The sequence below is a fragment of the Pleurodeles waltl genome, chromosome 10 (genome assembly GCF_031143425.1).
Source record: "Pleurodeles waltl isolate 20211129_DDA chromosome 10, aPleWal1.hap1.20221129, whole genome shotgun sequence".
In the NCBI taxonomy this organism is placed as follows: Eukaryota; Metazoa; Chordata; class Amphibia; order Caudata; family Salamandridae; genus Pleurodeles; species Pleurodeles waltl.
This window is the reverse complement of record NC_090449.1, coordinates 513,626,010-513,914,367: the sequence shown is the minus strand read 5'-3', so window position 1 is coordinate 513,914,367 and position 288,358 is coordinate 513,626,010. Positions and strand designations below refer to the sequence as shown.

The following is a 288,358-nucleotide window of genomic DNA, read 5'->3' as shown; positions in this document are numbered from 1 at the left end:
TTAGCCTAATTTACATATCCATTTTACACAGAGCACAGGCCCTGGGACTGGTTAGCAGTACCCAGGGCACCATCAGAGTCAGGAAAACACCAGCATAAAGTGGAAAATGGGGGCAAAAAGTTAGGGGGCCTCTGCAATCAGCCCTGTTTTCTCACACAAGCCCCCCCCAGCCCACACGCCCAGGAGACTCAGCCCAACCCTGGGAGAGTCTTCCTGGCTTGTTAGGCGAGGAAGACAGTAAAGAAAACTGGCTGTCCCTTTGCAGGGCCTACTCTGCCTTACATCCTCCTGTCTGGGTCACTCCCTCTGGGTAGTGAAGCCATCCCAACAGTGAAAGGACCAAACTCAAACTGAAACTTCCCTCTAGGGGGGTCTTCCTCCTCTCTCTCTGCCAACTTGGGTAGTGAGCTGCCCACCTCCCCTACTCCTAACTTTGCTAGGGCAACACTTAGCTTACCCAAAGAGGTCACCCAACACTTGAGCAACCCCACCATGACCAACAGGGTCAGGGGGCCTACTTTGCTATTGGCCCTGGGGTCTGCCTCCCAGGCCAAGCACAGTGCTGCCAGGAAGGCTAGCACCCAGCAGAGGCTACTGACAGCTGTCAGTACCCAGAACCACACCCTAAGCTCTCCACTGACAGGTGGCTGAGCTGCTTTAGGGGCAACTTTGGGGTCCTGGCACCCCTCTTGCTGTCTAGAGTGGGGGGCTACCACCTCCTGTGGCAGACACCCTCCTTCCACTCTCCCTTCTGTCAGTGCAGGGGCAACACCCTGCATCTGCACAGCTGCCTGACTACTCAGGACTTCCTTGGGGTCAGGGGAGACCTCACCAGTGCCAACTCTGGGCTCCTCCCCTACTGGGGCAGAAGGCCTTTGGCTCCCTGGAACTCTCTTTAAGAGTGGCCTACCCTTCTTTTTCTTCTTTCCTTTTCTTGGGGACCCCTGTCTCCTAACTATAGGGACTGACTCCCCAGGACTTTGGTTTGGGGGGGCACCCTGGGCGACCGCCCCATCTGGGACCAGACCCACCTCTGGGAGGTCATTGCCCAGGATACAATCTAGGGGGAGGTCAGCACTGACTACCACCCTAAACCAGTCAAGGATACCCTCCCTCTCTAGGGGCACTATGGCTACAGGTTTGGTGGTGACCTCCCCTGTGGCTATCCTGACTTTCCTAGTCTCTCCTGGGACATACATGTCTGGGGTCACTAACCGGTCACTCACTATAGTGTGACTGGCACAGGTGTCTCTCAGGCCAGTGGTAGGGATCCCATTCACTTGAATGTGGTGGAAGTGCCTACTCCCACCCTCAGGGATCACCAGCTTACCATCTGGTCCTGTCTCCCAGCTCAATGCTAGGAGGACTTCATCATCTGAGGAGTCCTCCTCTATGGCTACACTGGACAGCCCAGTGCTAACCACCTTCTTTGGACAGGCTGCATCTCCTCTGAAGTGACCTGTCTGCTGACAGTCAAAGCAAGCCCTACTGTCCAAGAGCTTTTTTAACCCTGGGTCTCCCTGTCTCTGCTTGTCAGAGTGGGAGTGGGATTTACTCTCCTCCTCCTTCGGGTTCTGGGGTACAGAGGGAGTCTCTGTGGTGGGCTTACCACCTCCCTCCTTAGGTTTTTGGGGACCTGACCCCCCCTTCTTGGAGTCTCCCCCCTGGGACTTGACAACCACCCTGGTTCTCAACCACTCATCAGCTGCCTCCCCTAGCTCTCTAGGCTTGGTCTGCTTAGAGTCCACTAGATGCTGGCATAACCTTTCTTGGGTACAATTGGTCAAGATGTGCTCTCTCATGATCAGATTGTATAACCCCTCATAAGTATTTACTTTGTTACCAATAATCCAGCCCTCTAGTGCCTTAAGTGAGGTGTCTACAAAGTCCACCCAGGACTGGGTGCTTGTCTTTTGGGTGTCCCTTAACTTGAGCCTATACTGCTCTGAGGTCAGACCAAACTTTTTAGTCAAGCAACTCTTCATACTGGGGTATGAGTCTGCATCCTCCCCCCTCATGGTTAGGAGCCTATCCCTCCCAGAGTTGGGAACTAACTCCCAAAGAAGTGAACCCCAGTACTGAGGCTTGACTCTCCTCATCTGGAGGGCCCTCTCAAAGGCCCCCAGCCACTTATCTATGTCATCCTCCTCTACATAGGCAGGAACCACCCCCTTGGGTAATCTGGGGCAAACTCCCCCACCCATGGACACCTCAACTTCTCTGTCGCTGCCACCATCTCTTTTCTCTTTCTTTGCCCACTTTTTCTTTTCTAGGGCCAGCTTGTCTGCTTCCAAAGCTATGTATGCTAGCTGGGCCTCCAGCTCTCTTTCTCTGATGGATGGGTTCTCTCCTCCTGAAAGGACCCCCTTCCTACCACTAGCTTTGGGTCTGCCCCTAGTGACTGTATCTACTGAGGACCGTTCTTCCTCATCCTCACTTGGGCTCAGATGCCTTCCCTCCCCTGAGAGGTTAGAGCTAGCATCCTCCCCTTTTTCTCCCTCCTCTGGAGCTTCCTCTGAGCCTACCTCTTGGGCCTCAGCCCATGCTGTCAGGGATTTGATCAGGATTTGCTTCCTGAGATCAGTGGTTGCAGGCAACCCTCTTTCAATACACAACCCCCTAAGCTGGACTACTGTCAGTGTGGGTAGGCTAGCCAGATCAAGCTCCATGGTTCCCTGGTTTTGTGTCAACAAAAACTTTTTGCAAAAATTGGAAACAAGAATTTAGAAAAATTACAAAAATTCAATAATTGAAATTAATCCAAATTAATAAAAAATTAAAAATGTTGCACTAGGACAATTTAAAGGATTTTTAATTCGTTTTACTTAAAACTGTAACGTGATACTGAACACAAGTACAGGATCCCACCGCTGCGACCAAAAATGTTGGAAAATGGGTTATTGGTAAGGGCAGGTAGGTACCTACACCTAGCAACAAGCCACTAACCTCCACTTAGGTCCAGTTAGGTCTCAGTAAATTAATCCCAGCTCAACCCTTGGTAGCTTGGCAACGAGCGTCAAGGCTTAACTTAGGAGACAGTGTGTAAAGCATTCAAATATCACAAAACAGTAATTAAATAAAACACAGGTAACAGTTTAAAAATCCAAAACCAATTTATAAAAATAGTTTATATTTGTATCTTTAAAATGACACAAAAACGAATAAAATCGGATAAAGGGAACCGGAGATATGAATTTTTAAAGAATTATTACTTTTCTAGCGCTTAGAAACAAAAAGCGCCAATCGGGTCATCTGGTTGCACCTCGACCGGGGCAAAGTCAAACTTTCAGGTCGACCGTGATGGAGCCCTGCTCGGCTACAGGTCGCGGGAGGCCTCGGTTAAAAAGTTACCTTCTGACTTAGTCTTTATTTTGAAGATTTTCTTCAGCGGGATAAACCTGCCAGTCGAATCCGACCTCCTGGAGCCCTTGTCCGGATACGCGATGCTGGATTCCTCGGTGGAGATTTTTACCTTCGGACTTAGTCATTTTTTCGAGGTGAAAATCCTTTGACCGGGGTAAACCTGGATCTTGATCCGATGTCCGTGGAGCCCTTCTCGGATACGATGGCTGGGAGGTCCCGGTCAACTTTTTACCTTCGGACTTAGTCTCTTTTTCTGAGATTTTTCTTTACCGGGACGAACCACCAAATCAGGCCGGGTCGCGGTTGAGGCAAGCCGGCTAGAATTTCCGCGGCGGGTCGGTCCCTCTCTGGAGCTTTTTAAAAAAAATTCTCAAATCTTCTCCAAACTTCTGGGGCTTCACCCAGATGTTCTTTTAAGGTTCTTTTGGGGTCCACAGCTCACCCCAATGGTCCAGAAGTTCTGTGATGGTCCTTGGGGGGTGTGGACTTCAACTCCCAGAATGCACCTGGCGCAAACTCCTTTTTGGCCACTGGACAGTGGTCAGCTGGTCACTTTTCAGGAGTTGGTGCAGGGGGACTCTGGATAGCAATTTTTCACCTGTAGCAAACAGGGAGTCCCTCCTTGAACCAGTTGAAGCCAGGCAAAGTCCTTCTTGTGGTGAAGCCCAAGTGTGCAGCTGGTGCAGTCCTTCTGAGTGCAGGTTCCAGGTGCAGGCCAGGGGTCCAGCAGGGCAGTCCTTCTTCTCCTTTAGTTCTTTTCTTGTTGAAACCTGGTGGGGATCTGAGGTGTGGGGGCTAGTCTGCCAGTTTTATCCTTGCTCCTGGGTGAAAAGCAGGGGGGTCCTGGTCCTCCAATCAGGTACAGGGTCGTCCCCCTGTGATGACCACTTCCTGGGAAGTGTGGCAAAAAACCATCCCAAAAGGCAACAGTCTCTAAAAATCCAACATGGCTGAATCTGATTTTTGGAGGTTACATCTGGCTGAGCCCACCCACTGGTGTGGCTAAAAATCATAAACACACCCCTCTCCTGCCCTCTCCTAATCTAATCAAGGGGGCACCTAGTTGTCTGGGGTTGCAGGATGTGGGGGTGTTGCTGAGTGCTCCAGATGTCCTTCTCTGCCTTTGAAGACCAGTTTGGCAGCCCTCCCCCTTCCTGCCTCACCATCTGCTGAGGGGAGATTCTCTCCCCCAAGCACATTCCTTTGTGTGAAGCCAGGCCACTTCACACCTCATCAAGGCAGCTTTGACTAAGCTGCTGCAGGCTGGCCAATCAGAGCACAGCAGCAAAAACAATGCAGGGCTGAAATTGGCAACTTTTTAGGTAAAGTCTAAAACTCTTTACCCGAACAAGTTATATTAAATCCAACAACTGGAAGTTGTGGGATTTATTACAACAATTAATTTGATACCAAATTCTTGGTATGCAACATTTAAGGAGACTTTAAAATTTAAAATAAAGTCTCCCCATTCTAGCCTATGAAGGCCATTTACTTCAATGAGGGAAAAACGAATTTGGCTGTTTTTACCTCACCAGGGTTTATAAATCTATTTTTATAAAGTCCCTGCTTATAGTTACATGGCACCCAGCCTTAGGGGCACATAGGGCACACCTTAGGGGTGACTTATATGTAAAAATAAGGTAGTTTAAGACTTTGGAACTACTTTTAATTCCAAAGTCGAATTTGCATATAACTTTAATTTAAAAGCAGCCTGCAAGGCAGGCCTGCCTTTAAAATGACACTGGGCACCTCAGCAGTGCACCTAGGTGTGCACCACCTATGCTGTGGTCCCTTAACCTACATGCCCTACCATATACTAGGGACTTATAGGTAGGTTAAGTTAGCCAATTATAATTAGCCTAATTTGCATATCCATTTTACACAGAGCACAGGCCCTGGGACTGGTTAGCAGTACCCAGGGCACCATCAGAGTCAGGAAAACACCAGCATAAAGTGGAAAATGGGGGCAAAAAGTTAGGGAGCCTCTGCAATCAGCCCTGTTTTCTCACAGAGGGCAACTTCGACCGGACGATTAGATCAATAAAAGGATTGTTGCCCTTCTGGTGTGCACTACCACTATCACCTATGGGCAGAGTGGCATTAATCAAAATGATTATACTTCCTCAGCTACTATAGTTTTTCGCTGCCCTACCATTATGGCTCCCCAGCACTTTTTTCGCACAGCTGAACAAGCTATTGATAGATTTGATATGGAGTACCGGACGCAGTCGTGTGGCCTTGGCTAAGATCTGTCTACCACTGGACAGAGGCGGGACGGGAGTACCACAATTCAAACTTTATTACGCAGCAGCTCAGCTGCACTGGACCCTAACGTGGCTACAAGACCCCACTCATTCTGAAAGCCACACTGTGAGCGTACAACTGGGTGGCTTAAATACACTGGAATGGCTTATAGGACGTGTGGCCCTTCCGCGTCATGGCAATATCCTGTTAAAAGTGGCTGACCGGGTGTGGCGGCGCTACGTGAACAGGGGGTCTGGAAAACCACCATACTCGCCCAAGATTGAATTACTCGCCATCCCAGGTATACACAAACTACACGGCCGTACATGCCTTATTGATTGGGCCACCAAAGGTCTCCAGTTAGTGGGAGAATTATTCGTAGAGGGACAATTTATCTCCTATGAAGTACTTGCGACGACGTATACTCTGGGACAGGGCGGTTTCATTATGTGCGGCGCACTGCAATCTTTAATACGTAACGCATGGGGGCACGGCAGCAGGGAACCACAGTCATCACCTATTCTACACGAATTGCTCTTAGACACCGGCACACCAACACGAATCTCATGGATCCACAACACACTACGGGCCAATCCAGAAGAAGTACAGTTACAAGCCAAGAATAAATGGGAAAAAGCACTACACACACACAATTTACAACACCAACATGGTCCATGGCTCTCACAACCATGCGCGAGGTATCGCGCAATGCCCACTTCAGATACACCCAACTCAACTACCTACATCAGACATACCTGACTCCACACCGCATCCACTGCATGTACCCCCAAGCCAGTCCTGATTGCCCAAGGTGTGGTAACATGGAAGCTGATTTATTACATATGACCTGGAACTGCCCACCAGTACTCCGCGTATGGCAAGACATCACACAACAAACCACGACATGGCTGGGAATACCTCTAGCACCTACCCCTGAGTCCTGCCTATTGGGCATCCGACACAGATGTAGCAAAGATAAACAAAAACATAGATGCACAGATCACGCATTTGTTATCCTCAAATGACTCACCGCCACGCAGTGGAAATCACCTAGCGCCCCAGACTCCCGCCACTGGATAACTGACGTACAGCGATGGGCCAGCGCAGAAATACAGGTATTACATACATTACGCGACATAGGGGTGGTAATCAAGGGTGCTGACATATGGGATTCCTTTGCAGATCAACTACAGGAAAAAGACAATACACGACCTCCCTAGTCTACTGGAATAATAATCACCAGAGACATTACAACTGACACATTTCGCACGCACAACCACTCAGATATGAACCTTAACTTGAACGCAGAGGATAAGTATACAAACACATGCCCGAGATATACCGCTGCGAAGCTACACCCACAGGGTTTAACTGGATAACTCCTCCTATAACAAACATACCCTGCTTGAAATTAATAACTCATACCCTGTTCGCCTCCTATGCGTGCCCCCTCCACGGTAGCCTTGCCCCCTCCATCGGATCACCAAACATTAGACCGCGGTCATTCACCAAGCAAACTATAATCTTCATACCCCCTAGTATCTATTCTCATTTCCTATTCTGCTCCTATCTCTTTTAAGTATCTCAGTTGTATTGTTTAAATGGATGCGTTTTTGTTTATGTCATAAATGCAATAAACAGATTAAAAAAAAAAAAAAAAGTATAGATTTCACTACACATCTACATACCTAGAAGATAGATCTATAGTCATAGTGCATACAAGTGGAGTTATATATTGCACAATTTACTTACCTATATAAACTTACCTTCACAATACTTTTGTCCTCGATATTTTTGACACAATATTTTATCCCACAATATTTGTGTTTCCAATATTCTGTTGTAATCCCAGGTTAGGGCCTAAGGCTGAATTGAATGACTGTGTGTGCACAGCTGTTTACTGACACGGAGCGTGGGGGACCGTTAAGAAAAGAGCCTTGAGTACCGTGGATCTCCATCACAGTGAACATGAAAGCAGGTTTGTGATGGACTGAAGGACCATCTAGCATAGGTTTACACAACTGTGAACTAAATCCGAAACTAAACTTTCAGTCTGAGCATACACAGCATGCACTAGAGAGCTCTTAGCTCTTTTTTATAAGGGAACCCAGCTTTCTTTATATCAAGGAGACTTACAGAGGTCGCATTACTGATTCAGAAAACAATCAAATTACAAAAATGTACACCTGGTGTGTTTAATTAGCTTTGCTGAGATATTCACATTATACAGTAGTTCAGAATGTATGTTCTCAAAGTTATTGCAAATATTATTTGTGAAACAAGTGCATGACACAACATTCTTAGCCACCAAACAGCTGAATAAGTCTAGCAACTGGTGTTAGCTCCACACAGCGCATGGGCTCTTTCGTCTAAATTGCCCAAGAAAAGAAAACCAGTAATGATGCCAAAGTGTCCCTGTTACTTAGCAAAGTCGTTTCTTGCTCACAGGACAAATGACCAAAGGTTTTTTCTTGAGCAGTAATGAGTCTGCGGGGCAATTTGGTGAGGGTTCTGCTAAAGAGTGACAATAACCCCCAGCATTGCATATGTTTGCATGCACATACATTTCTGTGTCAGTAGACAGGGTCGCTTCCATAAAATCAGCAAACGGAATACAGTGTCTAATATACAACAATTTGTGACAACAATCCAGCCAAGTCCCAAAGTCAGAAGGTATGCGCACATGTACGAACACTGATATTGTGGTGCTGAATTTGTGAAGTTTAAATAATCGGAAACACCCAACCACAAATGCCACCATCAATAACATTATGACGGCAAAGAGTGACTTATTAAATATCGTAACTTAAAATCTGATTTCTCCTAATTGCAAATCCTTAAAAGTCGATATTTTTGCACTTGCACAAAAGCAAACGTAACAATAGCAGCTTCTCGCAACATCACAACCGGGAAGTTAGCCGAGCTTCCACAGTACAGGTCCAAGGTGGGTTCAGAAGAGGAGCAGAGGCACTCACAATTGCAAGAGAGATCAAATATAGACTTGCAGGAACATGAAAGAGTGGGGGTTGCCCAGAAGATGAAGGTTTTATTGAAAATGAGATGGAGATCCTGGTAGAGCAATGTTTGGCCAACCGAAAGACTAATGCCCCTAACTGTGCATTAGGTCGTGTAGCGTTGCAAATGTCATCAGAGTTGCCACCCAAAACATTATTCAAAGTCACAAAGGATGGCATGAGAAGTGCTCTAAGAAAAAGGAGACAGAAAGCATGTACACAACCACCACCCACACCACTGGAGGAGACATCTGAATCAGTCCTTGTGCTTATAGAGTCAGTGACACTGACAAATCATGGGACCATGGGAGGCGGACAGGGGTTCAATGTTAGTACTCCTTACCACGATCACACCACATTCTAATTGTCACTACATGCATCTTAGGGCTCATCCTGCATTCAAAATACCCTTGGACATATACATGTGACACACCACCCTATACCAACAATCTGTGACACCATTAAAAGGCATTGTGGTACTTGTAGAACTGTGAATATGGCAACAACGATTATGAACTCAGAAGCTATTGTTCATCTATAATGTAGCCTACACCGATGCATGTATCAAAGGGCATAGTGCACTCCTGTACATCTCAGTCCCAGCACACATCCGTCTGATATGCACTTAACAACTACATTTCCTCTACCTGAAATACAGATAATGTGCCATTCAAAAAGAGAAGCGGGAGAACAGGAAGAAGAGTCTCGGGAAACACACACTGCACCTGACAGTGAAGAAGCAACAACCACTACCCATGTGACACAAACACCGCTAATATACAGCTCAGTGCCCAGTTGCAGCTGCAGACATATACCATTCCAACCAAGGACAATTAGGAAACAAATTCCACCCACAGGCTGCTACACGGGCATGCCTAAAACCATGCATGGACTCAGAACACAGGGCTATACCTGTAAAGAGGGTACTTTTACATCAGAAGGCAGGTTTACGACATCTACTAGAAAGGGATATTTTGCATCATAAAAATCCATGCTGAGAGTGAATCACAAACAACTCTCAGCCATAGAGGCAGTGGGGTGTACGGTGGATGCACTGAGTACTGACATTAGCACTGAATGTCACAGTGGGGCGTGAGCTGGGCATGAGGTAGTATCAGGGACACAAGGGGTCACTGGCTGCAAATGGTGCAGAAATAAGAGAAGCAACAGTTGTTCATACTCCACAAGTTTATTTTATTGCTTGGTATCTTCAGAGTAGGGTATCATCAGGTGTATCCCAAATATGGCTGATGTGTTATTGTTTTCTTGCCATTTTTACAACTCTGAAAGCACAGGATATTGTGTACCTTGAAAGGCATGGTGGCCTGCAATGGAAAGAAGGCCACCGTCCCCTATGAAAGTATTTCAAAACAGATTTTTTTTTTAGAGCAGCCCGAGTTTCAAAAGGAAACAGTTATGCTAAAAATAAATGTTTTTACCTTTTCAAAGACTTCAGTGAGAGAACGCAATGGATTCGTGGACTGCTGTCCACTCTCCTGAAGCTGCTACCGTGATTCCCAAAGGGGAAGGTGTTAAAACGCGGCTCCATCCCCTTTACAAATACTCTATCACCCCAACTTGGGAGTCGGTAATTGGTCAAAGATTTGTGACTGGAATTGCCGTTGCAAACTATAAATACGTAGGTTACCCATTTACAATTTTGAAGCAGCGTCTCTTCCAAATTGCAATTTGGTAATCACTGCGAAGCCGATTTAGTGATTCAGAAAAAAAATTCTGGATCAGGATCTGGATCGCTGGATGGATATATTATATTAGAAAGAGTGGTTTTACTGATTACAGACCCTATAGTTCAACAAACAGGAGCGTTTGTAACTGGTAAAAACCTTTGTACATCTGTTCCCAGGTCGTTTATATCTATTCATATATTGCATTCTCATTATTTCGCAGATCAAATTATGTTGTGACTGGCTTGTGAGTCATAAACATTAGCATATCCAGACCATAGTGTGATAATCAACCCATTTAAGACATCCATTATTGTGATTCATCTGATAGTGACCAAGATGCGTGATAAGTTCAAAGTTGGCTAGTGGGAAAGATTAATGGATGCATAAGAAAGAATATCCAGTCTAGAGGATCCAATGGAAGCAATGGAACTTGTCAAGTCGAAGCATTGAAAACAGATAGCATCTATATGACAGTAACAGGAGAAACCATGCCTATTTGTGTTTAGGGGGAGGGGAAAAGGGAAACGACCAACTAATTTATAGGAGCCAATAACTACTAAAGCTACCCAATTTGCAAGCATAACCACTAGAAATAAATTCACATAATCCAGAAGATCAAGCAAAGTAACCCTTCTATAAATGAGATGTCATGAGCATTTATTTTGTATCTACTACAACATAAAACCTTCAAAGGTGTGAAGACATTGTCATTGTTAAAAGTCAAGGGCCATAAAATATCTCTGCCGAGTTGTCCAAATAAAGTGTTGAAAATGAAGAGCTTTTCCAGACTGCTCTGCACTTCATGAAACACCTGCGGGTCTACTTCAGAAATCAAGACAGGACGCTAATCATTACTTAGGATGATGGCACAAGAGAATTCATGCAACCGTAAGCTCTTAAAAGATATTGAGAGTGATGAACAATGATGATTTGGAGACCTCCATCCCCAACATGCATAGAGGGGACCATCAAAGAAATGTTGATGTGCTCTGGGGACTAGACATTGGCCAACCGCAGGATGCAACCATGGGAAACCAGGAAAGTTCAAACAATGAGGTCTAAATCTCAGATGCTCATCAAGAATGGTAAACTGAGGTTTATCACACTGGAAGTGGGTGGATGATGCAAAGAGACAGAGACACAGAAAGAGAGGAAAGTCTGAAAGTATAACTTTCACATTAAGGCAGGAGTTGCCTCAAAGCTTTTCTATTTACAGGTATCATTGATTCCACAAGTATGTATGTTATTTCTAACGTACGTAATAGGGATAATCCTCACATTCCTCTTTTATGATCACTTGATCGCTACTAGTAGCTGTAGGTACATCATTGCTAAATGTCTATTCAGGTGGAGCACGTAATAGGGTAGAACTCTAATTGGTCACATTTCAATTTTGTAATTTCTCATAGCTTACACTTTGGTGACACCAATTAAGTATATGCAACATCCCCACCGGATTATGATCATCTGTATTCGTGAATGGTAGACCTAAACATAATTGTAATTAATATTTTGGTTTGAACCACAATATAAAATGTAGGTTGTTCTTTCATTACATCCAATCCATGGATCTGGATGTAGCCCTGCTCCATAAAACCCACCCGTTGTTGGCCGAACAAACAGACAAAGTTAAAAGGGATTAGGTGGGGAAAATTTAAAATAGTATTCTGTTTAATTGGAAAAGACTGTGACATAGCCATACTGTTGGACTTTTTGCCTTACGCAGAGTCAGCCCCATTCTTTTTGCCTCCTTCCTCCTGGTTTTTCTGACCTCTCGCTGTTGGCTCTAGGACTCTGAGCACTTTATCATTGCTGACCAGTGCTAAAGTGCAGGTGCTCTCCCATCTAAAGTTGGTATGATTGGCCTATACCTGATTGGCATATTTAATTTACCTATAAGTCCCTTGTACAGTGGTATCTCTATACCCAGGGCCTGTAAATTAAATGCTACTAGTGGGCCTGCAGCGCTGCTTGCGCCACCCACTGAAGTAGACTTTCAAACCTGTCTCAGGCCTGCTAGCGCAGGGCCTGTATGCACAGTTTTCTGCCACAGGGACCTGGCATCTAAACTTACTTGCCAGGCCCAGAACTCCCCTTTTACTACATGTAAGTCACCCCTAAGGTACGCCCTAGCTAGCCCTATGGGCAGGGTGCCATGTATGTAGAAAGGCAGGACATGTGCCATATTGCATGGCCTGTCCTGGTAGTGACAAACAGCCTAACTTGGTGTCTCACTGCGGTGAGTAGTGCCTTCTCGTAGGATTGCATTAGAAATGCCCTTCCTTATGTGTAAAGGGTATTGTCTGATTTATGAGGGGTAGCGTAGGCGTGTTTGGTACGGTTGTGATAATAAACACTGCTTACTGGTGTGGGTGTATTTTTTATTACTATCACAGAAATGCCACTTCTAGAAAGTGCGCATTTATCTGTGCTTATGACTCTGGTGTTTTGCAGCTTGACTCCAATCCACGTCTGGGCAGAGTGACAGTTGGGGCTTTGTGCATACTTTTCAGACAGCCTGTACACAGGGAGGGTGGAGGTGTCACAGAGGTGCATCTGCATACTGAATAGTGTTCTTGGGCTGAGAGAAGGGAGAGGCGGACACACCTACATTGGTAAAGGCTGTGCCCTGGCCTCACACTATAGGGTCGTTAACCCCCCACTGATGTTTGGAGCCTGTGCTGAAAGGAGAGAGGGGGCACTCCCAGAACCAGTTGCAACTGGCTGGAACCTCCTCTCCCTACCATTGTAAAACACTGTAAGAACTGACTATAAGTACAGGGGAATTTTCCCCACAATTTGGAGACTCTTGGAATCATCTTGGAACTGGACACCAAAGGCTGAAAGGACTCACCAGGAACCGCCATGGACTGCTGCTGCTGTGCTGACCTGTGACCTGCCTGGACACTGTGAAGGACTTGCCACTTGCTGCCTTTCCCTTGTGCTGGCCTGTAGCTGGGCCCTCCACCTGAGGACCTTGTCTTAAGATTCTGTCCCCAGGGGCAGGGTGCTGTGGCCCCTGACCCCTGCATCCATTTCTTCACAAGGGGTGCTTCTCCGTGGTTGCGGCTGCCATAGCGCTGATTGCAGCGCGCTTATGGAGCCTTGGGAGCTCGTAGGCTCCTTGCTGCATTGTGCCCCTTTAAATAAGATCACCGCAGCGGCCCGGGAAGCTGGAAGAACACTCGCGCACCGCATCGGGTGCAGGCGAGTGTTTGCTCGGGCCCCAGGAGGGGTCTGATCTTCTTGTGGCTTCACGGCAGGACCAGGGGAAGGCGCGGGGAGTGCCCCCTTCCCCCTGGCCTCTGCGTTAGGAGCAGGACGCTCCTTTTCTGCTGTTAGGTAAAACGGGCATTATTGTGGGCCCCCCCTTGGTGGAAGGGCCAGTGGAGGCCTGGGGGGGCCCCCACAGATCGTGGGTCCCGGGAGGGGCCTTTCATTAAACCGGAGGGGGTGCGTGGTCCCCCCCTCCTGCCCTAAGTTGTTTTTGCTGGCTTTGGTCCCCCTCATGAGGGCCGGTTGAAGCCCCGGGCAGCCCCCAGTGATCACGGTCCCCGGAGGGGCCTGTCTATAAAAGAGAGGAGGTGCATGTCGCCCTCCTCTGACCCCAGAGTATAAGGGAGGCCCCCGTTTTGCGTATAGGAGCACCGGGGGCCCCATTTTTCGCCTTCATCCAACCAGGTACTGTTTAAAGGACCAATATAGTTGCAATCCAAAGTTCTTTCTACAGACTTTTGTTTGATTCATATATTACCTACCTGCGTTTGATGTTTTTACATATGTGTATGCAAATGTTCCTTTTATGGACATGCTTGCTAATATGTTTTTCTAACTTGCCATATGTTTTCTAATGTTCCTACTATGGGCATTTTATGATATTCTTATGCCAAGTGCTGTGATGTAATATGTGTTTTCCTGACTACTGCTTATGTTGCAGAATACTGAGTAACCTGTTTGTTATGTGTGACTACTGCTAGTTTGCAGAGTAACTAATGTGTAACGTTCTGACAACTGCTAAGGTAGCAGGATAGTACTGATATGTGATGTTTGGTCTGATAATTGCCTTGTGTACAATACAGTATATTTTCATATAATCTGGTGTTGTGTTTCCTTTGTGGTGGGGATATTGCGTCACATGTGTTGTGTGTGTTGTGCAAACGCTTTACACATTGCCTCCAGGTTAAGCCTGACTGCTCGTGCCAAGCTACCAAGGGGGTGAGCAGGGGTTATCTTGGACGTGTAACTCCCTTGCCTTGACTAGAGTGGGTAAGTTCTGCCTGGCTGAGGTGCATACCCTAGCCAACTAAAAACCCAATTTCTAACACATACTAATTGACACAAAACTCACGTGTGGGGAATGTAGCATCTGTAAAAATATGAAAGGGAAAATGATTATCAACCACATGATAGATAGCAAATAGCTCCTGGGGTCACCATGCCCCCACTGACACAAAATCGAAGGGCCTGATTTAGAGTTTGGCAGACAGGTTACTCCGTCACAAACAGGATGGACATCCCATCTGCTGTATTATGATCTCCATAGGATTTAATGGGCTCGTAATACCTCGGATGGGATATCCATCACATTTGTGATGGAGTATTCCCCATCGCTGACATCTAAATAAGGTCCTTAGTTCTTAAAAGAAGTGGACAAAACTACAATGAATAAAGGGAAAGCTGGACCGAGGTACTATCCTCATTCCTTGATTGATCTCAAAACTATAAACCTAACCAGAACCCCAATATGAGCAAGGTCAATATAAAGGATGAGCATAAATGTTAGCCACTATGCAAACCAAATTCACAGAACACATTGAGATAAATTCTGAAGTTGTGTGTGATGCAGGGTGCAGTATATGCATTAATTAGCAGGAAACAACACCAAGCAGAAGTGGCACAGAAAAGATCCACAAGACAAATACGAGCCATAGCCATCAACAACAAGGAACATGCTAGCTAGTACTTCGAAAGATCTTCACCACATAATGATATGAAAGTTGACTAGGTCTAAATTATGTTGCTTATTTTAATGTGCAATCTAAATTCAAAATTAAAAGCAAAATAAACTAAATGACGTATATGATGATGCTCAGATTAGTCACTCATCATGCAAAGGCAGGCCACTATTAGTCACTCAGCTGCAAAAAAAGAAAGCTTTGGTATGTCATTGATGGTACCTGAGGAATATGTCAACAGTCACACACACACACACACACACACAGCTGCCAGCATCAGCGTATTTCTGAAGTGCTACCAAATGTTCCAAAATGAAGGGAGACCACTGGATCAGTCCGAGGAATCAAAATATATGGACACAACACTTAGGGGCTCATTTAGATCCTGGTTGTAGCCTTCCAGGTCAGTGAAGGCTGGGGCCTCTGCTCACCTGGCAGGGGCTCCCTCCATTATATCTAGAGATCCCCACCAGCCAGGCAGGGATCTCTCTGCCTTCAGTGGAGCTGCCAATGTGGTATGTCCATTGAAGGTACTGGTCCTTTGCCTGGTATGGCAGGTCAAGTTAGGGAAAACGAGTGATGGTTGCCACGCCCTACATATGTTGGGTCAGACGCAATTGTCACATGGCTGCCCAATGGCAGACATGCCACCATGTCAATAGTTTATGCTGGTACAGCCAGCTCAGACTCCGCCTGTGTAAAGTGAGAAATTCTGCCAACTCTAACTAGAGCGGGAAACCACAAGTTTGGCAAGATAATGCTTCCCCTGGGCGAAACACTACAAGAATCTCTGTGAAAATAGACCACAAGGGCAGCGGGGCACTGTATGACAGAGTAGCAAGTCAAAGAAGCAATGTAAACCATGCTCACTGAACTTGTTCCCCTAGATGACGGGTTACCAGTGCAATTTCATCAAATATGCGAGTCGGCGGTAACACCTCCAATGTATTAAGTATTCTAAGAGGTATTAAAAGGAGTTGGCAATACCCCTAAAATAAGTCAAGATATAAATGCAGTAATCCTTAAGACATATTGAACCACCACAAATTGTGCCAACCTGAAAAATCTCCCAAAAGTGCATCCAACAAACTAAGAAAACCAGGAACATGTACTTCTCAAATAATGAATGAATGACAATGAGCTTTGTCACTGACAGATCAACAAGGGATAGCATGCATCCGACAGTACTGACAGGACAAGGAAAAGACTCTTAAGTATCCATAGTTTGCCCTGCTTGTTGATGCTGATAAGGCGACAGAGTGCACTGCCCTCACCTGTTGATGGCACTGCAGAGGTTTCAGTGGAGGGGACAATTCTATTAAAAGTACACAATTTGTAGGTAAGCATCCCACAGCCTAAATAAACTACATATGTTACATTTTGGGAACTTTTAATGCAAGGTGTTAGTAAATAAAATCGGCACTCACTACTTCTTGGCATATTGGCACTAGAGTCGCTTTCCATTGAGCCGAGGGCCATGTTCAGACTAGACAAAGGGTCGAATTTTTGCCTGCAATCATAAAACTATTTGCATGTGGCTACTAACACATCCTCAGAGTGCAATACATGATTCAGGGTACGAGTAAGCTGATTACATCGACTCTGAATGAACTGATGTTTTGAGTAAATTTAAGGTTTCTTTCATGTGTTTTAGGTAGGTTGGCACACCTTTTACCAGTGGTTGTAGAAAAAATCCACATACTATGCTAATGATTTTAAGGATGGTCCTATCCTGGACACTATGGGGCATATTCATACTTCTTTTACGCAAATTAGGTTCAAAACTAACCACATATTTATACTTTGGTGCTAGACCCGTCTAGCACAACATTTATGGAGTTAAAGTCATTTTTTGGACGTGAAAACTTACTTTGCATCAATGAGATGCAAAGTAGGCATTCCCGTGCAAAAAATGACTCTATGGCATAGCGCCATATTTATCCCCCCTTGCTTAAATCACACCCGGGGGGCAGGAGGGGTCAAATAATGGTGCAAAGCTTGCTTTGCACCATTATTTAATGTCTGGGTCAGGGCAGGCTTTAGGGGACCTGTGGGCCTATTTCCATGGTGGAACACCATGGAATAAGCCCACTGGTGGCCTCCCCAGGTCCCAGGGACACCCCCACCCACACCAGAGGGATATCGGAGGATGGGGGACCCCATTCCAGGTAAGTATAGGTAAGTACAGGTAAATATTTTTTTTTTAAAGTGCCATTGGGGGCCCTAAAGTGGGCACACTGCACTGGGTGCAATGGCCATGCCCAGGGGACCCTGGTCCCCTGTGCTGGCCAATGGGGTGGCAAGCATGACTCCTGTTTTTTCTAAGACAGGAGTCATGTGGTATGGATGGTTTTGCATCAGAAAATGACACTAAGCTGGTTAGATTCATTTTTTTTTTACTCTATCCTGCCTAGCGTTATTTTTTGGTGCAAAACCCCCTTCTTCCAAACCACCAGCCCCACCTGGCTAACTTTTTTTTTTACGCTAGCCTACCCTTTGCACCAACTTGTACCATTCCATAAATATGGTGCTGGGATGGTGCTCAGAAATGATGCAAGCCGGTGCTAAACTTTTTGGTGCAAAACTGCTTTGGTGCAGTTTTGCACAAAAAAGTATAAATCAGGGCTTATAAGTCTTCCTGGTCGAGGAGATTTGATCTTGTATCTTGGGCAGACTATAGAAACACAGTACTGTGGGGTTTTCGTTTACAAGAAAGTCACAGTCATCTTTTGAGATTAAGTCATTAGTAAAGCCTTCACAGTCTCAATGGTGTTCTCTGGGAGCTTCCTGTAACCCTTCACGCTAGATAGAAGTTGTGTGCATTCTGTATTGTAATCCATGGTGCTGAGGATCATGGCTGCTCCTCCTTTGTCTGCTTGTTTGATTGTGTTCCCCTGGTTGTTAGATAATGCTAACAGGGCTTCCATTTCCTGTGTAGGCAAATTGTTGTAGTTTTGCCACAGATGTAACTCAGCTTTGTTTGTATACATTAGTAATGCTGCTTTGACAAGCACGGACCTGACTGAGATGGTAGGAGTGTATTACCTTAACTAAAAGTGGACTTGTGTTTTTTAGCCAGTGACTATATCGCCTGTATTGCGATGTGGTTTGCCTTTAAAGAATAAATGCAGGCAAACTTTCCCACAAGTTTGTTGCAGTTTGATCCTGTTCTCAAAGGGTTTATGTACAGTGTTTGGGACAAAGTTAAGCCCTTGGTTGAAGACCTTTAATTTAATAATGTAGATTTTCCTAGTTTTAATGATGGAAAGTCTTAATTTTATTAAAGACACGGAGGTGAGTATTATGAGTTTCTTTTCTTGCTTTAATAAAACAGCAGCAAGTGAAGAAAAACTACAAATCCCATGAGCGCAGAGAAAACCAGCCAATGGGAAACAATTTTTAGTCCATATACAATAACCAATGAACATCAATGTATGGTATTATGACGTAACTGGACTACGAACAGCCCTCTTTTCTTGCTCTTAACATTCAGCTGGCACAAAATAAAGGAAAAATAGAAGCCAAAATGAGAACAGCCATTATAAAAGATAACAACTAGGAGCAAAAGTTCATAAGTCCAGGAAACTGCTGGTGGAGAGAAGCACACTGGTGATCCGCCAAACAAAAAAGTGGATAAGGTGAGAGGGTGGACGTTGATGGAGCATCCACACCATGACTCGATGGTCTAGGTAGCAGGTTGAACAAACGATGTTGACACTAAAGGGATGGGAGGAATAGAAACAGACAACAGTTACTACAATAAGGGTGGGATAATACTCGCCTCCGTGCCTTTAATAAAATTAAGACTTTCCGTCATTAAAACTAGGAAAATCTACATTTTATTAGAAGACCGGAGGCTCCTATTATGCGAGTTTAATGCAAAGTAATGACATTCGAAGAAACATTATCCACTGGTTTACAGTAAAATACTCTAAATACATTGTCATTAGACCAATCTGTAGAACTAAGAATGTCCTCAAGACGAAAACCCGTCCAAAAGGCTTTGGAAGCCATAGCACCTCTGGAAGAGTGAGCTCCAAATTTGGAGGTGTCAATCCCGGCCAAAGACATGATCCACTTAACCCAGCGGGCCAAAGTAGCTGAAGACACAGGCTTGTAAGGTTTCCTGAAGGAAATAAGTAGTTGATGAGTTGAGGACGTTCTTAGATGAGCAGTCATGAGTTCATAAGCTTTTAAACATTGTGCAACACATAGGGGGTGATTCTGACCGCGGCGGACGGCGGTCGCCGCCCGCCAAGCGGTTCCCGCCGAAAGACCGCAGCGGTCATTCTGGCTTTCCCACTGGGCTGGCGGGCGACCGCCGAAAGTCCGCCCGCCAGCCCAGCGGTAAACACCCTTCCCACGAGGAAGCCGGCTCAGAATGGAGCCGGCGGAGTGGGAAGGTGCGACACTGAAATTCTTTGTGGGGCCCTCTTACGGGGGCCCCTGCAGTGCCCATGCCATTGGCATGGGCACTGCAGGGGGCCCCAGGGGCCCACGACACCCCATACCGCCATCCTGTTCACGGCGGGCGAACCACCAGGAACAGGATGGCGGTATGGGCTGTCAGAATCCCCATGGCGGCGCAGCAAGCTGCGCCGCCATGGCGGATTCCCATGGGCAGCGGAAAGTCGGCCGGCTTTCCGCTTCTGGCCGCAGCTGTACCGCCGTGGTCAGAATGCCCGGCGGAGCACCGCCAGCCTGTTGGCGGTGCTACCGCCAACCTCCGCCATGGCGGTAATTACCGCCAGGGTCAGAATGACCCCCATAATTTGGGACGATCCGGAAAATATGGATAAAAAACAGACTGTAAATTTGTTTTTGTTCTTCGAGACACGGTAAATAACACACCAGAAGGAGTAAACTGTCTAGCGGAAATATTGAAAGCTTTGACATCAGAAAGACGTTTAATAGAAATAAGGCACAACAACATAGTGAGTTTGGCCGACAACATCTTCAGAGTAAGGGAAGAATTGTCAGGCCATGAGAGGAAAAAATTCAGAACTACATTAACATCCCACAACAATCTGTATTTAGGTAACGGAGGATTGGCAAACTTTACTCCCTTTAAAAGGCGACAAATAGGCGGGTGTTCACCCACTGGTTTTCCATTGACGAACTGGTGATTAGAAGAGATGGCTGACCTATACAAATTAATAGTACGATAGGCTTTGCCCTTACTAGCCTCAGCGGCAAGAAAATTCACTATAAAGGTGACATCTGCTGAAAGGGAATCAATGTGTTTTCCCAAACATCAGCTATGCCATAAAGCCCAAGCTGACTTATAGGCTTTTCTTGTTCCAGGAGCCCAGGTCTGTCTGATATATTCCGAAGCTTGTGACGAAATGAGAGGGAAATGTTGGGAATTCATGAAATTTTCCATGCTGAAAGAGAAAGGAGGTTTTCCAGAATGAGGTTGTGAGGACGTTGCAGAGGGTCCAAAAGGAGGTCTGGGAAAGTAGGAATGAGAAAAGGAAAATCTATGGCTAGTTCCAGAAGAGTTGGAAACCAAATCTGGGATTGCCAAAATGGAGCAATAAGAATTAAAGTAGCTTGCTGACGGCAACCTGAGCTAGCACCCTGCTGATCATAACAAAGGGGGGAAAAGCGTATGAAAGGGATTTGGACCAATCTTGAAGAAATGCATCGGAGGCCAGGGCCAAAGGATCCGGACGCCAACTGTAGAACTGAGGGAGTTGAGACGAGATGCGAACAAATCGATCATCATGGGCCCCCATTTGTTCTGCAGAAAATGAAAGATCGCGGGATGGAGCTTCCAATCACTTGAGTCGTGGAGATGGCGAGAGTGCCAATCGGCAATGGAGTTGAGAGTTCCCGGAAGATACTCTGCATTAACCGAAATTTGGTTTGTAATCCCCAAAAGCTCTTTGCTAATTCTGCTAGAGGTTTGGATCTTGTACCTCCGAGATGGTTTATGTAGCGGACCGCCGAAATATTGTCCATCCTGAGAAGGATAGCACAACAGACCTTGTTCTTTGCGAGGCTTCTGATTGCAAAGGAGCCTGCAAGCATCTATAAACAATTGATATGCAATTTGGACTCCTCTAACGAGCATGAACCTCCTGTCGAGACTGGACCACAGCGGGCCCCCCAGCCGGTTAGGCTTGCATCTGACTCTAATACAAGATCTGGGGCTGATGGAAAGATAGTTCTTCCGTTCCAGGCGTCTAAATGGTCTGTCCACCATTGCAACTCTGTACGGGAATCGTGATACAGAGGAATAACGTCTGCATAAGAAAGCCCTTTGCATAAATGTTGAATCTTTAAATGCTGAAGGGCCCGGTAATGCAAGGGACCTGGAAATATAGCCTGTATGGAAGAAGAAAGAAGACCGACGATGCAGGCGAGAGTGCTTAGGGAAATGACGAAAGACGTAATACTTGAAGAATCTCTGACTTTATAGATTTTATTTTTGCAGAAGGGTGTAGCAGGGTAGCCGAAACTGAGTTTATTAGAAAACCTAAGAATTCTATACTTTGGGTAGGGAGAAGAAGAGATTTCTCCTTGTTGATAATAAAACCCAATTCCGATAGAAGAGTACAAGTTAGATTGAGGTGCGTTGTAAGTAATTGTGGCGATTGACTCATGAGGAGAATATCGTCCAGATAGATGAGGAGTCTTACACCCTGAGCTCTGAGGTGCGCCACCACTGGCTTCATGAGTTTGGTGAAACACCATGGAGCTGAGGAGAGACCGAAAGGTAGAGATGTAAAGTGAAAGAATTGGTCGAGCCATTGAAATTGGAGAAACTTCCTGTGTTCTGGGTGTATCGGGACGACCAAGTAAGCATCCTGCAAATCCAAACGAACTATCCAATCGTTCTGCAGCAGGGAGTCTCTGAGATGGAGGATGGTTTCATCTTGAAGTGGCGGTAAACAACAAACTGGTTGAAAAACTTGAGGTTGATAACAGGTCGCATTTTCTTGTTCTTCTTTTGAACCAAGAAAATGGAGCTGATGAAACCTGCAGGATCTGGATGATTGAGAGCAATAGCCTGCTTCTGCAGAAGAAACTGAACTTCCGAAGAAATAAGAGCGGACATGTCTGTCGAGAAACGAGGAAGAGGAGGAGCAATGGTTTGCACTGGGATAGAGTAGAATTCTATCATATAACCCTGAATAGTGCTTAGAACCCAAGGATCTGAGGTGATTAGTAACCAATTCGGGAAAAAATGACAAAGGCGACCGCCCACGGAGACATGAGAAAGGAAAGTATTTACCTGTTTGGTTGGTATTTCTGGTATTCTTGAAGCCTCTGGAGCGAAAACCTCTGGTCCTTTGCGGATAAAACTGTGGCCTGAATTCTTGGTATCCTGTGTTGTAATTGCCACGGGAGCCTTGATTGTAGTGGGAGTGGCCGGCAAAGCGGCTCCTGCCTCTGCTGGCCCTGACAAAAACCCGCTGGTGAAACATCTTCTTTAAAGACTGTTGAGCCTTGTCCAGCGAGATGAAAGTGTCTACGTATTGGCCCAGTTCTTTAATAAAGTTGTCACCAAATAGAAAACCCTCTGTTTTTACCTGAGGTTGGATTGTGGCCAGGTGTACAAGTTTAGGGTCTAGTTTGAGTAGGATACCTTTGTGCCTTTCTTGAGAAATAGCAGAGTTAGCATTTCCCAGAAGGCAAACCGACCTCTGGACCCATAGGGAAAGTTCTTCGGGATCAATAAAAGACCCATCAACCCTGGCGGATTCGGCCATGTCAAAAATCCGGGTGAGAGGACCAATGATATCCAATAATTTGTCCTGACAAGAGGACCAGGCTTTATCGATTCCTTTCCTAGGATCTTTGCTGAATTTGGTGAAGAAAGTTAAGATGGGTTGGTCAATGATAGGAGTAGTGGTAGACTTATGCGCAAGAGAGGGAAGAGGACACTCTGATCTGAGCTTGGCCCGTGTTTGTTTGTCCAGTGGACTAAATAATTTGGCTGAGACAAATTCCCCCACATGAGAAGCTGGGAACCATTCAGTCGAATTGGGGTGTAAAATAAAGGAGGGATCAAACATAGGCAAAACTTCGCAATCCAGAAGCGGTTTGGCGGTGCCTGCGTCAGAGGAGGAGAGTTTAGGCTTCTTAGAGATAGGCGAAGACCAAAAATCATTATGGTCAGATGGATCAGCATCTGAATCTGCCTCAGGTACATCATCATCAGTGTCAGGAATTGAGGAAATTATTAAAGGTGACATAATGTGTTTAGTTTTCGTCTTGCTTTTTTGAGATGCACCTTCTGGAATTTTATTCTCCTTAATTGGAGCCTTTTAAGGAACCGCGTCCTCTGCCATGGGTGAGAAAACCTCACAAATCTTTAGCGCCGATTTTGGTATATTTTTTTACATGGGGGAAGGGCGCTGTCTGCATTCCCCTGCAGACTGGGCAGATAATGACTTGTGAAGCATCTTCAAAACTGAAGATTCCATATTTTTTGATAATTTATTTATAGAACTATTCACAGCTTGCTGTACAGAGTTCTGTATAAACATATTTATGTCTTGTTTAATAGCAGAAACTTCCTCCTGGTCAACCTGAAGGGAAGTGGAACTGCCAGACTCCATATTTACTATGAAACACAGAAGGAACAAGGAAAACAGTCAAAACCAGTCAAAAACCAGGTGCTTAAGGATTAATGGAAAAGGAAAAAATGCAGAACCCAAGAAGCCCCGCCCCGTGGCGTGCACCAACAAGGCCTTACTGAAAGACGACAGAAAGTAGAGGAGCACGTCGAAGAATGAAGCTGTCCGGTAGGTGTGGCGCTGGGAACACGCTGAGAAAGCCTGAGGCAGACGCGAGGAAACGGAAAGCACCTCGGTCCTCGAGCGCGAGCCGAAATAACGGCGCAACGCTTGAGGAGCGGTTGTAACCGTTCCAAAGAAGCGCAGCGCGCGCGAAGGGAGCGCGTGACACACGGGGAAAGAAATAAAATGCGGCAACTTGCCGACTAAGCAGGGATACCAAAGGGAACAATAATGTCAAGCAGCGTGAGTAAGCGCGACAAATAGGGTAAAGTCAAAACAACATTTACATTGTAAATTACAAATAATGAGGACTAATGAAGAAAAATGACTTAACTGGCTGCGAGAGCAAGAAAAGAGAGGGTTGTTCGCAGTCCAGTTATGTCATAATACCATACATTGATGTTCATTGGTTATTGTATATGGACTACAAATTGTTTCCCAATGGCTGGTTTTCTCTGTGCTCATGGGATTTGTAGTTTTTCTTCACTTGCTGCTGTTTTATTAAAGCAAGAAAAGAAACGCATAATGGGAGCCTCCGGTCTTGTCATAAAATTGAGACAGCCCCATTCGACAGGTTGACCACAATGCTGTATTGGAGTTAAATGGTTATGCTTTCCCTTTTCTCCTTGTCACCATTTGCCGTGCCTGGTGTTGTCTTGGGTGTTGATCTTCCTCTTGCCCTTCATCGTCCTCTGGGCCATCACCTGACTCTGCCTAAAGGCGATGGTCTATGAAAGTCTTTTTCCATCACATAAGTGCTCTGAGATTAACTCACCAACCTGTACGCAAATTGCATGACAAAAACTCCGAAAATGTACTGCATGTCCTATACTTTACACCGCTAAGCAATCTCCATTGGATTACCACTGCACTAAGGGCAGAGCAACCTGCACTATCCTTACTGGCTGTGGGCTGATTACACTGCTTGACTTTTTTCCGGGAGGCAGCTTCATTACATACTCTTTTATCAAAGGTAGACATGCTTGGAGAGCGCAGGATGACTTACTTTATTACAGATTGCGCGCACTATGTCGGGCAACTTTCACCTCCTTTCCACAAGACCCTAAACCGTATACAACATTATTGCTTCTCCTTACAAATACCGCAAATAATCAGGTTATTACTAAGTTCTAAAATTCAATACAAACCAAGGTTCCTTTTCTGGTTCCCTGTGCTAGAGCAAAGTGTGAATTGGATCCCCCAGCCCCTTTATCAGACAAGCTATGGCTATACTGTTGCACACAAACTGGGGAGATTTCTCTACATAGTATATTGAGGTTAGTCATTTTAAGTTCCTGCCCCAAGTTTACGGCATCCCCGGGCTCCTTATTGTGAGTGTCCTGGTGGATGACTCGGCCTGTCTCACCGCCCTGTGCCACAGCCATAGTGCAGCTACTGCGTGCAAATATTTAATCGCCTATCACTAATGCTCGAGGTAGATTTGTAACCTTCGCCATTGCTGGCACTGTTAGGCTACACATTCACCCTCCACAAAGGTGTTCGTAGCTGGAGTCTGTGGCACTTTGGTTGATGAAGAGGAGGGCTGAGTGTAAGATAGTGCGCCCATGGTTAAATCATGGTTACTGGACTTGATTTACTGCGACAAAAATTGGACTTTTATTACTCATAATTGCCTCCTGCCATTCAACCCAAGGACTTTTAGGGCCAGATATATCAAGCTTTTTATGCATTCGTGTAAATGTAAACAAAAACTTTTTTAAGAGGAAGTGGTGGTCCACAACACCACTGTGTTTGTTAAAATAAACAAAACAAGAAAAAAAAGTTTCTTTTTAACCCCTTAGCTGCTGGGCCTTTTCCCCCCCAGTGCTGAGCCCTTTTTTGGCTATTTGGGGTAGTTCGCGCTTAGGGCTTCATAACTTTTTGTCCACATAAGCTAACCACGCCAAATTTGCGTCCTTTTTTTCCAACATCCTAGGGATTCTAATGGTACCCAGAGTTTGTGGTTTACCCTGGAGGAGACCAAGAAAATAGCCAAAATACAGTGAAAATTTATTTTTTTCCAAAAAAATGGGAAAAAAGGGCCGCCGAAGAAGGCTTGTGGTTTTTTCCCTGAAAATGCCATCAACAAAGGGTTTCTGGTGCTGAAATCACTATCTCCCCACCTTTCAGGAACGGGCAGACTTGAGTCAGAAAACCACATTTTCCAACACAAATTTGGCATTTTACTGGGACATACCCCATTTTTACTATTTTTGGTGCTTTCAACCTCCTTCCAGTTAGTGACAGGAATGGGTGTGAAACCAATGCTGGATCCCGGAAACCTAAACATTTCTGAAAACTAGACCAAATTCTGAATTCAGCAAGGGGTCATTTGTGTAGATCCTACAAGGTTTTCCTACAGAAAATAACAGCTGAAATAAAAAAATATTGAAATTGAGCTGAAAACAACAGCCATTTTTCTTTATGTTTTACTCTGTAACTTTTTCCTGCGATATCAGATTTCTGAAAGCAATATACCGTTTTGTCTGCTGGACTCTTCAGGTTGCGAGGATATAAAGGGCTTATAGGTTCATCAAGAACCCTAGGTACCCAGAGCCAATAAATGAGGTGCACCCTGCAGTTGGTTTTCATTCTATACTGGGTATACAGCAATTCATTTGCTGAAATATGAGGAGTGAAAAAGAGGTATCAAGAAAACCTTTGCATTTCCAAAATGGGATCAAGATAAGGTTTTGAGGAGCAGTGGTTATTTGCACATCTTTGAATTCCGAGGTGCCCATACTAGCATGTGAATTGCAGGGCATTTCTCAAATAGACGTCTTTTTTACACACTCTCTTATATTTGGAAGGAAAAAATGTAGAGAAAGATAAGGGGCAATAACACTTGTTTTGCTATTCTATGTTCCCCCAAGTCTCCCGAAAAAAATGATACCTCACTTGTGTGGGTAGGCCTAGCGCCCGCAACAGGAAATGCCCCAAAACACAACGTGGACACATCCCATTTTTTCACAAAATACAGAGCTGTTTTTTTGCAAAGTGCCTACCTGTGGATTATGGCCTCTAGCTCAGCCGGCACATAGGGAAACCTACCAAACCTGTACATTTTTGAAAACTAGAGACCTAGGGGAATCCAAGATGGGGTGACTCGCGGGGCTCTGACCAGGTTCTGTTACCCAGAATCCTTTGCAAACCTCAAAAAGTGGCTAAAAAAACAAGTTTTCCTCACATTTCGGTGACAGAAAGTTCTGGAATCTGAGAGGAGCCTCAAATTTCCTTCCACCCAGCGTCCCCCCAAGTCTCCCGATAAAAATGATACCTCACTTGTGTGGGTAGGCCTAGCGCCCGCGACAGGAAATGCCCCAAAACACAACGTGGACACATCACAGAAAACAGAGCTGTTTTTTGCAAAGTGCCTACCTGTAGATTTTGGCCTCTAGCTCAGCCGGCACCTAGGGAAACCTACCAAACCTGTACATTTTTGAAAACTAGAGACCTAGGGGAATCCAAGATGGGGTGACTCGCGGGGCTCTGACCAGGTTCTGTTACCCAGAATCCTTTGCAAACCTCAAAAAGTGGCTAAAAAAACAAGTTTTCCTCACATTTCGGTGACAGAAAGTTCTGGAATCGGAGAGGAGCCTCAAATTTCCTTCCACCCAGCGTCCCCCCAAGTCTCCCGATAAAAATGATACCTCACTTGTGTGGGTAGGCCTAGCGCCCGCGACAGGAAATGCCCCAAAACACAACGTGGACACATCACAGAAAACAGAGCTGTTTTTTGCAAAGTGCCTACCTGTAGATTTTGGCCTCTAGCTCAGCCGGCACCTAAGGAAACCTACCAAACCTGTACATTTCTGAAAACTAGAGACCTAAGGGAATCCAAGATGGGGTGACTCGCGGGGCTCTGACCAGGTTCTGTTACCCAGAATCCTTTGCAAACCTCAAAAAGTGGCTAAAAAAACAAGTTTTCCTCACATTTCGGTGACAGAAAGTTCTGGAATCGGAGAGGAGCCTCAAATTTCCTTCCACCCAGCGTCCCCCCAAGTCTCCCGATAAAAATGATACCTCACTTGTGTGGGTAGGCCTAGCGCCCGCAACAGGAAATGCCCCAAAACACAACATGGACACATCACAGAAAACAGAGCTGTTTTTTGCAAAGTGCCTACCTGTAGATTTTGGCCTCTAGCTCAGCCGGCACCTAGGGAAAGCTACCAAACCTGTACATTTCTGAAAACTAGAGACCTAGGGGAATCCAAGATGGGGTGACTCGCGGGGCTCGGACCAGGTTCTGTTACCCAGAATCCTTTGCAAACCTCAAAAAGTGGCTAAAAAAACAAGTTTTCCTCACATTTCGGTGACAGAAAGTTCTGGAATCGGAGAGGAGCCTCAAATTTCCTTCCACCCAGCGTCCCCCCAAGTCTCCCGATAAAAATGATACCTCACTTGTGTGGGTAGGCCTAGCGCCCGCGACAGGAAATGCCCCAAAACACAACATGGACACATCACAGAAAACAGAGCTGTTTTTTGCAAAGTGCCTACCTGTAGATTTTGGCCTCTAGCTCAGCCGGCACCTAGGGAAACCTACCAAACCTGTACATTTCTGAAAACTAGAGACCTAGGGGAATCCAAGATGGGGTGACTCGCGGGGCTCGGACCAGGTTCTGTTACCCAGAATCCTTTGCAAACCTCAAAAAGTGGCTAAAAAAACAAGTTTTCCTCACATTTCGGTGACAGAAAGTTCTGGAATCGGAGAGGAGCCTCAAATTTCCTTCCACCCAGCGTCCCCCCAAGTCTCCCGATAAAAATGATACCTCACTTGTGTGGGTAGGCCTAGCGCCCGCGACAGGAAATGCCCCAAAACACAACGTGGACACATCACAGAAAACAGAGCTGTTTTTTGCAAAGTGCCTACCTGTAGATTTTGGCCTCTAGCTCAGCCGGCACCTAGGGAAACCTACCAAACCTGTGCATTTCTGAAAACTAGAGACCTAGGGGAATCCAAGGAGGGGTGACTTGCGGGGCTCGGACCAGGTTCTGTTACCCAGAATCCTTTGCAAACCTCAAAAAGTGGCTAAAAAAACAAGTTTTCCTCACATTTCGGTGACAGAAAGTTCTGGAATCTGAGAGGAGCCACAAATTTCCTTCCACCCAGCGTTCCCCCAAGCCTCCCGATAAAAATTATACCTCACTTGTGTGGTTAGGCCTGGTGCCTGCGACAGGAATAGATCACACAACGGTCAATGTTGGTCCTTACGTGAGGCAGCTGTTGACCATGGGGTGATCCATTCCTGACACAGACACTAGGTGTAGGCACTCAAGTGGGGTAGTGTTTTTATCAGGACAGGTGAGGAGTCACTGGGTGGTAGGAATATTGTGGATCCCAGCATATTCCTGTAGTTTGTGTGACAGAAATGCGAGAAAAATTTAGTTTTTTTTCAACATTTCAGCTTTGCAGGGTATTCTGGGTAAGAAAACTTTGGGGAAGCCACACAAGTCACACCTCTGTGGACTCCCCCGAATGTCTAGTTTCCAGAAATGTTTGGGTTTAGTGTGTTTCTCTATATGGCCGCCGAATCCAGGACCAAAAACACAGGTGCCTGCCTTACAAAACCAGTTTGTTTTGCCATGGATAATTTTGATGTCTCCACAATATGATTTGGGTGGTGGAATTTGGGGCTGAACTAAATTGGGGAGCTCCCAAGAGAGCACTCTCTCTCTGCTTGCCGCCGCATTCACCTGCTCTCTGGGTTGACCTAACCCACTATTACCCAGTTGCACAAACAGCTTGCGAAGGGACAGCAGGACTGTCCTCATCACCTCCCTCATAATGTACTGGAAGAGGAGTTATCGAATGGGACTCCTCTGACTGAAAAATCACTCCCAGAGTCTGCGCCATTGTCCTATCCCTCAGATGCTGTCTCAGTATCTGATGTCTCAGTCTCTGATCCTATGTCAGAGCGGTCCTCTATAACCCGAGTGTAGGCAGCAGTCATCCATCAAGATGCCATCTCTGCTATTGGCTAAACTGTTGCTCTAAAACACTAGCCTACGTAGACAGTCACAAAATCGATGGTGTGTGAGATACGTGCAACAGTAGAGGCCACCTTACCTGCGCTTCTTCCCTCAATCAGCACGTACTTTCAAGACACTCAAAAAACACCTTGTCACATACCATTCGTCACAGTCTTTAGCACCTCCTGCGCCCAGTCCAACAATCATTATTGGTGCTCCCACTCCCTCCTCCTCGGATTCCCTCATTACCACCCAGCAAAAGTGCCCTTCATCTCTCCATAGACTTTGCTAATGTACTCAGCTATTTACATAAAATACAGATTTGCTCTTTGCAGTAGGCATATAAACCTTCTGCGCTTCTTTATGGCACTAAAACTGCCACTAGACAAGTCGGACCCTTTTCCCCCCAGGGAAACCACACACATATTGACAAAAGTGATATATATATGACAGCCAATCACCTGAAACTCAACTCAAGCAAAACCGAAATAATCCTCTTTGGCCCACACAAAAACACCTGGGACCCCTCATGGTGGCCCACCACGCTAGGCCCTGCACCCACCCCCGCGAACCACGCACGCAACCTCAGCATCATCCTAGACTCCTCCCTCTCGATGACCCAACAAATCAACGCTCTCACCTCCTCATGCTTCAACACACTCCGTATACTGAAAAACATTCAAATGGATCCCCACAGAGACCAGAAAAACTGTCACTCACGCACACATCAGCAGCAGGCTTGATTACGGAAACGCCCTCTACGCCGGCACCACTCTAAAACTCAAGCGCAAACTACACGCATCTAGAACTCAGCAGCACGACTCATCCTCGACCTCCGCCGACACGAACACATCTCTCCACACCTCAAATCCCTCCACTGGCTCCCCATTGACAAAAGGATCACCTTCAAGATCCTCATCCTCGCACACAAATCACTCCACAACACAGGCCCTGCCTACCTCAACGAGAGTCACCTTCCACACCCCCACACTCCCCTTTCTTACGAGGCCTTCCCGAACGTGAGAAAGGCCGTTTTCCCCATCAAAGCAGGAAGCGGCCGCAAGGCTGCTTCCTGCTTTGATGGGGAAAACACCTTTGCAACGTCAGCGCGCCGCGAGGCGCGCTGACGTCACAAAGGGGCGGGTGGGGGGGCGGGGGGAGACACGGAAGCTTCCGTGTCTCCCGGGGGGGGTTTAAAAAAAAAATAATAAATCCTCGGGTGCGACGCACCCGAGGATTTATTGATACCCTTCCTGGTGTCGGCCACTGGTCGTGACCCGCACCAGGGAGGGTGTGTGGGCGTCGGCCAGTGGCCGACGCCCGCACCTAACAGGTTAAATGCAGTTGCATATCCTTTAAGGGAAACAAAAGTGCTTTATTAAAAAGCAATCACATACATGCTGGTCTGCAGACTCAAGCCGGCCACCATAACTTTGATGGCACTGATTCCTAGTGGGCTGCAATTTGTGCCCTACCTGGTCAATATGCATGAGGTATGTGGATTTGAAACCCTCTAGGAATTGCAATAAAAACATTAAAGTGTCATATGTTAAGAATTGTGATTTCCAAATTGCAATTCAGTAAAAGTCACAATTTGGAAATCACAAATGCTAATTGTTGGACTTTTGCTTATGCAGGGTCATCCTGAATCTTTTTGCCTCCAGCCTCCTATTTTTTTCTGACCTGTCGCTGTTGGCTTTTGAACTCTGAGCACTTTCCCACTGATAACCAGTGCTAAAGTGCATATGCTCTCCTTGTAAATTGTTTGTAATTGGTTTATCCATGATTGGCCTATTTGATTTACTAGTAAGTCCCTAGTAAGGTGCACTAGAGGTGCCAGGGCCTGTAAATCAAATGCTACTAGTGGGCCTGCAGCACTGGTTGTGCCACCCACATAAGCAGCTCTGTAATCATGTCTCAGACCTGCCACTGCAGTGTCTGTAAGTGTATTTTTACACTGTAAATTCAACTTGGCAAGTGTACCCACTTGCCAGGCTTAAACCTTCCCTTTTCTTACATGTAAGGAACCCCTAAGGTAGGCCCTAGGTAGCCCCAAGGAAATGGTGCAGTGTATGGATAAGGTAGGACATATAGTAATGTGGTTTATATGTCCTGACAGTGAAATACTGCCAATTTCGTTTTTCACTGTTGCAAGGCCTGTCTCTCTCATAGGATAATATGGGGGCTACCTTTAAATATGATTAAATTGTAGATTCCCCTAGAGAGTAGATGGACATGAGGAGTTTGGGGTCCCTGAACTCACAATTAAAAAATACATCTTTTAGTAAAGTTGATTTTAAGATTGTGCGTTTGAAAATGCCACTTTTAGAAAGTGAGCATTTTCTTGCTTAAACCATTCTGTGACTCTGCCTTGTTTGTGGATTCCCTGTCTGGGTCAGTTTGACAGTTGGGTTGTTTTTCACCTCGCACTAGACAGTGACACAAAGGGGGCTGGGGTGTAACCTGCATTTCCTGATTAGCCATCTCTGCTAGGAGGGAGGGGTGGAGTGGTCACTCTCATCTGAAAGGACTGTGCCTGCCTCTGACAATGCCGGCTCCAACCCCCTGCTGTGTGTCTGATGCCTTGCCTGGGTAAGGCAGGATTTCACAAGTAGGTGTGAGTCCCCTTTGAAGAAAGGTGACTTCAAAGACTAAAATGGGTATAAGAAGGGCACCCAAATCTACAGACTTCAGAAACACTTCTGGAACCAAGAGGAACCTCTGCCTGGAGAAGAGCTGATAGCTGAGGAAGAAGTGCTGCCCTGCCTGTGACTGTGCTTTGTGGAGCTTTCCTGCAGTGCTGCTTCTGCCAGAGTAAGAGGGCAAAGACTGGACTTTGTGTGCCTTCCATCTTGTGAAGAAATCTCCAAGGGCTTGAGTTAGAGCTTGCCTCCTGTTGTTTGAAGTCTCAGGGACAGCAAAGACTTCTCTCTGCCAGCACCTGGAGTCTCTGGAGAGACTCCTGCTCTGACAAGTGGTGCCCTATCCAGTCCCTGGGCCCTTGAAAGGAAAGCTGGTGGAATCCAAGGAAATCGTCTTCGGACGACTTCGGACCGACGCAGCTGCTGAATCCGGTAACGCCGCCTGCACCTGACGCTGTGACCTTCACTGGAACGCGACGCTCTTCGCAGGCCCAACGCCGCAGCAGCCCCGCTGAAGTCCGCACCTCCGTGGAAGTCGCCGCACCACGTCGTGACCAAAGCCGCTCGAAGTTCACGGATTCAACGTTTTGCACAGACGCCATGATTCCCGACTTCGCGCATTGGCTTGTTTTCACTCTTCACCAAAGGTACTGTACTTAGGGGTCTATACGACTCCGTGTCCAGCGCCGCTGGTGTCGGCTTGTTGGGAACGACTCCGTCACGACGCCGTGTTAACATCTCATTGAAGCATTTTTGTTTCTTAGCGCTATTATTGAGTTTAATCTTTAAAAATTCATAACTTGACTTGTGTATGTCGGATTTTTGTCGTTTTAGTCTTGTTTTGTTTAGACAAATATTTCCTATTCTTCTAAACCGGTGTTGTGTCATTTTGTAGTGTTTTCATTAAGTTACTGTGTGTGTTGGTACAAATACTTTACACCTAGCGCTCTGAAGTTAAGCCTACTGCTCTGCCAAGCTACCAAGGGGGTAAGCAGGGGTTAGCTGAGGGTGAATCTCTTTTACCCTGACTAGAGTGAGGGTCCTTGCTTGAACAGGGGGTAACCTGACTGTCAACCAAAGACCCCATTTCTAACATTGGTAATCAGCGGTTGAGATTTGGACTTATATTTGTACTTGACATACAGTGATTAAGTGTACACTACTGTTTTGAGATCAGACCACTACGTGACCACATACTACTTGTCTTGTGATTCTGCTTTTTGTTCTCTGATGTCCTCCTGGAAGTATTGCTAATATTTTTGGACTTTGGTTTTTGGTTGTGAAGCCTTTGCAGAATGGAAGTCAATTTCTGGCACCTATTTATGTATATAAAGTGGCAGCTTAAAGCATTCTGCATGGAAAGGGGACTGGCTGTGAACAAGAAATCCAGAAGGGAGGATCTTGAGTCAGCCCTGTTTCAGTATGAATTGAAACGTTGTCCGGCAACACCACCAAATGAGTCTGAGGAGGATAACTACTCTGAGGAGGAGGACTACTCTGAGGAGGAGGGCAGTGGCCCTGAGGAGGGAACAGAAAGAGATGATTGGCTCCTAGCTCGAATCCGGAGTCTGGAAGAGCTAGATGCAGAGCTTGAGAGGGCTGAGGAGAAGAGAGCCTTAGTCCTGGAAAAAGAAAGGATTACTGCTCAAGAGCTGAGCTGTGAAGAGCTGAAGCTGGAGGCCATGAGGGCTGAGTCCAGTTCAGATGGTGGCAGCAAAAATCTTGTATCCAGTACTGCTGAAGGAGTGCACATGCCCAGAGATGTGGTGCCCTACTTGAAGGAGGGAGTTAACACACGCCAGGAGGTTCAGGGGTATGAGGTAGCTCCAGTGATGCACAGGGTCCCTGAGGTGGATTGGGGAACTGGCATGGGGAGTCATATTCCTACTGGTGGGAGGGACACTCTACTGACTCTAGGTGAGAGTGACAGGGAGAGGGGTTCCCCCAAGGTAGAAGTCCTGGTTATGGAGTGTGAAGACATCCCAGAAGAGTGTGGGTTGAGTGTCAGGGACAGTCAGGTACTGTCTCACCAGTCTCAGGAGGGTGATGTGGGGTGCTTTTCCAAAGCAGAGTCACTGGATGGTTGGGTGAAGGGTACTTTGGTTAATTAATGTAAGGGGCTGAGTGATGTAATTGCTGGAGAGCATATGTCTAGTCCTTGTTTTCCAGAGCTACGCCAACACCAGGTGGAGTGTGAGTTCTCTGACCCCAGGGAGCTTACAATGGAGGCAGGCCTCTTGGTGAGTACCAGAGAGTCTGAAGAGGCATTTGGGGGGCTCCTGAGAGGAGTGGTCTAGGTATTTCCCAACCAGGTGAGGTAGGGAAGGATTGTAGTGTCCCAGGTAGGTCCCAGTGTAGTGGGATGGGTGAGGGACCCCATGTCCAGTCTCTGAGGAGAGGGAATGGGGATGGGTTGAGGTCCAAGGTGCCCGAGATCCGGTCCCAGGTCCTGGAGGGTTCCATGAGGGAACACCAGGAGGGGGGTCTAGCCTGTACCATAGGCCCATCTGTTGAGGGAGATCCCAAAGTGTCAGGAGAACTTGGGGGCGGCTGTAGCCAGCATCCCACCAGTTCTGGTGTCTGGCAGTACCACTCCTAGTGAGGGGGTGCAGAAGTCCAGACAGAGGGTTGAGAGGGGGTTGCGGACCCCAGTGGAGAACCTGGAGGGTCAGGGGTCAGCTCTGAGAGCAGAGCCCCCCAGGAATGACCTTGGTGAGACCATTTCTGCGTTCGGGGGAATCCAGACTCTGTCAGATGGGCAGAGGTCAGGAGACCTGCGCCAGACAGACTCTTGTGTGGCCCTTGGGGACAGTGTGTCCCTTTAGGGGGGTAAGTGTGCCCCCCTGGAAGTCCTGGTGTGCCAGGCCGTGGTTCAACCGCAGGGTGGTGACTCTGGGTTGAATAATCAGGTTCAGGAGGTAAACTCTGACCTGGTGGGGGGTAAGTGTGCTCCCAAGGAAGTCCTGGTGCGCCAGGCAGTGGTTCAACCGCAGGGTGGTGACCCTGGGTTGGATGACCAGGTTCAGAGGGTAATCTCTGACCTGGTGGGGGGTAGGTATGCCCCCCATGAATTCCTGGGTTGCCAGGCAGTGGTCCAGTCTGTGGGTACAGACCCTGGACTGGAGGATCAGGTGCAGGGGATAATCCCTGACCTGAAGGGGGGGGCGGTTTGCCCAATCACCCCCCCTGGTGTGATTTCAAGGGGTACTTTCCCTGAGGGGTGGGTGCAGAACCCTGAAAGTAGGGGAAGGGGAGAGAAAGACTCACCCCTGACCCCAGAGCAATCTAAGGGTACAGACCCTGGATTGGAAGGCCAGGTTCATGGTGTCCCCCCTGACCTGGAGGAAGGGGCTACTGCTAACAGTGCCCCTACCATGTTGTCTTCTGGGGGGGCCACTCCTAGTTGGGTGGTTCAGGACCCCAGAAGAGAGGGCAGGGGGAGGGAAGCCTCACCCCTGGCCCTGGTCCAACCTGAAGGTACAGACCCCAGGTTGGAGGATCAGTTGCAGGTTAACATCCCTGCACTGGTGGAAGAATTGTGCAGGACTGCTTCTACAAGCAACCTGACAATTTTTTACTCTGGGGGTGCCGCTCCTGGAGGGAGGGTACAGATCCCCAGAGGGGAGGACCTGGGTCAGGTTATCTTCTCTGACCTGGTGGAAGGGAGAGTGGTCAAAGGGTGTCAGGCACCTGGGGCTACTGCCCCCCACTCTCCGCAGTCACAATGCTTGGAGAGGCCTGAGGTCGGGCTCTCATCCCTGACAGTTGTCAGGGGTCACTGTGGCTTGCTGTCCTGGTGGACATAGCTGCCCTGGGGGGGGAACAAGAGTCACACCCCAGGAGTGGAGTGGGCAACACCACTGTGTTGGCCCTGGTGGTACTACCTGCCCATTGCAATACATCTGTGAGCAAAGTAAAGTTAGGCGCTGCACAGATGGTGTCTGCAGATGTGGAGAAGGGTTCCCCATGGGTTAGCTTAGTGGGCCCTGAGAGTATGGACAGAGGGATCCAACTGGAGTCAGGAAGGCGTAGAACTGGAACATGCCCCTGCTTTTGTGGGCCTGGGTCATTGTTCTATCGCCCCAATCAGTGAAGTACATCAAGGTATTGATTGTTCTCCCCTGGCTTTAGGCTGGTAGGGGGTCGTGTTGGACTTTTGCTTATGCAGGGTCATCCTGAATCTTTTTGCCTCCTGCCTCCTATTTTTTTCTGATCTGTCGCTGTTGGCTTTTGAACTCTGAGCACTTTCCCACTGCTAACCAGTGCTAAAGTGCATATGCTCTCCGTGTAAATTGTATGTAATTGGTTTATCCATGATTGGCCTATTTGATTTACTAGTAAGTCCCTAGTAAGGTGCACTAGAGGTGCCAGGGCCTGTAAATCAAATGCTACTAGTGGGCCTGCAGCACTGGTTGTGCCACCCACATAAGTAGTTCTGTAATCATGTCTCAGACCTGCCACTGCAGTGTCTGTAAGTGTATTTTTACACTGTAAATTCAACTTGGCAAGTGTACCCACTTGCCAGGCCTAAACCTTCCCTTTTCTTACATGTAAGGAACCCCTAAGGTAGGCCCTAGGTAGCCCCAAGGGCATGGTGCAGTGTATGGATAAGGTAGGACATATAGTAATGTGGTTTATATGTCCTGACAGTGAAATACTGCCAATTTCGTTTTTCACTGTTGCAAGGCCTGACTCTCTCATAGGATAATATGGGGGCTACCTTTAAATATGATTAAAGTGTAGATTCCCCTAGAGAGTAGATGGACATGTGGAGTTTGGGGTCCCTGAACTCACAATTAAAAAATACATCTTTTAGTAAAGTTGATTTTAAGATTGTGCGTTTGAAAATGCCACTTTTAGAAAATGAGCATTTTCTTGCTTAAACCATTCTGTGACTCTGCCTTGTTTGTGGATTCCCTGTCTGGGTCAGTTTGACAGTTGGGTTGTTTTTCACCTCGCACTAGACAGTGACACAAAGGGGGCTGGGGTGTAACCTGCATTTCCTGATTAGCCATCTCTGCTAGGAGGGAGGGGTGGAGTGGTCACTCTCACCTGAAAGGACTGTGCCTGCCTCTGACAATGCCGGCTCCAACCCCCTGCTGTGTGTCTGATGCCTTGCCTGGGCAAGGCAGGATTTCACAAGTAGGTGTGAGTCCCCTTTGAAGAAAGGTGACTTCAAAGACTAAAATGGGTATAAGAAGGGCACCCAAATCTACAGACTTCAGAAACACTTCTGGAACCAAGAGGAACCTCTGCCTGGAGAAGAGCTGATAGCTGAGGAAGAAGTGCTGCCCTGCCTGTGACTGTGCTTTGTGGAGCTTTCCTGCAGTGCTGCTTCTGCCAGAGTAAGAGGGCAAAGACTGGACTTTGTGTGCCTTCCATCTTGTGAAGAAATCTCCAAGGGCTTGAGTTAGAGCTTGCCTCCTGTTGTTTGAAGTCTCAGGGACAGCAAAGACTTCTCTCTGCCAGCACCTGGAGTCTCTGGAGAGACTCCTGCTCTGACAAGTGGTGCCCTATCCAGTCCCTGGGCCCTTGAAAGGAAAGCTGGTGGAATCCAAGGAAATCATCTTCGGACGACTTCGGACCGACGCCGCTGCTGAATCCGGTAACGCCGCCTGCACCTGACGCCGTGACCTTCACTGGAACGCGACGCTCTTCGCAGGCCCGACGCCGCAGCAGCCCGCTGAAGTCCGCACCTCCGTGGAAGTCGCCGCACCACGTCGTGACCAAAGCCGCTCGAAGTTCACGGATTCAACGTTTTGCACAGACGCCACGATTCCCGTCTTCGCGCATTGGCTTGTTTTCACTCTTCACCAAAGGTACTGTACTTAGGGGTCTACACGACTCCTTGTCCAGCGCCGCTGGTGTCGGCTTGTTGGGAACGACTCCGTCACGACGCCGTGTTAACATCTCATCGAAGCATTTTTGTTTCTAAGCGCTATTATTGAGTTTAATCTTTAAAAATTCATAACTTGACTTGTGTATGTCGGATTTTTGTCGTTTTAGTCTTGTTTTGTTTAGATAAATATTTCCTATTCTTCTAAACCGGTGTTGTGTCATTTTGTAGTGTTTTCATTAAGTTACTGTGTGTGTTGGTACAAATACTTTACACCTAGCGCTCTGAAGTTAAGCCTACTGCTCTGCCAAGCTACCAAGGGGGTAAGCAGGGGTTAGCTGAGGGTGATTCTCTTTTACCCTGACTAGAGTGAGGGTCCTTGCTTGAACAGGGGGTAACCTGACTGTCAACCAAAGACCCCATTTCTAACACTAATCTTGATAAATAGGACCCCTGATTCCCACCCCGTAGCTTCAGTATTTATTTTGAACTGGTTTCCTGGTGGGGGCTCTGGCACTCTTTTATGAGGACAGTCACTTATTTTTCTTCCTAAGACATTTCCTGAGAGCAAGCGAGGGAAAAACACACATCAGTGAAAAAGAAGAAATTAAAAGAAGGAAATACCGTCAGAAAGGGAGAAAGCAGGAACCTCCAAAAGTGATATAAAAGGGCAGATGGTGTCTGGTAGTTGATTAAAGAGTCATGCAGTGGATTCCAGACTACGCAGCTTTGGTATTAGGCATGCTGGTGACCGCCGGGATTCTGAGCAGAATTTTGGGCACCAGCACTTATTCTTTTACAAATTAAAAACTGCATAGTTTCTTAAAAGTTTCTACCCTCCTGGGGGCCAGGGGTGGAAATGTTGGAGTAATTTTAATGCACATACTTTTATTTACTACAGTTGATGTAAGCAAAGATCGCTCGTTATGGGATGCACGGATTATGCTAAACTTCTCTACCATGATTCCTGGAGGTCGGTCTTTACCACACTAATGGGATTTATAAGACTTGTGGTTTATTACCTGAAAATTCAATTCAATAAATAAAAATCGAAAAAAAATAATTTGTTAGACCCATGGTGCCGTTTATCGGTAGACCGTTTACAAAGGGCAATTGATACCTCTCAGTTGCTGATTGCTGTGTCAGGCAGGTATGGAGAAGTTGATTTTTTTGTTTGGACCATACTAATGTGTTAAAATGTCAAAACAGAAAGAATTATCCTGCCACAAAATGAACTGCATTATGCTGAATATTTTGCAGTATCTTGGTGCATATGTTAATCCCCCTTGAGGACAATTTGGTCCTGCGTTGCTACACAATGCCAGTGGTACAGCCTTTTTACTGGGAAAAGCTTGTGCAGTGCCTCGAAAATTATTGTGTAAAACTGTGTATTAGTGTCATCGTCGTTTTTTAAGTGAAGTGTGTAACTTCCAGCATGTGCTAAGTAATCATGAACGCATATCTTCATAATTGATGATGACATTGTACTTTAGCAATTGTGAATGAGAAAGTACATGAACGATGCTGAGAGGTTGTGGGGGGGATTGATTGAAAAACAGTGAATAGATAGTAAATAAGTGAACATGCTGTTAGTGTGTGGTGAGTGATGGCGAGTGTGTTTAGGGATGATAACAGAAAATGTGCAAGAGTGATGGTGAGATGATCCCAGCTGAGTCCATGAGAGATGTTGCGAATATGGTAAATGACCAGGAATGTGGCTTCAGAGATAGTGAGAGTGTAGTGAGCAGTGATGAAAATGGCGTGTGATTGCATGGTGGGTTATGGGGAAAGTGTGGCAAGTGCAGTGCTTCATTTGAGCTACTGGTTGCAGGTTGGACCCATCGGTACTAATTTTGGGGGATCATCACTTATTTTTCTCATCAACCTTTTACCCAATGCAAGTGAGAGAAAACCACAAAAGGAGAAAGATAGAATTAAAAAAAGGACCAGACAGAAAAACAGTGACAAAAAAAACGAAAAAGAGCTTGAACGAGTGAGGTAAAGAGGCAATCTGTGCATGGAGTTGGTTGAAAGAGGCATGAGGTGAAATCAAAACTAGGCAGCTCTCGCATTAGGCACCCTGGGATTACATAACGCCTGCCGCGGGCTTCTGGGAAAAATGTAGGGACTGGCATATATTATTTTCGAAATTAAACACTGTGATAGCCAGTGTGTGATAGGTGGCAATCAGCTAAGAAATGAAAGTTTTCAGGGTATGGAAAGCGCGGAGAGTGATGGCGCCTCAGGTAGGTAATGGGGTCCAATTAAATGATAATTACATCTAGAGTTATCTTGTAGCTCTTTGTCAAGAAGATATCGATTCCTGTTCTTAACTTGATTAATTCATTGTGATTAGGTGTGTTAGCCCAATTTGTTCGGTTGAAGCATACCAACAGGATAGCTACCAGAGTTCACTGGTTTATTAAATAGAAGCACAGGACTGAGGACCAGGTGTATCAAACTATTTTGCATTCACAAACGTTACGAATCTCAAAATTCCACCATTTGCAAATGCAAAATAGCCTTTCACGAGGTATGAAAGGCATCGCAGTCCCATTTTAGGGAATCACAATCTTTTCAGATTCCCTAAAATTGCAACTCCGAATAGGGAATCACAGTTTGCAATTTCCTAAATAGGAAATTGCATATAGGGAATATTTGCGATTCCTTATGCACATGTATCAAGTATTTCCTAAATGTGAACTGGGCATTTAAGAAATGCAATTACCACCAACACCAAAGGTAATCATGTGCAATTAAAAAAAAAAAATTAAAAATGCATTTCATAAAGTGACATTTCTTTTGAGGGTGGGGCATCAAAGGGGGCATTAGGTCCTAAGCACCCTTGGTATTGCATTTCCTATTTTGCGAATTCCTTAAAGGAATTCACAAAATAGGAAATGCAAAACCATTTGTATCTATGGGCCTTCAGGCCCATATGAACGAATGGAGTTTCATTCCCTAATAGCATTCTCTAATAGCGATTGCGAATTTTAAGAAATCTCTATTAGGGAATCGCTATTTTATTACATTCAGTTTTGCATTACCTAAATAGAGATTACCTAAAATTAGCTATTTAGGTAATGCAAAATGGAACTTTGATACATATGGCCCTGAAACCTTGTGACATGGAGCTATAGGTAAAGATATGTGAGCATTGCAAGGAATAGTGAGTGTGACTGTTGAGTGGTGATTACAAGTAATTTGGTAGTATTGTGACTGACGACAATAGTGTGCTTGAGAGTATAGTGATTATGAACAATAAATATGCACAAGCAAATCCTTACTCTCATTAGTGGGAAATAAGAGAGGCCATACCATAACAACCATTTGGATAGCTAATGATACAAAGGTTATTGTGAATGTAAAACTGAATACATTTGGTTTGTAATGAAAAATGTAACTTTTCAATCAGATCTGTAAACACCCATTGGCATGTCAACAGATTTGGCTTACAATTGAGGGTCTGGTTGGTTCCATCCACATAGTCACTCATCCATACATGAGCTTAATTACTTATCATTGATGCATTCATTCACTTTTCCCTGCTCATGCGTCAATTGATCCATTTATTGGCTCATTCATGCATTCATCAAATTCACAATACCACACACACAAAGACACCTGATAAATCAAGAGGCACGTTCAGTTATAAGTCACACCTATTGGTTTTCTCAATATTCTGTGAGGTGTGTGTGTATTTCTAGTAGAGTGTGACTGCTAGTCTGTGAGGGGTGTGAGAGTAGTATCTGTACTGAGACACTGCTAATTTGCTAGGGGTGGAAGAACACTTCCGGTATTGGGTGATTGCTATACTGTGGCATTTGTAAGAGTGCTTGTGGCAATGTGAGTCTGATAGCCTGTGAGAGGTGTAAAAGTGATGGGACTCAAGAGTATATGACTGCTACTCTAAGAGAGATCCAGTTGTGTGTGACTATTCATCTGTGAGGAGTATGTGAGTTCTTCCAGTAGTGTGTGATTGCTATTCTCGGAGAGGTGTGAGAGTGCTCTCCATAATGTGAGACTGCAAGTCTGTGAGTAGTGCGACAGTGCTTCAGGTAGAACATAATTGCTACTCTGAAGGGTGTGTGAATGCCATCCATAAAGCTAGGCAGCTAGGGGCATATTTCTACTTGTTTTGCACCAAATGTGCGTAATTTTTTTAATGTAAATTCTGTGCAAAACTAACTCCATATTTATACTTTGGCGCTAGACCCGTTTAGCGCCAAATTTATAGAGTTAATGTCATTTTTTGGACATGGAAACCTACTTTGCATCAATGAGATGCAAAGTAGGCGTTCCTGTGCTAAACAAAATGACTCTATGGCCTTAGCGTCATATGTATCCCCCATGCTAAAATCAGGCACGGGGTAGTGATATGCTCCACATTCTAAATCCCAAACCACTTGCTATAGTAATCCACTAAGACAATGAGGAAACGATTCCTTCTCCCTAGTTTATTTACTGGCCCGAGAAAATCCAAAGCTAGTTTCTCCCACGGTCCTTCAGGAATTTGCACACAATGCAAAGTTGGTTGCCTGACCACTTTCGTCTTATCACTGTTCCTACAGGCTTGACACGCATCCAGCATTTTCTCAACATCCTTGTCCATCCCAGGCCACCAATAAAACTGCCGCAACCTCCTCTTGGTCAAGCTGTAGACAATTTGTGTAAAGTTAAATGTTTGGAGTGGCATAGGTATCATGTAATAATCAAATGAATATAGTTTATTTGGTTTGTTTAACTTGTATTATATGTAACTTTTAGTGAATTTTTATGTAGACAAAAAATGTCGAGGTTTATAAGGGGGTAAGATGTGTAGTGATATGCTTGTAAGAGTGGAATGGAATGTGGAAGGGGGGCCACATTCTAGTAGGGATGATTGGAAGGTTGGGGCAGAGGACTGGAGACCATGGAACTGAGAGGAAGCTAGGAGTTACATATGCTGTTCAAGACAAATGTAATCGGAATAAATGACTTCTAAACATCATCAATCTTGCGTAATCACGACACCTACCCTTTGCACTGGCTTGCACCATTCCATAAACATGGTGCCGGATGGTGCGCAGAAATGGTGCAAGCCGGTGATAAACATTTTGGTGCAAAACTGCGTTGGTGCAGTTTTGTACCAAAAAGTATAAACCAGGGCCCAAGACTGTGAGGGTTGTAAAAGTGCTTCCAATACTCTATGAAACTACTAGTGTTTGGAGGGGGTAAATGTGAGAATCATGTTGAAGTGTGAGACTGCTAATATGTGATGGATGTGAAAGTACTGTTAGTAGTGTGTGATTGCTAGTCTTTGAGGGGGTGTGAGAGTGATGACAGAAGTCTGGCTTCATTTCCTGACACTGCCCCTTTCGTTCAATAGGAGTTCTTAAGGAAGATTTATAATAGCAAAGATCAGTAACAAAAAGCATCTGTAACTTTCTGGCAGAGCAGCAAAGTAGGAAAAGAGAAACTGCCGCTGGGCCTCTGCCGGGTCACAGAATGACTCACATGTACTAGCAGGCATTTGTAGAGCTCTTCCAGTATTGACAAATTGTTTTCTTGCATATTTTGTAATCACACTCCTTCAACAGTACATACACGCGCCTATCTTCCTTCCAAGCACGTGCAGAAACACAAGGCGCCTCTACCCAGCAGAACACTTGAACCTTGAAGGCTCGAGGTAAGCTGGCTTAGATCTGTATTTATCTGAGTGCTAGACAGGGAAGGCTGGTACCCTTTGAAAGTGGTGGGGCGAGTGAAGTGTCCCACCACTGCCCAAAACAAAAAAATAAAACACTTCCTCCTCCCAAAACCCAAAAGTAAACCACCCCTCCCTCCAAAAGCACCCCCCCCAAAATACCCCCTCCATTCCAAAAGCCCAAATCAGAAACATATCACTAACTGCAAAAAACACAACCACTACACTTACATGTATTACACACTTACACGCATAACACATTTGAAATAAAATACGATTAAATTAAACAGCACTTACTGACGTGCTGTGTGTCCTCCTCATGTTCTTCTGCTGTCTCTGTTATCCGATAGAGGAAGAGCTCCCCAACCAATCCAGACACTGCTCTCATGATGTTAACCAGTATGAGAGAACCACCTGGATTGGGATGGAGCGGGCTGGCTGGATGCTCCTTCAGGCCCTGGAGGCCTGTGCTTGGTCTCCACCTAGCTGTCTTAAGACAGCTGAGTGAATGAATGAATAATTATTGTATTAGTTAATTAAAACCACAAAACATTCCTTCAACATAAAATTGCGCAAACATTATTAGTAGAGTAAAACAGGACATAAATAGTATACTGGGCAAGTTAACCCCACTTGGCTCCGACTACAGATATAGGACTTAATTACGAGAATAATTAAAAACATAACTATATAAAATAACCTCCCTGCCTCTTTCCGACCTGTAGGCAGTTTTCATATTTCATAGTAATATGGTTAAAGTCCCCCAGCGTAGTTCCTGTCCGCTAGGGTTTATAGGGGGGGGGCCTAGTTTTTTTGGGGGGAGGTGATTAAGGAAATAGACATTTCCAGAAATTGGACAAGCCTAATGTTCAGTATGGTGTTTTTTGGATTAAGTGCCTCAATTAGGGCTTGTCTGCATGATCTGACCCCTAATTCTTTTAGCTCTTTCTTCAGCATTAGTCTTCTTTCGATAGCCAAAGCTGGGCAGATACAGACCACATGCCCTAGGGTAGACAGCTGAGTAGAGAGCTTAAAAGTGTGCATGTCACTTTGGCTTTGAAGCAAAACAACTGGCCAAAGTGACATGCACACTTTGGAGAGCCCAGTCAGCCATGATTCAGCCCTCTGCTGCCAATCGGCAGGAGAGGCCATGTCCAGCATGTCTCTGGGCTTGTGGTAGGCTGGCCGTGTGCAGTGCACACTGGGCAGGTAAAAATAAAATGGCACTGAAATCTTTTCATTGTCATTTTATTTTTGCCAGCGCATTTTTTAAGTGCATTTATGGATGTTAGACCTGACAGCCTTAGGGTGGTCGTCCCCCAATTTTTTGCCTGCCTCCCTCCACTTTTCTGACACATTTTTGGCTGGTTTTAGGACTCTGCACACTTTACCACTGCTAACCAGTGCTAAAGTGCATATGCTCTCTCCCTTAAAACATGGTAACATTGGTTCATACCTAATTGGCATATTTGATTTACTTGTAAGTCCCTATTAAAGTGCACTACATGTGCCCAGGGCCTGTAGATTGAATGCTACTAGTGGGATTGCAGCAATGGTGGTGCCACCCACATAAGTAGCCCCTTAAGCATGTCTCAGGCCTGCCATTGCAGGGCCTGTGTATGTAGTTTCATTGCCACTTCGACTTGTCATTTAAAAGTACTTGCCAAGCATTAAACTCCTCTTTTTCTACATATAAGTCACCCCTAGGGTAGGCTCTAGGTAACCCATAGGGCAGGATGCAATGTAGGTAAAAGGCAGCACATATACCTGTGTGTTTTATATGTCCTGGTAGTAGAAAACCCCTAAATTCGTTTTCCACTACAGTGCGGCCTGCTCCTTTCATAGGCTAACATTAGGGCTACTCTCATATACTGTTTGAGTGGTAGGTTCTGTTCAGAAAGGGGTAAATAGGTCATGTTTAGTATGGCCAGAATGGTAATAGAAAATCCTGCTTATTGGTGAGGTTGAATTTTATATTAATATTTTAGAAATGCCACTTTTAGAAAGTGAGCATTTCTCTGCACTAAAAATCCATCTGTGCCTTACAGTCTGTGTCCAATCCATGTCTGGGTTGGGCTGGTTGACAGCTCCCATGTGCATTTCACCCAGACAACTACAAACACAGGTTACTCAGTCACACCTGCACTCATCTTCATACTGAATGAATCTTTCCTGGGCTGGATGGGTGGAGGGGCCTGACACTTACATTTCAAAGGCTAGTAGTCTGCCCTCTCACAATGGACTCCCAAACCCCCTACTGGGACCCTGGTAGACAGACCTGTACTGAAAGGCAACCTTGTGCACTTCAAAACCACTCTTTGAAGTCTCCCCCACTTCAAAGGCATTTTTGGGTACATAACCTGGGTCCCTGACCCCACCAAATCAGACACTTCTGGACCAGATCATGAAACCTGTCAGGAAGAGCTTCCTGGCTGCCCATGGGACTCACCTGGACTGCTTTGCTGTGAAGAAGTGCTGCCTTGCTGTTGCCCTGCTGCCTTGCTGGCCTCTGACTATGCTGAGAAGTGCTTTCCACAGGCTTGGATTGATCTTGCCTCCTGTTTCTGAAGTCTCAGGGCCAAAAAGACTTCCTCTCTTCAAGGAAACTCCTTGTGTGATGACAATCGATGCACAGCCTGCTTGAAACGATGCACAACCTGCCTGGTAATGAAAATATTGACTCATCGCCAAACCGGAACGATGCAGCGTGACTTCCAGAGTGGAGATCAACGCAGCACCAGCGTTGCGACCGGAACTTCGGCGCACAGCTATACCAGATCGACGCACAGCATAGCCAGAATGACATAGCCTGAACTCCTGAGTGAAGAATCGACATAGCGCCTGGTGCAACAGAAACACCGATGCATCACCCACTGGATCGACGCAGCACCTGTAACTTCGTCCCGCACGCCCATGATTTCCACACATCATCCCTGGGCGTCAAAAGACCCTGCATCGCAGTGAGGATCCAAGACTGCGTGCCGGAAATTGACACAAAGCCCTTGCAGCATAGGAAGAAATGTCACATTATCTGTGACGCGTCAGGAAATCCGATGCAAGCCTTCCTTTTTCCACCCATCTCCTCCTCTGCAGCCTCCGTGCGTGTAATTTTGATGCAAACCAGGTACTTTGTGCACACAAGAGACAATTGCTGATTTTTAAAGACCTAAGACTCTTCTTAACATTGGAAAAGATAAATATCTTAAATTTTTCTAAACCTGTGTGTTGTATTTTTGTGGTGCTTTCACTGTGTTATTGCATGATTTATTGCACAACTACTTTACACATTGCCTTCTAAGTTAAGCCTGACTGATCAGTGCCTAGCTACCAGAGGGTGGGCACACGATAATTTGGACTGTGCATGGCTTACACTGACTAGGATTGTAGTCCCTACTTGGACGAGGGTGTATACTCTGCCAACTAGAGACCAGATTACTAACAATGGAGTTGTGTGATGATAGCAGTGGGTGAGCCATTAAAAGCTTGAGCCAGGCTTACGCCTGAATCCTGACACTGGCTCAACTTGGCGTTATTTTGGACCGTCCATACCATAGCAAGCCGAGCCTGCAAGTGGCTTTTGCCTGCCACTACCTCTAAAGGGAATGTGACTTTACCGCCAGAGCTGCCGACTTTGAACCTGGGGAACCAAGTTCGAGTCTCAGCATCCACTCAGCATACTGTGATTCTGGGCAAACCGCTTAATCTCCCAATATCCTTAGAAAATTAATGTCATCTGGTGTAAAGTAACTGGTATGCCTAGTGCAGTGATGTATTAATGTTGAATCTTTCATATGTCAAAACACTTTTTTGAAATTTGTAGTGGCGTTGTCATATTTTATGTGACGTTTGTTATATGATTTACATAGCAAACTTTCTCAGAGCTCGGCTCGTGAACGGACTCTAAGATCCAAGTCAGAACACTGGCACGGCTCTGGCTCAGCTCTCCCTGTTAACTTGTAGGATCCCCACCTTTATGTGAGTTTACTGTGGTGGAAGCGAAAGAGATGCTTCCGCAGTGACTAAGCTATACCAGCAGAACTTGGTTGTATTAAGATTCACAGACTTCTTTTCCATCAATCACTCTCACCGGGAGGGGGGGGGGGGGGAACCCAGATGATGATTTATTTTTTAAAGGAGCTGACTCACCAGACACATAAATAGTTCCGATCAACTAGAGAAGCTGTGAGTCATGCAGAATTGTGTTTCAGCACAAAATGCCTTGGAGGGAGGGTGCAGAGGCTGCCACTGTGACCTCATCGTCTGCAAAAACTGCATGACATCAATGGGTGGGGGAGCGTGAGTTAGAATATGGTCATATTTTAGTTGTGCAATCAACATGTTTATTGCAATGCCTGAACGTCTGACTCCTTCCAGAGATACTTGACTACCTCTTTCCAGAGAAGCCGGAATGATATTTTAGTTTCTTAACAATTATACCCTGCCGTGCTGATCTTTGATGGATGCTCTACTGTGAATGAACAAATCATGAAGACCCCGAGAGTCTCCGGTGATGTTTGCGGTATTTCTTCCCCCGAGAAAATCTGAGAAAAATGGGTTCAAATAGCATTTTGTACAGCACATTTTTCACATACATATACCAGCAAGGCCTAGGCTCTGACAAGACACTCTAGGATATTCCAAAAGCTACGCTTGACCCTTCCAAGACGTTAATAATAGTGGACTGAAGTAATCTAAACCGGCGCATTCAGCGCGACCTAAATGTGTGCTAAGTTGGCCATTATACAATATATGATGACGGAAATGTTGAAGAAGCACTCGTTATTATAGAGATAATTCACAGTATTGTAGACACTTGTTCTGTATTCACAAACTCAAACGTGCAAAATACCTCCAGGCCTGAGTGAATTGTGGCATCCTACTACAGATATCCAGCTGAAGGTCATGCAGCAGAGACTCCATTGTGTGGTAGCTGGGAAAGAAGATTGAAACCTTTATCATTCCAACGTGTTAGATCCAGATTGGTTCTCCTCATGGGAATCGTAGTTCATTGAGACTCTCATAGACAATATGGTTTAGTTATGCATTGCTGAGTTAGTTATTTAGGTTAGCGGTCCCTTCTACTCTTTTTAGAGGAGATGACTTCCTTGATTTCGCCCAAAAGAGTTAGACTCCTGGCTAAATCCTTTTTTTGCTTTACCGAATCTTAAGGCCTTAATTATACTTATTGGTGCAAAACTGCACTAACGCAGTTTTGCACCAAAAAGTTTTGCACCGGCTTGCACCAGCTGGGCACCATATTTATGGAATGGTGCAAGCAGGTGCAAAAGGTAGTCTATCTTAAAAAAAAAATGACGTTAGGCAGGTTTGAGTCAAAATAAATGAATCTAACCAGATTAGCATCATTTTTGGACGCTAAGGGCATATTTATACTCTGTTTGCACTGAATTAGTGTAATTTTTTCTTTACTCTAATTCAGTGCAAAACTAACTCCATATTTATACTTTGGTGCTAGACCCATCTAGCGCCAAATTTATGAAGTTAAAGTCATTTTTTGGAAGTGGAAACCTACCTTGCCTTAATGAGATGCAAGGTAGGCGTTCCTGTGGAAAAATTACTCTATGGCCTTTTTTTTTTTTTATATTTATTTATTGATTTTCACATATTTAAATTCAAATGATACATTACAACATGTTACATTGTTCTTTCTTATCCTTCTGTAGGTTTTGTCTTGACATATAAAAAACATATCATAAAGGAGTGCGAGCGGTTCACACGTTTCCGTGTTATGTTTCCTTTCTGGTGTGTAACCTGTTGAGCATATATGCATAACTTTTTGCTTTTTCTTTTTCCTTTTTTTTTTTTGTATTAACAAAACTGTAACCTGTTTCAACGAGGCGAAAAAGGAGAGGAAATGACATATTCAGAACTAAATTACAAATAGAATGGAACAGAGAAAGAGAAGAAAATAAAAAAATAAAACTTTTAACAGTCACCATGCGTATATTACATTGTTCATTTGTCATGCTATATCGTGTGTATAACCAAAAATAGACCCCAGATCATGGTGTGAGTAGCAGGTTCTGTAATCAAGCCCATTTCCATTTTCATTCTGTATTTTGTATATGTGTGTAGTTATATAGGGTGTAGGTGTTCATATGTAGGGATTACGTGTGACTGCCAGGGAGATGGGCTCTGCTCACGGTGGGTGTAGATCATTTTTTGCTTCTACCTTCAGAACCAATGATTCCCAATAGACCACCCCTGAGTTTGTTATGCCCTGTGTCCGGAGCCATTGTAAGTGATGAGCTTCTGCCTTGGACCATAGCAGAAGGTCTCTCAACCACTGCAATGATGATGGAGGTGCTTGGGATTTCCATGCCATGGCTATCCTGCGCTTAAATAGCACGAGTGCTAATTCTATGAACTTGTGGAGATATTTGTCTTTTTGTTGTTGTTTTGGTTCGAATGTTTAACAGGCAGAAGGACGGTGTCACAGGTAGGGTATAATCAATTATTTCGGTAATTATTGCAATGGTTGTGTGCCAAGTCGTTTCTAAATTCGGGCATTCCCATGCCATATGATAGAATCCTACTGGGGATGTGGCGCATCTTGGGCAAGCGGGTTCATGTGTTGGGTACATACGGTTGAGCCGTTGAGGGCCTAAGTATGCTTGGTGTATGTAATTAAATTGAGTAAATCTAAATCTGGCATTGCGAGAGAACTCCTTTACTGAGCGCAGTGACAGATTCCATTCTGGTGTTGTCAGTGAATTTGGAAGCACTGTGTTCCATTTTTCATGCGTTGTTTGTAGTGGGGTATTATTGTGTGCACAAAGTGCCATGTATAGGGATGAGATAATGCGTTTGGTTGTCGACGCTGATAGTATGGCATGTAAAACTGGAGAGGTAGGTGGTTCAGTATTTCCTGGACCCCACATGTGACGTATGTTGCAAGGATTTGAGTACACCATTGGAAAAAAGGTGTTCCATTTGTGTAATGCCCTTATCTACCCACAGTGCTCGTGTTTGGGCTGGTATACTCTGTGATATTCCAGGTACATCACACAGCATTACTGCCGGAGAGTATGGAGTGGGCGAGTGTTTATGATATATGTAACAATGCCATAATGTGTGTGCTGTTTTTAGCAATGGGGTCATGACAGAACTACCCGTCTTAGTGCCAGTCAGCCATGTGTATAGTGTTGTAGTGCCCAGTTGGTCTGTCATATCACATGTCTCTGGGTGCAGTAGAGAAATCAACCACATGGTTGGCCATTGCAGTTGAGCAGCTGCATAGTAAGACTCAAAGTGTGGGGTGCCCAGGCCACCTTCACAGAGCGGTCTCTGGAGTAGATAATGCTACTCTGCGGCATTTGTCTCCCCATATTAAGTCTAATAATAGACTATTTAGCATTTTGAAGAAGGCACGTGGCACCACCACAGGTAGAGCTGAGAAGTAGTATAATAACCGGGTAGAATTAACATTTTAGATATTGCTATTCTGCCCATTGGGGATAAGGGTAGCGACTTCCAGAAGTTGAGGGATGTACGGGCAGACGTTAGCGCTTTAGTGAGATTGCCATCCAGTAGGTCTTTGATCGAGTGGTATATGTATACTCCTAAATATTTGAAAGTGTCGTATTGCCATTGTAGTCGTGTATTGTTTGCGGCAAAATGTTTAGTGGGAGGGTATACTACTAAAGGGAAAACACATGATTTAGGCCAGTTAACCTGGAGTCCTGAGGCTGTGCCAAAAAGTGAGAGTAGGTGTTCAACTTCAGGGAGTGTGGAGTACACATCTCTGATATATATAAGGGCGTCGCCCGCATACAATGACACAACATGGAATCTCTGGGAGTCGCATATGTCCCAGGCTTCGGCTTTGGAGCGTAGATAACACGCCAGGGGCTCCATCGCCAAAGCAAACAGCAGCGGCGATAGGGGGCAGCCCTGCTGTGTGCTGCGTTGTATATTAAAGCAGTTTGATATTACCCTACCTGTTTTTACTCTTGCTAGTGGTTCCCCATATAACGTCTTAACCCAGCGCAACAAGTGAGGCCCGAATCCCATTTTTTCCAGACAAGCAAATAAGAAGTCCCATCCCAGTGTATCGAAGGCCTTCTCTATATCCAGAGAGAGCGCTATACGGTGCATATCTTCCTTCCTTCGGTATACTGTGCATTAAGTGTAGGAGACGTCTGATGTTTATAAATGTAGTGCTGTTTGGTATAAAGCCGGACTGATCGTAGTGCACCAAAGAGTGCATCACAGGTAACAGACGGTTCGCAATTATCTAACCCAGAATCTTAAAGTCTAGGTTAAGTAGAGATAAAGGGCGGTATGATTTTACATCAGACGTATCGCGTCCTGGTTTAGGTAGCACTACTATAAGAGCCTCTCTCATGGAGCGTGGCAAGGAGCCCTGCTGGAATGCCTGTTGGTAGACTTCCAACAATCGTGGATAGAGGGTGGTTGGATATGAGGCATAGTATTCAATAGGCAAGCCATCGGTGCCTGGAGTCTTGCCACGTGCCATTTGTTTGACCACGGCTGCTAGTTCTTCTAGTTGTATGGGCTCTTCAATAGTATTACATTGTGTTTCTGACAATTTAGGAAGGTGTACCCCTTTTAAAAAACTATATGCTCTCTCTGTATTCAAGTCAGCTGGGCGTTCATAAAGCCGCTGATAGTAGGTGCGAAATGCATCATTTATTGCGGGTTGTGACGTGGCCATGCGTCCATCTGGCAACAGGATGGCCATTGCTGGTGTTCTGTAATTTACTTCTCGGCGAAGCCAAGCTAGCACCTTACCCGATCTATCTCCCTGAGCGTGTTGTAAGGCCATGCGTGTGAGGTAGTCACAGCGACTTAGAGTGGATTCTGTTTCGTGTCTGCGATGTCTGAGTTGGCATAATTGTGTGGGGGACCCAGAGGATGTCGCAACGCGTATTTCTTCTTGATGTAGCTCATGTTCAAGCTTAATAAGATTGCAAGTTAATTGCTGCCTTACTCCCCAAGTTGTGGTCATACAGTGCCCACGAATTACCACTTTATGTGTTTCCCATTCTGTTGCACGGGAGGAGGTAGTGTCGGCATTTGTTAGAAAAAAATTGACGGATAGTGTCTGACAGTGATTCACGGAAAGGGGGGTCTAGCAATGCCTCTGTTTGTAGGAGCCAGGTGGGTATAGCAGGCCGTGGTCTACCCCGAGACATAAGTGCCATTAGTGGGTTGTGGTCAGAATGCATTTTTGCAAGATATTCTGCGTGATGCAGAAGGGGGCCAACATGGGTGGTGCTAAATAGTATATCTAACCTGGTGTGGAGGTTGTGTACCGGTGAATAAAATGGGTATTCGCGGTCTTGGGGATGATTCAAATGCCATATATCCGTTAGTCCCATGTGGCGGGTGTTTCTCAGACCAGGGGCTGACGATATTGGGGGATGAGATCGGTCTAATTGTGGATCCATAATGCAGTTGAAGTCTCCACCCCAGATCGTAGGTGCAAGTGGGTCGTTAAACAGAGCCGGTGTGAGGGAATCTATAAATGGAATCTGATTATTATTTGGAGCATAAACAGCCACTAGATTGATGGGTGTGTGTCCATCCTACCCTCCAATATCACTAATCTACTCTCTTTATCTATTGTCTGAGAGGTGAGGGCGAAGGGAACACCGGGAGCCAACCATATTAGGACACCTTTAGCGAATGCTGTCGTAACAGTACCATATGTTTGACCTCGCCAGCGAGATCGTACTTTTGTTAATTCAACTTTCGTGAGATGCGTTTCTTGGAGCAATGCAATATGTACTCAGTGCCGTTTGAGATATGAATGTATTTTATATCACTTAACGAATGTTGCCAATCCTCTGACATTCCAAGTCATGATTCTGTATTGCTAGGTTTGAGTCAGTCGTTGTTCGTGAGGCATCATTCCTTAATGCTTAAGCAGAGTGCTACGGACCGTACAGCATATGTGCCCCTCATATGTTCGAGAGCATATGTGTGTATGAACAGCTGCGGGGATGTGACCCATGTTTCGGGCTGCATTGATGTACAAGAATGCATATTAGAGAGCAGGGTGAAACAGGTAAAAAATTACGAGAAAAAACCCCCAACAATAAAAACATTCCCACCTGAGCCGCAACTATATGTTGTGCCGCACAATAGGTGTTAACCGATAACAAATAACAAATGTCTCTGTCTCATTGAACAACGTGCCCAAGGGTACATCTTGGTGGGGTGCGGACAAGCGTTAGTGAGAATGTACTCCATTACGGGGCCCTATATGATTGATGCAATAAAGAAGGGAGGATTAACTTAAGCAGTGTCCACCGGGGTGTCCGGGAGTTCTATGATAAAGTACATGAATGGTGGTGGAATACCATGTCGCTCGGCTTGCTATTGTCTGCTGAATAATGTCAACCACTGAGCCAGGTGTGATATGTGGTGCTTTAATGCTGCCAGTCTCTGAGATCTCAGAGCCGGAGTCTGATCCCGAGGTTTATGCGTGCTCCGAGCGAAGGGTGTTAAAGGGGTTCTTACAGTAGCGTATGGCTGCCGCTACTGCTTGATCGCGTTCTGCTGCCAATTGTTCTTGATTTGGACGGATTATAGTTGGTTTCCTGCGGCGCCGTCTCGGTTTTGGTGTGATCCATGTATTTGTCTCCTTCTCTTCTTCTGTAGCCATCACCAGGCCTTTTGCTTGGATCCAGGTCCATACATCTTCAGGTGATTGAAAGATATGGGTTGTCTCCTGGTCTATGACTTTATGTTTTGCTGGGTAGAGAACGGAGTATTTGATTTGTAAAGTGCAGAGGTTTGTTTAACTGCCATGAATGATCCCCTTTTCCGTTGGACCTCCATTGTATAATCTGGGTATGCCGTTATTGATGTATTTTTGAAGTGCCAGGGTCCTTTGGTACGGAATAATTGTAGTATCATGTCTCGGTCGTGGAAGTTCAAGAAGCGAGGAAATGACTCTATGGCTTTAATGCCATATTTATACTCCCATGCAAAAATGGTGCAAGGGAGGGAGGAGGGGTCAAAAAATGGGGCAAAGCTTGCTTTGCCCCATTTTTTAAAGCTTGGGTTAGAGCAGGCGTTAGGGGACCTGTGGACCTATTTCCATGGTGGAACACCATGGAATAAGCCCACAGATGCTCTTCCCAGGCCCCAGGGGCACCCCCACCCACACCAGAGGGACTGCGGAGGATAGGGGACCCCATCCCAGGTAAGTACAGGTAAGATTGCATTTTATTTTTTAAAGTGCCGTAGGGGGCCCTGAAATGGGCCCCCATACATGGCACAGGGTCCAAAGGCCATGCCCAGGGGACCCCTGTCCTCTGTGCTGGCCATTGGGGTGGTGGGCATGACTCCTGCCTTCTCTAAGGCAGACGTCATGTGGCATGGTAGGTTTAGCACCATAAAATGATGCTAATCTGGTTAGAGTAATTTTTTTTATACTCTAACCTGCCTAAAGTCATTTTTTGGTGCTAAACCCTCTTCTTCTATACTGCCAGCCCCACCCGACTAAAGTCATTTTTTTTTTACTCTAGCCTACCCTTTGCACTGGCTTGCACCATTCCATAACTATGGTGCCCGGCTGGTGCACAGAAATGGTGCAAGCCGGTGCTAGACTTTTTGGAGCAAAACTGAGTTAGTGCAGTTTTGCAGCAAAAAGTATAAATAAGGGCCAATATTTTGTACGTTTGCGCCACTTTTGTGTCAAAAAATGACGTTAATGCAGCACAAAAAAAGTATAAATCAGGGTCTTGGTGCTAGACGGGTCTAGCACCAAAGTGTAAATATGGAGTTAGATTTGCACCAAATTAGAGTTAAAAAAATGACGCTAATTCAGTGCAAACAGAGTATAAATATGCCACGGAGTATAAATATGCCCCTAAGTATGGCGTTAGGGCCATAGAGTCATATTTTGCACGGGAATGCCTACTTTGCATCTCATTAAGGCAAGGTAGGTCTCCACTTTCAAAAAATGACTTTAACTCCATAAATTTGGCGCTAAAGGGGTCTAGCACCAAAGTATAAATATGGAGTTAGTTTTGCACCAAATTAGAGTAAAAAAAATGACACTAACTCAGTGCAAACAGAGTATAAATATGCCCCTTAATTTGATTCATGTGATTTTGCTTTTAGAGCAACGGTTCCCAACCTGGGGTCTGCAGCCCCCCAGGGATATGTGACACATTCCCAGTGGGTCCAAAGTCCTGGGCCTACAGGAAGGTATTTCTCCAGCTGGTGCCGCTGACAGAAAAGTGTGAATTTATTTGTATTACTTTCTTTGTGCAGCAGTTTTAAAAGCACTGCAAAGTTCCTTGTATATCCAGCATAGTTTGGACAAAAATAAAAGCATCAAGATAACTCTGGTAATGAATGTACCTGCTGGTGAGAGATGGGAGTTTTGTCTAGTGGTAGTTTTAACTCATCTAAGGTAGAGAAGCTAGTTAATATGCCTACTGCCAAGAACGGGTATCATGCAAAGAACAATGGGCCAGATGTATCATCACAGCCCTTTGCGATTCGGAAATAGTGATTTTTAAGAAATCGCTGTTTCCGACTCGCAAAGTGCCATGCATCACATTTGCGATTCGGTAATAGCGATTTCTTAAAAATCGCAAATGCTATTACCGAATCGCAAATTGTGATACCGGCCCCATTCGCAGCTATGGGCCGGTTGGCCCATATCTGCAAATTTTTTGCATTTCCAAAATTGCGATTTCTGAACCAGAAATCGCAATTTTGGAAATGCAAAACCCCAGAGTACTGGGGGAGGGGGGCTAAGGCCCCCTCTGCTGCACCCCCAATTTGTTTTGGGGGACATGTAAGGTGCACACATGCCAAAAAGGCATGTGTGCTTTACATGTACAATTTAAAAATGCATTTTAAATGCATTTTTTAATTTTGCACATGGTTACCACCAAGTTCAACTTGGTGGTAATTAGCGATTCCTAAATGCCAAAATCGCATTTAGGAATTGCTTCATACATTTGCTAAGAAATCGCAAATAAGGAATCCTTATTTGCGATTTCTTATTTAGAGAGTCGCAATTTGCGACTCTCTAAACAGGGTTCAATTTTAAGGAATCGCTATTTTAGCGATTCCTTAAAATTGCGTTCAGAATGTATTTCACACATTCTGAACTGGCATATTGCATTCGCAAAGGGGCATTCGCACCGTTTGCGAATGCAAAATGCTTTCATACATCTGGCCCAAAATTCTGTGTCCTTATCATAGTGGGTTACTGCTTTTGTTACAGAGATTATTTTGTTACTGAGCAGTTCATAAATTACAATCGTAATCTAGCACAGTGAGCTGCAAACTGTCTTGAAAGAGCTGCATGCAAACTGGATGGCAAAATTAGAAAGTTATGTTTTTTCCCCAGTCTTTCATTTTCCTGGTGCTGCTAAAAAAAACTTGCATAGACATATATTCTTATTATTAAAATCAATGCTAACCACTGTGTTATGTGCTGAATCCTGAGTTTTTGCTTTTTTGCTTCTCCAGATCAAGCACTCTTAGAAAATGTCTACCAGTGTGGATGACATCTGACTCCTATACCTTGCAGTCCCCTGTAACATGTTCTGATACCCTACACTGGTATGAGAGGTGCTATTAAACAAAGAAATTACATGTGACAGAGAGGCTACGGAGAGATGAGAGGCCCGTATGGTTTTATTTCCTTTCCCCGCCACATATTTATGTGAAAACGCTTTCTCAGATCTTATGTACCTAAAAAATAAAAACAGAAATCACTTGGGAAATGTAGAATCTGACCTGAGGATTCAGCTTTCCTAAATATAACCAAACATTGAAAAGTTAGTCGCTGAGATGCATCGCCAACCTTCCTAGTAAAATGTTTCAATTTTTGCATATTTTTTCAATATAAAATATTAATATCTTTAGTAATACGAGTATTTGTTTGGTGTGTACTTGTTCATGTGTTTTTTTTGCGAATTACTATTTTAATGTTTGAAATTTAAATCGTACAAATTGCTTAGGGGTCCCCGGCTTCCAGTAATGATTCAGTGGGGGTCCTCAGGAGTCAAGAGTTTGGGAACCAATGTTTTAGAGGCTCCTCATGCTGCCATCTTCTGCCTGACTTTTCCCCAACCTGCCCGACTTCCCTAGTATAGCAAATTATTTAACTTCCCTTCATGGGAAATGGTGCCTTGTTTGATGTATTATTGACAACTTTAAACAGTCTGTCTTTGTAGTTGCAATTTTGAATTGTTTTTAATTTTATTGACTAATGCATTAATACGCTGTTTACTGATTTACCACTAATTTGATTGATTTGATTTTGTAAATTGCTAATCTGTTAATAAACCTCCATGGTTTGGAAATCTATCAATCACTGTCATTTTTGTGGAGAAAAATGTGCTTCATGGTATTTAAATGTATTTGATTTGTTGTATCATGCCTCAGTCTGGGGCTAAAGCTCCAGCCACACGAGTGCAGGTTGTACCTGAGTTTGCACCAGAAATGCACATGGTGCAGATCAGATGCAACGATGAGGATTGAGAAAACTGGAAATTGGGCAAACTAATACACCAAGGCCCATATTTATACTTTTTTCGCGCCACATTTGCGTCACTTTTTGATGCAAAAGCGACGCAAACTTACAAAATACGATTGTATTTTTTAAGTTTGCGCTGCTTTTGCGTCAAAAAGCAGCGCAAATACGGCGCTAAACAAAGTATAAATATGGGCCCAAGTGTGGTAATTATATATCATCTACAAATAGCTTACATACTTTTTAAACACTATCACTCATTTCTTCAGAGTAGTCTCACAATTTCAGGCAGTACAGAGCTAGACATATGTTACAGGTTTCCTCATCAGCATAAATGTTCACATTAAGGGGATCTCAGAGATTCAGGCTGCATATGGGTTTCAGGGATTTTACAGATTAGGGCTTCAGGCAGCATCACTGATCAGTCAGTTTTATCCACAAGAATCAGTGTGTCAGTTTATGAAAATATACACAATTTGTTATTAAATACATGCATTTCATTATCGAAAAATAAACTTCATTCCACCAAATAAAAGCATCTACATGAAAAAAATGTTTTGTCCTGATCAATTTTTCGTTTTTACTAAATATGTGTTCATTGCCAAAACATCTATTTAGCATTGTAATCAAGTACTTGCATATAGTCCTGTTTTGAATACTTATGTAAAACAGTTTATAGTCACGGTTTCCAACAATATGCCAAGCATAACGACTATTATATGAGGGTTGACAGCACACTAAGGCTGTGCATCATTATGCCATAGTTGCCCATAAAAGGCCATGAGTTATCACCAATATGCCACGGTCAGCAATATAACAGGTCGATACCAGCAACCCCTGGATACCCCTAACATGCCAAGATTTACCACTAATGTGCTAAAAGCATTGTTTTAACAGCGGTAGGCCGTCGATGACCATGTTTGCCAAAAGTTGCCAATAATAGACCAGGACCAGCATTTTACCAAGGGGGAGGGGGGTGACAACATGTCTTTGATGGCCCAATGTGCCCCGAGTTTCCATTAATATCCTAGGACCAGAGTTTTGCCCTGGGTAGGAGCCTTCATGCTATGGATGTCGCTCTGCCAGGGTGATCTGCCAACACACTTGCATTCACATGCTGTCGTAGTTTGACTCTTGCTCTAGGCAAGACTGCTGGTTTAAGGACGACAGTACTTATGTTTGTTGGTGATTATGCCAGTCCTACAATAAGTCGCAACTGTCGTCACAACGCTCCCGGCTCACAAGCAACACCTCACCAAAACCAAACAGTAAAAGGTGATTTGTGGCAGCCTTTACGCATGCACTCAAGAGTATGACAGCTCAGGGAGTGTCGTGGTTAAACGGAGATTACCCCTTTCTCACATGAACAACATGTCTCTGTCAAACACAGGCAATGAAGAAGACGCAGTAAAGTTTCAATAGGTTTTATTTAGCAAAACTGCAATCTGCGATAAGTTGCAGGGGCTGCAATGATTAGGATAATGAGCGATGCAAGAAACAGAATGGTAAAGACAAGAGTCACTAATACAAAGACTCCACAATCTTGCAATGACATGAAGTGACATGAGATATGACATATGTCCTAATTCCCTAATAATGTGAACCTAATCTCTAACCTGAAAGAGAGCTAGGTGTGATAAACCTAATCTGCCAATGCCATGTCCATGAGAAGAGCCCCCATCCCTCGTTACGTTGGAATGAGGTCTCTAGCTCAGACTCCTGAGGGACATGAAGACTGTGTCAGCGTCAAGGGGACGTGCAGCATCGATAGCAGAGATGGCATCTGGTTGGATTCCCTCTGACTTTCTGTTTAAGTGAGGAGTATTTATACAGATCTCCTTGGACCCCTGAAGTAGGTCTGTTCCCAAACAATAGATAGCAAGACATGCTTGGGATGGTAATTTATATAAACAATTCCCTTGAAAGAGTGAAGAGGAAAAGTACCTAATGTGAACACCTACAGTTTGTTTATCTCTGTCGCTTGAAATTGATGCCTTAGCGCGGTGGCACTGATAGCGCAAAACTAAAACATGGGCCTAACTAAAAACAAGGCAGCCATCCTAAAAGATTTAATGAAATAGATGCGCTAAGTAGGGTAAAAGTCACTAGGTGACAGGGGCACGAGTCTGCAAGCCAAAGCCTAAGCTAACTCCTGCATCCCATTAAAACTAGGTAGGATTCACTACAATACATGAATCTGCACACACATAGTCATGTGATCATATACATTCTCACCCCCAACACACAGATGCACACCCAGGATTCCAGAGATTTTTACATACCTTTTGCTGACCACCTCCTAGGTGTTGCTCCAGCTCCTTCACCTGGCTCTGTGCCAGTGCCTCCAATGTTCCATGGAAAGCGCCACTTGCCAGCCGCATTTCACATGACTTGAGAGCCAAGATGTCACAGATATGGTGTGATGGCAGGCAGGGCCTCACTGGGCCCTGCAATGCTAATCATAAGGGAAGTATGAAGCCAGACTCCCAATAGAGAACAGCTTGATAGAAAACAGTCCATTTCAGGCTTGGTTGCAGGACACCTAGGGGCACATTTATACTCTGTTTGCGCTGAATGTGCATCAAAAAGTTTGACGCACATTCAGCGCAAACTGTGCACCATATATAAACTTTGACGCCCGCGGATGTCAAAATTCCTCTGTGTGCGTTCTTTTTGGATGCGGGAAACTGCCTTGCGTTAATGACATGTAAGGTAGGCGTTCCCGCCCAAAAAATTACTTTAAGGCCTGTGCACCTTATTTATACTCTAGCGTCATTTTGCCACACAGGAGTGGGCGGACCTTAAAAAACGGCGCACAGCCTGATTTGTGCCGTTTTTTAATGCCTGGGTCAGGGCAGGCGTTAAGGGACCTGTGGGTCACTTCCATGGTCTCTGACCATGGAATGAGTCCGGAGCTGCCCTTCTCTGCCCCCAGGGACACCCCCTGCCACCCTCGCACACCCCTGGAGGACACCCATGGATGGGGGGACCCATCCCAGGTAAGTACAGGTAAGTTGAGGTAAGTATTTTTTTATTTTTTTAAAGTGGCATAGGGGGGCCTAATTTGGGCCCCCCTACATGCCACTGTGCCCAATGACCATGCCCAAGGGACAAAAGTCCCCTGGGCATGGCCATTGGGCAAGGGGGCATGACTCCTGTCTTTGCTAAGACAGGAGCCATTTCAATGGGGGTTGTGCGTCAAAAATCCGGTTTGAGGCATGATTTTTGCCTCAAACCTAACTTGCACCATTTTTTGACGCACAACCCCCATTTTCCCCTATGCCGGCGATGCCTGGTTTGAGTCATTTTTTTTTACTCTGACCAGTCCGCAGCGCCAGCTAACATCATTCCTTAAATAAGGCGCCCGCTTGGTGCGTAGGCATGGCATTAGCCGGCGGTAAACAATTTTACGCAAACCAGCGCCGGCACTGGTTTCGTCAAAAAGTATAAAAATAGGCCTAGTCTCAAACAGAGCTCTGTCTGTCATGCCTCTAAATACACAAGTTAGGGAGGTTTGCTTGGTTGAACTTGGTGCCTGACTGACAATAAAAAGACATTCATCTCCCGAACACTCAACCCGGCAAAGTACCACTAGGGAGGCAATAGCATTTCTGTAGTGTACGTTCGTCTGCCATGTTTTGATTAGTTCTGCAGCTTCGGTAGCAAATGAGGGCTTTTAGTACAAATTGACATGATTTTTTATATGTTCACTGCTTCTTTACAGGGACACCTATTGCATCTTTGCAGGGACACCTGCCTGCTCATTAGCAGGAGAACTGCACCATGAGAATATGAACAAGGTAAACTGAAAGGGAGCTCTAGCCACAAAAAAACTATGGACGCTTCTCTTTTCACTTCTGTAGATGTTTACAATTTACCTTAGAACACTGTTGTAAATGGAGGTGGCTTGGCTATCTCAGTGTTATCCAAAATGTCTTAGGTAAACATGAAAAGAAGCCTGAGCTAGTAGCCAGAAAATTAAAATCCCCCCATTTGAACCATACTTCCACTCGCAGCGAGCACATGAGGCAAGCACACCCTACCATCCTAAGGAGAGTTACCTTTCCCTTTAATCATCCATCCATATATACATTCATTCTTTCACACATTCACCCATCAATATATCCACATATCCATGCTTTCATCCGGCTAGCCATTCAGTTTCCCCATCTTTCCATGCCTCGTCAATCCACTCATTAACCATATCCCTCTTTATGCTCTTTCATCTGCTTTCTCACCCTTCCATCTAACAGTCTTTTTACCCTTTCATCCTACTTTCTTATTTGCTTTTCACTTTCCTTCATGTTATCCTTCCTTCATCCTCCAATCCTTTCCTTCTTCTATTCCCCATCTGTCTTTCATCATTACTTTTTCTTTCTTACCATTCTATCATGCTTACTTTTTTTATTGTTCCTCTGTGTTTCTTCTATTTTCTTGGTGTCATCCTTTTTCTTTCTGTCTGTCCTTTGCTTTGCATGTCAGCCCACCTCCCTTGTCCCTTTGTCATTTATTGCCTAAGAATATTGTTGGACTTGACCCTCTCTGCAGGGTCACACCCAAATTCTTTATTTTAACCCTCCTGTTTTCTGAACCTGTTTTTGTTGGCCTTTAGGACTCTGCACATGTTATCACTGCTAACCAGTGGTAAAATGCCTGTGCTCTCTCCTTTGAACATCAGCACACTTTATCACTGCTAACCAGTGGTAAAATGCCTGTGCTCTCTCCTTTGAACATCGTGAAATTTGTGTTCACCCAATTCCACATTTCATTTATTTGTATGCTACGTGTACTACAGGTATCCAGGGCTGCTAAATTAATTGCTACTAATGGGCCTGCAGCACTAAATGTGCCACCCTCTCCAGTAGCCTTTTAAAACATGCCCCAGCCCTGCTATTGCAGTCTGTGTGTACAGCTTTAAACCACCATTTCGGCCTGGCAAAATAAATGCTTTGCCAAGCCTACACTTTCCTTTTTAATACAGTTAAGTCAACCTTAGGTTAGGCCCCAAACAGCCCATAGGGCAGGGTGCTTACCATGTGGGGTGGGGTAGCATGGGTATAGCCCTGTCCCCACCAATAAGAAAATATGCTGGCAATCGTTCTGCTCCCAGTGGGTTGAGGGCTGATAGGGGTGAATGCCCCTGATATGCCATCCCAGGGAGGTGGGGCAGAAAGCCAACTAGACACCCAGGCTTAATTTAAAAAACACATATGAGGGTGGGAGCTGTCCATTATAGGCATGGGCATGCCCCCACTCCCACCAAAATATAATGTCAGTTCTCCCCACCCTCCCCCAACAAAATATAATGTCAGTCTTTCTTCCCCCGGGGACAGATGGGGGTGATTACCCCCGATCTGCCCCCTATGGGGTCAGAAAGCTTACCATACAGCAGAGACGTATAAAAAAATATAGGGGCGGAGCTACCCATCATGGGCATGGCCATGCCCTTGCCCCACCAAAAATATATGCTGACAGTCTTTCTACACCCTGGGGGTAGATAGGGAATTTACCCCCAATCTGCCCCTCCAGGGGACAGAAAGCCCACTAGACACCAGGACATCATTTTTAAGAACAATATGCAGGTAGGGGCTGCCCATCATGGGCAAGGACATGCCCCACACCCCACAACAAAATATGCTGAAAGTGTTTGCCCAAGTCTGCCCCTCAGGGGAGTAGAAAATTCACCTGAAATCAGGGGCTTTACCCTTTGAGGAAAAAAAGTGGTAAGGGTGTGGAACTCTGGAATTGGCAACACCCAACCCCAAAAAGGACAAACCAGTATTGTTTCTCCCCTAAGGGGTAAGCAGGAGATTTGCCCCGGGAGCAGCAAAAAGCCCACTGCATGGCAGGAATACGTTTTGTAATAGAATGATGGGGTGGGCCTGGCCCATCTTAACATCAGGCCCACTCTCACCCTAAATCTTTCTGCTCCTCTGTAGACTAAAGAATCCCATCCCAATGGCAAGCAAGAGGACATTTGATTATTTTCAGTGCTGTTTTTACAATTTGCGGGAGAGTGTGACTAACTCCCAATATTGCCTTCTTGCAATGGTGCATGGTTTCACTTTTTGAGCTTGAATAGGCAGCCACCTAGGACTACCTACCAGGCTCAGACAGTTCTGAAAACTAAACACCCAGGGGAGTTCTGGGTGGAATGCTTTGAATGGATCACACAAAACATTCTTACCCACAATGCCCTGTAAACCTCAAGCGTTGACTGAAAACACTAGCTTTCCTCATGTCTGTGAGGAAAATGTCTGGAATCTGCATGGAGCAAAATATTTCCAACCATCCTGAGTTCCCACAGTTTCCTGAGAAGAACAGTATCCTACTTGTGTGGGTGGGGCAAGAGACCACAACACAAAAGACTCTGAAGTGCTACATAGAGAGATCAGCAATAGGGGTAGCTGCTGGATTTTAGGCTATGCTAAGCCACCATTCATGGAAACCTATCAACCTCAGACAATTTTGAAAACTAGACAACCAGAGGATTCCAGGGTAGTGTGCCTTGTGTGGGTCACGTGATGCTTTCTTATCTACAATGACCTGCAAACCTCAAACTTTGCCTGAAATCAAGCATGTTCCTTTCATTTCTGTGATGGAAACTTCAGGAATCCACAGTAATCCACAATATTCCTACCACTCAGTTTTACCACACTTGTGCTGATAAACATGTTGAACCACTTGGGTGGCTGGGCCTAGTGTCCCTGGCGGGAATGGATCAAACCAAGGTCAATGCGAGTTAACTTGCAATGGCTCCCATTGACCTTGGGTTGATCGGTTCCTGTTGTGGCACTAGGCCCATACAAGTGGCACAGTGTTTTTATCTGCACAAAGGGGGTTCAGAAGTTTGCATGGGTGGCACCACATCACAGCCCCAAATACCACAGCTACCCCTATTCCTTATCCCTCAACATAGAGTTTTACAACCCTTTTGTATTGTAGTCTCATGGCCCACACTTTACAAGTGGAGTACTGTTCTTAGTAGGGACAAATGGGAACTCAGAGCAATAGAAAATATGTAGCTCTCTGCAGATTCCAGAACTATCCATCACAGAAATGTTAGGAAAATTAATTTTTTTTGTCAAGGTTTGTGGTTAGCAAAAGATTCTAGATGAAAAAACCGCGGTGCAGCCAATCAAGTCACCCTAACGTGGATTCCGCTAACTGTCTAGTTTTCAAAAGTGTGGAAGTTTGCTAGGTTTCCCTAAGTAGCGGCAGAGCTAGTGCCCAAAATCAATAGCTACTCACTTTTCAAAAAAAGGGTCCGTTTTGACTGAACATTTCTGATGAATCCATGTCATGTTTTGGGTGGTTTTCTGTCACGGCCACTAGGCCTACCCATGCAAGTGAGGTACCATTTTATGGGAGGACTTGGAGGAATGCTGGGGGATGGAAATTTGTGGTTCCCCATAGATTACAGAACTTTCCATCACATAAATACAAGGAAAATGTGCTGATTCATGGTACACAAACCTGATGAAAGCCATGCAAGTCACCAATCCTGGATTACCATAAGAGTCTTGTTTTAAAAAATGTGCAAGTTTGCTAGGTTTCCCTATGTGGTGGCTGAGCTAGGTGCCAAAATCAACAGCTACCCACTTCGCAAAAAAGGGTTGGTTTTGAGTGGAAAAATGTGAGGTATCCATGTTGTGTTTTGGGCTGTTTCCTGTCATGGACACTATGTCCACCCACACAAATGATGTACCATTCTTATCGGAAGACTTGGAGAAATTTTGGGTGGAGGAAGTTTGTGGCTCCCCGCATATCCCAGAACTTTCCATCACAGAAATGTGAGGAAAATGTGTTTTTTTGTCAAAGTTTGAGGTTTGCAATGGATGGAGTCTGGTTCATATAAAAACCCTTGTGAGAGCCATGCAAGTCAGTCCACTCTGGATTCCCCCTAGTCTGTAGTTTTAAAAAATGTGCAGGTTTGCTAGGTTTCTCTAGGTGCCGGCTGTGATAGGGCACAAAATCCACAGCTTCCCTCTGTGCTAAAAAAGGGTCCGTTTTCAGTGGAAAATGTGTATCCTTTTGCGTTTTGGGACATTTCCTGCAGTGGGCACCAGACCTATCCAAACAAGTAAAGTACTGTTTCTATCGGAAGACATGTGGGACCTAGAATAGTAGAACATTTGTTATTACTAATTGGATTTTGCTACACTTGTGCCTTCAAACTGCAAGTCAGTATGTACGAAAGAAGACAGTTTGAAAATACCCTCTAAATGATATAATATTACAGGTACCCACAAGTTCAGAGATATACAAGTAACCAGTGCTCCTAAACTCCACATCTTGTACCCATTTCAGAAATACAGATGTTTCCTTGATACTTATTCTTCACTCTACATATTTCACCATATGAATGTATCTATACTGGGTACACAATCAAAAAACATTGTACGGTGCAGCTCAGTTGTTGGCTTTGGATACCTTGGGTTCTTAGAGAACCTACAGACCCTATATATCCCACCAACCATAAGGGTCTAGTAGACATATTGATATATTGCTATTGTAAATTGCCCATTGTGGCAAAAAGTTGCGGATGAAAACATTGTCTCAAAAGGCCGTTTTTTCCCTACTCAGTTTCAATATTCCTTTATTTCATCAGCTAGTTTCTTTGGAAAACCCTTGAAGGATCTACAGATATGGCCCCTTGCTGAACTTAGAATTTTGTTTACTTTTTAGAAATCTATAGCTTTCTTCGATCACACATTGGTTTCACACTGCTTTCCACCCAAACTGGAAATAGATTGAGAGCACAAAAAATAGGAAAAATGGACTGCCTTTTTGAAAAATGCCTAAGCTATGATACAAATATTTTTTTTTCAGCTCTGCATGTTGCTGAAAGCAGGGAAAATTGTGGCTTCAGCACAGCAAACCGATCATTGATGCCTTTCTAGGAAAAAGGCCAGACACTTTTATCCAGAGCACTTTTACCTATTTTTCTCCGAAAACTTTAAATTTAGCTGCATTTTGCGTATTTTCTCGTTCCCTCTAGTGCAATCCAGAAACCCGGGGTACCTTTAAAATTCCCAGGATGTTGGAAAAAAGGACACAAATTTAGCGTGAATACCTTGTGTGGGAAACCCCCAAATAGCCAAAAAAGGCTCAACACCGGGGTGAAAAGGGCCAACGGTTAAGGGGTTAACACATGCAAGCATTTTTGATACAACACACTGCCACTGCCTGTTTTGTCAAGATGTCAAAGCCACATTCCATTGCGGACACATTAACTTCAGATCATTATTCCTGTCAGATGTCCTTTGTCCATGATGCAAGTTTGCACAAGTTTCCACACGCAGGTTTATTTAATAAATAACTGCTCTTCTTTTCAACACATGCTGTTTAATTTGACAATTTATATTTATTGCCTTTGCTCTCACATTCCTTGTCTTCCTTCTGCCATGTTTACAAAACCAGTGCCTGAGTTCTTTGTTTTCTGTCATTCAATCTGCACACAATTCCACTCCACGCCATTCCACCCCATGCCATTCCATGTCACATAATTCCATGCTACAAAATTCCATGCCACACAATTCAAAGTCACACAGTGCCACTCCACACATTTCCACAACACACAATTCCACTCATCACACAATTTCACTCCATACAACTCCAAACCAAACAATTCCACATCACACAATTACACACCATGCACATACTTGCACTCCACGCCATATAATAGAACTCCACACAATTGCGCTCCATGCCACACAATGGCATGAATTGCTACACAATTTCCCATCCAACATAACAAAACAAAGCACTATGACATGGACACCGCTGTAAGATACTAGGTAAATTAAATTGCTTTGATGCCTCCATTTCAGTCCCTTTATTTTTTTTAAATACTTCTAGTTGACAACAAGAATAGTTTAGAATTATGTACAGTTGTAGTAGACCTGTATTTTGTTAATTCACAAGCACTACCAATTTATCAAGCCTTCTCACCTACATAAATTACCCCAGTAAAATCAAGGGATTCACAAAGAATGCTGAATCTTGCCTGGTTTCCTAACCCTCATGTGTGACACATTGCTAATGCAAGGGGTTACAAAGTTTGTGGTGTTACACTTCTTTGTTTTTGTTTATCTTTTCATTTTTAGGAAAATAATTCTCTTAAATGTCTTGCATTCCAATAACGACTACTTGTTTTGCACTCATTTTGATGCAATTTTCACATTAATTTATTTAATCATATGTTTAGGTCTTGTCTGAGACAGCGCATGTGCTGTCACTTGCAAGTCTATTGTTCCTAAAAGAAAAATCTAAAAAAGGCTTAGATTCCCCCCACACTAGTTACCAATGGTTGACTTCAATGTCACCCCCATTTCTTTTTCATTCGTCCGGAGCAGATGGCTTTTTCAGAGGCAGCTGTTTTTATTTCATGTTGTTCTCTGTCCCAACTGCTTTTGTAGATTGAGGTCTAACAAACAGCACAGCTGCCTGGTTGCAAAAACATATTTGGGACATGTTGAACGCTTTCCTATGGATACATTCCACCCATTGCTTGCCATTGGTTTTGTATTTAGTAACTCACATTTGCTTGCTAAAAAGATAGGTCTGTTCTATATTTTATGTGCAGAGGTCTCCACCCCAACTGTGGCGTCTCCGCAGTCATTAATTTACTATTAACTCATACTTTGTGAATAGCAAAAAATTGTAAACTTACACAAAAGTGTAAGTTTACCTTTGTGAATCAGGCCTATAGGCCAGGCCTTTTGGTTTTGCTAATACTTCTGTTTTCAGTAATTCAGAATATTGCTTCACAGCCACGTCAGAGTTCTATTTGCCTGGAGGGCTGGACGAAAAATAAGCACTGGCAAAGCCAATAGGTCTCACATATGCAAGATATATTGACTTTGTCAATATTTTTCTAACATGACTTAAAGTAAAACAAAAAGCGTTGTGACATGGCCTACGAAGACCACATTATGGCGTTTTTTTTTTTTTTTGTATCCATGTTACACAGCAGCTTGTGCTGCTGTACAGTATGTTTGAAACATGGGATGGAGCAACATGAGGGAGCCGAAGGGGGGAGCAGCAGTAAAGGACAGTGGAGGCAAAACGAGGGAGGTGTGGGGTGGAGGGGCGGAGCACCAGACAGCAGCACACATGACCTGAGTTCACCACTGATAGGCCCTGTAAGTTATTGGTACCACCAATGACCTGAATGGCCCACTTGCAAAGCAACGACTGAGCAGCTATCCCCAGCCCATAATATATTTGTTTATCAAACGAAAGCTAAATAAGGGGAGCAGGTGAGACCGCCCTGTCTCAGATCTATATTCATAATACTAGGCCAGGTCTTGTTTTGCAGCCCTTTGGTTGCTACCTATGTTCCATGAATGCATTCATGCATAGTTGTTAACTTAGAAGTAGCTCAATAGACACATTAAATCGGTTAAGTGCGACAAAAAATCATTACACAATCATGTCTGGAGGAAAGTGGAGTATGTCTTGGTTTGACGTCCAGACAAGTGACAGGAAAGCAGGCACTGTAATTGAACAGCGTGCCCAACCCTCTGTGTAAAGATGCTTCAGGACTCGCTGCACTGTGATGGGTGCCCGTTCTGTAAACAAGTTTAAGGTGGCATCCGGCCTGCTTATGTAACTGGGCCTTTTCCCGTGGTCACTCATCCTGATTGGGCCGGGGAACAAACGGTCCAGATGGCAAATAAAACTACGTCATCCACATTGTGATAAGCATTGCAAAGCAGGTGATGGAATTATCGGTGGATCATCAAGTTCAGATAATACTGAGAACATCCAACATTACAATGTAAGAGCTTCTCCGAGTGCAACGAGAACAAATTAATCACTGATTGCCAGGCTGGGGCATTGTCATTTCACCCACGCCACAGATGCCATGCTACTTAGCACAAGTCTGACAAGGGTGCCTCTGAGCCTTGTAGCCCCTTTTTAGCTGTGTAACTAACAAGAGGAGTCGTCGGCAGGAGTGCCTTGTTTGTTAGCTACAGTGATTACGTTGTCACTGAGTAAAGTTCACCATAAGCATTTCGATGTGCCTTTTTGTATCACTCTCACATCCAGCTGCCCATTAGCGTGCAGTCACGCAGAGTAATGAGTCACGTCCCACCTGCTGCAGTTTTACTTTGGCAATTGTATGTTTTGATAATGTGAACTCAGAATACTTAAGACTCAAGAACGAGGTTACATATTGGGAGTGTTCTCCGCAATAGGGGCCATGATAACATGACAAAAAAACAGGTTAACATTTTTAACATGTTGCACAGCAGCGCGAGTTGCAACATGACTTAAAAAAAACATGCAGTGACACGGCTTGTGAAGGCCGCATCATTGCTCTTTTTTTAACCCCTTCGCTGCCAGGCCTTTTCCCCCTCAGGTGCCAAGCCTTTTTTTGGCTATTTGGGGCAGTTCATGCTTAGGCCCTCATAACTTTTTGTTCACATAAGCTACCCACGCCAAATTTGCGTCCTTTTTTTCCAACATCCTAGGGATTCTAGAGGTACCCAGGCTTTGTGGGTTCCCCAGAAGGAGGCCAAGAAATTAGCCAAAATACAGTGAACATTTCATTTTTTTCAAAAAAATGGGAAAAAGGGGCTGCAGAAGAAGGCTTGTGGGTTTTTTCCCCTGAAAATGGCATCAACAAAGTATTTGGGGCCATATTTATACTTTTTGACGCAAAACTGCGCTAACGCAGTTTTGCGTCAAAAAAATTTGCGCCGTCTAACGCCATTTTGAAGCGCCATGCGGGCGTTAAATTTATACTTTGACGTACGGCGGCGCAACCAACAGGTGGGAGTCAGAATTTCGTGACACACACAGCGTCGGTCTGTCGTAAAGGAAACCAACGTAAATGCGACGCACATCACTGTGGGTCGATTTACGACAGCGCAATCGTGAAAACTCTGGGTTTTTTCACGCTATTGCGTTAAATTTTTGCGCGAAAACTGCCCTTTCAGCAGAGGAGAGCCAAAATGGATCCTAGATGCCCCAACAGACCCCAGGAGGATGAGAGCAGACCAGGAACCAGCCAGGAGGATCCATACAGGAACCAGGACATTTAAAAAAAAAAAAGAAAGTGTCGCTTCAGTGAAGAGGAGCAGGAAATCCTGGTGAAAGAGGTGACGGAACACCAGCTCCAACTTTTCATCTCCTCTAAATTGCCACTCAGTAGGAGAGAGGCCCTCTGGAAACAAATTGTGGACAAGATTAACAGTGTGGCTGAAGAACGCCGGACAGTCACCGAGTGTAAGAAACGCTGGCATGACTGCAAACGTAGGACCAAAGAGAAAATGGCCAGGAACAGGAAGGCAGCAATGCAGACTGGAGGGGGGAGTCCAGCACAACAGGAGGCCCTGGACCACATGGAGGAGATGGTCGCAGCCGTCATCCCGGAGGAGATCGTCACAGGGATTCAAGGACTGGACAGCGCAGACTACCACAACACAACGCACATGCAGGGTAAGTCGCATGGGGAATTCAAATGCAATAATGGGGACTGTAAGCAGGGGGGGGGATACCTACTACACAATGCATGTAACTTAGCACATATATGAAGTGGCATGGGGAAAGGGGCACGGCAGGGGGGCATGCCCAGTACTGACCGAAGCTGGGGCACGACAAAATACAGCAACAACAACAGTCCCATGGGGACATTCTGTAATTACAACAAGAGAGCCAAGAGAAAGCAGTGACAGGTGGGAAGGCCACTACCTCAAATCCACATCCAGGCACTTGTATTGCAAAATCTATTCTACATCAACTAGGTCCCTACCTGTAATGCAGTAGCAAAAACAACAACTGCAACGTAACTGCCACAACAGTTGACAATAACACCTCTCATCTCTGTGCAGCTATAGTACCAAATGGCAGGAACCCCACCCTGGAACATACATACCTAAATTAGGGGGTGAGGATGACATCCGCAACTACTCCTAGAAATAAGACAAAGGTACCAGTACACTCAAATGCCGAATGTCCATACCTGACACATACATAAGCCTAAGTAAACAGCAATAGGAGCCACACAGCACTAACGACACACACATGCTGCATACGTCACGGTCCCTCACGTGCCTGGCTAACAAGGCTACATCACTAATGTCATACTGCTCAGACAACAACATTGAGGAGGGGACACAGGCAACTGGTCACTGAAACACACCTGCACAGTCTGACAAACAAATAGGACATTCATACGATAAACAGTCCAATCCAGTAAGACACACATGATCCCACATCATATTCAAACATCAACAATGTTTACATCCATACCACATCCTAACATTGACATGCATAGGTAATGCCACGTAACATGTACAGTTCATGCAATGTGAATAAAAAGTGTATGGGGCAGGGCCTGAGAGGCAAGTGTGCTGGACGGGCAGTCACAACACCCACAGTCAGTCAAAGTGTATTGTGGCAAGTGAAACGTATACTTTGCGCATTAGCCTCAGGCTGGAGGCCTTTGTGCATCTTACCCTGAATGTACTTATACTCATTTGCTCACATCTAAGAGCCTCAGAGCACTTTGCACTAAATGATTCTCATTGCCCTTCCAATCAGTTAATGTAGCAAATAGTCAGTCCTAAGGTGTTGTCAATTAGTCAAATCACACTGTTTTGCATACTTCTGCACTGGAGTTTGCCAGAACATATTCACTCTGTGCCCCAGTCAAGGATACCGTCTGGTACGTTGCTGATAGATGTGGTAGGGGTTAAGGTTTGGCATTCCTGCGTAGGGAAACTTTGTCATCACCATGACATATGACTTTTAAATTCACTTCCTTGTCCCAAGACACGCAAGAGGGAGTTTCCAAACAGAAAATCACAACTAGATGCTGCCTGCCTTGCTGCTGATGCACAACCAGATCCCAGCCCATTCCTCTGATATGAGGGATGATGTCTCCCCTGTGATTCAGACAGGCAAGCTCCAAACTTAACATGCTGTGCTATACATAGAACAAGCAGAGGGAGAGTAGAAACTGTTAGGCACCATGATAGCTGTGTACTAATGTCTTACTCTCCCGCAGACTATTTCAATTCTAACAGTGTGTATTGTTTGGGTTATTGGGGCTCACACCTAAATTTCTACAAGTCAGTTGTACACTGAAACTTCATATTAAACAAATACTGTCTTTGTCATTTGTGTATGGGAACATACCGGAAAAGAGAGAATTGTGTAGGATCTGAGTGACCACCACTTCCCTGAGAATTTCCAAAGATGTCATGCGCTCGGATGCCTAAACATTCCTTTGATGTGGGAGACCAGAGGCACTGCTAGTCAGTCTGAGCAAAATGAAATATCTGGGTGACAGAGTTATTTACAAGTGGGTCAAACTTAGTCCCCCACACCATTAGCTATCCTGCTGCCTAGAAAGCCAAGAATCACATGTAGGATAATGAGAGCCCACCCAACAAAATGTCCCTCCATAACAATAGTTAAACACCGAGGGAGGAGTAGGACGAAAAAACGCCCATTCCTAAATAATTACAAAGCAACACCTAGAGGCGACCTGGCAGACATGTCTGATAGCTCCATATCATACATGTGACACACAGGTGGGCCATAGGCCTACAACAATGCCCTATGACGGACAGCAGATACCAAGACAAACACAGAGTACAAAGTTAAGGCATCCAAAGGCTTGTATCTTAGTGCAAAATTGTCACAAAACAGACACACTAATTGTACCCTGTTTCATTGCAGAGGAACACGGATCTCCTGCCGATATGCCTGTCCATGAGTTCCCTGATGACATGGATGACGAGACCATCAACCTCCCACAAGAGACCATTGACATGGTCCTTGAAAGCCTCCAAACCCCACCTTCAGTCACAAGGAGGAGCACAGAAGAAGCAGCCACCACAGGAGAACCACCCGCCACCCCAATTGTAAGACCTGCCAGCTCCAACACAGCTGAGGACTCTGACGACACTGGCACCAGCTTTGAAAGAACAGTCGTTGGGGTCCAGCGGGAGCTGGCCAAGGAGGTGCGGGTGGGGATGCAAACTATGGCAGCCAGCCTTGAGGGGGTGCGTTCGTGCATGTTGTCAACTGCAGATCAGGCAGCTGCAATGCAAGCCAGAACATCGCTCTTGGAGGAACTTTTAAAAACACAGAAGGAAATCTGCACAGCTGTCATCCAGTTGACACAACAACTCCAACTGCAAGCCAGTCAACGTGTGCACGAATGCAACATAGAACCCCTCAGGGCCGACCTGGCTGCCTACCATCGGGATGTGGCTGCCATTCTGAAAAACCAGCAGGCCCTCCTTGCTGCAGTACTGCCCTTCATTACTCGACAGGGATCAGCCCCCGGGATGTCTGCCTCCATGTCTTCTAACACTGAGGTGTGTGTTGCACCTTCACAACCAACAACAACAAGGATACACCAGGCAACACACACATCAGAAGAAGAAGACATGGAACAGATAACATTCACACGCAAGAGTACCCGGAAGCCCTAGTCCCTGCACCATGGCCTACTCTGACCAAGGTCCTACGTTTTGACACATGCCAGTCTCACTACAACTACCCTCAATGACTGTTCGGCAATCCACTGTATGACTTGTCCCCATTGGCAGTGAATGTTTCTCTCCTACTATTTGGCAATTCCTGTTCCTCTGCACTGTCTGTGACATCACCCCAGCATGTCAGGAGCATCATCCACACCCCGTCTGTAGGATCACCATGTAAGAATGCACCAGAACGGACTCAGCTAACATTGTGAATGGACATTTTGCACTACACCACCTAAAAATAAATATCACTTGCACACCTATTGTGTCTCTGTGTTATTTCACACTTCAACTGTGCAGTACATAACTCCAAAGTGGCTGTGTGGCAACCATGTCGATTCTCTATACTACTGTCCTGATTAAATGTATACTGAAACATCTGTGCAGTGGCCAGGATTGCATCATAGGTTTACTATACTGAGGAAAATAACTGAGGAAGGGACTAAGCACACACAATCATGCTGTGTTGGACAGAATGATGCACCATCTATAGCTATTCTATACAACTAATGGTGGCTGAGAAATGTAGCCACCATGCAATACTAAAATTAGAAATAATGCTGTAAAATGAAAGGAATCATAAACAAATTACACTGCATCAATCACCCTTACGGCGTATACTTCCATGAAGGAAAGTCATGCTGAATCAGTACACACATGATGTAGGTCAGCAATGACAGCAACAAGACAAGAGTGTGAACAAATCCTCATCTACAAAGATCTCCCTGAACTTCACACTGCTGTCCGACCTATCTATTTACCTACAATAACAAGTCTGGAAGCACTCTTTGTGAAGTAGGATACATGCCAACCCCAAACCTTGATGATCAATGCACACTACCAATGGTGGCTCTCCCACATGGTGGATACTTACCAAGTTAGCACACGGGTAGCTGGCATGTTAAACCTCAATAGCCTGGGGATAGCGAGCATAGGACACAAATGTCATACTAAAACTTTCTGCTACACTGATGTCAAGGCCATGAAAAGGTAGCACCTAACGCATCATGTAAAGGGTAAACAAAATTTTTATTTCAAAGAAGTAATAAAAGAGGCAACTAAGGGAAAGGTAAACCTACACTAATCTAACCTGACTACTACTAACCCACAACTGTCCCTAACTAACCTAAGCTAAACTTACTCTACACATGTAACAAAACGATCTAAACATCAACCCCCCACCCACCATTATGAGACAAGACACATGCAGGACAACACTTACTAACCTACACACATACTATACTATCCTAAACAAACATATATATATATTTTTTTTTTTAAACAGGAATCCCAACATTGCCGCCCACCCACCCACCCACACAAAAATATAAGATAGAAAGAATAAGGACCCCCCACCCTCTCACCTAACACTAACTAAGCTAATTACCTATACTTATCCTATAACTAACCCCCCAAACCCAACTAACAGTATAAAATAGGAAAGAGGTGAGAGGGGAGGGGTAAAAGTTCAGGAGGGCAAAAGTACTACAGATTTGCCCTCCGTAGTGTGCGCCGGATGGAGCGCACCTTCTTTTTGACCTCATTCATGTCCTCCGTCAGGTTGTCAACCTTTCTAATCAACCTGTCCAATTTTCGGGACAATGACTGGAAGGCCGCTGGGTCGATAGGAGGGTCAGTGCTGGTTTGCGTGCCGGTGGAGGTGGATGTTGTTGCTGGAGTTGTGTGGCCACGGGACAGCCCTGCTCCCACCACACCGCTGGGTCCAGGTCTGGAGGAAGTTGCTTGGTCCGTTGCTGGGTCCACTTGGGCAGACCTGGTGGATGTAGTGGCAGTGGTTGTTGGTGGCACCGTTGGGGGAGCCTGTGGTGTGGCCCACCACGCCCGGAGGCCCGATCCGAATGATATTGGCGGGCCATCCTCCGATACCCACACTGCACCTGCAGGATGTGCCTGTACCTCATCGCACAGCGCTCGAAATGGTTGCGATCTGCGGCACTCAGGTTTGCAGCTGTGAAGAGAAAAGGGAAATATTTAGCATTGGATTTGCAGTGGGTGGAATACCACAATGGGTCATTTGTCCATTACTAGAAATGTATTGTTGCAGCAATTGTTACAACATAGTTCACGGAAAGGCTCAGAGGAAGTACATGTGAAGCATGCATACATAAGGGCATATCACACCTAGCATATCCATGTCTCTACATGATGGATGACATCACCCTAAACTACTCATCCAAATCATACCTAAGGCATTAGACATTATGGCACCAGCTCTTCCGCATACTGACTTCACTACATATGTCATTCTATGTGATAACAATCACACTCCTCACTCAATGGCATTTGGAATGAGTTGTGTGCTAAGATTGAACCCCTGGCCCAGAATCATATGTCCACACTAGGGGCCAGATGTAGGAATTTTGAAAATGCAACTAGCAATTTGCAATGCAGAACGGTGTCTCTGACACCGTCTGCGAGTCGCTATGGGGTCCCTAAAACCCACCTCATGAACATCAATGATGTGGGTTCCAAGTTGCCCCACCTTAGCGACTATGGGCACTCACGGGTATGGAGGCCTGCTGGGAACAGCAGAACTCCATAGACGTGACTGCTTTTCAATAAAGCAAGTTATTTTTCCCCAAGTGTAGGCCGTTTACCTGAAAGGAAAATGAGCTGCAATTAGTTAAAAATCACAACAATTTCAACTTGGATCATTTCACGGTAATTAGTGGTCCCTTAGACCACTGGCTGTTTTGCGCAGGATTATTTCGGTCCACTCACAAAGGTGAAGGTTTACAATGGGGACCCCTTCCAGTCAGCAAGTGGGTTACCATCCACTTCAAGTGGATGATAACAGCGACTCACTTTGCAACCACGTACTCGGTTGCAAATGGGATTGCCTACCACTGTGAGTTGCAAGTAGGTCTGGTAAACCCCTTAATATTTTGAAATTTGAAAAGCATTTTGCTAATATGTTCATGACCACCAAATACAATTTGGAATAGGAAACAGACGTTTGCAAATCACAAACAGAAAATTATGCCATTTGCAACGTGTAGACATTTTGCTACATCTGGCCCTAGGTACTCACTCAAGTCACAAAAGGTGTCAAGTACATGTAACATACTGGTTGCTACAGTCCTAGGTACCCTGTTTCACAGTAACATCCCAGTCTATGTGGGTGGTGTGGGAAGAACAACCAACAATCCCATGTTCAATGCACACCCAGGAGTGTATAGAAAGTTCCACAAGTATGTGCCTTCACACACAACACCTATGAAGGGCTAGCAACACGTTGTAGTCAGCCAAACATTGTCACATCCCAGGTCCACACATGTCAAAATGATATGACTTAGGCCAACATGACATACTATCAGTGAGGCATGTTTTACAGCACACACAGAGGAGGTAGAACACCCATTCTCATGAAACGACAGAACACCTAGGCCATTGCACTCAAGTCACACACACTTCTAGTTCACCTTGTGGAAGTACATGCCCCCGGAAGATCCGACCTACAGTGTACACAGTCCATCCTCAACTAGGAAGAAGCACTTGTCATCAAAGCCATGTGCCTAAGCTATCTGGGAGACTGTCAGTCTGATATGCAGACTCAGTTCATGGCAAGTCCCTGACCAAGTCTAACATTGACCAGTGTATTCCAAATGAGTCATACCATTCCCCATTGGCGCCCAACTGGAATGACCTACAGCCCCTCAAACTGAGAGATGGCTAGGTATTGCTTTACAGGAACAGAAGTCCTATCTGATATCACACTAAAACAACAATGCCAAAGAACGGCCAGCGCATCAAATCATGAATCCTCTTGAACACACAGTAATCCATCATGCTTCATTACCAAACAATGAAAATGGCACTCAGGCGACACTCACTGTAGGTATCGGGGTCGTCAAAATGTGCCACCTCTCCCACGGTGTACGGGGCTGGTCCACCTGTAAAACATGAAAGGAAGATTATACTCAGACTGGGTGAACTGACAAATAATTTCAGTAACAATGACACTGTGTGAATATGACATGGTAATGATAGACTTTCAGACATGCTCATACTGCATGGATGACTTTGTATTCAAAATTATAATTGGATGAGTCTCCTGCTACAGTGACACACCCTACTACACACATGCAGTGGCCAGGACAGTCATGTGTCGGCCAAGTTAATCCTCCATTAGTATGGCCCACCAATAATGTTATCCATACATCTCAGCATGTGCATCCCAGAGAGACATTCCAAAACTGGTTCCATGAGGACTGCATGACCCCTCACAATTAAACAGGCTAGGTGGACATGTTCAACGCACAGCAACCACACACACATGTGACATATGTGTGGACAACATATCTAACTTCATGTGACGTGAAGCCAACACACATGTATAGCATCATCATGTGTATCTAATTTTCTGTCTAGCTATGGCGTCTACATATGTAGGTATGTTGTTTCTACAAAACGTACTCACTGGCCATTATGACCAGTAGAGTACAAATAGAGCCGTTCACGTGTTGCTTTTCTGACACAAATGCAACACTACATTACATGCAGCTACAGGCATCTTGTATGTGTTGCAAAAATGAGCCATCGGACTGGTAACATTGGTCTTCATACACATTCTGCAACAAATACACATTAGGACACATATGTATACCTTTGTAGCGCAGCATTTGCATCATTTTGTGACGCAGAGAGGGGGCTACTTAGCAAAATACAAATAGATGTTGGAATTTACTGCTGTTATTGCGTGTACATGTGTTGCAAAAATGGGGATTTATGTGTATAACCATGGGCCTAGGTTTCCCTAGCATTACACACAGTCAGCTACTTATTTTGCAGATTGGCTAACAATCATCACATGTTCACACACAGATTTCGATTATTCCCATGTAATTGATTTGTACTCACCAACATGGCCACCAATCCGGAGTCCCAGGTGGTCCAGCAGGTCCTGTTCCCTGGTGATCAGATCTGCCCAGCGGTGCTTCAGTTGATGGACATTTCGCAGGCTCCCGTAGTCCCGGACCAGGTGATGGCACACCTTCTCCCACCGGATTTTCCTAGCCTCCGTGTGATACCCCTGTATCACACGGCCCCCAGCCTCCAGCATCAGTGGGAGGAAATGGCTTACTAGCCATATGAACCCCCCCCAATTCGTCTTCACCCATCCTGGACAGGCGAGGCCTACTTGACATATTGAGAGCTCTAAAAAGGGACAAATGAAATATGAAAGTAAAAGTGGGAAATGGGGAAAGGTAGAGGTGTGAAAGAAAAAGAAGAAGGAGAAAATAAGCCCAACTAACCCCCCAAACTATGCTACCCACAACAGACTCCCACAGACAATACAAACTATCACAAGAATAGACAAAACAAGACTAAACAGACTGAGACAATGTTATACAACAATAATAGATAGACACTAAGACAAAATACAAGGCACACAGGACACTAAAGCAGTAAAACACAGGACAACACCTTTCACACAACCACACAGTCTAGATAAATCTGAGACTGCAAAGTGAAAGTGAAAGTTAACTCCCAGTACAGATTTGGTAAACAGGATATCCTATTACATTACTTCCTGCATAAAATGGCCGCCGTTTTTATTTTCCCGTTATGCGTCATATTTTCACGCATACACAGTTGTGCGTCATTTTTTTTTACGCATTACATTGCACATGATGCCGAGTCAAAAAATATGATATGAATATTAATAATTTTTAATGTACATGAGATGACCAACATATTGTCCATGTAGCGTCAATTTTACCACGCATACATCATGGGCGTCATTTTTTTTCCACGTACAGTAGTGCACATGATGCGGAGTCAAAAAATATGATATGAATATTAATAATTTTTTATGTACATGAGATGACCAACATATTGTCCATGTAGCGTCAATTTTACCACGCATACATCATGGGCGTCATTTTGTTTCCACGTACAGTAGTGCACATGATGCGGAGTCAAAAAATATGATATGAATATTAATAATTTTTAATGTACATGAGATGACCAACATATTGTCCATGTAGCGTCAATTTTACCACGCATACATCATGGGCGTCATTTTTTTTCCACGTACAGTAGTGCACATGTTGCGGAGTCAAAAAATATGATATGAATATTAATAATTTTTTATGTACATGAGATGACCAACATATTGTCCATGTAGCGTCAATTTTACCACGCATACATAATGGGCGTCATTTTTTTTCCACGTACAGTAGTGCACATGATGCGGAGTCAAAAAATATGATATGAATATTAATAATTTTTAATGTACATGAGATGACCAACATATTGTCCATGTAGCGTCAATTTTACCACGCATACATCATGGGCGTCATTTTTTTTTACACGTACAGTAGTGCACATGATGCAGAGTCAAAAAAATTGATGATGTAAATTATACTTTGAAGGAGAAATATTAAGACACTTTTGGATACATTTGTATTTGACTCTGCATTGTGTGCACTCATGTACGTGAAAAAATTATGACGCCCATGCTGTATGCGTAGAATATGGAGCAAATATTTCCTTATGTCTTCATGTTTTTACCTTTGGAAAGGTGATTTGTCATGGTCAAACGGTGTGATGTGATACACATTTGTGTTTGGATATGACACATGTCCGTTGTTTTATGTATAGAAGGCATTCACACTGTAATGTTTTGGATACGTTAACTAATGTATTGACCATATTTGACGACATATTTGGTTTAATTGCTGATGGCTATTTTGAAATGATGGATGGGATACTATGATGTATTCCTTCTCCAAAATGTGTCCACATTTATGATGGTGATGCTTTTATCTGTAGTCCTAACAGGGAGTGGAAGAGTCACTTACAGTTTTTATGGGGATAACCATGTCCCATTATGATTTTGTGTTTCAGATTTGTGTTGGACTTATGACATGTAGGCCACACATGTGCCTTAGTTCACAAGTACATGATTCTTGTATGTTTTGGGGGTGGTAGAGGTGGACTTTGGCCCCCAGCACCCTAGGATTTGACCATCCAGAATAGCTACTGTATCCATGGAGTATATTTATTATATCATGGCAAACCTGCAGCAGCAGGCTAATGTAAGGCCATATGGTATGAATGACTGTTGACCATTCATTCATCTCATTAGCCCATTTGACGTTTGCAGTAATGATGAATTGGAGCAAACTTGCATACCATTTTCCTATGACTATGTTTGCAAGACTCTCAGCGTTCCCGATGTGATAATGAGAATAATTTTGTTGTTGTCTGTGTCCCTTTCTGCATAAACTGGTTTAGTGGCATGTTACAAGCTTCCTGCTAGGTTCAAACTGGGACACAACTGTGATGGTCTACTTTCAAATATTAGGTTGATTGTATGACATATGTGTACATGTGTGTGGGAATGTGGATCCACTATCACCTGTCTGGGTGTATGTTGTCACTGTAACTTCAAGGTCTCCTCCTGAGTTAGTGGCAGCTGATGTTGTACCAATTGTGTATTGCTCATATCACACACTTGAGAGAAGCCATTGATGACATGGTCACGTACACATGGATGGTCCCACCCTGTCTCTGAACACGTGTGATGTGACTTTCAAATGATCTCCAATTTTGGGCTGGATGAGAGACTGTTTCAGTTGTTTGGATCCGGCATGTGTAATTGCCACATTTGTACTCCTGTTGGGCTCTGTGTATGGTAATGTATCATGTCACATCCTACCCTCTGTGCATACATTTGTGATGGTTTTTTTTGGTGTGAGGAATGTTATAGCATTCTTGCTCAATGAGACGACATTCATCTTCAGTAATTTCAAAATAAAGGTGGTCAGAAATGAATAGGCCAAAGCATGATGTGGTGTCTCTTATCTGTGTTTATTTACAAGTGTGGAATACAAGTGATTATAATAAATTAAGTAAAAAAATTGTTGACAAGCTGTTGGCGCCTACGCACTCCTGCTGCCGTGTTAGGTTGTTCCCCCTCCTGTTGCAGGCCAGCATCCTCTTCTTCGTCATCCTCAGGCATGTCTGGGTCCGGTTCAAGGAGGGGAATGTTCCTTTTCACACAAATATTGTGTAATATGGCACAAGTGAGTATGATCTTACAGACCATCTCTGGGGAATAGAGTAGGCTACCGCCAGTGATGTCAAGGCAGCGGAACCTTGACTTTAGGATCCCAAAGGTCCGCTCCACAATGCTGCGTGTCCTCTTGTGGGCGTCATTGTATGCCCGCTCAGCAGCAGTATTTGGGTTCCCATATGGTGTCATTATCCAAGGCTGGATGCCATACCCCTGATCAGCTGAAAGAGAAACACAGAATGGTATCAATTAGATGTAGGAGGCACTGTTGTACCTATCTTTGATGGCAGTAGTTGTGTTGTGTTGTCTGTGACTATTTTGTGTACTAATGTGACAACCTATGGTTGTTGGTGAAAACTTTGGCATTGTTTTTTTTCCTTGGCTGAGCAAGTGTTTGTTGGCTAACTGTTTGTCAGCAGGATGTATTGGTTTCTCAAGTACAGTGTGCACTCCCTTGCATTGTGACTTGTGATACAGGTGTCCGTGTGTCCTCACTGGGGGTGTGATGATAGTTCCATGCAGAGTTGAAACATGAAAGTGTATTAGAAACGTTCATATGAACATACCCAAGCCATCCCATCCCTTTAAACTTATGCATTGTATTACTGTACAGGTTATTGTGAGCCTTCCAATTTGCAAGGTGACATTTAGGCAACCACAGTCATTAATGTCTTCACACTAAGCTGTAGAGTAAATTCCAATGTGTGAGAGGTTCAATGGTGACTTGTGAAACATGGCTAGTGATGTGAGTACCTCAGTGTGTTCCTGTCTAGGTGTTGCTATTGTGGTGTATGGGTTGTTTATCCTAGAGGGTTTCTGTGCAGTGTGTATATGAGTTTGATTTTTGTCCTTACCAACAAGTAGTCCATTGCCAGACCGTCCATCCTGGAAGTGTTGGTTGATGGTGCAGTGACGGAAGATGAATGCGTCATGTACACTCCCAGGATATTTAGCCACAATGTTGCTGATCAGTCCTTGGTGATCGACTATGGCCTGCACGTTGATTGAATGTGTGTGCTTCCTGTTGCGGTAGAGGTGTTCAGTCGCAGCAGGTGGCACAAGGCATACGTGTGTGCAGTCGATTGCACCAAGGACGTGCGGGAAGCCACTGATGGCGTAGAACCCCTGTTTAGTTTCCTGCTGCTTCTGCACTGTGTTAGTGAAGCAGATGTGGCGGGGTGTCAGGCGAATGATGGCATCCAGTACTTTGGGTAAAAAGGCGGAGAATGATGGTTGTGATATTCCACCAACCAGGGCACCAGTTGTCTGAAAGGAGCCACTTGCCAGCATGTGAAGTACGGCAAGCAGCTTTGTTTCTGTTGGGATAGTGCGTGGAGTCACTAAAGTGGGGGCCAATTGCTGTTCAATATTTGTCAGCAGCTGCTGAATGGCCTGCCAGTTCAACCGGTACCTCTGGATGATGTCCCGTTCCCTGAGGCCATGCAGGGTTGTTCTTGGGCGGAATATCCTCTCCTGCCTTCTACGCTGTCTTTGGGGTCCCTGCTGTTGTTGTTGTAGCTGCTGTTGTTGCTGCAGGGCTCTGCGTCTACGTGCACGCTGAAGAAAAAGCACCTCCATGTCTCCCTGTTGCTGCTCTGCTGCTCTGCTGCTCTGTTGTTTGTTCTGTGTGTTGTGATCAAGTACAGGTGTGTTTGCCCCATTTTAACGCCTGCCCTGACCCAGGCGTTAAAATTTCACGATATTCGTGCTTTGCGTGATTTTTTTGCGCCGCCTGCCGCGCGGGAGTGATTTTTGCCCTGAAGCATAAATACGACGCACCGCTGTGTGCGTCGGTTTTTGGACGGGAACGCCTACCCTGCATGTCATTAACGCAGGGCGGGGTGCCGCTTCCAAAAACTGGCGCACATAGCGCCATTTTCCTTGTGCGGCGGATCGGGCGTCAGGGTTTAAATATGGGGCAACGTTTGCGCTGAAAGTGCGTCAAAATTTTTGACGCACATTCGGCGCAAACGGAGTATAAATATGCCCCTCGAGGTGCTAAAATCACTAGCTTCCTAGCTTTCAGGAACAGGCAGATTTGAATCAGAAAACCCAATTTTTCAACACAATTTTGGCATTTTACTGGGACATACCCCATTTTTACGATTTTTTGTGCTTTCAGCCTCCTTCCAGTCAGTGACTGAAATGGGCATGAAACCAATGCTGGATCCCAGAAACCGCAACATTTCTGAAAAGTAGACAATATTCTGAATTCAGCCAGGGGTAATTTGTGTAGATCCTACAAGGGTTTCCTACAGAAAATAACAACTGAAAAAACAAAAAATTTAAATTGAGGTGAAAAAATCTGCAACTTTTCTCTACGTTTTATTCTGTAACTTTTTCCTGCAATGTCAGATTTTTGAAAGCAATACACTGTTACGTCTGCTGGACTCTTCTGGTTGCGGGGATATATAGGGCTTGTAGGTTCATCAAGAACCCTAGGTACCCAGAGCCAATAAATGAGCTGCACCCTGCAGTGCATTTTCATTCTATACTGGGTATGCAGCAATTAATTTGCTGAAATATAAAGAGTGAAAAATAGCTATCAAGAAAACCTTTGTATTTCCAAAAAGGGCACAAGATAAGGTGTTGAGGAGCAGTGGTTATTTGCAGATCTCTGAATTCCGGGGAGACCATACTAGCATGTGAATTGCAGGGCATTTCTCAAATAGATGTCTTTTTTACGCACTCTCTTATATTTGGAAGGGAAAAAAAAATGGAGAGAAAGACAAGGGGCAATAACACTTGTTTTGCTAATCTATGTTCCCCCAAGTCTCCCGATAAAAATGATACCTCACTTGTGTGGGTAGGCCTAGCGCCCGCGACAGGAAACGCCCCAAAACGCAAAGTGGACACATCACATTTTTTTCAAGAAAACAGAGGTGTTTTTTGCAAAGTGCCTACCTGTAGATTTTGGCCTTTAGCTCAGCCGCCACCTAGGGAAACCTACCAAACCTGTGCATTTTTTAAAACTAGAGAACTAGGGGAATCCAAGATGGGGTGTCTTGTGGGACTCTGACCAGGTTCTGTTACCCAGAATCCTTTGCAAACCTCAAACTTTGGCTAGAAAAACACATTTTCATCAAATTTTGGTGTCTGGAAGTTCTGGAATCAGAGAGGAGCCACAAATTTCCTTCCACCCAGCGTTCCCCCAAGTCTACCGATAATAATGATACCTCACTTGTGTGGGTAGGCCTAGCGCCCGCGACAGGAAACGCCCCAAAACGCAACGTGGACACATCACATTTTTTTCAAGAAAACAGAGGTGTTTTTTGCAAAGTGCCTACCTGTAGATTTTGGCCTCTAGCTCACCCGCCACCTAGGGAAACCTACCAAACCTGTGCATTTTTGAAAACTAGAGAACTAGGGGAATCCAAGATGGGGTGATTTGTGGGGCTCTGACCAGGTTCTGTTACCCAGAATCCTTTGCAAACCTCAAACTTTGGCTAAAAAAACACGTTTTCCTCACATTTCGGTGACAGAAAGTTCTGGAATCTGAGAGGAGACACAAATTTCCTTCCACCCAGCGTTCCCCCAAGTCTCCCGATAAAAATGATACCTCACTTGTGTGGGTAGGCTTAGCGCCCAAGACAGGAAATGGCCCAAAACACAACGTGGACACATCACATTTTTTCATAGAAAACAGTGCCTACCTGTGGATTTTGGCCTCTAGCTCAGCCGGCCCGGGGGGGCAGAAATGGCCTAAAATAAATTTGTCCTCCACCCCCCAACCCCACCCCCCGGGACCGACCCTTGCCTACGGGGTCGCTCCCCCTGCGTGACATTGGCACCAAAAAAAAAATCCCTGGTGCCTAGTGGTTTCTGCCCCCTTGGGGGCAGATTGACCTAAAATGGTCTAAATACAATACAATTTGCCCCCCCCAGGGGAGCGATCCTTGCCTAATGGGTCGATCACCATCTCTAAAAAAACAAACAAAACAAAAAAAAACACAAAATAAAATTTGCCCTGGCGCCTAGAAGTTTCTCCCCCCCCCCTCGGGGCAGATCGGCCTAAAATAAATTTGCCCCCCCAACCCCCGCCCGGGAGCGACCCTTGCCTAAGGGGTCGCTCCCCCTGCGTGACATTGGCGCCAAAAAAAAAATCCCCGGTGCTAAGTGGTTTCTGCCCCCTTGGGGGCAGATTGACCTAAAATCAACCAATCTGCCCCCAAGGGGGGCAGAAATGGTCTAAATACAATTTGCCACCCAGGGGAGCGACCCTTGCCTAATGGGTCGCTCCCCATCTCTAAAAAAACAAACAAACAAAACAAAAAAACAAAATAAAATTTTCCCTGGCGCCTAGAGGTTTCTGCCCCCCCGGGGGCAGATCGGCCAAATAACAATAGGCCGATCTGCCCCCGTGGGGGCAGAAATGGCCTAAAATAAATTTGCCTCACCCCCCCAACCCCTGCCCGGGAGCAACCCTTGCCTACGGGGTCGCTCCCCCTGCGTGACATTGGCGCCAAAAAAAAAATCCCCGTTGCCTAGTGGTTTCTGCCCCCTTGGAGGCAGATTGACATAAAATCGGCCAATCTGCCCCCAAGGGGGGCTGAAATGGTCTAAATACAATTTGCCCCCCAGGGGAGCGACCCTTGCCTAATGGGTCACTCCCCATCTCTAAAAAAACAAACAAAAAAAAAAAAACACAAAAAAAAAAATTGCGCTGGCGCCTAGAGGTTTCTGCCCCCCCTGGGGGCAGATCGGCGTAATAACAATAGGCCGATCTGCCCCCAGGGGGGACAAAAATGGCTTAAAATATGTTTGCCCCCCCCCCCCAACACCCCCGGGAGCGACCCCTGCCTACGGGGTCGCTCCCCCTGCGTGACATTGGCGCCCAAAAAAGAATCCCCAGTGCTTAATGGTTTCTGCCCCCTTGGGGGCAGATTGACCTAAAATCGGCCAATCTGCCCCCAAGGGAGGCAGAAATGGTCTAAATACAATTTGCCCCCCAGGGGAGCGACCCTTGCCTAATGAGTCGCTCCCCATCTCTAAAAAAAAAAAAAACACAAAAAAAAAATTGCCCTGCCGGCTAGAGGTTTCTGCCCGCCTGGGGGCAGATCGGCCTAATAACAATAGGCCGATCTGCCCCCGGGGGGGCAGAAATGGCCTAAAATAAGTTTGCCCCCACAACCCCCACCTGGAGCGACCCTTGCCTACGGGGTCGCTCCCCCTGAGTGACATTGGCGCCCAAAAAAGACTCCCCGGTGCCTAGTGGTTTCTGCCCCCTTGGGGGCAGATTGACCTAAAATCGGCCAATCTGCCCCCAAAGCGGGCAGAAATGGCCTAAATACAATTTGCCCCTCCAGGGGAGCGACCCTTGCCTAAGGGGACGCTCCCCATCTGTAAAACAACAACAACAACAAAAATCCCTGGTGCCTAATACATTTCCTTCCCTTTGAAGCCTCTCCTTGCCTCCCCCACATGATGGAAAGAGAAATGCTGAGCATTTCTCTTTCGATCCCATGGGGGAGGCTCTGTGATTGTCAGCGCGCGCTCGCGTGCTGATGTCACATGGGTGGTGGGGGGGTCAGGGTTGAAGGGGAAGGGATTCCCCTTTCAGCACAGACCTGGGGGGGTGTGGGGGTGGCCCTCGGGGGGAGCTAGGTTTCAGACGCTAGGCCTGTTTACTTACATGCACTTCGAAAGAGCCTTTTGTTATGGGAATAGTTTGCAAGTTTCTTCAGCTGACGTGTGCTAATTGGCATTAAATTGGATGTCAAATTTGCAGCTTCAACAGTCCATCATTTCAGATTTCTCTACACAAAAGACTTGGGGGCTTGTGCCTCTGTTCCATCACTTTTAGCCATGCCACTGCTGCGCAAACCTCTCAACTATATCTATAAGGCCACGCAAAGCCACTTTGCGTGGCTTTGAATGACCTCAGAGATATGGAGTAAGGCAAGGCTGTGCAAATGGTTGTGTTGCCTTACTCTGCAACAGGTAGGCATTCCATGGACGTTGCAGTGGGTTTTCCTACACAACAACCATGGATTTTGACGCAACCACAGATTTACAAGAGCCTGTAAACGTGGGGATGCGCCAAAACGTTATGCCTTCCCAGAGGAGGTGCAACAAGGAGAAATACCTTCATTTCTCCTTGGTTATTCCTTTTGTGCTGCATTCTACAGCACACATAGAAAGATGAACAAAGCCTCCCAGGACTGTTTTTGTGCAGGAAAGTGCACTGTATAGCATAGGTACGGCACATTCCTGCCCTTTCATTTGTGACGCAGGGTGGCACAGCAAGATGACTTTCTGCACTGCCCTGCACCAAATTCTGGTAAATTGGGCCCTTAGAGTATGGTCCTGGTTCTAATGACTGAGTAATTTCTGGCCAACTTTTTATGGTCACACTTTGTCAGAATAAGGCAGTCTGCCTGCCTACTTGTGTGTTCCTTGTCACATGTAAGTGTTGGTTATGTTACAAGAGCCTACAGGAGCTCAATGGTTTTATTTGGAAGAATGTTACAATTTTTGAGACACAAGAAGCTGGAGGCTCAGTTCTTTAACCATTAGGTTGGCTTGATGGTAGGAGAGTGCTCTGCATGCAAAATGCCATCATAGTCCTCATCGTTACCCTGTGAATGAAGCTGGCCGATATTAAAAAAAACCTATAATTTAACCATCCTCAGAAGAGTGCCCCTTTGCCTGGTAGTTCAGTTTACAACCTACAAATATATTCATTTTATTTTGTGTTATTTATCTGTGCAAATTCTCTGCTGCAGCTGTAGAAAAAAATGAAGTTCAAAAGCACCCAATGACTACTGTGGTTCAGGGTTTTTTTTTAAAGTTTTTCCACTGTTAAGTTTGTATGATAAGCTGAAGTCATTTGATATCTCACTCTGCGTGCTTGGCAGTGCAGTTCCCTATATTTTTCTACTTTGTTTTCTATTTGTCTCTTTTTCGATAGAATCGTTTAATACGTGTATTTCCTGGTTCACAAAGTAAAGCAAACACGCCTATCTCGCCAACTTTGCTATGTCGTCCGTGCCTTTTTCTGAGTATCTACCTCTGTTTATTTATATACACAAAAGCGCTTGAGAGATGAAGCCTGCTGAAAATCAAACATACTGAGGCAACTAGTATTACGCAATCCTGGAGTTACCTCACTGCAGCGCCTTCTGGCTCCTGAAGTGCCCGGAGCCCTTGGCTAGCCCTGGCATGCTGCCCTTCGAGGCGTTGTTTCGGGTACATAAGACTGACAGTCACCAGGCTGGACGGAAAATCACCTGTGCCCGTCTTTCTCTTTCCAAACTGCATTCCAGGCGAAGCACTTACAGCCATCAGACACAGGGAGGCGGTTCCCGCGTGGCGAAGATCTCTCAAGCCCCACAGAAAGCCAGACGACGCGCCCTGATGGAGGTGTGGTGGATAGCGCTTTTAGCGCTCGCATTCGCGTCAAGGGACTACTGTGCGCCACTTGAGAATCAACTAAGTAGGGACGAGAACAATTCCATAGTGGAAGCTGTGAACACCTACAAGGGGGACCGAAACACGAGCTCTGTTTTCAGGTTGCTGGATGTTGGGACCAAGGGCAAACAGGCACGTGAGAAGTTTTATTCTTGCATTTGGTATTTATTGCCCCGACTCTTATAGGACTTTTTAGCATGTGTCTTACTCTTTTCTCCTCCATCCCGCCTTGTTACCCGCCCTCTCTCATGCTTGTTCTCTTTCTCTCTTCCACATCCTCTCTAACTCTTTCTCCACCGTCACCTACCTCTTTTTTAGTTTTCCACCCATCTTTCCGCTTTGCCTGTCTAGAGTTGGGCGTAATGCAAGCCCCTGTAATCCTACACCTGCAACGGAGGCCCTCCATTCCGCCAAAGTATATGTGAACATGGAGAGCCTGGTTCCCAAAGGTAAACTTACACCTTTGTGCGAGTTTCTTTATTGTTTGCTATGGGTATTTTACTAGGAGTACCTTTAAGACCACGAAGTCTCTGCACATAACAGGATAGGACAGTCCTACGTTTTTATTTGCGGAGACTCCACAGTCCTAAAGATACTCCTATTAAAATACGTTTGTGATTAGCAAGCAATCTTAAACTTGCACAAAAAGAGTACGCTTACCTTTGTGAATCAAGCCCTAAGTCTTTGGGGCCCCTCAGTAGAATCTGAGGTCGAGCACCAACATTGAGCTAAATCAGTTTCTCATGTACAATGTAAGTATGACTCGTATGTAGAGTTCAGAACCGTATTCGAGTGATGCCTTTGTACAGCACATTTCATGAACTGAATTACTTTACCATGCTCTCAAATTTGACGGTGCAGAAAAACGAGGCGCTGTGACTAAATGGTTTGCACCCGTCACACAATGATGTCAAGTGTGTAAGGAGCGGGCTCATGTTTCCAGGCTACAAAGTTTGCATTTCAGCCACTAGACAGATACAACATCCTTTCTGGAGTTCAGCACCAAATAACTGTTCTATTTATTTAATAATCTTTCAAGAGCTCTAAAAATGCACTGTCTTCAATGAAGTCAACTTGCAAAATACATGTTATATTACAAAACATTGTGAATCTGTAACACAATATTTTGAAAAAAAGTAAGTAGGTTTAGACTCAAAATGTGCAAAATTGCAAATGACAATCAATATTAGGAATATATTACTAAATCCTGAAAACTATGTAGATAAAAAAATGCATGTGTTCACTATGGTACAAAATTAAGCGCAAGTGAAGGCAGAGCGCTCTGTCTTTTTGATAATATTGCTAGTTCCCACTAATTTAACAAATGCTATTCTACAGGAGTAGATCCGCAGGTGTAGGTTGTGAATATCGAAAGCAGAATATCAACAGAACAGAATATCGAAAGGTAAATTTGTATAGATTTTCGATACCTAACTCCACGTAGATGTGGAATTATGAGTAATAAATCCCTACCTCGCTCTGTGCTCTTACATCTTCGACATTTTGTCCTGCGATATTCTGATTAACGATATTCTGCCCGGTCGATATTCTGCGTTCGATATTCCATAGTAAAATCGTCCACCACCTCAATAAAGGTAAGTAAATCCCTAAAAGAGACCACTGAATGTTCAAATTACATTGCAGTAGGAAAAGTTCAAGCACAAAACATCCATTCAGTTATTAAATAAGCCGTTTATAGCGTAATTGCCCGCTTCCCTCCTGGCAAGAAGATGCTGTAATTAACAACAAAGAGCTGAAGCGCTTGGACGCTGTGGTGGCTCTTTTGTTGTTTACCAGACATCTGAGGCAAATACTGGATGAGAGCGAGACGTTTGACCAGAGCCAGGCTAGAGCAGTGCTTTACCTACCCACCTATACTCCTCTCTCATCTCTCTCCCTAGATAAATCAACTCTTTTCAAACATCTAACTCATAATTTCCTCTTGCTCTCTTCTCTATCTCTTCTTCTTCTTTTCTTTCTGTCTCACTTTCCCTCTCTGTTTCTCCTGCACCTCTATTTTGTTCTCCTTTCATAATTTCATGTGATCACTACTTCCTCTTTGGATACCTTTTCTCCGCCCTTCATTTTTTTCTCTTTGATCCCAATTTTCTTCCCTCCAATTTTCGCACATCCATTTCCTTCATCTTCGCTGAAAATTCGTTTACATCGCCACTTCACTTGTTTTGCCTTCTTATCACACTTTGTCCTCATGAAAAGGCAACCGACGTTCCTGCCTTAGTTTTCTTGTGTTCTGTCATGCACAAAATGAATGCTGCCACAGGAGTCTGGGTCTGTACTGGTATTACGAAGAGAGAGTCAAGGAAAGGAGACCATATTTTCTTCATACATATTAAGGGAGCTTTATACTAGCTTGATGTAGGCTAAGGGTAAGTAAAGCACACAGCAGTGGAACTTTACATAAGTGAGCCTGTAGGCCTCACTCAAGAAACACCGGCAAAATGGCATGTTCCTTTTAACTGATCACTACACGGTCTGCAGCCACCATTGCATTTGAGCAGCTTAACTTCTGGCAAAGGCAGTTACTTTTCACCACTATGAGTTTAGCGCTTTGGGCGCCTCACTGTCCAACTAGACCACAGTCCATGTCACAAGTCTATGTCACCTGGTGCACACGCATGAGCCATGTTCACCCAAAAGAACAAAAAATCTGAACCAGGGATCCAGACACTATTGCAGCTTGGGCACTAAGGGCAGGGGTACACTCCATCACCATGCAGGGGTCTTTTCTGTCCCAGCATATGGATGCTACATGTGAAGAAGCGACACTGTACCAAAAAAAAAAGGCCATAAGGAGGGCCACTTAGGGCACTAGCCAGCAGAGCATCTTCAGCAGTAAGCTCAACTTCAGGAGCCAGCAGATGCATCACTAGACGTTCTCCACTCTCTTCCCCATCCTCACTACTCCACTCCCATCACACCACTCCATGGTCTTTGGACCAATATTACATTCTTGTGCTTCCTTTTTCAATTTATTGACATCACTTGGGATAGTTGAATTGATTAAATGGCAAAAAACCAAGATCTACACTGATTATGTCCCAGGTAGTCAAATAAAAGCCCAGGACTGGAAGACTGATGTCCTGATGACATGGAGTGAGATACCAACTCTGTTGAAAACCTAAACAGCAATGCGAGCATCTCACAGTTCCCACTGTGATGCATCAAATTTGCCCAGAGTGAATTTTTGCCTTTATGCCGATTCATGTCGTGGTCTCCGTGCACAGACTACCAATAGAAGTATCATTTTTTGTGTGTATTATGATTATTGTTCAGAGTAACTTGAGTATGAAAGGACATACATAACATTCGAAAGTTAGACATTATGGCACAGAAATACTGATGGTGACATCATTGAGGACAGAATTCTTCTTCTTTAGAGGATGTTTTTTAGCTTGGTTCATGGTACTTAAGAGTGCATCAATACTTTTAAGAATCCTTCTGGTATACCTTATATTATCCTCAAACAAAAAAGCAAAAAATAAGCATTCTCAACTAAAGGAGAAAAAATAGCTCTTCTCTTTTTTAACAAATTGTTTTTATTGCTTTTTCAACCATACAAAAATCAGTTAATCAGTTCCATATGAGCCACCATGTCCTTATCCACACACCAAGCTCTACTGTTACATACGTTACATACATAGCTCCACCTACCCCCAACTCCCACCAGCAGTCTGTGGCATCTGCTTAGCCACCCAGAGTTCAGTCGTGTCCAATCAGGGCAGTCTGTCGCCAGGTTCCCCAAGTGATCAGATCATCCATTACATTATCATCCCTTCAAGTGAGCTTAATAAGTTGCTCATCTGAAATCGCCCATTCTAATAAATCCGCCCGGCGGATGTTTATATTCAGCATCCTAGGCTCCACCCAATGTATAGCGATCCTTCTCCATGCCAGCACCAGACCAACGCAAGCATTCAAGACTGAATTTTCAAATGTTTCCAATGCAGTTATACTCCCAGCAGGGACAGTTTGAGCGAGCCTGTCAGTTCCCATTCCACCAGTGCGTTAGAAGTCTACATTTAAGGCACACGACTATAAGCAATTCCAAGACATTATTCACTGATGTTGTGGATAGTCCATATATAAAGTAATGTTCGTTCATCAGATGACACTTAAGCTCCAGATTCAAACTCCAATTGGCTTTATTCAATTCGGCCTATCACAAATTGAAACTCTAGCCCTTGAGTGCAGTTCGGTCGATTTTAATCGGTTTCAAATCAGCCTCAGATCAGTCAGGACTGTTAATCAATGAAATCCCAATAGAGTATATGTGTCCAGTATCTTCTGATTCTGAGTCCTTCAACTCTTCAAAAGTCTAAAGTAACTTAGTATCAGCACTCCTCGAGGGAAGTAAGGGCCAGATGTAGGAAAAAAGCAATTTGCGACTTGCAAATTGCGAGTCCCTGCGACTCGCAATTTGCAAGTCGCAAATTGCTATGCAGTACGGTGTCTCAGACACCGACTGCAACTCGCAATGGGGTCGCAATGACCCACCTCATGAATATTTATGAGGTGGGTCGCAAATTGCAGCCCCATTGCGAGTATAGGCACTCGCTAACATGGAGGCCTGCTGACGTCAGCAGACCTCCATGTTAGCAACCTGCTTTTAAATAAAGCAGTTTTTTTTTTTTGAAGAGTAGCCCGTTTTTCCTAAGGGAAAACGAGCTGCACTTAAAAAAAAAACGAAACCTTTAGTTTCGTTTTTTTTTCAGAGCAGGGAGTGGTCCCTTGGACCACTCCCTGCCCTGAAAAAATATTTTGGGCTCCAGTCACAAACTGGAAGGGGTCCCATGGGGACCCCTTCCAATTTGCGATTGGGTTACCATCCACTTGAAGTGGATGGTAACTGCGATGCCATTTGCGACCGCATATGCGGTCGCAAATGGTATTGCATCCCAATGCGACTCGCAAATAGGAAGGGAACACCCCTTCCTATTTGCGAGTCTGAAATGCATTTTGCGAGTCGGTAACGACTCGCAAAATGCATTTCTGCATTGGGATACGCGTTTTGCGACTCGCAAACGGCAAATTTTGCCATTTGCGAGTCGCAAAACGTTTGCTACATCTGGCCCCTAATCTTCATGTGCTGTGAGTACGCTGCCATAATATCACAATTTCCAGTGCAGTTATACTCCCAGCAGGGACAGTTTGATCGAGCCTGTCAGTTCCCATTCTACCAGTGCATTAGCACTTGCAGCTGTTCCTCCGAACATGCTGCTAGCCACAGGGCAGGTCATCTCATGTACAAAAAGCCTGTGGCCGATAGTCTGCTTAAGGCCCACATCGCTGTGCTAGTGGAGTTAATCCTACACAATTTGCATGGCATCATATATGTTTGGTGCAGGTAATGAAATTGCACGAGTTTAAATCTGGCACTGGGTGATACTGTCTGCCTTGTTCACAGGCTGCTTCCATTCAGACATTTTGAGGTCCTCAAGGCAGTCTGTACTCCACCATTCCATTGCCCTATCAGTCATAGCTACCTTATCAGCCACTAAAGCTATATGTAAGTGCATTATCAAATTCCTTCATCCCGCTAAATCCAGGATCTGCCTCATTGTTTGAAGTTCCTGTGGTTCATCTGGAAAACATGTCCAGATGCCCTGGGCCCTGTGCGCTGTTAGAGAATATAGCAGGAGCTACCCTGAACTAAAGCCAAACAGCTCTTGCGCCTATGCAAAAGAAACAAATCGATTGTTGATATACAAATCTCCCACCTGTTCATAACTGCCCTCCTGCCATCTGAGAGCACAGGGGCTTGTCATCTGCAAAATGGGGTCCTTAAATACTGTGTTAATTACCCATTGCCACACTCCAATAATGAACGGACAAGGTACGGTGCATCCTTGGGGACCCCGTCCTCATCATAAACGCCTCCTGCAGGGTATGCAGACCATAAGCTCATTTACCAATTGGAATCATCGCTGAACTAGTGTACTGCATGTTGGAGTTGACTGGCAGCACAGTAGGGAAACAAGTCCTGTAGATTCAGTCCCCTTTTAAGTACAGGGATCTTTATTGTATCCATCCTTACTCAGCTGTGCTTCCCTGCCCACCCCGGGCCCAGGCACATCACATTCTGCAGGACATACAGACGGCTTGGGAGAAACACCATATTAGCCAAGGCAACCTGCCAGTTTATGTAGAGTGACAGCATTGTCCAAAACTCCACTGAGTGGTGAAGGTACTTCAGCAGCTTCCCATCATTAAGGTCATAATGTGCAGCTGCACAGGTCATGACCCAGACCCCGAGATAACAGAACCTATCCGTCTCCCATTACAGTCCTAAATCTCGTGGCAGGGCCACGTCCCCATGGCACAACCAACCCAAGGGGAACAGTCTGGATTTTGTTTTGTTCATAAGTAAGCTTCAGGGTCCTCTGATGAGGATTCTTCTGCCCTATCCATAGTACCATCATCCCTGATAGTTGTGCGGGCCTCCCGCGTGAGCCAACCCTCCTACCTCCAAGACTGGTGTGCCATCGTCTCTCGGCTTCCTGGCAATCAAAGCTTGCTGGAGGAGGAGGGGGCAAGATGAACGAGAGTGCCTGGGTCTCCCCTTGTCCCACATTTATAACCAAGTCCACACCTCAGCTGGATGGTCAAGACAGTGACTGTTGCCGTGTGATATGAACTTCAGACAGGGCAGGGACGGCAGATTGCAGCTGAGGTCCATTGTTCTAAGTTTCTGCTTTACTTCTACATAGGATTTAAGCTGAGCCTAGACCTTCCTGGTGGAGTCAGGACAGATAGTGATGGTATGGTTTTCAAACCTGTGGCCCACTGTCCCTTTGAAGGATGCAGTGATGCTATCTCTCTCCTTGTGGTGTAGTATTCTTGCTATGAGGGCCTCAGCAGTGCTCCCAGTGAAGAATGAGGACAATCCCTCCATCCGCAATCCCTCCCAAATCCACCTATCCTGGAAGACCTCAGCATCAGTACCCTGCTCAGGGAACCCTACAAACCATACATTATTGCAGTAGGAGCAGTTCTCAGCATCCTCCACCTGTCTCTCCAGGATTATTGTCTCAGTAGTCAATTGGTTTTTCAAGACTTTAACTTCTGTTTGCAGGTCGACACTCCTCTCACCACCGTGTGGACTCTATCAGCCATCACGTACAGGTTCATGCGCAATAGGATCTCTTCAATGAAGGCTTTTGTGATCTGACCCTCCAGGGCTAAGTGACACCCAGAAAACTACTACAAGCTCCACCCTAGACGGTTCACCGGAGTGCACCGCCGGTTCCAACACTCTCTGAGGGTCCGTCTGTCTCGTAGTCCATTAGGATGGGCCCGGTGTGGTGGTATATTGGGTTAGGGTGCTGCCCTGGGGGTGCTTAGAAGTTTTGTCCTTACTTATAATGGCCCATGGACTCCCTCTCTCTGCTCACCATTTCTGCTCTTGGGCACCACCCCTGTTGCAGCAAGGAGCTGATATACCTCAGACTGATTACAGTTACTGTCTCTGTCACAGCAGACCACACCACTACTGTTCTCATTCCGGATGGGGTCATCCCCCACATGCTGTGCATGGTCAAGGCAATCCAACTGTAGGACAGAGGGGTAGGAGAGGAGCTCACGCAACCATCCAGCCAACTTCTTTCCAGACAAGACATCAGTACCACCACTGTTACTTGCCCAGGAGCCTCCTCCGTATTCCATACTGGTGCTCCAGGCCATTCTCTGATGAAAAAGCTCTCACCCTGTTCTAAGCACCACTGCTGAAAGGTCGTGGGTTGCTTGTGATCCCCAGTTTGGAGAGTGCCTGATTTGGCAGTTTGGGCAGAACTATTCCTGTTAGAGCAGGACCAAGACTGAGTTGCATATGGCTGGGTCTCCTCTGAGGTGGCATGGTTGGCAAAAGAATGGGTTGGAATGCTACCTCAAGCTATTACCGGTGATTACACAAATTCCAAACATTCTTCCCATCATGTTTTGTGTGTTTGACAATAATTTGCTACATGTCTCATTTTTAAATACCTTGCACCCTACAACGTGGGCTACAAGGTGTTTATAAGAGTGACATATTATTAATATTTAAAAGGGAGACCTTTTCCTGTCAAAAAGGGTTATTTTCCGTAGGTGACTGCATGCTTTACACTGCAGCAGTCGGGTTAAAATAGTAGTCCTTAATCTATATTTTTTAGGTCCACTCTGTGGATGGCACAATAGATTCTACAATCCTCAGGTGTCATTGAACTTCCAGACCCTAGGTGCATTTTTCATACCATACACTAGGGATTTCCAGGCAAGATAAATGTGTCAATTAGGAATAGCCACTTAACAATGCTTAAAAAAGAGAATGGAGGCACTTAACTTCTGTTTAGCAAGGGCAACAATACAGTCCATGAAAAATAGGGTCCAGAAAATGGCCAAAAGGTCTGAGGTGACCCTGCAGAAAAGGTGTATTTCTTACAATTAAAAATCTGATTTCAATTGGCATGGATCTGTTATATCCTGGGAATTCCATTCAGCTACCCTCGTTATTTTCTGCAAGAATTATTACACCGTTGCCTGTATCCATAGATCCAGACATCAATACACCAAACCCCTCATTAATTTTACTGACATTTGAGGGCTTTTTGCCCACAGTACTGCTACACCACAGCACTAAAATACTGTGCATCCTTATCAACACAAAGCAGCTTTCCTTTTCCTTTACTGGAATGCTATTGATAAAAAAAGAATACAAGTTCCAGCAATTTAATTAAATTCCATCTCCAGAGGATTGCCTTCTCGCTGCCAATCCTACTAAACTATCATCAGATTCCACATCAAAATATATATACACTCACAAAATATCTCGTCCGCTGCATGGTTTCATACTCTGACACCACCAAATGAACTCTTCTTTGTTATCCTCTCCAAGATGAATTAGATCCCTACGCCATCTCCCATTGCAAAGAATACATCTTTTCAATTTTGAAAGGGCTTTGCAACTAAAAAACCTTGTCAAAACTGCTCCAATTGACTCACACAATAACCCTTGACAACTCCATCAGCAACCAATTATTATTTTTTTTTTTTCTGATACCCTTTGCAAATTGTAAGACAGCACTCTCAGGCTTATGTTCACCAAACATCACAGGAATGCTACTTCTCTTCAGAGCCTGCACAATGACTATTCTTGACTTAAGTCAAGTGACATTTTGACAGTCGTTTTCTGTCACTCCAAAAATGGTCCGATTTGACGATGCTACAGGCAATCTGGTGGTCGGTGGCTAGTGGTGCATTGGGGTGACTGCCCTGAATTGTTTTGCTTCACCACAAGCTTTCTCTCTGTTGTAGACAAATGCGACTTATTTGTGCTAAAAATAAATACAGTTTAGCTTAATTTCTATTGTGAACCTTAATCTCTGAGTCTGCCTTCCACACACATAATCAAGGTATCCGAAATAATAATAATAATAATAAACACACACCTCTGGTCCTGCAAAAAGCTGCAACAAGACTTAACCTCTTAAGTGCGGGCATCGGCCACTGGCCGACGCCCACACACCCTCCCTGGTGCGGGTCACGACCAGTGGCCGACACCAGGAAGGGCGCACCCGAGGATTTTTTTTTTTTTTTTTACTCCCCCGGGAGACACGGAAGCTACTGTGTCTCCCCCCGCCCCCCACCCGCTCCTTTGTGACGTCAGCACGCCGCGAGGCGCGCTGACGTTGCAAAGGTGTTTTCCCCATGAAAGCAGGAAGCAGCCTTGCGGCCGCTTCCTGCTTTCATGGGGAAAACGGCCTTTTACACGTTCGGGAAGGCCTCGTAAGAAAGGGGAGAGTCTCCCCTTTCTTACGAGGCCTTCCTGAAAGTGTTTCCTGGCCCCCGATCGCAGCACAGCTGCGATCGGCGGGGTCAGGAAACATTTTGAAAAGGCCTCGTAAGAAAGGGGAGACTCTCCCCTTTCTTACGAGGCCTTCTGAAACGGTTTCCTGGCCCCCGATCTCAGCACAGCTGCGATCGGGGGCCAGGAAACCCCACTAGACACCAGGGATTTCACTTTTGGGGGGCGGCCCCCCCCCCCGGAAAACGGGCCGCCCCCCCCCCCCCCGGCATAATTTTCTTCAAAAAAAAAAAAGGTAGGTGCCCCCTGGGGGGCGCGATCGCGCCCCCCCCAGGGGATTTTTTTTTTTCAAAAAAAAATGAAATGACAGGGGGTCGCCCGTGGGCAGGGTGACCCCCTGTGGGGGCAATTTTTTTTTTAGATGTTGTAGGGTTTCCCTGGGGGCCATTTTGGCCCCCAAGGAAACCATACAACAACAAAAAAAATATATATGTATATATCTATATATATATATCTATGTAGATAGATATATCTAGGTACATGGATATATCTATAGATAAATCTATGTAGAGATATATATATATATATATATGTATATATATATATATATATATATAGGTAGATCTGTATCAAAGAGATTTATAAAGCGCGCTACTCACCTGTGAGGGTCTCAAGGCGCTGGGGGGGGACGGGGGGAGGGAAAGGGGCTAGGAGGTTCACTGTTCAAAAAGCCAGGTTTTGAGGCCCTTCCTGAAAAGAAGTAGGTTTTGGGTCTTGCGAATGTGGGTTGTGAGTGCGTTCCATGTTTTGGGTGCAATGTAGGAGAAGGATCTGCCCCCGGTGGTGGTGTGTTTGATGCGGGGGACAGAGGCGAGAGAGAGGTCAGCTGAACGGACGTTTCGTGTGGGGGTGTGGAAGGTGACTCTCGTTGAGGTAGGCAGGGCCTGTGTTGTGGAGTGATTTGTGTGCGAGGATGAGGATCTTGAAGGTGATCCTTTTGTCAATGGGGAGCCAGTGGAGGGATTTGAGGTGTGGAGAGATGTGTTCGTGTCGGCGGAGGTCGAGGATGAGTCGTGCTGCTGAGTTCTGGATGCGTGTAGTTTGCACTTGAGTTTTAGAGTGGTGCCGGCATAGAGGGCGTTTCTGTAATCAAGCCTGCTGCTGATGAGTGCGTGAGTGACAGTTTTTCTGGTCTCTGTGGGGATCCATTTGAATGTTTTTCAGTATACGGAGTTTGTTGAAGCATGAGGAGGTAAGAGCGTTGATTTGTTGGGTCATAGAGAGGGAGGAGTCTAGGATGATGCTGAGGTTGCGTGCGTAGTTGGCGGGGGTGGGTGCAGGGCCTAGCGTGGTCGGCCACCATGGGGGGTCCCAGGTTTTTTTGGTGAGGGCCAAAGAGGATTATTTCGGTTTTGCTTGAGTTGAGTTTCAGGTGGTTGGCTGTCATATATACATCACTTTTGTCAATATGTGTGTGGTTTCCCTGGGGGGAAAAGGGTCCGACTTGTCTAGTGGCAGTTTTAGTGCCATAAAGAAGCGCAGAAGACTTATATGCCTACTGCAAAGAGCACATCTGTATTTTATGTAAATAGCTGAGTACATTAGTAAAGTCTATGGAGAGATGAAGGGCACTTTTGCTGGGTGGTAATGAGGGAATCCGAGGAGGAGGGAGTGGGAGCACCAATAATGATTGTTGGACTGGGCGCAGGAGGTGCTAAAGACTGTGACGAATGGTATGTGACAAGGTGTTTTTTGAGTGTCTTGAAAGTACGTGCTGATTGAGGGAAGAAGCGCAGGTAAGGTGGCCTCTACTGTTGCACGTATCTCACACATACCATCGATTTTGTGGCTGTCTACGTAGGCTAGTGTTTTAGAGCAACAGTTTAGCCAATAGCAGAGATGGCATCTTGATGGATGACTGCTGCCTGCACTCGGGTTATAGAGGACCGCTCTGACATAGGATCAGAGACTGAGACATCAGATACTGAGACAGCATCTGAGGGATAGGACAATGGCGCAGACTCTGGGAGTGATTTTTCAGTCAGAGGAGTCCCGTTCGAAAACTCCTCTTCCAGTACATTATGAGGGAGGTGATAAGGACAGTCCTGCTGTCCCTTCGCAAGCTGTTCGTGCAACTGGGTAATAGTGGGTTAGGCCAACCCAGAGAGCAGGTGAATGCGGCGGCAAGCAGAGAGAGAGTGCTCTCTTGGGAGCTCACCAATTTAGTTCAGCCCCAAATTCCACCACCCAAATCATATTGTGGAGACATCAAAATTGTCTATGGCAAAACAAACTGGTTTTGTAAGGCAGGCACCTGTGTTTTTGGTCCTGGATTCGGTGGTCATATAGAGAAACACACTAAACCCAAACATTTCTGGAAACTAGACATTCGGGGGAGTCCACAGAGGTGTGACTTGTGTGGATTCCCCAAAGTTTTCTTACCCAGAATACCCTGCAAATCTGAAATGTTGAAAAAAAACTCTATTTTTCTCGCATTTCTGTCACACAAACTACAGGAATATGCTGGGATCCACAACATTCCTACCACCCAGTGACTCCTCACCTGTCCTGATAAAAACACTACCCCACTTGAGTGCCTACACCTAGTGCCTGTGTCAGGAATGGATCACCCCAGGGTCAACAGCTGCCTCACGTAAGGACCAACATTGACCGTTGTGTGATCTATTCCTGTCGCAGGCACCAGGCCTAACCACACAAGTGAGGTATCATATTTATCGGGAGACTTGGGGGAACGCTGGGTGGAAGGAAATTTGTGGCTCCTCTCAGATTCCAGAACTTTCTGTCACCGAAATGTGAGGAAAACGTGGTATTTTAGCCACATTTTGAGGTTTGCAAAGGATTCTGGGTAACAGAACCTGGTCCGAGCCCCACAAGTCACCTCATCTTGGATTCCCCTGGGTTTCTAGTTTTCAAAAATGTGCTGGTTTGCTAGGTTTCCCCAGGTGCCGGCTGAGCTAGAGGCTAAAATCCACAGGTAGGCACTGTTTTCTATGAAAAAATGTGATGTGTCCACGTTCTGTTTTGGGGCATTCCCTGTCGCGGGCGCTAGGCCTACGCACACAAGTGAGGTATCATTTTTATCAGGAGACTTAGGGGAACGCCGGGTGGAAGGAAATTTGTGGCTCCTCTCAGATTCCAGAACTTTCTGTCACCGAAATGTGAGGAAAACTTGTTTTTTTAGCCACTTTTTGAGGTTTGCAAAGGATTCTGGGTAACAGAACCTGGTCCGAGCCCCGCGAGTCACCCCTCCTTGGATTGCCCTAGGTCTCTAGTTTTCAGATATGCACAGGTTTGGTAGGTTTCCCTATGTGCCGGCTGAGCTAGAGGCCAAAATCTACAGGTAGGCACTTCTCAAAAAACACCTCTGTTTTCTTCCAAAAATGTGGATGTGTCCACGTTGCGCTTTGGGGCGTTTCCTGTCGCGGGCGCTAGGCCTACCCACACAAGTGAGGTATCATTTTTATCGGGAGACTTGGGGGAACGCCGGGTGGAAGAAAATTTGTGGCTCCTCTCAGATTCCAGAACTTTCTGACACCGAAATGTGAGGAAAACTTGTTTTTTTAACCACTTTTTGAGGTTTGCAAAGGATTCTGGGTAACAGAACCTGGTCCGAGCCCCGCAAGTCACCCCTCCTTGGATTCCCCTAGGTCTCTAGTTTTCAGAAATGCACAGGTTTGGTAGGTTTCCCTAGGTGCCGGCTGAGCTAGAGGCCAAAATCTACAGGTAGGCACTTCTCAAAAAACACCTCTGTTTTCTTCCAAAAATTTGGATGTGTCCACGTTGCGCTTTGGGGCGTTTCCTGTCGCGGGCGCTAGGCCTACCCACACAAGTGAGGTATCATTTTTATCGGGAGACTTGGGGGAACGCCGGGTGGAAGAAAATTTGTGGCTCCTCTCAGATTCCAGAACTTTCTGTCACCGAAATGTGAGGAAAACTTGTTTTTTTAGCCACTTTTTGAGGTTTGCAAAGGATTCTGGGTAACAGAACCTGGTCTGAGCCCTGCAAGTCACCCCTCCTTGGATTCCCCTAGGTCTCTAGTTTTCAGAAATGCACAGGTTTGGTAGGTTTCTCTATGTGCCGGCTGAGCTGGAGGCCAAAATCTACAGGTAGGCACTTCTCAAAAAACACCTCTGTTTTCTTCCAAAAATTTGGATGTGTCCACGTTGCGCTTTGGGGCGTTTCCTGTCGCGGGCGCTAGGCCTACCCACACAAGTGAGGTATCATTTTTATCGGGAGACTTGGGGGAACGCCGGGTGGAAGGAAATTTGTGGCTCCTCTCAGATTCCAGAACTTTCTATCACCGAAATGTGAGGAAAACTTGTTTTCTAGCCACTTTTTGAGGTTTGCAAAGGATTCTGGGTAACAGAACCTGGTCCGAGCCCCGCGAGTCACCCCTCCTTGGATTCCCCTAGGTCTCTAGTTTTCAGAAATGCACAGGTTTGGTAGGTTTCCCTAGGTGCCGGCTGAGCTAGAGGCCAAAATCTACAGGTAGGCACTTCTCAAAAAACACCTCTGTTTTCTTCCAAAAATTTGGATGTGTCCACGTTGCACTTTGGGGCGTTTCCTGTCGCGGGCGCTAGGCCTACCCACACAAGTGAGGTATCATTTTTATCGGGAGACTTGGGAGAACGCCGGGTGGAAGGAAATTTGTGGCTCCTCTCAGATTCCAGAACTTTCTGTCACCGAAATGTGAGGAAAACTTGTTTTTTTAGCCACTTTTTGAGGTTTGCAAAGGATTCTGGGTAACAGAACCTGGTCCGAGCCCCGCAAGTCACCCCTCCTTGGATTCCCCTAGGTCTCTAGTTTTCAGAAATGCACAGGTTTGGTAGGTTTCCCTATGTGCCGGCTGAGCTAGAGGCCAAAATCTACAGGTAGGCACTTTGGAAAAAACAGCTGTGTTTTCTATAAAAAAAATAGGATGTGTCCATGTTGTGTTTTGGGGCATTTCCTGTCGCGGGCACTAGGCCTACCCACACAAGTGAGGTATCATTTTTATCGGGAGACTTGGAGGAACACAGAATAGCAAAACAAGTGTTATTGCCCCTTATCTTTCTCTACATTTTTTCCTTCCAAATATAAGAGAGTGTGTAGAAAAGACGTCTATTTGAGAAATGCCCTGCAATTCACATGCTAGTATGGGCACCTCGGAATTCAGCGATGTGCAAATAACCACTGCTCCTCAAAACCTTATCTTGATCCCATTTTGGAAATGCAAAGGTTTTCTTGATACCTCTTTTTCACTCTTCATATTTCAGCAAATGAATTGCTGTATACCCAGTATAGAATGAAAACCAACTGCAGGGTGCAGCTCATTTATTGGCTCTGGGTACCTAGGGTTCTTGATGAACCTACAAGCCCTTTATATCCCCGCAACCAGAAGAGTCCAGCAGACAAAACGGTATATTGCTTTCAGAAATCTGACATCGCAGGAAAAAGTTACAGAGTAAAACATAAAGAAAAATGGCTGTTGTTTTCAGCTCAATTTCAATATTTTTTTATTTCAGCTGTTATTTTCTGTAGGAAAACCTTGTAGGATCTACACAAATGACCCCTTGCTGAATTCAGAATTTTGTCTAGTTTTCAGAAATGTTTAGCATTCCGGGATCCAGCATTGGTTTCACACCCATTCCTGTCACTAACTGGAAGGAGGCTGAAAGCACCAAATATAGTAGAAATGGGGTATGTCCCAGTAAAATGCCAAATTTGTGTTGAAAAATTTGGTTTTCTGATTCAAGTCTGCCCGTTCCTGAAAGGTGGGAAGATAGTGATTTCAGCACCAGAAACCCTTTGTTGATGGCATTTTCAGGGAAAAAACCACAAGCCTTCTTCGGCCCATTTTTTTGGAAAAAACTACATTTTCGCTGTATTTTGGCTATTTTCTTGGTCTCCCCCAGGGGAAACCACCAACTCTGGGTACCATTAGAATCCCTAGGATGTTGGAAAAAAAAGGACGCAAATTTGGCGTGGTTAGCTTATGTGGACAAAAAGTTATGAAGCCCTAAGCGCGAACTACCCCAAATAGCCAAAAAAGGGCTCAGCACTGGGGGGGGAAAGGCCCAGCAGCTAAGGGGTTAACAAGTCATTTAACAAAATCAGATGATGCTGACAAGATGAGGCATCTGACCTGCGAATTTACTCCCTGTAGGAGGCTGGACTGGCTTGTAGTGAGTACCAAGGGGTACTTACACCTTGCACCAGGCCCAGGTATCCCTTATTAGTGTATAGGGGTGTCTAGCAGTTTAGGCTGATAGAAAAGGTAGCTTAGCAGAGCAGCTTAGGCTGAACTAGGAGACGAGTGAAGCTCCTACAGTACCACTAGTGTCATATGCACAATATCATAAGAAAACACAATACACAGATATACTAAAAATAAAGTTACTTTATTTTTATGACAATATGCCAAAGTATCTCAGTGAGTACCCTCAGTATGAGGATAGCAAATATACACAAGATATAAGTACACAATACCAAAATATGCAGTAATAGCAATAGAAAACAGTGCAAACAATGTATAGTCACAATAGAATGCAATTGGGGCACATAGGGATAGGGGCAACACAAACCATATACTCTAGAAGTGGAATGCGAACCACGAATGGACCCCAAACCTTTGTGACCTTGTAGAGGGTCGCTGGGACTGTAAGAAAACAGTGAGGGTTAGAAAAATAGCCCACCCCAAGACCCTGAAAAGTGGGTGCAAAGTGCACCTAAGTTCCCCAAAGAGCACAGAAGCCGTGATAGGGGAATTCTGCAGGAAAGACCAACACCAGCAATGCAACAACGATGGATTTCCAGACGAGAGTACCTGTGGAACAAGGGGACCAAGTCCAAAAGTCACGATCAAGTCGGGAGTGGGCAGATGCCCAGGAAATGCCAGCTGTGGGTGCAAAGAAGCTGCCACTGGATGGTAGAAGCTGTGGATTCTGCAAGAACGACAAGGGCTAGAAACTTTCTCTTTGGAGGATGGATGTCCCACGTCGTGAAGAGTTGTGCAGAAGTGTTTTCCCGCAGAAAGACCGCAAACAAGCCTTGCTAACTGCAAGGGTCACGGTTAGGGTTTTTGGATGATGCTGTGGCCCAGGAGGGACCAGGATGTTGCCAATTGCGTGAGGAGACAGAGGGGGCATCCAGCAAGACAAAACCCCCACTCAGAAGCAAGCAGCATGCGCAGAAGTGCCGGAACAGGCACTACAAAGTGGAGTGAACCGGAGCTCACCCGAAGTTGCACAAGAGGGTCCCACGAAGCCGGAGGACAACTCAGGAGGACGTGCAATACAGGTTAGAGTGCCGGGGACCCAGGCTTGGCTGTGCACAAAGGAAATCCTGGAAGAGTGCACAGGAGCCGGAGTAGTTGCAAAACATGCAGTTCCAAGCAATGCAGTCTAGCGTGAGGGGGCAAGGACTTACCTCCACCAAACTTGGACTGAAGAGTCACTGGACTGTGGGAGTCACTTGGACAGAGTTGCTGAGTTCAAGGGACCTCGCTCGTTGTGCTGAGAGGAGACCCAGAGGACCGGTGATGCAGTTCTTTGGTGCCTGCGGTTGCAGGGGGAAGATTCCGTCGACCCACAGGAGATTTCTTCGGAGCTTCTAGTGGAGAGAGGAGGCAGAGTACCCCCACAGCATGCACCACCAGGAAAACAGTCGAGAAGGCAGCAGGATCAGCGTTACAAGGTCGCAGTAGTCGTCTTTGCTACTTTGTTGCAGTTTTGCAGGCTTCCAGCGCGGTCAGCAGTCGATTCCTTGGCAGAAGGTGAAGAGAAAGATGCAGAGGAACTCTGATGAGCTCTTGCATTCGTTATCTAAGGAATTCCCCAAAGCAGAGACCCTAAATAGCCAGAAAAGGAGGTTTGGCTACCTAGGAGAGAGGATAGGCTAGCAACACCTGAAGGAGCCTATCAGAAGGAGTCTCTGACGTCACCTGCTGGCACTGGCCACTCAGAGCAGTCCAGTGTGCCAGCAGCACCTCTGTTTCCAAGATGGCAGAGGTCTGGAGCACACTGGAGGAGCTCTGGGCACCTCCCAGGGGAGGTGCAGGTCAAGGGAGTGGTCACTCCCCTTTCCTTTGTCCAGTTTTGCGCCAGAGCAGGGCTGAGGGATCCCTGAACCGGTGCAGACTGGCTTATGCAGAGATGGGCACCATCTGTGCCCATGAAAGCATTTCCAGAGGCTGGGGGAGGCTACTCCTCCCAAGCCCTAACACCTTTTTTCCAAAGGGAGAGGGTGTAACACCCTCTCTCTGAGGAAGTCCTTTGTTCTGCCTTCCTGGGCCAAACCTGGCTGGACCCCAGGAGGGCAGAAACCTGTCTGAAGGGTTGGCAGCAGCAGCAGCTGCAGTGAAACCCCGGGAAAGGTAGTTTGGCAGTACCCGGGTCTGAGCTAGAGACTCGGGGGATCATGGAATTGGGGTTGACAATTCCATGATCTTAGACATGTTACATGGACATGTTCGGAGTTACCATTGTGACGCTACACATATGTCGTGACATATGTATAGTGCACGCGTGTAATGGTGTCCCCGCACTCACAAAGTCCGGGGAATTTGCCTTGAACAATGTGGGAGCACCTCGGCTAGTGCCAGGGTGCCCACACACTAAGTAACTTATCACCCAACCTTTACCAGGTAAAGGTTAGACATATAGGTGACTTATAAGTTACTTAAGTGCAGTGGTAAATGGCTGTGAAATAACGTGGACGTTATTTCACTCAGGCTGCACTGGCAGGCCTGTGTAAGAATTGTCAGATCTCCCTATGGGTGGCACAAGAAATGCTGCAGCCCATAGGGATCTCCTGAAACCCCAATACCCTGGGTACCTCAGTACCATATACTAGGGAATTATAAGGGTGTTCCAGTATGCCAATCTAAATGGGTGAAATTGGTCACTAGCCTGTTAGTGACAATTTGGAAAGAAATGAGAGAGCATAACCACTGAGGTTCTGAATAGCAGAGCCTCAGTGAGACAGTTAGTCATAACACAGGTAACACATACAGGCACACTTATGAGCACTGGGGCCCTGGCTGGCAGGGTGCCAGTGACACATACAACTAAAACAACATATATACAGTGAAATATGGGGGTAACATGCCAGGCAAGATGGTACTTTCCTACACTCCCTATCAAGCTGACTTCAAATGCGTGTAATTTTCTGTCCAAATCAGAATTGGAACATTCACATTTTTTAGGTGTTTACTCGCTGTCCAGTCTTAAAATATGAAAACAGTCCTGCGAATATTGAACCCATCCTAATGGTCATTTTGCATTTTCCAGACATTGAATATTCTTACATTTTTACACTGGACACTGTCCCATATATATGTTTATAGAAATAAATAGAATTCGCCTGTCAGCACTCTTGAAGTCTTAGAAACGTGCTTTGATGCTTCCTTCTGGAATAACCACTCTTCCCCCTGGTTTACCAAAAGATCTGCATGGTAAAAACACTAGCTTGTGGCTACCAAGAGTTGTAATAAACTCCTAGCAAACACCTCAAACTGTGTGAAAAACCCAGGTGGCACTTTTATCTTTTTCCACTTATAAACATTCCTGTGAGGTCCATTTGTTAACATCATGTTACTAAACATCCTTTGCTAACATTTCTTTTCCAGAAGACATTGAATAATAAGCTTGTCTTTGAACTGTATTTTATGTTTTTAACAATTGTTTACTTATTGCATGTTTATATTAAAAATGTGTATATTCAAATTATATACTAAGGTGCAAATTTACTATTGTTATACTCAACGCAGATACCAAAGTTGTTATTCCGTGCTGGTGTTTAAGGAATAGGACAGGACAGCGTCGCATCCGATATGATGCAATTGCTCTTCTCCCAATGTTAGAGCACAATCAGGCTGCCTTGAGCTGAACACACACACACACACACACACCTTTGCACGATAAAGCAAAGGTCTGTGCATAATTCTTGCTTAGGTTTTGTAATGAAAGGATGCTCTTCCAGTACAAAACACTACACTTAGACTTTCTTTTAAGCTTTCCCCACTTGGTATGTGTGTTGTACAGCACACATGCAGAGTGCCAAATATGTTGAGAAAGGAAAACGTTTCTCCTACTTTGCACCTGCAGCGAGGAGGCATATTTTTTGCCTAGAGTCCAGCCAACAAATGATAGTAGAGAGGGCTTTGCGTGAAAAAAACTGGGTGATTGCATGGGGACACCATTGTACCACCTATGGTGTGCCAAATGAGGCCATGTAAGGCAACACAGCCTTACTTTTAGGCAACTGTCCAGCTCAAAACAAGGTTTGCGCTGGAAGTTAAATAACAAATCAACATTTTCAGCCAGTTTGTGTAACTTTTTGCCACTTACTGGTGCAAAATGGTGATAAATCTGCAACAAAATCGTTTATCTCTCTAGCTACCGAGCTATCAACTGCGATTTTCAATTAATTCAATTATTTTGAGCAAAATGTATTTTTATTCATTTATACCTCTGTTTACATCCTAGTATTTAATTTTCTTTTTTTGTATTATAGCTAGGTTTAAAATAGAAGAAAATGTTTTTTTCTTTTGCACGTGGGCCATTAGCCACATCTGCGTATTTTGTGTGCAATTTGAAGATCATGATTCAGATGCCAAAGCCGGCCTTCCAACTATTGGAGGTTGCCAAAGAAGGCTTTTGAGGGTGGTAATACAACACCTGGCTGAGTGCTGGATCATATTCTATGTTGATAAAGCTCAAATGTATTAACATAATAAAGACGTATTTTCCTTGTTGCAAACGTGTAATTTGCTGAACAAAAGTGGAACTGATGCAAACATCACATATAAAGGGGAACATTAAACAAAACCCGAAGTAAAATTCCTAGAAAACATGACGTGTAATAAACCCACAAGGTGTCAATTTCCACCGAGCCTGGGGGGGCGGAATTAAATGTTATTGTTTGGAAGTGTTCGTAATGTCTTGTGGTTAACTTACATGAATTGCTGCATAAAATGTAATTCGTCATATAAAGAGCTACGTGTGACCGGAACTGAGACTGAGGCCCTCATTCCGACCCTGGCGGTTTCAAACCGCCAGGGTGGAGGACCGCGGGAGCACCGCCGACAGGCCGGCGGTGCTCCAATGGGCATTCCGACCGCGGCGGTAAAGCCGCGGTCGGACCGGCAACACTGGCGGTCTCCCGCCAGTGTATCGCCGCCCATTTGAATCCTCCAAGGCGGCGCAGCTAGCTGCGCCGCCGAGGGGATTCCGACCCCCCCTACCGCCATCCAGTTCCCGGCGGTCCGCCCGCCGGGAACCGGATGGCGGTAGGGGGGTCGCGGGGCCCCCGTAAGAGGGCCCCTAAATGTATTTCACTGTCTGCATAGGTTTACGAGTTATCGATTACGAGCCGGCTTCATGGTGGGAAGGGAGTTTTTCCCTGGGCTGGCGGGCGGTCTTTTGGAGACCGCCCGCCAGCCCAGGGAAAAACTCATAATACCCTCCGCGGTCTTCTGACCGCGGAGCGGTATTACGGAGGGCGGAACTCTGGCGGGCGGCCTCCGCCGCCCGCCGGAGTGGTAATGAGGGCCTGAATGTGGTAATAAGTGTACAGCGCTTCGGCGAGGAAAACTGGGCATTTGGGCCCATATTTATACTTTTTTCGCAAAAAAGTATAAATATGGGCCGTGGTAGCTTTAGTAGCCATCGCAAAGCTCCCCTTCCGCTGCTCTTAGTTCTTCCTATTTAGTCTTGGTTTGCTCTGCTGTGTCTGCCCACCTCACGTGTATGCCTATGATCGGGACATACATACGTGACACTCTTGTTGGTGTAAAAGGTCATTTTATTAGAACAGGATTTAAAACACAACAATACTTCAAAACATTTAACTGTATATCTTTTAAAGCAGACTTTAACTTTTACAACTCCCTTGCCTTCATTTTCTCCTCAAATGTCTCCCTTCAATTTTCCTGCTGTATATTCTCCCCTATTCCGCCCATGCCTTCCTTGCCTGTAGCCTACCCCTCCCCACTCTGATGCTTCACCTCCTTGTTTTCCCCCTGGAAGGGTGGACAAGCCCGCACCTGGCTCTCCACCCTCCCCCATCTCCTGCTACCTCTTCTCAACTCACCTGTCCTAAATGACTGTTAACCCCCCCTACCTGCCCTGACTATCCTGCCTAACTAAAACCCTTCCTCCCCCTGTCTTCCTAAGCTGGGTGGGTGGGTGGTCACTAAAATTAACCTCCTTCCCTCACCTAAGTCGGCGCGAAAAAGGGCCGACCCCACCCTCCACCCCCCTTATAACCTATCCTAATCCCCGCCCCCACTTACCTTCTACCCTATCGGGCGCCTTGCGCACCACTTCCCCCGTCCCGAAACCACCCGCGGAGAGACTAGACTGCGTCTCACTCTCCGCGGGTCCCTTCATCGGGACATACATACGTGACACTCTTGTTGGTGTAAAAGGTCATTTTATTAGAACAGGATTTAAAACACAACAATACTTCAAAACATTTAACTGTATATCTTTTAAAGCAGACTTTAACTTTTACAACTCCCTTGCCTTCATTTTCTCCTCAAATGTCTCCCTTCAATTTTCCTGCTGTATATGCTCCCCTATTCCGCCCATGCCTTCCTTGCCTGTAGCATACCACTCCCCACTCTGATGCTTCACCTCCTTGTTTTCCCCCTGGAAGGGTGGACAAGCCCGCACCTGGCTCTCCACCCTCCCCCATCTCCTGCCGCCCAGGGAAACCCGTGAGGCGTTTCGCTGCCCCACCCCCTTCTATTTTCGGGTACACAAATTTGTACCCCATATGCTTTCCAGCATTAGTCTCAGTTCTGTGATATAGTACGCGTTACCTATCTGTGATAGATGCACCCCGTCATCACGCAATAACGCTTGCTCTTGTTCTTTTATATCCCCGTGTCTTAAAACCTTGATCCCTTGAGCCCAACAAAAAACCCTCATGGCTCTGTTCAGTTTCTTTCGAGCCAGCTCAATGACTCCATGATTGATCGCCCCTCTCCATGCCCTTCTTGGCACAAATTCGGTCCAAACCAAGCTTGTCCCGCATAGCTTCCGTTTCAAGAGCTCCAAATCCCTCTGCATCAATTGCATCAAAGTGAGCCCCGATAGCTTCACTAAATCATTCTCACCCAGGTGAATGAATAAAAGATCTGGGCATCCCCACTGTGGCAAGTTGCCCGTGATAAATGGGAGCAGACTCCCCCACCTCATACCACTCTTGCCCCACCAGCGTACTTCATGGCTTCTGCTGGGCAGTCCCAATGACCTGCCGTAAATTTGCTTCTCTGCAAATTTCGCCGCCCAATGGACGAACGAATGGCCGACCAACCACGTCGTCATCTTTTCCTTCTCTGGCCCGGCCACACAGCCTGCAAAGAAAAAACATTGTAACCGCTGTCTTGATAAACTGACCACAAACGCCCCCCCCCCCAACCTGTTCGTTCTGCACTCTTCAAGGCCTGACATACCGCTCACAGCATCTAGACTTCCATCTCCCTATGGATTTGATCTTAGCCCAATCCCATCCAATATGTGCTGCCTCCGTTGCTGCGCCAATTCTGAATGAGTGTGTTCCATAATCTCCTGCGCGCCGCCCTATCCTTATAAGGGTCATTCTCATCACTTGTAACAATTGATAACTAGTTAGCTTTTTCCCCGACACATGCATAAAAACCCCTGATTCACCTGCCCCTGGCCACCTCGTTTTAAAACTGACCCATTCTTTCACCGGGCAAGCCGCCTCGACTCCTCCTTTCTCAAGCCATTTCCACTTGCCCTTACCCAGCTGATCCGTTTTGGACCGTCTTAGCCATATCCCCAAACTGTCTTTGTTCATGCATACCTCCTTTCTCCTTACTCCAATATCCTTACCCACCCCCAACAACTCTGGTACTCTAAATGCACCAAAAAACATCCACAACGTGCATAAGCGAAATAAACCCACCTCAACTTCGTCCCTACAACAACTTGGTAACACTTGTGTCATCTCTACTAACATTTCGAATGTAATGGGCTCTCTTGCTGGTCTATCCCCACTCATTCTAACCCTGCTCCATCCCTTCAGCATTTTACCCAATAAATCACTGTGTGCTGGGTCATATCCAAAAAACTGTTTTCCGTAAAAAGACACTCCAGCCAGTTTTCCACCAATTGTCGCCAGAGATAAACCCTCCCTGATCAGAAACAGCACAAAACGTCTGGTCCTTGCCTCCAGTACCGGCAGGCTTTGCTCCCAAAAATTGCCCCCGAACTGTTCAAAAGATTGAAACTCCTACCATGCCAGTCTGTAATTACGCCGCGTGGATACTGCTAATGACATCTCCACCAGCCCCGTGATCGTCATGCCCCCCATTCCCAGATGTCTGCCGGGACCACAGTCTTGTTCTGATCTGCTCCTGGGGCCAACTCGCGAAAACGCCGCCAATGTGAACGAGATGGGGAGTCTGCAATCTCGTTGTAAATCCCTGGTATATGTGCAGCTTTAAATATAACATTCAAAGATAAGCATAAGAGCATAAACTGCCGCAACAAGCGCAACACTCTGATGTCCCTTGCTCTCTGTCTATTCACCAGCTCTACCACCGCCATGTTGTCTATTTGAAAAATCACTGTCCTGTTGGCTAATTCCTGTCCCCACACTGCTAGTGCCACTAAAAGGGGGAAGAACTCCAAAAACGCGATGCTTCTCCCTTGCTGCCTCCAGGATGCCGGACAAGTCTCCGCACACCACCTCCCATCCCAGTATAAACCAAAACCCGACGCGCCTGCCGCGTCCGAGAAAATTTGTACCTGCCAGATTGTGTCTGACTCTCCAAAAGACATCGGTACTCCGTTGAACCTTCTCAGAAAAATCTCCCATATCCTAATATCTTCTCGTAATGCCATTGATACTCGTATCCTGTGGTGCGGACGTACGGCACCTGACATTGAAAGTCCCAAACGCCTACTAAAAGTCCTGCCTCCCCTAACTACCCTACATGCAAAATTGAGATAACCTAACAGCTTTTGAGCTGTCCGCAAATCCATCTTGCGCATGGTGAGCACCACTGCTAAGAATTCTAAAATCTCCGCTACTTTTGATGCTGGCAACCTAGCGACCAACTTACTCGCGTCTAGTTCAATGCCCAAAAAGGTTAGAATCGGCGTGGGGCCTTCCGTTTTCTCAGGGGCCAAGGGCACACCAGCCTGTTGTGCCAGCTTCTGGAACGTGTCCAGGGCCCGCCCACAATCCCCAGATGCCGCTGCTCCTACGAATAGGAAATCGTCCAAATAATGCGTCACCCACCTATGCCCGCTTGTCTTCACAAAGACCCACTGCAAAAAGGTGCTGAACGTCTCAAAAAGGGCACATGATATCGAGCAGCCCATGGGCAACACTCTGTCCACGTAGATGTTGCCATCCATCTGCATGCCCAAGAGGTCAAAGTCTGCTGGATGTATGGGGAGCAATCTAAAAGCTGATTGAATATCACATTTAGCCATTTCGGCCATCGTACCACACTTTAGGACTAGCTTTATCGCATCATCGACCGACGCGTAAATTACCTTCGAGTCCTCTTGGGCAATGAAATCATTGACTGACGTACCTTCGGGCCATGACAAATGGTGAATCAACCGGAATTCTCCCTGCGCCTTCTTGGGTACCACTCCCAATGGTGATATCATTAAAGCGTCACTTGGCCACCTGGAAAATGGGCCTGCTATCCTGCCTAGACCTACCTCCTTTGCTATTTTGTCGCGCACTATCTGCGTATGCTCTTTGGCTGACCGCAAATTGTCAGCCCATCTCCTTTGACGAGGGCCTTGGTAACCTAATCTAAAACCTTCCTTAAAGCCCCATTCCAATAGTCGCGCCTTATCCATATCGGGGTATATGTGTAGCCATGGCCGCAGAAATTCCAGTCTAACTGGTGTTGGCCCCTTTTGGCGCAGGAGCGCCATGTGCCCCTCTCCCTCTAGAAGCACTCCACTGTTCCGCTGGGCTGGACAATGAGAAACATTGGGTGACTGGATGACGACCCCCGCACTTGGAGCAGTCATGCTTGAACCTACATTGTGCTCTGGAACAAAATCCCTTGTTAAAGTTCCAGCAAGCCCCCGCGGTTGTTCCCGCTGTTTTAGTGGTATTGCCCGCCCCTCCATGGGCGGGGCGCGCCTGAAAGGGCTTGTAAGTCACCGGCAGTCCACTCGCCGTGTGAGTGGACGCCGCTGTCTGTGCCGATGCCATCCATTGCATCCACAGTTCGGAGTCCACGTCACCCCATGGTTTATCCGGATTAACACTTACCCGGGCCCTAAACTCCTCGTCGTAACTGAGCCACGCGAAACCCCCAAAATGCATTTGGGCTTTCCTAATTATATCCATGTATTTAAACAGGGCGATAGCCCTGTCTGGGTATTTCTCGCAGTATATACTTGTGAATATCAAAAAGGCCGACGTCCAGTTATCCATTGTTATAGGTACCCGGGGCCTGCGTGCTAGTTCCCATTCTTCCTCTTTGGACCCTTCCTTCGCCTGTATGTCCCTATGTAATAGTTTAAAAACATCTACATATTCATGCTTCCATAGCTTGCTCTTTGTCTTCTCTGCCACGTGTGAGCCCAGTGGCATGGCTAAACCCATATACGGCAGCCTCTTCTTGTGACTCCCCCCCTCCTTATCCTCTACCGTTTTTTCCCCCGTATACGCCTTTCCCGGTGTGGCAATGTCTATCTTGGCGGTGCCATCTTTCTCTTTGTTCTCGCCCGTCTTCTGCGCAGTGCTACTGCCTGTTACCTCCAAAACTGACCCGTCGCCTACCCCGATGGACCTACTCGTGTTAGCCTCCCTTATTGTCCCCCCCCTCGCCCCATACTGACCACCATTTCTTACCTCCAGCATTGTCCCCCAGACTCCTTGACACTCCTTTCAGGCTCCTGCCACGCTGCATGACTTGCCTACTCCCAGAGGGGTCTTCCAAAGGAGCTGTAACCTGAAAAACAGAGCACAAAGAAGAGGTTGCGCCGCTCTTGCGCCCGCCTCCCTTTTTCACAGCGCTCACCTCCCAATCACGTATTTCGCCATCCTCCCATTCGTCCCCTTCCTCCTCATAATCCAATTCCAACTCATCTTCTCCTTCCCACTGGCCCTTGTGTTGGCCCACATCTCTCACATTGGTTGATGTATTCTCGGTTTCCTCCCTCCCCGCAGGACGCGTGTCCTCGGGACGGTGTCCGTGATCCCTCGGTGTGGAGAAGGCCGCCGTAGACCCCTCCAGTGCTTCGTGCCAACGCATTTGGGCCGTCTTGCGCCCAGTCGGCGTGTACCGCCTCTTGCCAACCTCTGTCGTTGGCATTGCTGCCTTGTTGCCCCTGTGACCGTCTGCGTCACCGGGTTTCCCCGCACCGACTAACCCTTCGGCCGCTCGAGCCTCTTGTCTCTGTTCTCCCCTCACCTGTGGCACCCATACCCAGGATCCGCTCCCTGTCCCTGGCTGCTGCATACCTGCTTGCCCTCTGGCCTCTCTGATCATAGGAGTTGTCTTTGCACAGCTGTGCCCACCTGGCCTCCGTCTCTAGTACAACCCTACGCTGTTCCCGAATTCTGGCCTCTAGGTCCCAGGTCTCCGCCTGGTCCCAATTCCCTTGTGTGTGCGAACTCTGGCCCTCTATGGGCCTTGGTTCTTGTGGTGTCTTGATTTTACCCCCCCTGGCCTGGCGGGGCGCCGTCTTGGCCCTCCCCGGCCCCCCCCTGTTTTTACCAGTGTACTTGCCTCTTTTCTTTACTGGCGCTCCAAACCAGCGTGGGTTGGGGGCCACCCCCTTGTGATATGACAAATCTAGGGGGGCGAAATCCCCGCTGGTCCCCGGTCTGGGCTGTTCTGCCTCCCTGTCTTGCCCATCGGCCCTGTCCCCCCCCGCCGCCTGACATGCCGGGGCTGCGGGGTCAAAGCCTGCCTGCGCGCTGTCTGGTCCTTTGTCCTGATTATCTTGCGACTCTTCTCCAAACATCAGCGGGCTCTGAGTCCCGTGTAGCGTTTGTGCCCTTGTGCCCTGTCCGGGGGGCATATGCCCTTCGTCCTTTTCTCCCTCGGAGTCCTGTGACTCGCAGGCCGCTATTGCGGCCGCGACCCTCCCAGATGCCGCCCTGGTGGGGCGTGCCACCCCGACCCAAGCCTGATCTAGGACCCCTGGCCTGAGTAGGTCTGCCCTGCCTGCTTCGCCCAGAACGCGTAGCGCGGCCCTCACTGCCTCTGCGTCGTGGCCTGTGGCCATATTGTCAGCCGTCACCTAGCAGCTGTCGTTCTGATGTGTCCCTGTTAATATTTCCTTATGTTCCTTGTATATATATGTATATGTGTTCTTCTATGTATTTTTTTAATTTTTTTTTTTTGGGCCTGGCCCACTTACCCACCCGAATTAAAGGGGGGGGGAATGGGGTGCTGGTGGCAAGGTTGTCTAAATCCTCAGTTTTCAAAAAGATTCTTTTATCTTTTTTTTTTTTTTTAATATTTTTTATAACCGAGGGGCCTTAACCGCCCAATGCGCGTTATGCGGCCTGTTCTGGGGGCCCCCCGCGGGGGTGCGGCGGTGCCGCTGAGCCGCTAGGCCTGCGGTCGCTGGCCTTGCCTGCGCGGCCCTTGTGCGTTGTCTGCGGCCCGGGGGGCCGCCTCGTGCTGCCGCGCGCTCCGCGCGTTATTAAACGCCAAGAATTGCCCGCGTTGCCGGCTTCTCCTGCTGCGGCGCTTTTAAAAATGCCCAAGGGGTGGTCTCCCCCGCCTCCGAAACCGGACTGCTCAAAATGCCCCCGGGGCCGCCCCCCCTTTACTCCCGTGTCCCTAGCTCCCTGCCTGACTGCGTCCCCGGGGACCCCACTACCAAAATACTCCCCACGCTACTGGGGATGGTCTGATGAAACTGACTGGGGAAAACCTCCTTACCTCGCTAAAATTAACCTCCTTCCCTCACCTAAGTTGGCGCAAAAAAGGGCCGACCCCACCCTCCACCCCCCCTTATAACCTATCCTAATCCCCGCCCCCACTTACCTTCTACCCTATCGGGCGCCTTGCGCGCCACTTCCCCCGTCCCGAAACCACCCGCGGAGAGACTAGACTGCGTCTCACTCTCCGCGGGTCCCTTCAGAGGCATTTTCTGCCTGGAAATAGTGGTGATCAGTTTTAGTAGTTAGTACAATTAAATTAGACTATATCCTATCTTTTCCCAGCTCAAAAAAGCGCATCTTCGAGTCCTGGGTGCTAAAATGTGGGCACACGTCCTTAAATCTTGGAGCATAGTTTAGATGCGTTCTCCACAGTCGAGTGTTTTTTATAGCGCGTGAAAGCTGCGTGACTGCCGGCAAAAAGGTACTAACTGCACGGTCGTGTTTGTAAGCAGTGGTTCACGAATTTCAATTCTTTACAGGCTGAGCACATTACGATAAAACGAGGTATTGTCCTTAATACTATAGTTTGTACGTCTCTATGTGCTGTAAATAGCGGATATTGCTAAGACCCAATTTAATTAGTTGCAGTTATTCAGCCTTAGAAGGATAAACAGCCAAGTTTGCCTTGCCAGGATTGAAACTTCGGGCCAGTCACACCTGCCGCCTTGAACTGTAGCATATAGCGCCTCGTACCCATGCCAAGGCCCAGCGAAGCCCGTCCACATCTGTAGTGCGGCGTTTTTAATATCCAAAGCATCTGAAGTGATACCTCATCTTTCAGTGACCGACAGAGGGTGCTGATTTTTACTCCTAAAACGGATTTCAAGAAAAACTACTGCTTCCCAAGTTTAAGCTTTCAACAAGGGACGGTGGTAAAGCCAAGCGCATTATTCTCCAACAAGTAGCTCGTGAGCTACTGGCAGCTCTCCAGCTGCCTGTCAGTAGCCCCCAGAATGAAACTAAAATTACTAAATAAGAAAGTTTGCTTAATTACCTAAATTAGAACTTTTGTTTATCAGATTAGGAGAAAAATGGTTGCATTTCAATGGAATTGTCAGTTGAATTTCCATCACAAACATTCCAACCATTGAGTTGGGTAGGGATAAACATATGTTTTTTTAGCCCCAATGTACCTTTCAACACAAAAATGTGCTTTACAAATCCACAAATTATGTTATATTTCAAATTAATATTTGAGTGGTAAATTACGTGCCATTGTGGAAACTTATTGCATTGATGCCACCTACCCAAGTAGAGGCATGACAAATTAATAAAGTATTTTTTACATTACTGCTGTTAACCCTACCTCTGTCATTGAGGTGATCTCTGCTGATAGTCCTGAATGACACTGCCACCAATGTAATCTTGTCTGATGTGGTCACTATTACATCTCTAATAACATTAGTAGCTTGGGAACATTTCCAGGGAACATATGTAGCTCTTACTACAGAAAAGGTTGGATACTCCTGACCTACTATAATCATGTTCTCCCAGGGGCACAATATGGGCTGTTTTTTACAACATTCCTGCTATCTCTGGCTTGATAGTCACCACCCCATGACATTTTGTGGGCCCTTAATGTAACATTCTCACTATCCCTGCACAACAAAAATAATCCTGCTCAATGGTGGGCCTGGGGCAGTGTTACCCACCCCTAATGTATTGTAACCATTTTTAAATAATTCTAGATATCCATGCCATAACAGTAGTGAAAATCCATTGAACATGATGGTCATCTCTAATATTTGAAGATGACGATTAATGGGCATGAAAGACAGAATTTGCCAAGTGTGAAAGAAATACATGCATGTTCTTAGTGACAACACACAAACTGCTGTTTTGAACTAGTCAAACTTTTTGAAGCTAATCCCGCAAAGCTCGAAACTAGCATCAAAAACCCTGATGCTAGTTCCCTAACTACCACCATGGGGCGCCGTATCTTAGATACGACGCACACATGGTGGCATGGGGGGGCGTAAGGAATGCAAGAAAAGTGTCGCTGCACTCCACTTTTCTTAAACCTGGCCCTTAGTGGCAAAAGGAGAAACACATTGCCAACCTATCGGTCATGTCATCTTTGTTTTCTGATCATGCGCATTTACACCAGGAATTTCTGGGATGGATGAATGGGCAAGTAGCATGGTGCCATCAAATAGAAGGCAAGCAGCTACCCCTCCAGACCCTGTATGGCTGTGGAAAAGTCTCAGCTGCCAAGCATGGCCCCTTTTTCCCAATTATATTTTCATCATAATAACAACGTTTTTAAAAAAAAGTGCTTAAAAGTAAATAATCACCTAAGAATTCATCTCAGGTCTACTGCTTACATGATGAAGTGTAAACAGTGGATGAAGTGTCCATTTATCTTTTGATTTGGGATAATGTATTCCTTTGAGATCAAAAATGTAAAGGATTCCTCACTGATGACCCTCTTTATTATTAGAAGATAAACATTGGTATGAGCCCCAGCGTTGAAGCAGCATTGCTTTGAGCTGTGCAGAACCCCTCATAAGCTATGTAGAGTGGGCAGAACTAAGAAGAAACATCCAGATATCACTAGGATTCAATGCAAAACTACACCAGCCAAAATCACATAATGTAGCGCAACTTTGCTTTGCATGGAATACATATTAGTGTAGAACGAAAACAGGCAAGATGAGAAAAATGTGTGTGATATATAAAATACACAGTAAGCGAAAACGTACAAATGTACCACATTTAATCTTTGTCGGGTCTCTGTACATAATATTTTTTACTGAAAGATGTGCATAGAGCTTGCCTTTGAAACGTGGCACAGTGCCAATTTTTGTTCAGCATTGCTCTAGCATGGGCTGTTTGGGCCTAGCCTGCCAAACAGCATTATTGCTGCATGAAGCATGGTAAAGATAGGCCTACTCAATATTTTGTCTTTTAGAACACCGTGATGCTTGCATGAATCCTAGAACATCTGGGCCCAAATCGGTCTCTTGCCAGTAACATTAACCTCTCTCAACCCTCCCCCTCCTCAACGCGGTTGTTAAACATGTTTTTAATTGAATAGAGTCAGAGTGATTGCTGCGAGCCATCTCGTTGAGGTACAGGATCTTTCCCAATGAGCAAGGAAGCAAAAAGTTGGTTGGCATGACCCCTTAGTAACAGAAGTGCCAGTTCCGGACTATGTTTATGTAGCAAGATATCGATGTACTCTGCCTGGCATGAGAGATAAAAGTAAGTTACATACTATTGATGATAACCCCGTGTGCATGTATGTTTTTATATTTATTCAGCACTCATACCTCAAATGAAGGTTTTACGTCCTTAAAGTACACACTTACACATACACCCATTCACAACTGTATTTCATTACATTTGTTGCAAATTCAGGCACTGAGAAGTCAAGCTATTTGTTGAAAACACACAAATTCTACATCTCAGGTCCACAGCTCTCAATGTCAGCAGCTGAACGGCCAGACCAACTCTCCTCCCTTCAGCCCAAGTATTGAACAGAGGTTACTAAGGTCCACATTGGTATTTACTTTTCCAGGAGTTTTTAGACTGTGCATCCAATACTGTTTGCATAATGATAAGGCTGTATTATGATTGCAGATAGCACACGTTGAGTTTCACACACACATAAAACTAAGACTCCAGGGTCACTCAAGTTGAAATGTGATGCATTTGATAAGTCAATCAATCAATCAATCATTGAACTTATAAAGCGCGCTACGTACCGTGAGGGTTTCAAGGCGCTGGGGGGGAGGGGGCGGGGGGGGGGGGGGGAATTAATAGTCAATGTATTTAGTACCCTGATGAAGGAATCCAAAATGGCAATTTTAGTCGAAAATCTTATATGTAGGAAAAATGCTGTAGAGATTTCAGCAAAGGTCCATTGTACTTAGCAACGTCCAGAGCATGCATACGAACATGCAAACAGAATATGAAATATGCCGCTCTGACCACTTTAGAGTATATCTTCCGTGGAAAAACCCTCCTCGCCATAACAAACTCCTACTCCACGTCACACATCTATAGGGTGAAAGTGAGGGGACTAAGACGCATCCCTAGCGCTTGCCACTGGCACTCTCCACACCTGCGATTGATTTTAACCTGAGGTCCATTAGCACTGGCACCCAGGTGTCTTGGTAAAGCCCACTAAACAAGCAATCAGATGTCTGGGCGCCCAAGATCATTAAAGTACTCCTCAAGATAGACCTATCTACCTTGTCAAAAGCTGTAGGGTGTGCATGAATGCACAGTGACACCAACATAACCTTCACCATGCCTCAATGACAGTGTGCCACATCCAAGCACGAGGGTCGTTCATTCACTTCGTGTGGTCTTTACGGTTAATGCATTACTCTCTTCTGTGAAGCACTATGTTGCCCATCTGGCTAGGATAGCACTATACAAAAACCTAATACATTAATGTATGAACGCTAATTAAACAGAGACGAATTCACCCCTTTAGGGCTTCATTACCAGTCCGGTGGAGAAGTATATAAGGCGAGGGGGGTTAGATACAGCTAATCCTGATTACACGTTTTCCCAGGTGCAGTAACACACTAAGAAGAAAACGTGTACCCGATTTTTTTTTTTCCCTGCTGGAAGACCGGAGGGTAATGTGCATTAAGCGGCCCTGGAGGGTTTCTGACCAGAAAATCCAGGTCCTTCATATTATGAGCCATTTCATGGCTGAAAACTTGTGATGACTGGTAGTTGGGATGAAATATATTGATTGGAAAAATTAATTTCATTGCTAATATCCCCCACTCTAATTACCGCTTCTCACAACGAAGCCCTTAGTACTTTTGCTATGGCACTAGACTGCAATCTGAACAAAAGAGATTAACCAAATGTCGTGTGTAGTCACAACACTTAACTGTGCAACTAAATGTAAAACTTGAAGGATGTTAGTATGATTAAAGGGAGAGGGGCCACTGTTTCCATAGAGGAAAGATGAAATGCACTTACAATGCCAGAAGTTGGCACTGGCCTCTGAACCGATGCAGTACATCTCTGCAACTTTGGTAAAGCACTACAATTGCTTTCAAAATATTAGCTCAGTACGGCCAGTTTTTTCTACCATTCATGTTAAATACCGTAGTTTGTTGACGATGGTTGTCTCCCCAGTGCCTTACTAGCCACTAAGCCTCTCAGGTCTGCCTGACTGCATGGTGGGTAAACATTTGCCTCTTCTTGGGCTGGTTTCTTGTATCATCCATGAGGAAGGAGATATCTTCTGCAGTATGTTCGTAAACAGCACCACTGTCCAAACAATAGGAGCCTAATGAATTTGTATTTATGTTGGGAAATAAAGTAGAATTAAATAATTATGGAATTGCACTCTGTCTTGAACAGGGAGCACTTCCTACTTTTTGTTCTCTATCGATTTAGGCTTTTTGGGGCGCTGTGAAGCAGGCTTTACTCCAGTACTGTGTGTTCTATACATAAACACTGACAACCCCAAAAGTACCTCGCTCTAATTCCCTGACCAATTTATTTCAGAATGTAAATGAACTACTTAAAAACAAAAACAAAAAACTCTCATGTATGGCTTACTCTGTTGCTTTGTATAAAATGATATTGTCCATTGTTGCCATTCCTATAGTTACTATCATCTTTGTATGTAGAAAGGATTCATTTTGATAAATGTGACTCAGAGCAGTAATTTCTTTAACATATGGAAGTTGTTCAGTTTAGTGCATTACATGATGCTAGTATATTATTTACTTGAGTATTGTTTCCAATGTCTGGCTCATATTTTGCCTCTGAGGGAAGCCAGACATCTGATTTGGTTTTCGCAATGAATTTGTTGGCTTCCCTACCTCTACGAGTCAGGAAGGAAGTGTGTGCATTTGTCCCGCACTGGGGCACACATTTTTAGTGGCACACCCCAGGAATACTTAATAAATAAGTAACATTACTGGTACACATTTTTTCTTTTGAGCTTTCCACCGACTATGCCTGGGGTTACTGAATACCAAAGCTGCCTAGTTTAGATTCAATCAATCAATCAATCAAATAATTTCTTAAGCTCATTACTCACCCTGTAGGGTCTCAAGGCGCTGGGGGGGGTAGTGGCCCGCTACTGCTCGAAAAGCCATGTTTTATGTGCTTTCTGAATGTTAGTAAGTCTTGAGTCTTGCATAGGTTGGTGGGGAGGGAGTTCCAGGTCTTGGCGGCGAGGTGGGAGAAGGATCTGGCGCCTGATGTGGTGCGTTGGATGCGAAGACTGTGGCGAGGGCGAGGTCGGCAGAGCAGTGCTGGCGAGTAGGTATGTGGAAGTTTACTCGTTCGTTGAGGTAGGCCAGTCCAGTGTCGTAGAGGACCTTGTGAGTGTGGACAAGGAGTTTGAAAATGATCCTTTTGTTGATGGGCAACCAGTGTAGGGATCTGAGGTGGGTGGATATGTGTTCGTGGCGAGGGAGGTTGAGGATGAGTCGTGCGACTGCGTTCTGAATTCGCTGGAGTTTTCTTTGAAGTTTGGCTGTGGTCCCAGCGTAGAGGGCATTGCCGTAGTCCAGTCTGCTGCTGATGAGGGCATGGGTGACTGTTCTTCTTGTTTCTAGGGGTATCCATTTGAAAGTCTTGCATAGCATGCGAAGGGTGTTGAAACAGGAGGATGATATGGCGTTGATTTGCTGGGTCATGGAGAGGGATGAGTCAAGTATGATGCCAAGGTTGCGTGCGTGGGTGGTGGGTGCTGGAGGTGGTCTGAGGGTGGTGGGCCACCGGGAGTCGTGCCATGCTGTCTTGTTGGGGCCAAAGATGATGATCTCTGCTTTGTTTGAGTTCAATTTGACATGGCTTGTTGTCATCCATTTGGCGGTGTCGAGGAGTCCGGCGTGCAGGTTAATCTTGGCGGTGGCTGGGTTCTTGGTGAGGGAGATGATGAACTGGGTGTCGTCAGTGTAAGAAATGATGGTGATGCTGTGGGGTCGGAGGATGTTGGCGAGAGGAGCCATGTAGAAGTTAAAGAGGGTGTGGCTGAGGGAGCATCCTTGGGGGACCCCACAGATGATCTTGGTAGTTGTAGACCGGAAAGGAGGGAGGCGAACTGTTTGGGTTCTTTCGGAGAGGAATGAGGTGAGCCAGTCCAGGGCCTTGTGGTGAATTCCGTCGTCGAACAGGTGTGCACGGAGGGTTTGGTGGCATACAGTGTCAAAAGCTGCAGAGAGGTCTAGGAGGATGAGGGCGATGATCTCGCCCTTATCCACTTTGGTCCTGATGTCGTCTGTGCAGGCGATGAGGGCAGTCTCAGTACTGTGGTTCTTGCGGAATCCAGATTGGGAGGTGTCGAGTATGTTGTCTTCTTCAAGGAAGTGAGATAGTTGTGCGTTGCCTATCTTCTTGGCGACCTTTGCGGGGAAGGGGAGAAGAGAATTGCAACGGTAGTTTGTGAGATCTTCCGTGTCTGCTTTGTTTTTTTTTATAAGAGCGTTGACTTTGGCGTGCTTCCAAATGTCTGGGAAGGTTGCGGTGTCGAAGGAGCTGTTGATGACGGTGTGGAGCTGGGGAGCGATGATTTGGCTGGCCTTGTTGAAAATGTGGTGGGGGCACGGGTCTGTTGGGGAGCCTGAGTGGATGGAGTTCATGGTTTTGCCGATTTCTTTGTCGTTGATGTGGGTCCAGGTGTTTAGTCGGTTGGTGTGGTAGGGTGTTGTGGTGTTGGTTGTGTCAGTGGTGGCGGTGGTGGGTGTTAATGATGAGGGTGTTGTGAAGCTGTCATGTATGTCTGCAATTTTGCGGTGAAAGTAGTTGGAGAGGGAGTTGCAGAGGACTTGGGAGTGTGGAGGTCGATGGTGCAGGATTTGGGTTTGGTTAGTTCTTTGATGATGGCAAAGAGTTCCTTGCTCTTGCGTGTGTTGTTGTCTATGCGTTCTTTGTAGAATGATTGTTTGGTGGTCCGGATGAGTTGGTGGTGTTTGCGCATGGGTGTTTTGAGCGCGGAGAAGTTGCTCATTGAGGGTTCTTGGCGCCAGGCTTTCTCAGGTTTTCTGCATTCTCGTTTGGTAGATGGATGTTCTGTTGTGAACCAGGGGGCGGTCTTGGTGGTGCGGTGTTGTTGTTTGTTTTCAATGGGGCGAGGGAGTCTGCGCAGGTTTCTAGCCATCGTGTGAGGTTGTGGGCGGCGGTGTTGGGGTCGTTGGTGATGGGCAGTAGAGTTTGTGAGAGGTTGGAGATCAGGTGTTCCTTGGAGATCTTCTTCCACTTGCGGTAGGGTGTGGTGAGTTGTTGGTAGTGGGTGGTAGGTTTCATGAAGAAGAAGTGGACGCAGTGGTCGTCAGTCTAGTGGAGTTCGGTGGTGTGAGTGAAGGTGATGTGGTTGCTGGAGGTGAAAATGGCGTCTAGCGTGTGTCCTGCTGAGTGGGTGGGTGAGGTGACCAGTTGCTTGAGGCCGAGGTTTGTTTGGTTGTCCAGCAGGGCTGGGGTGTTGCAGTTGTGGGTGTTTTCCAGGTGAAAGTTGAGGTCACCAAGGAGTATGTAGTCTGGGGAGGGCGTGGGAGCTGATGGTATCGGCGATGGTGTCACAGAATGAGGGGCGGGTCCTGGTGGTCTGTAGATGAGGGTTCCTCTAAGGGTGGTGTTAGCGTGTATGTGTATTTGAAAGTGTAGGTGTTCGGCGCTGTTTAAGGAGTCGTTGGTGTTGGTGTAGACTTTGATGGAGTTTTTGTGTATTATTGTGATGCCTCCTCCTGGTTTGTTGGTGCGGTCTCTACGGGTGATTTTGTAATTCTCTGGGATGGCTAAGGCGATGTCGGGTTCTGAAGAGAGCTTCATCCATATTTCAGTGAGGAAGGCGATGTCAGGGGAGTGTGGTGAGTAGGTCCCAAAGTTTGATGGCATGCTTGTGGACGGGGCGGGTGTTTAGGAGAATGCAGCTGAGGTGGTTGCGTGGTTTGGTTTTGTTGCGGTGCTTGTTGGTGTTGCTGCTCTTAGTGTGAGTGCAGGAGAAGTGGCAAGAGTGGCATGATAAAGGTCTGTGTGTGTGTATGGGGGTGGCCTGGGTGCAGGCGGGTTGCGGGCCTGGGTTGAGAGCAAGGAGTTCAATGGAGGAGTAGTGGCACTTCGGGGGGGTCAGATGAGCGAGGACCAGTGGGACGGGCGCTGAGCGCGGTCCAGACGTGGATGGGCCTTCCACGTTATTCCTCTTTTTCCCACCATCCTACATTTCCTGGGTCCAATTCCTAAAGGCATTATAGTTGTAAATGGACCTTAACTGCTAGAAATGGCTTCATTTATGCATGTCAGGAATTCACAAAAGGATTTAGACAGGCATAAATGGTTTTACGACTGTGTAATTCTCCCCCAAAGGTTCGTACAATTGAACAGCAGTGAACTCCACATGAAGAGTAGGAAGTTGACGAAACAAAGCATGGCCTGCCTTCTAGCTTTGTGAATGTCCACAAATGTGTGAGATTGTGGACATTCACAGGTTGTTTTTCGAGCCTGTCCCTCCCTGGAAATGGTTTGAGTTTTACTCCAGAAAGGGCTGGTGTAACTCCATTTCAAGGGTGCAAAGTAGAACAGGGCACCTTCATTCTTGTGGATGACGAAGGAGAACAGGACTCTACACAGGAAAAACTATGCATTAATATTTTCCCAGTGTATAATTTTATGCTACGTACAATTACACATTTGAGAAATGGAATTCGAGGGACCATATCCCGAAATTCAGAGTAGTAGGTCTGGAAACATGTTACTTGAACAGCTTTCTAGGTGTACTACTGGGAATATTTGTGAATTCACAAACAATTCTAAATGGTCATCCGTTTGTATGAGTGCTATATAGATACATCATCCCATAATCCTGGGACAGAAAAACTGCAATAAAAATAATAGATCCTTTCAAGTACAAGCTGCAGTCCACATACATTGATGAGCCCCCCCAGCACATAACCTTATATGTTCAGGTAAGTTATGAAGGGCTGACCTGTATGTAACCTGGGAATTATACTGTAATGTTGATTTATATATAATCATCCTGATCCTCAATATTACTAATACCATATGACTCAGAGGTGGGAAAGCTGATCGTTGTTCGAACAGGTGCATAATAGCTCACTTATACTGCCTAGCCCACTTACACTAACAAAAGACAGATCCCTAAGGGCCATGTCTATGCATTTCTAGCAGTCCATAGCAATAAACCACTCATCACCACAGAACAGATATGTAATAACTTAAGAGATATGCCACACAGGCTGGCCAATGAAGAGATACTACTTAGTCCACCACTTCAGGTCATAGCTAGCTATGACCACTTTTTGACATCTCACAATGACAATCATACAGTAGATGGTAGTAAAAAACTCCATCCTATCAGATCACCTGACCATCTCTCCCTCCTACCTGCTCAGAACAATACATTTAAACTAAAATGTCAACATGTACTCCATAGTGCAGTAACCAGCTTAGTGTACAGTGATCATAAAAAATAAAGGGCTCCCACAGTACAAGAACACCAATGTGGTGGTCATCACACCTGGCATGGAAACACTGCCCACGTAGCTACTAAACAAAGGTAACACTCTTTCAACCATACACACTACGGGCCTCATCTGCCCGCCAAGTTGTAACCGCCGTGCCCATTATGACATCCCCGCCGGCCCAGCGGGGATGTGGGGCGCAACATGGGAGCCGCCTCCAAATGGAGCCGGTAGTGTTGCGGCTGTGCAACGGGTGCAGCTGCACTTGTTGCGCTTTTCACTGTCTGCTGCGTAGACAGTGAAAAGCAGTGTGGGGGTGTGCCTGGGGGGCCCTGCACTGCCCATGCCCAGTGCATGGGCAGTGCAGGGGTTCCCAGGGGCAACACGACTCCCCTTCCCACCAGACTTTCCATGGCGGTAGGAGGCTGGCAGGAAGGGGACTCATAATCCCCTGGGCATCACTGCCCTGGCAGATTAAAACCGCCGGGACCAATGTGGCAGAAAACCGCCGGTCCTGGCGGTGTCGAAATAGGCAATATTGCACCGCCAGCCTGTTGCCGGTGCAATCGCCAAAACAGCCCTGACGGTCTTTGACCGCCAGGGTTGTAATGAGGGCCTATATGTCATAACATGCCACCCATGTAGGAAAGTGCTCCGCCACGCAACATAGAGGAGTAAACGCTATGTAAATTTTACAATACAATACTAGAGTGCAGACTTATTGCCTTTTTAGGGAATTGGGCCCCTTATCTCTTCTTCTGACTTCTGTGGGTACTAATCCATTCCAGGTGTCTCCCTTTGTCACTGTGTTCCTAAATTTTCATCCTCCTCTTTCACCTTTTTAGGGTTGAGCAAAAAGCGCTCTCTCCCTCGTGTAATCTCTCTGTGGGCTTTTAACCATGCCTATGTCACGCCCATCAGTTTGGTTGGTTCGTGGGCTTGCCTTTTAAAATTTGCTTGATTTCATTAGTGAAAGGCATGCATACGTCATGCCTTTTCTGGTGTTTAGCCTGCCTCGAGCGCACCGGCCAACTATTGAAAACATACGAGTCTCCATGTTTTCGATATGGTTTCTGGACTACTTTTTCTCTTTAATTCGTAGGCAGCACGATCTCGCTGGGCAGTAGTCTAGCGTTTTGCATGACATCGACCCTGTTACATGGATATTTGCACGTTTGCTGGTTATAGGGATAACTGCAATTTTGCAGGTTACATGGATAATTGCACTTTTGCCAATACATTTCACTGCGAGCGACCTTCTGTTTCCTTTCATGTGTCTGCTTTGCGCTCATGGTGGCCGTCGGCTCACTTATGTGAAACCATTTTACTTTTCATTTTCAGTTTATGTGACAAGAAAAGTCCGGTTAGTTATGTGAAACTGTTTTACTTTTTATTTTTTGTTTATGTGGCAAGAAAAGTTTGGTTAGGAGTTTACAACGCTAATAGCTTTAACTCGAGCAAATGCAAGACCCATTGCATTGGAAATGCCTGTTCTGCCTTGCGCTTGCTCTGGACCAAAGTTTGATGATGGAAAAAAAAGTTATGGTCTGCAAAAACGAATGCTGGTACCCACCCCCCACAACCAGAGGCTCAAATTAAGCATTACAATTGAAGCAGCACATAGTGGGGTTTGCATCGTGCACCGTACAAATTCCAGTATAGGCTGCACTTGAATGGATGGACCATCATCTCCCATTGAGCTTAACATCAACAAATCAGTAACGTATCAATAGCAGTGAAGTATGTTTTTGCGCCACAAGAATGACAGAGTAGTATAATTGCGAACTATGAAGGTTTATCAGAAGATTAGCAAAATTACAAACTCAATCATTCAAATGAGTCATAATTCAATAGCTACCTTTCAGAGCATTGTTTGATATAATCCAAAGGAGTCAAGATAGCAAATACAAAACAAGTTATTTAAAGATTATCGTAGGCAATTTGAATAAGATTCAGTTGTCTGTGAAGGGATCTTCTCTAATGCTAAATCGACAATTTGAATGAGGTCATCCGCATGTAAAGCTTCTAAGGCAGAACCAAATGAAGTGCAATCAGACAAAGAAGAACAGATTTGCTCAAGAGCCTAACTCTATGAGTGGGGCAAAATAAGCATAGACTCCAAGAGTGTGGAAAGGAGCATCTGCTCTCAAAAGTATATAGGGACATCTAAAACTAATTAGCTCAGCAATGTACTTTTAAACATACCACTTCAATAAACTGTAACATTCTCCATTGGTCCCAAGAATTAGGGACCAATCCAAATCCAGCACTATCCTGATCAAATGGTTTTGCCCTCATTCCCAGACTGTGCACAAATTAAGCTTTCAGCTGCACAGCCTTCAGGAGATATCTCGTACAGGATGGTACATCACAGTCATCTCCTCCCCAACACAGGTGCAAGAAACTCATTATTCACTTTTCAATTAAACTATCAATGATAATGTTTCGCAGAATAAAACATTCCTAACAATTTTAATAAGTTTAGGCAACATCAGTTCAACTCCAGAAATGAGACTGAGATAACACACAGCAGACGAAATGTATTTTCAACATTAGCATGAGTTGTCAAACTGAGGCCTACATTACCTATTGCTAACTTAATCTGAACACACATTATTGTTACCTCCTACTTTGGAATCACTAGCTATGGTCACACCTAACAAAGAAATCACACTTTATATAAAAGTATGCAATGTGCAGATCAGTAAATATAATAATACAAAGCAAAACAAAAACTAGTGACGGAGCGCCACCACACTTCTCAGGCTACTGTAGACCCTGCGCTCCTGTCTGACTTTGGCCTGGAGTACTCATCACATAAAAAAGCTGTGAAATTCATCTTGGTATGCTTTGAGAAGTGGAAGAGGCCTTTGCATATATTGTGTAAAATCACAATGGCCCTCCCTACTTGTTGACACAGCAATTTCTGCCACTTTTAAACTTGTGTGACTGTCATCTGTGTTTGCTGGCAATATTGAGCAGTGGGGCACTTGTTCATACCTGGATTAAAACAGGATCACAGTAATCTTTCTGTATTCAAGTTACCCGGCATTAAATGTTTGCCAAGTGCAGACTGCATTCTTATGAAAGAAGACCTGGTCACCCTTGCAAATCAGCAGAACTGGTTTCCAAGCCTACTTTGGCACTGCTACAATACATTTCATTCAACCTGGTACCTGGCTCGTTCCCCAGCACTGTGTGCTTTAAAGAGCGTGTGGTTATCTGTACGCTTGTTAGTCAACTCAGTTCTGTGCGATTATTCAAAGATTATGTTCTACTGTCATGCCGTGCACTCCACATCTCAGGTTGTAGCCTAATTTTTTTCGCAGACGCTTATTCAATACAAAACGACAAACAAAACGCTTGATCAACTTCTGCCCAGAAAGGTGTTTCACATGAGAAGCCCCACGAATTCAGTACTTAAAACAATTGCGTTCCTCAACACAAAAAACACCTTAATGCGTACAAAGTGGCGTAAGGGAGCGGGAGAAGCTTAAGCGCCCACAAAATTAAAACACCAATCCCTACCTACAAAGTCACACCAAGTAGCCCGACCGAGCGGTGCATGGAGTACTAGCGTGGGCGTCCTTGTGTGTTTTTCAACGTGTAAAAAGGGGAGCTATTGTCCTGTTTACCCTCGGGCGAGCTTCTGTATGAAGATAATTGCACTCAAGGAATGCCTTGATTGCTAACGTCATGCAATAACTTTTGCACTTTGGCACAATGTTTGAACACGAGCGCCTCATTGCTTCCGTTTCCGATGCCATCGCCATGTGACGAAAATAAGACATCATTCGTATGTTTGCGCACCACAACCTAGCTGATTCTCGTGCTGAGTTTTAGTGCAGGATCAATGCTTAATTGCTCCTAATAAATTCCATTCTGCTCTCTTCTGCAGGAACTGGCCTTAACATACACACCAACATTTAACATGTGTAAAGTGGAAGATTAAAAAAAAAATAATTGGCGGAATGCCCTTCCCCATTGACATGTATTGATTGAGAAGCAATTTCCGGCGGGGGACAAGTAAAATAAAATCATTTGCGCTTCAAAAACCGGGAGTATCCCGCATGATTTACCTCTGTTCATGTATGCCTTAATGGTGTTTAGGGCCGGACTGGGAACCCAAAGTAGTCCTGGCAATTTTGTCGGACCAGTCCCATGAGTGTGTGGGGGGGGGGGGTGGGGGGGGGGTGTCAAGTGCGAGCTTGATGCTGATTTTGTTACTGGGGTCCCATATTGCAGCACCTCTGCAAACCGGCCCTAGTCACAAAACCGGCCCACACAGCGGCAAAACTGGCCCCGCCAGTCCAGCCTCCTGGGAAAACGCCTGATGCCCGCTATGGCCAGTCTGGCCTTGATGGAGGCTTCATTTTACTGCAAAAAGTACCTTGCTGTGGCAAATACTTTGTAAAACAGTTTTTCATGAGCAAGAACTTCCTGGTCTCAGAGCAGAATTTGTGTAAGGGCACCAACATTGCGGGTAAATACAGGTCTTTATGTCCTTTCGCAGTGTTTCATTTTTAGTTTGTAAATACAGTGGAAATGTTCCAGATAGAATGAAAGACTTCCAGATATCCATGGGACACAAGGGAAAGGACTTCTCTAACACACAAAAAATACTGGCGGTGAGAAAAAAAAAGAAAACAAAGATTTATTGGTAAAAGAATGCACATTTCTGCCACACTGGTGTCTATGGATTGTCTCAATGACTCTGTGCAAAAACCTAGACATGGGATAAAAAGAGTATGGATGCAAAACTGTGATGAACATAAATTTACCCGCTTACATCTGAGGATTTTTTTGAGTCTCTCAATGGTCAGAAATTTACTTAAATCATAGATTTCAAACTTTTGGGTCGGCTCCTCTAAAAACACAACACACCTGAATAAATATAACACACACCAGAATAAGCATGACAGCTAACATACAAATACAATAAAATGCATATCTAATACAGAGACATGCAGTTCCGTGCACTGAAATGTTTATTTGGAAGCGAATACCTTGCTTCAGAACAATATAAAATGTGACATACTTTTGTGCTCTACACGTGATGCAAATTGTGACTGTAACAAAAATAAAGTGCAACAATCTTAAATTGTGTTAATTGATTGGTTAATTGATTGGCTGGCACATATTGTATCATCTGGCAGACAGATTATTTTTAGTGAAACCATGGTGAAGCAGGTTTGCAGAGGATCCTCGCTAAACAAGCATTTGCAATGCAATGGGTCTCGAGTTTATTCAAGTTAAAGCTATTAGTTTTGCAAACTCCTAACTTGACTTTTCTTGCCACATAAACTGAAAAGTAAAAGAGTTTCACATAAGCGAGCTGATGGCCGCCATGAGCGCAGAGCAAACACACAAAAGGAAACAGAAGTTCGCTCACAGAGAAACATATCGGCAAAAGTGCAATTATCCATGTAACAGAGTCGATGTCATGCAAAGCACTCGACTACTGCCCAGCAAGATCGCGCTGCCTACGAAATAAAGAGAAAAAGTAGTCCAGAAACTATATCGAAAACATTGAGCCTCGTATGTTTTCAGTAGTTGGCCGGTGCGCTTGAGGCGGGCTAAACACCGGAAAAGGCATAACGTATGCATGCCTTTCACTAATGAAATCAAGCAAATTTTAAAGGGCATCCCACGAACCAACCAAACTGATGGACGTGACATGGGCGTGGTTAAAAGCCCAAAGAGAGATTACACCAGGGACAGAGCGCTTTGCACTCGACGCTAAAAAACAGTCACACTTAATTATGTTGATGTTGAGGTTTCTACCCCTAAAGGAATGAATATATAGGGTCTTCCTTAGGACAAGGGAAAGAGAATGGCATGAAGGGTACAGCACTTATACAAATATCTTCATACAGAAGTCTGCCCAAGGGTATAGCACATATACAGTTTATAGTTGAAGAACTAAAAATAAACCTTTGAAAAGGACTATTGTCCTGGCAAAATTAAGTTACATTTCTTTATTGTAGAATGCTTAAAATCCTCATATATATATAAAAAGAAAAAAACAATTAGCCACATTCAAACACTCTAAAATACAATTTCAAACATTATAAAACTTAACAGTATGTTAAGAGCGTGCTGCCTGCTGTTGCACGCACTAGAACAGAAACTTTAGTCAAGCCACATTGTAACATAGCAACCATTTACTAGATAAAACCGTTTTCCTGTGTAAATAAAATGCCATATGCTCTATATAATTTTATCACAACGATTATTAACCCTTTTGTTAGCTATCTAATTATCGAGTCAATTGCATTGTTTGGTTCTACCTGATCTTAGGGCATAATACTTTTAGGATTTAGTTAAATACAAAAAACATCAACGGGGTTTTCCTTCCTCACAGGAGAAGATGGCTCACGGACAACTTATACATATATTTTGTTAAACTACCCAGGAGCTGCCAGTGCATTCTATCTCCTCATAAAGTTACTGCTTGCATCAGGGTGGTAATATTTAGCCTCCCAAATGTAGGAACAGGCAGATCAGGTGTGACATGAGCATACGTTTTGTTGCACGGAGGCGACAATGGCGACAGCTGACCTCTGTAACTTCCGACTCACCTGGATGTCTCTAGTGTAAAAGGACCCTGTTTGAATTTGCAAAGTCGTTTTAAGTCTGCCTAAAAATAACTTATAGATACATGTTCTTTCCACAGTTTATTGCTGTTTAATTTGTTTCAAAATTAGATTGCTGTTGAAAATTTAAGAGTCAACAGACTCTATATTTACTCCGCCCGCCCCCTTCTATGTGTACAGAAGCCCTTTCATACGCTATAATGTGTCATTGCCATAGAAAAAAATGGCATCAGCATATTGAAGCAGGACTACATCCTGGCCTCCATTTTTTCGTGGAAAGGTCCCAGGACCCTGTTGCTGGCCCCCCATGTCTACTGTATAGAGGTGAAACATAAGAGGAGACAGCACTGAAACCTGCTTAAGATCATGGTTTAAGACGTTGGCATCTTCATCACCTTGGTGCCAACCTAAGTATTACGATGTTGTGTTTGCCTCACTTTCAAAAGAGAATCAGGTATACCCTATTCAATGAATTGTTCCACAGGATTGTTTGATCTACCCTTTAGGGTGTGGCAGAGTAATCTAAAATGGATACGTAAAGTGTTATTGTTAGAAATGGGGTCTTTGGTTAACTGTCAGGTTACCACCCTGTTCAAGCAAGGACCCTCACTCTAGTCAGGGTAAAAGAGAATCACCCTCAGCTAACCCCTGCTTACCCCCTTGGTAGCTTGGCAGAGCAGTAGGCTTAACTTCAGAGCGCTAGGTGTAAAGTATTTGTACCAACACACACAGTAAATTAATGAAAACACTACAAAATGACACAACAACAGTTTAGAAAAATAGAAAATATTTATCTAAACAAAACAAGACCAAAAGGACAAAAATCTGACATACACAAGTCAAGTTATGAATTTTTAGAGATTAAACTAAAAAATAGCACTTAGAAACAAAAATGCTTCGATGAGATGTTAACAAGGCGTTGTGACGGAGTCGTTCCCAACAAGCCGACACCAGCGGCGCTGGACACGGAGTCGTGTAGACCCCCAAGTACAGTACCTTTGGTGAAGAGTGAAAACAAGCCGATGCGCGAAGTCGGGGATCGCAGCGTCTGTGCGAAACGTTGAATCCGTGCACTTCGAGCGGCGTCGGTTACGACGTGGTGCGGTGACTTCCACGGAGTCGCGGACTTCAGCTGGGCTGGTGTGGCGTCGGGCCTGTGAAGACCGTCGCGTTCCAGCGAAGGTCACGGCGTCAGGTGCAGGCGGCGTTACCGGATTCAGCAGCGGCGTCGGTCCGGAGTCGTCCGAAGTCGATTTGCTTGGATTCCACCAGCTTTCCTTTCAAGGGCCCAGGGACTGGATAGGGCACCACTTGTCGGGGCAGGAGTCTCTCCAGAGACTCCAGGTGCTGGCAGAGAGAAGTCTTTGCTGTCCCTGAGACTTCAAACAACAGGAGGCAAGCTCTAACTCAAGCCCTTGGAGATTTCTTCACAAGATGGAAGGCACACAAAGTCCAGTCTTTGCCCTCTTACTCTGGCAGAAGCAGCACTGCAGGAAAGCTCCACAAAGCACAGTCACAGGCAGGGCAGCACTTCTTCCTCAGCTATCAGCTCTTCTCCAGGCAGAGGTTCCTCTTGGTTCCAGAAGTGATTCTAAAGTCTGTAGATTTGGGTGCCCTTCTTATACCCATTTTAGTCTTTGAAGTCACCTTTCTTCAAAGGGGACTCACACCTACTTGTGAAATCCTGCCTTGCCCAGGCAAGTCATCAGACACACAGCAGGGGGTTGGAGCCGGCATTGTCAGAGGCAGGCACAGTCCTTTAAGATGAGAGTGACCACTCAACCCCTCCCTCCTAGCAGAGATGGCTAATCAGGAAATGCAGGTTACACCCCAGCCCACTTTTTGTCACTGTCTGGTGTGAGGTGAAAAACAACCCAACTGTCAAACTGACCCAGACAGGGAATCCACAAACACGGCAGAGTCACAGAATGGTTTAAGCAAGAAAATGCTCACTTTCTAAAAGTGGCATTTTCAAACGCACAATCTTAAAATCAACTGTACTAAAAGATGTATTTTTAAATTGTGAGTTCAGGGACCCCAAACTCCACATGTCCATCTACTCTCTAGGGGAATCTACACTTTAATCATATTTAAAGGTAGCCCCCATGTTATCCTATGAGAGAGGCAGGCCTTGCAACAGTGAAAAACGAAGTTGCCAGTATTTCACTGTCAGGACATATAAACCACATTACTATATGTCCTACCTTATCCATACACTGCACCCTGCCCTTGGGGCTACCTAGGGCCTACCTTAGGGATGCCTTACATGTAAGAAAAGGGAAGGTTTAGGCCTGGCAAGTGGGTACACTTGCCAAGTCGAATTTACAGTGTAAAAATACACACACAGACACTGCAGTGGCAGGTCTGAGACATGATTACAGAGCTACTTACATGGGTGGCACAACCAGTGCTGCAGGCCCACTAGTAGCATTTGATTTACAGGCCCTGGCACCTCTAGTGCACCTTACTAGGGACTTACTAGTAAATCAAATATGTCAATCATGGATAAACCAATTATATACAATTTACACGGAGAGCATATGCACTTTAGCACTGGTTAGCAGTGGTAAAGTGCTCAGAGTTGAAAAGCCAACAGCAACAGGTCAGAAAAAAATAGGAGGCAGGAGGCAAAAAGACTGGGGATGACCCTGCATAAGCAAAAGTCCAACAGTTATCATCTGGCTTTCAACTACTTTCTGATACTAGTACATCATCTAGGGGTCCACAGCCTTTCTGAAGCCTGGCTTCAGAGAGGAAACAGCTTGTCTTATCTTAACCATAGGTCCAAATCATGGGCCACTTTTCGGTTTTATTTTCTAGTAGGGCAATCATGCAATAGATCTTCTGATTATTTACACTGTCTTGCTTAAAAATTGCCTGAACCCCCGACCCTCTTTAAGACTCTAGGGTGAAGTGTAGGTCAAAATATATATGAACACAATTGTCATTGGTCACATCCAGAAACTCGCATCATTTTGAAAGGTGTAAATGTTGATGCTTTTTGGCAATGGAGATTAGCATGGATGCTTTTCAAGTTTTGAGAAACAAATTTTTCAGAGAGCTCGATATTATAAACGTTAGTCTTCATTGTATCCCAGGATATAGTTTTGAAGATATTTTTCTGTTGCTTGTCTGTTTTCCCGTCTCATTTTGTAACTGAATCCCCATACATCTTTATATCATAGGTAGATGCCCACCAGGTTAAGTCAGATGGGACTTCTGTTTGGCTTCCCACATCCCCTTTTCTCTTAAGTGTTATTTTCTTTCCTCATCCTTTCTTTCATTGTTAGCTAAGTTTTTCTTCAATTCCCTAAAAGCTGTAATGAAGTGAGGTGATTGGGGAGCATCTGTGGAGTTTTACTGCCATTTTCTTGACCTTGAGCTGCTTTTCCTTATGTTTCATCACAAAACAACTTGTTCAGTCGCCACATCCCAGGTTTTTATTATTTCCCCCCTGTATTTTGCTGATATGTAGCCTACTTTTAAAGTCACATCTGTAGTGGGACCTAGATGTACAATCTATTGACCTGATTCACAAAGGTAAACTTACTTTTTGTGTAAGCTTACAATTGTTTGTTATTCACAAAGGTATTTTACTAGTAGTATCTTTACAACTTCAGAGCCTCAGCACATCAAACTATAGGACAATTGCCTTTGTGAATCAGGCCCTATGTGGGTATCCAACAGGCACAAGGACAGGGTAAATATAAAGCCTATCGAAGAATACATATGAGTAGGAGCATACCATGAAATGAATGACTACTGCGCAAAGGTTTCCAGAGGTGCTCCAAAATGACAAAAACTTACAGTAGGATTCCAACAAACTGACCAACAACCTTGCTGTAGAATAAAATACAAGATTCTAGAATTGGGAAACATAATACAATTTTCAAAAAACAATGTAGAGCTTTTTCTAAGGGGGAATCTTCTTATCTTGAGAAACTGTTTATGCAAAATAGTTCTACAGAGTACATGGGGTTGACTATTTTCAGGCATTCAAAGGAATTTAAAGCAAGTTCACTCAATGGAGTTATGGAGAAGAGCAATGAAAAGTGCTTGGTAGTCTTTTAGAGGATTTCAATTGACATCAAAACCAAACACATTCAACAGCTGGTCGATAAAAACTTGATAACCAAATCCATTAACCTCTTCGGGACGTCAGGCAGCTGGGGGGCATCTGACACAACAGTGCTCATGTGCTTCAGATAGCCCCAGGCCGACCACGCACATGGCACTTGAAATCCTTCTGGTGTGGGCACCAGAGGAATATGTTTTACAAATAAACAGCCTTGGGAGATGGGGAGAGCTTTCCTTTCTTTCTTCTTTTCTTTCAATCAGCTCTTTTCACATTTCCTGCCTCAGTGTTCAGGGTGCTATCTCAGCCCCCGAGCACCAAGGCAGATGGAAGAGGTATCGTTGGAAAGGGGAGAATTTCCCTTTTCCAATGGTACCCCTCCCTTGTAGATCCCTGCATAGGGATTGCCGCATGACAGCAATCCCCAAGCGGGATCCACCCACTAGACACCAGGGAGGGGAAGCAGTTCTTTGGGCAAGGGGTTTCGCTCCCCCATTATTTTTTGGGCACTATTTCAGCCTTTCTGCCTCCATGGGGGGCAGACAGGAGCAAAAGCCCCTGATCTGTCCACCCTAGGGGACAGAAAGTGCACTAGGCCCCAGGGACATTTGATTATATTGTATAGGGGTGGGGTGGCTGCCCGAAATGGCCTTACCAACAACCCCCACCCACCCCAAATATATAAACAGTTTGTCTGCCCCAGGGGGAAATGTGGGAAATAACCACAGATCTGCACCACTGGGGGCAGAAAGCCTACTAGGCACCAGGGATTACTTTTTTTCAAACTTTCGGCTGACGGGCTGCCCAAAATGGGCTTACCAATGCCCTCACCCTTCCAAACATGTAAACAGTCTTTCTGACCACTAACGAGGGGGCGTATGACCATTATTACCCCGATCAGCCCCCAAGGGGGCAGAAAGCCCACTAGACACCAGGGAAGAGGGGTGGGGGTATTGCCATGCCCCACCCCAGATTAATGGGAACAAAGTCTTTCTGCCCCCCCCAGGGGAACAGATGGGGTAATTACTCCCGATCCATCCCCCCAGAGGGCAGACAGCCCACTAGATGCCACAGATTAAAGAAAATAGAAGGGTGGGGGCTGCCCACCACCATGGGCATGGTTATGGTCCGCACCGCAACTGAAGGGGTTAATAGTCTTTCAGACCAGCCTGCAGGCTAAAGTATGTCATCCCAATAGCAAGCAAAAGGACATTTGACTCTTTTGGGTTTTGATTTTACATATGGGCCTACAGAGCTTATCTAACTCCCAAAATCATCTCACTTGCAATGGTGAGCGGCTGCACTTTTTTGACTTGGGTACGCTGTCACCTGGAAAAACCTACCACACCCTGACACATCTGAAAACGAAACATCTGGGGGAATCCAGGGTGAATCCAGGGGCATTCAGAGTGGTGTGCTTCACATGCAACCCACACCACTTTCTTACCCACAATGCCCTGCAGACCTCCAACTTCACCTGAAATCATGCATCTTACCTACATTTCTGTGATGGGAACTTCTGGAATAAACAGGAATCCACAAAATTCATACCACCCAGCATTTCCCTACCTGTTCTAATAAAAATTCTACCTCACCTGTGTGAGTGCCCAAAACAGAGTCAACCTAAAAACATATGAAAAAAAACAGCCCCTTTGAACCAGCTTTGGTACCCCTTCAATTTCTACATGTTTTTGGCCCTTCCTGCCACAGGCACTAGGCTCTCCTACACAAGTGAGGTATCATTTTTATCAGGAGACCGAGGGAAATGCTGGGTGGTAAGAGATTTGTGCTGGTGCGGTGACCCCACACAGAAATGTGAGGAAAATTTGATTTTTTAGCTAAATTTAAGGGTTGTAGGGGATTCTGGGTAAGAAAACACTTGGGGATCCACACAAACGACACCTCCCTGGACTCCCTCGGGTGTCTAGTTTTCAGAAATGTCTGGGTTTGGTAGGTTTCCCCAGATGGCTGCTGAGCCAGGGACGAAAATCACAGGTGCCCCATTGCAAAAACAGGTCATTACGTGATAAATAATTTTGATGTCTCCACAAAACGTTTTGGGCCCTTTCCTGTCGCATGCACGAGATCTACCCACACAAGTGAGGTACCATTTGTATCAGGATAGTTGGAGGAATGCTGGATGGAAGGAAGTTTATGGCTCCTCTCAGATTACAGACCTTTCCATCACAGAAATGTGAGAAAAGTGTGATTTTTAAAACCATTTTGAGGTGTGCAAGGGATTCTGGGTAGCAGAACCTGGTGGCAGCCATACAAGTCACCCCATCCTGGATTTCCCTGGGTGTCTAATTTTCAAAATGGAAAGGTTTGCTAAGTTTCCCTTTGTGGGTGCTGAGCTAGGGCCCAAAATCCACAGCTAGGCACATTGCAAAAAAAATGGGATGGAAAAATGTGATAGGCTCATGTTACGTTTTCAGCTATTTCGTGTCAAGAGCACTTCGGCTACCCACACTAGTCAGGTACTATTTTTATCGGGAGAGTTGGAGAAATGGTGGATGGAAAGGAGTTTGTGGCTCTCCTCAGATTCCAGAACTTTCCATCACAGAAATATGAGGAAAATGTGTTTTTGTAGATACATTTTGAGGTTTGCAATTGACTCTGGGTAACAGAACCTGGGAAGAGCCACACAGGTCAACCCATCCTTGATTCCTCTGGGTGTCTACTTTTCAAAAATACACAGGTTTACTAGGTTACCCTAGGTGCCCGCTGAACTAGGGCCCAAAATCCACAGCTAGGCACATTGCAAAAAAAGGGTCCGTTTTGGATGGAAAAATGTGATGGGTCCACGTTGTGTTCTTGGTCCTTTCATGTCGCTGACAGTAGGCCTACCCACACAAGTGAGGTACCATGTTTACTGGGAGGCTTGGGGAAATGCTGGGTGGAAGGAAATTTGTAGATCCCCTAAGATTCCAGTACTTTCCATCACAGAAATGTGAGGTAAATGTGTGTTTTTAGACACATTTTGAAGTTTGCAATGGATTGTGGGTAACAGAACCTTGTGAGAGCCTCACAAGTCAACACATCATAAATTCCCCTGAGTGTCTAGTTTTCAAAAATGTACAGGGTTGCTAGGTTTCCCTAGGTGCAGCTGAGCTAGGGCTCAAAATCCACAGACTGGCACATTGCGAAAAAAGGATTAGATTTAGTTGGAAAAATGTAATGGGTCCACATTGCATTTTCAGTCATTTCGTGTCACGGACACTAGGCCTACCCACCCAAGCGAGGTTCCATTTTTATTGGGAGACTTGGGAGAATGCTGGGTGGAAGAAAGCTTGCGGCTCCCCTCAGATTCTAGAACTCTCAATTACAGAAATGTGAGGAAAATGTTTTTTTTTTTTTTTTTTACAAATTTGGAGGTTTGCAAGGGATCCTGGGTAACAGAAACTAGTAAAAACCACACAAGCCACCCTATCCTGGATTCCCCTAGGTGTCTAGTTTTAAAAAATGCACAGGTTTGCTAGGTTTCTCTAGGTGATGGCTGAGCTACAGCAAAATCTACAGCTAGGCACATTGCTAAAAAAGGGTCAGTTCAGAGTGGAAAAATGTGCTGTATTCACGTTGCATTTTGGGCCGTTTCCTGTTGATGGCTCTGGCCTACCTACACAAGTGGGTGCCATTTTTATTGGGAGACATGGGGCAACACAGAATAGTAGAACAAGTGTTATTACCAATTGCCATTCTCTGTATTTGCACCTCCCAAATCTAAGATAGTGTGTAAGGAAGATGTCATTTTGAGAAATACCCTCTAATTCACATGCCAGTATAGGCACTCACAAATTCAGAGATGTGTAAATAACCACTGCTTCTAAACTCCATAGCCTATGCCCATTTTTGAAAATGCATAGGTTTCCTTGATACCTATTTTTCAATCTTGATATTTTACCTAATGAGTTGCTGTATACCCGGTACACAATGAAAAAACATTGCAATATGCAGCTCAATTATTGCCTCTGATTAGCTTGGGTTCTTGGACAACCTCCAAGCCCTATGTATCCATGCAACCAGAAGAATCCAGCGGATATAATGGTATATTGCTTTTCAAAATCTGACATACTTAGAAAACGTTACAGATGAAAACTTAGACACAAATGGTTGCTTTTTTCGCTAAATTTCATTTTTTTATTTCAAGTGTTACATTCTATTGAAAAACCTTGAAGGATCTACACAAATGACCCCATGCTGAATTTAGAGTTTTTTCTACTTTTCAGAACAATATAACTTTCCATTATCCACCATTGGTTTCACAGCCATTTCTGTCACTAACTAGAAGGAAGTTGAAAGTACAAAAATATTAAAAATGGGGTATGTCCCAGTAAAATGCCAAAAACAGTGTTGAAAAATGTGATTTTCTAATTCTTGGCTGCCTGTTCCTAAAAGCGGGGAAGGTGGGGATTTTAGCACTGCAACCCCTTTGGTGATGCAGTTGCAGGGAAAGAAACATATGTTTTCTTCTGCAGCACCTTTTCTCCATTTTTCCCCAAAACCCACAATTTAGCTGTATTTTGGCTTATTTCTTAGTCTCCTCCAAGGCAATACACAAACCCTGGGTACCTCTAAAATTCACAGGATGTCAGAACAAAGAACGTACATTTGGTGTGGATAGCTTATGTGAACAAAAAGTTATGGGATCCTAAGCATTAACTATCCCAAATAGCCAAAAAAGCTTAGCACAGGAGGAGGAGAAAAGGCTTAGCTGGGAAGGGGTTAAGAAACATTGGCATGTGCTCTTTTTACAGACAGCTGTCTTTCAGAAATACCTTTTTTGCCTACAAAAGGCCTTTGAACCTCATTGGCTGTTTGGAACATACCTATGTCCCTCTTACACCAACTAGTGACATCACAAAATGTTGAGGACTGTCACCAGCAGTCTTTTTAAACGTAGGACTTGCACAGTCTGTGAACTCACCTAATACAGTAAGACTTTTTCTCACATCACCTTACCTGCAACACTTCAGAAATACCCAAATGTTACAGAAGGGAGGTGATCTATATCAGGCGTACCTTTAAATGTTCGGCAACCAAAGCAAAATATCAAAATTGTCATCAACCACAGCCACTTTCGTATATGCCACCGTTTTATAACTGACCCATTGGACGCTAATTGTTTTGTGATTAACCTATATGAAAACTGTCTATAATGGCCGATGATTGAAGCACTCACTACCCCCCATACAGAAGTGCTTTTTGTTCCTATAATACCACCTCTACTTCTGACTATTGCTGCCCTTGTGTAAAGTGATGAACATTTGCTCTTCTATTCATATGCTCGAATACAATGCAGAGCTCATGGCTCACAATATTTTATATTCATATATTTTTAAAAACTGGATAGCTTATCTCAGACTTTTGTTCTACAATTATCAAACTATAGACAACCATAATAATTGATATAATTTATGTTTGTGTAATGTTCCAAAGAAAGCAACACATGCTTCGCCATGATTCCATGTTCCACGATAATGATGCATGCTTTTCATCTCAAAAACAACTTTGACGAATAGAGTGTAGTTAGTAGCACCTAGTTCAAGTTGTTTGGGGAATAATATGCAGATTTTTGTTCTTAGTGCACCAAAATCCACGTGGTACAGTAAACACGTACACTTTTCACCTATTTAATTCTGACTGGTTTGACCTGGCAACATGTAATTAAGGGTGAGGTATTTAACGCACCCAATGATCATTGAGTGTGTAAAATACCACCCAACTCGAAATTCCAATCCCTGCACAAACAGGTTTACACAGGGGTCAGAAAATTCAGCCTCACTCATAATCAGCGTCTTCATCTTTTCCCTTTCTCTGTTAGTCTCCTTTATAACAGTCACTCCCTTTTTGAAGAACAGTTTTTGACTGTAGTAATAATAGTAGTAGGAGTAGTATTAGCTGTTTAATTTTGCATAAAGTACAATACCTTCAGTACATATACAATAAATATTCAAAACTCAGTTACCATTTCGAGCTTCAACATATACATCAGCTTGAGTAAAAAAACAATAGCTGAAAACAGCATTTGCAGATTTAAAATGGCAGTATAACGATTAGATAAAATACAGAAATTAACAGTGGTTTGAGATAGTTAACTTTTGGAAATTTGAATACATTTCAAAACAACAAAAGTGCACGACAATTTGTAAAGCATGAACGTCCCAGAGATATAAGTAAAATTAATTAGACGTGACCAACCTTTAGGAAATGCTAATCAATGATTCATAACTTGCATTACAGATCTGGCTAAAAGATTATGTTCATATATGTTTGGAAAGAGATCAGGTTTATGTTCAATGGCCTATACGACTAACAGCTAACATTTATATTCTAGAGTATTTTAATATTTTCATAATTCAATGTCTACTCTTCTATGTGATCTATGTAAAAAGAACATTTTTTAACATTAAACTTTGCCACATCACAAATATCATGTGAAAAGTCATCGAGTTCTGGGCAAACAATTCCAGAACATTTTGACATACATAAGACATGAGAATATGTCTGCAGTTTCTAAATATAAGCAATCACAAATATATTTTTTCAATAATTTAACTGTGTTGTTGGACCAAATGGATAGCCGCAAAGAAGAGGAATTACATGTATTTTTTCTTCTAGGTATCCTCATAGCAAATGTAATGAAATGCGACCTGTGTACAAACACAATTTTCTTCTCTTTGGAAAATGTTCACATCTATTGGCCCCCAAAGACCAGCCTCACTAGGGCACGTAAAGCACACGTGCTTGAATATATTGTTTAAATTCAGTAGTGGGTTCATTCCCAATTTTAGCTGCAAAAACTTAAAACCTCCACCCACTGATTTAACGACCTGACATCTTCTACTGAATATGTTGTTAGACCATGTTAACAAATTATTATCAAACTATGGGGGTCATTACAACCCTGGCGGACGGTGTTAAAGCAGCAGAAATACCGCAAACAGTCCGGAGGACAAAAAAAGGGAATTATGACCCTGGCGGAAACCGCCAACAAAGACAGCCACTTTAACACTTCGCCCGCCACGGCGGTACAGACAAGCAGCGCGGCAGTCACCGCCAACAGACAGGCGGAAGACAATGTACCGCCCACACTATTACAACCTGCCAATCCACCACCTTTTCCGGGGCGGATTCACCGTGGATAAAAACACGGCGGAAACAGCTTTTGCTATGGGAAAACGCTCATCTTAACATATCCCACGAGGAACAAGGAATCCATGGAGCCGGAACTCCAAATACTCCCTGCCCTTGTGTTTCTGCTCTTCTACGACCAACAGCTACGTAGGTGCTGCAGACAACGGTGAGTACTGCACCTACGACATGGGGGAGGCAAAAGTTAGGGGGACACACACCAAACACCCCCACCCTCGCATATTACAACATACACACCAATGCATTCACAAAAATCACAGTAACAACCCACAATCCCCCCGGAAGAATGAATACACAAAGTGAAAATCGGTCAAACAATGTAATGTGCCAATATACATGTCATACAAAAATATACAGACATATATTTGAAAATCAGTCAGAATTATATACAAGCCGAGAAGTAGTGCAGATATGTACATAGCAATGTCCGTGCACCATCAGTCCAAAAATACATGGGCGAGGCCCACAAATGATACCTGACCACAATCGGAGAGAACACTGCCGGGGCATCAGATAGAAATTCTACAGGCACCTCAGGGGGAAGGGAAGGGGGGGCACCTCAGCCGGATGACTGCAAAGCCAGATCCACGACGGGGCTCCATGCCCATTCATGCCCTCCTGGGGAGTGCAAAGCCACAGTCTCTCAAGTCTATACAGTGGGTGGTTTGCCCACTGTGCCATCCTGAAGAGTGCAAAGCCACTGGGAGGGAGGAGGGAGAAGAGGAGGAGGGGGACACAGTGGAGGCAGTGGATGTGTCTGTATGTGGGTGAGGCTTGCGTGAGTGCTTGTGGTGTGTGGTGCCTATGTTTGCTTGACCTACTTGTGTGTGTTGACTTGTGTGCATGCTGGTCTGTAGGTGTGCTCGGGATGGACTGGGGTACAGAAGATTGGAGCTGGGTGGAGGAAGTTGGAGGGGGGAGGCTAGACACAGGAACAATTGCTGCCATCAGTGCTGAGGCCAAAGATTGCAGGGTTCGCTGAAGGACAGCCTGACCAGAATGAATGCCCTCCAGGAATACATTACCGTGTTGCAACTCTCGTTCTACACCCTGGATGGCATTCACAATGGTAGACTGCCCAACAGTAAGTGACCTGAGGAGGTCAATGACCTCCTCACTGAGGGCAGCAGGGGTAACTGGGGCAGGGCCTGAGGTGCCTGGGACGAAGGTGATGCCCACCCTCCTGGGTGAGCAGGCACAGGGCGAACGCTGAGGGGCTGCTGGGAGGGCAGTGCTGGTAGGGGAGGTGGCGGCTGTACCTGTAGAGGTAGGGGGCACAGATGGTGCCGCCACCACAAGGGAGCTCCCATCGTCGAACGAGTCCGTGATGCTGCTTGGTGATCCGGTGGCCGACGTGAAGCTCCCCTCGCCCTCCGTCCCACTGGTGCATTCAGAGTCTGTGGTGTGGCCCTCCATGGCCATGTGGGATGCAGCTCCCTCGTGCTCCGGTGCCACTGTACCTCCGCCTGTTGATGCTGATGTACAAAAGGACAGGGAGAGCAGACAAAGGGGGGGAGACAGAAGAAAGAGGGTTTTAGTGCATGGCATACCGCTACCGTTGGCGGACAAGACAAACGCAGCAGCCCTCTGCATTACGCCGTGCTCCTGCCCTCTGCACATGCAATTTCTGGGAAATGGCCTATATGGCAATGGTGGACATTGGCGCACATGGATGCCACAGGGGCAACTATACCTTGACTTGGCACTCTGCTGAGTTGGGGTAGAGTGCCACACGGGCTACATTACGGAGGGGCCTTGCCTACCTAACTCGCCCTGGCCTAGGGACACCCACAGCCCACCTCCCCACCCAGACACCTCCACTGCACGCAAAGTACGCAGAATGAGGTTGTACTCACCCCCTTGTGTCTGCTGTGATGCCCTCACGCGCCCATCCAACTCCGGGTAGGCCACCGCCAGGATGCGGAACATCAGGGGGGTCATGGTGCGACGGGCACCCCTCCCACGTTGGGAGGCCATCCCCAGCTGAGCCTCCGCCGTCTTCTTGCTGCAGCAGCGAATGTCCTCCCATCTCTTATGGCAGTGGGTGCCCCGTCTCTTGTGGGCCCCCATGGTCCGGACATCCTTGGCGATGGCACTCTAACTGTCCATCTTCTGGTGGGCGCTAACCTACATCACATGCACAAGGAAAGAGGAACATTCATTACCAACTGCACCGTTGTTGTGAGTGGCCCCCTCCCTACTCTGGCCATGTGGCCCATTCAGTCCCATGCATTAATGTTCTATGGACTCTGCCCCCTTCCCTCTTCCACCCAGCCCTCTCCACCCAGGCGTGCTCCCTGTGTACTAACCTGTTGGTCTGGAGGACCGTAGAGTACCGTGTACTGGGGGAGGATCCCGTCTACCAGTTTCTCCAACTCCTGTGCAGTGAAGGCAGGGGCCCTTTCCCCAGACGCAGCAGCCATCGTCGCTTCCAGACCAAGGTCACAGCAGCACTTGCAGTGTAGGTCCTCTCCTGTCGAAGGTCAGGTATCTAGTGATTGAACAGATAGAAAATGGTGGTGACGTCCGCGGCGGTGACGTTCGCGGCGGTGCGCATCATCACCGCCGGCGCACCTATTCATTGGCTCCTGGGATCCATAGGGTCCAATTTTAACCAATGCAGCATTGCGCCGCGGTCTACGACCGCCTACCGCGACGGTGTGTAACGCCAGCGCAGTTACCCCACAATCCCATTGTCCCAGTTTAGAGGTCAGGCAGCTGCCATTTCAGGGGCCCACATGGCTTCATTTCATACTGCGTCACACATAGCTAGGCCTACACTCAACACACTTACAGGAAGGGTTATGTGAGTGGTGTAGACTTGTGTGTGACTGTGGGTACATACCTGGAGGACTAATGACTGGTTCTTCGCTGTTGTCCTTTGTAGGCACCGCCTGCTGGGACATATGAGAAGATGGCGGAATCCTCCGGTGTACCGACCGCTGGTGGACCTGTTGACAATGAAAGAGCGACATGTCATCGTAACCTACCGGTTTGACCGTGCCACAATCCAGGAACTATGTACCCAGTTGGAGCCAGACCTGATGTCACCAATCCGCCATCCGACTGGAATCCCCCCTGACGTGCAGGTGCTGTCAGTGCTCCATTTCCTTGCAAGTTGGTCTTTTCAGACAACAGTGGCCATGGCATCAGGGATGTCCCAGCCTATGTTTTCCAACGTGTTGTCCAGAGTGTTGTCTGCCCTGCTGAAACACATAAGGAGATACATCATTTTCCCTGAGGTGGAGGATTTGCCTACAGTGAAAGGTGACTTCTATGCCCTTGGACATATCCCCAACGTCATAGGTGCTATTGATGGGACCCATGTAGCTCTGGTCCCCCCCCACAGGAGTGAACAGGTGTACAGGAACAGGAAGAGTTATCATTCCATGAATGTACAGATGGTATGTTTGGCAGACCAGTACATCTCCCAGGTAAATGCAATGTTCCCTGGCTCAGTGCATGACGCCTACATCCTGCGGAATAGCAGCATCCCTGATATGATGGGTCAACTCCAGAGGCACCGTGTATGGCTTTTGGGGGACTCTTATTACCCCAACCTTTCGTGGCTATTGACCCCAGTGAGGAATCCCAGGACCAGGGCAGAGGAACGGTACAATGAGGCCCATGGGCGGACTAGGAGGGTGATCGAACGCACCTTCGGCCTCCTGAAGGCCAGGTTCAGGTGCCTCCATATGATAGGTGGATCCCTATTCTACTCACCGAAGAAGGTATGCAACATCATCATCGCCTGCTCCATGCTCCATAATTTGGCATTGCGACGCCAGGTGCCTTTTCTGCAGGAGGATGATCCAGATGACGGTGTTGTAGCAGCTGTGGAGCCTGTGGAGCCTGTGGACAGTGATGAGGATGAAGCTGATGAAGAAGACAACGACAACAGGGAGTCAGTCATACAGCAATATTTCCAGTGACACACAGGTGAGAACATTTTCAGTTTTAGCATTACATTAACTTTCACACGTCTACCTCTATCCTGTTTTTCTATTTAAGTCAACATTTGGTAACTGAATTGTACCCTTCCATTACAGTTTCACAGGTGTGGTTACCTACGTGTCAACTGCTTGCATCCTTCAAGGGCTTGTGATGTGTGACATAGGTATGTTAGCTTTAGAATGGTACACCCATTATGACACTGTCATTGATAATACATTTTTACTAAATCACAGACTGACTCCAGATTGTTTTGTGTTTCAAGGGTGTTTATTGAAGTGCTCAGAAATGGGAGGGGGTTGTAAAATGAGGATGGGTGATGGTGGAGGAATGTCCATGGCAGAGTCCAGTCTATTAGTCTCACAGGTGCACTGCCCATCTGGGCATAGGAAGAGGAGCTGGGGCAGTTAAAGTATGGATAGGGTAACAAAGTGGGACAGTGGGAGGACAATCAGGGTGGTCTCATTTCCTGGCGGGGGTCTTGCCATCTTGCTCTGTCCTGTTCCTGCATCTCAGGGACTGCTTGCGTGGTGGTTGTCCGTCTGCAGGGGGTGAAGTGCTGGTGTGTTGGTCCTGTGGCGGGGCGTCCTGTCCCCGGCGGAGGTGGTGGGCATTTCATCGTCCTGGCTAGTGTCAGGGGCCGCTTGGAGTGCCACGGTGTCCCTCAAGGTCTGCTGTATGTCCTTCATCACCCCTACAATGGCGGAGCTGATGGTCCTGAGCTCCTCCCTGAACCCCAAATACAGTTCGTCCTGCAGGCACAGGGTCTCCTGCAACTTGTCCAGAACCGTCGCCATCGTCTCCTGGGAGTGGTGGTATGCTCCCATGATGGAGGAGAGGGACTCGTGGAGGGTGGGTTCCCTTAGCCTGTCCGCCCCCTGTCGCACAGCAGCCCTCCCTGTTCCCCTGTGTTCCTGTGCCTCTGTCCCCTGGACCGTGTGCCCACTACCACTGCCCCCAGGTCCCTGTTGTTGTTGGGGTGGTGGGTTAGCCTGGGTGCCCTGTAGTGGAGGACACCCATGCTGATTGACCTGTCCTGGGTAGGGAGGTTTGGGCCCGCTGGGTGGGTGCTGTGCTGGTGTTACCAGAGGGTGGAAGGTCGGTGTAGGCTGTGCCTGTGCAAGGGGAACCGACTGTCCCGAGGCCCACGATGGTCCGGGCTGGTCATCAGGATCCAGTAGGGCAGAGCTGCTCTCGTCACTGTGGGCCTCTTCTGGGGGGGAGTGGTGTTGTCTGGACCCTCTGGTGTGGTGATGGTCCTTCGGGTTCCTGCAGGGGCATAAGAGCATGATTATTGCATGTGTGTGTGTAATGGTGTGCAATGAGTGGGTGTTTGTGTACCCCAGTGAATGCATTCCTGTGTGTGAGTTTGTGTGGTGATGGTTGAGGGGGTGTACTGGGTATGTGCAGTGGGCATGCTTTAGTGAGGGGTGTCCATGCTTAGTAGTGTCATGCAGGGCTTGGTGTTGGGATGGGTGGTTTGTGTCATGGGTACATTAGTGAGAAGTTGTAGTGATAGGGGTGGGGTTGAGGGAGGGGGTGTGTGATAGCATTCAGGTAGGGTGGGGGATATGATAGTTAAGATTTTACTTACCAGTGTCCCATCCTACACCGACTCCTGCAAGGCCCTCAGGATGCAAGATGGTCAAGACTTGCTCCTCCCATGTTGTTAGTTGTGGGGGAGGAGGTGGGGGTCCGCCGCCAGTCCGCTGTACCGCGATGTAGTGCCTGGAGACCGTTGAATGCACCTTCCCCCATAGGTCGTTCCACCTCTTCCGGATGTCCTCCCTATTTCTTGGGTGCTGTTCCACGGCGTTCACCCTGTCCACTATTCTGCACCATAACTCCATCTTCCTGGCTATTGATGTGTGCTGTACCTGTGAGCCAAATAGCTGTGGCTCTACCCGTACGATTTCCTCCACCATGACCCTGAGCTCCTCCTCGGAGAAGCGGGAGTGTCTTTGGCGTGCCATGGGGTGGTGTGGTTGATGTGTGGGGTGGTGTATGTGGTGATGTGTGGTGAGTGTAGTGGTGTGTGGTGTTTTGTGCGTGGATGTTGTGTGGGTGATGGTGTTGTGTGCCTCTGTGTAGTGGGGTTGTCTATTCTGTGCTCTCTCTCTGTCGCCTTCGTGTCTAATTTTTGGTCATAGGGGTTTGTGGGTGATGTGGGTGTGTGTTTTATATTGTGTTTGGTGTGTGGGAGTGTTGTTTGTATGTGTATCAGGTGTGTGTATTTTGAATTGTCCAATGTGGCGGTATTTTGGAGATGTGTGTGTATTTTGAGCGTGGCGGTGTGTACCACCAATGGAATACCGCGGTTGAAAGACCGCCGCATGGATTCGTGGGTTGTAATAGCATGGGCGTGTTTCTGTTGGCGTGGAGGTGGAGGATTTGTTTCCGCCAGTTTATCACTGACCTTTGGTGTGGCGGTGTTGTGTGGGTGTCTGAATTTCGGCAGATTCCAAGATGTCTGTCATAATAGCTGTGGCGGAATGCCGCCGCTGCAGCGGTGTATTGGCGGTCTTCTGCACGGCGGTAAGCGCCTTTTACCGCCAATGTTGTAATGACCCCCTATATCCCTAAATAAATATGATAAAGTGGGCACAATCTAAATGCACTAAAATTGCAGCCTCTACATAAAGAAACAAAATCTATCAAATGTCTTTAAAATGTGCCATCTATATATAAATATAAAATATTGGTGTTATCTTTATGATTTTGAGAAAATGTAAATTAGGTTAAAACGTGTTGCTTCAAATGTTTTCTGTATTAATACTCTCCATCATAGAATATAGCATGAGCAGGTTCTAGCACAATTATGGCAAAGTCCTGTAATTGAGCTAGGCAGCAGAAAAGTTTAATGTTCCTTCCTTCAATAAATTCTTATATTGCACGTTAAGTGGTGCTTACCCTTAGGAACTTAAAAGGCAGGCTCAACAAACATTTCAAGCCTTGACCAGTTGGGCACAAATGCAAATTCTTTACACTCCTTATAACGTATATAACATTCTACTGGCCTCTTTAATTCTCTGGCAATTTTCTGCATATAGGTGGTCAAAACGTGTTTTGCTGTTTAGCCTTTGAGCATCTTTATTTGGAAGAATAAATAAGCAATTTGAGGAAAGTGTAAATAGCAAGGAGGCCAAAATAAAGTTTTGATGAACCCTCTCCTCACTTTTGCTGACAGATTTGTGTGTATTTTAACTAAGCAATCGACAATTGAGTCACCCACTCCTATGGGTTCCAATATTGGTCAAAGTCTGAATTGATTAACTCTACCAAACGCAGAGGTAAGACCATGAAGACCAGATGTAACGAGCCTCCAAAAACTTTCCGATATTTTTATGGCAACTTGTGTAGATTTTGCCACTGTTTCACAGTGCCCACCCCTTTCCAGAACCCATACTGGCAGTCATTTATGGTCTTATTAGCACTGATCCATTTTTCGGCTGTATGCACCAACATCCTTCAGCACCCATTCAGGCACAATAGAATTTGGATGTTCTCACCTAAAGAACACAAGACTACCTTCGTTTACGAATTGGTAGATCGTGATAAAACTTCCTTTGGAGATGCAGAGGTCCCCTGAATAAGAGACTTGAGTGACTTGCACATTTCAAAAATTGTTAGTGAATGCAATTTATTCACTGGCAGAGATGGTGAGGAGACAAGACCATCTTAGTGTAAGCCTTGCAGCAGCAATATGAATTAATTGAAGTTGTTTGAATAAGTCTAAAGAAGATCCGAGTTAGATGGAATTGCAGTAATCTAATCGATTTAAAATCATTCTCTGTACCACTAATAGACGAGATCATACTGGAAAAAAGAATGAATTCAATGCAACAATCAAGTAAGAGGGAAGCAAATGGAAGAGAGAGAGTTAACATGGTTGTCGAAAGACAGATTAACATCCAGATGGAAACCTAGATTCAGCACCATTACCTCAGCCATTAGTCTTAATCCCAGAGATAACAGCCAAAAGCAACCAGAGGAGGATCATGACCTGGAACTAATAAGATCTCTGTCTTTTCCAGATGAAATTTCAGTGAATTGTCTGCCAGCCAAGAGAGTACTGCCAGCATATATACTAAAAAGCCCCCAGAGGGTAAGGGTATGTATTCTCATACAAAATCAAGATCTGTGTGACGTCAGCATGGCTTATAAATTCAAACCCAAAAAGGGCATTCGCTGAGGTAGAAGATATTGATACGAAATAAAAAGTGAAGGACTTAACGAGAAGTCTTTCAGGATTTGTTGTTATAATACATTAAACTAAGAATGATGGGGGGAGGGAAATGAACTGATTGGTATCTAAAGCCTCTATAACACTAAATAATTTCAGACCAAACCCAGATTTCCAGCTTCTGCCAGTCTAACAAGCAACCACTTGCAAGGCACTGCATCGAGTGCTGCAGGTAAGTCTCACAGCACCAAGGTTGCCAAATGACCATGATCTTCCAGCATTCAAGGGTCATCAAGTACAGAGATCAAAGCAGTGTCATTCACATGTGATGGGTGAAAACCCAATTCAGCCTCATCAAAAACCTTAATGGATTCCAGAAAACCAAACTAATGAGTGTTAATCATTTTTTAGTGCCACCCATTTCTGATCCCTAACAACACATACCATGCTTTCTCCTATAAGCAATATTTTCTGACATTGATTGCTTTTTAATAAGCTAACCTCCATTCATTTATTAATAAATAATCTCTGGTTACCTAGCTCATAGCAGACTTCAACCTACGATTAGACTTGATGCTGTTGCTATCGAACCGTCTCTTAAACCATCTAAGAAATTTATTTTGTAAAGTATCATTCAGAACATAGTTTGCAGTTATATCCACAGAATCGTAAGTGTTTCGAAATGGCATTAAAATCCGTACCAGATCTAAACTATATCACGGTCTCATTAAAATCCAAAGAGACCACCCTTTTTCAATATCATACAATGATGCACGGCTTTCCAGGACCTACCATTCTCCATAGTGATTTCCTCGGATGGTCTTATATTGTGATTATAATTTATAGCATGAGAAAGATTTAAAATTGTAGTGAATGGTTTATGATCACTTTCATCTAAAGGGACTGCGTGGAAGCATTTCATATAAATTAATATTGAATCAGAAGCAAATGTATAAGCAGTAGTGCTAGATGTAGGAAGGCAGGAACCCTAATAAAAGAAGATACAAGGAATTGCTAAGATTCCACTTTAGTGGAAATTCATATCATTTTAAGATCTGTGGGTTCATTCCCTATTGCAGGGAGAACTTCAACAACTCATTTAAGTCGGTATCATCCAAAACTGTAGATAATTGTAGCAAACAATCAGCATTGACATTAAAATCCCCAACCAAAAGACTAATAGTAGGAGCACTGTTCCATTTATTGCCAATAGCAGAGGGCCCTATTTGTGTAGTATGGCGGATAGGATACGCTATCAGAAATGTGCTGGACTTCCTATTCGCCATAATAGAAGTGCATTATAGCCTATGACACTAGTAAAATAGTGGACAGGACTCTACAACCCATTGATGGAGTGATAACGCGTCCAGCCCTTATAAATTACCTGCATCTGGACACGTTGGAGGTCGGTGAATCTTTTAACCGAGTCGGGCTCTCCCATCCGAGAATAGTCGAGTCGCACAAATCAATAATCAATAACTACTGTAATCAGCAATCAATACTCAACATTAGATCAATATAGTACATCAGGAATCAATAACAGTTGGTATTTCGGCGCACCATGACCTTTCAGTCATGAATAACCACACCAGTTTATTAGAAGTTAGTGAATTTATTTCTCTATATTAACAAAGCAAACACGATATATATTTGTCTCAAAACCAAATGATACATGTATATGAACATTACTAGCTGTCCATTACGGTGGAAGAAACGCAATCTACGCAAAATCTGAACAATAATACATTCAGTTATAGCAATGCAAATCACTAATAAGACTAGTTGTATTTGACTGATTTCATACATTTGGTCAGCATAACAAGATTTCAATTTGACATGGTGCATCGAATGAAACCCTCAACTAACCTCTAATTAGCATTGGCATGTGGGACTTCATGCAAAACGAATTTAGTCAACACAAATTTGGAAAACTCCTAGCTTGGGCTCTATCAAAATAGCAGTTGGTACCTAAAAGGAAAAACACAATGCATAATACATTTATCCTTTCATATTTACCAAATACAAACAGCATTCAAGAATGTCTTCGTCCTTCAGGTATCGGTTCGATCAGCTTGGGCAAGTTAAAAGGGGCAAAGTTAAGGGCAAGTTTCCTTGCAGCGGCAAGGAGAATGGGGCAAAGTTATTGCAAAGACAAGACGGGGCAAATCAAAGTTAAAGTCTCTAGGGTGAGAATTCTCGAAGTCTCTTTCTCTCAGATAGAGAAGAGGGCATCAGGGTGTCGACCAAAATGGAGTCTGGCATCAGGCTTCAAGCTGGCATCGGGGAAAATGGCTGATTTCTCTTCGTTCAGTAGGTTTAAGTAAGAAACATTCCAAATTCTGCAGGTTCCTCCATTGGAGGGTTCATAGGTTGGCTTCAAATTGACCAATCAAAAATGTCTTTTTACTAGCTCTCATTTATGCATAGACTGTCCTTGGAGCCTTGGAACACAAATTGTTACATGGTTTGCCAATTATTTAACTATCTGTACCTCCATTGTCCGCACCTGCTGAGACTGACCTTGTATCAAAGGGGATGAAACCGGCCTGGTACACAACCTTGAAGATAAGTGCATTACTCGTCTCCACTGGAAAAATACAACTTCAAGCAAGAATATATGTTTCATTAGTTCAACGAAAGCCACGCAGTTAGAATTTGAGACCAGGCAACTAGGCCAAAGCCTCTACTAAATTTAAGCTAAGCAAACCAGTTTTAAACACGAAATCATGGCATACAGTCGCAATTATAACGGATTACTACATTTTCAATACTTCATGATTAATAAAGCTCGATTACAATGATGGCAAACTACTCCGAGGGCACATTTTCCCTCGTACATTATTTCATTTACTAACATCACACTAGGTTATATAGTTCGAGTATGCAACACACGCATGAATATATGTAGGACCCTCTTTTTCTGCGTCATCAATCCCTCCTCTGATGACTAATTATGTCATCACATCAAATCTTCCCACAAATTTTATCCCATTAAAATTTTGTATATTAATTTGGCACGTCAGTCAATTCCCTTTTTCTTTTAGTCCCTTTTGATTTCTCCCTATATATCGCTACCATTTTAGCCAATTATTTTTCTTCTCTTTTTCTTTCTCTTCTTGCTTTTAATAATTTTATAATTTTCCATATTCCCCATGGGCCTAATATACAAATTATTACTATCAATATTCCCTTTATTATTTTTAATAATAGTCCGCTCCAAACGTTGCTGAGCCAATTTCCCACTGAAACAAATCCTTTTCCAACTTTCTCCCAAACTCCGGGTTCTTTCAGTTCCTTTAAATCTACGCTTTCTTTGGTTAAGTTTGTAAGCATTGTTCTAATCTTTCCACTACTGTCTGGTATATAGGTACAACAGTGACGCGTACCAAGCATTTTGCAAACGCCGCCATCCTTTGCTAAAAGGATGTCTAAGGCAAGCCGATTTTGAAGAGTCATAGCTCTTTCCGCAGCAAGTTCAGCATCCATCAGGATTATAGCTCCTGAAAATTTTGTCAGCATGTTATCCACAATAGTAGACAACTTTCGTATTTTGATTGAATTCAATATGACTCCCACTGAAGGAATCAACGCTCCAAATATATCTCCTACCACACCAGAAGCTGTCTCTCTTTTCTGGGCATGATGTGATTGTGACAGCTTCGGAAAGTTCTTTAAGTCGTCTAGTTGGTAAACCTTTGGGAACACTATTCCCAAGTAACATCTCCCATACCATCCTCTAGGAAGACGATAATAGGCATTAAGTCCACAAATATAATATATTCCAGGAATAACTGGGTCTTGTCCGTTCAGCATGAATGTCCATTTAGATTTAAATGCGTAAGTATGTTTGCATTCACTCGTTCCCACAAAAACTGTGTCATAATATGATTGAGCTCTATATATACAAAATTTCCCTACATGCATTGTATCTAAAGCTATTTTTCCTTGTGTCTTTATAGCAGCAAAAGCATAATTATCTACAGATGTTCTTTGGTGTAATTCCCTTTCTAATTTCTCTTTCATTTCACTTCTCCTATCATCAGTACGATCTAAGAAACTAATTTCTACTGGTGAAAGCAAGCATGTAAGATTTTCCCTATGTGCATGAGCTGTGTGAAAAGGCGCCATTGGTTCGAAAAATTCTCTCATTAATTTAGCGTTCCAATCTTTGGATATTTTACTCAGATGCAAAATTATGGGGACATACGCAAAAGTGACATCATAATTTGTGTAAAAATAATGAATGTTCGTTTGATCATAAAATCTAGACGCTATAATACTACATGTTATTCCATATGTAACCGGCATGCTGTGATACGTTACCCCTTCCACTACCGAGGTAGGTATCTGTGTACACACATAACAGTCTTTCGCATCCATGGTCTCAACATACTCACTCAGCAAGCGATAGAAAACGTTAGATGAAAGTTCTTTCTTATCATGCAAGTGTCTCTCGTCTTGTTCGAGTCTCTTTAAAGCTGTTAGTTCAGTGACAATAATAGGTTTAGAAGTAGGTGTAGCATTAGTCTCATTCTCACTGTTACCATGCATTCCCAGAATTACCACTACAATTATTAGTACACATGCAATTAATAGACCTATACACATGTATTTACAACACCTCATTCTATGGCCCTGTATAATGCAACTAGTCATGATCGGTATAGAATCAGAAAGTTGAGGACACTCTATCAAAGCGGATTTGCAGATTTTTACAAACCTGAACGAGTTCAATGTTCACGCAGTTTTCTTTAGCAGCTTAGTCTCTTATCGGTTAGCAGCGTCGTCTCAAAATCTGTTTCAAAGTCAATCAAGTTAGCAATGTCTTAGCCGGGTTGAAAAGTCAATAATCAGGTTATCAATTGCCTCAATCGACAGAGTCCATGAAGTTTTTGTTTCCAAATTGAAGTTCTGTCTCTTCGTTTTCGAGACTGAGGGATACGAACTCGTCTGACCAATCGTTAGTGGCCAAATACGCCCACTCCGGACCAGAATACCTTTTGCTTGGTATTCTCCTTCGCTTCAATTTTGCATCTCTTTTCGACTCTCTTTCACTGGTACTTTCTTCTTTGGTCAAACCTCCCTCCTCGCTTGGTGTTGGTACTTCGATAGACACTTCCTTCCTTTTCTCTTTCACCTTTGGTCCTTCACTGTCAGTCAGTGCTTCTCTGATCCTCAATTTTACTGGTGATATGCTCTGTCTTCTTTTCGCACTGGGTCCACTTGATGGACCTGCGAGTTCTTCCGAAGGAGTTTGAACAGCTTCGTTCTGACCTGTCTTATCTTCTCCCTCAGGGAGGTCAATCAGGTTCTCCTTTTCTTTTCTTGTATCGTCTGCTTCTGGGAAAGCCCTCCTCTGATCAGGCTCTCCTGCTTCTTCACTTGTCTCGAGCCCTTCGTTACCGTTACCTGCTTCAGGCTCTTTGTTGCCTTCAGCTTTTTCAGGCTCTTTGTCACCTTCAGGACCTTCGTCACTCTCCGAAGCTCCTCCTTGGTCTTCCCCAAGTGAATCGGCTGCTTCGTTTTCGGAAAATATTTCTTCTTCCTCTATTTCTATTTGCTCGCTTCTTGTTCCCTTTTGCTTTTCTTCAGCACTTGTTGCTTTGTTACCAGACACTGGTAATTTCAACGCTTCAACTTCCTCTTCTGTAGGACACGACACCCTTTTTGTGTGACTGGCGTGAATCCAGTTGGGAACTCCCGCACACTTCACTGCGGTGGTAGTTGTCAGAATCACTTGAAAAGGTCCTTTCCAACGGGGTTCCAGACACGACTTCCTCACGTGCTTCTTTATCACGACCCAGTCACCTGCTTTCAGGGCGTGTCCCGGACCTTGGATCGGTGGCAAGGTGGTTGCCTCCACCTGGTGAGAGAAAGAGCGAACCACATCAGCTAGACCTTTGCAGTAGTCTAACACCATATCATCTGTAATATTCAAAAGAGCATTTGCTGGAACTGCAGGGAGTCTCATGGCTCTGCCCATGAGAATCTCGTGCGAGGACAATCCAGTCTTTCGGTCAGGGGTGTTTCTCATCGACATTAACACCAAAGGCAATGCGTCAGGCCATTTTAAGTTTGTTGATGCACATATTTTCGCCATTATTGATTTCAGTGTGCCATTCATCTGCTCCACTAGACCTGAGGCTTCAGGGCGGTAGCTACAATGCAACTTTTGCTCAATGTTCAGCGCTGCACAAAGTAATTTTATTACTTCATTATTGAAGTGACTTCCCCTATCTGATTCTAAAGAGATCGGGAATCCGAAACGTGGTATTAGTTCCCTCAAGAGTAGTTTTGCAACTGTGAGACTGTCATTTCTGCGTGTAGGGTATGCTTCAATCCAGTGACTAAAAATGCACACAACCACCAACACATACTTCAAGCCTCCATGCACAGGCATCTCAATGAAGTCCATTTGCATCCTGCTGAAGGGACCCCCTGCCCTTCCAATGTGGCTTAAATTTACTACTGTTCCCTTCCCTGCGTTCATCTGCTGGCAAATGACGCAACGATGGCAAACTGCTTCAGCAACTTGGCGAAATTTGGGGTTAAACCAATCAGTTTTGAACAGTCTAATCATGGCATCCCTCCCAAGATGAGCTTGTCCATGGTAAAATCTGGCTATCTGAGTCAAAAGACTGTTAGGAAGAACAAATTTTCCCTCATTTGAAACCCACAAGTCATCTAGTCTCTTTACACATTGTGATTTGGTCCATGAGAGTTTTTCGTCCTCACTGACACCATTCTGTAAGGCTTTCAATTCATCCATTGTATCTATGACTTTTAAGGCGAAAACTTCACTTGGCTCAAGTTCTGGCTCACTTATCAAGCTCCACTCATCCCTGAGCAATATACAGTTCAATGCGCAAAACCTTGCGACTTGATCCGCATATCCATTTCCCAGGGAAACATAGGGCCTGATTCTAACTTTGGAGGACGGTGTTAAACCGTCCCAAAAGTGGCGGATATACCACCTACCGTATTACGAGTCCATTATATCCTATGGAACTCGTAATACGGTAGGTGGTATATCCGCCACTTTTGGGACGGTTTAACACCGTCCTCCAAAGTTAGAATCAGGCCCATAGTCTTTTCCCTTCGAGTGTGCACTACATTTTACCACTGCTACTTCTCCTGGTAATTGAATGGCATGTAACAATTCTTTTATTCTTTCACCATTTTTCACTGGTGATCCTGAAGAAGTGAGGTAGCCTCTCTGTGACCACAATTGCCCAAAATCATGCACTATTCCAAATCCATACTGACTGTCAGTGTAAATGGTGACTTTCATTAAGGCAGAGAGTTGGCAAGCTCTAGTAAGAGCTACCAATTCTGCCACTTGTGCAGAGTAAACTCCCTGAAGCCATGACGCTTCTAGAACACCTGTTACAGTACATACAGCATATCCTGCTTTCAGTATTCCCAGTGCATCTCTTAAACATGAACCATCAACAAAGATAACTTGATCATTTTCTTCCAATGGAGTGTCTTTGATATCAGGCCTTGGTTTAGTGCAAAATTCAGTCACCTGAAGACAGTCGTGCTCGATGTCTTCAGCGTTCTCAATTTCGGCATTTTCACTGGGAAACAATGTTGCTGGATTCAACGTAGTGCACCTCTTTAGCTGCACATTAGGTGATCCCAGAATTATTGTCTCGTACCTTGTGAGTCTAGCACCAGTCATGTGCTGTGTTCGGGAACGTGTCAAAAGTATTTCAACTGAGTGAGGGACCATGACTGTTAAAGGGTGTCCCATCACTATTCCTTCACTCTGAGTGAGGCTGATACCAACTGCGGCTACTGCGTGCAAGCACCCAGGTAGTGCTGCTGCGACCGGATCCAAAGTAGCTGAAAAATATGCTACTGGTCTGTTTACGCCACCATGGGCTTGGGTCAAGACGGACAAAGAACATGCATCACGTTCATGACAAAACAATGTGAAAGGCTTTGTATAATCAGGCATACCTAAAGCTGGAGCCCTGCACATACATTCCTTCAATTCAATAAAAGCATCCATCTCATCCCCTTTCAGCTCAATTTCATCCAGCGCCTCTTTCTGGGTCAGTTTCAATAAAGGTTTCGCTAGGGTTGAGAAATTGGGAATCCACTGGCGACAGTAGCTCACCATTCCCAAGAATTTTCTCACCTCCCTTCTCGTCTTTGGTGGACTCATTTGAAGTACGCTTGTTATTCTTTCCTTCATAATTCTTCATGAGCCTTTTTCTATTTGGTGACCCAAATATTTCACCTTCTTCTGGCAGAACTGTAACTTTGAAGGGGACACCTTGTGTCCATTCCTTCCCAAATGGTTCAGTAAAGCAATAGTGTCAGCTGTACAGTCACTTTCTGTCTTGGATGCAATCAGTAAATCATCAATGTACTGCACTAGGGTTGACTCAAATGGCAACTCTAACGCTTCCAAATCTTTCTTTAGGATCTGATTGAATATTGATGGTGACTCCGAAAATCCTTGAGGAATTCAACACCAACTATAGACTCTGTCCAGGAATTTGAAACAAAATAGAAATTGGCTGTCCTCATGAAGAGGCACAGAAAAGAATGCTTGTGACAAGTCGACGACTGAGAACCACTCAGCATCACAAGGAACATGAAACATTATCACAGCTGGATTCGGTACTACGGGGCAACATTTTATTATTATGTCATTTATTTTCCTCAAATCCTGAACAATTCGGACCTTTCCACTTGGCTTTATCAGTCCCATGATTGGTGAGTTACATGGGCTGCTCAACACTTCTTTCAGTACTCCCTGTTTCACAAACTCATCAATGAGTTGTGCGACTTTCATGAGGGTGTCTTGTGCCATATGGTATTGTGGGGTCTGGGGAAAGGTTACATTGGGTTTTACAGTCACTTTCACAGGTTCCACCCCTTTCACCAATCCCACCTCTTTCCCTGTCATGTCCCACACTTCTTTCCCAACTGTTTCCCGTAACTCAGCAGGAATATCTGTTTCAGTGATCATTGGATAAAGAGTAATCAGGGGATACTCTTCATCGACAGTTTCCACTTCGTCTCCTCCTACACTGTCCTCTTCTTCCCCATCACTGCTTGTCTGAATTTTAATTCCGGTATTTGAACACATAATTGAACACCCCAATTTGCATAATAGGTCTCTCCCTAACAGTGATATTGGACTCGAATCACAAATCACAAATTTGTGTGTCCCTTGATAATTGCCAATTTGGACTTGGACTGGATCTGTAATCAGGTTTGTCAGGTACCTATTTGCTACTCCCACCACTTGAACTGTTCTCCCTGAAAGTGGCAAATTTGGTACTTCAATGCTCCTGACGGTGGAACGTGTAGCTCCTGTGTCAACCAAGAATGAAACACGATGACCCATAACTCTTCCCTCCACATACGGACCCTTTTGATCAACTTCCAAAGATGCTGCAAGCACACAATTTCCCTCCTCATCTGAACTTTCACTCTCCCATATATCGTTTATTCCATTCTCACTGTGTAATGGGAATTGGTGTACTGTGTCACTTTAACTCATTCCTTGACCCGTGACCTGTTGAGGAAGCATTACTTGCTGCTGATTCATTGGTGCTAAGGGTATTTGCATTTGCTGATTAGGTACCATAGGAAACTGCTGTTGCATTGGTTGCAACTGTGTCATTTGTACACGGGGCATTTGCATCTGTTGCGGTTGCATGGGTTGTAAACCCTGCATCTGATTCATATTATTTTGAAAATTTGCGTTCGGACCTCTCATTTTCGGTCCTCTCATGGTCTGAAATGCATTGACATCATTGTTTTGCTGACCTACACCTTCCTGCACCATCATTGGGCACTCCCGTTTCCAATGCCCGACGATGCCGCACGTGTGACATGGCATCACCTTCTTCATTGCCTGTATACCATTTGGAATCATTACAGTATTTAAGTCAGGACCATTATTCACAAAACCTCCTCGGCCTCTGCCTCTCATCTGCGGCTGAAACATAGCATTTCCCTGCTGCTGCTGCTTTGGCATCTGTTGTTGAAACCCTTGCAAACCTTGCAAACCTTGCAAACCCGTCTGAGCTGCTCTAAGCTGCATCACCATCACCTTTTCTTTCAATCTTTTCTGCTTTGTCTCAATCTCATCACTGCAGTATTTTGCATAGTTCAACACTTCATCGATCGACTTTGACTGCCAACAAATCAAATGTGACTTAATCATCTGGCTGATTTCGGGTCTCAATCCTTCCACAAATCTGAACACAAAATGGAGCATGTCTTTTGGCTCAATCGTTTCCGTGCCACTGTAATTCTTGAACGCTTTCAACAACCTTTCATAGTACGCATGTATAGATTCTTTCACCTCTTGAGCCGTTCTATCAATCCTCTGCCAATCCACATTTTTCGACGCAACCTTTGTTTTCAAGTGCTCAATCACCTTATGGTATAAACTCATTACCGTGGGTGATGGTGCACCTGTGTCCCTATCCCTCTCTGGTTCACTCGTCGGCCAACCTACAGCTCTCTTACAGTCTTCCCACAAATCTGCCGGAACCACAATCTCAAATAGTGTATTCAGGTCTTCCCAGAGACACTTCGCGAGTTTCACAAATCTATCTGTCTGCTGATACCATTCAATTGGCTTCTCCCTCAATTTGGGAAAGTCATCTGTGAAAGACTGAATATCGCATCTATGCCACGGTACATGTACAAGTTTTCCCCCTGCTGTCTCTCTCATTGGTAGCATAGTTATCAGATCGTCGTTCTGTTGCGCTTTCTCATTCCGTTCTGGGGTACTTTCTTTCTTTTTATCCTTTTTCTTGACCCACCTGCTTTCCCACTTGTCTAAACATCTCCATATTTGTGCACCCTGCAGTATCTCTTTAAGGTCTGTCTTCATCCCTGCGGATCTCATGTGTTCGAAGTCCTTCGCCACAAAATTTAACCTGTAACTTCTGCTCAGGTGTTTAGTCTTACTTATGTCGATCTCATTCCTGTCTGCAATTTCTTGTAACTTCTTATGTATGGTGCTTACTTCTTTTGTAATTCTAGGGCATAGATATCTCAACTCTTCTTCCGTGTATGACTCTAATCTGTTCAGTCCCATTGTTCCCTCTATCAATTCATCTGCCTCCATACTCAATCTTATTTTGTTCAGGTATTCTTCTCCCTTTCCACTGGAGGTACTCTGTGGGGAATTCAGACTGTTGAACCATTGTGTCAACTGTTGCGCGTTCAGTCCCATTAACGTAGCAGTTACATCAACCGCTACTGATGGTTTCTGTAATGTTTCAGTTTGGGATGTTAACGGTACTAATAGTGGTGGCTGTGACCTTACCACGGTTGACGGAGCACAAATTGGAATTGGACTAAATTCCGACAAGGACCCAGATCCATTTGGCAGTGCCGCTATCGGAGTTGTTTCTAGAGTGTTTTCTATGCATCTTCTCCCTGTCCCACTCTGTACCATTAACCCTTGGTCGCATGTGCTTGAATTTGCCTGTATGTACAGTGGTACTGGTGGACCTACAGTAATAGGCAGAGATATCGCGTCTGGATTCTGCCCATTCCCTGAACTCTGTGGCATGTTAATCCCTACATTATGGTTCATCATTGCCGGTATACCTAACTGGTTCTCTGTTGCTCTAGTATACTTCGGTCCTTCTTGTGCCTGCTTTTGGGGCATCAAGAACTGCGTTGATTCTCCTTGAATCAACATCGGTCTCTGATAACTCTGTCCTCCCTGCGCCATTGAATCAGAGGTCATGTTGTGCTCATCGCAACAGCGCCTTTGAACCTGTGGCTGATAATTTTCAGCAGGCTTCAATGTAGGCACATCAGGGTACATTCTCTGAATCTGTGGTATATGTGGTGAGAAAGGCATATCGGAAGTACCTGGCCTCTGAGATATTCTCAAATTTGGTGTTACATTACCCTGCACTGGTTCTGGAGGGGCAGTACTAATGCTCGAGCCTTTTTCGCTTTCCACGTATGGTGGCGGGCGATCATTCAGTAATTGTATAATGAAATCCTCATCGTCTGACTCTTCTCCCCTTTTCGAGTTCTTATTATTCTCTCTATCGCTGGACTGACCCCTGTTTGTCTTATGGGTAGCTTTCCTTCCTTCTGTCTCCTCTTCCTTAACAATTGCCGGAAATAATTTAATCCCCTGCAATACATCTGATCTCCAAACCTTTTGTGTGCTCTCCCACCTAGCATCCGCTAGTGTCTTTTCTACTTTTCTTATTCTGGTCTCGAACTTCTTTTGTTGTTGGTTTCTAGCCATCAGCTCCCAGATTGCTAGTGCCTCAAACTGCGCTGGTCTTGGAGGTACTTTCATATCGTATAGCGCAAATCTCAGATTTTCCAAAATCCTTAGGTTAAATGTCCCATGTATCGGGAACGCTACACTCCCATGCTTCTCTGTTAATTTGCACCATTGTTTTAACCAAAGACATGGTGCTACTCCCTTTTCTTCAATGACAATGTAGGCTGGTGAACCCTCAGGTGGTGTTTCTTCTCCTACATTTGCCTTAATGTAAGCATCTCCCCTCATGGCACTCTTAAATGCCTTGAAAAATTTTATCTTTCCGTCTCTTATTTTCTTAAAAATGTGTAATCAATAGGTGACTTAAATTCCCGTAATACTCTTCGCTTGCCATTCCCCTACCAGTTGCGTCTTCTTGGACTGCGTCCAATCCGTGCGCGACCCTTCTCACTGACCAACCTATCCCAGCGCGGCTCCTAGTGACGTCACACTCACACACTGCAGCTGACAAAGTCCTACGGCTTGTCCTCCTTTCATTCAACTTCACTCATAAACTAACTTTTGCAATATCGCGAGCACTAACCAAAAAGAAGAAAACAGATCTGTTGGTTTACTACAGGAAGGGTAATACAATCGCTTCAGAAACCTTAGGGATTTTTCACTAGCCTCGGCAGTTATTCCATCTTTCTCGGTTTCCCACTTTCGCAAGCAAAATTTGACCCGCAAACTTTACTCTCGACTGATCAATGAACTATTCTAGTGCACTTTAGAATTCGTCAAATCTCAAAGTCGAAATTTTCTCTCATTCCTCAATATTCATACCGACTCGTTGACCACGCCCGATCAACCTATTAAACCGATCAGATCACAACATCAAACAAGTGTCTCATACACTTTTCAACATACTCCGGAGTCTCTTGACCTCGCAGGGCCCGTCTCAACATCAACAACCACGTGGACAATTTTTTGCACAAAGCGCTACACGCACATGAAGTTCGACGACTTCCCTACTCTCACACTTTGGAGTCACACTCCTCTAAAACTTCAACTGGAGTTCGTAACCCCCTATAATCCTCACAAACTTCTCAATTAATCTGCGGCAATAAGCTGTGCAAGCGCAAAACCCTAACTTCACTCAGACCATCACTAGAAACGCCGAAACCATTTTCACACCTCCGTATCCTCCATTCGCAAGCTCCGAGATCCCGGGAAAGTCATTGGGGACTTAGGGCATCATCATCTCTCCAACTTGTTTTATCAAAGAAAATTCTAACTTGAATCTGTCTATTGTTCGAATGGGGTCCCAAAGGGCTAAACCATCAATCTCTGCTACCTTCTACTGATAACGCGTCCAGCCCTTATAAATTACCTGCATCTGGACACGTTGGAGGTCGGTGAATCTTTTAACCGAGTCGGGCTCTCCCATCCGAGAATAGTCGAGTCGCACAAATCAATAATCAATAACTACTGTAATCAGCAATCAATACTCAACATTAGATCAATATAGTACATCACGAATCAATAACAGTTGGTATTTCAGCGCACCATGACCTTTCAGTCATGAATAACCACACCACTTTATTAGAAGTTAGTGAATTTATTTCTCTATATTAACAAAGCCAACACGATATATATTTGTCTCAAAACCAAATGATACATGTATATGAACATTACTAGCTGTCCATTACGGTGGAAGAAACGCAATCTACGCAAAATCTGAACAATAATACATTCAGTTATAGCAATGCAAATCACTAATAAGACTAGTTGTATTTGACTGATTTCATACATTTGGTCAGCATAACAAGATTTCAATTTGACATGGTGCATCGAATGAAACCCTCAACTAACCTCTAATTAGCATTGGCATGTGGGACTTCATGCAAAACTAATTTAGTCAACACAAATTTGGAAAACTCCTAGCTTGGGCTCTATCAAAATAGCAGTTGGTACCTAAAAGGAAAAACACAATGCATAATACATTTATCCTTTCATATTTACCAAATACAAACAGCATTCAAGAATGTCTTCGTCCTTCAGGTATCGGTTCGATCAGCTTGGGCAAATTAAAAGGGGCAAAGTTAAGGGCAAGTTTCCTTGCAGCGGCAAGGAGAATAGGGCAAAGTTATTGCAAGGACAAGACGGGGCAAATCAAAGTTAAAGTCTCTAGGGTGAGAATTCTCGAAGTCTCTTTCTCTCAGATAGAGAAGAGGGCATCAGGGTGTCGACCAAAATGGAGTCTGGCATCAGGCTTCAAGCTGGCATCGGGGAAAATGGCTGATTTCTCTTCGTTCAGTAGGTTTAAGTAAGAAACATTCCAAATTCTGCAGGTTCCTCCATTGGAGGGTTCATAGGTTGGCTTCAAATTGACCAATCAAAAATGTCTTTTTACTAGCTCTCATTTATGCATAGACTGTCCTTGGAGCCTTGGAACACAAATTGTTACATGGTTTGCCAATTATTTAACTATCTGTACCTCCATTGTCCGCACCTGCTGAGACTGACCTTCTATCAAAGGGGATGAAACCGGCCTGGTACACAACCTTGAAGATAAGTGCATTACTCGTCTCCACTGGAAAAATACAACTTCAAGCAAGAATATATGTTTCATTAGTTCAACGAAAGCCACGCAGTTAGAATTTGAGACCAGGCAACTAGGCCAAAGCCTCTACTAAATTTAAGCTAAGCAAACCAGTTTTAAACACGAAATCATGGCATACAGTTGCAATTATAACGGATTACTACATTTTCAATACTTCATGATTAATAAAGCTCGATTACAATGATGGCAAACTACTCCGAGGGCACATTTTCTCTCGTACATTATTTCATTTACTAACATCACACTAGGTTATATAGTTCGAGTATGCAACACACGCATGAATATATGTAGGACCCTCTTTTTCTGCGTCATCAGGAGTATCCATTCCGCCAAACCCTAAAAAAAGGGCCATAGTTCATAACTATAGACAGATTACTTATGTTAGAAGTATTAGCAACATTAACATTGCTGTTGTAAAAATTGAATATAACAGAACCAAACTCCCTTATTATCAATTTACCACTTTGATGTTGGGTGATTCTCATGTAATTTCTTGTTTAACACAGTAAACATCAAGAGTGATCCAGATAGATAGTGCATCCTTAGCCCTGGGTGTGGAACGGAATGAAGCAGTGAAAATATACAGAATTATAGATGGAAAAACAGTGAATAATGTGGATGCTTTTCATTGACAGGTTCTGAGTAGCATCAAATAGACAACACACGCAAATCTGGAGTTGTCTAGCATGTCATTTAAGACCCCGAGGTGAAAAACATCCTTTATTTACTTTTTACTCATGTATAATTTTATGTTATATTTGCCCTCCAAAAGCACCTGCCCCAGCTTTCACCTGCCGCAGGGTCAGAGGAGTAGTGGGGCATCCATACATAAAGTGACCTCGCCTCCCTGCCTGAAATGTAAAACAGACATAACTGGCCTCCAAACAATCCAACACACCACACACTGTGCCGGCTCACCCCTTCAATTCCTCCTTTCTGTCAGACCACAGAGCGAGCACTGCACTGACAGGTTCGCAGGGAGGCCTGTCAGAACTTCCTGGACTGCCGTCTTAACATAGCATCAGTGGATAAAATATTTTGTCATCATTGTTACTAAATCCTAGCAGTAAATAACCAGATTTACATCTTGTGTTTATGATAGTGGCTCCCAGAGAGTGGCATACGTAACAAACACTATAAACCTATTTATATGAGGAGCAGAAGTGAACCAGGTTTTCTTACACTGTTAACATGCTACTGAGAAGTTCAATTAACCGTTCATTAACAACTAGTTTTACACGATGACCACATGGACGTCAATTCACCAAAATGTCAAGAGTAGCGGAAGTGACATTACGTACCCTTGGACCTCCACTTTCACTAACACACATACTTACATATAGACACAAATTCACACACACACTCTCACATAAACACACGCTCATCGCCAAGCATGCAACCAACATACATTTAAAAGCATTTTTAGTTACCCCAACTGCCATTGAAGAGCACATTCCCAGCTAATTGTGCCCCTGTTGTATTAGACCAATAGTGAATAATTATCCACTATTAGTGTAATTCAAACTGACAAAAAAACAAAGAGTACAGTCCCAACTGACGTCCATAAGAAGGAGCTGCCACCTGAGCGGCCACTATGCTCCTGGCACTGAATTTGCCACATGTGAAGCCAGGGGTCAGAAAGGGCAAGCCAGGGGTCACAGCTGCGATCCCTAAATGACGTCCATGGATGACCAGTCACATTCCACAGTAACATCTTTGTACCACTATTGACTATAGAAGGTCTTATATAGGCACTGGGTATAGATTGAGCACGCCTACTCACTTAAAGAGTAAACCACATCCCTGCACTCTGTTAATTTACACCTTTCCTACATTGTACAACGTTTGTGAAGCCACGCAGTCTCTGATTGTGGGTCAGTACTGGAACCAGCCCGTCAAAACCTAACAGTCTGCTAAAAACAATTCACAACAACTCATTGAAAAATCAATGGCCGAGTGTTTAAAAAAGTGTTAAAACATTACAAAGAAACATTGTAGATGGGCAGGCAGGGCCCAGTGGAACACTGTGTCCCAATGTGTAATGATCACTAACTGTTTCCACACGAATATCGAGTAAAAAATATAATGGGACCAAAATATCGAAACCTAAATATCGGGAGCACAAATATCACGATGGGATGTACATACAGCCAAGTATAGGTTTACTATACATAACTTCACATTAATGTACCTTGATGATATATCTATACATTTAAATAGCTTCAAGGTACCTAGACGTGGAGTTAAGAACAGTACTTACCTATAAGCACTTATCATCACAATATTTTGATTCTCAATTTTAAGGACTCTGTATTTAAGCTACATAACATTTTTTCATCCATATTTTGGCATACAATCTCCACCACGACGCTCCCACACCACCATAAACTCAATCATTTGCCTATCTGTTTGACTTTAACCAGTAAAAGGAAGGGCTGTTGTGAGACAATGTGTAGAACTGGTCAAGTGATTTAGTTGTAATTAAGCGTTCAGAGACCTGCACTTCAAGTCAGGATTCATTGGCTTAATTGCGTGATTTTAGGCAAATCACTTTGACACAGATTACCAAACATTTAAATCAAAGCAGGACACCAAGTGAAGTTGCTGCACTGCATTGCATGAAAGGGAAAGAGTAGAACTGTCCCATATTTTTCAAAGAAATGGCACATTTCTGCTCTCTCCTTGCGCTGATGCCCTCAGCTACCTAGCACCACCCACGTACCCTAATGCCAGAGTGACTGCATTATTGTCAGGATAGTTTTGTGCAGGAATGAGTACCTCCCTGCACAAAAACTATCCTTGGGGGCTTTTTCCTTTTTGCATGTGCGCTACAGAATACAGAATGCCTCACACATGCCAAGAAAAATAGGAGGAGAAATAAATACATATCTCCTTGTTACACAAGACTCATACAGGTACAAGATTTTGGCACAAACCCACATCTAGAAGTCTTTGCAAAATGGTTTTGCCTCAAGCTCCATGGGTGGTTGCACAGAAACGACCATGCACCAACCATGGAATGCCTCCCTGATACAAAGTAACGGAAGGCTGTGCAATGCACTGTGTAACTTTTTTTTACAAGCAATGTAGATATTGTGACGGTTTGCATAAACAAATCACACAAACCCAATGAAAAGACTGCTTTGGCTTGCATGTTATACAGGAACAGTTACTGAGATTGAACAAACTGTACACAAGACTCAAGAGCATGTGATTGTTTCTCACATTGCTGTTGAATTCAGAAGCATCATTTTATTATGGCACCTTAAGAATTATTTTAGATGTGTTTTAGCATGAGCAATGCTGAAACGTAAATGTTTCCAGAATCGGGGACACTTTCAGAAATTTACTTGAGCGGACAAAAAGTAACTCTATGCTGAGCCCCACTATCCAGGGGACAATTTTGGCAGACATACTCAGACACACACACACATACCCCACTGGAACCTAGCACTGAAACAGCATGTGATAACATGGATAGCTACAACTGCCCTGTTGGGTCAAAACAGGTGTTGATTTTGTGGTGGTGGCTGCAGGTGATGGGCACTGACATTCATGTTTTGGGTGCTTGTACTTATTTTCCATCATCAGACTGTGACCCAAAAAAAGGGTGAGAGAAGAATAAGATGCTAAAAGAAACATAGGAAAACTATGATTCCGGGTGAAAGCAAGGGTGAAAAAGAGCCCACAAGTGTGAGATTAAGAGACAGGAAGTGTAAGGTAGGGGAAGAAAGAGAGATGAGGAATAATCAAGACTGAGCAGTCTTGATATTTTTTGCAGCTCTGCAAAAGGCTCTTGAGAAAGCCTTTAGGTCCCTACTCTCACGTTTTGTTTTTAATTAAATTCTTCCCAGACTGTCACTGCTGAGTTGGAACTGCGGGTACAGAACAACCTAAGATTAGGCTTCCCCACGGGCAAATGCCTGGTTAGCATTTCAGCCAGGGCAGGAACCAGGTCATCTCCAACTGTAGCACAGGTTCAATAGATTTGCCACATCACAGCTCAATGCTTCTAGTCTCCACCAAAGACTATTGGCAACCATCTGACTAAAAACAAAACACACTAGAACCTAAGGCATAGATGGAAGCACGCATGAAAAACCCCGCGCCATCCTTGGTCCATGGCAGACATTGCCAGCTGTTCTCACTTGCATTTGTAGAGAAATCAGACTCCTCTTCAGGGGCGGCTCCTTCAGTATGGTGAAAGAGCGTTGCGCCCCTGGCCAAGAGCCAGGAAATGAAAAATGAAACAATTCCACTATTGTTTTATTTTTCATCTGCTGGCTCACCCAGCAGTACATTGGTGGGGCGGGGCTGGGCCTCGGGAGGTGGGAGGGGGAGTGAGTGCACTAAGTGCGCATGTGTGTTTGGCAGGCCGTTTAAGGCCGGCCAAACACACATGCTCACTTAGGTTTCTCCAACTCAGCTGTATACACAGCCGGGTTGGCAGAAACTGCACAGGCTTGTATCTGAGCGGCAGTGACTGCCGCTCAGACCAATCCTGACGTTGCTTACATGCTATGTTTAGCATGTAAGCAGAGCCAAGATTGCTGGGGAGCATGTGCTGGGGTCCCATTCAATGCTGGGACATCATATGGAGGGAAGAGGAGAGCTAGGTAGCAGGCGACGGAGACTTCGACAAGGTAATGTTGTTTTTTTCCCCTTCATCTCTGTCCCCTCAACCCCCACCCCTCCCTTTGAGATTTGTAGTGGCCACCGCTGCTCCTCTTATGTGTCACCAAGCCTGACTCTCTCCTACCAACTTATTTTTTGTTGCCCTCAAACACATCTACGAAGCAGGAATGCCATTGGTTCGCAGTTATTATAACCAATCAGATGCTGAGTGTCTCAGGTCACTTTCATTTGTGCTAGCCATTCATGGACCATCTTACAAATTTGTATCTAATCCACTTATACTTCATCTCAATTGCAGATGATATCTGACTCCTGTCTCTTACATAACACACACAGATAATCTGCATTTGTAACTACCACGTGTTTCTCACATAATTCAATTAAAATCCACAGTTTTAACTGACAGTGACTTTTGATAGTATGATGTCAGAACCCTGGCCACAAAGGCAAAGGCAGTAACATCTAACGCCTTAGCGTGTCATACTCAATCCCTAAATAAATAAAAATAATAAAAAGAATTATCACTTCTCCCTAATCAGACATCTGAATCACTGTCCCTGATTGGAAATGGCTGGGGTGACATATAGGCCCCTTCAGCAGGAAATTATGCTTTGGCAGGTGTGGGGGTATTACACTTGTCGTCACGTCAAATAGGGCATCAAGAGTTCTTTCAAAAGTCCTGGATAGCTGTCTTAAGCCGTCTTAAAGACTTCTTTTTGCAATGTTTTTGTGATGTTGTACCACAATATCCCAGGCAAGGTGTTGATCTACGAAAATATAGTGACCATAATATCAGCACTCCAAATATCATCATGGTGGAGTTATTAATTGTACATTTATACTGTGCTTATATTTTCGTAGTCAATGTTGTGATCAGGGTTTATCTGTAGGAAGATATTTCGACCTTGAAATGGTGGCATACTACTATTTTGGTAATTTCTGGTGAAGGATGGTTCCCAGGTCTCTTTTGAGTGGCGGCATTGGTGCAACTCTAACCAGGTACCCGAGAGCTGTGTACGTTTATGCTGCACATATTAACACCCAGCTGTACGATCAACACAATGTAAAATGCTGTCCTACTTATCTCTCTTGCAGAATGTTAAAAACTGCTCAGCGTTGATCTCCGGGGACACTGTCAACACCACTGTGATCCGCTGTGACCCTACTAAGGTCAGTGCACTACTTTAATAGCACAATAGATGAAGCTGTACCCATTTCATGAGCCACTGTAATTTTACTCTTTGCATGACCCAAACACAGTTACTGTTGTGTTGGAGACATGGAAGGAGTACACAACACAGCATGGATTGAAGTTTAACTTTTTATTTTGCTGCTCAGCCCCGCAGGCTAATTACACTACTGCTACCTTCAGCCTGACCACCTCATTGGGCCCCTCATCTTGGCTTCCACCTCAGGCTGGTCGAGGTGTCACGTTCAGCTGTTATGCGGCCTCAGGATCCTAAGCCTTACTCTACACCTACCCCCATTTAAACTTGGATCCCAGTTCTTCATGAGTCTACATTTCTTCAATAAGCTGTAGAGGTCTAATTATCAGGCAGCATTACTCAGTGGTCAGCAATGGCGGAGTTGTTTATTTGGTGCACGACCTGGCATCTCAGGGTTCATTGTCTTAACAGGGCAGTTGTCACTGGTTTGCGTGAAGGTTGTGGTCTTGAAGTGCGATGTGTTCTGAGTGATGGACTTCCAGGGGTGAGTCACTGTGACCATCCTCCCTTTTCTTGCTTTCACTTGGGATCGTTCGGTGTCAAAGGGGGTTCTATTTTCCTCTGTAGTCTTTGCTTGACCACCACCCATTTGCCCATTTCAGGTATTGTTTCCTGCACTCACCGCTTAGTATCCGCATGTGCTGTCATCTTCTTCTTCCCGGTAGTGGCGTTGGCTTTATCTGAGTTCAAGTGGTGGTCTTGCAACCAGTGTGCAAATTTGATGCGAATGGATCAACCACACATGTGTGTGGCAGGGTTCACACCTGTTGTTGAATGAGGGGTGGTTAGATAGGCCGACAGAACTCCGCTTTCAGTGGCTCTCTGTACAGTTCACTTGAGGGTACCCGTGTAACATACTAATACTACGACATTGGCTTGCAGTTAATGTGGAATTATCCAATGTTGTTAGATACCTAAGAGGTTTAGTTACTCTCTGAAGTCCCCACTTATAAATGAGGGCCCCTTGTCTGACTACAGGGCTTTGGAGAATCCCCACTTTGCAAAGATGTTGTCCAGGGTATGGATTACCTTGGCAGCTCCAGTTGACAAGACCATTATGTGAGAATCATGAGTATTCATCCACTACCACCAGAAGATACTTGTCGGACTCAAGTGGGCTGAATAACTCAACTGTTATCTGCTCCCAAACTCTCTCTGGTATGTCTGACATCTCCGGAGGTAGTTGCCTCATGGATAGTGATAAACAGGTGCACAGGTGGCTCTTACGCAGTTCTGTCTCTGCCATGGGAACCATAGTCTGTCTGAGTGGGCCCTGTGGTGGTAACTATCCCTTGGTGGTGACAATGCCTTGGTGCCCCTCTTGCACCAGATCAATGACTTGCTTGCAGAGGTTCTTGGGAATCACAATGCGTGGTCCTCTTAGGATGAGTCCTTCTCGTGTAACTGGCAGCTCACCTCTGACATTGTGAAAGGCTTTGACCTCCTCAGAGGCATCACTCCGCTCTTTGCTATGCTTCCATTTGTGCATGTCGATGAGATGTGTGACAAGGACCAAATCTATATCCTAATTTGTGCTGATGACTATTTGAGAGATTAAGAGTGCGGCGGTTATGCTAGTGCTGACTATGAATTAAAGGTACTCCTCCGCAATGGACGGGTGCCTCTTCTTTAGGGGTAATGGCTGTCTAGAGAAGCAGTCAGCTGGATTGTGCTCTTTTCCTGGTTTGTGAACAATAGCATATCCATATTCCTGTAGGCATATTCCCCATCATTCAATTCTGAGGGGCATTTTAGCGTTGGAATTTTCAAAGATGGGGAGGAGAGCCTGGTTATCAGTTATGATGGTGAACCGTTTGCCATAGAGGAAATTGTGAAAATGTTTGCAGGCCCACACCACTGAAAGACTCTCCGGTTGAGAATAGGCTTTCTTGGTGTTGGAGAGGCTTCTGCTGGCATAGGCGATGACATGGCACTGGGCCTCCAGGCTTCTAGAGTGTTCCATCAGGATGGCTCTAGGTCCCCCTGGTCTAGCATTGACAGTCACCTATGTGGCCAGTTTGGGGTTGAGGTTGGCTGTGACAGTGTCCTTTGACAGGGCTGCCTTTATTTGCTGAACGTTGACATACATTTTTGGGGGCCAGGGCTTATTTTTCATCATCAGAATGTGGCTCAAAACAGTTCACATTCCAGGGACCACTGGAAAACACCTTCTGTCTTGTGAGGTGTCAAAGAGAGGCACTGGTGGTGGCATGATCTTGAATGTGCCTGACAATCCCTTGGCGTGCCCAAAAAGGAATGGAGCATGCTAACGTCTTTAGATGGGCTTGCAGCTGTGGGGGCAGTGACTTTGTCTGGATCAGGCATCATCCTTTCTTCTGAAAATAGACGCCCAAATAATTTCATTCTCGTTTTATGGAACTTGCATTTGTCAGTGTTGAGAGTGAGACCAGCTTCAAATAATAGGTGGCAGGTCTTGTTCAGTGCTACACCATGTGCTTTGCATGTAGCCCCAAAGACTAAAATGTTGTCACTGTGATTTGAACACATTGGCTACTAGCTGAACAACATCTGGAAGATTTTGGCAGCTGATGGGTTGTAGAAGCTCAATCTTTTGTAACAGAATAGTCCTAGGTGTGTGGCAACTGTTGTAATGTAGCAGCATTGTTCTTCCAGTTCAGTTTGATGATAGCCCTTGTTCAGGTCGAACATGGAGAAAAGTCTCACACTATTGAGATGGGAGATCATGTCTGCGGTGTGCGGACCTGATCGACATTCATGTTCTAATGCCTTGTTGGGCTAGCGCATATTAACGCAGATTTATACATCTCCATTTTTGTCCTTCTTGGGAACCACAATGTTGGGGACACAGAGGGAGTGGGGCCTTTGGATGGTTCAGTAATGTGTAAGCTGAGGAAGTTTCTGATCTCCTTTTCCACCACTTCTTGCAGGTGGGTGCACCTCTCCTGTGCCTTTGCACTACTAGGTGAACACTCTCATCAAAGTGGAGGTGGACGCAGACATCTTTCAGTTTGCCAAAGCCACTGAAGAGGGCTTGGAATGGATGAGTGATGTATCGGTCTGTCTCAAGGCAGTAGTTGAAGGAAACAAGACCCATTTAAGCTGCTGTGGTAAAACTGAGGAGGCAGGCCCCAATACCTTACCTTGGAGCACATGCATTGGTGCTGTAATGATGTGCACACCATGTGTTATGATTGCATTAGAGCCGCGGCTGTGCAATGGCTGGGATGGAGCCCACCTATAGACCTTATTGGGTAACTGCAAGAGCACTGGGACTGAACTGAGTTCAGCAAAACGATAAAACTGCATCACATTGACGGATGCCCCACTATCAATAATAAATGGTATGAATTGACCATTCAGTTTCAGGTGAACAACTGGAAGGTTGCAGGTTCTTTTCTGCAGTTGCACTTGGTGGACAGTTTCATTCTATAAGTGGACATCCATAAGTCCCAGACTGGTGGCAGTAGGCAGACAAAGGACTCTGGGGATCGGTGATCGGCAATCTGGGATGAAGAAAGTGGCCCCTTGTAGTTTAGGGTCGCTGTGAATTTTTCTATGTTATTGTTTGTCCTAAGCCCGCACATAGATTTTCTGTCGAGTATCAGCCAGCTGTGCACAATCTTGGAAGCCTGCTAGGTCTCAACTGCTGATTATATTGACCAAAGCACCACTGTAAATAATGAAGTTCATGTCACAACCACTCAGCGTGAGGGTGACGGTGGGTCACAGGTCCACATGTCTATGTGCAGTCATCATCAAGAGGTAACCATCCTCCTCATTATCACTGACTGGTGACACAGTGGAATGTGAGGAAGGCGAGGTGGGCGATTGACATCTGGATGCTGTTGCGGTGCACCGCATGTGATGTCTGGTTTGTTCAAGAGACTTGTGGTGGCATCAGCTCTCACTGCCTATCTTATCTATTTTTCTCTACTGCGGTCGGGAGGTGGGTGCTTCGTCTGGACACAGCAGATGGATTTTAAATAATTTTCTTTTCCACAGCACTTGCACACTTGCCCGATGCCTGGACACTTCCTGTCATGAGGGTATGCCGTACCACACCTGGAGCACGTTCTTGCGGCTTCAAGGGCTGTGAGTGGTGCTTGTCTTTGCATGCTCAGTGGCTGCTCCACATAGCTAGCACAGTCTCTTTGGTGGACGCACCCACTTCTATGGTGTCCGCATGTTTTTCACCAACCTCCTCTATGTTGGCTTCAGGCAGTATCATGTTAAGAGAGCGTGTTTCTATGAACATGCATCTTCTGAAGTCTTTAGATTGATAGTCATTGATGATCCTCAGCTGCATGGATTCTTCAGTGGTAAATTTGTTGAAACAGCAGTGCTTGAGGAGGCCTTCCAGGTGCTCTAAAAACTCATCCATTGATTCTCCTGCTTGTTGGCGGGCTTTGTTGAATGTGTAACGTTCATAGCCAAAGTTAGTGGCTGGATTGAACATCTTGGAGAGCTTGTCTTTCACCTTTTGATGGGTGTTAGCATCCTCTTTTGGGATTTTCTTGAGAGCCTATTTGATGCCCTCTCCTGCAAGGATCCTGAGGTATTTAATCACCTTGGTCTCATCGCATTCATCCAGTGCCTCAATGAAGTCATCAGATATTTCAATCCAGTTGACCCACCGCACACCAATGTGGTGTTTCTTCAATGTGTCGAATAGTGGCAGTGACCTTAAATATGTGGCAGCACTGAATTTGGACTGTAAGACAGTACACATGGTGGCTAGAGACCCGTTGTGTGCCTTGCACCCTCAGGGTAAAGGAAGAGTATTTGGATAGTCACTATGGCTGGCACTCAACTGAAAGGGCTGCGACCCGTGGGATGTAGGCTCTTGGTAGGAAGCAATAAGTAGGCTTTTCCAATCCAAGATGGCTGCCAACAGGGTGACTGGGCCTAGGGACTAGCACATGCTAGTAGAAACGCTGCGCAGACCTCAGAGGTCCTCTTGATGAGCAGCAGGAGCCTGGACACACCAATCAGATGGAATGCTGATGGTGAACATGGGCCGGCAGCATGGGAGACTTGCAGGCATGGTGATCGTGATCTGCTGCCGGTTTGTAGGGTGGGAGGCTGTTGAGTATCACAGGCATGATGCACTTGCCCTCATGACAGTCTGATGAGTGTGCTCAGCAGCTGGAGTAAAGACCTTGAGGAGGCACGTGTATAGCAGCCACACCGTGGCCGTCATTGCAGATTGACTACTCCGTGGGCGTGTTCTTCCACTCGTCACCAGCTGTCGTGTTAGGCATGTGGAAGGAGTACACAACACAGCATGGATTGCAATCTAACTTTTTATTATGCTGCTCAGGCCGGCAGGATGATTACACACCTACTACCTCCAACCTGATAACTTCATCTGCCACTCCCCCGGCTTCCACCTCAGCTGCCATGGCATCACAGTTCAGCCACTACATAGTCTCAGGGTACTAAGCCCGACTCTACAGTTATCAAAAGTGCAGCGACACAGTGGAAGACCCTTTGACAAAGGTTTACTGGTCACCTTTCATTTGCTTATTTTTGTATTTTGGTGTCAGTGTGGTACTAATGAGGTGAAACCTTTGCCCTGATAGTATTAACATATGTAAAACTTCCAAGAGGCAATATGTAATGAATGCATTTAAATGCCTCAGGCAGGCATTACAGTTGGTAGGCTTTTAGATGGACCAGTCTCTCAGAAAAAGCTCCAAATTATTTATACGCCAGTCTTAATGTAGATAATGCAAAAAAGATATAGATGCTCGTCAGGCTACATGTACTCATGTGACAGCAAGAAAGCCTTGCAATCTCAGCAAACTGATTTCTTCCTTATTATTAGAATTAGTAGGTCATGAGAAGGGATAGAGACATCATGTGAAATGGCATGTCATGCCATTTTCCGCAGAGATGAAGGGGGGTGCGAGCAAACACCGTTACACCAACTCTGTGAAGACATACTGTGAAGTTTAATACTAGTGCTAGATGAGGGAGGGAAATGGCACACCAGTGCGCTTTTCATTTATTTGTATTTTATTTGTTCTTTTGTGGAACAGCAGGTACCTACCAGAGCGAAACACAATTAACCAACTAATGCAGAGCATTTTACAGGAGCGGCTTGTGTGGCTGGGGCTGGGCAGGGCTGGAGGTGCAAGGTGTCGGGGGGCATGTGAATAAAATAATTAAATAATAATAATAATATATTTTAAAAAACTTACCTCTGCTTCCAAGCACCGCTCCTCTCCCGTCGCTGCTGCAGGCACAGGCTCCCAGCCTGCCCTGCGCCAATCATGACGCTGCTGAAAGCAGCATCAGGATTGGCTGGGAGTGCCCAGCCAGGGTGCTCCTAGGCGGACTGGGAGCCTGTGCAGGCTCTCTCCAGCCCAGCAACCGTGTTGCTGGGCTGAATAGAGACTACAGCACGTGTGTTTGGTCAGCCTGAGACAGTCGGCCAAACACACATGCGCTCTGATGGGAATGCACAGAGCACTCCCCCCGGCTCCTCACCCCCAATGCCCCACTCCTATTATACGGAAAGGATAATAAACAGAGTTTATTATCCTTTCTGTGTAAAAGGATTTGCAGCGGTTGCTGCTGTAGTGGGGCAATGCTCCTCTGCCCATACAATTTAAACAAGCTAACGACAGCTCTAAAAACTCCTTAAACAAATAAACTCTTGCAGGCAACATAGTTAGTTTGAATTTTGCACAAACGTGAAATGCCATCTGGGCATGTGATGTGTTGAGTAGACTTCACAGTTCTGGTGGTTTGTAACAGTGTCATGGGACAGCTGCTTTGTCTTGTGTGAGTATCCCAGGGATGCTATTTGGTCACACTGCCTTCACACTTTGGAAGCTAAATTTCACACTAATGTGCTCTCCATTTTGTGGACAGTAACTTGCACTGCATTGTAGACAGCACTACTTGAATCTGGTCACAGGAGGGTATCAAATTATGCGACAGGCCTGAGCAAAATATGCAGCAAGAAAAGGAAAATGATGCAGCATAATGCAGCACATCTTATGATAGTCACACCCAAACCTTTTGCCTTCCTCCTCCTATTTTTCCTGATTTTATTTTTGTTGGCTCTAGGACTCAGTGCATTTTACCACTGCTAACCAGTCAATCAATTAATCAGGATTCAAATAGCTCAACATTGTTACCCCTAGGAGTATCTGGGCCCTGAGGATGCCATGTCTCAGTCAAAAAGCCAGATCTTGAGTTTCTTTTTGAAATTTGTCAGGGAGGGTTCTGTTCGGAGGTGGAGGGTCAGGTCATTCCAGAGCTAGGCGGAGATATAGGAGAAGAAGTAGCCCCTGCAGCAGGTGCGACAGATGCAGGGTATGTACGCGATGGTGAGTGAGGAAGAGCGCAAGTGTCTAGATGGAAGTTCAGACGGTGGTTGATGAAGGAGGGTCCTTGATCGTGTATAGCTTTATAAAAGCTATACATCACGCTCGCCGCATGAGGATTTTCAACTGGCATCTCTTCTGGATGGGAAGCCAGTGGAGGTTTCTGAGGTGGTGGATGATGCTGGCCCACTTAGAAGGACTAGGATGAGTCTGGCTGCACTGTTCTGTATGGTCTAGAGTCTTCTGAGGAGCAGGGTGGGAATTCCGGCATAGAGGGCATTACTGTAGTCGAGGCAACTGGTTACAAGTGCTTGCGTGTGGATCTGAGTTCTGCTGACCACCATCTGTGGTCCCATATGGAGGTGTTCTTTTTGAAGATCACTACCTCTGTTTTGTCAGAGTTTAGTTGGAGGCAGTTGTCTCTTATCCATTTGGCTATGCTTATCATGTACGCGATGATGAGTGAGGAAGAGCGCAGGTGTCTAGATGGAAGTTCATTCGGTGGTTGATGAAAGAGGGTCCTTGATCGTGTATAACTTTATAGGCGACCATGAGGATTTTTAACTGGCATCTCTTCTGGATGGGAAGCCAGTGGAGGTTTCTGAGGTGGTGGATGATGTTGGCCCACTTAGAAGGACTAGGATGAGTCTGGCTGCACTGTTCTGTATGGTCTAGAGTCTTCTGAGGAGCAGTGTCGGAATTCTGGCATAGAGGGCATTACCGTAGTCGAGGCAACTGGTTACAAGTGCTTGCGTGTAGATCTGAGTTCTGCTGGCCACCATCTGTGGTCCCATATGGAGGTGTTCTTTTTGAAGATCACTACCTCTGTTTTGTCAGAGTTTAGTTGGAGGCAGTTGTCTCTTATCCATTTGGCTATGCTTATCATGGCGTTAAAGAAGTTAGGTTTGACATTGGTAGGGTCCCTGGAGAGGGAGAGGATTTGCTGGGTGTCATCTGCATCGGAGATTATGTTGAGGGATCTGATGAAGTCTGCAAAGGGAGTCATGCAGATGTTGAACAGGGTGGGGCTGAGGGATGATCCTTGGGTTACACCGCATATGATGTCTTTAGGCACTGATTTGAAGAGAGCCAATTGGATGCTCTGTGTTCATCCTGTGAGAAAGGAGGTGATCGATTTGAGGGGGTTTGGCTGTATGCAATTCTGTGAAGTCTGTTGATGAGGTGTGGTGGGAGACTGTGTCAAATGCAGCAGAAAGATTGAGGAGGGTCAGAGCCACAGCTTCTCCTTGGTTGAGGAGAGTTCGGATGTCATCTGTGTCAACGATCAGTGTAGTCTCAGTGCTGTGGGTGGCACAGAATCCTGATTGTGAAGCATTGAGAGGGTGGTTCAATTCCAGATGTTCATTGAGCTGTTGGTTGATGGCCTTCTCAAGCACTTTGGCTGGGTAAGGGGGCAATGCAATAGGTTGGTAGTTTTTGAGATAGCTGGGGTCAGCAGAAGGTTACTTTAGGAGGGGTCAATCCTTGGCATATTTCTATCTGTCTGGGAAGGTTGCTGTGGAGATGGAAGTGTTGAGGATGTTGGTAAGTTTTGTGATGATTTGGTTATTCTGAGGTTGAAGAGATGATGGGAGAAGGGTTCGGTGGGTGCCTCTTGGTGGATGGAAGCCATGATAGTTGCAGTGGCGTGGCTGGTGAGCGGGGACCAAGTGGTGATCGTGTGGCTGGTGTTCGTGAGTTGTTTAGGGTTGTTGAGGGTGAGAGAATTTGTTTGGGGGTCGAAGTTTTATATATGATCACGATCTTGCTGTGGAAGTAGGCTGGGAGGGTCTTCCAGAGTTCTTGGAGGGGTGGATGGTGTTCTCAGTGGCTGTTGGTTGGAGAATTCCTTGACAATGTTGAAGAGTTCCTTTGTGTGGTTGGCTGTGGTACTGATGTGGGCAGTGATGGCTGTTCCCTTGGCTTCCTTGATGCTTAGGTGGTAGTTGTTGAGGACTGCTCAAAAGATGGCTCTGTTAGAGGGTTTTTTAGTGATTCAGCATCTCTTCTCAAGTTGGTAGCAGTTGAGTTTGATGGTTCTGAACTCCGGTGTGCGCCAGCTGGAGTATTTTGAGGATTCGCTGTTTTTTTGCTGGTTTCAGCTAGGCGGCAATGTTAACACAGTTGGTGATCCATGCAGTGAAGTTCTGGACTGCTTGGTTCAGGTCTGCTGAGGCTTAGGGATGGGTGGAGCTGAGGGCTTGTGTCCACTGAGTCTCAGTTACCTTGCTCCAGCAGCGGTGGGAGGAGTTGTTGTGCATGGCCGTGGTCTGCTGAGCATCAGAGATGGTAAACTGGATGAGGGCATGGTCGATCCAGAACCCGTGCAAAAGTGCTTGTGCTCTCTGCTTAAAACATGGTAACATTGTCTAATCCCAAATTGGCACATTTAATGTATTTATAACTCCCTAGTAAAGTGGTACTACATTCACCCAGGGCCTGTAAATTGTTGCTACTAGTCGGCATGTATCCATGATTGTGCCACCCACTTTAGAAGTCCTCTAACCAAGTCGCAGGCCTGCTGTTGCAGTACCGGAGTGTGCAGTTTTACACTGACATGTCGACCTGGGGAAACAACTCTTTTGCCAATTCCCAAACCTTCTTTTTTAATACAAATAAGTCACCCCTAGGATAGGCCCTGGACAGCCCAGATGGCATGTTGCAATGCATTTAAACAGTAGTAAATGTACTCCAAGTTTTACGTGTCCTGGTAGTAAGAAATCTCCGAAAGTCGTTTTTTTCAGTACAGCAAGGCCTATCTCTCCCATATGATAACATTGTGATCACCTTATTAAATCTTATAAGTGAAATTCACAATATGTAAGAGATAAAGGGGGTTATTCTAACTTTGGAGGAGGTGTTAATCCGTCCCAAAAGTGACGGAAAAGTGACGGATTTACCACCAGCCGTATTACGAGTCCATTATATCCTATGGAACTCGTAATACGGCTGGTGGTATATCCGTCACTTTACCGTCACTTTTGGGACGGAATAACACTCCTCCAAAGTTAGAATAACCCCCATAATGTTAAAGTTTGATGTCTCTGAAATCACAATTTAAAACCACAACTTATGGTGAAGTCGAATTTTAAATTGCAATTCTGAAAATGCCACTATTAGAAAGTTGTCATTATCGTGCTTTAGACATCTACCGCCTGCTGCCTGTCTCTGATCATTTGACTGGGGTGGGTGACAGCTGGGCATTGTGTATTTCCCCAGACAGCCACACACAATGGTAGCTTAGGTGTGCCTTGAGGGATAACCCTGGGAGAATGGGAGGGAGGGGCTGTGCACAGCCTCACTTACACCTGAATAGGTTATGTCCTGTCCCCACACAAAGGACTGCATACCCCCTGTAGCGAGTCTGGAGCCAGGGTAGGAAGAGCAGGACTTCTGGGCACTTTAAAGGCTTGTCTTTAAAGTCACCCCAACTTCAATTGCTCAACTGGATATAAGTACTGGACCTCTGACAGGACCACTTAAGTACACTTCTGGACTTGTGGATACTCTGCCAGGAAGAACTACTACTTTACTGCTGATAGGACTGCCACTCTACCCGGATGCTACTCTGAAGGGGCTGCTGCCTTGCTGTGCTGACCTGCTGCCTGGAGAGAAAGAACTGAACCGGGGACCCATCTTGAACACAGGACCCCAGAGGTACTCAAAGGTCTAGTATACTGGCTTTTGGATCTGAGCCTCAGGAACATAACAGGCTCCCCAAAGCTCCTGGACCCATCTTCAACACGCTCCTGACCCCTATGGGGCACCTCTCAGGTCATGGATGCTTAGAATGGGTCTTTTTGCTCTTTAAGTCAAGCTTTTGGGCTCTTTGTGAATGGGCCTGTTTGCTCCAGAGCCTCGCCTGGAAATCTAGAGCTAGCAGCCACAATTTTTTCTCCTTCGCACAGCAGGTATCACCACTCATGACCGCGAGGCTCCAGCCCATCCATCTGCAACGCCCGGTCAGCTCTTCATGCACCACTGACCATCACTGCTGGAGATGCTCTCCTTGCTCCAGACAAACTTCTACACCTCGAACGGGACTCTAGGGACAATTCTTGAGAAGATAAAACTTCAGTGGGACTAATCTGAGACTGCATCCAACCCACGCTCAAAGGCGGTCAGTATGAACTTTTGACTTTGACTTGGTCCAGCACAACCAGATATCCACAGTTAGTGCTTCAAGGTTTTAGGAGCTATATTGCAGTTTTTTATTTAAAAAATCATAACTCAGGTTCTACTTATTAGATTGTTGTCTTTCTGATCTTGTTTTATTCATTAAATGTTGCTCTATTTTTCTAACCTGGTGTAGATTTTTGTGTGTGGTGTATTCACTGTTTTACTGTTTGAAGTGTTCCGCAAAAGCTTCACACATTGCCCCTAAGTTAAGCCTGACTTCTCTGTGTCAAGTTATCAGAGGGTGAGCACAGGTTAATTGATCGTTTGCTTGTGCCTTACCCGAAATAGGATTGTGCTTGCTACTTCACCATGGCTTACACCCCAGTCACCACTTTTTAACAGGTGAAAATTCATATTTATGCAGATCATGCCTCAGCTTTACAACTACATAATTTAAGGATGCCTTCTCATAGCACACAACCTTTAGCATGAGGCAATTCATATATAAACCAATCTTCCAAAAATATATTTCACTGTTTTACTTTTATATTCCTTACTTCAAATACGTGTGGTGCTGCTTTTTAAAGTGCACCATGTTACACTTTTCTCACAGTTACACTTCATCAGTACGCAGAAGTTAGACCTGTTAACTTTGTCACTTCTCACTTTAATGCTGCCTGCGTTTTCACTTGTTTACTGTCCCGCAGCCCATTTTTGTCAACGCGGAAAGACAGAAGCAATGGAGAGAAAACATGACCGAAGAAAGGAAAGAAAGGCGCTATGAAAACCCTTCTGGACTACGGAAAAATGTACTGGACAAGCCAAAGCTAAATATTACTGGCGGAAGTAGCAATGTTGCATGTGTCTCTTGTGTTGTGTGTACTATCACCAACTCGTGTTAAGAAGAACTTTATTTTCACCCGTTATTCCCCACTTTACTCATGATTGCATTTTTGCTATGGGCAATGCATCATGAAAGGGTTTTTTTTGCTCTGAATTTCCTACACTTTGAAATGCCATGGAATTCACAAATGCCATACGGTATGTAAGAACATTTAACATTGACAATTCATAGAGAGCTCACTGCCAACGGAATAGGTATTGTGCTTTCAAATTGTATGTGTTTATGTTAGAACCTGAATATTAACCTTTTATAAGCAGCTTACTTGGTCGAGCCCCTTAAATTATTCGGGAGTAATATAAATTTGCCAGTTTTTTCCATTACTCTTGTGTGATATAGACCTGCAATTTGCTGCGGATTTTGCAAAAACATCTCTCTTAGTCATTGAAGCTTGAAAAATAATTTTGACCATGTAGTGAGAAAAAATACCTTTTAATTTTTTTGTGTTTTATTACATTAAAGACTTTCGAAATTGAGTTTAGTGTCTCTTCAATTTAACACATCTGCAGTCGGAGGCATGCCTCTGTCTCTAATGGTGTCTAGTAAATTTATAGTACAATGGCATCAAAATAAACAAATTCTAGCTTAGATTTTTTTCGGGAGAAGCGTATTGGAAAGCATTGCTTGGATACTTTAAGCAAATGCATAAAATAGAGTAAGCTATGGTGAGTCCCAGTACGTTGTACAATTGCGATTGTTTTCTTCCATTACGAGTCTTGCGTGATCCTCCTGTACAATGTTTTTATTTATTCAATTAATAGAGAGGTTATGCCTAAGCACAGATCATAGGGTTCCGTCTGGTACATGAATTCAAAGTAACATACAAACTATAAAATATACAACATCGAATGAAAATGAACAACTGGTCAGTTCTGCAGGCAAAATAATTACAGGAAAATACATGAAAAGAAGGTGGTTTTGAGAAAGACATGGAGTGTCAAAAGCGTTACGAAGAGCAGGACCTGAAAAGGAGGTGCACAGGAATAGGGTAAGATGGAATGTTAAACCAACAAGATTGAACGAGGGCAGAGGTGATAAACCATGTATAAATGCGAACCGTAGAAAAGGAAAGCAATGTTGAAGATGAAAAGGACAAGAAAAAAGGAACGTTAAATATGATGAGGAGAGATTTCAGAGGAAACAGGCAGATTAAGAACCAAATTAAATGATGAACTAATAATGATATACGAGAGAAAGGAACAATGTAAAGAGAGCCAGGCGTGTGGAGAAACAGTTTTCAAGGCTTGAAAAAATGGACACGGATGAGGGTTTTGGTTGTATTAGTAGTTAGAACTGAGCGTATCTTGAAAATCTTAAATAACTGGAAACTTAAAAACCCACAGCTTGTGCAAAAATAATCATGGTTTTATTCAAGATAATGATGCAGAGATTATACGGCAAATTGTCCTAATGTTGCTGCTTAAAAGCAGTGACATAAACGAAATATAGTGATTTTAAGGTATCAAACAGGCGTAAGGGTAATGTGCTTTGGAGTCGCGGAAAACCATCCAAGCACAATAAACCTCACTTTACCACATACCCCATTGGTGGGGTGACTATGATCACAGTTTGGTTTGGTTAAGGAGCAGTCCTTAAGTATGGTTTCTACTCACAACCACACACCAGATAAGGGGTATCGTTAAAAAATGTTTTTTTGTTTTTATTGTTGTCATCCATAATCTTCATTCTTTAAAATATTGTTTTACTTTTGTCTGTATATTCCATATGTCAAAGGCAAAACACAATGTTTCACTTATTATTTGCATAAACAGCCAACACATTTCAGGTTTAAGCTGCTTTATCAGGGCTCAAGTCAAACGTTTCTAATAATATGTAAAATCAACTTCAAATTCCATTATATATAAATACACATAATAAGATCTGAAATCATTATTTCCTTGGCTAAAGTTACTGAAATCTTAATTTCGTAAATAGGTTCCATCATGTTAAAGCTCAGAGGGCTTAATGCAGAAAGCCCTAAAGATGAAGGTGTTGGACCAATCAGCTGTGCTGAGCAGGTCCGTCAAGTTGCAGCTGATTAAAGAGGCCTCCGAGGCCTTTGTGTCCCAAGAGCGTGCACCAAATCTTGAAACATTCCCCCTGGAATCCACTAGGAAGTCAGCAAGCAATGATTGAGGTGGATATGACTGTGTGAGACTTTCTGAAGGAAGTAAAGAGTTGAGAGATCTTAAAAGGGGGACGCCAAATGCTCCTGCTATTCTTTTAAGTAGCATGCAACACAAAAGTTGAGAGAGGCTGGCTAATTGTGGTAGATGATAGAACAGTTTGTCTTGCTCATTATGGATATGCGGAAGATAACACCCTGAAGGGAGAAAAACCTGGCATTGATGGCCAGAGTTCTAACGTAAGGCAAAAGAAAGCAGCTAACTTGACTGAGAACTCTTTCAAGTGAAGCTTTGAATTAACATACAAGCGAGATAGGTAGAAGAGGATCATGATGAATTCCCAAGTAGCAGAGTGTCTGGGGCAAGGAGGCAGGTAGGGTAGATCCCTCTCATCAGTTTACAATCAATCTATATTTTCTCATTTCAAAGCAGTAAGGGGCATATTTATATTCTGTTTGCGCTGAATGTTCGTCAAAATTTTTGACACACAATCGGCACAAACCCTGCCCCATATTTATACTTTGACGTCCGACCCCACGGGCGTCAAAATTCCACCACGTGCGTCATTTTTTGGAAGGGGGAACCAGCCTTGCGTTAATGATATGCAAGGTAGGCGTTCCCTTCCAAAAAATGACTTTAAGGCCTGTGCCCCTTATTTATACTCTGGCGTCATTTTGACACACAGGAGGGGGTGGGCCTTAAAAAACGGCGCACAGCCTGATGTGTGCCGTTTTTTAACACCTGGATCAGGGCAGGCGTTAAGGGACCTGTGGGCTCGGAAGGAGCCCAGAGGTGCCCTCCCCTGCCCCCAGGTACACCCCCTGCCGCTCTTGCCCACCCCAGGAGGACACCCAAGGATGGAGGGACCCATCCCTGGGAAGTAAAGGTAAGTTCGGGTAAGTATTTTTTCCGATTTCTTTTGTGGCATAGGGGGAGCTGATTTGGGCCCCCCTACATGCCACTATGCTCAATGACCATGCCCAGGGGACATAAGTCCCCTGGGCATGGCCATTGGGCAAGGGAGCATAACTCCTGTCTTTGCTAAGACAGGAGTCATGTCAATGGAGGTTGGGCGTCAAAAAAAATGGCGCAAATCCAGTTTGAGGCCTGAATTTTGCCTCAGACCTGACTTGCACCATTTTTTGACACACAACCCCCATTTTCCCATACGCCGGAGCTGCCTGGTGTGAGTCATTTTTTTTGACGCACACCAGTCTGCAGCGCTGGCTAACGTAATTCCATTAATAAGGCGCCCGCATGGCGCGTTGGAATGGCGTTAGCCGGCGGTAAAAGTTTTGACGCACAACTGCGTTGGCGCAGTTGTGCATCAAAAAGTATAAATATGGGCCTAAGTGTTACTTGTTTGGTGGAATAGCCCATTGCATGAAGAAAATCCAATTAGTTGGAAAGGTAGCAAAAGGACTTACTATCAGTTCCAGATGCCAGTCCAGCCAGCCTATCCTGGTTAACCTGTGGGATCAACTTTTGCAGGGATCTAAAATGAGTCTCAAAGCTTCTAAAAAAATGTCTAAGAATTGTGTTTGATACCAATACCGGCCAAGCCAGAAGATGCAGGTAGCCCTAGAGAAACAATGAATGATTATTCCCTTTGAGACATTAAAGGACAGTGGGATGATCGAGCAGAGTTTGTGGAAAGCCTATAGCACATTTGAGGACTGGGGGAAACCATATTTAGGAGGCCCAACAAGGAATAATAAAAATTCACACACCAGTGAATGTGTATCATGGTTTGGGAATTGAGCTGAATGAGGGGAAAAGAGTCTCCCAAACATTGAGAAAAGCATCTACTTCCCAGATTGGCACATCTAGGTGGAAACTCATAAAGAATGGAAGTTGGCAATTCAAATAGGAGGCGAAAACATCTGCTTCCATGGAACCACAAAGGGTGAAGAAGTGTCTGAAAGACAAGAAGATCCACCATTAAGTTGCTGGAATTTTCCGTGAGTACCTGTCAGCTGCATATTTAGGGAGGCTCGGGAGGATCTCCACATGAAGAGTGAGGCACTAGTACAGAGGTTTTTGGCTAGGGTGACCAGGCTCTTTAACCTAATCCATCTGAGATTGTTGATGTGAATTGACAAGATATTGTCCATCTGGAGGAGGATGTTGCAATCACAGGGATTTCTGATGAGTCTCTTGATGATGAACATTCCTACGAACAATTCTAAAAAGACGAGATGGAGAAAGGCTTCTTCACAGAACCAAAGGCTTCCTATTATGTGGACCTGATGAATCACGCCCCAGCCCAGACTGCTAGCACCTGACTCCAGAATGACATCTGGATGAGAACCAAAACTGACCTTTCCATTCCACACCTATACATTGTTCAAACACCATCAAAGCTCTTTCAAAGATTTGTCCATTAGAATTTTATCCCAATAATTGAAGCTCTTCCTTAGAGGAAGGGCTTTCTAATCTTGATGAGCTGGTAGTGAAGTGGTCCTGGGAAGATCGTCTGAATTGATAAGTAGTGTCCCGGTCAGAGGGTGGAGAGTCCCTGAGCTGAAGCAACACTGTGAAGCATGGGGGGCAGGTACTCCACTAGATGCCTAGCCATGGCCAAAGAAACAGCCACAGCTTTGAGGATGTCAGCTGCCAGCAGTGTGGCCTTGCCTGCTGCTGGTTTCAGCAAAACTCATCTCTTGTAAAAGACACAGCATATGTTGGCCTGATCCTTTTGCAAGTTAGTACAGGGCAAGATATAGCTGGGGATTTTAGTTAATGAAATGTCATTGGTGGAGTCCATTTGTTTCAAGGGTGACATATATCATACTGTCCATTTGCATATGGATGGGTTTGCTGCAGTCTTAAGTGGAGGTAGCTTATTCATCTCCCAAAGGTCATGGACATAGGGAAAACTGTACCCAGCACCTCAGAATTACGGTAGTCAGGGGAGAGAAAACCCTTTCTAATATGATGAAGAGTTCACCTAAGATGCCCAAAATGTCTAATATCTGATCTTGGCAGCACCTGACTATGCAGCCTGTTCCCCTTTTTTGGAGTCCCATCAGAATGTCAACAAGAAGAACGTAATATCAGAATTCACCTCAAGGGTAAGGGAGGGTTTGCCCAGGTGAGTGGGACTATGTTTCTTCTGTAAGAGGCTAGGTAACCAGTACTTTGTAAACTGGGCCATATGCTGAATGGGTGCAAACCCTCTGAACTTAAGGTGCAACAGCATGGGTGGGTCAAAAATGGATTCATCACCCTGATCCAAAAAAAGTGGAAGTTGTAAGAGCAAGGGAAGCTCCAACAGAGATGCAGTTAGGTAAGGCCAAGAGCGGTTCTTCACTGGTCATTTCAGGTGAGGGTTAGGATCCTCAGATTCAACAATATAGGCACAGCGGCATGACTAAGTGCCAGCCAATATGGTTGCACCTTGAAGGAGCTCTGTAACTCCATGACTCCCCCAGGCATACGTCTAAAAATTGAACATCACAGCCTGAACCTGTAAAACCTGCACTGCTAGAGCAGCCAAGGACCAAACGGTGTGCCTGGTGACCGGCATGACCCCCCCACCCCACCTGGAAGCATACTTGATAGAAAAGACGGTTAGGGCCTAAGAAGATGGCTGCCGGAGGGAACACAAGCCTGGTGACGGCAAGGAGAGTCTCTCGGTGACCTAGTCTGCCCTACTTGAGTGTCAGCAGGGGCGGAGGACGGAGAGGCAGACGTCTGCGGATACGAGTGGAAGCTGCTCCAGGTATTCTAGGAGCCCCACAGTGTGAATGGGGGCCGAGCTGCAGTCCTCTTTCTCCCTGCTATAAGCACCAGGGCTGGGATTCCCCTGCATGAAGTCGCAGGGGGGATCTGGTTGAGCGGTGAGCAGTAGCCCTGCAGTGAGACTGCCAAGCACAACGAGAGGTGCGATGTGGGTCATTAATGGTGAATTTACAGCAGCCCTGGGGGACTGAGATGCGAGAGAGAGACTGTGTTGAATGGCCCAGGGAGAACAAGCCTGCAAAGTAACAAGGAAGGCCTGAGGCGCAGAGAATATCTGCTCCAGAGGGGCCTCGTGGTGAGTGGGGCCCAGCTATCACTCCCTTGTGGGCAGCCTGGATTGACTCTTGCCCTCCCCAGGTGTTCCTGGAAACCCAGTGTGGGTGCTACCTGCCAGATGGGCCTGGCAGTGCTACTTCCGAGGCATACAAGTGGGCATGGAAGACAAGCCCTACCTCATATTATACTTGCAGTGCTACAGTCAGAGGACATAGAAAGTGATCATACAGAGCACTGCAGATGAACTTGCCCTCTGGAGGCTACAACAAGGGGGGGAAATGCCATAGTCAAGTCAGGGCCCTGGCATGGAACTGAAAACTTTAGTCAGTCTATGGGAGGCTCAAAACTACTGACTAGCCATAGGGGTTGGGAGGCGACAGGTGCTAAGGTCAATGACAGTTGAGCTTGATAGCATGGTGGCCCCTGGGGAAAAACTACCCCGAACCCTGAGGCATGGTGAGAACCAAAGGACACCCACCTCCACAAGACAACACAATGGATAAATATGCTGTCCTAAAGCCAACAGAGGAGGCAGTGGAGGGAGAGGACACAAAGAGGGGCCCGGGGAGGAACAAAATGCACCAGCTGAGAGCTATTATGGCTGGCCATTCAGGACCTCTAAGGTTCACTGGAACCAAAGTTAGACACTGTGAGGATATATGTCACACTCTTCCATGCAGACCACAAGAAAGTCACAGAAAAGGTCACAGTTGCAGAGTCAGACATTCCTCTTTTGCAGTCCACCTCCATAACGTTAGAGAGTCAAGTGTGGTCCCTTACTAAAGGAAATGAGAAAATGATGGCTCGCCTTGAAGACCTGGCGGGGACAGCTAGGAGGAACAATATTAGAGTGGATGAGGTGCCAGAAGGTGCTGAGGGACTGTATGCTGAACTTTTTCTAAAGGTCCTTATCTCCAAGGCGCTTTGCCCTAAAAGGCTCTTCAAATTCTTGACAATAGAATGGGTGCATAGGGCACCGGTCCCCCACCTATGACCAGGGGCCACTCCCTGAGCTCTAATTGTGAGGGTCTTCAACTTTCGAGATAAGGATGCGATCTTGCAGGTGGTGCAGTCCTGAGGTGACCTCCAGTTTGTGAACTCTATAATCCAGTTCTTTCTGGACTTCACACTTCAGGTGCAGAGGCAACAACATCATTTTCAGGATAGTAAAAAAAGGCACTAGGCAAGCGTGAACTCAAGTATAATATGCTCTTCATGGCACGCTTCAGGGTGATCGCTGAAGGTAAGACATGGCATTTCAACATGCCGGAGGAAGCTTGGGAGTGGCTGGATGGATAGTGCACCCCTGCTCCCGGGGCAAGGCATGAGGAGAGAGGGAGGCATCGATGACAGGACGAGCACTGCCACCATAATCCCAGAACTCTGTGATATGTTGACTGGGAGATGTCAGTGACCCATACACAACTGACATCTTCCAGTGCACCATATCACAGATGCATTGGGATAGTTACTGCATTAAAGTAACTGTAAGTGGTGGGGCATGAGCTGTGGCCCTGGTTAATGGGACAACACAAACCTAAGATTGGTCCCCCTACTGGGAGGAGTTGGGGGGAAGGAGTATATAGGCATATTAATCGGGTGGGGGAAGAGGTGATGTGCGATACATATGTCTGGTTTCGGCACAGAACAATCTGGAGATACTAGATAACATGAGGATATACAGCAATTGTTCTATTTTTATTCTGTGTAGCAGGTTAGTTGAGGTGGAGCTGGCCCACCCACAAGACTTTTGATATGGGCGACAGACACTCCGCAAGTTAGATAGTGGACAGTTCTAAGCTGCAGGGTGGGGGGAATCCATTAGCTGCGGATGATTGTTGGCAGTTTGCTTGTTTGCAGTAAACTTTTATCTTTGCTTAGGACATTGCACACTCCACACCTGGTCCTATTACAGGAGATGCATCAGAAGGGGAACCAATATAAGGCCATGGATAGGGTCGGGTATTCCCTACTGGCGCATGCAGGACATACCACGGATTCCAGAGGGGCAGGCATTCTCATGAAAAATAAGTACCTTTTCTGTCAACGTACATCTGGTGGGATTCACTAGGCTGCTATGTGGGGATATCAGGGGTCTGGGAGGGCCATATGCTCTGTGCATGTACCCCCGAAGCTGCAGGCACTGGCTCTGGTGGACATAAGGAACTTACTATTGGAAATGCCACGTTGGCTCTTCTTGTTAGGAGAAGATATGAACATGGTAGTGGACCCTGATGTGGGTAGGGAAGTACAAACCAGGCCCCAGGATGACCGAGTCACTACAGGCCTTCCTGGATGCAGTAGGTTTGGTGGACTTATGGCCAGAACACAATCCTGGAGCAAGACAATATACACATTATTCAGTGGAGAACAGCAATTATTCTCACTTAGACTACCTGCTCATCTTACAGACCCACATCAGGAGATTCAGGGGCACATTCCATAGATCATGAGGGATTTTTGATCACTCCCCAGTAGGAGTGACATTATTGGTCCCAGCTAAGATACACATGTTGCCCACTAGTCTAGACCCATGGCATCTGCAAGATAAGACTGTCAGAGAACTGAGTCAGAGAGAAAGTGCATCAATAGTTCAAAGAAAATATGTGTTCAGTTGACTCAGCATGTGTTTTGTGGGATGCCTTCAAGACAGTCATTCGAGGACATGCACAAGACTTAATGGGGGAAAAAAGGAAAGCCGATTGCAGTGTCACAAGCTTGAGCAGGACATTGATGCATTAGAGACCAGGCACTCGATGACGAGGGGGGAGGGGACTGACTTCCAATATCAAGTAAGCCTTAAGTGTCAAGAACTATGAGAGATGACAGCACATCAGGCTCAGACTCACGCATTAGCAACTCAACGAAGACTCTATGATGTGGGTGACAATGCTAAACAATTGCTGGCGTGGCTTGACAAGCAAGATCGGGAGCAGTCTTGGGTCAGGCAGATAGTGGACGCTAATGGGTTAAAGTGAGTATCCAATGATGACATCGCTGAGGCCTTGGCAGACTATTATTAGGGGACCTATGCCACAAAGACCCAGGAGACAGAGGCGGATTGTACGGAACTACTGAAAGATATTTAGATGCCACAACTATTAGACGACGACATGAATGCCCTGGAGGCAGGTCTGACAGAGGAAGAAGTTGCCCACACAGTAAGGAGCCTCCAGCTAGGTATGGCAGCAGGACCTAATGGCCTATTTGCAGAACTATTTATATGTATGACGGACAAAGTGGCAAAACACATGCTGCCCATGTTTCAGGAAGTGAGAAAGAAGGGAAGGCTGCGGGTGGACCAGAGGGCCTCAACCCTAGTGGCAATAATGGAGAAAGGTATGCCCCCGACGGAGTGCCATGCATACAGACCCATCTGCCTATTAAATATGGGGCAAATGTATTGGCAAAGGCCTTAGCAACTAGGTTACGGGCAGTGAGTTCCAAACTCTTACATCCGGACCAATCCGCCTTCATGTCGCTCCGAAGTACGCGCCTCAACTGAGACATCTGTATGGGGTATTACACATAACACATTTGCCAGGCCCGCAACAGGCAGCACTGCTTTCAATGGGTGCCAAAAGGGCCTTCGACAGTGTTGAATGGCCCTATATCTTTGCCACCCTTGAGAGGTTTGGCTTTGGTCCACAATTATGTGGCTGGGTCCGGCTCCTGTACCAGGAACCAAGGCCTCTGGTGCTGGTCAACCCTATGCTTTCCAGGGCTTCATTCTGCACAGCAGCACTCAACAGGGATGTCCACTCTCCTGCATGTTGTTTACTCTTGCGCTCATGCACCTGGCAGGACCCCATGATATGGGGCATCAGGACAAGTGGGGCGTGGGACGAATGAATTTTACTTTATGTGGATGACATCCTGCTCTGTGTCACCAATCTGTGTAGGTCCATTAATCGAATAATGCAGATGTTCCACATCTTTAAGAACCACTCAGGATACACCAAAATTGGGATAAATCCCTGATCTTTCCGCTGTCAGGGGCTCCCCCTGTGCTGCCTGCGGACTTCACCATGCCAATAGTCCAAGATGGATTTATGTACCTGGGCATTTATGTTACTAGAGACCCAGACCAATCTATGAGGGGGAACCTTCTCCCACAGTTGAGCAGGCTAACTAGAGATGAAGAACAGTGGAGTATCCTCCCGCTTTCCCTTTTGGAAAGGGCTCTGCCCTGTATAAAATGGTGAGGCTACCAAGGGTACTATAAATACTCCAGAACACTCCCTACTGGGTTTCACCAAAAATAAAAAGGTGCATTGAGTTGCAAGTCAGACTGCTTCTGTGGGATGGAGGTAATTCTCTCATAGCCTTGGGTAAATTGCAATGAAGGGTATATGAGGGGGGCCTGCCCATCCCAGATATCCTCCAGTACTAATGGGCATCGCAGCTCGTGACTGTTAATGACTGGGCCTTCGCTGACCAAACAGAGTCAGAGTTCTGAGTGGATAGAAATGCAATGGGCAGCAGGGTCTATGAAGCTGCAGTATATACTTATATATATTTATTTGAGTGAACTGGCTAGCCGGTACACGCAGGCACTGTAGTACGGGTGTTGAAAGTGGTGACAAGATACCTGGGATGGGGGCTATCCTGTCCACCTGCACTTCTTTGTAGCACAGCGATCCCCTTCGTGAGGTTAGAGCTCTGAAAGGATTCAAGAAGTGAGTATTTCTAGGTATTGATGGAGTGAGAAGGCACTGGTGATGTTTGATGATCTTTGTCGAGAACATTAAGGCCCGTATTTATACTTTTTGACGCTAATCTGCGCTAACGCAGTTTAGCGTCAAAAAAATTAGCGCCGGCTAACGCCATTCTGGAGCGCCATGCGGGCGCCGTATTTATAGAATGGCGTTAGCCGGCGTTAGCCGGCGTTAGCCGACCGGCGCTGCCTGGTGTGCGTGAAAAAAAAACACGTACACCAGGCAGCGCCGGCGTAGGGGAAAATGGCGTATGGGCATCTAAAAATGGTGCAAGTCAGGTCGAGGCAAAAAAATCGTCATAACCCGATTTGCGCCATTTTTTTACGACGCCCATCCCCCATCAACATGACTCCTGTCTTAGCAAAGACAGGAGTCATGCACCCTTGCCCAATGGCCATGCCCAGGGGACTTCTGTCCCCTGGGCATGGTCATTGGGCATAGTGGCATGTAGGGGGGCACAAATCAGGCCCCCCTATGCCACAAAAAAAAAAAAAAATACTTACCACAACTTACCTTTTCTTCCCTGGGATGGGTCCCTCCATCCTTGGGTGTCCTCCTGGGGTGGGCAAGGGTGGCAGGGGGTGTCCCTGGGGGCAGGGGAGGGCACCTCTGGGCTCCTTCAGAGCCCACAGGTCCCTTAACGCTTGCCCTGACCCAGGCGTTAAAAAAAGAGGCGCAAATGCGGGTTTTTTTGCCCCACCCACTCCCGGCATAATTTTTGCCCGGGAGTATAAATACCACGCACATGCCTCGGAGTCATTTTTTAAGACGGGAACGCCTCCCTTGCATATCATTAACGCAAGGGAGGTGTTCACACCAAAAAATGACGCTAACTCCATGAACTTTGGTGCTAGACGCATCTAACGCCAAAGTATAAATATGGAGTTAGTTTTGCGTCGAATTTGCGTCGAAAAAAACGACGCAGATTCGGCGCAAACGGAGTATAAATATGCCCCTAAATGCAGAGACCAAGCATTATAGATGTATGCAACTAGGGCATGCCATATGCTGCCATATGGTGGAAGGTGATCAGCTACCGGAAGCGGTCCCACTGGAAGACTTCCTTCTTTTGGCGCCACTTGAAAATAAGGCAAATTCATTGATATATAAGAAGATGATGAATAACTCTCAGGATCGGCTGACCACACTACGTACGGCCTGGGAGAACGAAATAGGGGTAATAGATGATGATGACTGGGTAGAGGACAAGGAGAGCCCTAGGGAGGTGACAATGTGGGCTCACTTCAGATTAATCCAATTGCGACTATTGCACACAGCCTACTAGTCTAGGATGCTAATGCACAGGATGCGCAGGGGATAATCTCCACTTTTTGCGGTGACATTGTCAGGAGGCAACATTCTTACATATATTGTGGGCCTGCCCCGAAATACAATGCTTTTCAGAGAGAGTGCTCAGGGTAATACCCCACATGCTTGAACAAGAGGTCACCTTAGACCCCAGACTGCTCCTCTTGAATGTAACTGGAGAAGAGGTCTGGCCAAAGTATCAAAGGCTCTGGCTCACAACAGCAGCAGTTGTGGTCAAACGCAATATAGCAAGAGCCTGGGGGATGGGAGTCTCTCCCCGGTGGAAGACAGATCTAGATCAGTGCAGTGTGGTGGAGAGAGTGATTTACCAAAATAGGGGATGCCCCCAAAAACGGGACAAGATATGGGGTGGCTGGGAGCTTATAGGAGAGATGGCCAAGAGGAGGGGTAGGGAGCTGGATGAAATGGTGGGGAGATACTTCATGGGACATGCACTGCTCTTATTAACTACAGCAATGCTACTTTTTACTAAGTTAAATCATCTGCTATTATGCTTTTATACCTGTGAAACATTAGATCACTCTCTACCAATCATCTTTACTGAGCAACAATTGTTTATATTGATCAATAAAAGGATTAAAAAAATATAATAGGCATATGCCTGGTACTGGCAAAGGCAGCAGGGATCTAGTGAATTTCTATAGCAACATTTGTAAAGCAGACCTTAGTTGGGGCGGGTCCTGGGGATTATGCATTTCTTTGCCAGACTATAATGGTCCCTAGGATTCCTTGGTCACCTTGGGTGACTTGTAAGCACAACTTGATGCTCCATTGGATGCCTGGGTTCCTGTTTCCCCAGAAAAACACTGAACTGGCCATGCCTCCTTGGAAGAAATGGCTTAAGAGAGGGAAGATTGGAAGGAAATGTTAAATTTCACAAAAGCTGTCTCAAAGGATTGCTCTAGTTGGCCTTTAGAATCAGTCACCATTTCTAGAATTTAGGCCCTCATTGTGAACACAGCGGTAAACACCGCACCGCAGGCAGTGGCGGTAACAACCGCCAACAGATGTGCGGTCTGAATCGCCAAATATTGAACCAACTTAAACACAGGCATCCTGACAACCACTCACCGCCAGCAGAGGAGTGCCGACAACGACGGCAGAGCCCGCCTACAAGCCGACGGAAAGGCCCTACCCACCCATCAAATATTGAAGCACTGGACTGCCGTCATTTCCGGGGCAGGAACCACCGCCACGCAAAGCCAGGCGGAAACAAACCAAATATAAGGAAACAATCACCGGAGGCTCACACAACAAACCGAAGCAGACATGGATAGAGAGTTGCAGATCATGCCAGCCCTGCTCCTTGCCATATACCTCCACACTCGAGACCACTGACGAAGACGACGACAGTATGTAAAGAAACCTACTAAAAAAGGGAAAAAAGGGCACAGTTACCTACCCAACCACTCCACCCACCCTGCAACGCTCCCACAACCCTTCGCAGCAGCACAAGTCATACACCCCACAGCAAGAGGTACTTACCCGACACAAGGCAAATCCAACCTGCCCAAAGTACACACATGTGCTCAACACCCCCAAACAATGAAGCAATATACCATGGATCCAGAGTGTGCCATAAACAACACAGGCCATACATTAACTTTTATTCTGCTCAATGAGCAATATAAGTGCATATAAGGCCAATGGCCAGTCCAGAGTAAAAGTAGTCCGATGGGCACAATGGCCCCAAACTTGACTCCCACAAGTGCAATGGTACTCCACCTCATAGGGGCAGACAGGGAGGCAGAAGAGGTGGACACACTGGGGGAAGTGGATGTTGGTGTGTGTGCATGTTGGCTGTGTGAATGCCTGTGGTGGGAGGTGTGGTGCTTGTGGTTCGAAGTGTGCTTCCTGTGTGCTGAGGTGTGTGCTTACGTGTCAGAATGTGTGCTTTGGACAGGCGAAGGGAGTGAGGTGCTGGAAGGGGTAGAGGTGGTTGGAAGGGGGACGGAATGACCAGGGACACTGGCTGCCATCAAAGAGGAAGCCAGAGCCTGAAAAGATCTCTGTAGGCCAAAAACAGCACCATGGCATTGACGATGGTTGTCTGCCCTACAGAGATGGTTCTCAGGAGGTCAATAGCCTCCTCCGTGAGGGCAGCAGGGCTGACTGGGGCAGGGGATGAGGTGCCTGGGGCGAAGGAGATGCCCACCCTTCTGGGTGAGCGGGCACGGGCAACTTGGTGGGGAGCAAATGGGAGGACAATGATGGTATGGGGGTGGCGGAAGATGACACAGAAGGGGTGGGCCCACTAAGGTCCACCACCGCCAGGGAGCTCCCATCGGAGGAGGTATCAGTGTCACTACCTCCAGTGGTAGTTGCCTCCCCTGTGGTACTCCCCTCTCCCTCCAACCCACTGGTCCCCTTGGCGTCGGACGACTCTGCTTCCAAGGAACAGTGGGCCGCTGCATCCTCACTCGCAGGTGCCTCAACTCCCTTGCCAGATGATGCTGATGTACACAGAAAACACAAGAGAACAGGTATGGGGAGACATAACAGGAGAGACACTTGTAAATAGCTGAATGGAGGTACATAACTGGTTCACACATACACCCACCCTGAAAAGATTTCACCAGGCAGCACCTACCGCTATACACATGGCCATGCCCCTGACTAGTGGCCACAACCCTGCTCTACAGCTGTTCCCCACAGCACTGAAGGACCTGACGTACTGCAGACTTGACCCTTACACCCCTACTCCCCATTGAGGCCAATATGTAGATGGACATCAGTCAGAGTCCCTGTCACTAGACAGCATAAATACGACCACACACACACACATCTATCAAGGAGCCAAAGTATGGTGTTTGTACTCACCCCCTTGTGTCTGCTGTGCAGCTTTTAAGCCCCCATCCAGGTCCGGGTACACCATCGCCAGAATGCAGCGCATATTGGGGAGTCAGTGGCCGACGGGCACCCCTTCCTCGTTGGGGGGACTTCCTCAGCTGGGCTTCACAGATCTTCCTCGCCCAGCGCCGCAGGTCCTCCCACCTCATCCTGCAGTGGGTGCTCCGCCGGTTGTAGACCCCCAGGGTCTGCACCTCTCTGGCGATGGCATGCCAAAGTCCCCTCTTCTGGTGGGCGCTTACCTATAAGGGACACACAGAAAAAGTAACACTGAGGTCAGACAATGGCCAATAATACAGCTGGTTATACATCCACTATGGGACGGACATTTCAAACAGCCTAACAGCACACACACACGCAGCATGTCAGGAACCCAGGACTATACAGTGTCACACGTGCACATATGTATGCAGCCATCTACCACCTTTACACACATCCATGCCCCCCAATCTACCTACTCACCTGTACCTCTGGCTGACCGTAGAGCTTGGCGTACAGGGGCAGGACCCCGTCCACGAGCTTTTCCAATTCCTCGTTGGTGAAGGCCGGGGCCCTTTCCCCTGCCACACATGCCATTTCCATGACCAGAGGCAGGACACAGCAGTACACTCAGTGGAGTACCTGCATGCACGAGATCTGGGAGTCAAGTGAAGTTGGGGTGACGAGTTTGTGTACGCACCGTGGCGGTGTGCACCGTCACCGCCAGCGGCGATCATGATATGCTAAGAATGCCCGTTGGCAACCATGTTAACCAATAAATTTGCGCACTGCGGTAAACACCGCCTTACGCTATCACGTCAACCACTAGCGGTATGAGGTCACTTCCACCACAACACTTCTGGATTACAGGGGGCAGACATTTTGGCTTTAACTACACAGTTGTAAAACCCTCATCAGGACCATGTACACCCTATTGTCCCCTAAACACCCATAGGCATGAAACAATATACATTACCACACCTGAACAGTCCTGATAAATCATTGTGGTCATGTTGCTGTAATGTCACACATACTAAGCATTTATGTCATCAACAATCATGCCAGCAGTGCTGAATAAGAAACAAGGGGGTAGGTTTATACTCTGTTTGCGCCGAATGTGCGTCAAAACTTTTGACGCACATTCAGTGCAAACACTGCCTCATATTTAAACTTTGACGTCCGCAAAATTCCACCATGTGCGTAATTTTTTGGAAACAGGAAACTGCCTTGCGTTAATGATATGCAAGGTTGGCGTTCCCTTCCAAAAAATGACTTTAAGGCCTGTGCACCTTATTGATACCGCAGCGGCATTTTGACGCACAGGAGGGGGTGGGCCTTAAAAAATGGCGCACAGCCGGTTGTGAGACGTTTTTTTATGCCTGGGTCAGGGCAGGCGTTAAGGGATCTGTGGGCTCAGAAGGAGTCTAGAGGTGCAAGCGGCTTATTTATGGAATGACGTTAGCCGGCTGTAAAATTTTTGACGCACAACTGCGTTGGTGCAGTTGTGCGTCAAAAAGTAGAAATATGGCCCAATGTGTGCAGATGTATGTGTGTTCCTCACATGTGTTCTCAACTCCTCCTAGGTACAGACCCTTGTGGCGAGGGAGGGCCCCTTCGGTGTACAGACCACTTGTTGATATGCGGACCATGGTGGAGCGTCACATCATTATCAATTACAGACTCACTCGTGCAACTATTCATGAACTTTGTACATTAGTGGATCCAGCACTGAGACCGGCTAATCGGAATCAGCATGCCATCCCTACTGAAGTGCAGGTGCTCTCTGCACTCCATTTCCTGGCCACGGGCTCATTTCAAGTGACAGTGGGCATGGGTGCAGGTTTTTCACAGCCAATGTTTAGCGTTATACTGTCCAGATTCCTGAATGCATTTGTACGACACCTGCAGTCCTATGTGAGGTTTCCCCAAAGTGCTGACCCCTGCCATCAAATTGGACTTCTATGCCTTTGCCAACACACCCCATGTGATAGGTGCCATTGATGGCACCCACATAGGTCTCATCCCCCCAAGAGTAAGTGAACAGGTGTACAGAAACAGGAAGAACTTTAATTCTATGACAATTCAATTGGTGTGTACTGCTGACCAGTACATCTCACATGTGAATGCCATGTTCCCTGGATCAGTCCATTATTCCTTTGTGCTAAGGAACAGTAGTGTGCCACACAAGATGGAACTACTACAAGGGGAAAGAGGATGGATCATAGGTAGTTGGTTCTGACACTTATTGCCACATAGCAGACAGCCAGGCTGTCTGCCACTGAGGGTTGTCATTGACAGTCCTTTTTTGCCCCCTTTTTAAGGTGATTCTGGCTACCCCAACATGCGTTGGCTCCTGACACCAGTGAGGAATCCGGGAACAGATGCAGAGAGGAATTACAATGAGGCCCATGGACGGACTAGGAGAGTGATAGAGCGCACAATAGGTCCCCCGAAGGCTAGATTTCGTTGCCTACATATCTTTGGCGGTTCCCTGGCGTATGGGCCTGAAAGGTGTGTAGAATAGTGGTGGCTCTGCTGCATGCTGCACAACGTGGCTGTGAGGAATTCTATCCCCCGCTTGGAGGAGGAGGCTGCTCTATATCCAGACCTGCTTCCTCAGAGAGGGGGTGAGAGTAATGGTGATGATGAGGAGGGGGAAGACGTACATTCCAAGACCCAACTGATACAACTCTACTTCCAGTAACTACGTGGGACTAATCGATGAGATTGCTGTCTGTGCAGCATACTGTCAGTGTGCCTTTTCATCTAGTTGGGTATTGGGTCAATAGTCATTGCTGCTGTGACTAGGTCTGCATAGGACAGGTAACATTATAGTATAATAGTTCGACACATCTGTAGGCACAACAACATGTTATGCGTGTGGTGCAATTCCTGCTACTCAGACAATAATAAATGCTTCATAATACAGTTGCATTCATACTTCACTTTGTTTAAACGTAATGACAGGGGACATTGTAATAGGTGAACTGGTGTTTTATTTGGTGCAAGGATTACATCGTGCAGTTTACAGTGATGGGAGTGGGCTACTGGTGGTTGTACAACATGGCAACATGGTTGCAGCATTCGTTGGCAGTGGTGGTATGTCCATCTATGTTTTCAAGTGTTTGTTGTTGTTTTTACATGGTTTGGTTGTTGGTTCAGTGGGACACTTGGAGGGCATTTCTTGCAGAGTCACTTCTTTGAGGGGGCCTTGGTCTTGGCAGGTGTTCCAGTGCCACATCTGGGCCTGAGGGACCGTTTGGGTGTCTGGTATTGGCCTGTACGAGTTGAAATGCATGTCCCCTGTGTGTCCTGAGATAGTGGAACATGTCCAGTTGCTGCTGCTGCTGCTGCTGTTGTTGTCCGGTCTGTAGCTTGGCCTGTAGTAGGGGTTTCCTGGTCTGTGTGGGCCTCAGGCTGTGTTGGCACAAGGTGCAGCAGCGCACCTGCTATGGTGGCCATTGTGACATTGTGCAGTTTCCACTGCTCCATGGCCTCTTGGTGGTGTGCTACCTGCATACTTTGAGTCTGCTCCAGGTTAGATACCATCTGGGACAATCTGTCCTGGTATGGTGATATGCTCCCAAGACCTCAGAGATCACGTCCTGGGCTGCAGCATCAATCCTGTGGCCTGCCCCCTGGGCCAGTGATGCCCTCCCACTGGGCCTTGCCCCCTGTGCCTGTGTCCCCTGCACAGGTCTGGCTGTACCACGTGTACTGTGGCGATCATCTTCCTGCCTGTTGGTAGGGGGTGACTGTGGCCTCTGTCCATGTGTTCCACCAGTCTGTGGCCTGGATACACAGGTGTGGGGATGGTTGCCCTGGGCTGATGTTGTTGGCTGGGTGGTACGGGTGTCAGTGGTGTCCTGGGTGGGGCTGCTGGATGATGACAGCCCAGGACTTTGTGAGGGGCCAGGGTGATCGTCAATGTCCAGGGTTCCACCCCCAGTGTCCTGGTAGGTGCCTCTGTCTCCCTGTGGGGCACTGCCACTCCTTGTCCTGTTCATCAGGGTGGCATGGCTGGTGGTGTCTGTTGGGGGGAATGGACATGTCTGTTACAATTGCATGATCGGATGGGGTGCACATGACTGGGCAGCTGTTTTGTGCAGGTTTTCACACTTTGGTGCCATGCAGGGTGCCTTTGTGAGGTTTGCATTGCATTTTGCTTTGGATGTGGGAGTGCCTTGTGGGTGGTGTACTCCCTTTGTGATTCCTTGCAGGGGTAGGTGGCTGTGCACAGGAGGAGGGATGTGGGCCTGTTAGGGGGTTTGTGGGCATGCAGGGTGACAGGATGTAGTGATTGTGGTCCAGGTGGGGTAGTGGTCCTGGTGGCTTTTGGAGTGGTGGGGTGGTGCATGCATTACAGATGTGATGGATATGGGGTAGATGTAGACGACTTACCCGAGTCCATTCCTCCAGTGAGTCCAATGAGTCCCTCAGGGTGTAGTATGGCCAGTACCTTTTCCTCCCAGTCAGTGTAGTCGGGTGGTGTCGGTGGAGGTCCTCCCCCAGTCTTCTGGACTGCAATGTTGTGCCGGGGTGCCATGGACCTGACCTCCCACGCAGGTAGTTCCATCTCTTGCAGATGTTGTCCCTGGTGCGTGGATGGTGTCCCACTGCATTGACCTTGTTGACTATTGTCTGCCACAGCTCCATCTTCCTGGCGATGGGTGTGTGCTGGACCTGTGCCCCGAATAATTGTGTCTTGGACTTCAGTATCTCATCCACCATGGTCCTTATCTCCCTTTCTGTGAAGTGTGGGTGTTTGGGGGGTGCTATGGTGTGTGTTGTGAATGGTGTCTTGTGTGGATCTAGGTGAGGGTGCTTTTGTGTGGTTGGGTGTGTGAGTCGTGTGACGTGGCGTTCAGTGTCTGTCTGTAGTGTTGTCCATCTGCCTTCTCCTATTCGCGATGCAAAGGATTGTGGGGTGTGTCTGTGAGTGTTTTATAGCGTTGTGGATGTGTGTCAGGTGTGTGGGTTTCAAACTTGCCATTGTATGCATTTCTTACTGTTGGGTCCACTTGCCACCCTTGGGGGTCTGTACCGCCAATGGTCTTTTGGCTTCCACTGACCGATGCAGTGATTTGTGCTTCATTATTTGGAGGCAGGATGTTTGTGTGCTCAGCGGTGGCGGGTTGGGAGGTCCAGCATTTCCATCGCCGTGGTCCTGGCGGTGACTGGTGGCAGGGAGATTTTTGTTGGTTTCTGATTTTTGCATCATTATATGTCGGCTTTTACTTCACCGTCAATGGCGGTCTTCTGTTCGCCATCACAATGGTGGTCGACGGTGTTTACCACAGTATTCATACTGAGGGTCATAGTCTCTGGAGAAAGGATGGTGACGCTAGTCATTGTTGTCCCACGCAGACATGAATGCAGGAAGGAAAGGGGGGAATTCAATAGATATTGGTAAAATAGGTATTGTAACACAAATATGTGAGGAATTGGCTAGAAGGTGGTCAAAGATAAAAACAAGGCCTAATGCTGAAAGGTAATTGGGGGAATAAACCTATCTAAAGTGTGCAGTGGTAGAGCTAGATTACAATCCTCTCTATCCTGATGCCTTAGTTTGCCCTCTTCCTGTCTCCGTGTAAGGATCTCGTCTGGTCGCTATTGTTCCCTGGCCAGGATTTCTCCGACTCTCATTTTTTAATAAATGAGTCAGGCAACGAACACAGGTTAGGAACAAACTCCATGGTCAACATTTATGACATGGTTGCCATTGGCGGCTGGTTGGCAGCTGTAGCACCGACCACCAGAATGGTTTTCAAACTCTCACTCAATATGGAAGCTGTGCTGTCATGTGCGGCCTCAAAGGGAAGGAACTGACGAGAGGTGCAGTCAAAGTAGAGAAAGATGAATGAACAATGTGGCTCTGTCCTGAAGGACCGCAAGCAAATGTGAGTGGTCTGAAGATGTCTGCTGCATCCTGAAATTGAAATACCTGCTCACCCGGCAGGGTTAGAGGTGTTGAGAGAGAGAGAGACATCTGAAGGCATGGGCATCTGCAGGGTGAGCAAAGGGTGCTTGACCCCCTGAATTTAGGTACAGCCTGGTGTGCAATCTCACATTCCAGCATAACACTATGGCTGCCATAGTGTTACGCTGCACGAAATAGTGTGGCCACAGCCCCCATTAAAATTATGCCCCCCCCTTAAACCTTAAAAGAATTCTGTGGACGGCCATGCCCAAAGCTCTGCTCAAAAGGCCACGGCCAGTGCCATTAAATGCCGGCGTGCCAGATACCAAGACTATGTCATTTTGAATCTACCTTATGCCTCTTTAATCTAGTACCAGCCACTCCCTGCCCCTTTATCTCACTCCTTTAGTCTCCTGCTTTCTCCCTTTATGGTGTTTTTCCATATTTCTCTTTGTCGTTCTCTCCTTCTTTCTTTCCACGTTGTGTGTTTATCTCTCCCTTGCTCCTGTAAATGTTTAATGCAGAAAAATAGGTGCCCTGCCAAACAATGTGTGGCTGAGGACCCTAACTGCAGCCATCGGCTCAAATTATGCACTGAGGAAAGTAAAGCTGAGGGCAAAAGTCAAGATAATGCCTGACTGGGAGATAAAAGAGTACTTTCTGTGGCTAAGCAGCAATTCATAGATGACGTTAACTGCCTGACTGTCCTATCTGCTACCTTGACATCACTGTGCATCCCATATGTTGCTTTTCCTATGTGGCAACAATTAAGAGGTTTACCCAGGGGGGCTCCTTCGCTATGGCGAAGGAGCGTTGTTCCCCTGGCTGAGCCACAAGCAGAAAAATAAAACCATAGTTGTTTTATCTTGCAGGGAGGGGGTGTGGCTGGGCCACAGGAGGTGGGAGAGGGGATTAGGCAAGAGTGCACCTAAGTACGCATGTGTGTTTGGCCAGCCGTCTCAGGCCAAACACATATGGGCACTTAGGATTCTCCAGCCCAGTTGTGTTTAACAGCCGGGCTGGAGAAACTGCACACACCCCAAGGTTGTGTCTGAGCAGCAGTCCGAGCCAATCAGACCAATCCTGGTGCTGTTGTCATGCTAGGTTTACCATGAAAGTAGAACCAGGATTGCTCGGGACCCTGTGCTGGTGTCCCAGTGAATGCTGGGACAACACATCGAGGGAACAGGAGCGAGGCAGCAGGAGACAGTAGGAGACGGCAGTAAGATAAGTTATTTATTTATTTATTTTAATTTTCCCCCTCCATCTTCGTCCCATCCCTCTGCCCTTCCCTTTCAGATTTGCGTCCACTGGGTTTACCATAAAATGCTCCTTCGGGTCTTGCTATAGAAAGACAAGTATGTGACACTTTAGAGATGTGCAGGGGAAAGGAGTGCATAACAAAGTAGCTGGTTTAGCCTGTGCAGTTCACATTCCTTCCAACCACTTGGAGTGTACAGAGGCATAGCTACCAATGGTGGGCCAGGTGCAGTGGCTCCAGGGCCCATTGGACCCTATACTTCCTGTATTTTACTACTCCAAGAGAAGTCAAAGAGCCAATTTAACTTGCCCGATCCAGGCCCATGGCATCCTTGCTATTCTACTGGGAGTGCTTTGTGCATGCTCGCGTAGCACTCACCAGTGAACAATGGAAATTGGAAAGACTTTTTAACAATTATTCACAAAATGGGTTTAGCATCCTTTACATTTGAATTCCTTACTTAACAAGCAGTCAGTCAATTTTATTAATGCATAGTTAGTTAAAACCATTGCAAGGTTAAATATACAGTACAAAAAAATAAACATTTAAAATATCACCATACTATACCATACACTGTACCGTATAGTTAAGAAATTTAACTGATTGGGTTAGCTGGATAATAAAATATACATTAATAACAAGATGTTCAGATCTAAATTCAAACAGAAAAACCCAATGGATTAGTGGCCCAATTCTAAAGAAGTGAAGTTGCCGGAGCTGGCTGATCGCTTAAAGTGCCAAAGGAAAAAGAACAATCGTGATTGTTCAAGACAAGTTCAGAAGACTCTCCTAAGTCTCAACCAATTGGGAGAGCAATGTTTTAATGCGCAAGAGAAGTTTAATAGCTCTGGTTGCTAGCTGAATGTTGTGCCCATCTAAAAGCGCCATCACCGCTGTGCAACAAGTTCTAATTCGTAGGGCTTTCAATGGGGGACGTAACAGTTTCTTTACAGGACCACCAGACAAACACACAGGAAATGTAAAATACTTTCAGTCGACAAGCCGGCAAAGGCGGCAAGAAAGGTCTGGCGAGGTTTGCTTCCATGATGGAATCAAGTCCCTAGACTGGAAAACCCCCATATGGATTTGGAGAAGAGGGTGTTGGATGGAGCCGGCTAGATGGGTCATAAGGTACAGCTGGGGGTGCCAGGCAGTACAAGTGTGCATGACTGACCAGCCATGATGTTGACTTGCCATGTCTGCTTTGTTGGTTGTCCAAAAATGAAGTTTGGAAGCCTTGTTAATAATTCTTTTTAGCAGAGGAAAGGCGGTGTTAGTGTCCCATGCAGCCTATAAGTTTAGGATAGCCAACCTTGCCTGAGTACAGATGACCAGCATGAGCTATCGTCAGCTTGCAGCCCCATTTCCTTCTAGCAAAGGGCAGCCAACATGTCAGCGGGGTGGCTCTTAATTTCCAGCACATTTTTATTATTGCCCCCCAATATTTTGGAACTTGATGGAACAGTCAAAATTCCAACCTCACCTGAATCTGCAATGAATGCTTTGGTAGATGGGAAAGTTTTTTGAACAAGACTGACTGTAGGCGGTTAAGGAGAGGAATGTCACGCCCTTTAAGCAGCTCCAATCCGTAGGTTAGCTATGGAAGGAATTTTGCTCTGGTTACCTGCAAAAGATAGCTCTGCAATGTACTGCTCAGCTTTTTTTGTAACTGTGTGAAAGCAAAACATAATTTGTGAGCCTTGTATTTGCAATAAATGGTCTTTTTAAGTTAAAGATGCATCCAGTGTTACGTCAAGATATTTATAGTGTTTGTCCAGCACTATTTGTTTGCCAGCAGCCACCCATTAGTACATAATGCGACTGATGTTATGTGTGCCTGAAAAACACATCACTTTGGTCTTCTTGTGATTTAGCTCGAGACCCCACGTGGACAGGTTTTCCACCAGTTTAGTAATTGAATGCTGGAGGCCCAAGTTTGCCTGGCTGAACGATGTCATCTGTGTATTGTAGGACATGCACCTGTTCGTTAGCTAGTTTTTGGGGGTGGCTTGCCACTTCTGCTAATCTGAAGTCAAGATCTGCGTATAGATGTTAAATAAGCATGCACCCCAGTTTTAGTCCATTATACGTGGGGATCTTCTGGATGATTATGTCGCCATTTCCAATTTTAACCTCAACCCAAGTATCTGTGTGTAGGTTTTTGATTACGTCTAGCAGGTTTGGTGGTATACCCCAGCTATGGTACATTTTTTACCATAGTTTCTGGTCCGGCACCTTATCAAAGGTGGCCTTTAACCCCTTCGCTGCCAGGCTTTTCCCCTCTCAGGTGCCAGGCCTTTTTTTGGCTATTTGGAGCAGTTCGCACTTAGGCCCTCATAAATTTTTGTCCACATAAGCTACCCTGGCCAAATTTGTGTCCTTTTTTCCCAACATTCTGGGGATTCTAGGTGTACCCAGAGTTTGTGGGTTCCCCTGAAGGAAACCAAAAAATTAGCCAAAATAGAGCAAACAATTCATTTTTTTTTTTAAATGGGAAAAAAAGGCTGCAGAAGAAGGCTTCTGGTTGTTTCCCTGAAAATGGCATCAACAAAGGGTTTGTGGTGCTCAAATCACCAGCGTCCCGGCTTTCAGGAACAGGCAGACTTGAATTGGAAAACCCAATTTTTCAACACAATTTTGGCATTTTACTGGGACATACCCCATTTTTACTATTTTTTGTGCTTTCAGCCCCCTTCCAGTTAGTGGCAGAATTGGCGTGAAACCAGTGCTGGATCCCAGAAAGCTAAACATTTCTGAAAAGTAAAAAAAAATCTGAATTCAGCAAGGGGAAATTTGTGTAGACCCTACAAGGTTTTCCTACAAAAAATAACAGCTGAAATAAAAAAAATATTGAAATTGAGGTGAGAAAAACAGTCACTCAGTAACTTTTTCCTGTGATGTCAGATTTTTTAAAGCAATATACCGTTACGTCTTCTGGACTCTTCTGATTGCGAAGATATATAGGGCTTGTAGGTTCATCAAGAACCCTAGGTACCCAGAGCCAATAAATTAGCTGCACCTTGCAATGAGTTTTCATTCTGTACCGGGTATACAGCAATTAATTTGCTGAAATATAAAGAGGTATCAAGAAAACCTTTGTATTTACAAAATGGGCATAAGATAAGGTGTTGAGAAGCAGTGGTTATTTCTGAATTCCGGGGTGCCCATACTAGCATGTGAATTACAGGGCATTTCTCAAATAGACGTCTTTTTTACACACTGTCTTACGTTTGGAAGGAAAACATGTAGAGAAAGACAAAGGACAATAACCCTTGTTTTGCTATTCTGTGTTCCCCCAAATCTCCCGATAATAATGGTACCTCACGTGCGTGGGTAGGTCTAATGCTCGTGACAGAAAACGTAACATGGACACATTACATTTTTACATTGAAATCTGACGTGTTTTTGCAAAGTGCCTAGCTGTGGATTTTGGCCTCTAGCTCAGCTGGCACCTAGGGAAACCTCCCAAATCTGTGCATTTTTTCAAACTTGACACCTAGGGGAATCCAAGATGGGGTGACTTGTGGGACTCTCACCAGGTTCTGTTACCCAGAATCCTTCGCAAACCTTAAAATTTGGTCCAAAAAACACTTTTTCCTCACATTTCAGAGACAGAAAGTTGTGGAATCTGATAGGAGCCACACATTTCCTTCCACCCAGTGTTCCCCCAAGTCTCTCGATAAATGATTCCCCACTTGTAAGGGTAGGCCTAGTGCCCTCCGAAAGGAAATGCCCCAAAACATTATGTGGACACATCAAAATGATCAAATACTAAACTACCTGTTTTTGTGGGGGGGACCTGCGTTTTTGGTCCTCGGCTCAGCAGCCATACAGGGAAACCTACCAAACCCAAACATTTCTGAAAACTAGACACCCAAGGGAATCCAGGGAGGTCTGACTTGCATGGATCCCCGAACGTTTTCTTACCCCGAATCCTCAGCAAACCTCAAATGTAGCTAAAAAATCATATTTTTCCCACATTTCTGTGTGGGATCACTGCACCACAACAAATTTCCTACCAGCCAACGTTCCCCTCAGTCTCCTGGTAAAAATGATACCTCAATTGTGTAAGTGGGCCAAGTACCTGTGACAGGAAAGAGCCAAAAACATGTTGAAATTGAGGGGGAACCAAAGCGGGTCCAAAAGTGTAGTTTGAAAAAAAAAACATTTTTAGGCTGACAAGTGGGGCAACATTTTTATCGGTTTAGATGAGACAAGGCTGGGTGGTAGGAATTTTGTGGATTCCTGCAGATTCGGAAGGTTCCATCACAAAATGTGGGAAAAATGTGTGATTTCAAGCAAAGTTGGAGGTTTGCAGGGCAGTGTGGGTAAGAAAATGGAGCAGGGTGCACGTGAAGCACACCACCCTGGACTCACCCAGATGTTTAGCTTTCAGATGTGTCTAGGTCTTGTGGATATTTCTACATTGCAGTGTCCCAAAGTCCAAAAAGTGCAACCCTTACCATTCCAAGAAGGACGATTTTGAGAATTAGCCAAGCTCTCATGGCCCACATGCAAAACCAAAACCCCAAATAATCAAATGTCCTCTTGTTTGCTGTGGGATAAGTTGTTTTAGTGTGCGGGGAGAGAGCTGAAAGACTGTTACCCCCTTCAGTTGGGGTGGGGGCATAACCAGGCCCATACTGGTTGGTAGCCACCACTCCACTATTTTTTTTTTTTATTCTCTGGCATCTAGTAGACTTTCTGCCCCCTCTGGGGTGTGGATTGGGGGTTATTGCCCAATCTGCCCAATGGTGGGCAGACCAAATTTGGCCCCATTTATTTGAGGTGGGGGTATGGCCATACCCCCACCCTCTTATTTGGAAAAAAAAATCCATGGTCGCTGGTGGGCTTTCTGCCCCCCTTGGAGGCAGATGGGCCTTCCAAAAATAGGCCGATCTGTCCCCAAGGGAGGTAGATATGGCCAACATTAATGTGCTCCCATGGGGAGCGACCCTTGACCAAGGAGCTGCCCCCTCCCAAACAAAACACACACACCAATCCCTGGTGCCTAATTGGTGTCTGTCCCCCCTGGGGCAGATCCGCCTAATAGAAATAGGCCAATCTGCCCCCAAGGGGAGCAGAAATGGCCTAAAATAAATTTACCCCCCCAGGGGAGCAACCCTTGTCTAAGGGGCTGCTCCCCTTGCATGAAATTGGCACAAAAAATCCCCAGTGTCTAGTGGTTTCTGCCCCCAAGGCCGATCTGCCCCCAAGCGGGGCATAAATGGGCTAAAATAAATTTGCCTCCCAGGGGAACTACCCTTGCCTAAGGGGTCGCTCCCCTTGCGTGAAATTGACGCAAAGAAATTAAAATCTCTGGTGTTTAGTGGTTTCTTACCCCCTCGGGGGCATATTGGCCTACTAAAAATAGGACAATCTGCCCCGAGCGGGATAGCAACCCTTGACTAAGGGGTCGCTCCCTGCATATAAAAAAAATTAAGTAAACAAAAAACAAAAAAAATCACCAGTGTCTAGTGTTTCGGCCTAATAAAAATATTCCGATCTGCCCCAAGGGGTGCAGAAATGGACTAAAATAAATTTCCCCCCCCAGGGGAACTACCCTTTCCTAAGGGGTCGCTCCCCACATATAAATAATAATGTAAACAAAAAATATATACATATCCCTGCTGTCTAGGGGTTTCTGCCTCCTGAGGGCAGATTGACCTAATTATAATAGGCCGATCTGCCCCTGGGGGGCAGAAAAGGCCTACAAATATTTTGCCCCCCTGGGGAGCAGCCCTTGCCCAAGGGGCCGCTACACTTTTGTATAAATACAATAAAAATAAAAATTCCCTGGTGTCTAGTGTTTTCTGGCCCCCTTGGGGGCAGATTGGCCTAATAAAAATAGCCCGATCTGCCCCCAAGGTGGGCAGAAATGGCCTAAATACAATTTGCCCACCAGGGGAGCAACCCTTGTCTAAGGGGTCGCTCCCCATACATAAAAACATAAAGTAAACAAAAAAAAGATATCCCTGGTGCCTAGGGGTTTCTGCCCCCACAGGGGCAAATCAGCCTAATTATAATAGGCCAATCCGCACCCGGTGGGCAGAAAAGGCCTACAATTATTTTGCCCCCCCGGGTTGTGGCACTTGCCCAAGGGGCTGCTCCCCTTATGCGTAAGTATAAAAAAAAAACATTTGCATCGCGATCGGGCAGCAGAAATGCTTGCAGAGACATGAAAGGAAAGGCCTTTCCTTTCATTTCAAGCCTCTACCTTCCCCCTCCTGAGCATTTCTCATCAGCATCGCTCAGGAAGTATGCTTCCAGCGCGATGAGAAGTGACCTCTGATGAGGTCAGCACGCGATTGCGTTCTGACTTTCTCAGACCTCACTGGAGGGGATAGGGGGTAGAAGGGGACGCAATTCCCCTTCCATCCCTGACGGGGGTGTGGGTGGGCCAGGTGCAGGACGAGCTGGTCTCATCCTCGGCACACGAGCGCCGTGGCCGAGGGCGAGACCATCTCATCCAAGACACCCAAGGGGTTAAGACATGAAACAGGCATAAAGTGGCATGTGTTTTCTCTTGGCTTTTTCAGTAAGAAGTGAGTCTGCTAAAAGATTGATCAAGCCATTCATCCCTGCCCTAAAACCCGTCTGTGTTTCTGGGATGATATTGGAAGCGGAAGTCCATGCTTCCAAGTTCAATAGTAGGTTAGAGAAAAAGATCTTGGCTTTCACGTCTATCAGGGTAATAAAGCGATAGTTTGTTGGGTCTGGTCTCGAACCAGCTTTGTGAATGGGATGCAAAATGCTGCCTCTCCATGACAGTGGTATAATATTGGTGGAAAAAGCCTGATTGAACAGTGGAGTAAGGAATGATGCCCAGGAGGGTTGGGCTTCCTTGAATAAACGGTTCGGAAGACCATTCGGGACAGGAGCCTAGTCTGATCACAAATTCTTGAGGTTAAACTGCAGTCGTGCCTTGGGCAGCCAATGTGTTTCTGAAGGGGATTGAGATTGACAAGTTGAAGAAGCACGTTCCACACTAGGTGGGGCAGGCAATGTGCTTCTTACTTCCTGGTTCCTTAACAAAAGTTTACCATTCTGCTTCCAAAATTCCTGCATTATGATGGCTGGTTCTCCCGCTTGCAAGATAATTAATTTCAGCCCAAAAGCAGTGGCTATTCTTGTTTTCCATGTGTGAAGAAGCTTCAATCAAACTTGGATCTGGTAAGACCGATTAGCAGAGCAAATATGGTTCTTATATTAGTCTTAGGGCAGCAATTTGTTGTCTGGAATTGTACCTGACAGTTCGGTCATACAGCCGGAGCTTTCTGACAACCTTGTTACATTTTCTTTTTTCTAGCCCCCCTTCCCTTGGTGTTTGTGTGATTTTCTGCCCTGGTCGCTGAAAAGTGACTCTGGAGTGTTGTAGTTAAGGTCTCCCAGAAGTGTATCAAATGCAGATCATAAACTGGGTAAAACTGTTGTACAAAGTTGAATATGAAACAAGTTAAGGACTCTACTTCTTTTCTTGTCAAACGCCTTAGATTATAGGCACTTGGGGTGATCAACAGATCGTTAGCATGAGACGGTTTGGGAGGATTTAACAGGAGTTCAATGTGTTGGCTGAAGTGGTCACTCTATACTCTGTCGAGGATACTGTAGGGAGTGACTTTTGGCAGTAACTCCAAGTCAACAAAGGTATAATCCAGGGTGGAAGAGGACTTTGTTCATGTCTCTGGTAAAGGCTGCTGGTTGGCCTTGAGGGAGCCGGCTGTTGAGTGTACACAGACCCTGCGTTCCAAAGCTGTGACACATTCTTTCCTAAGCCGGTCATTTTTGTAGGATGATCTTATTGCTGGGGGGATTTTGTTATTCGCACTCAACAGTGAAGATTGATTATAATTGGTGTTACTTCCTGATAGGTGCATGTTGAAGTCCCCCGATAGGACCTTGCATGGGGAAACGTGTGTTGTAAAGATTTAACTAGTTCATATAAAACTTCAAGGGCCATATTTATACTCTGTCTGTGCCGAACGTGCTTAAACATTTTTGGCGCACAATCGGTGCAAACCGTACACCATATTTAAACTTTAACGCCCGAGCCCGCGAATGCTAAAATTCCGCTGTGTGCATCATTTTCTGGATGTGGGAAACCGCCTTGCGTTAATGACATGCAAGGTAGGTGTTCCCGGGGGTGTGGCATGGCCGGCGGGCAAGATGGCCGTCACCGAGTGAGGCTCTGCCGGGCCGTGGCCGTTTTGCCGTTTAATTCTCTGGATGGACGACCCTACCTGAGTGGCGGAGTTGATGTGTGGGCCCCCGGGGCCGCCGGTGCAGCCCTAGATTTTTCAGCGGGCCGCTTTTGGGCGCCGGCCGCAGTGCTATCTCGGCCGGGAGGTGAGCCCGGTCGCGCTGTGCGGCCTGTGGAGGTGAGAGCGCTCCTGCGCAGGTGCATCTGCCGCAGGGCACTCCTGGCTGCTTTAGGGGGCCGGGGGCGCATGGATTTACCCGGGGGGGGCTCCCTTTTGGCAACTGGGGCTGTCGGCGGTCGGTTCAGTCCGCGGCCCCTGCGGTGCCCCTGGGTGAGCATTGCGGCAATGTTGTGCCCGGCGGCCGGAGTGCTCGAGGTGGGCTACCTCCCTGGGGGGCTGGCCCGCCCTCTGGTAGGCCGGGCGCTTTTTTGGCCCTGCTCAGGGGACCGGCTGGAGGAGGCGGCCGGTGCTGATTTGAGCCCCAAGGAGTGAGGCACAGGCAGGTCGCCGGCTTGGTTGGGGTGACGTGCCGCTGTGTGGTGGACCGGCTGGGCCCATTTGCGAAGGAGAGAGACCGGGCTGGGCGAAGAGGTGGACGGCCCCGGAGGAGGTGGGGCTGGCCTGGTATCGGTTAGGCGAGGGCCCGGCGCTTGGAGCGTGGGACTCTGTGCTGCGGTTTGCGAGGACTGGCCTGCGGAGTGCTTCATCGTCTGACCAGGGCTGCTCCTCATGATAGACCGGCTGGTGTGGCGACTCGGGGGAAGCGCGGAGGCCCCGCTGGTGGAAGACTTCTGGATCTGGCTGTGCCGCGTCTGGATTTTACGGTGCGGGTGGTGGCCGCAGATTGTGTGGAGACCATGGGCAAAGCGGAGCAGCATCAGGCTAAGCTCACCTTTGACGGAGGGAAGAAGAAAGGTGGAGCCCCTGCCTCGGTATCCGGCTGTGAGGGGTGGAGGAGGGAAGCCCGGGTATGTCTGTACGGTCTATATTTCTTGAGCTTAAGAGTAGCCTGGCTGGCATAGACGCGAAGCTGGACCATGTGACCGAGCAGATAGACCGAATTAAAGCCCGGGTGGACGACCGTGATTCCCGATTTGAAGTACTAGAGATGCAGACATCGGAGATGGAGGGCACCCGCTGGGGGGACAGGGACCAGACAGCGCTAATGGAGCATATCCTGGAGGTCATCCGGAATAAAAATGAGGACCTGTAAGCGCAGTCGCGACAAAACAACATTTGCATTATTGGATTGCCGGAGGCCACGGACATGGGTCGTATGGAGGACTTTGTGGAGAGAATGCTGTCTGATCTGTTTGCGGGTGAGCTCTCCCATCTACTGGTGGTCGAGAGGGCCCATAGATCTTTGGGACCTCAACCCCCTTCGGGCACACCTCCACGACCCATTATAGCACGCCTGTTGAACTATCGGGATAGAGACACTGTCCTGCGCTTGGCGAGGGAGAGGAAGCCGGTGATATATAAGAACTCAGAACTCAGTTTCTTCCCTGATTACACCCCGGGCGTGCAGGCGGCTCGCCGTGCCTTTCTACTGACCAAGCGTTTGTTGAACCAGGCGGGTGTCGGATTTGCCCTGCTGTACCCTGCCAGGCTGAGGGTGCGCCATGACAGAAAGGTACAGTACTTCACTGACCCTAAACATGCCGCCAGGTTTGCTAGACGACTGCCCAGGCGGCCGGAGGCTGCGGGCCCGGAGGGCTCCGGGTCGGAGAGCGATAATGACTAGGGAGCGAGTTGCTAGAGACGGTGGGGGTTGCGGGGCCGCCGAGCTGGGGTGGTCTGCTTTTGTACTAGGGATCGCCCTGATGTTTATTCTAATGTTCGGCCCTGTGCCCCTCTCCCCCAGTACACTGGGTGGTGAGCCAGTAGGCCAGCTATCGCCCATTGGATGAGTCCTGATTGATGTATTTGTGGAGGGTGGGTTTCTGCTATGGCCCATTTGGGGGGTCTTCGTGGGAGGGGGGAGAAGTGGGTTCAGCTGTGTTGCATATTAGTTGTTCTCTATTCTATTCTTTCTGTCCTCTTGCAGATTTCTGGCAGGCGGGGTTGGGCTACACGGTGGCGCCGGAGCTGTTTGACGTGGGTGGGATGGGATCGAATAGTCTGACAGCAGTGAGCTGTATGACTTGGAATGTACGCGGGCTAAACGATAGGCAGAAGGCATGACTTGTAGCGGCGTACGTTAAACGCCACGCAATAGACATTTGTATGCTGCAGGAAACTCACCTGGTGGCGTCAACGATGGGCAGGTTGAGAGCTGGCTGGGTTGGTGAATGTCACTGCTTGGTGTACTCGAGTTATGCCCGCGGCTTAGCGATTTTGTTGCGCAAGGGGTTGCAGTGGCGTACGCGCAGAGTGACTGGTGACCCGAGCGGCAGATATGTCATGATGAGTGGCACGCTGTTGGATAGGGCTTACCGGCTGGTCGATGTGTAGGGCCCAAACGTGGATGATCCCGAGTTCTTTCGTGAGCTATGGCATCTGGTGGAGTCGCTGGGAATTGGTGCAGTTATCTGGGGTGGTGACTTTAATGTAGTCCTGGACTAGTGGTTGGACCGTTAGAGTGCAGCCAGGGTGCAGCATTGTGCAGCGGCGAAGGCTGTGGCAGAGGTGATGCAGGGGGGCGCATTGGTGGATTTGTGGCGGCTGAGACATGGCGGTGCCAGAGAGGGTAAGTGTGTCAAATATACCCACAGCAGCTGGTCTCGAATTGATAGTTGGCTGGGCACTAGAGATGTGGAGGGTTGGACGAGCTCGTGGATCACCTGCCTCGTACGTTGTCTGACCACTCGCCGGTTCGCTTAGTGCTGGAGGTGCCCTGCGAGCTGGGGCGTGCGTTTATGTGGAGGTTGCCCTGTGGGGCGTTGCGGGATGCGGATTTCGGGCTGAGGTGCGCAAGGCCATTGTCTTGTTTTTTGCTGAAAACGAAGGCTCTGTGGGGGTGGCGAGCACTCTATGGGAGGCATTGAAGGTGGTTATTCGGGGGATATGTCTCTCGAAACAGCATGGGATGTTGAGGACTTTACGTCGGGAACTGGCAGGTCTGGAGGAAAGGATTTTGGAGCTGGAACGGCGTTTAGTGGAGAGCTGGTCGGGCGAGGTTCTTGCGGAGCTGCGGGAAGTGGTGTCTTCGTATGAGGAGGCCTCCCTCAGAGAGGTTTGTTTTTTGGGTAAGGACGCACGTGCACGTAGGTATGGTGAGGGGGAGCGGGCTGGGCGTAGGCTCGCGAATATGATACGCAGGCCATGGGCTAGTAACTATGTCACTGAGATCGAGGGTGCTGGAGAGGTGCGGGTGACTGGGTCGCGTGGAGTCATGCAGGTCTTTACCCAATACTTCGAGCAGCTATACGCTGATCCAGTCGGATTGGATGCGGCTGCGGCGCAGGCCTATTTCTCTGACATCACACTGGTGTGGTTTGATGACGCTCACCGCGTGTATCTGGATGTTCCCTTCTCTGTAGAGGAGGTGATTGCTGCAATTCGTAGTCTGCCTGGTGATAAGTCTCCTGGTACGGGCGGCTTGACCCCCGTGTTCTATAAGGAATATGCAGATATTCTCGCTCCCCACCTTTTGGAGGTGTATGCAGAGTCTTTGGAGACTGGGATCCTTCTGGCCTCGCTCCGGGAGGCCTTGATAGTCACGATCCTTAAACCCGGGAAGGATCCGACCAGTTGTGATTCGTATTGCCCGCTCTCCATGATTAACATTGACAATAAAATTCTGACTAAAATGATTGCGGCGCGCTTGCAGCCGTTGCTTCCTCGGTGGGTGCTTCCAGATCAGTCGGGTTCTGTGCCGGGGAGATCCACGTGCCACAACCTATGTACGTTTTTTGCAGTTGCTGGCTCGATGGAGGCCGATGATAATGCCGCAGCGGTGTTTTTGGATGCCACCAAGGCTTTCGACTCTCTAGCCTGGGAGTATATGTTTCCGCTTCTGGGCCGGGTGGGTTTGAGTGCGTGATTTGTAAAGTTGATTAGATTATTGTACACTCAGCCCACTGCTAGGTTGCGCTTAAATGGGAGTGTGTTGCCTTCTTTGCGGTCGCTCGTGGGACGCGTCAGTGGTGCCCGTTGTCTCCGCTGCTTTTTGCAGTGGCCATGGAGCCTCTTGTGACGGGGTTGTGGCAGAGACACAACAACAAGGGTCTGCAGTATTGGCAACGCCCTATTTTGGTTTCAATGTATGCGGATGACATTGCCCTTTACGTCCGGGACCATTGCCGGAATTTAGATACACTGTTGGATGAGATTGGCACCTTCTCTGTTATTGTGATTAATTGGTCCAAGTCTGTGGTGTTGCCTTTGTCTCCGGGTGTGGCGAAGTTCTCCTCCAGATACCCTATAGCATGGGCGGAGGGGCCGGTTCGTTCCCTGGGAATTCAGTTGAGTTGCGATGTTGAAACCCTCTGGCTGGCTAATTATGGTGCGGCAATTTCATGGTTGGAGGAGAAAGTTTAGACCTGGCGCGCCTTGCCGCTCTCTCTGATCGGACGCATTGCTATTGTGAAGATGATGGCTCTCCCGAATTTTTTTTACCTGTTTGTAAACCTCCCGCTTCCACTCACGAGGAGCTTTTTGCGGCGCCTCCGCTCTGCTATACTCCGACTGGTCTGGGTGGGCAGTCAGCCCCGTATTTCTTGGGAGAGGCTGACGCTACCTTTTGAGCTGGGAGGGCTTTCCGCCCCTGACTTGGAGCTTTATTATAACTGTGCGCAAGCGCACTTCGCATATTACTGGTTGCGCCCAATTCAGTGCTTGCCACATTTAGCGCCTGAAAGTGACGCGGTCTGGCCGGACGGCTTGGTGCACGTGCTTGGGCACCCAACTCGACCTCGCTCTTGGGGTGTGAATACAGTGGCATGTACCATCAGGGCGTGGAAGGCGTTGACGCGGAATTCGAGTGCGGGTACTCCATTTGCTCCCTCGTTACGTGTTCTGGCTGTTACTGACGCTCAGATGTTTCGTGACGGGGGCATACTGAATTCCTTAGGAGGGCTAGCTTGACTGAGCAGGGCGATTGGTTCGCGGAGGGTCGTTTATTGTCTCCTGGGGAGGCTCTGGGCAGAGAGTGGGCCACGGCGTTGCAGCGGATGTACGTGCTGCAGGTCTGTGCTATGCTTCGATCCCGATTTCCTGGTCTCCCGGAGGTTCAGCCGGAGCGCCTTGTAATGGAGGTGTTGAGTTGTGTGCAGTCCCCAAGTAAATTGGTTACCAAATTGTATAACTGTATGCAGGAGCAGCGGGGAGCACTTGGTGAGTCCTCCAGGGCTCGTTGGGAGGTGGATGTGGGAGAGCCCATCACAAAAGAGATGTGGCGAAGTTGCTGTGCGCACATGAGAGTGCTGTCCCCGAACTATGGGCTGCGGTTGCTGCAGTTTAAGTTCTTGCACCACTTATATTATACACCTAGTGGGCTCTGCTCCATGGGCCTGCGAGCGGATGCGCGCTGTGAGAACTGCAGTGCCCTGGATGCTGGTTTCTTGCTCCTTGCGTGGGAATGCGCTGAGATTCATGCTTTCTGGGTGGAGGTCCTGCGCATAATAACAGAGGTGACGGGATCGGAGATACCTGTTTCTCCCAAAGTTGCACTGCTTGGTTGTGTGGACGAGATTGATGGGGCTCACAGAAGGCTGGTAGGCCTGCTTCTTCTGCTGGCTAAGCGCAGAGTTGCTATGTGCTGGGGCAGGGGACGCGTTCCTCGTGGCTCTGAATGGTTACGGGACGCTGCCTTCTGTCAAGATCAACTGATGAACTTTTGGGAGCTTTCACCTGAGGGCTCTCGGTCGAAGGATATTTGGGCTCCTTTGCGTGCTTACTTGGCGTCTTTGAATGGGGAAGATGAGTGAGGTATGACGGCTCGCATTTTGGATGTTGTTCTCTCATCTCCCCCGCTTGGAACGTGTTGAGCGTGTATTTGCTAACGGTTGGGCGCTGCTGTGCGCGTACAAAGCCTGCCTTACTTTTCTTGTTGTTCCTTCTTTGTTATCAGTTTTGGCCTCATGATACTCGCTGAATGGCCTCTCACCTGGACTTATTGTTTGGACTGCATAGCCGAGTAGGCTGATGAACTCTGCTGGCGTGGATTGTATAAATTCCGGCTGCTTACAAGACTGAATTGGGACTTGCAGAATAGAGTCTTCATTATGTCAGGGGAGAGATTTTTTTTGTACAAACTGGATTTTTTAGGGTGGGCCTTCTTGGTTGTTCTTGTTGTGTATTTCTAATCGTTAATAAAGAATACATTTAAAAAAAAAAAAAAAAAGGTAGGCGTTCCGGTCCAAAAAATTACTTAAACTCCCGAGCGTCTTATTTATGTTATCGTGCAAAAATTACCTACGGCCAGGAGGCAGAGTCGGAAAATTAAGCACACCCCAATTTGCGTCAAAAAATAATGCCTGGGCAGGAGTTAAAATGGGGCAAACACACCTGTACTTTATGAAAACACACAGAAGCAACAGCAGATCTCCAAAAGAAAGACATGGAGGTGCTTTTCATCCAGCATGCACGCAGACGCAGAGCACAAGTCCAACAACAGCAGCTTCCACAACACCAGCAGGGACCCCAAAGGCAACGCAGAAGGCAGGAGAGGATATTCTGCACCAGGACAACCCTTCTGGGACTCCGCCAACAAGACATCATTCAGAGGTACAGGCTCAACTGGCAAGTCATTCAGCAGCTGCTGCGCAACATTGAGCCACAGTTGGCACCCAGCTTGCAGACACCCCACACCATTCCACCAGAAACCAAGCTGCTAGCTGTACTCCACATGTTGGCAAGTGGCTCCTTTCAAACCACAGGTGCCCTGGTTGCTGGGATCTCACAGCCATCATTCTCCGCCTTACTACCCAAGGTACTGGATGGTATCATCTCTCTCACACCCCACCACATCAGCTTCCCCAACACACAGCAGAAGCAGCAGGAGACAAAACAGGGATTTTACCAAATTAATGGCTTCCCACACGTCCTTGGTGCCATTGACTGCACACATGTACGCATTGTGCCACCTGCTGCAACCGAACGTCTATACCGCAACAGGAATCACACACACTCCGTCAATGTGCAGGCCATTGTAGATCACCGGGGTTTGATCACCAACATTGTGGCAAAGTATCCTGGGAGTGTACATGATACATTTATCTTCTGTCACTGCACCATCAATCATCACTTCCAGTATGGACGATATGGAAATGGCCTACTTGTTGGTAAGTACAGAAACCCAGTTATATACACACAACACAGGAACCCTCTAGGACACACAACACAACCACCACAACATCGACACGTGGACAGGAAGACAATGAGGTAGTGACACCGCTAGGCATGTTTGATATCCTCACCTAGTGGGATACACACCTAGGGACAAATGACAGTTCCAAATAACAACAGTTGCCACTCCAGAGCCACAAGGGGACAATTTCAAAACAACACAATGACAAAGACATGGCCCCAACTTGCTGTACAATTTGGAAGATTAATCTTTCAATATCACATCAATAACACTCAATCAAACACCCTTCCAACCAATACGTACTGTGTAAGGGGTGTGTAATGTTTTTTGCTGCAGGTCAAACGCCATGACACACATAGCGTGATGATGACTCCAATGAAGGTCACATGCAATCACTGAGGCTGTACCAATATCTCACATCACTCCTGCTCCAACATTGCCCACTACCAATAAGCAAGTGAACTGTGTGCACAACACATCTTGAAGGGACAATATTGAAAGTGCACATTCCCTACACATACGCATTGTGACAAATTAACACACACACAACAGATGTACAGGCATACGGACCTTCTGAAACTCAAATTGACAACCTCACAACCAAGTTAGCCATCTGAACTAGAACATGTTCAGTAGTATAGGTACACGTTACAACCTGAGTCGACTTGGCAAGGGCAGAGAAATAGATCTGCAGTGAACTTGTCATACATGTGAAATTAGTGCAAAATCAATTGTTAACACGTCAGTGCACACAAAGTACAGAGATGTGTTGCACATTGTCACCTTGCCAAATCTAAGGGTTTCACTGATGGTTAAATAATTCTATTGCATATATGAAATTGGATGGGATGTCCAGGGTATATAGATGCAACCGTCTTATCACCACTGTGGAATTCTATGTATGGAAGTATCATGTCACCCCCAGTTAAGACACAGGGACACCTATTTCGCATGACACAATGCAAGGGAGTAGACACTGTACTGCAACCCTACAAAAATACTGCCGACATCCGTTCAACAGCCAAACACCCATTTAGATAAGGAAACAACCCAATGCTGATGGTACATCCTAGAAGCCTAGGATTCCACACAATAACACAAACACCGATGAGTCACAGACAACACGAGAGAACAACTGCCATGCAAACTGATATTTATGGTGGAAGGTACATCAACATGTTCTCACTAATTTTCTCTTTCAGCTGATCAGGGGTATGGGATCCAGCCATGGATCATGACCTCATTTGCAAACCCAGGCACTGCAGCAGAGCGTGCCTATAGTGGGGCACATAGGAGGACACGCGCAATAGTTGAGAGGACATTTGGCATCCTGAAGTCAAGATTCAGGTGCCTCAACATCACCAGAGGCAGCCTCCTATGCTCACCTGAAATGGTGTACAAAATAATTTTGACCTGTGCCATCCTGCACAACATATGTGTAAGAAGGAACATTCCCCTATATGAACCCGACCCACAAATGCCTGAAGAGGAGGATGCTGTCCATCAACATGAGGGGGACCATCCAAACACAGCTGCAGGATTGTGTCAGAGACAACATATTGTCCAAAATTTCTTTTAACTCTACTCATCCATCACCACTGTCTTACCATGTGTCAATAAACACCTATAATAATCACTATATCATGGCCCGGATAATCATTGTTGCATAACATTATCTCTAACTATCAGAATCAGAGTGTAGACTCGTGGAGCATTCCTGAAATACAGATTAGGACACAGAAAATTCCAAATCTATTTTGATGCATATAAATGTACAGCCACATTCACTCACGCTGTAAATTACATATATCCTATACATTTCACATTTGAAGGGCAATAGCAGAGGACCAAAACTATTTAACACATACATGTTGGCAACATGGTTAATCGCAGCATATGGCACACAACTAATACACCATCAGTCAATAAGGGTAAAAAAATGCCTCATACATGGGGCAGTGGATGTGCTATTGCATTGGTAACAGGAATGTATGATCAGACCCTTGACAGCAGTAAGTCTTACAACACCTATCTTTGCAAGGACTATGTGTGACAAGATTTCCATATAAGCAGCAAATTGATAGCACAAGTGCCCCAGGTATGACTAGCATTGCTCACATGACATCCCCTGCACATGGCAGCCCATGTCCTAAGTCCAGCCACACCCATGTTCCCTGTCTCAGCCCACCCTTCTTCAGAGGTCCCTGGAATGGGGATATGTGTCCCCAGATAATCCCTCCTTTACACACACCCAGACTCACAATGTTAATCCAGTGTGCTTCCCTCTTTAGTATGGTATGCCATAGTCATTGTAATTCTGCCTGCATGGACGTCAGGTTAAATAATGCACTGGCTTGTAGTCTGTAGGGCCTGTAATCAGCTGTACATTGCTTCCCATGTGAAAGGTACTGTTGGCCCTTTGAACAAGAATCTCACCCACAGGACTTGTGAGAGACTGATGCTGCACACACCTGCGAGCACCTCCATGGAGAACAGCCATTTGAACATGCACTGCCCTTGCAGCTGCCTGGAACAGCATAGAAGCTGCCATTTTATCTATAACACTGTTATGCATTGCTGTCGAAATCAGCTGTGTAACACAGCCCTTGGGTTAATGTGTTACGCCCAACACACAGGAGAAACACAGTTCTCCGTTTCCACAGTGTTGTTCCACCTTTGACCAGTCTCAGTCTGACCACTGTGTATTTACCTTGTGAAATGTTTGGATCCTGATTGACCCTGCATCCTGTTAACCTGACTGGCTCCTGTCTTTGCGTTACCCTTAAGGTTCCTTGTGCCTACATTTGTATCATAGTTGCTTTCCCAACCCTCATATTCCTCCTGGGGTATTGTGTCAGGTGGGTCTATAATGCATACTCAAATAAATTGTATAGCATAATCAGTTTATTTGTCGTACCGTAGGGGGAACTTGTCTACAAATAGCCGAATCATGGCCTATCCCTTGTCTGGGTTTCATGTATGCATGACAAATAGTGACAGTGTACCATGGATGTACGCATGGATTGGGTATGGTGCCTCCAGCACAACAAACAACATCCGATAATGTGCATAAAATGTCTACACATGTTAGGACCCTGACAGTCCACACCCTGATTCACACTGCTCCCTACATATTGATGGGGCTTGTGTGGTGAATATCTGTGAGAATAATCAGCACAGAGGCACTGATGTTCCCAGATGCAGTGGGAATTTTAGAGGCCAACCTGTGTACAAATGTTGTGAGGAACCTGCCGGTATCAGAATCCTGAGACATTAACTTTGTCCGCACACCAAGGTTGCCCTGTTGACAGTCTCATAACACGTCTGCTGTGACAGGGCTGGACCATCCCCATGTGTGTTCTCAATTCCTCATTGGCTTTCCTTCTATTGATCTGCGAAGGATACTTTGTAGATACAGGAAATGGCTCCACAGACTCATGACTAAACCTGCAAGTAAATGTGACAACATAGACCCCAATAATTATAAGAGGCTAAACAGTGGCCCACACACATGAACCAGAAACCTCTGTGCATTTTACCACTGGAAATATGTGAACACGTGCTGCTTGGTCTGCTGGTCCTCCACTGCCACAGGAGAGACATGGCTCAATTATATGACTCCAAATGTGGCATAACATTACAATTGTGTATTATATTTGGGACTCGGTGTCACAAACACGGTACTCACATAGTATTATCCTATGCCATACTCATGGTGGGTAAACAAACAAGTGCCTAGGAAGTAGTATCCAACATTCCAGGACATGTGATGGCTAAGTTTTGGAGCATTGCCATGAACAACCATCTGCTATCTATCCTGTGCATGCTTTGTCATTGGTGGTGTTTATGTTCCATAAAAACCTAGGAAGTGCACACAGCAGTTGTTGCTATGTGCATGACTAACACATGTCCTCTCTCATTTCCACACTGACTTGCATCTGAGGGTTGGACACATTGACTCCACATGCATACAAGCAGATTTGCAAAAATGCATCTTGTGATGGTCACACAGTGGGACAACAAAAATAGTACTAGCCAAATCACACACATTGACCCATAGGCATTGAGTTACTGCATTGAGTTGAGTTGCCTTGCTATCCTCTCTTGACGCAAAACATGCCCAAACCGGGTAACACATAATTGTATCCCACAAGTTTGGCCAACTATTGCGTCAGTGAAGAGTGCAAATCCGGTACAACAAGTAGAGGATCATGGTCCACAGTAGTATGATCTGTCACATGTGCCCATACACCGTAATGCCCAATGTGGTTGCAATCAGCCCATCTCTGTATTGTCACAACTGTCAGGTACCATTACAAATGAGAAATTACCCAAACCCAGTTAAAGACAGAAATTTTTACGCATATGCATCAAAAAAAGATGCACATGCATCAAAAAAGTATGCATATGAGTCAAAATATGACGCATATTGCCATGAAACATCCATTGGCCTTGAGCGGTAATTCCCACACTGTACCCCCGGAAATTGGTTAAGTATGAAACATATTTCACAATATGGATGCGGGGTTATTTCTAATCATGTGCGTTAAAAAAAAATGATGCACAGACTGTAAGCGTCATAATATTTTGACGCATAACAATAAAAAAACTCACTACATTTGAGGCAGGAAGTGATGTAATAGGATATCCTGTTGACAGAATTGGTACAGTGGGTGTACTTTCACTTTCACTTTGCAGTCTGTGATATTTACTGACTGTGTGGATGTGTTTAGACTTGTCTCTCTGTGCATATTGTGATTTTGTCTCCAGTGTGGTCTTCAAATTGTCTTTTTGTGTTTCATAACTGTCTGTGGTATCCTGTCTTAGGGGGTGATTCTAACCCTGGCGGTCGGTGATAAAGCGGCGGCCAACCCGCCAACAGGCTGGCGGTCCAAAAAATGGAATTCTGACCCTGGCGGGAACCGCCAACACAGCCCGCCAACTTAACACTCCGACCGCAACGGCGGGACAAACAAACTGCGCGGCGGTCACCGCCAACAGGCAGGTGGCAGACAATGTACCGCCCACACCATCACGACCCACCAATCCGCCACCTTTTCCGGGGCGGGAGCACCGCCGATAAAAACACGGCGGAAACAGACTACGAATGTGAAAACGCTCACCTCTACGCACTCCACGAGCACGGAGGACAGCATGGAACCCGAATTGAACATCATACCTGCTCTCGTCTACCTGCTCATCTACCACGAGTAAGAACTCCGTCGCAGATGTCAACGGTGAGTACTGCACCTACAACACACGGGAGGGGGGAGGACGAAAGGTTACGGCACACACATATGCGACCCCCACCCCCCCCCCCCAATATGTACACACCAATGCAGAGCAACAAGTCACAGTGACACCACCCAAACCCCCGTAAAAAATGCTATGACATTTTCAAATTGTTAATAAATATTTATGTCCAAAATAGCCTCCGATAAGTATTGGTAAACTTGCAAAAATATTTACAATTAAAAAGTCTATATACACAGCAGTGGACAACTGAAGAAATCACTCCTGCACATTTTACGTATTAACGATTTGTCCGTGGGCCAAAGTGTAGCAACACAAGGGCAAAGCCCACACACGAGACCTGAGTCCTTTGGAGAGAACACTGCAGGGGCATCTGATGACAAAACTACAGGCACCTCAGGGGGAAGGGAAGGGGGGCACCTCAGCCACATGAGTCCACGACGCCAGAACCACGAAGAGGCCACCATGCCCACTGCCATATCCTGGGGAGTGCAAAGCCACAGTCTCTCAATGTCTCTACAGTGGGTGGCTTGCCCACTGGACCATCCTGGGGAGTGCAAAGCCACAGTCTCTCAATGTCTCTACAGGGGTTGGATTACCCACTGCCATATCCTGGGGAGTGCAAAGCCACAGTCTCTCAATGTCTCTACAGGGGTTGGATTACCCACTGCCATATCCTGGGGAGTGCAAAGCCACAGTCTCTCAATGTCTCTACAGTGGTTGGATTGCCCACTGCCAAATCCTGGGGAGTGCAAAGCCACAGTCCATTAGGTGGAAGAATTGCTCCACTGGTCAAGGAGGATGCATGATGGCCACAGTGACCCGTGAACTGTGTTTGCAGGAAGGGCCCAGCGGAGCGGTGCTTGAGACGGCGGTGCCCAGCGGAGCGGTGCTTGAGTTGAAGGGCCCAGCGGAGCGGTGCTTGAGACGGCGGTGCCCAGCGGAGTGGTGCTTGAGTTGAAGGGCCCAGCGGAGCGGTGCTTGAGACGGCAGGGCCCAGCGGAGCGGTGCTTGAGATGAAGGGCCCAGCGGAGCGGTGCTTGACAGGAAGGGCCCAGCGGAGCGGTGCTTGACAGGAAGGGCCCAGCGGAGCGGTGCTTGACAGGAAGGGCCCATCGTAGCGGTGCTTGACAGGAAGGGCCTGTCTTCATGGCGGGGCCCTGTTCAGCGGTGCTCTTCTGCACGGCGGGGCCCTGTTCAGCGGTGCTCTTCAAGTAAGTCTAGGGAGCCAGACCTGGGCTGGACACCCTGATCACTCGCCCTCCGACCGTGCAGTGTCAGGCCCCTTCGGGGACGGAGTCCTGGGCCCTTTGCTGTCGTCCCTTGCAGGCGGGATGGGGCTTGCGGGGCCCTCCTGCTCCGCGCTCCTGCTGGCTGACCTCTCCGCCCTGCTGCCCTTCCGCTCCTTAGATGGGACTCTCGGGCCCTTGCCTCCCCTGGCTGTTGTGGCAGGTGAAGTGGCCGTTGTTAGCTCCTTGGGGGCAGCTGTCTCAGTCCTCTCACGGCGCCCCTTCTGTTTACGTGTCCTCTTGCCTGGGGGTGGGCTGGATGTCCCCTTGCTGCTCAGTGAAGTGTCACTGCCGCCAAAGGGTGGACTCCAGAAGCCATGCACCACTTTGACACTCGAAGCTGGGCTGGTGGTGGCTGAGGTGCTCCTGGGACTCTTAACCGATGGAGGGGGTGGGTCAGGGGAGGGAAAGAGGTTAAGATTAGAGAGGTAATATTTCTTAGGACCAAGGTAAAGAGTAGGAGTAGTGGTGATGGAAGTGGAGGAAGAGGATGTGGTTGTAGGAGAGTCAGGTGTGCTGACTTTGGGTGCAGGTGACTGATACGTAGGCTGTCGTGAGGTGGTTGGCTGTTGTTTGGGTGTCTGCCTGCGTTTATGTGTCTTGGAAGAGGGGGTGACAGACACAGTGGGAGAGGACACAGGGGACGTGTAGATGGCAGTGGGGGTGGTGACTGCACGTGTGAGGACTGTAGTGGAGGGTGTGCTGGTGATGGAAGCACTGGCTGATGGTGGTGTGCATGCAGGTGTGAGTGTAGACGTCACAGGGAGGGAGGAGGGAGACGAGGAGGAGGGGGACACAGAGGTGGTAGTGACTGTTGGTATGTCTGCATCTGGGTGTTGCTTGGGTGAATGCTTGTGTGTTCTGTGGTGCTTGTGTCTGGATGAGCTGGCCTTGGGTGTTGAGGTGTGTGCAGGCTGGTCTGATGGTGTGGATGGGATAGGCTGAGGAACAGGAGACAGAGAAAGGGTGGAGGCAGTTAGAAGAGGGAGACTGGAGACAGGGACAATGGCTGCCGTCAGTGCTGAGGCCAGAGCGGTGAACGATCGTTGATGGGCAGCCTGACCTGAATGAATGCCCTCCAGGTAGGCATTGCTCCGATGCACCTCCCTTTCCACCCCCTGGATGGCATTCAAAAGGGTAGTCTGCCCAACAATGAGCGTCCTCACGAGGTCAATGAGCTCCGCACTGAGGGCAGCAGGGGTAACTGGGGCAGGGGCTGAGGTGCCTGGGGCGAAGGAGACGCCCGCCTTCCTGGGCGAGCGGGCACGGAGCGAAGGCTGAGGGGCTGCTGGGAGGGCGGGGCTGGTGCGCTGGGTGGCGGCTGTACCTGTTGAGGCGGGGAGCCCGGATATTGCCGCCACCACTAGGGAGCTCCCAAACGAGGACGTGTCCGTGTCGCTGGTGTCTTCACCGGTCCCCGTTGTGGTGCTCCCCTCGCCCTCCGGATCACTGGTGCCCTCAGTGTCTGTTCCAGTGCCCACTGGGGCCTTGTGACTTGCAGCTCCCTCGTGCTCCGACGCCAATTCTCCTCCGCCTGTTGATGCTAATGCACAAGAAGACAAAGAATAAGGGTGGGGGGAGAAATAAAACGAAGTTGAGTGCATGCCTTGTCAATACCGTTGGCGGAGAGGACAGACACAGGTGCCTCATGCACTAAGCCGCGAAATTGGGGTACACTACTCAGTACTTGTGAGTAGGCCAACAGGTCTAGGGACAACAGACGCGCACATGGGTGATGCAGGACCATGGATAGCTGTACTTGGCACCCTACAGAGGTGGGGGGCGGGGGCACAGGGCCATGTCTAAGGGAGGGGACTAGACTACAGAAAGCGCCCTGGCCTACTGTCACCCACAGCCCTCCTCCCCCACCCAGACGCCTCAACTGCGCGTAAGGATAGCAGAATGTGCAGATACTCACCCCCTTGTGTCTGCTGTGATGTCCTCAAGCGCCCATCCAAATCAGGGTAGGCCACCGCCAGGATCCGGGAAATCAGGGGGGTCAGGGTACGACTGGCACCCCTCCTAGGTCGGGAGGCCATCCCCAGCAGTGACTCAGCGGTCTTTCGGGTTCCGCGGTAGATGTCCTCCCACCTCTTGCGGCAGTGGGTGCCCCGTCTGGTGTAGACCCCCAGGGCCCGGACTTCCTTGGCGATGGCACGCCAAATGTCGATTTTCTGATGGGCGCTCACCTGTTTGACATGTACAGGGTGGCAAAGAGAAAACGTGATGTTTCTGCATGTTTGGAGTACATGCCCCCCCCTCCCCAACCTTGCCATGTTGCCCATTCTCTCATCTGTCGTGCGTTGCACTCCTCATTTTCTCCCCACCCCACCAACTTACATCCACCCCACTCCACACAGGCATAACCCATTCAATGTGCACTCAGTGTACTCACCTGTTGGTCTGGAGGACCGTAGAGTAGCGCATACTGGGGGAGGACCCCATCCACAAGTTTCTCCAACTCTTCAGACGTGAAGGCCGGGGCCCTTTCCCCAGTCGCAGCAGCCATTGTCACTTCCAGACCGAGTTCACAGCAGCACTTGCAGTATAGGTCCTCTCCTGTGGATGATCAGGTCTCGAGTGATTAAGCAGATAGAAAATGGCGGTCACGCCCGCGGCGGTGCGTACCGCGACCGCCGGCGCACATCGTCATTGGCTCCTGAATCCCATAGGGTTCAATGTTAACCAATGCGGCTTCGTACAGCGGTCTTCGACCGCCTACCGCCACGGTGTGCCACACCAGCGCATTGACCTCACATCCCATTGTCCCACTTCACAGGTCAGGCAGCCGCCATTTCAAGGGCCCACATGGCTTAATTTCAACTGCGTCACACAGGCCTAGGCCTTGCATTGCCACACATCCAAACATAGCAATCCATACCTTTTCGTGTACTGTGCAAGCTGTGGTGAACGTACCTGTGAGTTGGTTGACTCTGTGCTCCATATTCTCCTTCCTAGGCACCGTCCGCTGGGACTTGCGATGAGAAGGAGGAATCCTCGCGTGTACCGGCCGCTGGTGGACCTGTCGACAATGGAAGAACGCCACATCATACTACGATACCGACTTGACCGTGCCACTATCCATGAACTGTGTGCCCAGCTTGAGCCAGCCCTGATGTCCCCCATCCGCCAACCCACAGGAATTCCTCCTCTAGTACAGGTTCTGTCAGTCCTCCATTTTTTGGCAAGTGGCTCATTCCAGACAACAGTGGCCATGTCATCTGGAATGTCTCAGCCTATGTTTTCAAAGATTTTGTCCAGAGTGTTGTCTGCCCTGATGAAACTCATGAGGAGCTACATCATTTTCCCAGAGGAGGATGATTTGCCTACAGTGAAGGCTGATTTCTATTCCCTTGGACATATTCCCAACATAATTGGTGCCATAGATGGGACCCATGTGGCTTTAGTACCCCCAAATGACGATGAGCAGGTGTACAGAAACAGGAAAAATTACCATTCTATGAATGTCCAGGTGGTCTGTTTGGCAGACCAGTACATCTCCCATGTTAATGCCATGTTCCCTGGGTCAGTGCATGACGCGTATATCATGCGTAATAGCAGCGTCCCATATGTGATGGAACAGCTACAGAGTCAGCGTGTGTGACTAATAGGTGACTCTGGTTACCCCAACCTGCCGTGGCTACTGACCCCAGTGAGGAATCCCAGGACCAGGGCTGAGGAACGGTACAATGAGGCCCATGGTCGTACTAGGAGGGTCATAGAAAGGACATTCGGGCTCCTGAAGCCCAGGTTTAGGTGCCTGCATATGACAGGTGGATCCCTAATGTACTCACCAAAGAAGGTGTGCCATATCATCGTGGCCTGCTGTATGCTTCACAACCTGGCTTTGCGACGCCAGGTGCCTTTCCTGCAGGAGGATGGTCCAGATGGTGGTGTTGTAGAAGTCGTGGAGCCTGTGGAGAGTGAAGAGGAGGAAGACGACGGGGAGAACACAGACAACAGGGAAACTGTTGTACAACAGTATTTTCAGTAGCACACAGGTAAGATTCACCCACGCCATTTCCCATTACTTAGAGCCTCCTGCATCTCTACTTTCTGTGTTTCCCTCCCAGCTCTTTTCAACAAACTTGTATATTTTCCCTTCCCTTCGCAGTGCTTTATGAGTCAGAGCCTGACTTCTGCTTGGTTTGCCCATGAACTACAGCGTATTGACATTGGTATGTTGTCATCACTAATTGACATCACATATATTGAACTGTTATGTGTAATACATTTGATGAGAATACAGCATGACTCCAAACTGTTTTATGTGCAATAATTGTTTTATTTTTTGTGCTTAGATATTGGTACATGATAGTAAAACGGTGATGGGTGGGGGTGGAGTAATGTCCATGGCAGAGTCCAGTTCTCAGTCTGACAGGTGCATTGTCCATATGCCTGTGGAAGGATGGAGCAGGGGCTGTTTAAGGTTGGACCGGATGGCAATGTGGGACAGTGGGATGTCTTCAGGGGGTATCTCATGCTGGCGGGGGTCTTGGCATCCTACTCTGTTTTTGTTTTGGATCTCAGGCTCCTCTTGCGGGGTGGTTGTTCCTCAGCAGGAGGTGGGGTTCTGGTGGGCTGTCGTTGTGTGGGGGCCTCCTGCCCACTAGCGCCGGCGGAGGTGGTAGGCTGTTCCTGGCTAGTGACAGGGGCCCTGTGTGGTGCCACATGGTCCCGCAACGTGTCTTCTATCCTGTTGAGGGCCTGGACTATGGTCCCCCATGGCGGTAGCGATGTTCCGGAGTTCATTGCTGAACCCCATGTAGCGTTCCTCCTGCTGTGCCTGGATCTCGGTGAACCTGGCCAGTACCGTCGCCATCGTCTCTTGGGAGTGGTGGTATGCTCCCATGATGGTGGTGAGGGCCTCTTGGAGAGTGGGTTCCCTGGGCCTGTCCTCCCCCCCCTGTCGCACGGCAGCCCTTCGAGTTGCCCTGTTTACCCCGGCCTCTGTCCCCTGGACGGTGTGCCCACTACCACTGCCCCCAAGTCCCTGTTGTTGTTGGGGTGTTGGGTTAGCCTGGGTGCCCTGTAGTGGCAGACACACCGCTGATTGACCTGTCCTAGAGACAGAGGCATGGGCCCGCTTGGTGGGAGCTGTGCTGCTGTTCCCAGAGGGGGTTGGGTCTGCTGTGGCCTGTGTGTGTGTGTGGGGTACCCACTGCCCAGAGGTCCCTGATGGTCTGGGCTGGTCATCATGTTCCAGGTTGACAGAGCTGCTGTCATCACTGGGGGCCTGTTCCGGGGGTGGGATGGACATTTCTGGACCCTCCTGACCGGTGTGTTGGCGTTCGGGGCCTGCATGGGGTGAGAGAGTATGGTTATTATTTCTGTGTGTGCAATTGCGTGCGATTTATGGGTGCCCTAATCCCCCAGTGCAGGCATTCCCTTGGGGGAGGTGTTGTGAGGGTGGTTTGTGGGGGGGGGATGGATATGTGCAGTGGTCATGCTTAGGTGATGGGTGTCCATTGTTTGTGGTGGCATGCAGGGGTTGGTGTTAGGTGGGGTGGGTTGTGCTGGGGAGACATTCTCAGGGAGGATGTGTGCTGGGGGGTTGGGGGTGAGGGTGGGGGTGTGGGTTGGCATGCTGGTGATTGGGGGGGGGGTTAAGTAGTTGAGATTCGACTTACCAGAGTCCATTCCTCCGGGTACTCCAGCGAGGCCGTCAGGATGCAGGATGTTTAGTACCTCTTGCTCCCATGCTTGTGTCGCGAGACCATCGAGCGCACCGTCCCCCGTAGGTCGTTCCAGCGTTTGCGGATGTCGTCCCTATTTCTGGGATGCTGTCCCACTGCGTTGACCCTGTCCACGATCCGCTGCCATAGCTCCGCCTTCCTTGCTATAGTGGTGTGCTGCACCTGTGAGCCGAAGAGCTGGGGTTCAACTCTTATGATTTCCTCCACCATGACCCTGAGTTCTTGGTCCGAAAAGCGTGGGTGCCTTTGGGGTGCCATGGGGTGGTGTGGATGTGGTGTGGGGTGGTGTATGTGGTGATGAGTGTGTTGGTGTGTGGTGCTTTGTGCTTCTATGTGGTGTGTGTGATGTTGTTGTGTGCCTCTGTGTGTATAGCTCTATATTCTCTGATGTGTCTCTCTCTCCTTCGTCTCTGATCTTTGGTTGTAGGGGTTTGTGGGTGATGTGGGTGTGTGTTTTATATTGTAATGGGTGTGTGGGAGTGGTGTGTGTATGTGTTTCAGGTGTGTGTCTTTCACATTGTCCAATGGGGTAGTGTTTTGTAAAGGTGTGTGTATTTTGACCGCGGCGGTGTGTACCGCCAATGGACTACCGCGTTTGAAAGACCGCCGCGTGGATTTGTGGGTCGTAATGGCATGGGCGTATTTCTGTTGGCGTGGCGGTGGAGGTTTGGTCATCTCCAGTTTACCACTGCCCGCTGATGTGGCGGACTGCAGTGGAGGTCGGATTTTTGGAGGTTTGGCAGTTGTGGGTCAGAATGTCCGTAGCGGCTAACCGCGGCCGCGGCGGTATTGTGGCGGGCTTCTGACCGGCAGTAAGCGGCTTTTACCGCCGAGGTCAGAATGACCCCCTTAGTGTTTATTTGGTCATTTGTGGTATCAACATTTGCCTTTGTTGTGTTGGGAGTCTGTTGTGGGTAGTGGTAGTTTGGGTATAGTTGGGTTGTGTTCTTAGTTATTTTGCTTTTCCCTGTCCTCCTTTCCCTCTATTCTCCTCTGTACTCCTTTATTCCCTTTTTTTTGTGCAAGAATGGTGGGTAGGCCTCATCTTGGCAGGATGGTAGAGGAGGAGCTGGGTGGGTTTATTTGGCTGGTGTGCCACTTCCTACCCTTAATGATAGAGGCAGGTGGTCATGTGATCCAAGGCTATGACACGGAGGCAAGGAGGCTCCGGTGGGCAAAGGTGTTGTACCATCTCCAGAGAATATACAACACATTGCGCAATGACCACCAGCTGAAGCACCGGAGGGCTGACCTTGTTGCCAGGGAGCAAGACCTGCTGGACCACCTGGGGATTGTGATTGGTGGCCCTGTTGGTGAGTGCAAATCAGAGTAATGTGCATGTTTATATGCTCTGTAGTGACAGTAGCTCATTTGTTCATATGCTGCTGGCAATGTTTTTGAACCTGTGGAATGCTAGTGAAACATACAGGGCCATATTTCTACTTTGTTAGCACCGCAATTGCGACCTGTTTTGAAGCAAGAGCGGCGCAAACTCACAAAATACAATTGTATTTTGTAAGTTTGTGCTGCCTTTGTGTCAAAAAGCAGCACAAGTGTGGTGCAAAATTTGTATAAATATGGGCCACAGTTGCCTGTGAGGTATACAATATTTCCTACACATTACCGTCATTTGTTGACGCAACAGCTAGACTAACTTTCAAAACACAACAGGAGCCTGTGAATTACTGCTGCCGTCACGTGAATTGATGATGGCAATGTGGCTCTAACACATGTTTCTTGTGTAGTCTGTGAGTGTATCAGGAAACATATGTTGGAAATCCAGATTTTTTCAAGAAATAATGTGTCCCTCAATTGTTTTCAGATACATGTCTGAACTGGATTCTGACACATATGTATCAAGTTATAGCTCACCTCAGGTAACATCTTAGACTGATATTTTGAGTTTGTAGTGCCACATTTAAATTAGGGATGGATGGCAAAAGGTATGCACACGGGTTCATATCACTATGGTTGGTGCAACTTACCGTAGCTGTGGCACATCAAATGAAGTAAATGATACAAATTGAGGGCTAACAACTGTCCCTGGCCCTCTGTACATTGTACCTGTGTGTCTTAAATTGGTCTTAGTCACAATGTCTGGGTGACTGGTATTGCAGTCCTCACGGAAAGTGGCTTTGCATGCCTCTCATGGATACACATGGTGAGAGGAATATACTCCATGAATTTGTCTGCTAACTAATGAAGGAGCACGTTTGCCACCACATGATAGTTAGGGCCACTGCATGTGTGCAGATATGTGTGTCTCACTCACTCTAGTCCCAAGGTCTGTAAATGTTTGCAGTGGTATGTAGGATGCAGTATCATCATGTCTGAAAGGATTGACTTTCTGAGTTAATATTACACATAATATTTGTATTTGGAAGTGTTGTACAGTGCACAGACATTGAGCACATTTCTCCCTTCCATGCCTTACAGGTGGACCTGCACCCTACACTATCGGAGAGATGGCTCGATTTGCGGACCCAGACACCTCCAGTAAATATTGATATTTCTGTTCTGTGTTGTGTTTGCTGATGATGTGTGATCGACTCCTGTGTGTTAGACACATAGCAGGGTGTGATGCGCTGGTCAATGATCTGTTTTGTTCCTTGAGTGGAGTATCATTTTTTCCCCATCTTTGAGTTGGCCAATCAATAGCGTTTTGTCATAATTTGGGATTGTAGGTCGTTCCTGTAGGCACGGCAATGTGAATAGGGATGAGTCATGTGGATAAAACTTGAAATCAGAAAATGTAGCAATGGACTATATTAGTAATTTAGTCAGCCAGTCAGACCCTGATTCTCCCAGAATAGGGATGCTAAAGTCTTACCCACAGACTTCAGCTTCCCTATTCACTAATTAACATGTTTGACTGTATGTTTAACTTCCTAGCAGCATGTAGCTCCACATGTTGTGCTATGAGTATGAGGCACTTGAGTACAATGGCCTAGGTGTGCATACATTTCATGGCCAGAGGTGTGCTTGCATCTATCTGTTGGTGGTAAGTAATGGGTTACTGGTAGGAAATTATGTTGACAATGGTCTGCATTTCCACAGATAAGTTTTGATGAGATTGTCCAAGGTTTGGGTGTATCCTAGTTGGACGTCCTCCTTACCTGTGGTGTGCTGGCCAAACCCATGTACAGCTTTTCAATGCTACCTGGGTGTCCTTGTTGTTAGAAATTATTAGTTGCTTGTTCACCCGCCCCCCGGCACAGGCGTAGGGTTGTGAATAGTTTACCTAGGACTGATGATCCAAGTTTAGTACACAGACATGTAAATCTGTAAATCACTTGCCCAAACCTAGGATACCCACTCGTAATTAGCACCTGCATTCTATACTGGCAATTCCATTTACAACTCGCAGATCTTGTGGCCCTAGATTATAATCCAGAACATAGTAATTTGTTGGCCTGTCAGTGGTGGAGGATTTGCAGCATGATTTTTACCTGATAAGTGGCTGAACAATGATGCCAAAGTCATTCCAGTTGTTACCCATCTTTTAGGGTTTTGATGTGCTGTTTGATGATAGGACATTTGTAGGCTGGCTTGGCATGTACTGCCGCAGGGACAATCAGTGATCTGTATGATTATACGGGCTGTTTCAGGTACATTAGATGTATTGTCTGATTTACTTCTTGAGCCATTTCACACAATCAAGTACCTAATGTTTGGTTTTCTATTTGTCTTAACAGCTGCCAATATGACTCCCATCCAGATTCGAGAGTTTCAGCTCAGGGCAATGCGTTACCGCCACATTCTAGATGTGGAGTCTGGGTTCCGCAACATGGCAAGGTGTTATCGCCATGAAAGTGCCTCCGGAGTGTGGAGGGCATTTCCCCAAGGGGGCCCTTCCGTGTCCACCACAGCCACCAGCACCACCACTACCACCCAGGTGGCACCAACATTAGCAGGGACCTTTGCTGGATCATCAACAATGACAGCTCCAGGACCTGTCACAGCACCACCTGCACCTCAGCCTACAGACATGGCACCGACAAGGGCCCATACTTCCTCAACTGGCATCCAGACCATCCCTGCTGCAGTCACATACCCTGCAGCTTTTAACCAGATGCAACGGAACTTGGACCGTGTGTTGCGTAAAATGACCAGACTGCAGCAGGAGGTGGCACAAGTGAATCAGAGGGTGCGTGCCATCAAAAAGACCCTGTGGTGGGCCAACTTGTAGGCTTATACTCAGCCATGATTCCCTCCAGTCCCTCCTCTTTCATGGTTATTTAAATTAGTGGGTTTAGGGGGCTTACTGTTAGGTTAGCATAGGCTGTTAGTTTAGTTAGTAGTAGTGGCTGGGGGTATCATACTTTTTACAACTGTTTTTTATTATGTGTGTGGGTGCGTGGGTGGGGACTATGTTGGGGTTTTGGTGCTTAAAAACAAAATTAAAAATCTTTTTTTTATAAAAAAAATGTCTATTTGTTTAGTATAAGATAGTATGTGTTTGGGGGAGTGTGTGTATGAGCCAGCGGACTTTGATGTAGGGCTGGAGGAAAAAAGGGCACAGTTTACTGGACTTGACGCCCGGCCCAGCCCCTCCACTGGCATGCCGGACAGATGTAGACTAGCACTCAGCCCGATTGGGAAGTGATTGTATAGGAAATAATTGTATGGATGTCAGTAACTGTTGTTTTCTTTTTGTTTATGCGGTTAGTTTATAAAAAGTTTATAGCATCTGCCTATACTTCAACCGCACACTCTGTGATGAGAGTAATAATGCACTGTTGGGTCCTGTCAAGTGACGCACTCACCAAACGCTTCTTGTCGGCTCATTATTCTTTCCGGCGCAGCTGTAAACCATACTGGCATCAGTGGGATATCCTAGACGAGAATGTGCTGTTAGGCCTGCTCTGTAAACGGTTCAAATGGCGAGTTGACAAGTTTGTGCTATTATTGATTACGTTGCATAGTATATTGCACCATTATGTTATCATCTGGCGAAATGACTTTTAGTGTCAGTGAGACCACACTATGCATTATGTTCAAATATCAGTGACTTACGAATGTAATGTAATGTTATGATAAAATGCTAATAAACAGATTCATGAAAAAAAACAAAAAAATAAGATAGTATGGGCCGTATTTATACTCCGTTTGCGCCGAATTTGCGTCGTTTTTTTCGACGCAAATTCGACGCTAAACTAACGCCAACTAACGCCATATTTATACTATGGCGTTAGAGGCGTCTAGCGCCAAAGTTCCCGGAATGTGCGTCATTTTTTAGCGTGAACCCCTTCCTTGCGTTAATGATATGCAAGGGAGGCGTTCCCGTCTAAAAAATGACTCCCAGGCCTTTACGTGGTATTTATACTCCCGGGCAAAAGAGACGCCCGGGAGTGGGCGTGGCTAAAAACGGCGCATTTGCGCCGCTTTTTAACGCCTGGGTCAGGCATGGCGTTAAGGGACAAGTGGGCTCAAAATGAGCCCAGAGTGCCCTCCCCTGACCCCAGGGACCCCCCCTGCCACCCTTGGCCACCCCAGGAGGACACCCAAGGCTGGAGGGACCCACCCCAGGGACATTCAGGTAAGTTCAGGTAAGTATTTTTTTTTTTTTTTTTAATAATTTTTTTTGGCATAGGGGGGCCTGATTTGTGCCCCCCTACATGCCACTATGCCCAATGACCATGCCCAGGGGACAGAAGTCCCCTGGGCATGGCCATTGGGCAAGGGGGCATGACTCCTATCTTTACAATGATAGGAGTCATGTTGATGGGGGATGGGCGTCGTTAAAAAATGGCGCAAGTCGGGTTAAGACGATTTTTTTGCCTCAACCTGACTTGCCCCATTTTAAGACGCCCTAACGTCATTTTTGCCCAACGCCGGCGCTGCCTGGTGTACGTGGTTTTTTTCCACGCACACCAGGCAGTGCCGGTCTGCTTGCGCCGGCTAACGCCATTCCATAAATACGGCGCCCGCATGGCGCTTCAGAATGGCGTTAGACGGCGCAAATTTTTTTGACGCTAAACTGCGTTAGCGCAGTTTAGCGTCAAAAAGTATAAATATGGGCCCATGTGTTTAGGTTAGTATATGTGGTCCTCCATGTGTCCCGTCTTATAAGGGGGTGAGGGGTTGATGTTTAGATCATTTAGTTAAATGTGATAAGTAAGTTTAGCTTAGGTTAGTTAGGGACATTTGTGGGTAATGTGTCGTTAGAGTAGTTTTGGTTAGGTAAGGTGTTTCCCCTGGTTTTAGATTCTGTTTTTACTGTTTAATAAATATCTAGGTAACCTTTTACAGTATGTGTCAAATGCATGTAGATCAGGGCCTTGCCATGAGTGAACAGTGTCTCTTTTGTATTAGCTTTTGTGTCCCATGCTGCAACCATATCCCAACTGAGCTGTTACATTGCCAGCTACACCACAGCTACTTAGCTAAGATTCGGCCATCCATTGCACCCACCACTCAAGGTTACTAAGGATCCCAAAGTGTGTTTATTTTGTGATGTATGTTTTCAATGTCACATACTTTGATAACAGATTTGGTATTGGGGACACTGTGTTACGTCTGCCTGCAGACTGATGTCCAAGCGAATCCTTATAAGGTGAGTGGTAGTATGCTCTCGTGTAGTATGGTATACATAACTCACACCTATCATTTGTTACAATGTTTAGCCCGGTGGCTTATTCCTATGGAAACTCATACACATCCATTCATGCTGTATGTTGTGTGTTAGCTAAAAATTGGGGCAAATGTCACATACGTAAGTTTTGACTTTCAGTAAAAATTGAAGGCACTATTTTCTGGTTTAGACATCCGTTGAGGAAGCGTTTTTCTGTCCAACACAGAATTATGGTGTATAGTTTATATTTTCCTAGAAAATAACCATCAGGGAGGGCAGATGATGGTACAATCAAGACCACTGGGCATAGTTATCAGTCAAGATTTGTTCAGGTCAGGTGTATTGACAATCAATAATCATTGACCTGAGGTAAACATCACTGATGGCCATCACGGTTGATGTGTCACATTACACAGAGACAAAGTTGTTGTGTAAGTGCTATTTATTTTAAAGTGCTATAGTGTTATTTGTACATTGTCCATGATTGTGAGTCCATTAGTGTGACATCTTCCATTGTGATCCTACACAAGTGCAAAAGGACATGTCATTGGACATGCTGGGGTGAAGTGTCAGACAGTGCAGAGGGGCAGGATTTGCCAATGAGGTAGTGAGAGACAATCACAGGGCAGGGTGACAAGATAAACAGTGGGTTGAAGAACAGTGCTTGAGTACAGTTGTTGCAAGACTGGCATGTTACACAGCACAGGACCTTGGTAATAGGTGGCCATGTGGCAGGGACTAGTGCTACCGGGTACTCTTACGGGTGAAGGTGATCTGCTCCACGTCTTCATCTTCTGATGTGTGTGTTGTCTCCTCTGCCCTTGGTGGTGGTGGTTGTGAAGGAGCAACACACACCTCAGTGGTTGAAGATGTGGAGTCAGACATCCCGGTAGCTGCTGACTGTGGGGCTCTTAAGGGCAGCACTACAGCACGGAGGAGCTGCTGGTTCTTAAGGATAACAGACACATCACAGTGGTAGGCAGCCAGGTCGGCCCTGAGGGGTTCAATATTGCATTCATGCACGCGTTGACAGTATTGTTGTTGTAGGTGTTGGGTCAACTCTATTACAGATTTGCTGATTTCCTTCAACCTTTTTTCAAGTTCCTGCAAGATTGTTGTTCGCCCTTGCATAGCTGCTGCCTGTTCTTCAGTTGACATCATGCACGAACGCACCCCCTCTAGGCTGGCTGCCATATTTTGCATCCCCACCCGCACCTCCTTGGCCGGCTCCCGCTGTACTCCAACTACAGTTCTCTCAAAGCTGGTGCCAGTGACGTCAGAGTCCTCAGCTGTGTTGGAGCTGGCAGGTCGTACAATTGGGGTGGTGGGTGGGTCCACTGTGATGGCTGCTAGTTCTGTGCTCCTCTTTGTGACTGAAGGTGGGGTCTGGAGGGTTCCAAGGACCTCTTGGAGGGTCTACTGGCTGATATCTGTCAGCTTGTCATCCATGGCATCAGGGTAGTCCTGGACAGGCAAATCCGCAGGAGAGCCATCGTCCTCTGCAATGAGATATGGTACAATTAGTGTGTCTGTGTTCGTGGGATTTGTAATGTGACATGCCTGCCTTACGAATATTTTCACATTGTGATCTTGGTTCCTGTTCATTGTTATTGTCTTTCCTAATAGCATTCTCCCAGGCCTATGCCCCACCTGCATGTCACATGTATTGTGGTCAGTTTGTGGCCATGTCAGCATCACATCCTCTAGGTGTTGGTTCAGACCAAATTGTGAATTGCCACCTTCTTGTCCTACTCAACCCTCCGTCCACTTCCATTCTCATGGTGAGGCTCTTCACTGGCTGTGGGTGTTCTGATGGCACTAGCACCACACTTAACAGTCTGGAAATGCCCCAGTCTCTGATCTTTCATATGTTGTTGATATCTAGCATATACTATGTACAGCATTATTATGGCACAATATGGATGTCAGCATTGGTAATGTGTACTGCTGATGTTGGGAAATGTGTGCTACATTGGATTGCACTGATAGTCCTAGCAGTGTTCCATTTCCTCCTCTGACTGTGCAGGTGTATTTCTGTAACCAGTTACATGAGTCCTCCCCCTCAATGCTGTTGTCTGAGCAGTATGACATTTGGGATGCTGCATGGTGTCATTGGAGCTATTGTGACCCAGGCACAGGGTGGACCCTGACATATGCAGCATGGGTATGGCATTGTTGCTGTGTACCTCCTAATGTTTATGACAATGGCTGATGTTTGTAGCAACTTTGGACAGTCACATTTGACAGGATTGGAACATTTGTTTTGATTACAGGGGATTGTTAACGTTGTCATCCTGAACCCTCTAATTTGGGTGTTTTTGATCCATGGGGACGTTACTGCCATTAGCTACTTGACCTGCACAGACAACAGAGGTGGTAGTGGCAACTGTTGTCAATGTTACATTCCACTTGCAGATATGGCCAGAGGTTGTTAATTGGGCCCTAGTTAATGTAGGGAGAACACTGGCTGATGTGAGACGGGCTGCCAGTTTTACGTTGTACCCTGCCCTCCTGGCCTGGCTTTACCTTTGCAACATCCTTAGCATGGCAGCATACCCCCATGCAAAGGTTGTTGGGGTTGTCCACTATTGTGCCCCAGGTTTCCCCTGAATGGGCCATGCCTCCGTGCCATGCCCCTTTACCCATTCCACTCCCTGAATATCATGACTTCCATGCATTGTGTAGTAGGTATGTCCACCCCCGCTTACAGTTAACATTTGTGCATTTAAATTCCGCATGCGACTTACGGTGCATCTGTGTTGTCTCCTGCTAGTCTGCGCTGTCCTGTCCTTGAATCCCTGTGACGATCTCCTCAGGGATGACGCCTGCCACCATCTCCTCCATGTGGTCCAGGGCCACTTGCGGTGCTGGACGCCCACCTCCAGTTTGCAGTGCTGCCTTCCTGTTCCTGGCCATCTTTTCCTTGGTCCTGCGCTTGCAGTCATGCCAGCGTTTCTTGCACTTGATGACTGTTCTCCGTACTTCTGCCACACTGTTGATCTTGCCAACAATTTGTTGCCATATTGCCTCTCCCCTACTAATTGGCAACTTTGAGGTGACAAACAGTTGGTGCTGGTGTTCGGTCACCTCTTTAACCAGAATTTCCTGCTTCTCTGCACTGAAGCAACACTTTCTTTTCTTCTTCTCCCTATCCTGGGCCTTGTGTGGGTCCTCCTGGCTGGTTCCTGGTCTGTTGTCATCTTCCTGGGGTCTGTGCAAGCCTCTGGGATCCATTTTGGCTCTCCTTAGCAAATTTTGCAGTGTTTGTGCTGCTTTTTGACGCAATTGCGTCAAAAAATAGTCTGTATCCGGTTTGCAACGTCGTAAACCGGCTCACAGTCATTTTTGCCGTGTGAACGTTGTTTTCCTTTACGACGTGACGCATTGGTTTGAGTAAAAAAAAATGACTCACACCTGTGGTTTGCGCCGACGTGTGTCAAAGTATACATTTGAGGCCCGCACGGCGCAAAGAAATGACGTTAGCCAGCAGCAATATTTTTGATGCAAAACTGCGTCACGCAGTTTTACGCAAAAAGTACAAATATGGCCCCAAGTTTCACTGCTTTGCCTTTTTTGTTTGGATGTGTATAGACATTGCACAGTAACAGGCAGGGCTTATGGTCTACGTGTGAGGTAGGTACAGCGGTATATTTAACACATTGGGCCCATGAAAGGGCCAAATCAATCAGAGTATGTTGCCAAAAGAGATGTGAACCAAAGCATGTTGATATTCCACCTGCTGCTCTACCTGCCTTGGTTAGTTTCTGTGCAGCTAGGTGGTATTTCTTAAAGCCTTTGATGGAAGTCAGCTGCTCCGACCATGTTCTCAGCAACAGCACTATGTCTTATTTTGACAGATGGTTGATGAAATCTTCCTCTTCCACCTTGTTGCTTTGGCCGTTTATGTTCCAAGAGCACAGGGTTAATAAGCTGGGGTTGTAGCTGCTTGAGATTCACACCGCCATCTTGTCCCCTCCCGAGGGACGTGGTTCGCTTGCAAAACATACTTGCCTCATGTAACTGAGTGCACCTGGAGCTGTTGTTTGCTGAATCGTAAAATTCAGGGGAGTATTAGGAGACGGTTCGAAAGCACCAATTGCTCCCCTTAGCATCCCGGTTCTCTGGTTGTCACTCCTTGTGAATGGACTCTGTTTTGGATGAAGGGGAGTAGGATACGGCTCTGATACAGTCCTTGTCAGTTCGATGCCCCATCTTTAAAAAACTGTCCCTATTTTGCCATACTAGTGTGGCAGTCCTACTATCAGAGCAGGTGACCACCGTTGTTTCTCTTCCTGGTCATGCTGAATTAGCCTTGAATTGGATACGCTCAATGTGATCTGATTGAAGGTGGTTGAGACTGGCATTGGCCAGGGTCAGCTTTAAGGTGGCAGCCCCATTTAAGATCTTGTGCCCTGTTCTGGATTTATAGAGGGGAATCATCTTGGTCCTCAGTGTTTCTGCCTCCAAACTGCCTCTGTACCATTGATGGTCCTCCTGGTGACTGTAAGCAGGATTCCATAAGGGGTTACCTGGGCGATAAGATAGCTTTTCCATACCGTTGTTCACTGACAAGTCACGGGGATGTTCGGAGATGGCTGTCTGGGTTGAGTAGCTTGCCAAAACTGCGTGGCAGAGGGAATTTGTGTGCTGCTGGACTTGGCTGAGGTTAGAAAGCTGATCTTTGGCCAAAGCGGAAGGCTGAGCTTTGTCTTGGACCTGAGTGAAAGTCTGTGGAAACTGAAATTGGCGGTTCCGCGCCATTGTTTACTAACAGGTCACAAGTGTATTCAGGAGTGACTATTTCGGTTGAATAGACTACCAAGGCTGTGTAGCGTGGGGAAATAAACTGATGTTGAATTTGTCTGAGGTTACAAGACTGAACATTAGGTGGACTGGGGGCTGGGTTGTTACTTGAACCTGAACAAAGGGGGTCTGCCTGGGGTTAAGGCCCATTTTTCGGTTGCCCTGGTCCTTTGGGCTGTCACGTGGAGGCACCTTACTATGGTCCTCTAGATTTAAGTCCTTGGGTGCCAGTGGAACTGTGTCTACTGGCCAGTCTGTACTGTCTGGAGTTGCGTGAGCCATATCTGACCTTTCCATTTGGAAGGGCTGTGGTGATGTGAGATCTTTAGATTGTAAGAGGGTGCGTGGTTCTTTTTGTTGGAAGAGCAGGTAGAGTAGCCGTAATTTCAGTGGGTCATTGTGCTCCTTTGAAGATTGTGAGCGTCCTAGGGACAATAGTATAGGAGTTATTTCTTTATTCTGCTTTTTGTTCCTGGCCTTCCTGAGGTGTTTGCTCTCTCGCTTGGTCATAGGTGGATTTGCTTTTTTGGTGGTTCCATCCTGGGACCTCAAATGGGAACTCTATGAACATCTATAGACCAGAGATTCTAATAGAATCTCTGTGTTTCCTTGTTTAGGGGACCCCTCATCGTCTTTTCCTACATTCAGCACAACACCATGGCAGGAGTCAAGAGTTGATTTCTAATCAGAAATGTCCTGCAACCTCCCATGCTGACTTGCTCCATAGTTTGCCTGCTTAAGATTCTCACTGTCAGATTTTGTGACAGGTTCTGGTGCAACAGAGGATTTTCAGAGCTTGACAGCAGCCAAGATTTCAACCAGAATGGATGGTCACGTTTTTAGATGATCCAAAAAAGAGGAACATTGGCAAGAATGGTATACTGTGTTAGGGTCTTTCTGCACCCGTTTGATAAGGTTGTTAAGATCTTGCAACTTTTGATCAATGCCAACAACATGATTGGCCAGGGAGCTGAGGATGTCGACTTGTAGGTCAAGTTTTTCTGAGTCATAGGAAAGGGCCAAGGAGATCACCTCCATTGAATTTAACAAAGGGGCCCATAGAGGCAGCGGCATCAATGCATTGTGCCCCATGTCATTTGAGGCCCCCTGGTCGTTGGGCATCATCCTAACTACTTCGAGGGGGCCCACTGAAGTGATGAAATCTGTGCTGAGGTCCCCTCCTTGCGGCCGAGTTCAAGGATAGAAGCCTCATTGCTATGGTCCTTATTGGTGAATGAGTCTGTGATAAGCTCTGAGCTACCTTTAAAATGTACACTCCCTGGAAAACAGAAATTCGATTGTGCAGGTTCATTTGGCCGTAGGATCTATATTGGAGAAAGCAGGACATTATAATCGTGTTTGGGGCCTGAAATTCTAGTCACGTGCTGCTGCATAATGGGGCCTTCTTGTCTATCCTCGAATGGGCGCTGTAAGAACTCTTGCGATAAGGCAGAAGAATCCAGAGATTATCTTATGGAGGAATTCACTTGGCGTGGTCCACACGGGAAATTAAGAGATCTCTGTGGAGAGACATGCTGGAGGATGATATTATTTCCCTCAATGGTGCTAGAGGGTGACCCCATCAAGCTCAGGTCTTTGTCAGATATGTGCACATAAGCTAGGATTTCTATTTGCTTTGGCCTATTTAGGATTAAAGGTGCCCTTTCTGGCGATGTAGGGCAGATCTCAGCCAACATGCTGACTGATGAGCGGCCATGAGCAGGGGCAGGAGTTCCTGTCAGTAATCTTCTTCTTCCTCTGTTTTTGGACACTGGACTAGAAGTGGCTGATGTTCACTTGTTAGGGCCATCAATAAGTGTGGGAATGGCCTTTACCTTTGGCTCACGTTTTTAAGCAGGTTTCAATTGTCAGAAAGTAGCCTGTTTCTATCATGGTTACCCCCATTTTTGGCCTTTTTGTCAGTGTTTGTCAGTGTTTTTTTACTGTGTCACTGGGATCCTGCTAGTCAGGACCCCAGTGCTCATAGGTTGTGGTCTACTTGTCTGTCTGTTTCACTGTGTTTGTCAGTATGCTTCACTGTGTCATTGGAGTCCTTCTAACCAGAACTCCAGTGCTTATGCCCTCTCTGATTCCAAATGTGTACTTACATACTGGCAACCCAGTATTCCACTCCACATTGGCATACTGGACCCCCTTATAAGTCCCTAGTATATGGTACCCATGTACCCATATCTAGGGCATTAGGGTTCCAGGAGAACCTTATGGGCTGCAGCATTTCTTTTGCCACCCAAAAGGAGCTCACACAAACACTTCTTCAGGACTGCCATTGCAGCCTGAGTGAAATAGGGTAAGCACTATTTCACGGCCATTTTCACTACACAAGGCCACTTATAGGTCACCTATATATCTAACCTGCAGACCCTGGAGGTTAGGTGTATAGTACCTGTGTGTGAGGCACCCCTCCCCTAGCAGATGTGCTCCCACATCGTCCAGGCCCATTTTCCTGACTTTGTGAGTGTGAGGACGCCATTATAAGTGTGCACTACCTATAGGTCAATACATATCTGTAGCTTCACAATGATAACTCTGAATATGGCCATGTGAGGTGCCTAGGAACTGGAAATTGTACCCCCAATCTTGGAAGGCCAATTCCATGCAACCTGGGGGCTCCACCATGGCCCCCCGGTACTGCCAAACCAGCTCTCTGAGGTTTCCACTGCAGGCCCAGCTGATGCCACCTCACAGACAAGCTTCCACCCTCCTGGGGCTTAGGCAGCCCAATCCCAGGAACGCAGAAAAAAGCATTTCATTTGGGACAGGGATGTTACACCCTCTCCCTTTGGAAATAGGTGTTACAGGCATGGGGGGTATCTTTCCAGAGCCTCTGGAAATGCTTTGAAGGGCACAGATGGTGCCCTCCTTGCCTAAACCAGTCTACACCGGTTCAGGGACCCTCAGTCTGGCACAAAACTGGACAAAGGAAAGGCGAGTGACCACTTCCCTGTCCATCACCACCCCAGGGGTGGTGCCCAGAGCTCCTCCAGAGTGTCCCTGGGTTCTGCCATCTTGTTTTCAGGATGGTCTGGGAACTCTGGGAGCATCTGAGTGGCCAGTGCCAGCAGGTGATGTCAGAGACCCCTCCTGATAGGTGCTTGCCTGGTTAGGTGACCATTCCCCCTTTCAGAGCTATTTAGGGTCTCCCCTCTGGGTGTTTCCTCAGATTTGGAATGCACGTCTCTATCAGGAATCCTCTGCAACCTCTGCTTCACCTTCTACTGTCAGAACAACCGCAGACCTTCTCCAGGAACTCTACAGCTGCAACAAAGTATCCAAGAAGGCTACTGCAACTCTGTAACTTCTGCTCCTGCCAGCAACTGCAACAGTTTCCAGGTCATGCACGCTCCAAGGACTGCCTGTCTTCATCCTGCACCAGAAGGACAGAAGGAATCTCCAGTGGAGTGAAGGAGTCCCTTCCCAGTTTCAGCGGGCACCTCTCTGTGGCGATGACCGGTACTCTGGGTCCCCTCTCCTGACGATGAGCATGGATCCTGGAACACAGGTCATGGACCAACGTGACCCTGGCAGTCCAAAGGTCCAACTGTCCAAATTTGGTGGAGGTAAGAGCTTGCCTCCCCATGCCAGACAGTACCCCTGTGCTTCACATGTCTTGCAGCTACTAGGGCTTTTGTGTGCTTCTCCAGCACAGCATAGCCCAGGTCCCCAGCACTCTATCCTGCGATGCTCAGCTCCCTGAGTTGTTCTCCGGCGGCTTGGTACCCCTTTGTGTAGTGCTGCGATTACATACATTTGCAACTCCATTGTCCCCATGTCCTGGGACTCCTGTGGGTGCTGTCTCGTCTTCTGAGGGCTCTTTGAAGTGCTGTGAGCCCCCTCTGTCTCCTTAATCTGAGCTGAGACCCCCAGGTCCCTCCTGGGCCGAGGTAGCACCTTTTCCCGCTCTTGCGTGAGCCAAGGCTTGTTGGCGGAAACCAATAACAAACCCATTGTTGGTGTCTTGCTTGGTTTTTGCATAATTCTTTATCAAGACTTCTAGTGTGTCCTGATGAAACTTGCTATATGTTACTCCTTATTTCCTGGGCTCTGGGGTGAGGTACTTTACTTACCTTTGGTGTTTTCTTACACTCCCAGCACCCCCCTCCACACTACTCTTGCCTAGGTGGGAAACCGACATTTGCATTCCACTATTTTAGTATATGGTTTGTGTTCCCCTTAGACCCTTTGTAACCTATGGTGATTTTCACTATTTGTACTATTTTATGACTGTTAACTTACCTGATTTGGTTACTAGTGTATATATTATGTATAATACTTACCTCCTAAGGGAGTATAGCCTCTAAGATATTTTTGGCCTTGTGTCACTAAAATAAAGTACCTTTATTTTTGGTAACACTGAGTATTGTCTTTCTGGTGTGTAAGTATTGTGTGACTACAGTGGTATTGCAAGAGCTTTGCATGTCTTCTAGTTCAGCCTTGGCTGCTCCGCCTACAGCTACCTCTAGACGGCCTGGCTTCTAAACACTGATTACATTTCACTAATAAGGGAAAACTGGACCTGGTATAAGCTACATCGATGCACTGCGCACCTTGCCAGACTTCATTGCGCAGAATAAAAGACGATGGACGAAGGCAGCAGGAAGTTGGTTTGATCTGGCGCTCAAGGCTTGTTGTTGTGCTAATGAAGGACTGAGGGAGTGATGCAACTTTACTCACTGACCAAGCAGAGTAGTGGCAAGTGGACTGTGAGCGTTAGATAATCGAGGTTCTCCAACCACTCCGGTTTACTGGAAGGAAAAGGAATGCATGTCCTTACTTAATATGCATGTTTAGCGTGTTCATTTAAAAAAATGGACAAAAACAAAAATGGTATCATGCTATAGTTTCCAAACTTTTGACTCCACCAATAAGCAGCAATCAGATACAGTAAAGCATGACTTGATGTTGTTTGCACTTTCTTTTTTCATCTGCTCCACAGATTACTTGTGTGAACTCGGGAATGCAGAAGCAATCGAGAGAAAAAAGGGCTACACAACGCAGAGGAAGAGGATACCACAAACATTCTGGCGTACGGAGGAATTCACTGAACAAATTGGCGATAAATGTTACTGAAGACACTGTCCAACCTGCATGTTTCTCTTGTGTTATATGCAGTCTTACCAACTCCTGTGCAACATAATGCTGTTCGGACGCAGTTTTCACTTTTGTCGTAGTTGCCTTTTTAGGGAGAATTTTTCCATGCACAATCCTGGCTTTAATGTTCTTACAGTTTGTCAAACTTTTGAGTTTTCATGAATCATACAATAAACTCTTACTTATTAGCATAGTAGCGCCAATGGAAGTATGCAGAAATGGAGGACCAAATTATGTAGCAGGGTTTTCTTAATGATGTAGCATCATAAGGTAAATTGTTAATTGCGGCAATATTATTTCACAGTCGTGTTCCTCTAACACCAGTTAAAGCTGTCTGCGTGAGCTTTGTACCTCCTTAGTACCAGGGTAACACCTGAACACTCAAGTAGCAATGAAATGGTGACCAGGTAGCCTTTGCTAGGGAACTCGCCCTGTACTGCACTATCACTGCCACTTTTCTGGTATATTTTGATCCTTTTCAGCTACAACCAAATATTGTTTGTTCTAACCTTCAAATTTTGCTGCAGATGGTGGATCTATGGAAAGAGCAATAAATTCATAATTATGTGTAAACACCACAGCTACATAATCGCATAATTGTAGTCAGCCTGCCTGTCATGCCATGGGAATTGTAAAATTATAACAAAATGACTAATGTTAGTGGACGCCCTGCTCATATAACTGGTGTTTCTATTAACAATCTAAATACTACTTATTTCAAGATAGCATATTAAGCGTATCACCCTTAATTTTATTACATCAAATCTTGCACACAACTGACTGTGTAGCTTTAAAAGTGGATATATCAATTCCGGAATTTTAGTCCTCTCCCCACTGTTTTGTGTATTCCCTTCTAGGTAAATTAACATAACAAGAAAAGACTTGGAACGGACTACTTTCCCAAACAGTCACTTGCTACTGGATCGATTCTTACCCTGTGGTCCGGAAATCCCCGAGGGTCCACAACAAACACTTAGGGGTCCGCGACTGGTTTGATACATTAATATTAGTAGCTTAGTAATGTATATGTACATATTTAAAAAAAAGGCAAATTTAAATTTTAAATTGTTCTGAAAGCGGCGTGTCTGAATTTGAAAATGGAGGCTAAAAATTAAGTTGGTATCTTTCGCTTGAGTGGTGTGAGCAGTGCATTTATAGTAATCAAGCAAACAAAATCTAGTACTGACGGTTAGTGGCCTCAATTGAAGCACCTGTATACGCTGACAAAAAGACAGCATATATTAGAAGCAAAATAGACGAAGTGATGATCCTACAGTGTAGCATCCTACGTCGTCTTGCACAGCGGTCATAACATAGACATAGAAATACATTTTAAAAACATGATCCACTCTTCACATAAAAATGTTATTTTGAATTATGTATATTTTCATGCTTGTGCATTGTTGTGAAGATATTGCTTAGGCTGGGTCCGGAATACAGTAGTGATTAAGTGGGGGTCCACAGAAGTCAAGAGGTTAAGAACCACTGGTTGATTGTATTATCATAAAAAACAACGGCAACCGATATAAACAAAAACAAAATTACAAATACAACTATGAAAATAGCTCAATAAATGCATGTTTCGTTGCATTTCTTCAGTTCTGGAATTACCGCTTTCCTGAGAAGCTGTCCAAATGAGAGAAGTGACAAGGGTTTACGAAATGACAGAGCCAGGGAGGAAGGAGAGTTGAACCAAAAGTATTTTTAGGCAGAGAAGCAAAAAGGACGAGAAGGGACCTAAAAGTGTGTGAGGGTGGAGAGATAGTGTTATGCCCTCTATAGTGTGGTGCTGAGTTATTGTCTTCTGTTCCTACAGCATGCATGACTTTGTTTATAAATGTCAAGTGTGTATGTTTCATGAGTGCACAACATATTGGTTTGTGTGTACGTCATTAATGGATTTACACTATTGCAAGTGTGCACAGATGTTGTGCACAGACGTGTGTTCAGGCATGCAGGAGTTTGCAATATATATGGAGGTTCTGCTGCCTATACTAGATAGCACAATCACCATCAAGTAGACATTTCATGCAGAAGCATGCTCATCAGAGGACATTGTACTAGTACACACGGTATGCATAAGTGTGTATGTAATTTGGATGCACTTGGTGCTTGGCTGTGCACGTACTTGCTGCACTTTGAATCTGTGCATGTATGCTTACATGGTACATGGGTTAGGCACATCAGCACCTAGTGAGTTCTCGGCCTTCACCTATTGTGTTTTATTTCGTTGCGCTTCTTTCAACCATTGACTTTAGACTTTGTCAATTAGAGCCGGGCTCAATCGAGTGGAGTATATTTTTGTCATCACCTGTCACTACCTGCTATTGGTTAACAGCTGTATCTTTCTGCTTCTGAATGATTGCTCTCCTTGCTTCCCTCCTGATTTTTGTTGGTTCCTGAGTACCTAGAATTCCCCACACAACTCGAGGAGCCCCCTTTACTCCACCTGTACGCTCACACTGGGTTGCTCTTGTACTGCTCATCCTGTCTGCTCCTTGTTGCTTCCTCCCAGATCATCCCCTGGTATGTCTTGTCTTCATTGTTCCCTGCACACCCAGTAGCTTCCACACCAGGCGCTTCAAAAGGGCATTCTTACTGCAAACCTCTCCTTCTAGGTTTTGTTTGTGTACTGAATTTTATTTTTCATTTTATATTCTTTATATCTACATAAAATCACACACTGAATAATATTTGAAGTAAAGGGCTTAGCCCAAATTAAAATGGCTAACACAACTGGAGCTCTGGTTCATATGAAGATGAGTCAATCCTTTACCAGCTAAATGCGTTTATTCTTCTGAAGCAGCATCAGCTCCGCCAGCTAGCAGTGCAGTGAGCGGCTGCCACAGATGTGCTTTGTTGTGTCCAGGTTTTTTCTTCCCCGCCACTACTTCTACCGCCCTGTTCCGGGCTCATTCTCTCCCCTGCTATGGCTTCTGCTTCCTTACTCCATGCCCACCCCCTCTCCTCCCATTTCACCTTCCTATCCATTCTGTCCCAGCCATAAGTTTTCTCATATGCGTCATCTAGCTCGTATATCTGTCTTTTGTCCACTAACACTGCAATTTCATGTGTTCGGACATTCAACCCAAAGCTATTGACTTTGACAATACTTGTGCTTTTGCCGGTATGGCGTAATGCGGAATCATAGTGACTCGGAAGGCAGAGAGCTCATTCAGGTCCTAGGAAGAGCACATTTTGATCCAGGATTGTTTTTTTTAACCCAGGAAATAATTCCTGTGAGTACTGGCAGAGAGAGCCAGGGCTCAAGGAGTTTGTCATGGGATACCAAGATGTAAATGACGAGAATACTAATGACACTTATTCATCATGGACTGTTAGCAAATCAAGGAATATGTATTCCAGGGCTCATTAATTACCTGAACGACAATCAAAGTAAATGAAACCCAGTAGGCCTTTTTATTAGATTATGGACAAAATATTTTTCATATCAATATAACATGAAGTGGCTTTGAGTATAATTAATATGTGCTCATTGGTAAGCACAAGTAACACGTGAAAAACGTGAAGAGGTGTTTATGTATAAGCACATTCAAATAGTGGCCAAAGTTAATAAAACAATTATGAAGAAGAAAGTGGCTGTTAGAGCTGTCATCCTTGGTGTGGTGTTCCCCAAACATTTTGCCTTCATCCCTTCTATTTTCTGAAATTCATGTTTGTTGGCATAAGGACTCTGCGCTCACTACCAGTTCTAATTAGTGCTAAAGTGTTTGTGCTCCCTCCCTAAAACATGATAAAATTGACCTATGCTTGATTGGCACATTTAACTTACTTTAAGTCCCAAGTAGTACAACATGTACAGAGGACCTGTAAATTAAAAGCTGTTAATGAGCCTGCAGCATTCATTGTGCCACCCACTAAAGTAACCCTTTAAAATATGTCTCTGGCAAGATGGCAACCGGGTGGGATGTCTCCTTTTGTCTCTCCGGCTCTACCATTTCTAAAACTTTACTTATCACCCTTCCCGCAAAGCATTTCGAGCTCCCTCAGCCACCAGCACCGCCCTACCACCCTGGCCGCTGCCTGCCCCAAAACCAGCAGGGAAACACCTGCAGTGTGCCTTGCATACGGGTGCCTTCCCATCAGGCCCACACGAGGAGCAGCTTTGCGGCCACGGCTGAGAAAGCGACACAGGGATCCACTGAGGCCACGACCATGACCTGCCTGGGTGTTGCCGGCACTCTCCTGCCCTTGCCTCACTCCCCAGGAGCTTGATTAGACAACAAAATGTAAAGGAGGTGAGGCCGGAGCTGACTGTGGGATCTCCAGATAAGGAGGCTCTCTGGCCGTGTCCAACGATGGACAGAGCGAGGCGCGCATAGTGATGGGAGGGCCGCCATCGCTCCTGGTGGGGGTTGACCATCAAAGAGGCCCAGGCCCCCCCCCAGACCACTAATCAGCAGAGCAGAAGGAAGTAAATGGCCTGGCGGCCCACACAGCACAGCAACCAGGGCCCAACTACACCCTAGACATAGCAGAACTAGGGGTGCAGGTCTCACAGGCGAGAATAGACCGCCTCCTGTGAGAACCTTAAAGCCCTTTACTAACAGCCAAAAGCACGGCCCATTCTGGGGTCTACTTACAACCCAGGATACCAACCACACATCACTGGCGTGCATGCCTTCAGGACAGCGGAGGGGGAATCTGACAGATGCTTTTGCCGGTGCAGCCTCAGCGGATTCTGGCTGCACACTCAGGGCATGGCCGTTGTGCCCTGACACACGATCCATTTGAGAAAAGCCACTGGGAACACCATTTGGAGCTGCACTGGGGGAGTCTTGGTCTACCCTTGATACCTGGACAAAATTAGCACCAATTTCCCCCTGATGACCGCTGGCACTCCACTGGGACCTCATCAAATATACCATCCTCAGAGGGCTGGAATCTAACACATAGACACTACCATGACGTCTGGGTCCTGGCTCGCGAGGAATGTGGTTGGGGACCATAGGACCTTCCAGGAACCAAGGAAACCAAGAGAGGCCCGCCCTCAGGCGTGTACCTCAACAACCCCCACCTTACATACCTGCACAAGTACCGGGATATAACTGCCCCGCAGCCCACACAAGGAACACTCGCCCATCGGCCCCTCCACCATAGCAACATCCTAGCTAAGAAGGACCGCTCCCTCAAGGAAATGTTAGCAAGATCAACGGGGCCATCCGGGGAAGTTGGAGCACCTCTGCAGGAGTCAGACACACCCATTGAGGCGGCAGATAAGGAGGGCCTGGTGACCAGAGCATTCTTGGAGGCTCTGTTCTCCTCCCTCAAAGAAGACCTGCAGGCAATGAAGAGAGACCTACCCACAGACATACAGGAGGTCTGCCGTAACTTGGAGGACCTAAGTGACCGAGTCTCCGCAGTATAGGAATGTGAAACCAGAAGGGACGAAGAGGTCAATCGGTTACACCAAGAGGTTGTATACTTGCACGACCAACACATCAAACTTCAGGCCCATGCAGAAGACCTCGAGAATCGCTCCCGAAGGATCAATAAACATATCAGTAGAGTCCTGATGAAAGCAGAAGGTCAAGACATTGGAGGGTATGTGAAGGCTCTCTTTCGAAACATTTTGGATGCATCAGAGGACATGGTGCTAAAATTGGATGGCATTTACAGAGTAGGGCTGCCTTGATCCAGCAGAGCTCCCCCAGCAGATACATTGACTTCCAACTGAGAGAGGACATCTTCTGCAAAGCCCAAGAGAAACTCCCAATACTATTTCTAGACCATACGCCAGTCCTGTATCAAGGCCTGTCTGCAATAACACTCCAAAAGTGCTGAGAGTTTCGCCCCATCACAGCCCACTTACGAAACACGGGCATCACCTAGTCCTGGGGACACCTGTTCAGGATCATACTTCGACACAATGGCAAATCACACCAACTGAGGTCCCTGCAGGTAACTTGCAGCACTTTGGGCATTAAGCTCACCACTGCTAAAACTGAGAGAGAGGACCTACTCACTGAGACAAACCGCAAGAAATCCAGGTGGCTCCGCACAAAAAGCCCTGCCACTAGAGCTCACCTGGACCCCGCAACCATGACCAAGAAGCGACAATCATTGCTCCAGGCTCTGCCAGAAAGTGCAGAAGGGACTGAGGGGCACTGAGCGCTTAGTGAACTATCCTTGTGGGGAGAAGCCCTGACAGCGCGACCGGGGAGCCTACTGACTTACCTGGTGACCCAATTAGAAGATTGCGCTCATTGTCCTGTGCTAGAGGCCATGATCCACCTGTCTTTGTCGATCCTCATCGCAGATAGACTTAATCTTGTCATGTTAAGAGTTTCAAGTTTGTTCTACTTTCATTGTTCTTGGGGTTATTCTCTCTTCCTCATGATCAAGAGCACTAGATCAGGAATAGGCCAATTATCTTGGTGGCCCCTTTGCACCATTTACCATTCTGAGTTCAAATGTGGTTTATACTTTGCCTACACGCAGCCCAGACTACCCACAGATAAATGTCCCTAGAGATCAAGGTACTAAGCCTTAATGTTAGGTGCCTCAATAACCCTACCAAGAGGAGATCGATTCTGTCTCTTCTCGAACGCTCGGGAATTGATATCTGTCTGCTCCAAGAGACCCACCGCCTCCCCAAGGCCACACAACACATGCAATCACGATGGTTCCCACAACAACTGTGATCAACTAACACCACAAAAAAGGGTGGGAGGACTATCCTTTTTTCCACCCCTGCCCTGTCAGGCATAGCGCAGAGATCACTCTTGCACCACGCCCCTTTGACCTTATCCATGCATCTCACCTGTGTCAGCTCAGCCACCCCATGATCATGCCTCAGAGACTACTTACTTCAATCCCCCGCAACTGTTGCAGCTGTGCGACAGGTGACACCTGATCATTTGCAGACCAATGATAATGGGCAGACCGCCATGCCCTCCCTCTGGGAAGTGCTAAAGTTGGGCCTGAGAGGGGAATACATTGCCATCACAGCTTCTGAAAAGCACCTCTGCAAAGAAAAACAGTAGACCATAGAAAAGAAAGTCTTGGAACTCGAGACGATACACAAATGCACGGGGCGTCTCGCATCTGGAGAGAGCTTAAACGCATGCGCCTGCTCCTCAATCACCTAGACCTCCATAATGCAGAGTATGCGCTACTTCGATTGAAACACAAGTTCTATCTAGGGGACAACAGATGTGGAAAGCCGCTGGCACGCTGTCTAAGAGCTAAGCGGCAATCTGGGAACATCTGAGCTACCAAACTGACTACTGTCATGGAAGTGTGCTCGGATTCACAAATAGGAGAGGCGTTCAGGGCCTTCTACAAAACCCCATACGCTGAGGAACATAGCACGGACGAGAACCCTGCCTTGCTTGGTGATGCCATTCCCGACACACACAGCTGACAAACTTGACCAACCTATACGGATAAACCTAAAGTCCAGAGGCCTGAATGGTTTCTCACCCCTATTTTATAAAACCTTTTGTCAGGAGTTGGCCTCCATGTTAATGAGGGCCTTTAACTCTTTCGCGTCTTTTGGGCACACTTATCGAATCCATGCTGGAGACATCCATAGCTGTAATAATACCCAATCCAGACAAGGATCTCGCTTTATGTGGGTCTTATCGACCTATATCTCTCCTCAACACTGGATTAAATGTGCTTATAGCTCTCCAAGGGCCATGGTGCAAGCTAACAGCATATCCTCCGCACCCTTTAACATTGAGTTGGATACGAAAAAAGGTTGCCCCCTGTCCCCCCTCTTGTTAGCCTTCTACATGAAGCCTCTTGGTCAACATCTTCGAATGCATCCCGACATATCAGGCGTCAAGTTTGGGGGCGAACAACACCTTATTAGCCTATTTGCTGATGATGTGAAATTAGCTATCTCAGACCCCCTGGCATCCCTCTTTGCCATCGTCCAAGAGCTGCAGACCTTCGGTAACTACTCCAGTCTCAAAGTCAACATGGGGAAATCACTAATCTTGAACCTCTCCACCTCCCCACAGGTGGAAGCGACCCTTAGGGCCCTAATTCCATTTGAATGGGCCCCCTCCAACATCCCCTATCTGGGATTTTAACTGGCATGGTTGTTACAGTGCACAGTCAGCCTAAATTACGACAACTTGCTTAGGCAGATTAAGATGGACATCGCAGGGTGGGACAAGTTAAGCCTTTCCTGGTTCAGATGGATTTCTGAGGTGGAGATGATCACACTTCCAAGAATCCTATATCTATTCCAAGCCCTAACACTAATACCACCCAGACACACTCTTCATTCCCTACAGCTTGCTATTAACCAATTTATCTGGGGCGGGGGTGGAAACTATTCCTGAAGCAAAAACTCTTATACCTCACATCACAGGAGGGTAGTCTCTCTGCCAGTCACTCTTGCAATACTATCAGGCCTCGCAACTGCGATTTCTGGTTGAGTGGAGTAGACCACTCACTAAAAAGCACTGGTTCTTCATGGATAAGGCAGTTGAGAGGTCACATATATGGAAGGAACCATGGCTCCCCAAGAAGCACAGAGCCTGGGGAATGTCTTCCAAGTGTGGCATGCATTGGCAATAGGAAGGGAATGTACATCTTTCCCTTCCCCAGTGACCCCGATTCTATACAACCCGAAATTTACACCTGGGCTGCAACCTGTGCACTTCCGACGTTGGCAGGAAGGGGGCTGTAAAAGAATCAGAGCCCTGTTTGACCCACAAAGGATCATTCCCTTCGAGCAGCTTTAAATAGACCATGGCCTAGAGGCGGCTGAACGAATTCAATACCTACAGGTGCCACATTGAATTCTGCACCCCTCCATACGGCCTCACACGAAACAGCCTTTGACACCATTTGAGTGCTGGTTAATCTTCAATCACAATGATAAGCTCTTAACCACTGAACTTTATTCCATTCTTGCAAAGGGAAGATCAAGGCCCATACTACAGGGCAGCGACAATGGGAGGATGAACTCTGCAGGGCCCTAACTGACGCTGAATGGGAGGACATACTACAGGGCTAAGCACACGAAACACAATATCTCTAGTACAGAGATGGCATACAAGATAGTGTCCTACTGGTACCTGATGCCGGCTAGACGAGGCACTTGGCTTCAAGGGTGCCCTAAAGAATGCTGGAGAGGATGCGTGGCAATGGGCACGCTAATACACCTGCTATGGCACTGCCCCAAACTTTTACGCTTCTTGGGACAGGTCCTGAATAACGTAGACAGAGCCTTCGAGACCTTGATTCCCCGTTTTCCCAGCTTGCACTTTACTTGGTCTCTCTAACCCTGAGACGTTCCCTCTATACCCTCGCAGGGGGCAACACATGGCACTAGCACTGGGGCTGTCCACCAAGTTATCGTGTCCCTCTGGGGCTCTGATATAATCCTACAATATAAATCTTGGCTGCACAAACTTTGGTTCATCCTGGGCATGGAGGGGATCTCACTTACCCTGACCAAAGGTTGGACAGCTATGCCACAGAATGGGCTCCCTTCATAGGCATTCTGTCCACAGACTTCAATGAGCTGACCTGCCCTACTTATCTGAAATTATTAAGGTTACTGCCCCCGACAAGTGATACCACAGGCATGGCAAAGTTACTCCTTTGACATTTTTCCATGACTGGCGCTCTCCTTTTAGCCACCAATGACCCTGGCCTAATAAATTTCACCTTGTTAGCAGAAGGAAGGGATATAGAGGAGGGAGGGGAGAGGTGTTATTTTTATTGTTTATATAAAGTGGTTGTGAGTACTATTGATAATGCAGGCCTCCGGGCAACGGGCACCCAGCTATATATATTTCAGATGTTTAATATAAACTGCCGCCAGCACTCTGGGTTGTAGGCGAATGCCTGTGTATTGATTTCACTTTTGCAACTTTAATAAACAGAATTTATCCATAAAACATGTCTCTGGTCTGCCATTGCAACCTATGGGCAACTTTGAACTGCCAATTCAACCTGGCAAAATAAACCTTTTTGCCAAGCTTAAACCTTCCTTTTTAATACATATGTCACCCATAAGGTTGGCCCTAAATAGCCCATGGGACAGGGTGTAGTGTTTTTAAAAAGTAGGATATGTGTTTTTACAATTTACAAGCCCTGGCAGTGAAAAACTCCTAAATTCATTGTTCACTACTGTAAGACCTACCTATCCTATTAGATACCTTTTGGTTACTTTATTACATTTAATAAATGCTAACCACCTCTTCGGTCCACTCCTATACTTGTGGAAGACTCCAGAAGCACTGAGGTGTTGCCCAGAGGACTGACCTGCTGCTAGAGGCATGCCTGAAGCCGTAGAGGACTGTCCTTCTTCTACAAGAGGACTGCCCTGCTGCTAGAGGCCTGCTTTGATAAAGGAGAACAAACATATCCTTGTTGCCAGGAAGACCTGAGTGACTCCAAGGGTCAGTTAGCGGACCTCTTGTTCTGAGCTACAGCGACACAACAACCTCCAGAGGCCTCCCTGCGACTGCCCAGGTTTCTTGCTGCACTGGGTTTGCTTAGACCTGCATCTGGGCCTGCCTCAGCCCTGCTGATCTTTGCTGGAGGAAGTTTCTGATCTACAAGAGGTGCCTCCCTAGGTCCTGGATCCTTGGAAGACATCAGAGGGAACTCCTCCTGGCTTAACTGAAGGCTCCCTCAAATCTGACACAATGCAACTTGAAGTCCCGCAAAGCTTTGCCGCAGAGCTGAAAGCTTCATCAGAAGTGACGCAGAGCAACACAAAGCCCCGCCAATCCTCGCCGTACAGCTGAAAGCTTCATCAGAACTGATGTTGGGTGACAAAAGGCACGCAAATCCTCAACACACAGCTGAAAGTTCGTCAGAACTGATGCAGAGCAAAGCCAAGCCCTACAAAGCATTGCCACACAGCTGAAGCTTCATCAGATCCAATGCCAAGCTCCACAGCCTGATCAGAACTGAAGCCAGACAACACAAAGTCTTGCAGAGCAACACTGCACAGACCTCGTATCAAGGACATGAGTAAAATTCTTATCCGAAAAAACATGGTCCGGTTCCTGGCCTGCACTCCATCACAGTTGGTCTGAACTTGTCGCTTTGCCCCAGCCCAGCACAACCAAATAACCATAATTGGGGATGTGCGCTTTTTGGGCTATTTTTATCTCAACCGCTAAAATTCAATATCACCAGTTCTACTGAATAGATTTTTGTTGTTCTGGAGGACAATTTTGATATTCAGTGATGTTTCTTTCTGTAGGCTTATGGGCAGCACATAATGTGTTGTACACCTCCTTAACCATCAAATCCAAGTAATAGATTCTTAGTAAACTGTTGGCATAAATTAACTACAGATCTAGTGGGATGTTATTACGACAATTGACTGTCACAGGTACTCACCCAAAATCACTCTGCTATATATCTTTTCCAAAGAGAACTCTCATGAATATATGAGTTCAATTCGTTGAAAGCAAATTGCATTTCAATGGCGTCAACTAAAAACTCTGCACAGTCTGGATCAAAAACTGCTCTCTTTGTACTCCTTTTGCACTACACGTAATAGAGGCCGTCAACAAAAAATTAATTCATCATTAGGACAACGCAAAGGAAGGAGAATATGATGGCGGTGGGCACTTGGACAGGGGACATCTTTTGGTTCAAAACCTGTTCAATAGCTGCAAACCCTGCTGTTGAGGTATGTTCATTTACAATAACTCCATAGTCAGCAGAAGTTGTTTGCACAGGTCAAGTGGAAAATCCTCAGTCACACTGATAAAGTAGGTGCTATCTCTTACAAATGTTCTTGTGAAAGGTAATCATAAGTAAAATAATCAATGTGTCTGACAACTGAATTATGTACAGTGCCACAGCTAAAGTGCATATATTTCCCCGGTGGTACAGGGACATCCTTGTACACTTTTGATTATCTGTAAATCACCAGAGTTCTGGGGGCCATACTTCTGCAAGTGAAACTCATCTATCCATATATATGTGTGTGTGTGTGTGTGTGTGTGTGTGTGTTTCTGTGTGTTTCTGTGTGTGTATATATTATCTACTGCTGTTTGCTAGTAGATAGTTACAGTTAGGACCTAAATTCCATAGAAAAAGAGTTTTTTGTTTTGCTACAAACTTTGATGTTGTTTGACGAATCTTTATGAAATTAAACAAAATAGTTTGCCACTCAATTCAGCAGTCTCCCGCGCTTGTTTTTTCATCTATCCCCAGGGAAGGCCACATCCCGGCTTGTGTAAATACTGACAAGATTTGGGAGGGGGCGTGCGTGGCCCCCCTCTCCAGGCTGATTTCAGTCCTGGGGAGCTCATTCACAGGGCCCAGCCGAGTTTGAAAAGTGGAAGAGGGTCACTGCCTGCGCTGATTTCAGCCCCAGGGACCCCATCCCTTGGGACCTGGCTGATAACTAAAATGGGGAGGCTGGCTATGCGGCCCCCTCCCCAAGGCCGTTTGTAGCCCTGGGGACCACCACCTCCCGGCCGTGCACTTTAAAAGGAGGAGGGGGGATGCTGTCCCTGTCCTGGAGCCATTAATGGCTCTGGGGTACTGCCAACCCCAGGGCTGGCTTCTGCTATGTCCCGCGCTGGCCTCCCTTGGGACAAGCTGTTTGCTCTCACTTGCTGGAGCTATATGTAAGCTCCCCACAAGCAAGAGCAAACAGTAAGTCTTCTCCCAGCAGGTGGGAGATTCAGGAATGCTACTGCCTGCTGGGACCATCTTTTCATCTGTTTTCCTGCCCTCTGTGAGCATTTTTGCTGCTCTCTGCTTGCAGGAGCAATGTTGGCTCCCACTGGAGCTGGGGAGCTGACTGGGGCTGCAGGGGAATTGGTGCTCCGCATGCTGACTCCAACAAAGAGGCACTGGAACCCAGGGTACCCACCATTAACTGGCTGGACCCTGGGGTGGGATCTCCAGGGCTAAAATCAGCCCAGAGAGAGTGGCCACAAAGCGCATGCCCCTTGACTAATTTCAGCCAGGCCACTGAGGATGGGGTACTTGGGGCCAAATATGGGCTTAGGGAGGCAAGATGTGTGTCCCCTTCCATTTAATAATGTGGCTGGGCCCCAGGAGATGGGGTCCCTGGGGCCAAAATCGGCTAGAGGATGGGAGCTACTCAGCCTCCCCTCCCCAATTAATAATTGTATAGGTTCTGGGGATGGGCCTGCCCAGGGCCAATATTGGCCTGGGAAGGGGGAGCTACATGCACCCTTCCTAATATGACCAGGCCACAGGAGATGGGGTCACCAGGGCTAGAAATTAGCCCCAGAAGGGGGGCTGTGCGCCCACCTAAATTAAGCAATAGGCCTGGCAATGGGGTTCCCGGGACCTATTATGGCCCAGGAAGAAGGGCTATGTACCCCCTACCCTAAATAAATTGTGGAGGGCCCTGCGTGATGGTGTCCCTGGGTCCAACATGGGCACAGGGAGGAGGGGTGCATATCCTCCTCCCAGACTGGCTGCATGTGACTGTTGGCCACAGGACCTGGCTGCGGGCCAGGCCCTCCGGCCGTCCTCCTCCCACCAAGCACAGCCAAAGGTCATGTGTGCGGTTGAGTGCCTGCAGGCGGTCGGCCGCGGAGCCTATGGCCAACCCCCACCAAGTACGGGCCAAAGGCCATGTGCAGCACAGGATTGGTGCCTGTGGCCAGGCCCTGCAGCCAATGTAAGATAGTTAAGGGCCAGATGTAGCAAAGTTTTGCGAGTCGCAAATGGCCCGAATCGCTATTTGCGACTGTGCAAAATCGGAAATGGGATGCAAAAATCCCATTTCCGACTCGCAAAAAGCGATGCGAGCCATTAGCGACTCGCAAAAATTGCAAGCCCATTTTGCGACCCGCGAATAGGTAGTCGCAATTTGCGAGTCACAAACCATATGCAATTGCAACTCGCAAATTTCGACTAGTCGCAAAAAGCCCAGTTTGCATGTCCCATTTACCACTAACTCAGAGCAGGTGGTAACCATTACCAAAGTATAAAAGGAGACCCAGAAGGCATCTGGGTTTCTAAAGATGGCATAGATATACCTGATAGCAGTAAGGAGGAGAGACCACGCAGCCCAGCAGAGGAGGAGGAGGAGCCAGAGACAGGAGAAGATATACAGAACAAGGCAGACTCTTTTTCAGCAAACTGAGGAAGACATATATGACAAATACCGCCTTAGCAGCGCAGCCATACTAGAATTAATTGAATTACTAAAACCACAGCTAGAACGCCAGACTCTGCGCGGCTGCACCATCTCTACGCATGTGCAAGTGCTATGCTCACTGCACCTCTTGGCCTCAGGGAGCTATCAGGGGGTCATTGCTGTGGCAGGTGGGGTATCTCAAAGTGCACTGTCAAGGTTCCTCAGGGCATTCCTAGATGCCATACTCACACACATGTCTCACTTCATATACCTACCCAGGAATGAGGCAGAAATGAACAGCACCAAGCTGGACTTTTACCGGATTGCCAACTTTCCCCATGTCATAGGGTGTGTAGATGGGACACATATTCAAATATGCCCCCCTGCAAACCTGGAACATCTGTTCCGCAACAGAAAGTGTACCCACTCACTCAATATTCAGGTTGTTTGTGACGCCCATTATGTCATCACCAACATTGTTGCAAAATTTCCAGGCAGTACCCATGACTCATACATTTTTAGGCACAGTGGGATACACCAACGCCTGGAACGTGGGGAGTTTGGAGACTGATACCTCCTAGGTAGAGCTGCATACACCTCGTAGACATACACACAGGTCACTGTGCACTCCAACCAGGACTTTCTAACAGTGTACTGTTTGTGCCCAACATATGCACTACGGCCATGGATAATGACTCCGTTCTTAACACCCAGCAATGATTCCGAGAGGCGATACAACAGTGCACATAAGAGGACCAGGAACATAATAGAACGCACCTTCGGATTGCTGAAAGCAAGGTTCAGATGCCTCCACCGCAGTGGAGGTGCCCTCCAGTATACCCCCATTACAGCATTCAAAATTGTTGTCGCATGCGCCATCCTGCACAATATTGCCACCCGACGTGGGCTACCTCTCACCCCTGCAGACCCAGATTCAGAGGACGAAGAGCAGGAGCAACCACATCGCCATCATGGGGATCAGAGTCTAGCAAATCAAGGCAGACTGAGACGGCAACACATCGCAACCCAATACTTTGGAAGGTACGTGTCAACTTCAACCATACTCACCTATTGACCAAAAACTCCAGCCCGTATTTATACTTTTTGACGCTAAACTGCGCTAACGCAGTTTAGCTCCAAAAAAATTAGCGCCGGCTAACGCCATTCTGAAGCGCCATGCGGGCGCCGTATTTATAGAATGGCGTTAGCCGGCGTTAGCCGACCGGCGCTGCCTGGTGTGCGTGAAAAAAAACAACGTACACCAGGCAGCACCGGCGTAGGGGGAAATGGCGTATGGGCGTCTAAAAATGGGGCAAGTCAGGTTGAGGGAAAAAAATCACCTCAACCCGATTTGCGCCATTTTTTTGCGACGCCCATCCCCCATTAACATGACTCCTGTCTTAGCAAAGACAGGAGTCATGCCCCCCTTGCCCAATGGCCATGCCCAGGGGACTTATGCCAGGGGACATGGTCATTGGGCATAGTGGCATGTAGGGGGGCACAAATCAGGCCCCCCTATGCCACAATTTTTTTTAAAAAAAAATACTTACCTGAACTTACCTTAATGTCCCTGGGGTGGGTCCCTCCATCCTTGGGTGTCCTCCTGGGGTGGGCAAGGGTGGCAGGGGGTGTCCCTGGGGGCAGGGGAGGGCACCTCTGGGCTCATTCTGAGCCCACAGGTCCCTTAACGCCTGCCCTGACCCAGGCGTTAAATTCAGGCGCAAATGCGGGTTTTTTTGCCCCGCCCACTCCCAGGCGTCATTTTTGCCCAGGAGTATAAATACCACGCACATGCCTGGGAGTCATTTTTTTAGACGGGAACGCCTACCTTGCATATCATTAACGCAAGGAAGGGGTTCACGCAAAAAAATGACGCTAACTCCATGAACTTTGGCGCTAGACGCGTCTAACACCAAAGTATAAATATGGAGTTAGTTTTGCGTCTAATTTGCGTCGAAAAAAACGATGCTAATTCGGTGCAAACGGAGTATAAATATGCCCCTCCATTTGTTAAGTGGAACAAAAAAACTATTTAATATGTGCAGAAATTGAACTATTTACAAATACTAACAGTTCATGAACATCAAAAAGCAAACCATGCATGGGGCACATTGCCGTCACGTGCCCCAACATCAGGGACAGGGTTCAGTCTATGTCCTACGACGGCCTCTGCCAGCCTGGCTGGTCCCAGGCTGTTCTGCAGTGCTCTGCCTAGTACGCCCACTCCGGAGCACCCTAGTGTCACTGGCAGAGACACTGCTCACTGTAGAGCCCTCACGCTGTCCTGGGGGGAGTCCCCTGTGCCCCTGGACAGATGCCGTGCCTCCATTAAATCGATCACATGTGTGATCCGGCCCAGGCCTCTAGCCACATCCCCTGCAAAGTGGCCCATTTCAACTTGGAGGCCAACTGTCCTTCTCGACAGGCCAGTGGTGTTAACTGCCAGTCTGCCAATTGATGTGGCCATCCTGTCCAGCCTCTGGAGCAGCTGACGGTCCCTGCGCCGCCCACCCTCGCTCTGTGACAGTAGTCCTGCCACCAGTTCCCTCTTGGACAGGGCTAGGTCCCCAGTGTTTGTGCCAATCACGTCCAATTGGGAATGGAGCTGCTGCATGCTGGCCTCATTGCTCCTCACAAAGCAGTGCAGCACCCCACTAATTCTCCCTAACATATTGTTCTGCAGGCGCTGACCACGGAGCAGCTGTGCCTCGGTGTTGGTGGTGCCGGACTCAGCCTGCAGCCCTGCTCTCCTGAACCTGCATCGCCTGAGCAGCGGTGGATGCCCTGTGTGCTCTACTGTGGCACTCCTGGCTGTTGCTGGCGCAGCCTCCTGAACCACTGTTGCAGCAGGTGTTGACATCATGGGGATGGTGTTGGTGGTGCAGGTGGGAGTGGTGGCAGCTCCTGTGCTGTCCTCATGGGGCTGGCTGCTGTGGCTTGTGGTGGTGTCTTGTGGGAGACCTGTGGGACATGGGGAACAGACTGTCAGTGTCTACTATCTGTTGCACACTTCCTAATAAACATTTGCCTATTTACTGCCTACTTGACTACATTGCCCATAATGCATCATTCTGGTGTTTGCTACCCTGAAATGGAGCTATCTTGGTTGTGCATGCCCCTGTGTACAGGGTGGGTGGGGGTATGGCATTGATGGGGGTACAGGCATATCACATGGTACTCACCGGTTGATGTAGTGGGCTCAGAGGTGTCCAGATCTCCAAATCCTGTCACTGCCTCCTGCTCCAGGGTCTCCTCCACCCTTTCCTCCAGGGGTGTGGGTGGTGATACGGATGATGGTCCCCCTCCTGTGCCTCTCATCTCCCGGAGCCTTTCTGCCACCCTCTCCTTGGTCCGGGAGCGGAGGTCATACCACCTTTTTTTGATCTCATCCACACTCCTGTGGCTCACACCCAGGGAGTTCACTTTTTCTTGAATCTCCAGCCAGAGTTGTTTTTTTGGTTGAGTCTGGCACATTAAGGGGTGCCTTTCCAAAGAGATCATCATAGTGCTGACAGCATTCTTCTGTCAGCACCTCCAGCTCCTTCTCAGAAAATTTGAGTTTTCTCTTTCTTTGTGTTTCTGCCATTGTAGCTGCTGTTCCTCCTGTTGGCTGTTCAGCAGTTTAAAATGGGTGTGGTCCTCCCTCCTCCCAGGTCTATTATTAAACTTCCTGGCTGTGATGTCATCATCATGTGCCAGGAAGAGTTTCCAGAGTGTTCTGGAGTGGTTTCTGGAGTGTTCTGCAGCACCTGCAATCAATTTACATGGCAAATTGCGAGTCCGTTTTTTGCGCGGTCGCAAACAGCGACCTCGCAGACAGTGGACTCGCTATCTGCGTTGCGACTCCGGGAGCGAGTCGCAAATTGTACACGGACATTGTACCTGCATTCCTATTAGCGACTCGCAATTTGCGAGTTGCACATGCTCGCAAATTGCGAGTCGCTAATTTTTTTGTACCTATATCTGGCCCTAAAAAACCCTAAAAAGTCACTGAAAAAAACCAAGGTTTTTAAAGTTACAGGGACATTATAGTATATATTTATATATATATATATATATATGATAAAACAATACGGTCCTCATTGTGGCGCGCATCTCATGCTGGTGCAGATGTGAGGAAATGGGCTTTTCCTCTAAAATATGTTTAAAACAAACAACTGACAACAATTGCAACGCTGCACTCCAGGAAAGTCTTGATGTTTTTTTAATTTCAGTCATCATCAACCATCGCAACCGACGCGTTTCGACCTCCCGGTCTTGTTCACAATATATATATATATATATGGGAAGAATAGATTAACTGGACATTTATAAAGAAAATGTAAAAGATTATGGTGGTCATTCTGACCTCGGCGGTAAAAGGCGCTTACCGCCGGTCAGAAGACCGCCATAACACCGCCGCGGTCGTGGTAAACCGCCACGGTCATTCTGACCCGCAACTGCCAAACCGCCAAAAACCCGACCTCCACAGAAGGCCGCCACACCAACGGCCAGCGAAAAACTGGCGATGACCAAACCTCCACCGTAACGCCAACAGAAATACGCCCATGCCATTCCGACCCACGAATCCACGCGGCGGTCATTCAACCGCGGTATTCCATTGGCGTTACACACCGCTGCGGTCAAAATACACACCCAGCTCCAAAACACAGCTACATTGGACAATTTGAAATACACACACCTGATACACATACATGCACCACTCCCACACATACAAACAACTATAAAACACACACCCACATCACCCACAAACCCCCACTACTAGAAATTCAGAGAGAAGGCGAGAGAGAGAGAGAGAGCACAGCTTACGAACACCCCAACACACAGAGGAACTCAACATCATCTCCCACACTACATCCACGCACAAAACACCACACACCACCACACTCATCACCACAAACACCACCCCACACCACCCTATGGCACCCCAAAGACACCCCAGGTTCTCGGACGCAGAACTCAGGGTCATGGTGGAGTTAATACTGCGGGTAGAGCCCCAGCTCTTCGGGGCACAGGTGCAGCACACCACCATTGCCAGGAAGATGGAGCTATGGCAAAGGATAGTTGACAGGGTCAACGCTGTGGGACAGCATCCCAGAAATCGGGAAGACATCCGAAAGCGGTGGAACGACCTACGGGGGAAGGTGCGGTCGATGGTGTCGCGACACAACATCGCGGTGCAGAAGACTGGTGGCGGACCCCCACCACAACCCCCAGAATTCACAGCATGGGAGGAACAAGTCTTGAACATCCTGCATCCTGAGGGCCTCGCAGGAGTAGGCGGAGGAATGGACTCTGGTAAGTCTAATCTCAACTACTTCATCCCCCCCCACCCACCAGCATGCCAACTCATACGCACCCCCTCACCCCCACCCCCATCACACCTACTCCTTGAGAATGTCTCACCAGCACAACCCACCCATCCCAACACCAAGCCCTGCATGCCACCACAAACCATGGACACCCATCACCTAAGCATGACCACTGCACATACCCATCCCCCCCACAAACCACCCTCACAACACCTCCCCCAAGGGAATCCCAGCACTGGGGTACAAGGGCACCCACACATTGCACGCTATGGCACACACAGAAGCAATAACCATACTCTTATACCCCTGCAGGACCCGAACGCCAACACACCGCCCAGGAGGGTCCAGAAATGTCCATCCCACCCCCAGAACAGGCCCCCAGTGATGACAGCAGCTCTGTCGACCTGGAACCAGATGACCAGCCCGGACCATCGGGGACCTCTGGACAGTCGGTTCCCCTCAGACAGCCACAGGCCACAGCAGACCTACCCCCCTCTGGGAACACCAGCACAGCACCCACCCAGCGGGCCCATGCCTGTGTTTCCAGGACAGGTCAAGCAGCGGTGTGTCTACCACTACAGGGCACCCAGGTTAACCCGCCACCCCAACAACACCAGGGACCTGGGGGCAGTGGTCGTGGGCACACGGTCCAGGGGACAGAGGCCCAGGAACAAAGGGGAACTGGGAGGGCTGCTGTGCGACAGAGGGAGGACAGGCCCAGGGAACCCACTCTCCACGAGGCCCTCACCTCCATCATGGGAGCGTACCACCACTCCCAAGAGACGATGGCGACGGTCCTGGCCACGTTCCAGGAGATCCAGGCCCTGCAGGAGGAACAGTAAATGGGGTTCTGGGAAGAACTCCGCAACATCAGTTCCGCAATGGGTACAATCGTCGTGGCACTCAACCTGATTGTCACCACATTGCGGGACCATGTGGCACCCCAAAGGGCCCCTGTCACTAGCATGGAGGAAGAACAGCCGACCACCTCCGCCGGCGCTAGTGGACAGGAGGCCCCTACACAACAGCAACGGGCCACACGAACCCCACCCCCTGCAGAAGAAGAACCACCCCGCAAGAAGGGCCTGAGATCACGTAAGAAGACAGAGTGGGATGTCAAGACCCCCGCCATGCAAGGATACCCCCGGATGTCATTCCACTGTCCCACTTGTTCACCCTGTCCAACCTTAAACTGCCCCTGCTCCACCTTCCACAGGCATATGGACAATGCACCTGTGAGACTGAGAGTCTGGACTCTGCCATGGACATTCCTCCACCATCACCCATCACCGTTTTAGAACAATTCCCCAATTTTTGCACTTTAATAAACACACTTATTGCACAAAATTCATCTGGAGTCTGCCTGTTTTTTAAACAAATGTATTTGACAAAACCGTTCTAAATTGTCCAGTTACATTGTGATGACAACATACCACTGTCACACAGCTGTAGTCCATGGGGAAACAAAGCAGAGGTCACGCCGTGGGGTCCACATCTCTGAAATTGGAAGGGAAAGTCACAACTCAGTTACCATACATTGGGGGGAAAGGTCAGACAGTAGAGACCCAGTAGTCTTTAAGTAATTTTAAAATGCCGGTGTTGAGTCTTACCTGTGTGTTACTGAAAATACTGCTGTATCACTGTGTCCCTGTTGTCTGTGTCGTCCTCTTCGTCTTCCTCCTCTTCACTCTCTGCAGGCTCCACAGCTGCCACAACACCACCATCTGGACCATCCTCCTGCAGGAAAGGCACCTGGCGTCACAAAGCCAGGTTGTGAAGCATGCAGCAGGCCACGATGATATGGCACACCTTCTTTGGTGAGTACATTAGGGATCCACCTGTCATATGCAGGCACCTAAACCTGGCCTTCAGGAGGCCGAAGGTCCGCTCGATCACCCTCCTAGTACGCCCATGGGCATCATTGTACCGTTCCTCTGCCCTTGTCCTGGGATTCCTCACTGGGGTCAATAGCCACGGCAGGTTGGGGTAACCAGAGTCACCAATTAGCCACACACGGTGTCTCTGTAGCTGTTCCATCACATAAGGGATGCTGCTATTTCGCATGACGTATGCGTCATGCACTGACCCTGGGAACTTGGCATTTACATGGGAGATGTACTGGTCAGCCAAACAGACCACCTGGACATTCATTGAATTATAACTTTTTCTGTTCCTGTACACCTGTTCACTCCTGCTGGGGGGGACCAAAGCCACATGGGTCCCATCAATGGCACCAATGACGTTGGGAATATGTCCAAGGGTATAGAAATCACCCTTCACTGTAGGCAAATCCCCCACCTCAGGGAAAATGATGTAGCTCCGCATGTATTTCATCAGGGCAGACAACACTCTGGACAATACCTTAGAAAACATAGGCTGAGACATCCCAGATGAAATGGCCACTAGCCAAAAAATGGAGTACTGACAGAACCTGCACTAGAGGGGTAATCCCTGTTGGTTGGCGGATGGGTGACATCAGGTCTGGCTCCAGCTGGGCACACAGTTCCTGTATAGTGTCACGGTCAAGTCGGTAGCTGAGTATGACATGTCGTTCTTCCATTGTCGACAGGTCCACCAGCGGTCTGTACACGGGAACATTCCTCCGTCTCCTCGCAAGTCCCAGCGGACGGTGCCTAGGAAGGACAGCATGGAGCACAGAGTCAATCAACCCACAGGTACGTTCCCACAGCTTGCACAGTACACGAATCTCTATGCAGTGAATGGCTTGTATGAGTGTCGATGCAAGGCCTAGGCATGTGTGACGCAGTTGGAATTAAGCCATGTGGGCCCTTGAAATGGCGGCTGCCTGACCTGTGAAGTGCGACAGTGGGATGTGAGGTCAATGCGCTGGCGTGGCACACCGTGGCGGTAGGCGGTCGAAGACCACGGCGCAAAGCCGCATTGGTTAACATTGAACCCTATGGGTTTCAGGAGCCAATGACGATGTGCACCGGCGGTCGCGGTACACACCGCCGCGGTACGCACCGCCGCGGCCGTAACCGCCATTTTCTATCTGCTTAATCACTCGAGACCTGATCATCCACAGGAGAGGACCTATACTGCAAGTGCTGCTGTGACCTCGGTCTGGAAGTGACAATGGCTGCTGCGTCTGGGGAAAGGGCCCCCGCCTTCAGTTCAGAAGAGTTGGAGAAGCTCGTGGACAGGGTCCTCCCCCAGTATGCGCTACTCTACGGTCCTCCAGACCAACAGGTGATTACACTGGGACCATGCTTAGTGGGCAATGCCTGGGATGAGTGGGGTGAATGAACGATGGAGGGGAGGGGAGCGAATGAGGAATGCATTGACCGACAGATGAGAGCATGTGCCACATGGCAAGGTTGGGGAGGGGGGGCCACTCACATGGACCATGCAGAAAAGTGATGATGTTTCTTTTCCCCCCCTGTACATGTCACATAGGTCAGCGCCCATCAGAAGATCGAGATTTGGCGTGCCATCGCCAAGGACGTCCGGGCCCTGGGGGTCCACAACAGACGGGGCACCCACTGCCGCAAGAGGTGGGAGGACATCCGCCGCGGGAGCAGAAAGACCGCCGAGGCTCTGCTGGGGATGGCCTCCCAACCTAGGAGGGGTGCCAGTCGTACCTTGACCCCCCTGATGTCCCGGATCCTGGCGGTGGCCAACCCCGATTTGGATGGGCGCGTGAGGACATCACAGCAGACACAAGGGGGTGAGTACCAGCACATTCGGCTATCTTTGCGCGCAGTGGAGGTGCCTGGGTGGGGGAGGAGGCCTGTGGGTATCCCTAGGCCAGGGCGATTTCTGTAGGCTACGCCCCTCCGTGAGGCATGGCCCTGTGCCCCCGCCCCCCAACTCTGTAGGGTGCCTAGTAAAGCTAGTCATGGACCTGTGTCATCTATGTGGGCAGTTGTCGTCCATAGGCTTATAGGCCATGTCCCAGTGACTGAGTAGTGTACCCCAAGTGCGCAGCGTAGTGCAGTGGGCTTCTGTGTCTGTCCTCTCTGCCAATGGTGTCGCCAATGCATGCACTCAACATGTCTTTATTTCTCCCCCCCCCCATTTTCTTTGTCTTCCTGTTCATGTGTGCATTAGCATCATCAGGCGGAGGAGAAGTAGCATCGGCGCACGAGGGAGCTGCATCTCACATGGGCCCGGAGGGCCATGCAACCGACTCCGAGTTGACCAGTGAGACGGAGGGCGAGGGGGGCTCCACAACGGGGACCCGTGGAGACGTCAGCGGCACCGACACGTCCTCGGAAGGGAGCTCCCTTGCGGTGGCGGCAACATCCGTGCCCACCGCTACAACAGGTACAGCCGCCACCCAGCGCACCAGCTCCGCCCTCCCAGCAGCCCCTCAGCGTTCGGCCCGTGCCCGCTCGGCCAGGAAGCCGGCCATCTCCTTCGCCCCAGGCACCTCAGGCCCTGCCCCAGTTACCCCTGCTGCCCTCAGTGAGGAGGGCAGTCTACCCTTTTGAATGCCATCCAGGGTGTAGAAAGGGAGGTGCATCGGAGCAATGCATACCTGGAGGGCCTTCATTCGGGTCAGGCTGCCCATCAGCGATCGTTCAACGCTCTGGCCTCAGCACTGACGGCAGCCATTGTCCCTGTCTCCAGCCTCCCTCTTCCAACTCCCTCCACCCAGTCCCACTCCCCTGTTCCTCTGCCTATCCCATCCACACCTACAGACCAGCCTGCACACACCTCAACACCCAAGGGCAGCTCATCCAGACATAAGCACCACAGATCACACAAGCATTCACCCAAGCAACATCCAGATGCAGACATGCCAACAGCCACTACCTCCTCTGTGTCCCCCACGTCCTCGTCTCCCTCCTCCCTCCCTGTGACGTCTCCACTCACACCTGCATGCACACCACCATCAGCCAGTACATCCATCACCAGCACACCCTCCAGACCAGTCCGCACACGTGCAGTCACCACCCCCACTGCCATTTACACGTCCCCTGTGTCCTCTCCCAGTGTGTCTGTCACCCCCTCTTCCAAACCACACAAACGCAGGCAGGCACCCACCCAACAGCCATCCACCTCACGACAGCCTCCGTCACAAGCACCTGCACCCAAAGACAGCACACTTGACTCTCCTACAACCACATCCTCTTCCTCCACACCCATTCCCACTACACCTACCCGTCCCTGTCTTTCAAAATTGATTTTCCTTTCCAACCTTGACCTCTTTCCAACAACTGACCCACCCCCTCCATCTCGTAAGAGTCCAAAAAGCACCTCAGCCACCACCAGCCCTGCATCTACTAGGACCATAGTGCAGGGCTATTGGAGTCCACCAGCTCCTAGGGCAGGAACATCGGCCAGCAGCAAGGGGACAGCCAGCCCACCCCTTGGGAAGAGGACCAAAAAAGGGAAGGGCCGGCGCGACAGGCCTGAGACGGCTGCCCCCAAGGACAGTAGCCTTGCCCCGTCACCTGGCACATCCACTAAGGGAGGCAAGGGCCCCAGAGAGTCTGCGAAGGAGGGCAAGGGCAGCAGGGCGGACAGGTCAGGCAGCAGGCGAGCTGCCCAGGAGGGCCCCACCAGCCCCATTCCGGGTGTGTTGGAGGACACCCACTGGCCCAGGACTCCATCACAGGAGGGCCCCGCGAGCGAAAGGTCGGATGGCGACTGAGCGGGAAGTATTGGCCAGGTCTGGTTCCCTAGAAACACAAGACAAGCACCGCTGAACAGGGGCCGCAGTGAGTAGCACCGCTGAACAGGGCCCCGCCAAGACAAGCACCGCTGAACAGGGCCCCGCCAAGACAAGCACCGCTGAACAGGGCCCCGCCGTGAGAAGCACCCCTGAACAGGGCCTGCCGTGAGTAGCACCGCTGAACAGGGCCCGCTGTGAGAAGCACCGCTGAACAGGGCCCGCTGTGAGAAGCACCGCTGAATAGGGCCCCGCCAAGACAAGCACCGCTGAACAGGGGCCGGCGTGAGAAGCACCGCTGAACAGGGCCCCGCCAAGACAAGCACCGCTAAACAGGGCCCCGCCAAGACAAGCACCGCTGAACAGGGCCCCGCCGTGAGAAGCACCGCTGAACAGGACCCGCCGTGAGTAGCACCGCTGAACAGGGCCCGCCGTGAGTAGCACCGCTGAACAGGGCCCCACCAAGACAAGCACCGCTGAACAGGGGCCGCCATTAGAAGCACCGCTGAACAGTGCCCCGCCAAGACAAGCACCGCTGAACAGGGGCCGCTGTGAGAAGCACCGCTGAACAGGGCCCCGCCAAGACAAGCACCGCTGAACAGGGCCCCGCCAAGACAAGCACCGCTGAACAGGGCCCGCCAAGACAAGCACCGCTGAACAGGGCCCCGCCAAGACAAGCACCGCTGAACAGGGCCCCGCCGTGAGAAGCAACGCTGAACAGGGCCCGCCGTGAGTAGCACCGCTGAACAGGGCCCGCCGTGAGTAGCACCGCTGAACAGGGCCCCGCCAAGACAAGCACCGCTGAACAGGGCCCCGCCAAGACAAGCATTGCTGAACAGGGGCCGCCGTGAGAAGCACCGCTGAACAGGGCCCCGCCAAGACAAGCACCGCTGAACAGGGGCCGCTGTGAGAAGCACCGCTGAACAGGGCCCCGCCAAGACAAGCACCGCTGAACAGGGCCCCGCCAAGACAAGCACCGCTGAACAGGGCCCCGCCAAGACAAGCACCGCTGAACTGGGCCCTTCATCTCAAGCACCGCTCCGCTGGGCCCTTCATCTCAAGCACCGCTCCGCTGGGCCCTTCCTGTCAAGCACCGCTCCGCTGGGCCCTTCCTCTCAAGCACTGCTCCGCTGGGCCCTTCCTCTCAAGCACCGCTCTGCTGGGCCCTTCCTCTCAAGCACCGCTCCGCTGGGCCCTTCATCTCAAGCACCGCTCCGCTGGTCCCTTCCTCTCAAGCACCGCTCCGCTGGGCCCTTCCTGTCAAGCACCGCTACGCTGGGCCCTTCCTCTCAAGCACCACTCCGCTGGGCCCTTCCTCTCAAGCACTGCTCCGCTGGGCCCTTCCTCTCAAGCACCGCTCCGCTGGGCCCTTCATCTCAAGCACCGCTCCGCTGGGCCCTTCCTGTCAAGCACCGCTGGCCCATTGGCAGGCCCGGATCTGTGTCGGGCAGGGCTTCACGAGGCACTCTGGCCACCATGCCTCCTCCATGACCAGTGGAGTCTGTAATCCACCTGATGGACTGTGGCTTTGCACTCCCCAGGATGGTACAGTGGGCAATCCACCCACTGTAGAGACTTGTGAGACTGTGGCTTTGCACTCCCCAGGATGGTACAGTGGGCAATCCACCCAGTGTAGAGACTTGTGAGACTGTGGCTTTGCACTCCCCAGGATGGTACAGTGGCCATGGAGGCCCCTCATGGATCTGGCGTCGTGGACTCATGTGGCTGAGGTGCCCCCCCTTCCCTTCCCCCTGAGGTGCCTGTAGTTTTTTTATCTGATGCCCCAGCAGTGTTCTCTCCAATGGACTTGGTCTCGTGTGTGGGCTTTGCCCATGTGTTAATGCACATTGGCCCACGAACAATAGAAGGTTGCCAAACTGTGCCGGACTTTTGCCCCATGTATATATTGTTACTGATGTTATTTATTTTATTTATATATTTCATATTTCACATTACTTAAAATTTGCTATAATATACTTCAATTTTAATGATCATTTTATTTTGTCTTTGCATTATTCCGTGGGGTTTGGGGGATGTCACTCTGACTTGTTACTCTGCATTGGTGTGTAGGTATTTGGGTGGGGGTGTGGGGGGGTGGGCGTATCGCGTATGTGTGTGTGCCCGTAACCTTTCCTCCTCCCCCCTCCCCTGTGTCGTAGGTGCAGTACTCACCGTTGTCGTCTGCGCCGGCGTTCGTGCTCCTGGTAGAGGAGCAGGTAGACAATAGCTGGTAGGATGTTTAATTCGGGTTCCATGCTGTCCAGATTCCTCGTGGAGTGTATAGAGGTGAGCGTTTTCCCGTTCGTAGTCTGTTTCCGCCGTGTTTTTATCGGCGGGGCTCCCGCCCCGGAAAAGGTGGCGGATTGGTGAGTCGTGATAGGGTGGGCGGTACATTGTCTGCCGCCTGCCTGTTGGCGGTGACCGCCGCGCTGTTTGTTTGTCCCGCCGTGGCGGTCGGAGTGTTTAAGTGGCGGGCTGTGTTGGCGGTTCCCGCTAGGGTTGGAATTCCATTTTTTTCGACCGCCAGCCTGTTGGCGGGTTGGCCGCCGCATTAACACCGACTGCGAGGGTCAGAATGACCCCCTAAATTTCCATGTATATATATAGACGCATTTACAGTATATATATATAAAAAAAAAAAAAAAAAAAAAAAGGAAATGTATATCTTCTATGTTTATGGATAAGGCTATATATAGATAGCAAATGGGCGGGGCCACATTTCTTTTGTTAGACATGTATTGCAAGAAGGGCCAAGGAAGAAGACCGTGAAGGTTGAAACGCGTTGCCCTATGTTTCTGCTTTATGGAATTTTGGAATAAATGAAGGCCAAGACATTTTTGTAAGGAGTGCCAGACTTTGCTTTATATATATAATGCTTTTGGAGTGGTTTAAAATGGGTCCTGTGCCCATTAACTAAGCACCAACCTCGATAGGCGAGCGCTGGAAGGAACACAGGATTACCTTTGGCCATATACATATATATATATATATATATATATATATATATATATATATATATATATCATCATCATCAGCTTTATTCGATCAATTGACCATAAAAGCAACATAAAAAACAATAAATAGTAAATAGTACATGAATAAATAGTCACTTTTTGAATACAGCATCTACACATCTATGAATTAGTTTAAAATCATTAAAACAATAGTAAGATCAAATTACACATAAAACTCTGAAACTTATCTATAAAAATGGAACCTTAAGTTGCTTTTAGGAGATGGCAATGTATGCGCCATGCTGCCGATAAGTACTTACTTACTGGAAGAATTACATTGACTGAGTTGTGACTTTTTAGCACCCGTAAAGCCAAGGAACAGTTCTTAAATCTCACAGCCCTACAAGTATTGCGAATCCATTTTGATCGCAGAATCGCATAGGCTGGACAGAAGAACATAAAATGTTCGATGGTTTCAAAAGTACTGCCACAAGCAGGGCATATATCAGGAAGGCTGGGCGGCCCCCACCTATGAATCAATGACATCAGGGGCAAAGAGCCGAACCGAAACCTTGCATATAAACTTTTGCCCTGCAAATCCGGTATAATGTCCAGGTAAGATTCAAACTTTGGAGACCATTTAAGATCAATAAAAGAATTAGTTAAACAACCGTGCGATTTACAGGTTATATTGTTATCCCTAACATAAGACCAATAAGTTAGCTTTAAAACATTTTTATGCCGTCTCTCTAGTTTGTGGGGATTTTCCCAGTAATCACCCAAACCCAACAAACGAAACCAGTGAGACACATGACGAATCCAGGGAAGAGTATTGGCACTTTGACATTTTAAGAAGTCGAGTAATGAGGTCTTATATATGTCTAATTCAGGAGTAATCCATAGCCTGATCCAATAAAGGAGGGGTCTTAAGATAACTAGATCCGCTACTCGACTTAACCCCAAATCTAAGAATAATGGAAACAGGGGTGTGGTGCGTGGACACACAATCAAAGCCCTTGCGAAATTGTTTCCCCCACTGAGATCTTGTTACAATTGGAGAAACCCCATACTTCCGCTCCATACAGGGCTGCTCCTTGTGCCTTAGCTATAAAGATTTTTATTGCTGGGGATACAACTTTTGTAAAGGAGCTTTGATAAAAGCGCAGTATGGATGAAGCTCTGTGTTGTAACAGCCTTGCGCTTTTTATGATCTGCTCTTCCCATGATAGTTTACTAGTTAGCCTGACTCTCAGGTAGTCTATAAACTCTAACTTCCTTCAAGGGGACTCCGTCAATGTGAATGGAACATCTTTTGCTAGGTCCTTTGGATAACACCATCAATTTAGTTTTGTTAATGTTAACCTCCAACCCATGATCGCTACAGAATAGATTTAACCGGTCAACAAGGATTTGCAGCCCCATTGGTGTCTTAGAAATGAGGAGCGAATCGTCAGCGTAAATAAAGATAGGAATTTTTTGTGTATTCAAGGAGGGAGCATCATTCTGGCTTGTGTAAATAGTAGGCGGGCTAGCACACAACCTTGGCGAACTCCCCTTCTAATTGGAATCTGTTCTGTCAGTTCGCCTGGTTCACCCCACCTCACTTGGGCATAGGTATTTTCATGTAATCGTTTTAACAGGAGTAATAAGTCCTCTGGGACTCCCAATCTACCCAGCACTTCCTACAATTTAGCTCTTGGGACCAGGTCAAAAGTAGATCGCAGGTCTATAAATACTACATATAGACGCTGCTTGGCGATAAGACCATATTTCCAATACAATATGGCCAATCGAAAGACCTGGTCTACCGTGCTGGTTTTAGCATGGAACCCTGCCTGTAGTTGGAAAAGAATTTGGTGCTCCTCGACCCAGCTAGTTAGCCTCTGTAGAATTTGTTTAGCGAAGATCTTTTGTAAGTTGTCTATAAGGCTAATCGGCCTGTAATTAGCTGGAAGATTAGCATTTCCTTTTTTATAGATAGGTATAATTTCAGCCCCCTTCCATGTACCTGGGATTTGTCCCCCTGCAGCTATACTGATTGAAATGGCATTAATGTACCTGGACCAGATATTTGGTTCCGATCTATAAAGATCTCCAGGAAGTTTATCCAGTCCGGGTGCTTTGCCAGGTTTCAGACTGTTTACAGTCTCAAGGGTTTCTTCTATTTTGAAGATGAGGTGACCCTTAAGGACACACTGAGCCTCCACTTGGAGGGGCGTGCTGGGGTTCAGATCCAATAGCATTGGTGGAGAGTGGACTACATTAGTGTCTATTAGGCCCTCTGGTATGGCATAAAGAGTGGAAAAATGCTCTACCCAGCTTTCTGGTTGTATGTGATTGCTGGGGCAACTCCTACCTCCATTTTCTCTTTTAGACAGAAGTTCCCAAAAACGCTTGTTATTCTTCTCTCTAGGGGCATCTAATAATTCTTGCCACAGGGAATCCTCCCACCGTCAAACCATCCCTTACGTGCCCCTTTTCCTTCACATGACTTTGACCGCCTTACTTTATAAAAAAAAACCCGTAGCTGAATAGCCATGCTGTTATGTATTTTAAGAATCAGAATATTCCCCACAGCCTGGTCTTCGTACTCAGCCAAACCATTTAAAAAAAATTGGTATATTGCTCTAATACGATATGGGTTGGACATCATTTTTGGCCAAGTAATCTTAGTGAATTTATTGTTCCAGCATGGTGGTGGGATTATTGTGACATGATTATTAAGTGTTCTCCTGAACATTTCTCCGGACAAAGTAAGAAGCAGGGGGAAGTGATCGCTATCACATCTCACTTCTACTTTCATGTCTTCCAAGTGGGGCCACAACCTAACATCAACCAGAAAATAATCAATAGTGCTTGTGGACATGCCCCTTTTAAACGTTGGTGCAAGAGTCATATCAGATGGGGTTCTGCCATTGCAAGCCCTAAGGCCGTGTTTTAAACATAGTGTAGCTAATTGCATGGCCATCTGAGATTTTTTACAGGGCCGAGTAATAGATAATTGTGGGATCCCCCACAACTCATCCTCTTCGTCGGTTAGGCCACTAATAAGGGTGGAAGGTTCGAAGGTACAATTAAAATCTCCAGCTATAATTAAAATAGTCGAGGGGTGGAGGCTTTCTACGAATTCTGACAAAATAGCCAAGGTGTGGGACTCAGAGCTGCATGAGACCGACCGTATGTATACATTAACAATAACAATTGATAAACTTCTTTTAAACGTGATGCACATAGCATTTATATCTACAGAGTCAATTTCCAGAAGCTTATAGTCACACTGCAGATTCTTGTTTACAAGTAGTAACAGCCGACCTTTCGCCCGACCCAACCCCTTCTCTGGAGGCAAAGCAGGAACACTGAATGAGAGAAATCCATCTAAATTAATAACATCCTCTACCCAAGTTTCCTGAAACAGACAAATATCTATATCTTTGATAAAAATGGCCCATTCGCTATCATCCAATCTCTTTCCCAAACCAGCAACGTGCCTTGGTTAGTCACCATAATTGAACAGCCAGCATCCACCGGGCCCAAATCATTACTACAGATGTCTAATGATGGTAACTTATCATTCCCCTTTGAATGTAAGACCTTGGAGCAGGCCACCACATGAATCACTGATTCAGTAGTCAGTCATACAGGACCAGGCAACGACCCAAGATCGGTAGCTACCTTACATACAACGCCTCCACGGGAGCTAGTTGAACCATCTAGTCCATCCGGTCCCATATCTAATCCAGAATTGTGTGGGTCTAGCATAAGTCTTATTCCCCCCCCCCCTCGTTGTTGCACTGTTCAAATGGGTACGAGAATCAAAATCCATTAATTGAGTCACCAAGGTCTTATCTTCAAAATAAATAGTAATTATATCAAAATTGGTTCCTGGGATGCCACTTCTCTCAGCCGATGTTATATCAGAGCGAATGACAGAGAGGCCTCTCTGTCATTCGCTCTGATATATATATATATATTCATTAAATTCATAAAAAAGAAACAACGGTTACAGGGACATTATAGTTAGGTTCAGATTGTACATGCACTAAACCATAGAAATGCATTTATTATAGTTATTTCAAGTAACTAAAACTCGTCCCCTAAAGTAACTATAACTCGCGCCCCTGCCATATACAGTTTTCTCATCAATAATTTTACTGCAAATGTTACAGTGATATTATCAATGATGTCGTAGAAGATGTCATGAGTGATGTAATATCTGGGGCAACTAGCAGTTCATGGCGAAGCCCTGAGTTATAGGTAACATGGCACAAGTTATGGTTACTTGGAATAACTCTATAACAGCTGAATTTCTATGGTTTCGTGCATGTAAAACCTGAACCTAACTATAAAGTTCTTTTAACCTTTGGATTTTTAGTGAAATTCGAAGGTTTGTTTATTCTATTTCCTCACTGTAACGTCCCTGTAACCTTTGTTTTTTTAGTGAATTTCTAGGTTTTTTTTAACATCAAGTAATATGCCCATCGCAATGCATGGCGGGGTTGGATGCCGGGCCTGGTAAGGCACTGTGCTGCCCCCAACCAAGCTTGCTGCTCCTGCCCCCACTTCTCCTTGCCATCCATTGTCCAAGTTCATTCCCCTGCTCCCTCTTTACAGCCATGCGTGGCCGTTGTTCTGCCACTGCACTTCTTTCCTGCCCTCAACAGTTAGATTGCTGCCTGATCCAACTCCTCCCCACCCTCTGTTGTTTAAGTCCATGCACCAGCCCCCTTCCTCCTGCCCTGCATTGTCCGATGTGCTGTCACTGCCCTCCTTTTAGCTTGATGTCCCTGCACACTCCAGCTGCCCTTCATTGCCCAATTCTATGCCCCATAATTTCCCACCTGCTTAGCCTCTGTACTTAGCTTGCTGCCCATACCCTCCTGCCCTTGCCCTTTGAGGTCTGTGTGCATGTCCCTGCTCCCTCCTATTTTCCCACCATATTCCATGTTCCATGGACCTGCCACTGCCCCTCCTATCTACTCTCAGTGTTCTGTTGATCTCCCACTGTCTCTCCCACCTGCATAGCATGGTCAGATGGCTCCCACCCCTCCTTGCCATTTCTACCCTGCCTGTCTGAGTTCCATGCCCCTATCCCCTCCCTCCTGATCCTCCACGGTCCATTCTGCTGCCACCCTCTTCTGTCCTCCATGCTCAGTGGAGCTGCAACTGCTCCTCCTGCCTGCCATGTGTGGTCTGTTGTGAAGCCCCTTCCCCTGCTCCCTCTTGTTCATGTGCAGCTCCTATCTCTCCTTTTGTCCTCCATGAACTTT

General features: G+C 46.6%; 1 protein-coding gene across 2 annotated transcripts; it reads left to right on the top strand.

Moving 5' to 3' along the window:
• Positions 1 to 90,320: 90,320 nt before the first annotated feature.
• Positions 90,321 to 255,679, top strand: LOC138261688 (uncharacterized). Of its 2 annotated transcripts, XM_069210945.1 has the most exons (4): positions 90,323 to 90,739; positions 176,255 to 176,329; positions 188,531 to 188,632; positions 254,950 to 255,679. In XM_069210945.1, exons 1-4 carry the CDS (start codon positions 90,359 to 90,361, stop codon positions 255,148 to 255,150), a joined length of 759 nt encoding a protein of 252 aa, XP_069067046.1. In that variant the 5' UTR covers positions 90,323 to 90,358; the 3' UTR covers positions 255,151 to 255,679. The 2 variants fall into 2 exon arrangements, with proteins under 2 accessions (XP_069067047.1, XP_069067046.1); XM_069210946.1 differs by lacking the exon at positions 188,531 to 188,632 and having other exon boundaries at positions 90,321 to 90,739.
• Positions 255,680 to 288,358: the final 32,679 nt, after the last annotated feature.

Excerpts from the sequence above, each read along its gene's own strand:
- LOC138261688 (XM_069210945.1), top strand. The coding sequence starts at position 90,359 with ATGCTGCCCTTCGAGGCGTTGTTTCGGGTACATAAGACTGACAGTCAC. Across the intron at positions 90,740-176,254 it reads TTGGGACCAAGGGCAAACAG|AATGTTAAAAACTGCTCAGC; the intron begins GCACGTGAGAAG and ends TCTCTCTTGCAG. Across the intron at positions 176,330-188,530 it reads TCCGCTGTGACCCTACTAAG|CCCATTTTTGTCAACGCGGA; the intron begins GTCAGTGCACTA and ends ACTGTCCCGCAG.